This window comes from Megalopta genalis, chromosome 5, assembly GCF_051020955.1.
Source record: "Megalopta genalis isolate 19385.01 chromosome 5, iyMegGena1_principal, whole genome shotgun sequence".
Taxonomy (NCBI): domain Eukaryota; kingdom Metazoa; phylum Arthropoda; class Insecta; order Hymenoptera; family Halictidae; genus Megalopta; species Megalopta genalis.
In genome coordinates this window covers 18,983,192-19,266,233 of record NC_135017.1, presented here as the reverse complement: position 1 = coordinate 19,266,233, position 283,042 = coordinate 18,983,192, and the positions used below count along the sequence as shown (strand labels likewise).

Here is a 283,042-nt window from a genome sequence, read left to right as displayed (position 1 = left end):
CGATAATTTCGCCGATGGAACGAAACGATTTTCGTTTCTTGTACGCCGTCGATCAGCCTTCGTTCCTAAGACTCTCACAACGGAAGAAACGAATAATTTCTGTGCAAATAACGAAGAATATCAAAGCAACAAATCAAACATGTACTTCTTCTCAGCCAATTAACTGTAACGAGCACGCTCGTCGCGAGGAAATTTCAACGTTTCGCGTTGAAAAAGAAGAAGAAACAGAATCGAATTCCGCGGCCGTCGAAAAACAAGCGTCAATTTGAAAACCTGCTCGATGCTGAATAGAATCTGGCGACGGAAAGTGAACGGGTGGCGCAGAAAATAACATTTCGAAAGAAACGCGAGCGCGCGAAGACGAAGTGCCCGCGGACGAATTTGCATAGCTGAAAGCGGCTGCGAAATTTACGAACAGCAATTTAACCGTTATTAGGACTTTTCTGAAACTATTCATCTCGTTCGCGTATTCATGTATTCATAAACGGTATGTATATATCGGGGGCACACTATTTCACGGCTGCCGGTTCTCGTTTCATCAAAACCGACTCGTTTCGTCTCACCTCCGTCCGTCCGTCCGTTCGTTCGGTCCGTCGTCGCGAAAAACGTCGCGCGACACCCATCCATTACGAATAATTGGGAATAAATGGGAGCAGTTCGTTTTTCCCATGGTTCGTGCGCGTTACGCCTCGAGCGTGATTCCTGGCCCGACCAATTGCCCTTTAACGCTCCGGTTTCTTTTCCACTTTTCCGGTTCGAAATGACTGCGTTTCTGAAAAACACGTCGCTCAGAACGAAGCCACGGCGCTCACTGTCGCTCAGAAAATACATGACGAGTTGGAATTTGCATGAAAATGTCGCGTTTAATTTTCTTCCTGGTAATATGATAATTAGTCGCGTTACCGATGTAATATAATAATGTTACTAATACAATTATTGTACAATAATTGTTATGTTACTCATAATGTTACTGATGTAATTATTATACAATAATTATTATATTACTCATAATATTGCTAATATAATTATTATACAATAATTATTATATTACTCATAATATTGCTAATATAATTATTATACAATAATTATTATATTACTCATAATATTGCTAATATAATTATTATACAATATTTATTGTAATACTCATAATATTGCTAATATAATTATTATACAATAATTATTATATTACTCATAATATTGCTAATATAATTATTATACAATATTTATTGTAATACTCATAATATTACTAATATAAGTATTATATAATATTTATTGTATTACCAATATTGCCAATATAAATATTATATAATAATTACTATATTACTTATAATATTACTAATAATAATATATAATAATTGTTATATTACTCATAATATTACTCATATAATTATTACATAATGTAAAATATTGTATTACTCACAATATTTCTGATATAATTATTATATTACTATTTATTACATTACTCATAATACAATATAATATAATTATCATATTAGTTATTAGTACTATTATTATTTATTTTATGCGAGTAACAAACGCATTGCTTTGTCCAAAAACACAAACTAAATTGCACCAAGACAATAAAGAGAAAAACGAATAAATAAAAAAAGAAAAAGGATAACTATATCGTCCATATCGTTCCTATTATTTCCCACACATTCCACTAAAAAATCTCGAAACAACTGCCGCAATTCCACCAACGACAACAATCAGAAGTCGCGATTGTATTTGCACGCTCCGTCGAGTTTCCGTTTCGATATATTTTCTTGTTTTCGAATTACATTGCATCGAACGTAAAATGTGAGTCGTTCACCGGCGATAAACGTAATGAAATATTTCATCGCGCTATCCGCGCGCGTTTCATAGTCACGCCGCTCTGCAATAGGGATCATAAAAATCGAACTCAATTTATTAACCGTCAGGCGGGCGCAAGCAGGTGTCCGACAGGAGCAAATCCGGTAGGCAAATAATAGTGTTATGCGTCATAATAAAACGTGAAATCTCGGGGCGCATTGTGACGTTGATACGCGCGCGTAAAAGGGGCTCGGGCAGCGTCGCCAACAAAATATAACTAATTCCGTAAGCCTTCATGGCTACCGTATCTGTCGCATTAGAGTACCCACCAGAGGGGTTCAATCGTTCGTTACCGAGGCGAACATTCCGGGCTACCGTGCCGCCGCCCGGTAACCTCGTTTAAACTTCCAATCTTCTTGTCACACACGTGTTCGAAACCCTTCAATTTTCCTCTTACAACTAATGCGAACGTCCCGCACACCGTTCACCGATCCAACAAGGTGCCCGTCAGTCCACGGGTCTGTTTTTAATCGGCGTTGTTCGAATCGCGGCAGTAATGTCTCTCTAACTGACGCTCAGATTGTCCCCAGAAATGGACAAATTGGAAAGCGGTGATGCGAGATTAATTTGAGTCTTGCGTCTCGTTTTTATAATTACCGATTCTCGACAACTATAAAAACGCAAAACTCTTCGCAAATTGTCCATTTTCGTGGACCATCCGAGCGTCAATTAGAGAGACATTACTGTATTTGGGAAAAGTCTGGTCTGTCATGAGTTTTAGGCGATTTATACGGCGAATATTTATACTTATAACGTACGTATGAGTAATATTATATAATATAAGGTCGTAAAATTATTATAAACGCTCTCAAACTCAGTTTAAATGCTCTTAAAATCAACCTAAACGCTCCTAAAATCAGCCTAAATGCTTTTAAAGTCAACTTAAACGCTCTCAAAATCAGCCTAAACGCTCTCAAACTAAACGCTCTCAAACTCGGCCTAAACACTCTCAAATTCAGCCTAAACGCTCTCAAACTCAGTCTAAACGCTCTGAAACTCAACCTAAACGCTTTTAAACTCAACCTAAACGCTCTCAATCTCCCAACCGTTTCAAACCACAGAAAACCGCACAAAAATCCTCCGTCCATTCGTCAAAAAATCAAACGTTCAATCAAACCGAATCGTTCCTTCGAAATAAATCGTTTCCACAAAAAACGAAACAAAAAGGAAATCGTAACCACCACCTAAAAAAACAAACAGCACCACCCCGAAAATTTCAAGTACTCACCTTTAACCGCAGCGTTCAGCCTGTCCAGGTTGGCGAGGGTAAGCGGCACGGGCCCGAAGTGCATGACGATCCTGTCGGCGTGTCGATGATCCCCGAATCCGTTGTCGCGGCGCGCCATGAAGATGCCGGTGTAGCTGCGTCTCATGTATCGGCCGCAGGTGTCATTCAGTGCGAGATCGAGGGTGGCGTTCAGCACACCCTTGATCGCCCTCTTGACGCGCACGTGCAGCTGCCCGCCCCGGAGATCCTTGATCTTCCCGGTGAAGATGTAGTCGGCCTGGCGGACCTTCCGCATGAACATGGTGTCGTTGCGGATGGCTGCGGTCAGGTTCGCCCGGCAATCCAGAAGCTCCCTGGTCGTCGAGACGGCCAACGGCAACATCAGGCTGGCCCACGCTGCGAGAAACACGATTCCCGAGTTGACACGCATCTCGACTGTCAATATTCCAAGCCTTATTCGGCGCGCGATTGTTCGCCGCGCGTTTTTATACGGCGCGTTTTTGTTCAGCGCGCTTTTATTCGGCGCTTAATTAATTGGCGCGTGGTTGTTCGCAGCGTATTCGTTCGGCGCGCGATTATTCGGAGCGTATTCGTTCCACGCGCAATTATTCGGAGCGTTTTTATTCGGCGCGTAATTGTTCAGCGCGCAATTATTCGGCGCTTATCTAATCGGCGCGTATTTATCCGGCGCGTATTTATTCGGCGCGTAAATAATAGGCGCGCAATTATCCGGCGCGTGGACAACCGGCGCGTAAATAATAGGCGCGTATTTACTCGGCGCGCAATTAATCGGCGCTTAATTACCCGTCGCGCGTCTAATCGTCGCGCATTTATTCGTCGCGCCTCAATTCGCCGCGCATCAGTCCTTCGCACCCGTAAACGCGCTCCGATCTCCGGCTGTCTCGATTGTCCGAATTATGGACGGTCCGTGTCGGGTTCGTTAGGCCCGCGCGGGGCCCGATCGCCGCCGATAGAAATGGGCGGGTCGTTATTATTTCGATTAATTCACACCGTCGGCGCGGCCGGGGTCTCGCAGCCTAATCGGCGGCGATGATCTCGCAGAGAAAGAGAGAGAGAGAGAAAATGATGGATGGCCGACGGGAAAGTTCGCCGCGATACACGGAAACTGATACACGACCGTGGTGAACCGTCACGTCGACGGGAGGCAAGCGACGCAGGCAAGTTCGGGGGCCTCTCCCGATTAGTTGCCGCGTGTCGATCGCGTCGGCATCGTCGTGCTCGGAAGATAGCCGGCCGGCCAGTGTGCCCGAGCGGCCGAGCCCTCTAAATGGAAACGAGTCCGATCTTACGAGGCGTGTGATCTTGAGCAACAGGTTGGCGCCGTGTGTCGACCCACGCTCTCGCCGATTTCCAATCCGCGCGCGTCACCCGTTTCCCGTTCCACGCCGCGGCAAGTGGCGAGAACGCCTCGCCGAACGCGCCGTAGATCCGATCGCGTGATCGATAAACCGCCGTTTCGGCGAACGCTTTATCGCCGTCGCGCCGCGCCGCGCGGACTCGCGTTCCGCGGCCTAGGCACACGCCCGATATCGCCGCGGTTTACCGGGGCCCGATCACGCGCGATTTCCCGCGGCCGGAGCGGCGCATAAGCTGCCGTTTATGTCACCCGATAGCCGAGCTTCTTCTGTTCGGCCGGCTCGATCCTCGTAAAATCGGGCAGCGAGAGAGCTCGGCACGCAATCGGCCCGAGCGATCTTCGCTCGAATAATCTCGGCGAGATCCGTTCCGACGAACGAATCTTCTCGCGGCTGACTGCTCTCTGGCCACGGTCGATCGACTTTCACTGCGCTTTCCCACCGTCGATAAGGAACGTTCTTTTTTCTTTCTTTCTCTCGGTTGCTTTTCTTTCGCTTTTCTTTCTTTCTCCACCCCGGAGAATCCGGAACGGCGACACTCGGCTTCACTCGCGGAACACTGAAACCGGCACCAACGATCCGTCTCACTGGTCACTGACACGTGGCGAGGAATCGCCGTCGCGTCGACGTCGCGCCGCGTTCGAATATCTCCGCCGCCGCGACGGATCGCGCGGTCCCCTATCGATCGCGATTCGAGCGGCGTGCGCGCGATCGCGGGCCGATCGAGAGGCCGCCGGGGAAAACCGTCGTGGAAAACGAGCGTGGGCGGGCGCGGTATCGGCACCGGGAAACGCACCGTTCGCCGACGTAATTCGCGTCGGACCGTGCGGCCGCGCCGGGTATGTTCACCGTTTCGCCGAAACGCACTGTCAACGGCGGTGCCGCGGGGCGCCGAGGTTCGATATTGACGGTGCCGCGACGACTATCCGCGATCCTGCGCGAGAGTGAGAGAGCAGTGGTTGAGGTGGTGGTTGGTCGCGTGGAGGCACGCGCTGGACTGAGGAGGGCAAAGTGTGGATGCTGCAACTACAACGTGTAGGCGTAAGTCGCCTTAGACCAAGGGACCAAGAGGGAGAGAGAGACTGGCTCCTCTCTCCGTGTATGTGTGTGTGTGTGTGGGCGCGCGTCCCGCCGCTGTGTGCACCCGCCCGTGTGCGAACGCCGGACGCACACACTCGCGGCTCCGGAGCCCCTGCCTCTCTTTCGACTTCGACTTCGGTGCAGGCCGGTCGTGTGTCCGCCGCGTCGCGCCGCGCCGCGCCGCGCCGTGCCGCGCCGGGCTCCGGCTCGGGGAAAACGGCTGGGGGGAGGAGCGATCAAGGGAGACAGAGAGGAGAGAAATCTCACCGAGAGGTATACACCCGGGCATACCGGTGTGTTTACCACGTGAGTAGCCGTGATGCGTACTATATGTGGGTGCTATTGACACACTTATACGCGCAAACGATTCCGCCGCGCTTCCGTTTACGGCCGCCGACGGCCGGCAAGGTGCGCGGCTTACACCGCTACGGAAAAACCGAATGACAAGAGCGACACCCGCGATATTGCCGGCGAATTTCGGTGGACGTGTACCGCGGTGAGATTTCTGCGGAGAATCGCGCTGGAAAGTAACGCGCGAGAGGCGTGTAGTGAGTTAGAAGCAGCGAAGTCTCGATTCTACGAATTCTCTGATAACGGAATTCTTGGTTATCCAAATTATCGTTGTGTCAAGATTTTAACGTCATTCTATTGCAATTTGATATACTTGGTTTTGAAGTAGACACTTCAAGCTTTAATTTCAGCTAACTTTCATAGAAACAGCCCCACGAGAACGTATCTTAAAATACATCTGAACTTTTCCTTTCAAATCTTGCGAAATAACCATGACGATGTCAGAGGTCGATTCCCTTTAATTTTTCAAAATGATCTGGTTATTCCATTGCAATTTAATATACTAGGCTTTAAAGTAGACACTTCAAGCTTTAATTTCAGCTAATTTTTATAGAAACAACCCCACGAGAACGTATTTCAAAATTTATTTGAACTTTTCCTTTGAAATCTTGCGAAATAATCATGACGATGTCAGAGGTCGATTCCCTTTAATTTTTCAAAATGATCCCGTCATTTCATTGCAATCTAATATACCACGTCTTAAAGTAGACACTTCAGACTTTAATTTCAGCTAACTTTTATAGAAACAACCCCACGAGAACGTATCTCAAAATTTATCTAAACTTTTCCTTTGAAATCTTGCGAAATAATCATGACGATGTCAGAGGTCGATTCCCTTTAATTTTTCAAAATGATCCCATCAGTTCATTGCAATCTAATATACCACGTCTTAAAGTAGACACTTCAAGCTTCAATTTCAGCTAATTTTCATGAAAATAGCCCAGCGAGAACGTATCTCAAAATTCATCCGCACTACAGTAAATTCTCTCAAAATTTCCATCAGCTTGCGAACAAAAATGGCCAATTTGGAAGATTATTCGAGCCGTGCGACTCATTTTTACAGTTACCAAGTGTCGACAAATTTAGCAAGCATCGCTCGATACCGTTCCGAAAACAGATCGGAGCGAAGGGGCCGCTTGATCGACGAAATTTCGATCGAATTAGGGGAGCCGGTGGCAGCGATCGCCGCCAAGAACGTGTCGGAAAGAACGCCGTGAGGCAGTTACGGTAAACGCGAGTTCCCTGGAAAGTAAATAAACTCATTCGTCTGCTCGGGAACGGTTCGGAAAAAGATAAATGAAGACATCAATCTCCTCCCTTTTTAACACGCTGACGAACCAGATTTCGACAACGCGCGGGGACGGGGCAAGAGGAAGAGAAGGAGGAAGAAAAGGAGAAAGAAAAGGACGCGGAACGATCTAATCTGTATCAGCTTAACGAGCTACAATCTCGAGCGGTTCGGAATTGATGGCGATCGATAATACCGAATCCCGTCGGCGCGGTCACTTCGGCTCGGCTCGCGGTTAGATCTCCCTCGCATCACCCACGAAACGCTGGGAATCCTCTTTAACGAGTCCGAGGTGGAAGAAGCAGAAGAAGCTAATGGGTCGACTTCGACTTGCGACAACGTGCGAGGAAGGAGTCTCTCTCTCTCTCTCTCTCTCTCTCTCTCTCTCTCTCTCTCTCTCTCGCTCTCGCTCTCGCTTATTTATGATAATAGTTTCCACGGCGCTAGTCGGAACGGACCGAGACTGATCTACGGTGTCGTCGGTTATGGTATATCATAATTTCCGCGGATATTTATACGCTCGCGTACAATGTTATTCAGCGGCTCGTCCCGCGCTCGCGGACCGAACGAGATTCTTGTCTCGGCCGGCCAACCAGATACGGTCTCCAGTTTCGAACGCGCGCGGAGAGATCATCCGCGAAGCTGACGCTGAACGTCCCGGACGTGGGATACGATGCCTCACCCACGCCGTGGTTTTACTATCGTTCGAGACGCGCCGGGAACAATGACGAATCGAGGGAACCGCGAGCTTAACGAACAAAGAAATATACGCTCGCGAACAGACGGAAATCGCGCGCGGCCGGTTTGCACGCGATGCAACTTGTCCGGCATTTATCGCCGGCTGCGACGACAACGCGAAACGAAGCTCCTCAGCTAAAGCTACGATTGCGAAACAGTGATCCTGATTATACAGTGTCTCAGAAATGTCTTGGAATGCGGATGTAGGAGATTCCTGAGATCATTTCAAGTAACTTTTTCCTTAGCGAAAATGCGATCCGCGGCTTCGTTTAAGAGTTATCAACGAAAAACACTGACCAATGAGAGGGCGAGCTCGGCTGGCGCGAGACGGCGCAGTCGACGAGCGCACGAGGCCCAGTCCCGCCCAGTTTCGGGCATTGGCTCGACCGTCGCGCGCCAGCTGATCTCGCCCTCTCATTGGTCAGGGTTTTTCGTTGATAACTCGCAAACGAAGCCGCGGATTGCATTTTCGCTCAGGAGAAAGTTACTTCGAATGACCCGAGGCACCCACATTTCCGGATTGCGAGACATTTTGAGACGTCGTGTAACAAACTGCAACAAGGTACAATACGTCGTACAAGATCGTCGTCATTGCGAGGCCTCGGGGACTGGAAACCGCGCAGAAAATTGCGGGAAAACCGGACAACGTTTCCGCGAACAACGTCCATGGCAGTCGATGATTAATAAATCAGTAATGATTGCGAAGAATGCCGAGATTACTTCGCGCAATAAAAAGTACATGTTTCTAGTTGATACAATGTTACTGACCTTCGATCGTCCTCCACCTTTTATCTCCTTCATGCATCCATTCTGCAAAAGAAAATGTTGACGTTATAGTGTGCACCTTTTGAATTAATATTATATTATATATATTATTATATTATTATATTATTATATTATTATATTATATATATTATTATACTATATATATTATTATATTATTATATTATATATTACTATTACTATATCACTACTACTGCACCATCCCCTATAATAAACTTTAACTTTCCAGGCTCGACATTGTGGGAATTTTCGCGGTCGATTGTGGCAGCGGAACGTTTCAAACTGCCGGCCGCAAACGCATAAAATCCGCAGGCCCCTAATCACGCGATCATCGCACCCGTCTCCGAGTCCCACGAGTTCCCGGGCCGCCAGGCGAAACCCGCGATAAGCTTTTCCAATCGGGTATCGTGTTCCTAGAATGTAACGTATCCGCGCGTGTCCCCTTGCACCGGCATTCTTTACGTTCCGTAAATTCCGGAACGAATCGCTGGGAATCTGACGATATCGCCGGGCCCGTTATCGTTTCATCGGGCCGGGTATCTTCCGCTAATAAGAGAATTTACGCGTCCCTCCGCGCGCGGGTTCGTCGCGACGCTCGAAATCGAACGGGGATCGTTCGCGCGGCCGGCGAAACGACAATCCGTTTCCCGTTGTTCGTTCATTAGGCCCGTTAACGCGACAGGGTATGGGGCCGCTTGGATCGGGGAACCTGGACGTTTCGATAGGTCAGGAATCTTGTGTAACCGTCGCGGGACAGACGGCCGGACCAGTTATCGTGATGCGATAATGAAACACAGATCCGTATCTAGCCGGCGTTCGCCCACGTGGCCGCGGAGGAATGCCGGCCCCGGCTAGTGGCATTGTTGCGGGAATATGCATCGATCGTAATAGGGAACGGTGACGTTAATGAATGCCTTATGGCCGAGATCCGTGCCGTATCGCCGCCGATTAAACGAGATTTCTCGCACGGCCGAACGGTCCCGGTCCCGGTCCCCGGATCCGCGGCTGCCTGGCACGCGATCATTTTCGAAAGGAACTGCTCTGGAAACGCTTCTATAGCGACATTAAAGTGTCGTCCTTCTTTTTCTCTCTTTCTCTTGCTCTCTCTCTTTCTCTCTCTCTCTCTCTTTCTCTCCTCGCGGTACCTACGCGCCTGGCACGATCGCCGACGAGCAAAGCGAATCAGCACCGTGCCCACGCGACGCCGCGACTTATCGCCGCGGATCGTTTCACCCGGCATGTCCTTGCGCATGTCCTTACCTCGTTCGTACCTAGCCGACGTAGCACGGTGCTACGGATCTTCGAAAACGCGAGCCGAATCGACGTTGTCCAGCTTCCCGGAGATTAACGCGCTTTAATCGCGGAGCCCATTTTGCTGGGTTTTGGCCATTGAGGCGGCTGGCTGACGTTATTTTTTTATCTTGACATTGCCGATCCCACGCGATGATGCCCTCCGAACGATAAGTTCACTATCGGTCCCTGGAAACTAACACCTCCCCCTCCCCCTTCCTCCAAAAAGTCCACTGTCAGTCTAAGGGGACTGATATTCCCCTCGCCAAAAAGTTCACTGTCAATCTAAGAAGACTGACATGCCCCTAAATGGAAAGTCCACTGGCAGTCTAAGAGGACTGTCATCCCCCAAACGGAAACTCCACTGTCAGTTCCAAGGGGCTGACGCCGCGCTCTTAACGTGTTAATGAATTTTTGATTGCAGCTTTTTAAACCGATCAGAGCCACCTACGAGATATCTCGTGGTAAATGTTCACCGAGACGAGTCCTTTAAAGGTAGAATCGCCAACAGAAAAGAGAGGATTTATTTATTATTATCCTTTACTTATTTTCATTTGTTACTTAGCATTAAATTGTACTTATTGTAATCTTTTGCCTTATTAATGTCTAGTTATTATTATTTTATTTTATTTTATTTTATTTTATTTTATTTTATTTTATTCAAGGCTTTATTTAAAGCCGCTTCGATTGCTCGGCCTTTAGCGACCATACGTGATCAATTATGTCAATCTAGTCACTTTAGTCGAGGTTTTATTTAACGTCGGTTCAACCACTCGGCTTTCAACGATTACACGAGCAATTAAGACATTCTAATCACCTTATTGCAAGTTTTATTTAATGGCACGTGAACCGCTTCGCTTTTAGCGACTGTACGTCCGATCAATTAACGCTAAATTGCCGGAACTAATCAATTTCACTCATTTACGATTTTATTGCTGTATATAATATACATATATATAGAGAGAGAAACTTAAATAATCTTTTTTAGAACATACGTTGATTCTTAATAGAATTTACGACCAACGTATGTGCCAAATAACCAAAGTATGGTTTTAAAAAATTATTTAAGTGTTTCTATATACATATGTAACAGTCGTAATTTATTTGTAGGAATTATTTCTATATACAGTGATGTCTCCCTAACTGACGCTCAGATTGTGAAGAGGATGCATCTCATTTTTATAGTTGTTGTAAATTCGTAACTACAAAAACGAATCGCAAGGCTCGAATAATCGTATCTCCTCTTCCCAAATCGTCCACTTTTCTGGACAATCCGAGCGTCAATTAGAGAGACAATAACTGTAGATTCGTGACGCGTTCGCGGCGTTGGCATCTCGAGTCATCGCGATGATCGACGCGCAACGAATTCGATATCGTTATATTCCCGATCCGACCGCGATCGGCCAATTCTTTCTCATCTCTTAAACGAAACCGACGAAATCGTTCGACGACCCGCCGTTTCGAGGGTAACCAGTTCGCCGTGTATCGGAGGGGGTGGGCGCGCGAACGGCACGGTTGACAAATCGTCGGACGAACCCGCATAAAATATGGCGATGGAAAGACGAGACAAGCTACCGCGCCGACTGATCCTTCGGCTAACGAATGGATCGATTTGCGTGCTCGTTAACAATACACGTAAGGAACACTAATGTGCCACTTTGTTTCGGGCGACCTCGCCGCGCGATCAGGCCCAGGCCCGGCCCAGGCCCGGCCCGAATAAAACGAGAGAACCAGATGATCCGTTCGCCGGCTCCGGCCCGACTCCGGCCCACGGGGACTCCTCGGGCCCACGGACGCTGAACGGGCCTTTCGTTACGTGTCTATATCCTTGTCGGTTGGGATGGCATTCAACGGGCCGATTATCCCCGAGCCGTCCGGACAGTAAGTACCATGTACGCTTGATTAAACTAATCTTATAAGCCAGCCCGATCTACAAGGAGCCGGTAGCCACTCTCGGGGAATTATTCGCGGGACCCGTATCCGGCGTAGAAGTATATTTTTCAAGAATTTCATCGGTTAAACGTAATTCTCAATGTAATCTGTATAATTTTATGGTTCGGGCAACTTTCGCATTAATAATTACAACGTTATCGGATTTGTTTGTACATTGTAAAAGAGCAAGGTTCAGAAAGCGAAGGTGGCATCGTTCGACCGAAGAAGAACGTTCTTCTTTTCAGGAAGAAATTGATTAAATTAAGGTTGCATTTAAATGAAAATAATATTTTTTGTTTTTCTTCCGTTTTGTACGTACATTTATATTTTTAATAGAGGTTAAATTGCTTATGTGGAATTAAGAAGAAATGTTCGTTTTTAATGAGTTTTCGGTACGTAACCCCTCCCCCCCTCTTTTTGTATTGACTCTGGGTCTCATTTTCTCATTTTCTAGGTACTGTAGGTCGGAAAAACTGTCTTGCATTTCCAGTTAAAATGGCTCCGGCCGCAAAGGGTTGACTAGACCGTGGCTTTTTAAGCCGCATTAATAAATGCGCCGAGAAAACGGCGCGAATTTCCGAATCGCGGCCGACGATTTTGCAAAATGCGCCGCCGCGGCGGCGTGTGTCGATCGGCGCTCGCCGTTTTATCGTTCGTCGAGGCGTTTTGTCGTTCATCGACGCCGGTTTCGCCAGCGGAATTTATTTACCGAACGCGGAATATACGTATCGGCGGACACGGCGCGGCCGGATCCGCCGGGGAGACCGACACGATCGCGGCCGAGACGAAGATGAGTTACGACGAGCGTCGCCTGGGGCTCCCGAGCCCGTCACAGGCCCGAACCACCCTACGGGCTCTCGTAAGCGAATTTATAAATGCTCGCGTGCGCGCACGCCGTAATGCCGTGATGCCGTGATGCCGCAACGTCGTCGGCCGGCCTTTATACGCTTGTCACGGGGAACATTGAGTAATGCCGGCCGGGCCCAACCGATATGGCCGCCCGGACGCGACAAATCCTCGGGATCTCAATCGGGCCGGGATCAAAGCCGCTCGAATTCGGAAGCCACTCCACGAAGGAGTTTAAAGACGCTGCGCGGCTCCCTGGTTTACGACCGTCTCGCGCTCGAACGCGATATATTTACGGCCGGTGACAAATATATGTGGACACCCTTTAGAACGGCGCCCGATCTTTTTCGAACTGGACTCAATTTTCAGCTTGCATGCGAGTTAGCGAGGTCTACGAAACGCGTTCCTTTATTTTCATTTTCGCCGCAGGCTAAGGTTACAGGCTAAAAGGTGAAAAAACGAGAGAGTTCTTTATTTCCTTTTTGTTGTCGTTTCATGTAACGGCATAATTAAAGAAGAAGAAGCATTTCTGTTATTGTCTAGTGAAATAGTCCTCTCTATTATCTGAGAAAGAAATTCAAGTCACTTGGTTCGGGGTCAGTTGAAAGGGTGTGCACACACATGCCGGTGAAGCACAGTTACCGAATCGAGTCCCGTAACTTTCTTTTCACTCGAAGAGACACGGTCGCGGAATAGAGACTATTTGGACGGGTTCCAAAAGAACCTGTGAAAGCGACGAAGTGTATTTTTCCTTTGCGTCATCGGTATTTCAGACGACAATAGAGCATTAGAAGCGAATCGTTATTTGTGCTCGCTGAATTTCAACGGATAGGTTCGATACAGAAATCAATCCGGCAAACTGGTGTTTATTCGTCACCCGATATGTGAAAATCGTGAGCGACCATGTATTTTCTCCTCAGACTTCTCGCGAGGAGAAGACATGTTTTATTTTAATAACGTTACTGTGTTGTTTTAATAACATTTACATTGCTTTGATAACATTAACATTATTTTAATAACATTACACGATTTTAATTTAATAACATTATTTATTTTTTTCTCCCTCTTTAACTAAATAAATAATAAAAACTAAACAATAATAAATAAATCCTTTTCTTCTGACCAGTGATTAGTCCTTAAGATTTGATTAGTCCTTATCAGACATTGTTAAATCGTCGTCGTCTATCGCGAGATACTTGGTAATGGCAGTCGACGTGTTACTAAAAATTGATCACAAAAAGTTGATCAGTAAAAAGAGTAATCGTTATCCCCGTGACAATTCAGTTCGAACAGCGCTCGCACCGGAGCGCGAACCGTCGCGCAGATGTTCCCAGGGATTAGAATGCTCTCAAAGTCTCTCGTCGTCTGAAGTCCCACTCTTCAAAGCCCGGAGTTGTCGAGGGCATGAAACGAACGGTCAAGTGCGCGCCCCTGCGCTTCGAAATCACTTCAGGAACGAAGTTGTTCCGGTTGTAACGAGAGTTTTGGAACATCCTGTAGTGTCTTGCAGCACCGTGGCGTACCGCGGACCGGTACGGAACGTGGACAGCCTGGCAGCAGCGTGGCAGGGGGGTTGTGGCTACTACCGTGTTCCGGAGCGGCGCAGAATCCCATATAAAGGCTTGGGCGAAGGTAGAACGCGGGAGCCGTGGCGAGCGCGGCGCAAACGCGCGAAACACGCGACCAGGCACGCACACGCGAGTCTGCTCGCTGCTCGCTGGACCGAGGATGCGGCCGCGGAGGCCGAGACGAAGACGAGAACCGAGAACCGAGACGAGGACGAAGACGGAACGCGGGGACGGCGATTCCGTGGTACACGAACAGGAACGGGCCGGTGTGAGTGTACTTAGCATAAGTCTCGCACCCGAGGCGCTCTCTCATCGTATTTCATGCCGGCTGCGCTTATGCTACGCTCGCGCACCGCCTCTCGTCGCGTTGCTTCCTTCGTCGATCTTCCTGCCTTCCATTTCGTCTCCTTTTCATTTTCCTCGTTCCTCTCGGCTAGGACTCCGCTTCTTCTTCTAAGGGTGCGTATCCATTTCTACAGGCTGTCCCATTGTTGCGTTAACGACCGGGTCGAGGCGATTCCTCAGGTCATTTCGAGTAACTTTTTCCTTTACGAAAATGTTCTACGAGGCGTCGTTAACGAGTTATTGAAGAAAAGCGGTGGCCAATGAGAGGCGAGATCGGCTGGCGCGAGGCGGCCGTGCCAATCAGCGGAACTGGGCTTCGCGGCGGCGCCGCCTCGCGCCAGTCGAGCGCGTCACTCATTGGCCACCGTTTTTCGTTAATAACTGGTGAACGAAGCAGCGGATCGCATTTTCGCTGAGGAAAAAGTTACTTCGAATGACCTCAGGAACCATTCTTCTCCGGGTGTTAACGTAATTATGGGATACACTGTATCTCTCGAAGCGCCATTTTCTCCACAGCTCAGGCGATGGTTGCAGAAAATTGCCTCTCATACATACTGAAAATTAATTGCAGAGGAATAATTGAAATAACTATAATTCTTTGGTAATTCGCGATGTTTGAAGATCCGAAGTCCGGCCTATAAAAATACGTTCAGCAAAAGATGGTACAAAAAGCTTCGAAAATCGTCGTGAATACTTGTGAAAATGGTTTAAAGTTCCAAGGTTATATTTGAACAGAAAGAAATAAAAATAAAAAGATTTTTATTCGAATCCTATCCCTCCCGACTATTTTCATTTCGCGCAAAGATTCAAGGTCCGGTCACAGAAATGTCAACGATCAATCTCTGTCGTAACAAATGGATATGCGGCTTAACGTCGAAGCCGACGGAACAGCCGCGGCGTCGCAAGGATCAGCTCGCATCCGAAGTTCAACCGGTCGATTATGATCTCGGCTGGCCGCGAACTACCGCGCGCGACAGGCTTACACGTCCCCGGAATTGCCGATCGCCTCTACCTTATTATAGAATTAACAGTCTATCCGGGGACGGGAACGAGCTGAACGTATCCGCGCGCGCGGTTGATAGACATCGTTGTTAACGTCCGCGCGGAGTTATGAAGTGGGAATAATGGGTGAAGGAAAGTCGAGTCCTGTCGCGATCATCCAGCGATTAGAGCACGTTGCGCGGCCTGGCGTCGCGCTGCTGCTGGCTAACATAAGTGATTTTACGGTAGCCGGCGGAAAGGAAAGAAAGAATTATGTGGTTGTAGAACTGGATGGGAATTGTAATGAATGGGGAGAAACGGAAAATGCCGCTTCGAGACACGGCGTTTCGAGCAGCGAGCTTAGGACTCAAACACGGTCTAGTAAATATGAATGTTATTCGTTCCGTCGTCCGAGAGTTTATAACTCTTGCAGGATTAAGAATGTGATGGAGTTTTTGTCAGAATTTTTTATCATTATTAAATCGAATGAATCGAATGAATTGAATGAATTGAATGAATTGAATGAATTGAATGAATTGAATGAATCGAATGAATTGAATGAATTGAATGAATTGAATGAATCGAATGAATTGAATGAATTGAATGAATTGAATGAATTGAATGAATTGAATGAATTGAATGAATTGAATGAATTGAATCAATTGAATCAATTGAATCAATTGAATGAATTGAATGAATTGAATGAATTGAATAAACTGGATAAACTAAACAAACTGAACAAACAGAACAAACTGAACAAATATTCATCTAAATAATCCAGTGCATATCAGCGTGCATACAGCTTGAATTCCACAAGGCTACGTAACCGAATGATACCTTAAAATTCAATTATTTAAATATTTCATTCGACTTCCCTACCGGACGACAATGTATCTAATTAATCGAAATGTAACTATTCAGCTAATAAAAACGTTCTCTTACCAGAACACTGCAAAACTGAATGTTCGTACAAGGTATCCCTCTGCTGTAATTTTAACTGGCAAAGTGAAACATTTGTCTTCCTTAGTCTGCAAACAATTTCCATCGGCGGCCCAGGGATCCGAGCGGCTGCTGTTTCAAGCGGAGAGAGATAGCCCGCCGAGAATATTTATGTCGAGCAAATTGCGAATCTGAAATCTCGAGTGAATAAATTCAAATTAAAAAACCGACGTCGCATAAATATCGTGCGAGCGCGTGGAAGGGACAAATGAAGGCAAATAAGTGATCGCGACGTGTCGCGACGTCCGCACAACATAATAAACCAGAAATAAAGCTGATTTAAAATTTAGGTGGTCGCATGCGCGGCGACCAGTTACGGCGATGAAACAAGAGAGAAAGAGAGAAAGAGAGAGAGAGAGAGAGAGAGAGAGAGAGAGAGAGGGAGAGTGGAAGAGAGAAGATTTATGCGCGTCTTAGCGCGTTTTTAAGCAGGATTAATGTGGATCAAGAGGAACAGCTTCCTGCTTAATCGGCCGTGGCCAAAGTATTTATATCCTCCGGGGCCCGGGCCGAAACGGCTTATCGAGAAACGCGACGGTCGAGGCCCGGACGCGCTCTGTAATAGGTTAAATGAAGTCCGCGATTCTCGGTGACGCGGCCCTTCCCACGTGCGTACCGTTATCGCGAGGATAATAATGCTCGCGTTCGGTCGCGGGACAAAGTAACGCGCGAGGACACGCGCGCGAGCTGCCGACACCTTCCGCCAGTTGTCCCGGGCCTTTCGCTCCAATGAACACGTAAGCATGCGCTCTGACAATGCTCTGCTAAGCCGTAATTGTCTCTGGAGCGTCTCTATCTTCTACTTAGAGAGACTCGGTGCCTAAGGGACGCCCATCGAAAAGAGGAATTTCAAAATGCACCGCTCAAATAGCATAAAAATAAAAATAGAAGAAAAATTGTTCACAAGAATTGGCCAACTTTGTCCGACAATAACTCCGCGAAAAATTATCGTAGGATGATGATTCTTTTTTTAAATTAAAGCTTGGAATCTCTGCTTTGAGAAAATGTATCTTAACTTCAAGTTCGATGCGATAACACCATTGTAACCATTTAAATACGAGACCATGTTTGAGACATGGAAATCGCTTGACATGTGGAAATTGTCAAGTTCGACGAAACGCAGGGACTGCGTCAAATTTTCTTCCGTGACGCCGTTTGCGGTGAAACGAAGCTCGATTCTTCCTCTTCGATTTGAAAGAAAAGAAACGCGGCTGCGATTTTTTCTCGCGAAGTTACGACACTTTCGTCGCGGCGTTCCCGCGATGGAAAAATGATCCCGAAATTACCTCGGGAATTGCTGATTCCGTCCGAATCGGACGACTTTCGGGACACCCCGTATAATAACCGTTCGACGAAAACACTTGACGAACGCGAGGAGGGTGCTCCGAGAAGCCGCGTAAAGCGCGAACAACCATGATTCAAGAATCTTCCCGGCCTGTTATCTCTGGACCGGCGGGGACCGCCGATATCGTAAATAACTCGAACTCGAATCCGCTTCATAGTTGTCGTAAACGGCTACTTTTCCCCGTAATGAGTCGTATATTGATCGTAAATCGTGATCGTTCGGTCCACAATTCACCGTTAATGGATCCGCGGGACGGATATCCGACGATTGCGACAGTCCCATCGCATTATCGAAGTCGGGTGGAACAGCATGGCCGTATGCAGAACCTTCCGGCGACCAAGATCGTTCGTTTTACGAGGCGGGACGTTGTCGTAAACCGGTGTAGCGGAGAACGAAGGAACGATTGACCGAAAACGTTCACCGGAACCGGACTACCTAACGTTTTAGATTCAACGTCCTCGGAGAAATTACTGATCTCAAGCAGGTCCGTTCGCCTGCACGTCGTTCCGACATCCCGTGCTCCTCTTGGCTACCATCAACGTTTCCAATGCCACTGAAATCTCTTTGTTCTGACCAACGTTTTTTCGTCGTAAAACGAATACGAAATTTAGCTGTAATTATGTTACGTTCTAATTGGTTCTAAAGCGGTTGGGTGGTTGTAATTTGTTTCCAAAACGAAAAATGTGTAAGTCGAAATAAATATATGTATAATGTAATCGTAATGTAATTGTAATGGAATTGGAATGGAATTGTAATGGAATTGTAATGGAATTGTAATGGAATTGTAATAGAATTGTAATGGAATTGTAATGGAATTGGAATGGAATTGTAATGGAATTATAATGTAATTGTAATGAAATTGTAATGAAATTGTAATGGAATTGTAATGGAATTGTAATGGAATTGTAATGGAATTGTAATGGAATTGTAATGGAATTGTAATGGAATTGTAATGGAATTATAATGGAATTGGAATGGAATTGGAAAGGAATTGGAAAGGAATTGGAATGTAATTCTAATGTAATTCCAATGTAATTCCAATGTAATTCTAATGTAATTCCAATGTAATTCTAATGTAATTCCAATGTAATATATATTACACTTGGCTCAAAATTATCTAACAAATAACTTCACCGAACTCCAAATCATCTCAACGATAACTTCGATCAGTAAAAACTACCCTTTCAAACAATCGCACCCCTCGTTTCTCAAAATGAGAAAACCTGTAACCGACTACGATTCAAACCAAATCACTTGGAACTCCGCGAAGCGCATAGAACATACCAGCTTCGCTAAAAAAGAAAATTAAACTGCACGTTCCAAACATTTCCAAACATCCTAAAAGCTGGCAAACCAAAGACGCGAGTATGCGCGCGCTCGCGGGCTGGTTAACCAGCCCGATGAGAAGAGCCGCGGCGCGCGCGCGCGTATTATACACACAGCGGTGAAAATGAAATACGGGTGAGAGACGAAGGCGCGGACTTAATTTAGGTTGTTACGACGCGGAGCCGGGCTCGCGAAAAGGGTGCTGTTCGAGCGATAAGTCATTCGGACGATAAGCGGCGCGGCGCGACCCGCCGCGAGTGAACCGTAAACGGGCCGGAGAGAAACCGTGGACAAGATGGAATTAAACTTTCACGAAGAAAAATGTGCGCGCGTGATTGTGCGGACCTTTATTGCGGCCGATGAGGTACGCGCGACGGGAAATGTAAATACCGAGGGGAAACATCCACAATCCGCGCGGACGATCCCGTTCCTGAACAATTCACGCACGTATCTCGCGACGGGATGCCTCCGCCGGGCCCTTCTCTTACCCTTGGGGAACGCTGCACCGCGTTATGTATAATTACGCTGCCTTTTTCACCGGCTTTTCAACCACCGTCTATTATTACCCGGTTCCCCGGCTAACATTCTTTTCCAGCTTCGTTTTCGTCGGCTACGATCGGATCACCCTGGGGGAGCCATTCTCGTGGAACAAATGAGACGACGCGTATACGGAAAGGGAAAGGCGCCTGTTGTCGCTTACACCGTGTAAGCGTATGCATGTGTAAGTCCTACGTGACGTCACATGTCGTCGAAAAGCGTGCAAGCTGTGGAAATTATAATTCTGCAAATATTTCTTTGATCTCGATGTTCGACTAATCATTTCCTTAATGCACTTATTTTCTTCAAAATATTTCATAAAAGTACGAATAAATGTTTCTAGAAAAATTATTTATTGCACGGTTGGTCCATTCTGTCAGCTATTTTTAAATGAATTTATTCTACCATCTTAGCTTCACTGAATTCTTGGACTAACATTCGGAAATTAGGGAACATGAGGTCATTTCAAGTAACTTTTTCCTTAGCGGAAATGCAGTCCGCAGCTTCGTTTACGAGTTATTAAGGAAAAACGATGACCAATGAGCGGCGAGCTCCATAGACGCGAGGCGGCCGGGTCAATGGCCGCAACTGGGCGGAACTGGGCTTCGCGCGCTCGTTGGCTCGGCCGCAGCGACGCCAACCGAGCTCACCGCTCATTGGTCGGTGTTTTTCGTTGATAACTCGTAAACGAAGCAGCGGATCGCGATTTCGCTAAGGAAAAAGTTACTTCAAATGACCTGAGGAATCATCTATTTCTGAATATTAACATAATCATGGGACACCCTGCGAACAGATCGTATTTAACAATATGCGTACATAATATGAGCTAATAAAATGTGTAGCTCGTACTGTGTTGCTCTTGCACTGTGTAGCTTGTGCCGTGTAGCTTGTACGATGTAACTTATATCGTGTAGCTTGTGCTCAGCAGTGATTGACGAACAGTCGGCCGTCAGAACGTCTCGAATCGAACCGGTCAGAGAGAGAAAAAAAGAGAGAGAGAGAGAGAGAGGCGAGTCTAGCCTACACATATTCCTCGGATCCCGCGAACCACTTAGTCAAAGGCCGAACAAGCCTGCCGCGAGGAGATTCTTATCGTGCGTGTTTATCGAAGCTGGCTGGCTCGTTAACGCCAGCCGAAAAGCGGAATAAGAGCGGCCGGGCTGCACGCGAAAGGGGCCTCGGGCTTCCTCGACAAACGATTGCATCTAAGCTGCCCCATCCTTTCGAGATAATAAGTGACTACGAGTTACGCACCGGCCACGCGTTCATCGCCGGATGTCTACTTTCGAGCGCTCGGCTTTCTGCTGATCGACCGCGATTACAATTTTCGACCGATACACGGGAGCTGATGTTCCATCGTGCGCCTTTACAGCGGCTTGGCATTAGCCGAAGCGGCTCGCCTTTGCCTTCGGACGAGATTGCTTCGGGAACTTGTAACTACTGTATTAACCATTGGACGACGGCGAACATTTTCGAGCATCTATGGCAGCCACGGATGGATCCATTAGAATCTCTCAGATCGATTTCCATTTGTATATCATTAAAACCTCTTCGTTCAGGGACCAAAGCTAAACCTTTTATTAGCTTTTTCAGGCGGCTGTGAAGCCGAAGCTGCGGAGGAAGAGCAAGGGGGTGCGTTTGAAGGCTCGTCCGCGCTTGAAGGCTCGTCTGTGAGGCTTTTTTAGCGGACTCTGTTTCAGTCGCTGGGACATCGGAAGATCGATTAACGATCAAAATAGTTACTAATATTAACGATTGATAATAGCACGCGACTGCCAGAAAATTCGAATTTTGATGGAGCGTTTCCGAGTCCGTATGGACGCGGCGCTCGTCACGCGAAGGTTAAGAGATATTTATCGAGGCTCCGCCTCGCGGTACGATTTAATAATACTTTCTAATAATAGGATCTAATAGCAGGCCCTAATAGTAGGATCTAACATTTAATTGCCCGTTTTAATAGCGCGACCGATAAGAGCACAATTTCCTGCAGCTCCGAAAAATCACGAGAGATTGCTCGGACGGATTGCTACATTATACGGTGGAAAAAAGGGCGCGAGACCGGCGATTATCGTGGCGACTGGATTGTAATCACGTATTCGACGGAGGAATAGCGTATAATTTTCGAAACATTATGCGCCGCCGTGTGTACGTTAACGAATATTTCGCTGCGGACGAAAATTCACGGCGCAACGAAGCGATCGATCAAACCGCGGCGGCGTTCGTGTTTCCTGGTCTAAACCAACAATTACGCCGGGTTCGGGGATAAGTCGCGGCGATAGGTTCGGGCCCGAGGAATTCGTCTCTCCTCGGAGGTAGATCCGGAGAGATGACGCCGAACGAACGGACGCCGAACGAACGGACGCCGAACGGACGCCGAAAGGACGCCGAGATCCTCGACAAGGGAGTATCGAAGAAGCGTTGGTGGAACGAACGGGCGAAGTGAGACCGCCGTTCTTCGTCGGATACCGATTGGGAACCGGCGAACAAGGGTTTCGTGGACCGGCGGAGGGGGGAGGGGGAAGTTATGCCCGGGGGCACGGCATAAATCGCTATGGACAGACAGACAGCATGTTCGACTAATTACAGATCCCTGATTACCGGTGGGCGCGACTCGTCCGCCTAATAAAGAAAAAATAAATTAATAAACCTGCTAATATCGCGGCCGAACGATCTCCCTGGCGCGAGAGCAGCCGAAGAGAGAAAGAGAGAGAGAAAAAAGAACGTTTATTAATTTATTGTGATCGAAGCGCGATAAACCCGGCGATCGCTGCGGAACGTTTCGAATGTGTTATTCCACGTCGCCTTCCTTCCCGGACCGTCGACTCAGAATGTTTGGAGTCGATCCTTAAAGGCTGTTATTAATAGAAATTATCCTCCCCTACGGTCGCTAAAGGAAACACGCGATTCCGTTTTGTATTCAATATTCGATTCTTCCGCGATATCCGCGCGATTCATCGGCCCTCGATCTGCTTTCGATCGATGCTGTATGAAACAGCGCAGCGGTCTGAAATTTAATCCTGTGCGAATAAAATGATCGCATTCGGATACTTTCTTGTTTGAATTATTAGCGGAAAAATTAGCGATTCGATGTTTATAAATGTTTACGAAATAAATGGTATTTGTAAAAGTTTACTGGACAGCTAGTATTTATGAAAGTTCACTGAATAACTAGTATTTATAAAAGTTTACTGAACAGCTAATATTTATAAAAGTTCACTAAATAAGTGGTATTTATAAAATTTTACTGAACAGCTAATATTTATAAAAGTTCACTGAATAACTAGTATTTATAAAAGTTTACTGAACAACTAATATTTATAAAAGTTCACTAAATAAGTGGTATTTATACAATTTTACTGAACAGCTAATATTTATAAAAGTTCACTGAATAACTAGTATTTATAAAAGTTTCCTGAGCAACTAATATTTATAGAAGTTCACTGAATAACTAGTATTTATAAAAGTTCACTGAATAACTAATATTTATAAAAGTTTACTAAGCAACTAATATTTATAAAAACCCACTGAACAACCGATATTTATAAAAGTTGACCGCACAGCTAACATTTACAAAAATCTACAATGAAATCAGAGTGAAATTGGTGCCCTGACCGGGACGGGGAGGCTGGGTCCTACGCCGCTGGGCGAAAATTGAAGCGTCAAAGGGACCGTCGCGTCGCGCTGACGAGAATCGATCTCTCGGCGAGAGATCGAATGGGCGGCGATAACGCGTCGGAAAGGAGAGGAAGCCCGATCGGCGCGAGTGGGGACTGAAACGGCGATGGTAGCGATTTCAGCGATACACGCACGGCAAAGCTTCCGCGTGGGCCTTTCTTTGCTCTTCAAGATGGCGCCTTGAGGAACGAGCGGCGCACAGGCGTCCGCGTCCGCGTCCGTCCATGAGGGATTTATTTTCGCGGCCAGCAGATCCAACCGGAGTTACCCGGCGAGGACACTAATGAACTGTGGCGAAACCGGGCAGCGCGCGCGCGCGCGCGCGTGTTCGTGCGTGCGTGGGCGTTTTCACGAGCAATTAATGCGGTCTTAAGGGAACCGAGAAACGCCCCCGCGAGCCAACCACGTATCCCGGTATGTCGGTTTAATCGGTCCGGATGCATCGACACGGTTAATTAATAGCACGGCGCTCGGTCTTAGGGGGCTGACTTCATCGGCCACGGACGATCGACTAATCCTATTGTGCTACAGGTTTAAATCTTCATTAACCCCGACAACGGAACGTCGCCGTTCCTCTCGCGGGATTCCTCTGAAAATCGAACGTGGCTCGCGCCGATTTCGATGAATTTTGGCGGACTGGTACGTTTGTGTGTGCGATAAACGTGTATAGAATTTTAGCCCTAGTTGTCGAGCCAATTGTGAGAAAATTAGCCGGTTAATTAAATTGTATGCCAATTTTCTTATCCGAAGAGTAGTTTGAATTTCGAACAGTCTGAAAGGCAAGATTGCTCGTCCTGAATAAATTTCTTCTTTAGCCAGCCTGGCCGGACCAGTTAATATAAACGCGATTTGCATGTATCGCACGATTTTATATAGTTAGTTGCTATGTACAGTGTGATTTTAAAATCGCTGTACAAATTATTGTATTTTATTTGAGCTTAATTTATCGTATTTTATTCCACTCTATTTTGCTTTATTTGATTTTATTTTGTTTTATTTTGTTTTAATTTATTTTCTTTTGTTTTACTCTGTTTTATTTTCTTTCATTTTGTCTTATTTTGTCTCATTTTATTTTCTCGTTTCATTTTATCTATTTCAAAATTAATACATTTTATTCAAATCTCCGTGTTATCTCGAAATTATACTAAACGGCGGCTCGCGACGAAGAACGTGGAGAACGAAGAACACGGCGAATGCGTTTTGCGGAAAAATCGTGCCCGTAACGGCGCAGATATTTCGCGTGTTTGATCGCGCAACGAGAGGTGGCCGGCGGTGTTCAAAAGTTGTTCACGACGAGTATAAACGCGCGGAATCGCAGTCGAGCCAAAATTTACATTCTTTTGTCTGCCGCGGGTCTCGTCGACGGAAAGGAAAAATTCGGAGCACCGGGACGATTGTTTTTACTGTTGCCCGAAGCCCGGCGAACACGCGGCCCGCGATCCTGCGCAGCGACGAACGCGGTGATTTAAATAAATTGCGTTCGACGGGCCGGCCAACTTTCTTCCTCGTACATTATGACACATTTACTCCATATTTATTCAATCGGCTCGGCGAAACTGCGCGCCTAGACACAAGGGTGCTGCGTGCCGTCCCGGCCCGTCTTGTCGCGAACGGCCGGTCTTCGGGGCAATATCAATAATTTACGAAAATAATGCAGTTGTCCTTCGTCGGGATGACGGGAATCTCAGTGGCGCGCGTGCACGGGGCACACCGGCGACTTTTTCCTCTTTTCTTGGCCGAACGTTTCAGGGTGGCGGTGCCAGTTACCGCGGGGTAGGCAATTACTGTGCCGTTTCTTTATCTTCGAGTACAATTAATTTTCTACTTATCGCATCGGATGTATCGAATTCTTTTACTCGAATACAATTAATTATTTATTCGTTCGAATTAGATAATAACATTCGAGTAAGAGACGGGAGCTTTTTAAAACAGCACAAAAAATTCTCCGACACCGAATTCGTGTCGCATTTATATGGTTTTATTTTTTGATTTATTTATATCATTTCGTTCGTGGTATTTTAATCATTTCCGTCGTTCACACGTTTAATTTTAACAAACAGATAATTCATTGTATCGAAGTAAAAGCACTCGGTACGCCCCGCACGATAAGCATAAGTTAATCCAGCTCGAAAATAAAGAGAAGCCGCAGTAATTGGCTAGAGCACAGTGACTGGCTCCGCGGTACCCTATTATCGCGATCGTGAAAAATCGCGCAGGCCGTCGCGCGCGATCGACTGAGACGCTGATCTATATTTTCGCGGAACATGCATTTCCGGCGAAGTTTACGCGCCCCGGCTGTTGTATTTATTAAGGAGAGGACGTTCATTGGCCGAACGAGCCGGATAGGCGCGAGAAGCGACGGTGGCAGGCACCCGATAGAAACGGTCTCTCGAGGCGCACCTGAAAACCGGTCGTATTCTGCTAATTGGCTAAACAGTGTAACTACCCCGACTTATGGCCCGATTTACATCGCCCATAAGAAATTTGTTGCTCCGCTACTTGCCACGCCGGCCGTAACGTTGGCTATTACTTTAATAGAATATTGCCGGGGAAAAAGGGGGCCGTGTCGCCGGGGACCGGCCAATCGGGGCCGCCGATTCATTGCTTCAATCATTAAACGAACGCGTTTCCGATCCGCCGAAGACCCGGCATCGGTGTCTTTGAACCACCATAGGCGTTCACCGTTGCCGTCGCGACACGGTCTTCTCGATCGTGTTTCGCTGGAATCTAGCTTCGGGTACCGACGCTTATTGGCTTTCCAATAATACGGCACTGGCTCGAACGACTCGGCTGTTCTTCGTCTCGGTGTCCGTCGTTCTCTCGTTCGCGAATTATTCGATGCGAGCTGTCATTTTGTGTCACGCGATCGGTGGATGCGGTTTTTACCGATCTTCGCGAAAATGGCTAGATCGAAGACGAAAATGCGAAGATACAGTAATGCCTCTCTAATTGACGCTCAGATTGTACACAGAAAAGGGCAATTTGGGAACAGGAGATGCGATTATTTGAGCTTTGCGCCTCGTTTTTATAATTGTTGACAATCGGCGACTATGTAAATGCGCCTCAAGCCAAATTGTCCATTTTTGTGCACAATCTGAGCGTCAGTTAGGGAGACATTACTGTATTGGTAGAGTTCGAGAGTATATTTTGTATTATGTGCAACTTATTATACTTTTATTTCTATTATTTTTGATGATCTTATTCTTACTATTTTGTATTATTTTATTTTTATTATTCTCTATTATTTTCTTCTTCCTATTCTTTATTTATTTATTATTTTTATTATGCTTATTTGATATTTGTGCAACTTATCAAAGTCAAAGCGATTGAATCAATTGAATCGAAACTACAAAGCTAAAATTTATCATAGCGAATGACACTAGGAATCTTTCACTTTCGAAACATCCTAGCCAAATTCACTTTGTTCGAATATAATGCGATGAAAATGAGTTTTCAAAAATCAGTAAAAAATTAGTATCGCTGATATTTGACTGACGCGTCGGTCAACGAGATAAAACGATAGAAAGAGCGAAGACATTTGTATCAGTCCTTTTCGTTTCCGACAATTGACTCGAACAAATTTCGATTCCGCAATTATATTCGCTGGTAATGGCCATTTAATAACTTGCTAACATAACTATAACACAACTTTAACATAACGATAATCGCCAGTGATCAATTTTGCGTTCATATCGTTAACCCGTCAGCATCCGCAAGCGGAACTTCGCGAATTTATCGCAGGAAATTGCACCGAATGCCAATCGAAGTAAATCGGCAACTTCGCCTCGCCGGCCGCGATTTAATTAACTATTTCGGCACCGCGTTTCCTCTAGCGATCGTCGCGAAAAATTTGGGGAACGATCGGGACCTTGAGACCACGTAAAACGCCGAAGAGGACACGAACGGAGAACCGGTATTCCCAGACGATGACGAATCCGGGCGTGTCCTCGGATCTGATCGGGACAAGGCGCGACACGATTCGTCGATAACGAGGGTGTTCTAAAAGTGCCGCTGATTATGCACTTGTCGGGGACAGTAAGCAGCATTCATAAGAAGGATCGTTCTAAGGTGAAGTGGAGCGACGTGTCGCGGCTCCGCGTCGCGTTGCTCTCGAGGACCGGCGAGAGAGAAGCAGAAGAAGAAGAAGAAGCTGCCGAGCACACAGCCGCGGCCATGCTGCAAAACGAAATCAATCGGCCCTCGAATCATCGTAAATTAACGCGGATTGACGACCGGACGTGGCCAAACATCGTTGAACGTCCGTTGTCAGCCGACCGGTCTCGGGCATAAAAGTGTCAGTCGTCGTTTGTCAGCGCAACAATCGAGCACTCCGAGGAAATTTCGGCCCGGCCTTTTTCGACCAAAGGGGGGAGAGGGGCCGTATTGTGCGGCCCCCGGCAGGATCCGGCCGGTAGGAAACTGCTCGAAAATGCGGCATTAATTTGTCGATGATTTATCGGGAGGTCGCTTTCGAGCATCGCGGAGAAATCGCGCGCGTGAGCGACCGGCACGCTGCCGAGATTAGAAATCCGTTTCCGGTTTAGCTAAGGACAGCCACAGAAAATTATGGTGATCCCGCTTAGGTGGATCCATTAAGGATGACGCATGGTAGCAAGTTTGAACGGGGCGACATTGTTTCACGCGTGACCGCCGGCTGATTTATGCCAACGGGTCTACGAATCTTCTTTCCGTTTCTCTTTTCACTTCGCGTCGATTCCCGTTGCCGACGATTTTACCTGACGGCGGTTTTTGTATAACAGTCCTCTCGGGACCGAAGATCGGCTGAGAGGGATTTCTTAATGGATGCGGCGAAAGCGCCGGAAATGTCGTTCGTAATTCGACGAATTATTTGGGTTCGAATGTTGTATAACTTCTTTTGATGTCGTTATTCGAGGGACAAAAATGCAGCATCGTAATTGAAAAGACTATTAATAGGAGCAACGATGTGGTAAGATAACGATTAGAAGCCTTTCATTGTAATTATTTACCTTGGAAGCTGAAGAAAATTGATAGGAAATTTATCGTGCGCCTAGAAGTCGATTTTAGGTTGAAATAACTTTTTTTTAAAACTGAACTATGTGACTTGAATATTGTTTTTAGATGATAGAGGGACTGATCTATCGGACAATGTCCTCTTTTTTGATTTTGCTGTTGGTCTGTCAGCTAAAAACAAATTCAAATCGTTTGTCCGATGGATAGGAAATTTATTGTGCGCCTAGAAGTCGATTTTAGGCTGAAATAACTTTTTTCAAGACTGAACTATGCGACTTGAATATTTTTTCTTAGATGATAGAGAGACTGGTCCATCGAACAATGCTTTCTTTTTTAATTTTGCTATTGGTCTGTCAGCTAATAACAAATTCAAATCGTTTGTCCGATGATCTAGTCCCTCAAAAAAATATTCACGTGGTTCAGCTTTAAAAAAAAATTGTTTCGACCTAATAAGTTTCAATATAAATATGGTGAAAGATTTATTTTGCACGCATAAAGAATTTTCGTTTCGGGTGAAATATGACCCGATTTCGGCTTTGACCACTGAACTTTTAGCCGTCCTACGGTGAAGCGACATTTTCAAGGCGTATTTCTCATTGTTGGTCGTAGTTGAAGTGGCAACTGAGACGCGAGCGGACAGGTAGAAGAAGATAGCTGTGGGTGAAACTAATGACGGGGCATCCGGGGAAAATAGCCGAAGGAACACGCGTGGACAGGATTGTCCGCGAGCAGCTGGCTGTAAACAAGGGATTTCGCACTGTCTTGCGCGAAATAAACGCGCGACCCGCCCACGCACCCTAAAATCCTATTGTTACGAAGGCGTCGCGTGCGCCGTGGCAAATGTACTAGAACCTCCGTTCTCGTTCTTCGCCGTACATACTTCGGGCCTCGCGAAAGGATACGGCGACATTATTCACCGGCGGAGCCAATTAGCCTCGCTGAATTTCGGTAACGACGCGTTCTTTTTCGGGCACACGTTGCTGAAAAGTTGGCCCCGGCTTGTTTAAGACCCGCGGACGCTACGGGGTGGTCCATTCGACACCCTGAAACATGTTTCGTTCTGTTCGGGGCTCTGTTGGACGGCAATCGCGTCAAAATCAGCTGTCTATTTTACGAAAGTATTCGTTTTACGTTATCATTATTATTATTATTATAAATCACGTGGACAGAGATTTCTAATCAAATTTCAAATAAATAGTTTATTCATCTAAATTACGATTTCTAAGTCGTCACCGGTCAGATTCACTAAATAAAAGCATTAGTATATTTTAACGGATATAATTATCACTATACCGATGAATTTAATAATAATATAGATAATAATAATATATAGATATATAATAAAAGAATAATATAATTATATACATAATAAAATAATAATATTATATAATTATATAATTTCAATAATAAAAATATCTAGTACACAACTTTGCATCGCGGTAATTTTAATATTATAAATAAATGTCCCACGCGCGCGCGCGAAGTTCTCTCTGCTCCAAGGCTGGCAATGCTCGTCGGTTCTCCCCTATAGACAGAGCTCAAACAATCGTCGACGATCGTCGAAAATGAGGAAACCTTGGCACGCCGGCGTTAAAGTGTTACTAAATCAACGCAGGGTCCCGCGAACGTCGACGTAGCTCATCAATCTGGCTTAATGGACCCTCAATTTTCGCGACGTCGCGAGAGGTTCGACAACCAAAATTCGTACATCGGACAGGCCCGCAGAAGATTCGCGTCCAGTCGGTCCGTGGCAAAGGGTACCCCGTTCTCTCTCTCTCTCTCTCTCTCTCTCTCTCTCTCTCTCTCTCTCTCTCGCTCCCACCAACCTCTCTGTACTCACGTAAATCATCCGGCAGGACTTCGGCTTAACGCGAAATTTACTGCCTCGTCGTGCATACCGTCGGCCATGTTTCGAATCGCAAACGTTTACGCACGGCAGGCGGAGAGTTTGGATGCTGAGCTAATATTTATAGTGACTCGCACATATGACACCGGCTCATTGCCACTTTAAATTCGCATCGATCCTGAGAAGACTCAATACGGGCCACGGGAATATGCCTTCGAAACGGGAAAAGAACAGTCACGCGAACCACGCGTCCGCGGTAAAAGCTTCGTTCACCATGCGGCGTACACGTTGTCGTCGACGAGGATTTTCTCTAGGCTCCGGACACTTTGTGCATAGCAGTTACGCGGTATTAATTCGATCGACGGCCACGATTTCGCGCAACGATATTAATAAGTGATCAATTAGTCAGTTAGTTAGTTAGTTAGTTAGTTAGTTAGTTCGTAAGTTAGTTAGTAAGTTACTTAGTCAATTAGTTAGTTAGTTAGTCAATTAGTTGGTCAGTTAGTCAATTAATTTTAAGTCAATTAACTTCTGTTCACCCTCATCCATTTCTTGCGTCAATTTGTCACGGTTTTCACGGATATTGCGGAAGTTAGTTAATAAATTAGTAAGTTAGTTAGTCAATTAGTTAGTTAGTTAGTTAGTAAGTTAGTTAGTCAATTATCTAGCTAGTTAGTCAGTCAATTAATTCTAAGTCAATTAACTTCTCTTCAACCCCACCCATCTCTTGCGTCAATTTGTCACGGTTTCCAAGGATACTGAAGTAGTTAATTAATAAGTTAGTTAATTCGTTAATCAGTCAATTAGTTAGTTAATTAGCTAATCAGTAGAGCGATGCAATTTGGTACAAAAATATTCTCCCGCTACATACGCCAATAGAAATCATTGCGTGGAAATCAAATTCCGAGTACGTATTTTTTTCACACGTCGAACGAACGATCGCCAGGAAGCCGTCTCGAAGTTCCCGCAGGGATACGTTCGTCCCGTGGTCACGAGAATAGACGATTCACGTGTTGCAGCCGGTCAGAAAATGGCCGGTTCGAGGTCCGCGCGGAGCGAAAGGAGGGAGGCCGAGGTTGAAAAAGACGAATGGTAGACAAATATGGGCAGGACGGTTTCTATGTGCACTTCCCATTACCGGGCACCCACGCGCGGCAGGGTAACGCGGGCCCCAAGAAGTGCGTCGCACTTAATGGATTCACGAGATTGAATTTATCCGGGTATTCACGCTGGCACCCAGGAATATGCTGGACATCGCTGGCACCGGCTCCACCGACGGCACCGGCACCGGGTCCGCTTCTAATCCGAGCTTAACGAGTATGAATATTACCCGGTATCGGTGATATTAATAGCGCGGATCGTAACAACGATCGGCCCGGTAATAATAGAGAGTGCGAGCGCGGCGCCCGCGCGATAACGCGAGATAAGAAGGATGATCCAGGAGCTTAACGGCCGCGCGAACTTCTTCGCGGTATCGCGAATCGATTACACGGGGGGTGGCTATCCTAAAGACCGTCGTTCCCGGCGTTCCGATATCACGGCGATCGAACGTTTCCGCCGCATTTTATGCAACCTAACGCATCCTATGTGCAAATTCAATTTTACGACTGATGCGACAGTCGCGCTCTCACGACGGTTTTGTGAATATAAACGAATCTGATCGCGTTAACCCTTTGCACTCGGCGAAACCACTAAAATTGTTGTATCACGTTCCACGATCATTTTTGCATTGACGAAGTTTAGACTTAAAAAATTGTTACAAGTGTAACTGCAATACATGCAGTACTCAATTTCAAATGCATAAAATGCACTTTGTCATACAAAATGGAAATCGAGTCACAAAATTGGTTTAGATTTAGAGGTAGAATGGCTTCGAGTGCAAAGGGTTAAATTAGGAAAGTCTCAAAAATTTTATAGAATTATAGTATCTTATTCGATTCGATTTTAAAATGGCGAAGCAAATTTATGTAGCAATTACATTACTTTTTTAACATTCGAGCCTCTTGCAAATGAGAAAAGATAGACGGTCTAGCGATAAGATTTTTCTGAACGGAAGTTCTCCTCTCTCTCTCTCTCTCTCTCTCTCTCTCTCTCTCTCTCTCCTCTTGGTCCGTTCAATTTTTAGAAGGCCGATGTACTTTTGAAGCGCACTGTATCCGATGATCTCGCGAGCGCACGCATCCTGTACCCACGTGTGAATTATGCAAATGAAGTTGTTATGATCTGTGCTTTTTACGGCGCGTATTCCACGTGGAAAGGGATGGAAAGGAAGAAAAAGAGGGACAGCGACGGACAGCTGAGAGAGAAAAAGAGAGAGAGAGAAAGAAAGAGAGAAAAACAGAGAGAGAGAGAGAGAGGAAGAAAGACAGAGAGCGAAATAAAGAAAGAGAGAGAGAGAGAGAGAAAGCGAGTACAATGGCGCGGCGCAAAACTCGCGCGTGTTTGAACCGAACGTCCCACGTGTCGAACGTTCCGCGCGTGCGCTCGCGCGCGCGCCACAGTCGAATGCATAACTCGCGGCCGGAGAACCGCTTTTCTTTCCCCGATCGCGCGCGTTACGTCCGTTCCGTGGCCATACCGGTTTTCCAAATATGATCTAATCCGGCACACCGGTCGCAATTCACCGTCTGTTTGTTTCACGGAAGCCGGCTGGCTCTCTCGGCCACGCGTTCGATATGCAAATGCTGCGGGCACAATTTGTCGTTTCTCTCCGCGTCGGCCGAGCGGCGCGGTGCGGCGCGGTGCGGTGCCCGGGATCCAGGGCGGATCGAAAAATCGCGGTGGATCGCGATCGACGATAGCGAGGGGCCGCGCCGACCAACGCTCGGAAGACGGCGCCCATTTATGAAACGCCGCGCGGAACGACATCGATCGACTTAAGATACGAGCTTCTTCCGTCGCTACCTGAATTACTAGTCCGATTTCCCATCGGCGTTTACAATCTCCGTGTCGTCGTCGTCGTCGTCGTCTTCGTCGTCGTCGTCTTCGTTCGGCGAACGCCGGATGGGATTAAAGAGAGCCGGTGCTCCCATGGAAATGACCGCGACACAACCTTGTCGATCCGCGTAATTGCGCGATCATTTGCGTCGAAGTGTGCGTCCGTCGATGCCGGTGATACAGAATCGCTCGATTTTAACGCGTCCCTTCGGCAACGTCACGCGTGCGCGACGATCGACCGTCATTTTCTATCTCGCGCGAGAAACATCGAAGTCATTTCGTGCGAACGTAATTATTTCAAATTTGTGATAATTTTTATAACATGGTCGCGCTATTTTATAACATATTTTCAACGTTAACGGAGTTATTAAAAGAAACGATTTATTGTTACTTAATTTCTGTTCGCTGCGATCGTTCGCACGATCGTACATTTCGACCAATCTTTCTTGCGATAAGCGCATGAAATCTGCGATCTATTTGTGCAGTTTTTGGAACAAGGAACTTCTGTTGTGCGCTGTAAGGGGCGATACGCATCTATATGTGCTAGCAGCGTGTTCGATCGAGGGTGTTCACATTAGGGGTGCAGCATGGTGCAAGACCGATCACCTCGAGATTGAAGTGCCTTAGACCGAGATTCGGAGTTCAACTTTATCTCTTTCGGATTTGCCAATGCAATTGTGAGCTTCTTCTGATTAAAATAAGACCAAACACGATATAATTTTCGTGAGATTATTATAATGATTTTAATGGAAAATATAAGTATACTTTTCATATTAATATTAACTTAAATATTTTAGTAAAAGTTATGTCAGCGTTATGTCAGGGTTATGCCAAATTTAGTTATGCCTAAGTTATGTCAGGCTTATGCCAAAGTTATGGCAAAGTTATATTAAAGTTATGTCAGGATTATGCCAAAGTTATGTCAGGGTTATGCCAAAGTTAACCCAAAGTTATGCCAAAATTAGTTTTATGCCTAAGTTATGTCAGCCTTATGCCAAAGTTATGGCAAAGTTATATTAAAGTTATGTCAGGATTATGCCAAAGTTATGTCAGGGTTATGCCAAAGTTAACCCAAAGTTATATTAAAGTTATGTCAGGGTTATGCCAAAGTTATGCCTGATCAGTCCCTTGAAAATAGCATCGAAATTACTTTCCATCTAGTCGTTGCACCATTGGCGTCTCAAAAAGAGCCAGCAACCATCGAATCGCCCGATTTCCCTTAAAAATCGTCCGCGACGTTAATCCTGCCAATTATGAAACCGCTTTATCGATTTTATCGATGCATTTGCCAGTGCACTTAATGCAACGCGTGGCCATCAACTTCGTTTTTCTTCGATTCCTCGATATACGAGCGCGTATTAGTACGCGAGAGTGCGCCCGGCTAACTGGAACAGTGAAATTAATCGATACGTGACAGACGATACGCAGTGACACGTGTAGATAGCTTATCTTGCGAATCGTGACGAAAGTTTCCCGCTCGTTTCGAAGTGTCGCACGAGCTCGACAGCATCGCGGGCTGGCTTTTGATTTCGATAATTTGGCACGGTCGTTCACCGCTGATAAATCCGTGTGTTGTATACTGGTTCCGCGCGCGGACTATTAGGGCAGCGGCGGGTTTCAGCCGCGATTGCTCGATTTTTTTTCTCGATCCCGTTGACTAACGAGCCCGATGCATGGAATGCTGTATGTACATTGGCCGGCAACGATTCCTGCCGGAGAGAGTGATTTAGGCTTCGTCCGCTCGGGATATGTCTGCAGCTGATCGAATATATATATTCTGGCCACGGTTTATTCTGGCGCGCACTAAAAACCGACTCTTAATCAATCGATCGCCCGATTAGGTTTTTCCGATCCGTTCTATGGTGAAATAATCTGTCTCCTCTCTCGTGCTCGAATCTTGCCGAATTTAGTTATACGGGCCTGTTGTGTAACGCTCTCTGTGAGCCCGCTGATTTCCTTTTATTCGTTCATTTTCGTTTATTTGTTGACTGTCGGGCTCCTTTTATTTTTTTTATTTTTTTTTTATGGAAATCAGGGCCAGCCAGCATTTCAGCACGTTTGAAATGATATTATTTGAGATATGATTTCAGGTTTTTTCTTTAAAAGCGAAGCAAGGTATAGTAAAAGTGATCACAGGAATGGAAACAATTGTTACTTTGTTTCGTAATTGTTACCACGCCTGTGATCAATTTTACTGTAATTTTTGCTATAATTTTTACTATAATATACTAAAATGTGTACTAAAATAATTGACTATAATTTTACTATAATTTTATTATAATTATGAAATCAAGTAACAATTATTTGCAAGCCTGTTTTCGCTGTTATTCTATTATTTCAAGTAGCACATTGTTTTAATTTAGAATTATTTGAAGCAATTATTTGACCTTGGAACTAATATAGAAAACTAAAGTCAGAGGAATTAAAAAATACTGACACGTCATATTCAACGTTATCTAATAAACAAACACATTGCTGCCTAACTCTAGTTCTTCGCGATTCGCGCGAAAACATTTGATTTTGCATAAAGATGTCCGCAGCCTAGTGATAACGAATAAATGCCAGCTCGTTGGGCACACGGTAGATCAAACTGTGGCAAACGTAAATTGTCAAAGGTTATTTCAAGGTTATGTCAAGGTTATGTGAAGGTTGTGTCAAGGTTATATAAGAGAATATATATAAATTATAAGAGAGAATATTCTATACAAATGTGAGCTCGTTGGGCACACGGTAGATCAAACTGTGGCAAACGTAAATTGTCAAGGTTATTTCAAGGTTATGTCAAGCTTATTTCAAGGTTATATCAAGGTTATGTAAAGGTTATGTCAAGGTTATATAAGAGAATATATATAAATTATAAGAGAATATTCTATAAAAATGCCAGCTTTTTGGGCACACGGTAGATCAAACTGTGGCAAACGTAAATTGTCAAAGGTTATTTCAAGGTTATGTCAAGGTTATGTGAAGGTTGTGTCAAGGTTATATAAGAGAATATATATAAATTATAAGAGAATATTCTATAAAAATGCCAGCTTTTTGGGCACACGGTAGATCAAACTGTGGCAAACGTAAATTGTCAAAGGTTATTTCAAGGTTATGTCAAGGTTATGTGAAGGTTGTGTCAAGGTTATATAAGAGAATATATATAAATTATAAGAGAGAATATTCTATACAAATGTGAGTTCGTTGGGCACACGGTAGATCAAACTGTGGCAAACGTAAATTGTCAGCACAATGATAGCGAGTTTTCCATAGCGTACGAGGAAATCGGGGACCGTTCGACGGTGGAAAAGCGCGACGGCACGAGGGGCGGAAAGCCGAAGAACGCTCGTCGTAACGTAATTCAACGTCCGCGGCGTTTCCTCGAGGACGTTGTAGCCACGTATCAAATATGCAAATGGGAGTACATAATTTGTCGTTTGCGGAGTCGCGCGCCGGCCGCGCGCTGCCTGAAAGAGCACGTTGAAAAAGGTGTACAATGCAGGTGCGAGAGGCGCAGAACGATGCAACGCGGTGCAACGGCGTTCCGCTGCGGCGGCGGCGGCGGCCCACTCGCGGACAACCGCGTCCGAGTTTACTCGAGTTCAGTTCAGTCCGCGGTGCGAGTCCAATCGAGTCAAGTCCGATCGAATCAAGTCAGTTCGTCTACGGCCGCCGCCGCTGCTACACGCTTTGTATTTACTGCCAGGAGGCAACGGAGAGTGAGAGAGAGAGAGAGAGAGAGAGAGAGAGAGAGAGAGGGCCGAAGATATACAGTGGGTGTTAGAAGCCTCCGGGCACCCTTCAATTAAAACAGTATCGCTTTGTTAGAGCTGGGGTGAATGCCTGATACAGTAATGTCTCTCTAATTGACGCTCAGATTGTCCACAAAAATGGACAATTTTGGAAAGGGTGACACGATTGTTCAAGCCTTGTGGCTCTTTCGCTATGGTTATCGATTGGCAACAACTATAAACACGAGCTGCAAGGCTCGAATAATCGTATCTCCTCTTCCCAATTTTAGTGGACAACCTGAGCGTCAGTAAGGGAGACATTACTGTAATTTGTGGAAGATGTGAAAAGGGACTACTTTACTGGACAATGACTTTTGTCAATGAAATAATTTTTGTTAATTTTACTATGAATTGGAAGGGGAAAGAATCGAAAAGCCTGTGACAAAAATTTGAAAAATGCAATTTGAAAATGTGCAGATGAAATATTTGCTGAAACGTGATTTTATTCTTTTGTCGTTCCAAGTATGTAATGGCAAAAGTAAAATAAATTATTTTCGTGATTGCACAGCGAAACTGGGGAGACAAATTAGAAACTGAGGGGAAATAAAAAGGGTGAGTAAGGGAGAAACCGAACCAGAGAGAGAGAGAGAGAGAAAGAGAGAAAGTAAAAAAAAGAGAAGGAAAGAAAAAGAGAAGCTGAGAGAGGGGGCAGAGAAAAGGGTGGATGCAAATGCCCATCAGATAATGTCCACGGTACACAGGTTTATTACGGCGAGGCTATCCACCGCCATTTTTCTTGTCCCAATTTTTCGCGCGAGCCGGACCACAGATTTAACCATCGCGTCGGCTCGCTCTATCCATCTTCGAGTTCGGTCGTGCTTGTCAGAAATGTCTCGCGTCTGAATAATGGCAACGTGCGATTGCGGAAAGAAATTTAAATGAAGAATGCTCGAGATTGATCTATTGTGAGATTTGATACAAATGAGGCGAGGCTCCCCTTATTTCTTTCGCTCTTTCATCTTCTCGAGAGAAAGAGAAAAGGAAAAAGAGAGGAGTAAGAGAGAGGGAGAATTTGATTTACTCAAAATTAAATTAATCTTTTTTGTCTCCACTGACCAAATACCTTTCAAATGTTAAAAATCGTTAAAAATAAAATTCGGTAGTTACAGCAGTAACTGTTCTATTACCTGAACATCCACGCGTCACTCTAATTAGTAGACTGCGGATTTTCTTATTAAAAACATTTGAATAATTTAAAGACGCTATTGTTTCACATCCAACCCATTAAGATTATTAAAAAAAGAAATACACGTCTGTTACACTGCTGCAGTTTGCGATCAATGCGGACAATTTTTATTTCGGGTTCATTGCCAAGAAAAAGAGAAAGTATTGATTTATCATTGTTTACTTATTATTATTTGTTCACTCAAAAAAGAAAAGAAACGTCGACTTTTAGAACAGATTTCTTCAAAATATTCTACCACGGTACTTCCTACCATTCTGATCGGCAGATCCTGGGCCGAACGGATTCTACGCGAAAGCACTTTTAACGAGGCGAGGGGGGAAGATGCAAATTCCCATCAGATAGTGTCCGTGCAGCGAATGCACGGCTCTAATACTCGGCGGCTATCTGCTCCGTGATTTTTCCCCAGCCGATTTTTCCCTCGGCCAATGAAGTTCTCAGCCTCCCTCCCTCCCTCCCTCCCCCTTATCACGATCTTGTTTCTCCCGATTTTTCTTGCCCCCCTTCCGCGATAAGGTAATTGGCGCCGCGAAATTATCTGATTCGTAGGCTCACGAGTCGGATGCCCGGAAGAACTGCTCTCCTCCGATCGGAGGAGCGACTTGTTGGGCCGCGGCCATGATTCCGGGATGATTGGAACGATCGGCGATGTTTGCCGTGCGCCGTGTTCGGCTCGGCTGGGATCGTTCGAGCGGCTCCGAACGGACTCGAAGCCGTCTTGAAATTTATGAAAACACAGACGTATTAATGCCCTCTTTTTCGTCGGTTTTTAACACGGCTCGTGTTCAAAAGCCGACGCGGTCCGAGCGCTGCGAGACTCGAGCGTGAAGCAGAGAAAAAAACGCGCACGAGAAAAAGAGAGAAAGAGGGAGAGAGAGAGAGAGAGAGAGAGAAACTTCGCGGACGGTCTCGCAGTTCGAAAAAGAAACTTAAATCGAGCTCCGTATTCGAAACGAATGCTTCCTGCTCGTTTGAAACCAGTATCGAAGCGATATTCGACAACCACCTACGCGTACCCCTGCGGAGAAAGTTGCCCTTCGCGGTTCAATTTATTGCAATCGTTGCGGTCGCACAAGTATCCGGTAGGAATCTCGACGCCCTTAATTTCCCCCGGCACACGGGGACATAAAATTAAAACGCTCGAACGAGTAAACAACCGCGGGTCCCCCCTCGCCCCCCCCCCTATCCGGGTAAATTTTATACACGCGGCGCGTTTAAAAACCGTGAAACGCCTATTACCGGGCCGCCACCGTCGCGCAGTGGGGTATTCGCATCGAAAGAGCGCAAAACGAAAACTAATTTGATAAAAAAGTGTTCCCGTAATGAAGAGACTATTCGCCGGTAGTTCATTGGACATTTCGGCCGTAAACTGGTACGGTTTGTTTGAACGTTCGTTAGTCTCGAACGCGGCTAGACGATCTTCAAGCGGTCAATCTCGAAATCGGAAATCAGAATCATCGCTCGTAATTATGTATTTTATTTAAGTATGCTCGTTAAAGTGAATGCTGAACGATTGACTATTCTCGGTATGTGTTCGAATTATGCTAAATTACACTTTGATACCGTCGACACATTTTTAAGTAATACTCAATTAAATACGTTCGATTTACATTTTATCTTTTAATTATGAGTTCGGTGAAGTCGCATACGAAAGAGCGAAGTCTTATCTATTTTATACAGTTTTGCATTTGTGTAATAGAGGATTATTTGAATAAACAGATGGAATAATTTATGACGAATAATGTTACGAATATAACGAATATAACGAATATAATAAATACAATGAGCAATCGTCATTCGAAAAAAATGTTCGACCATGAAGTATCCATCCGGATAACGATCTTCGACGAGCATCTATTCGAAACAACACGAATAATGCCCAACTCCGATGGAAGCAAATTACACGAGTCGCGGCGTCGCTTCGACCGGCGATCCGCGTCTGTACAAAATTGCACGAGCCGGACGAGCCGCGGTACAAATACGGACAAGGAGAAGCTAGCAGGAGCATGACCGTCCCGTTTATCAACCGCGGCGAACGATACGATCCCGATCGTTATTCGCCGCGATGGAAGAACGAGAAACCGTTGCGCGGCTCGCGCCGCGCCGCGCCGCGCCGATCCAGGACCAAGGATCGAGGGATCAAGGATCGTCTCACGCCGGGCTCCTGCTCGATGAAGACATTCAAGCTCGAGCCAGCTCGGTCGTCCCGTAAATTTCCCGGGAGCGACAGATACGATCGCGGCCGCGAATCATTTCTGGATCGACCCTCGGATCCCCCGGTTTCGTTCGGTGTCCTGTTTTACGAACCACGCCGAACAATAGAGCTCGGCCGCCGGTCGCCGCATAGCTGGCCAACGTTTTACTGCTTATTAAGCCGCAAACGCGACGGTCCCCGCGCGATGAGAGCAGAAGAGAAACGGAACGGCGCTCTCCTATGGCCCTACCGGGGGGCCCGGTTCGTAGACGAGCTACTGAAACTAGCCGATGGAATCTGACTTGTTGTTGCCCACGTTTTTCCAATGGAACGTTTGGTTTATTACTATTATTTTCCTTTTTCGACCGAGAGAGAGAGAGAGAGAGAGAGAGAGAACGTGCGCTGAACTAGCTTTCTACTTTTCATATTTTTATATTGGATCACCGGGTGAGCCATATTTGGTTACTAATTCCATATTCGGCGCACTTCGCCATTGTTTAAAGTTACTTGAATGTTGACGATCGTTTACAACGTTAACGATTTAACCCTTAGTGGGCCAGAACCATTTATTTCCAGTTTACACACTGCCAAGTCCCCAGACTGTTCTTCGGACGAAGAGAAATTTTTTACTGAAAATTTTTCTATCAAATATAGAGAGAAGAGATATTCATTTTTTGAAAATAAAACTTCGTTGATATATTTCCATCGAAACAATCGTGCCTATTCTGCCAACGTTTCCTGCCAGATTTTACGGTTTTATTGATCTCTGCCGCGTGTAGGGCGGCATTGGACCGTTAAGGGTTGAAACTGTTCCGAACCGAAGCGTAGAAATATTGCGCGCGAAAAACTGTTGGAATTCAAGGGTCGAAGGGACTGTGTTGTGACGCCTATGAGTTTGTAACCGTCGAGTGCCTTTCAGTCTCGACCGAGCCGCCGAGGAAGGCGCAGTCCTGCTTTCGTTCCACAGATTTTTACGTATGTATATTTTATATTATTATTTTATTGAACATGCGAGTGCTATAGTTGATCTGTCCGAATAAATATTTTGCTTTAAGGATTAAACTGCGAGAGAAAGAAAATTATATCCCATATCTGGCTGACTTTCCTCTATTCACCGTGTTTGATTTGTGAATTGCTAATCGAAGCCGAACGGTCCCGAAGGAATGCCATTAAATATGTAAAGTAGCGTCTCGACCGATGCTCATTTTGGTATAAAAGTGGCAAGAAACGGACGAGTGTCTTTCACTCCGGCCGTAAATCGTTCGTGGGTGGAGGGCCACGCAGGAAACGAGAATATGGACAAAGGAGGTGGTAGTGAAGGCAAGAGAGAGAGCGAGAGAGAGAGAAGAAGAAGAGCGAGAGAAAGAGAGAGGAAGAAAAAGAAAGAGAGAGAGAGAAGGATGAGCCGAAAAGAAATTTTCCAATTGGCCAGCCGCTGGATGCGCGGCGCGTCGTAACTCCTGTGTCTTTTACGACGCGGCTCTGAGATAACGGACCGTATTTGTTGCTTTTCGCTTTCTTTTTCCTCCTCCACCTGCCTCTCCTCCGTCTGCGCGGCCCTGATCCTCTTTCCTTTTCGTTCGCGGGATCACCGTCCTGCTTCTTTTCCATTCCAGGGCCGCGCGCGAACTCGAGCCGCTCGGTTGCCAGAAATCATAATCTACGCGGAGGGATGCATCGGGGACGGAAGCGCCGCGTCCCCGCCCCTATATCCTCGCGGAGATCGTAAAACTAACGCTTCTGGCCCCGAAGCGGTGCGGCGCGGCGCGGCGCGTCAATTGTCTTCGGTTAAGCACAAAGCAATACTCGTAAAAATACCGGGCACGGCGCCGTCGGACGCCTAGCCGGCCGAACCTTGTTTGTTATTCGACGCTTAACGGGGACATTTCTCCGAGCCGGGATGCAAAGTACAGTAGGGCCTCCTCTATTAACCGGTTCGCGAGAGATCGCCCAACGTTCTCCATTAACCGAGGTCTCTCGGCTATCCGTTATCCTACGTATGTTTGCCGACGGCCGCGGACGTTCGAGCGCCCGAGCGATGTTGTACGGGGTCCGTTCCACTTGACGGAGAATGATTTCTTTGCTTGTTCTCATTGACGGCATAATTTCACAGGCACCGGTTCTCTCGCAGACACCACTCTTTACGCGGTCGTCGGTTTTCATCGACGCGCGATTATTCTACCACCGTCGATTATTAATAGACCGCGCGGATCTTCGCGCGAGAGAAAAATTGTTTGCGTCAATTCCGCATAGAAGTCTCTCTTTCACTTTTCTCTCCATCGTTTCAATAAACTGAAAATATCGCAGGGATGATCGTAAATTCTTCTGGCTCGTTTATGCTTTTAAATTGAACTTATTCATTTTTGTTAGAAATTCGTCGAACCTACAGTATAATTATTTATGTCGTTTTACTCTTCTATCTCCATCTTTCTTGTAAACTACGTGCTCTGTAAAAAAAAAGGTACGAGAGAAAAATGTGCGACAATTATTGCGGCGAGTGCTCCTATTTATACAGAAATAATGATGATAGCGTAAGAAATAGATAGTGTAAGAAATAGAGATCAAAATCGTGTAGCAATCAAGATTAAAAATGACGCTATATACACGTTATAATCCACGTCACGCGATGAAATACAGCCGCTGCAATAACTCTGAGGCATTCCAACAGTTATTTCAACACTAAGGAAGTATCCCTGTCCGTTTAATAGCCGCAAGAGAATATTCTATACTTCGTACATTACTTAGATAAAGTATTCCACCTTTGTGAAGCAGAGTTTCATAGACAAATGAGCTGAAGTAGAATCTGCGATTAAAAAATGTTCAAATTTATCGCCAATAAAACAAGCGTATCACGTGGGAGGTCTATCGAAATTATTATATATTCTATACACTATAGTTGAATTTATGAACTGCTAAACTATACAACTGTATAATTTTTTTTTTTTGCAATTCAAGTGTCTGTGGAAGTACCGAAGCGAAATAACTGTATCAGCTGCAATAAGTACTATAACAGTGACCAATGAGAGGCGAGCTCGACCGAGCCGATGAGCGGAACTGGGCTTCGTGCGCTGGACCGCCTCGCGTCAGCCGTACTCGATTCTTATTGGTCACTGCTTTTCGTTGATAACTCGTTAACGGTGCCACGGAGAACATTCTTGTAAAGGAAGAAGCTGCTTCAAATGATCCGAGGAACCCGCCATTTCCGGATTGCGAGACATTTTTTGAACACTGTGTATAATTCTAGACATAATCCAGAGACTTAAGTTTTCAACGTCGGAAACTTTGAAATAAATACGAATGAAACAGGTGTCTGTTTTCGGATTGCAAAAGTCTGCTACGCGCGTCACGCTACCGCGTCCAGCCCGACGCAAATTATTTTCAATCCTTACGGTCCGCGCGTGCAATAAAAATCGTGTAACGCTCGTGTAAATGGAACTCCCGACAAGGGTAATAAGCAATTATTTTTGCGCAAGGCCGGCGTGCCTGACAAAGAACGCGGGGCCGGTTGTTTCTCGGCGACGCTTACTGTTAGAATTCATCGTCTCGCGATAGGGGACCCCGCGAGTAAGTCGAACATGCCCCGCGGTTAGGTGCGCGCCGGTCGGAAAGGGTTCGTCGATAGTTATACGGACTAGGCTCGTTGCTCCATATAGAAAATCGACGAACCGGTGATCGTCGCCGGGGCAATAAAATGCTGGCAGTATGCGCTCCGTGCGTACCAGGACGATCATTTTCCCGGTGCTGATATATACTGGTACGCTTTACTACCGTGGTAGCAATATTATAGCATATAAATTCCTGCGCGGCCGCTGCCTATGCCTCTACAGATATAAATGGGCCACTTCAGCGGGATGTCGTTCGCACGTAATGACGCCTCCGAGGCTTACCTACCAGAGCACAATCCTGGACGTGTGTCGTTTCGATTTCAAGAACCTAAAACACAGACGCCGATTTTCCCACAGCTCGCGAGGCCCGGTTCCGACGGGCCATGTGTCTCTCAGCGGTGTTCGTAACTCCTTTAAACGCTTCCGCAGTCTGCCACGGGCTTTTATCCTTTAAATCTCTGCTATTCCACGATATGTATCACATGGTTGATACGTGGATCAAAGATCATCCGTGACCGATATGATTTATTGGTGAAATTAGTTAGGGTCTGGTTATAAAATTAAATAAGACAATGCGAATAAACACGGAAATGAACAGATAGGTAGTTAGCGACAAGTAAATGTGATACACCCGCATTGAAATGTTTGATATGTTCTAATGTTCTATATTAACGATATATATATATATTTTCCAATATTCAATTCAGTCATCGAATATATTAATAAATACTTCAACATTGTTCAAAACTAGGTTCTCACAAGGCATTCAAGGCATCACACGGATGGATAGCATCTAAATCTAAGGTTTCAGGTTTGACGACACGTCAGCCGTTCGGAACCATCATCTGTTACCCAGTGCGACGTCAGACTCGGGCAGTTATCTTCGCCGTGGACTTTCTACATATATACACGAGCTATGCGCACGTATGTATGCCTGGTCTAGCAGTGGATGCGTAGACGAAGCCGATTCAAATGAGCGCGTCAGGAAACGAGCGGGAGTACAACTCCATCGACGGAACGCCGCCTACCGTATCATCGCGCGTCGTCGTTGAGGACGCTCGCGAAAACCTAAGTGCCAATCCGACGATGCATTAGACGGCCGGTTGCCGGTTGCCGGTTGCAGGCAGCCGGCCGATAATAAGGTCCATCGACGCGGAGAGATAAGGCTGCACCGTAGGGCGGACGCCGACGGGCGACGACGACGACGGCGACGGCGACGGCGAAGGAGACGAAGACGACGACAATGAGGACGAGGACAAGGAGAGACATCGACGCGTTCCTGTCGGTGGTTCATCGTTAAGATCGAAGACCTTGCCAGCTATCCGAGAGTAGCGGCCGAAAGGCGGCGTGTGCACGCACACACGTGCAACGCGTGGGCGAGCCACGCGACCGAACGGGTTTCTACACGTACGTGTTTCTACTCTCGTCCGAGGCTGCTTCGTGACTTCCACGTAGCGAGAGCAAGCCACCAAACGATCGCGGTACCCAGGCTATTTGAATATTCACGCTCCTCCGGACGTCCACGCACAATGCTGTGACCGTGCACGGCGATGCTGCACGCGCGCCTTGTCAAAATAACGTATCGCGCTCATGCGCGTGCCCCCCTCTCTCTCTTTCCCTCTCTCATTTTCCCTCGCTCTTCCTATTTTCCTCTTCTTCTCGCTCTTTCTATTTTCCTCTTCTCGCTCTTTTTATTTTTCTCGCTTTCCCTAGTTCCTTCTATTTTTCTCTTTCTCTCGCTCTTTTTATTTCTCGCTTTCTCTAGCTCCTTCTATTTCTCTCTTTATTCCTTCGTCTTCTTCTCTCTTTATCTTTCGTTCGGTTGTCTCTATATATCTTCATTTTTCTTTCTCTGTTTCTCTCTTTCTCTCTCTGTTTTTCTCTTTTTATTTTTCTGTTGCCTCTATCTTCATTTTTCTTTCTTTGTTTCTCTCTCTCTCTCTCCCTGTTTTTCTCTTTTTATTTTTCTGTTGCCTCTATCTTCATTTTTCTTTCTTTGTCCTCCTCTATATCTCTATCTTTCATTCTGCCTTCTCTATTTATCTTTATTCCCCTTTCTCTATGTTCTTCTATCTTTCTCTCTCTCTCTTTCTCTTTGTCTCTGTCTCCTTCTATCTGCCCGACTGCAACAGTCTCCCTTTCTTTCCGTCCGGCAATTCTTGAATTCATCAAGGATCTGTTTTTATTTGAAACCGAGCCGGCTACGGGGAAACGTGCAGGCTCCTATTGCCGGCATTCGCGATAATGGGTCTCTTTGAATGCTTCTTGCGGCGGGATGAAGTCGCGCAACAGCCTCGAGCAGGCGGACACACTCATATACTCGCCGCGGCCGTAAGTGGCGGATACGCCGGAGGTACGCTAAATTGATTGGACACGCTGTAGAACGCGTTGAATCGCGGCGGCGGTTGTTCTGTTGTAATGTTAGGATTTCATTCGACAGGAAAATTTAATGGATCTAAATGAGATATTGTGCTCCGTTCTGAAGCGTTAAACGGCTTAACATGCTGTTTACCTTCTTCCCGATGAAAAGGGGTCGCGCGCCTCCATTTCTTTTTTCCTTTTTTCTTTTGCTGCACAGGCTAAACCGTAAGGAGGTCGTTCGTAGGAAGATATCGGATCTCTGGAATGTTGTTTCGTTGTTCGAGAAAAATTTCGTTCCCCGAAAGTGTTCAAGAAGCACTCGATTCTCTATATCTTGCCAATTGAAAAGTGGGTTAAATTAAGCTTAAGATTTCAGAGCAAACTAAAATAAATAAACTTATAATAGTAATACAAATACCGACTCTCCGAACAACCCATCGGTTTAATCCTTAACAAATGACAAGACCGAACTTATTTAGACGTCTCATCATTTTTATCATAACGCGTGCGGTCGAATCAAGAAATCCATTCGATCATTTCCCACAAAAGTGGGAAACTGTGACACCAAAAAATGTCTAAACAAGAAAAAGCATGGAACCGGTTATATCGACCGCCATGGTAGTTGTACTGTTAATCCATAACTCATAAAATAACACAGAGATATCGCAAACAACAGGAAAAAAATGCTCCAACGCGTTGCAGTCTAACCTACTTACAGGCCATCGTTTGAACGCCTGGTAAAGCTGTAAATGCGATTCCCGGCGTTACCACGGTAAACAGCCTGGTAAAAAATATTACGGCCGTGATAACGTAATAGAATTTAATTAAGGTCGTTTTGGCGCGAACTTCATAGACCCGGCGAGAGAATAAAACGGCGGAACGTAGCCCGGGCATATCGAGTAACAGTAATAACGCCGTTCGCGTTACTATGGCTCGGCGACTTTTAATCGCGGGCATTTGTTACGCTCGGCGGGATAGCGCGTCTTTTCTATGATAGCTTCTGGAGTGGCGAGGAGCCGACGGGCTAGCGCTAAAGTCACGGAAGAAGAAGAAGAAGAAGAAGAAGAAGAGGAAGATGGCAAGGACGCCGATCTGGGAGCAAGGACAGTACGCCGAGATCGTGTTTCCTAAGGTGCCGGGGGATTAAACGCGGAGGTTCTGGGCACAGGTGTACCGTTCGTAAACATTATCGCCGCGTTGCCCTCGAATTCGCTTAATGCACGGCAAGTTGTGCAAGAAGCTGCCGATGCAGGAACACGCGAGCGAGATACGAAGTAGATGATCGCGTGGTAACTTCTTAGCCGATCGAGAGAACCGTTCGCTCTTCGTTACATAACGTTCCTTTTTTTACGAGCGCATTAAACAGCCGCGCGAAAATATTTCGCTATTGCTTCCATTATCAACCGGAGAGCTTTGCCGCGGTTATCTGTCTCCCGGGGAACGTTATGCTAAAATAGATTTAAATATGTCGTGATAACGATGAAATAGCGCGCCGAGTACGTTTTCCACGGCTCCGAATGCCGTATCAGTTTATGCTGGACCCCATTCGGCGATATCGAAGAAAATATTGTAAAAACGCATCGTATCGCGTCTATTAAAGTTAATGTAAATCAAGAATTTCCAGATGATCGCGCGTGCTTTTGGAAATCGACCGGTCTCGCACGGCATCGAGTTCTCCTCGCTCTTTTCTTGCCGTTGCTAATTACTGGTCCGCGGTTCTTTTTGCGAGATAAAATGTTTCTTTGTTAATTGCAAATATCTGGAGACAGATAGGAATGTATTCGTTCTTCTAATAATTTTTAACGATGTGAAAATAACGGAAGAATATTCTTGTAGATTTCTTGTATCCTCGCTGCTAAAAATATATATAATAATATACATGTAATAATAATAATAATAATATGTAATAATATAAATACTAAATATAATAATATTTATATTGTATCGAATAATCGTATCTTTTCTTCCCAAATTTGTCCACGTTTGTGTCAATCCGAGCGCCAATTAGGCACAATTTCTTTCGCTCATTCATTTCTGCAGTATTTTGCAGTACCATAAATACGGTATACTAATCAGCAGTGTACTAATTGCATTTTCTGGTATAACAGAATAGCGAAAACGAACGATAAGAGTGTCGCCGGGCCCCGCGGATTTCACGCATTCGCGAGAGAAACGAATAAGTCAAGCACGAAGCAGCATCGGAGACAGAAGAATTTGAGCGCGAAACGTCCGGACAAGAGACGGCATCAAATGTGTAAATCAGATATTTCATTTGGTCACGGCGCGTTAGTCACCGGTTGAGCGAAAGCGGGGGAGAAAAAGGATGAGGAATTCCGTCGGTGGTTGGTGTGGGTGGCGAAACTGGTAGATGAGAAATACAAACATCGGGAACGACGGTAAATGTCCCAGCTGACCATCCGAAACCAGTGTTCGCGTCACCTAATGTCGCGGACCATGAATCATGGTGTCCCTGTTGAACGACGCTCCTCGGCCATCGAGCGTGTTTTTATACTTTCATCAAACGAACTTTTTACCGAAGCGCGCGCACCCTTCTTCATAAATATACGACGGGCGCATACCTGTTTTGTGCGACGAGTGCGCGATATTTCATCGAACCGTCGGAGCCCGGCAAAATTTGATCCCGATGATGGATTCAGAGATACGGATTCACGGATAAAAATTTATTCGACGTTGTCGGATAACAATTTGTACGAAAATAAAGAAATATTTAATCGAACGAACATTTAGCTGGATAACAATTTAACCCGAATAAAATACCCGATCGAGTGAACATTTATCTGGATAACAATATTTATGCGAATAAATCCCCAATCGAGTGAAAGTTTATCTGAATAACAAAATTTATCCGAATAAGATTTAATTCGACTAAAAATTCATCCGAATAAAAAATTATTTTCTATTCGAATTGTAATAAATGATCGATCTTTTACTTTCTAAGGAAAAATTGTGCTCGATGAAAACGCAACTGAGAAAACGAACTCTTCTAAGCAAGAAATAATTTCATACATCAATATAAATATATAATCGTCCAAGATTTATTAGCGAATGAGTATGACTCACGCGGTCTAGAACAATAATGGAGGCTCTCTTGGAGCACTCTCGTGCTCAACGAGTGACCGGACACTTATAAATAAGAGCGCGCGTTGATCGGAATCGCATCGTCGACGCGAATGCCAGCGTGTTCTTTCTATACAGTCATTGGTTCGCTCTCGGTTTGCTCCAAGTATATCTTACGTTCGCGAACAAATATTTGCCCGCTTGTCCCTAGATATACAATGAGGCAGAGAAAGCAGGCTAAGCCACCCCGGCCGCAGATTTTCGGCTCGCCTCAAAGGGCCACGGCCGCGCAAAGAATTCGAGAAATTGTTCTCCCGCGGTCCAAATGAAACTAACGCGATACGCCGTTCTCCAATTCGATGCCGGCGCGAAACGAAAACCAGATTTCGCCAAGTTTCAACCCTTCCGCGGCTCGTGCAAATTGGATAGTTACAGGGTAAATCGAATTGTTCGTCCGGCTTGTATACCCTTTATCCTTGATAAATATTCCCCTTGTTGGTATTCCTTGAACGCCGGGCGTTCCTTCTTCGTCGAGGCTTCCATGGGAATACCTGGCAACGTGGCTACCGAATATTTGACGCTCGAACGTCTCGGGATCGCAGCTTCTTATTTGAAGAAGACATTCTTCGGCTCGTAAACGGACAGAGTCTTCGGGAATATGAAATAAAACCGCTGCGAATTTCTTCTGCTTCAGCCGTGCGCTGGTTTGCGTGGTTACGTTGATTTGTTTGCTTGTTTAACGATAGATTGTTTATTTTATTGTTGCTCGGTTCGGAGCCTCGGCTGCGTATAATAGTTAATTGGGGCATTGTTTCTGCTAGGCTTCGATTCTGTTGAATACTTCAAATCATCCCTTAAATATTTCTGTAGATGTCAAATCATCCCTTAAATATTTCTGTAGTTGTCAAATCATCCCTTAAATATTTCTGTAGTTGTCAAATCATTCCTCAAATATTTCTGTAGTTGTCAAATCATCCCTTAAATATATCGTCGGTATATTGTTCGTACAAATGCTAATTCTCTCTTGACAAGAATTAGAATAATACCTTAATATAACCTTAAAATAATGACGGGAAGGAATAACGAACTATAGTGCCTTTACATGAAAATATTATTATAATTAAGGGTGTATAAATATATACCCCCCGCTAAGAGAAGCCGAAAATTCAAAAGGGAGCTGCAAAATTGTCTATCTTCGTACCATAAAATCTATAATGACCTTGCAAGAACCAGAAAACAAACCAAAATTACAGATTTTTTAAAGAGTATAGAAAATGCAAAGAGGGAGGTTCAGAAAGTGATTTTTGTACTGACTCTGGGTCTCCTATGACACGGCGTTATCTAAGAATCGATCTACCATGTTATAGGAGTGTTACCAATACTTATATAAAATCATACTGAATCCAATGATCGGTCGAGAATCTTATCAACACAATGACCGCCATACGTCATCCAGCTACGGAATTATTTCCTTCTAATGAACAACTAATTTGTCCACAAATCTACTACATCTCTCTAGCTTCATCAGGGATCCGCAGAATCCGTAAGAACGTCGGGAACGTAATTAATGCCACGGAACTTGACGGGCACGACCGTAGATAGGCGGTTGCGAAGTTTCCCGTCGATTGGTTCGCGTTCGCCACCCCGCCATTGTCCACGGCGGATGGTATCGGGCCATCAAATATTTTGACAGAGCCTATACATCGTGTGCCGCGACCGCGATATAAATATTCGACGGTCCCGCATAATAAATCAGTTCTCGTTCGATTATATATTTTTTTGTTCCTGTCGGCGATTGCCGCGGCCGCGTCGTCGGCGCTAATGAATTTCGAGCAGCATAAAAATAGAGCTTGCAGTCCCTGGGAAAGAAGCTTGGGCCGCCGCACAATGTCCTCCGCTTAATTGATGCGCGAACTTTATCTGCCACGGAGACACATTAACGATAAGACGCGCGTGTGTGCGGTGTACGTGTGTCTCTCTATCGTGGTCGGTCCGATTGGAATATTAATTCGACGGTGTTTCGATGGCCGGGAGAGTCGCTTCGAAGAAATTGCGGACCGGATTGAAAGATCGATCCGATCGAGCCGCGCGCGGACTTCTGGAACTTGGACGATCGGAGTGACGCGAACACCATCGGTAGCCGCGTAAGTCGATTCTGACGTTCTGCGACGGCTCGAAACGCATAAACACACTCGCATTCTTCGTGCGAGCGAGACTGCAGCCGCGACATGCACGCGGAGAAATTCATACGAACGGCTGAAGAAGTTCAAGACCCCCATTTATCTTGCACCAGGGCTCTGTCATTCGCTGTTACCGATGGTCTATCATCGGCCGGCGATTGAACCGTCGATATTTACGTATTTATAGCCTATCTTAATCGACAGGACGCATGATATAGGAAAAATCTCCGCGGAGTCTGACACGGGAATACGTTCACAATGAAACTACAATGAACGCGCGATAACGAAAACCATAGACTCCGCCGTTCGCTGTTAGATCCGACATCTTGACGATAAAAGACCCCGATGACACGGTGATTTTTATCGATCGCCGAAAATGATTCGGTTAATTTAAACGGCGCGCCGCTAATTAGAAGATCGTTTCTTCAGATTCCACCTTTCTTGCTCCATCGTTTCTCCGCCTCCGTTTTCGTTGACCAACGAAAATGAAATTCGATTGATTCGAAGGCACGCCGGTATCGTATGCGTATGTGTGTGCGTGTGTGTGTGTAACAGGATAGCATGTAAACGGCAAAAGCAAAACCGGGTCGTTTTATAAAAATGAAAAATCGACGGGGCTCTCGAACGCCGACCGCAAAAACTCAGATAAAATCGAAGCAATTTATTTAACGAACGAACCGAACGAACGAATGAACGAACGAACGACTGGAGATGTGAACTCGTTACACGCGATCCGACAGCGTGAAAATGAACTTTTTAAATCTGAACAAATAGACGCTGTCAGTCAGGTGGGAAGGGAGCATCGACGGGGACGCGGAAACGGCAATTTGTCATGGGGCGACGTAACAGCGCCGAAAATCGACGCGCGCGCCGCTCGAAAGTTTTTTCGGCCGTCGGTGTAATTGGTTCTTTCCCATCGAGAGCGGATGATAAGCGCGTGGGTGGCATAACAAATCACGTCCAAGTGGTTTTCGAATATCCGAGCGCGCGCGGTTCCCGCGTCCACGGCGATCCCGACCGTCATTACTCTCTGTCCCCCTTCCCCCTGATCCCCCGCGAAAATGATACACACTTGGACGCGCCGCGGTCCAATTTCTGAAGCGATTTTTATCCTTTCGGACTTCTGATTTCGTATTTAACAGTGTATTAATCGTTCTTTGTACTCTCGGCGTAGAGAATATTCTGCATCTTCGAATTGGAGAATGGATTTCGGGGCGCGCGGAATCGGAGCGGCCGTCCCTAAAGCGAATATTTGTCGGCGATGGAGTAAGTGTGGGTATTACTGCGGTTTCTCGATGAAGGCGAACTTCGACAGAGGAGATAAGACCTTTTACGCCAATGAATTGATGACTTATTATTCTTTGACTTGAATATTTCTCTCTGAAAGCACAAATTTGTATAAAATACCGCAATATTTGGTGCGTCCGCGGTAATATCCACACTTGCCTTGTATCGATTCACGCGTCTATTCGACAGAGAAAATAAGACCTTTTACGCCAATAAATTGATAACTTATTAGTCTTTAATATTTCTCTCTGAAAGCACAAATTTGTATAAAATACCGCAATATTTGGTGCGTCCGCGATAATATCCACACTTGCCTTGTACGATTCACGCGTCTATTCGACAGAGAAGATAAGACCTTTTACGCCAATAAATTGATAACTTATTAGTCTTTAATATTTCTCTCTGAAAGCACAAATTTGTATAAAATACCGCAATATTTGATGCGTCCGCGGTAATACCCACACTTGCCTCGTATCGATTCACGCGTCCATTCAGAATGGAACAAAAATGACACGTGGCTCTTTGTCACGGAATGCGCAACTCCGTCACGAAACGTTGTATCGGTAGCCCGGCATCGCGACGGCAAGGCGTTTCGGAGCGCGTTGCTCGCGTGACTCGAAAAAACGATCTTATTGTCGGCGGTTCGTTTCGTGGCAAGAAGGTCAAGGGACATCCTCCACGGCACATTATTCAGGGCTGTTCCAAATAAAGAACCGGACTCGAATGGTGAAAGAGAGAGAGAGAGAGAGAGAGGAAGAGAGGGAGAGGCGGGGTGGTACGAACGGAGTTTCGAAGGTGGTTGCTTTCGCGACGGGTTGATAAGAAAGGACCCTTCGCCTTTTTTGGGCCATCCGCGGTGCTCGAAGGTGCGAATTCTTGTATCTGGGCGTGGCAAATTGCCGCACGCGAGCCCTCTAATGATGCGAACAAACGAGCGGGACCCGGAGGATAGAGAGAGGATTAAGAGAAAGAGGATCGCTCGGGTGATCCGGCAGCGAAATAAAAGCCGGGACACGGTGACACCATCGGGAGAGGCGATCGCGGCTGACCGCGAGAGCCGGGGACAGTTTAACGACAGTTACGAGCCGGATAAAGACGACAGGAAACTAGGGGACCGACTACGTTATGCATGTATACCTGGAAAAATCTGAGCGGAGTTGTCCGAACGGGACACGCCGGTAATCCCTTTAAACAGATCCTAAAGCGTCGTCCGGTATAAGGTGCGAAGTGCGAGCTTTCAGCCGGGGAGAGACGGGCCGTTTTAAAACCCTCCGGTGAATGGGACACGGCGATTCTCTTTCGGAAATATGTACGACCGGCTCGCGTTAATACTCGGACACCTTTTCGAGCGGAACAACTTTCTTCGGCAACATCCGTAACATCGGCCGAAACCGCCGCGATGATCCCGTGCCAAGATCTTGTTCGCCGCGGAAGAGGCAAACAACTGGACGTAAGAACAAAATAGAAATGCATGAACGTAACTTAAACAGGAAAAAAAGAGACATAAAGGAAGAACGTAACAAAATCTGGAACTCGAGAAAAATAAGAAAAATAACACAGATATTCAAGAAACTCGAGTTTCTCAAGCTTTCAGTCCGATGAAAACTTAAGGAACGCGTTTCGACTGTAAACCGTAAATCATGCATCTTCGTACGAGTTGCGCAACAAATCGTCCGTGGGCGTAGCGACCGCGGAATTTAACGTGCACACGTCGGGAATGAAGTCGCAACGTTTGTGCGTCCGTCCACCGTGACGTTTTTTCACGTGGACGCGCGCGTACGTACGCAGACACGGGTGGAAGAAGAGCTGCGAGAAACCGACTGGCGCCCAATCGATCGATCCCTTTCGTTCCCTGTCCGACTCGAAACCACCACGAAGAACAGAGCCGAAGGCGGCCTTCGTTCTCGGCCGACTGGTTCTCTGTTTCTCTCTTGCCGTCGATCGGCCACATTAATCATATTGCGAACGACGCCGCGCCTCTCTTTATCCGTTCGCCATCCTCTCTCTTTCTTTCTCTCGTTCTGTCTTTCCTTCTCTCGCCCTGTCTCACCCTCTCCCGCTTTTTCTGTCTCCTTCATTCTCTCTCATTCTCTCTTATCCTCTCTTATTCTCTCGTTCTTCCTCGCTTCTAATTCTCTTGCTATATTTCGGTCTCACTCGCTTTTGCTCTTTCACTCTTTTGCTCTCTTGCTCTTTTGCTCTTTTGCTCTCTTGATCTCTTGCTCTTTTGCTCTTTTGTTCTTTTGCTCTATTGCTCTTTTGCTCTCTTGTTCTTTTGCTCTATTGCTCTCTTGCTCTCTTGCTCTCTTGCTCTTTTGCTCTTTTGCTCTTTTGCTCTATTGCTCTATTGCTCTCTTGCTCTCTTGCTCTCTTGCTCTTTTGCTCTTTTGCTCTATTGCTCTCTTGCTCTCTTGCTCTTTTGGTCTCTTGCTCTTTTGCTCTCTTGCTATTTTGCTCTTTTGCTCTCTTGATCTCTTGCTCTTTTGCTCTTTTGTTCTCTTGCTCTATTGCTCTTTTGCTCTATTGCTCTTTTGCTCTTTTGCTCTTTTGGTCTCTTGCTCTTTTGCTCTCTTGCTCTTTTGCTCTTTTGCTCTCTTGATCTCTTGCTCTTTTGCTCTTTTGTTCTTTTGCTCTATTGCTCTTTTGCTCTATTGCTCTCTTGCTCTCTTGCTCTTTTGCTCTCTTGCTCTTTTGCTCTCTTGCTCTTTTGCTATCTTGCTCTATTGCTCTCTCGTTTCCTCGCTTTTTCTCAATCTGTTTTTCTCTCTCTCTCGCTTTCACGCTCTCTAACTCTCTCGCTCCATCCGCATTCACAGCACAGTATTACTACATTTTCAATAAAAAAAAAACCCCGGACACGTGCATTAACAGACATCAACGACACGCCTACCTCAGTTTTACCACAACGAACTTTCTATTTGATAATTATAGAATTAGTTCTGGAACGCGCAGATTTCTATAAAATAATCCACGACGGGCAGAATTTGCATAAAGCGATCCGCGGTCGGGCCGCCACGTATTCACTCGACGCGTTTCATCTCGAACGAGAAATGATCGTTCGAAAACGATCGGAAGCGTCTGAAACCACGCTGAATCATCGTCGACGGCACGGCAGCCCCTCCGGAGGAGGCGCACGCGGTGTTTTTAAGCCGCGGAACAGGATCGCGAACGGCACGGTGAAATCAAGTTAAACGGACGATTAATAAATCTGCCAGAACAAGATTAACAAATTCCTAATTAATGTACATAAAGTCACGTTAACCCGCGCGGCGATCGCCGGCGGGCAGAAGCCGAGTTGCGGCTCGAGTTACGCGTCTTGTAATTCGAGGCGCGTCGAACCAGGTCGAAGCCGCGCGCGCGGCTGCGGAATCCGCGCGGTAATCGCGCGCGCGTCAAAAAGGGGAGAAGCCGAAAATGCGGCGGAGATCGCGCTAATAAGAAGAGTGGGCGCGATATTTATCGGCCGTCTACTCGTCGCGCGAGTAGAGAGCCGAGGGGCCCGACGGTCGTCTTCTTTCTTTCGACCGGCGGAGATTACAGGGGCCCCACTCTCTCTCGCTAACAGGCCCGGCCCGATTCTGAAAAGGGAACGATTCCGGGCGGACCGCCGTGGAAAAAGAGCATCGGCGGCCGCAATCACGCGGTGCCTGGCCGCCGGGGACTGCGAAATTGATTTTTCGAAAATACGTCACGCCCCGGGCGCCCTCGCAACCGACGGTGGCAACGATACTACACGATATTTTCAGATCGTTTCTTCGGGAGTCGGCGCGGATCAACGATAAATTGAACGACTTACGAAAGAAAGAAAGCGGCGGAGACAAGTTAGCCGAAGGAAATCGTCCGACGAAAGCAATCTCCGACGAGACCTGCCGGCGAACCGTGTTGTATTCCCGACCGTGGAACGGTAATTCGTGGCCGAAACTCAATTCTTAGGCTTTCACGTATCTACGAAATTTCTTTCTCCCTCGAATCGGGTTTCGAAACGTTTCGGATTGCTTCTGTTCGGACCGCGGAGATCATTAGGCGGAATAAAAATAAATGAAACCGTACAGGACGTTTATTTCTGTTCTTAATCATTTTAATGAATTGAATGTTCATTTGAATTTATGTTCATTTAATACAGCTTTCAGATAATTTATGTTTATACAATATATCTTTTTTTCAGACAATTTATGTTTAATTTGTATTACTTAATTCTTACTGAATTACTTATATTACTTAATTTATATTATTATATATAATATAATTTGATTTAATGATTTATATTATTATATATGATATATATAATTTAATAATTTATATTGTTACATATAATATATATGATTTAACAATTTATATTATTATATACAATACATATAATTTATATAGAACCTTTACATTCTTATAACAACTTCTGCTCGTAATTTACCCTTTAATCGATCAGATATCAAAGTTTCTACATGCCTCAGAACGAAGCGTCTATCATCGCAGCGTATCATAAAGTGTTTTATTTAAGAAACTGGAAACAAACTCGACATCAGATCAACAATATTCCGTCAGCTAATACGTACGACCAGATTGTGCAATAAAAACGCAGAAATTCTGCCCAGTACATCGTGTGAGCTAATAATTGCGTGCGCAACAAGCCGGAAAGATTCGCTAAACCCGTAAGTTACGTTCCGTTCATCTCGTAAAACAAAACCGTAAACGCGTCTATAATTATTTCCGGCTGAACTCTCGGAGCTTTCCCTTTGCGCGCCGCGGTCGACGGATCGGTCGACGCGCGCGATCGCAAGCGAGAGATCGATGTCGCAACGCTCGATAATCGCGGAAGGAGTCGCGGATACGTTCGGCAGGGCCTGACGAAAATACGTTACACGCACAAATGGGGCCTTAAACGATGAAAAAGCGCCGGTAACTGGACACCGGGCGGCGGGACGCGCGGTTTGGGAAACGCTGTTCTAGGGCCAAAGCGGGAGAACAAGGGGGTGCGCCCACGCCCGGAGGAACAACTTGATACAAGAGAGCCGTCTCGCTTACAATCTAGCCTTTATAGAATCCTCGGTTCGGGGCCGAAGGGACGCGGACGGCGGTAGGACGGAGACGGAGACGCGGGCCGTACCAAAGGATAGCAGAAACGGCCGGGAAAAAGGGCGGGAGGGCTGGTTCAAAGACTCGCACAATGGAGAACCGGAAACTCGAGCCGATGGGCACCGAGTTGCCGCATCCTCGCCGCGAAACGAGCCGGAGATCTTGTCCGACGGACAGCTTTAGGACGATCAAGCGGGAAAAGATGAAGGGGGATGCTCGATGGAAACGAGAGGACCGCTGGCAATGAAAAGAAGAAGGCACAATCGACGGCACGCCGAGATTTATTCGCGGACCCGCGATAAAACACGGGCAGTGTTACGGGTTCGAGGACCGAGGGCTAAGCTGTTGTGCGGGGCAAAACGTTTTTTTTCTCTTTTTTTGGTTTTTGGGGGTTTTATACACTGCCCAAAAATGTTGAGCAAAAATTGACCAAATTTGACCGCCGATAACTCCGCGAAAAATCGTCGTAATTTGATGATTCTTTTTTTAAATTGAACCTTGAAACTTCTGTTTCAAGCTACTATTTCTCGATTTCAAGTTCGATGCACCCTCGCCGCTATAACCATTTAAATGCGAGGCCATGTTTGTCATATTGAAAAGCGCCGGGTTCGACGAAATGTATGGACGTCGCTAAATTTTTTTCGGAGACGTCGTTTACTGAGGATTAAAGTTCAATCTTTTCTCTTTAATTTAAAACAAACGGACCCTGGCTGCGATTTTTTTGCACGAAGTTGCAACAGTTTAAAGTAAACTACCCCTAAAAATATTAGGTGAAATATTAGGAAAGTACAAGGGTTACTTTGAGTTGCTGTAACTTCGCGAAAAAAAATCGCAGCCAGGGTCCGTTTGTTTTAAATTAAAGAGAAAGGATCGAACTTTATTCTATAGTAAACGGCATCGCTGAAAAAAATTTATCGAAGTTCATACGTTTCGTCGAACCCCGCAATTTTTAATGACAAACATAGCCTCGCATATAAATAATTGCAGTGGCGAGAGTGCGCCAAACTTGAAACAAAAAAACAGTAACATAGACTAGAGGTTTCAAGCTTTAATTCAAAAAAAAGATCATCATCCTACGACGATTTTCCGCTTAGTTATCGCCGGTCGAAGTTGGCCAATTTTTATCCACGATTGATCTATGCTATCACGTCTTCGAGCGGTGTATAGTCACATTTTAACTAGTAGGTTCATACTTGTCTCGCCTAATCTGAAATTGTCATTCTCGTATAATGAGTTTACAGAGTGTCTTATTAATCGTTCGATCTCATCAACATCGTAGCATCGTGTCGATCTGCTATCGAAAGACAGATCGAGCTGCGAGATGAATTCCGGCCGAGGATTAAAACCAGTTCCACGGCCAAAAATTCCGAGTGTACATCAGCATCCTGAATCAGAATCTCGCAGTTCCTTCGGACTTGTCCTAGTTTCCTAAAAGAGCCGTGTGTGCGCCGGACATCGGCGCTCGGATCCCCGCGCCTGATTGCAGAAACGTGGTGCCGGTAACCGCCACTTACGCGCGATACTCGTGAGAGGAACTTTTTAATCTGAACGAAAGTCTCGCTCGGTATCGCGTGATCACGTTGACGCCGCACGGTCCCTGGACGACGGTATCCTCCTTTTAGTTTCGGGGCACCGCGAGAGATCGAATCGCGGTTCATCAGGCCCCGGAGATGATGGTTATTTTATGATCGACGCGGCGTACGTGACACGGCAACCCATAATATTTATATTAGCTCCGGATGAAAAGTAGACCGAATAATTTCTCGGACATGGGTGTTAATTGCAAGTTCAAACAGAGGATATTGGATCGCGGGTTAATGCCTGTTGTTTACCAGGAACACGAACGCTCGGGCGCCGATCGCCATCGCGGTTCTCATTTTTCGGAGAGTAGAGCCAGCCGTTAACTAGCAATTGCGGGCCCGGCATCGCCCGGTAATTGTATTATCGTTCGGAATTGACTTTTTTGCAGAGATCTAAGAAGATTAGAAACGCTATATAATAATCGCGAGCGTTGCGTCTGCCGCGCGCAGCAGATGATATCTCGTCGCGGGGCCCCTGCGAAAACACAATTACGAACGTTTCGATCTCCACTCGCGTTCGTTTCCCTCAAACCGTTTCATTGCCGGCCGTATAGTACCGTTGGAATAGAGTTGTTATTTTGTACGATCGTACGAAAATGAAATTGTGTTCGCGAGGCCCGTATAAATTCTTGTTAATATCAAGGTGCGGTGCGCGATTATGCAAGGTTAATTTTTCCACGGCACGAAATCGCGGAGAAATGCGTCCGGGTTTTTAATATCCTTCGAGCATGAAATTCGATGAAAATCGCACGCGAATAGACGGCCGGCGATTATTTAATTAATCTCGATGGGAACGGTAACGAAGCCGTTCGCGTTCGTAGCGACTGTTATTCTGAATTGCGTCTTTGGTCCTGTTAGAAGCGAAAGGTGTTCTTTGATTTTCAAACAAAACAAATTTAATATGTTCTATTGAATAAATATAAAATTAGTTGAATAGGTAAACAAAATGGGAGAGCACAAAAATTGAGTACGTCTCCTTCGACAAATATAAAGCGAATTAGCCCTTACACCTAATTACGCCACCCTACGAGCTTGTTAAACACCTTGACGCGCCATTTTCTTCGCAGCTACTGCGATTAGAAATTTTTCGATTGCAATAATTTCTTATAAAAAAAAAAGAAAATGCTTAAATATCGACGACAAGAGATTAGATACTCGATAAAATATTACTAAAAATATTCACAACGGATCGTGCTCGTCGAAACACAGCAAGGGTTAAATATTCCGGACTTCGATGCCCCAAGGATTCGTCGACGGTCAAGAACAAAAGCTTCGTTCGCGCACGAAGAATCGAATTTCATTCAGAAACGATTGTTTCCCAGACCCACAGAGTGCAACGAGCGGCCTGGAGACGGCGCGGTGCTCGCCGGATGGATCCGAGCGGAGAGAAGTTGGATGTTTTTCTCATGAGCTCACGACGCATCGCGCGGAGACTCGTTTGGATCGCGTTTGGAAGACTTCACCTCCGCCTTCCATATATGTAATGATCGGGCCCCTCGGGTGAGAAGGGAGATGGCCGAGGGGGAGGGAGTATCGGAACACCGTGCGGCAAGAGAGACGAAGCGGGAGAGAGAGAGAGAGAGGACGGGGCCCGGGAAAGTGGGACCGAGAGGAGACGGTAGAGAGCCCGGCGAGGAAAGAAGGCGAAAGAAAAAGAGAGGGAGGCCAACCGGAGAGGAAGACGGAACGTCGAGGAACACGAGCGGCCGGGCCCCGGAGAACCGCGGGCCCCACCTAGACGCGTGGGACCGACACCCACGATCCTTGCATCAACGTACCGACTCTCATCGCGCACACGCGGCACTTACATATAGCAGGCTTTTACGACGGGGAGACAGCCTGTCGTAGTAATAAGAGGGGCCCTGGCCACGCGCGCAGGGACCGCGTCTGCCAACCGCTCGGCGCGGCGGAGGTCCGATCTCTCTCCCTCTCTCTCTCTCTCTCCAGCTCTCTCTCTCTATATATATAGCTCTCTCTCTCTCTATATATATATATATATAGCGCTCTCTCTCTCTCTCTCTCTCTCTCTCTCTCTATAGCTCTCTCTATATATAGCTCTCTCTATAGCTCTCTCTCTCTCTCTCTCTCTCTCTCTCTCTCTCTCTCTCCATATCCCTGGCCAACATTGCTCTTTCATGGCCGATCTAGGCGAACCGATCTAGGCGAACCGATCTAGGCGAACCGATCTAGGCGTACCGATCTAGGCGAACCGATCTAAGCGAACCGATCGTCCAATCGCAAAGACCGCAGCCCGATTTCTTCTGGGAAAACGCGCCGACGTGGGTCGTGCTCGGCTCGGCTCGGTTCGATTCGGTTCGACGCGATCGGATTCGGTCGTCGGTGGTCCGGGAAAAGAAACATTTCGGGTTTTACGGCCGGTATCTTACACGGGGATTCCGAGGTGTTTGATCGGCGCAATAAATGCTAGAATGTAGATATCAGATTATATCGGAAGCCTGCGGGCATTTTTATCGGTATTTTATGGTGAAAAGGGTGCGACGCGACGGAATAAGTTATTACCGATGGAAAAATGTTTTGTAGACACGTTTATCTACGTGCTGGGTCGCGCGGATGTTGCCACCGATGTTAAGTATAATGGGGTGAATATTTTTAATTAGGGTAGGATAGTGGAGGACAGAGGTCGAGAATGAGTCGAGGGTGAAATCATGGAAGATTTCAGGATGTTCGATAAGAAGATAATGGATTGATGTTGGTATACAATATAACATGTAACAAAAATAGTAGTAATATTAATAATAATAATAATATTAATGGTAATAATAGTAATAGTAATAATAATATTAATGGTAATAATAGTAATAGTAATAATAATAGTAATGGTAATAATAGTAATAGTAATAATAATATTAATGGTAATAATAGTAATAGTAATAATAATAATAATAATAATAAAAATAATAATGATAGTAATAGTAATAATAGTAATAATAATAATAAATCTAATTACAATTAAAGTGGCGGACCAGAACGCAACATAACCTCTGATAACCGCTAATGTGGGTCACATCGGCCGTCCCTAATAAATAACGATCATAGTCGTCGTTGAACCGTTCTTGATTAAGATCATAAACAATCGTTCGGACGGCCGAAAAATCGGTAGATTTACAGCACGATGCGAAGCTGGGAGGTCATCGCGGGGCGCAGTTACGATCGCGCGATACGATGCATTTATCGCAGCGGTGTCCACGGGCACCGCGTTCCACGCCGAGGCAGAGTTATTTTGACGAGAGGTAACGGCGGGTGGGTGGGTGGGTGGAAAGGTAACACGAGCAACCCCGCACGGAACTGTATCGGTTTCCTGTTCTCTGAAATTCCGCCGGCGTGCGCCCGCCGAACAGTTCTGCTCTCGTACGCGCGCGCGATATTATTCAAGCCTGAAAGCCGATATTCCGGGCCTTACACGTGTTACCTGTTGGCAACACGGGCTTCCCGATAGGCAAGACGGATCGCGCACCGCGCGAAATCGCACGTGAATTTACAGGAAACGAGTAGGTGGCCGGACGGTGTACCACGGTGCGCGGGCAAAACGAGCGAGCATTTCGAGAGGGAACGGGAATAGAGGAACGACACCGCGGAATAATGGCCGGTCTATTAGCGGCACGGTGAATAATCGTGTTAAGGAAATTGGCTGTTAATTAGGAAACGAAGGGCCGGAATGATTAATGGGCCGGAGGCGTGAAGTCGAATCGGTTGCGCGTCGAACAGCGAGGGCGCGAGCGAGCGCGCTTGAAGCTTTGTTTCGTTATCGACGGGCGATTGTTGCCGGACGATTTTCGTGCCGACGAGTCAATAATAATACGGAACGAAGCGTTTCCACTCTCTCTCGAACGCACAATTATGCCGGACGATCGACGCGTCGATAAAACGAGCCGCATTAATCACGATATTCCCGGAGTCGCGTCCACCGGGAAAGATTTATTTCGTCGCTTCTAAATGCACGCCACTGATTGATCTTAATCCCGTCCCCTGTTATGCCGTCTCTATCGGCTCTCCGGTATCTCCTATAACCACCCAGGTGCGTCGCTATTCGAAATAATCGCGTCTCCGCTTTCCGAAGGTGTTCGATCGTCGAGCCGCGTTGCCGCAATTCGTCGAGGGCTCTTCGGAGTCGCGAGGCGCGTGCTCGCGACTGGAGAACGCGAATTGATTGCAAAATCGTCTGTTCCATGATTATCCGGTTTTAGCTTTTTTTTTCTAGCAAGTCCTGAACCTAAGTGTAATCTAAGAACGTGAAAATACGCGAGAAAACGTGTAATAACGCGTTCAGCGAAAGAAATGAGAGGAAGACGCGGAAGAGGAAGACGTAACACAGATTAATCGCATAAATTAGTCACGTTTATTAAAAATAGACCTCTCTTGATTATTGTAGAACGTTTATTTGCTATCTCGAAGGGTAAATAATTCAGAGATTTCGATCCGGCTGGACCGCGTCGAAGAAAATTACTATACATCGTAATTCCGCGGCTCTCGCAAATGCAATTTAACCAGCGAAATTGTTCTAAATTTGCTCGAAGCGTATCCGCAGCCGGTGTATCTCATTTTACGTCTCGGGACACACCGATCGAACGATATACACATACGATATATCGACTATTTACGCGTTGTCCGACCAACAGGCGTTGCTATAAATTATCGAGCCGCGAACCGAGAGATTTGCGATCCGTCGATCCGCGCGAAATGTGAAAAACAGTCTGCGAACGGTTCGCGGTGTCCGGTGGAAACGGTCGCCGTTCAAAGCGGCGTCGCTCGAGAAAAACGAAAGCGAACGCGTCCGTAATAAATCACGCGTTTTCCGCGCGGAATCGAGAATTTATGGAAAGTGGTACACGGAACGCCGCGGACACGCGAGTGTCCATATATCATAATTAAACGGCGAGGAAGAAGCTCCGCGGTTTCTCGGGACGCGCGTCGATAACTCTCGAATGCCGCGGACTTTGAGAAGCGGACGAGTTGTTCGCGTCCACCCCCGCGAATTCTGTTTATGCAGCGCCGAGATCTTAGGAAATTATTAGACGCCGATGTATCACTCGCGCGACAGTCTGTAACGGCCGCGGCCGCGTTGATACCGCGCCTATATCTTATCCCCCCCTCTTCCTCCCCCTCCCCCCTCTCGTCTCACCCTGTTCGGTCGTTTCCCTGTGCAACGAGACAAGCAAGAACGCCCGGCGAGATCGGATCAGGTTCTTCGAACAGACCTCGGCGCTTATTTTTCGATAGAGGAGAACGAGTAATAAGACGGGCGTGAATTGGACACGGGTGGGACACGGTCGCGCCCGATAATTAACACGTTCGCCGGCGGACGAGCGTTTTGGAAATTCCCACGGGACACGAAATTCACACTCTCCCCGTGAAACGATGCGCCCGAAACCGTTCGTTTACCGCGCGGCAAACATTAGCATTTCTTATTCCGCTTTCGATGCAGTCCGACGACGCCGTTCCGTCCACTGGAAATGTTCGTTCGTTCGTTTGCTCGTTTCGCAGATTTTTCGTCGTAAATAATTGTTTATACTTCTCACTAAAATCTAAGTTCCCCGGCAAAAAGTGTTCGATCACCTTTCTGAAACGCGATTACCTTTTTCAAACTGGTCCGATTGACTTGAATCCTCTTTTTAAGCGTCAAAGGGGCCAGTTTACGGTACAATGACTGACATAGTTTATTTTTTTGTTAATTCTGCTGTTACATAAAATACACAGATTTTTCGTCGTGAATAATTGTTTATACTTCTCACTGAAATCTAAATTCCCCGGCAAAAAGAGTTCGATCACCTTTCTGAAACGCGATTACTTTTTTCAAACTGGTCCGATTGACTTGAATCCTCTTTCTAAGCGTCAAAGGGGCCAGTTTACGGTACAATGACTAGCATAGTTTTCTTTTTAGTTCTGCCGTAATGTACATAAAATGACAACAGAAAATAAAGAACACTCGATTCTTAACTTTCTCGTCCGAACCTGGAACGAACATTTAAATAATGCGTAATCCCAGTGTACATTCACTGGACAAGTCAGCCTGTCGTTCGATTTCTCTTTCTAGATGAGAGAAATAACGAGATAGTGAAATCAATGGCACCCTGAACGATGGTAAAAACCGCGAGCGGCGTCGCGCGGGTGCGGCCGAGGGCTCCAAGAGGGCCGATACACATGTTGTGATATTAATATTGGCTGCACTCCGGCACCATCAGAATCCGGGAACCCCCCCGATTTCGGGACTCTCCTTTTTCTTTTTTCTTTTCTTTCGACGCGGCCTGGAATCTCGTCCCGAAGTGTATAATCTTGCACGCGAAGTTCGGGGACACGCCGCCACCCGGCAATCTGCATACGCTTATGCCGCTATACACGGGACAACCGAAAGCCCTCGCTCGAAAAAGAGCAAATAGAAGACGGTCGGCGTCGATAACTGAGCTGTCGTCGACCTTTCTCTTACAACAATCTATTCGTTCTACAGCGTCGAAACGCGGAATCGAGCTCTCTCTCTCTCTCTCTCTCTCTCGCTTGCTGGCGTCCAAATTCCAGACATAGTTCAATCATGTATACAGGGTGTCCCAAGAATGTCTCGCCATTTTTCTTGGAAATGAGAGATTCCTCGGGTTATTTGAAGTAACCTTTTCCTTAGCGAAAATGCAATCCGCGGCTTCGTTTGCGAGTTATTAGCGAAAATCGGTGACCAATCAGGGACGAGATCGGCTGGCGCGAAGAGGCCCAGCGGTCGAAGCACAGTTCCGCTGATTGGCTCGGCTAGCTAGCGCTAGGCGAGCTTGTTCCTCATTGGTTAGTGTTGTAATATTAATAACTCGCGAACGAAGCCGCGGATTGCATTTTCGCTGAGGAAAAAGTTACTTGAAATGATCTCAGGAACCGTGCATTTCCTGGAAATGTGATAATTTTGGGACTCCCTTTTTTTATTTAATTGGGACTCCCTTAATTTATATCTTCCTATTTCTGATATCTGCACTAATTTTAAAGAAGTTGTTACCGAACTCCGGATTTTATGCAAAATAACAATTGTTCGCGTTACTTGCAAGAAATCGAAACCAAATAAAAAGCTCATTCTCTCTTGAATCATTCTGATAGATCAAGTATAGAATATTCAAATAAATTCTTCGAATTTCCCTTTCATTTCCCTTTCATTTTAAATCGCGATCACCTGATTTTCACATAAAAGCACATCAATCCGCGCGGTCTAGCAATAACTTCGTCAAAATTAGACCAAAAGAAAACCTAGTAAAACCCGGCCGATGCCGAAAGAAACTCGCGATAACCGTGACGATGCTACTCTAATTCGCGAGTCGGCATAATCGTAACGAGAACGATCCGAGAAGAGAGAGTGAGAAAGAGAGAACGTAAACGGCATTACCGATTCAAATTGGATACGATCGTGCGCGCGAGTACAAAGGATCGGCTCGGTCGAATAGGTCCCCGGGGAAAAATAAAATGTAACGAGGCCCGGACCGCGGTGGGGGTGGGAGACCGTCGTTGGAAGATCCCGAGACGCGTAAGCCCCGGGTTTTATTATTGATAGTTACACGGCCGCGAGGCCAGCGGGGCATGTACGAAATTAATTTCATACACGGGGTGAGTCCCAATATATTCGACGTGGATAGTGTATAAATCACGGATCGAATGCATTAGCTTCCAAAGGGCCACGCGATTATAGCGTTTAAAAGCGCGTGCTTTCGGCGTTCGTCTGCGATTGCTTTCGGTCGGAGAGAGACAGAAAGACGAAAAGAGAGAGAAAGAGAGAAAGAGAGGGACGGATCGAGCGGGGATTTCGAGGCTGTGGAAAAGGACGCGGGACGGTCCTTCGCGGTCCATTCGCGCCCACGCGTGCGAATTAAAGAACCTCGGATAAGGTAAGAAGAAGCGAGCGGGGGGGGGACGCCGCGAAAAGAGGCGCGTGTGGGAACGAGACGGTGGAGAGAGAGACGGGACGGCCGCGGAAAAAACGCGTCGGAGACCACCGCCGGCAAAACTGAAAACCATGGAAACGTGTGGGACGTGGAATTTCGCGTGGTGGTGGTGGTGGTGGATCGGCTCCATGAGAATCGGCCGGCCACGGGGAGGAGAACATCGTGGCGCCACATCGACATTTTTACCGGTCGATCTTCGCCGCTTTCCTTCGCGTTTCTGTTCCTTCTTTTTATTCTCCCGCTTCTCTCCTCTCAGTCATCCGCTTTCTCGCCGCGCTTTCAACCGGACCGCGAACGTATACGCGCGCGCGCGCGCGAGCGCGTGTCTCGTGAATTTCAGTTCTACGCGCGTGTAATTGATACCGCGCGTATTTTCGTATCGCGCGCGAGATACGGTGCAAACACGGCCACGGAACGTTGCGATGGTAATACGACAAATATATTGGGCGTGTATGCAAATAGGACGCGAGCCGCGCGCTGAATAATCCGCGGGACGGGGGCCCCGATACGCCCGCGGGTGCGATATTATTCCCGCGGTGATCGGGCCCCGCGTGCACGCACCGCCTACCTTTTTGACATTTTATAATTCTATGCTAATTAAATCCTCGAACATCATCCTTCCCCGCGATAATAAACTGCGGCTTCGACTCGCGGCCGACGTTCTGCCGGCTCGTGGCTCTCGACGCGCGGCTCGTACACCCTCGACGATCCGCGAGGAACATCGAATCGGTGATTTATCACGGTTTCGTGGAAGGGTTAACCACTTGCCGTACCATTTTCTTCATCATTAAAGTGATAAGCACATTTTCGATTGTAATAATTTCTTCGAAGAGAAAAGGAAAATTTGTATTTATCGCGTGTCTACATTTACTGGGATGATTAAAATATTGATCGCGAGAGGACAGAATTTTATTCCGGCTTAATAATAATAATAATAATAATAATATAACATTGGTATTTAATAGGATATTACTAGAAATCTGCGCCACGAGTCTGACTCGTTAAAGTACTGCGCGTTTATAATCATTTATAATTGTTGCTTAGTTGTCATTGCCGCTATCGCGGCAATTTCGCTATTTCGAGAGCAGACAAAAGTTTTAGAATAATTAACCAGTCGCAGCTTGCGGCGCTTCCTTTTTCTGGAAAGGAGCACATGTTCTTGTTTTCATTTACAATTCTTTTTTTCAATTACGATTTAAACAGCCAATGGTCGCCACTTTTTACGATCATGTTCATGTATTGAGAAAACAGTGCAATCGACAGTGCAATATTTTTCGATCGTTTCGTTCGACCAATCCAGCGGCGAGACGGTGACATTCAAGAAGGGGTGAAAGAGGAGGGGTGGAACGATTTCGTAGAACTCGGACGCGTTCTTAGAAGCCGGATATATTAAAAACATTGAAATTTATTGGACAGTGGTCGCGACTGCGACCGGATCTTTATCGGCGCTGCTTTCTACGAGGCGCGTGAAGGGAGTCGGAAGAATAAAGAGACCACCGATGCGTCTTGGCCGAGTTTCACCGTGCGGCGACGGCGGCGGCGGCCTCGCGAAGATGCCCTTTTCTGTGCTTCAAAGGGGACAGCCGAAATTGTTATCGCGAACGAGCCAGTTGAAGGGGGCATCGTTCCGTTTCTCGTCTTACAAGATCAACCTCGAATAGCGTTTGATCCGAATTTGCATAGATCAAAACGATTCTACTTTGCTGGCCGCGTGTCTCGGCCGGGGGTGACGAGGAAGACGGGGGGGAAATAAAGAAGTCGTGGCACGGAATTGTAAATAACGAAGAAGGATAAGTTCCTTTTTTTTATTCACTTAGAGAATTTACAATCGATTCCCTCGTGGAATTAATATGGAGTAAATTTGTTGATATGGTTTATCGTGACACGAGGAGTTACTCTTATGGTAAATTATATGGTAAATTATATTTGCAATAAATATTAGATTTATTACTCGGTGAATCTGTTTGTGAAGAGCAAGTGTGAGAACAAATAGATGAAAGACAGAAAGAAAGAAAGAAAATTGAAAAATACAAAGAATAAATACAAAAAAAGGAACAAAATAAATGTGTGATAAAGAAAAGGAAATAAACGAATCAGGAAACGAAATGAACGAGTGGATGGAACGAGAGGCAGAATAAAAATGAATGTAATCGAACCAAAGTGTAAATTAGAAGGGAGTACAGTAATTTCTCTCTAATCGACGCTCGCAGACTGTCCACAAAAATGGACAAGGCTCGAATAATCGTGTCTTCTATTCCCAAATTGTCCATTTTTGTGCATCAATTGATCTGTGCGTCAATTAGGGAGACATTACTGTATGTGTAGCAAAAAGTCACTGTAACACAGTATAAGCAACTTGCAATGAGACGAGGAAGGAAAATAGATCTTACAGCAATATCATTGTATTATTATTATTATTATTATTATTATTATTATTATTATTATTATTATTATTACTATTATTATTATTAGGGAGACATTACTGTATGTGTAGTAAAAAGTCACTGTAACACAGTATAAGCAACTTGCAATGAGACGAGGAAGGAAAATAGATCTTACAGCAATATCATTGTATTATTATTATTATTATTATTATTATTATTATTATTATTATTATTATTATTATTATTATTATTATTACTATTATTATTATTATTATTACTATTTTATCTTTAGTTGTCCTCGGAGGTTAGGAATTAGGCTTCGGTCCTCGTCGACGAGGAAAACAGTTCCGAAGCTGTTCGGGCGTGCTGCATAGAACCTCGCATCGCATCGCGCCGCCAATTACACCGTGACTAATGCGTCGTGGCCGCGGGCTGCTTTTCGAAATTCATCAAAATAAAATCGGTGGACCACCACGGAGGAGATAATTCGTTGCCGGCGAAACGTTCGGTGGGGGAGGGGCACGTATATGCTCTAGACGCGGCAGTTTTACGGCGCCGAATCGCGAAACGAAAAAATCGACGGACACACCTGTACGTACATTCTCCGGATTAGCATATCTTCGTCGAAAGACAAAAAGTAAAAGGACAGGGAGATATGTGACGCGGAGTTGCCGCACTTTCTCGATCTTATTCGATGTTTGGAAAGCAACTGACGTCGAGGATCGAGGAACACGCGAGAAACGGTTTTAAACGGGCGACGCCGCGGCCCACCTTTTCCCAATAAATTGGCCGAAGTGCAATTTTCAAAGTCTACGCTGTTAATGTAACTGTTAGTATGCCTAACTGTATCAAGCATAACTGCAAATGTAATTCTTTAAGTCATATTTTGAATGTAGCTGTACGTACAGTTCTCTCGATAAAATCGCATGATTTATTTCAAATTGTATTTACAATTGATTATACTATTTATTGTTACATTGTTCATGATTGTATTGATCATAATTTATCATATTCTTCGCTATTATTTTGGATAACATATTTGCTCCACGTGGTCCATTAAACTTTAACAAAAACATCCGGAATATAAACTTTATTACCATGATATTACGTATATTTTTTGTATAATAATAAATCAATAATATGATAAAATATAATATATCATATTAATATTAATATTATAATATTATAATATAATATAATACAATATTAAATATAATATAATATATAATATTCTAATAATATAATATAATAACAAAAATTGTATATTCTAATCAGCCGAATTTCAGCCAACTATCGAAAAATTATTAACATTCATAAACAATAAATTGAAAGCCAATGCTTACGTTCGATAGCGTTCGATTTTTCCCATAGAATTCAGCATTTCTGATAAGACGTCCTAATTCAGCAACCTCGAAATCGAAAGTATACTAATTCTAGTAAAAATCGTATAAAATTATGGATCTCGGCGAGCATTTTGCAAAAAGATAATTCACCGTTCATACCGTCTCCTTCTCCTCCGCAACGCGGCGGCTCCGTTTCGAACGCGGGTTCCCATCGCGGCTGCACACGGTTCAAAGATTGATCAAGCTTATTAAATTAACTGCCAATTAGGAGAGCCAGCGGCTCTCCCTCTGATATCGGGGGGCCAGTTATCCCCGTACGGATTTGATGTTCGCAATAAAACAAAGACGCGATGCCCATATCGAAGGTGTTTATGGCATATAAAGCCGATGGAAAAAACGGCGAGGCGGCGAGACATATCGATAATAGAGCGTAACCGGAGGTCATTCCGGACGGGAATTACGCTCGCGGAAGGATTTTTCTACCGGTGTCGTTATACGCGCGGGAATTGTTTGATGTATCGGTTCGACGACGAGCGTTCGCTCGCAAATAGCTGTCGTTAAAATTAAACGTCGAAAACGTTCGCCGGGGGGAAAAAAGAACCGTGCAGAAAGAAAGAGAGAGCAGGGAGGGGGGGACACCTTTTCTCTTCTTCCTCCTTTTGCTACCGCGGTACAAATTGTCTTGCCGACAATCTCGGCCGATCTCGGAACGACTGCGCTGTCGTCGTACGAGTCAATAGCGTTTTCTCGTTATTCACGCTCCCATTGGTCGGGATTCGAACTGTGTAATCGATGCGACTGGCTCGTTCTAGGCTTTATTTACAAGGAAATCGGGTTTAAAATTGCTTTATGGGGTGTTGCTCGATTCGTACGACATGGGAACCGGTCTGCGGATTTCCTTGCAAAATAAAAATTGCCCGCGTTAATATTAATATAATAATATAATATAATATAATGATATAATAATAATAATATTATATTATTCTCTAATTATTTTATCCTGCAGAAAATAATGCAATAGTATTTTTAAATCCCTCCAATGCTTTCACGGTTTTCCATTTGATCTACTCATTTTCCCATAAACGCAGAAAACCCGTCCAATGGGAACCGAGGGTAGCAACTCGTACATTTCTTCGAGACACATTGTATTTATTAAATTAATGAAACGCAAATTACTACACCGATTTCACATACACGTTCACGAAAATGTTTATTATAAAAATAAGCTCGCAGACGCAAAACTTCGTCATCGTTGGAATTGTCGTGGAATGGCGAGTACGAAAATGGCGTCTTATCTTCAGCGATTATAATTTGTTAAACAAGATTTGCTCGATCGACTTTTGGCCATTTCTCGAAGCAAAATACTCCATCGTGCTTGAAACGTTAAAACTTGAGAAAAGTAGACAATTCTGAATTGATATGTTTGTGGGGGTGTGTGTATGTGACGATCAATTATACGCAAGTATGTAATCACGTGACACGTTACTGGAACGATACCGAGACGAGATATTAATGAAATAATAACGAAACGGTCCCGGTCGTTTTTCAACGCGAGCTTTCGCAGCGTGACCCGCGACGTACCGCGCGGACAATAACTTTCTTGCTAATTATGAAATAGTGATACGAGCACGCCGCGCATATAAACATCGTAACACTCCGAAAAACACGAAGCCAATTATCTGCCGCCCGGTGAGAACGGACGTACGCCCTCTCATAAAGTGGCCGACGTGCGCGAAACCGCGCCGAACAACGAGCAAAAATCAACAATGGACCCCGAGGGCTCGGTCCCCTAGCTCTGAAACAATACGTTACACGATACGTTCGGCCCGCCTAAAACCTCGGCGACAATTTGCGCTCTCTCGCGGCGACACGTCCCTCTACTCCGTTTCCTTTATTTTTCAATTCGAATTCCGAGAAACAGTGTTGCGTCGGCCGCTCGAACGCCGGGCCCCGGGTCCGCTTGGACCCGGCGTGGAAATATACGGTCGTTCGACTTTATCATTTCCGACGATTAATTGAAATTTTCGCGTGTTTCGTAAAGAGAGATCTACAGAAATAACCCTTTATTACTTTATATAATAATATATTATATATTATATAATATTACAGGATATTACTTTATAACTTAGCATAATTCACTTAGCATTATTATTCACACTTTACAGCTATTATTCACACTTTCCTGTTATTTTTAATTTTTCACCCTTTAAAGTTAGGGGTGGTGGAACGTATACTCTGTAATTTCTCCCTAATTAGAGAAAATTTAATAGTATAAATTTAATAAAAATATAGTAAATATAATGGTATAAATTTAATAAGAATATAGTAAATTCACAGTTGCCTATTGTGAACAATTATAAAAACGAGATGCAAGGTTATTTAATAATCGTATCCCCTTCTTCCCAAATTGATCATTTTCGTTTCCAAGCTGAGGGTCAATTAGGGAGAATACGTCGGAAGAATATCGTCGAAAAGAGAAAACAAAATTTTCCGTACCCGGCAAACTTCTCGTCCTATCATTTATTATGTCCTACAACTAAACCAGATCTGCAACCTGTCGCGGGTCCCGTGATTAATCGTGCATTTGCGAATAACTTCTCAAATGAACGTTGTCGACCAGAGGAAAATCTTGTAAAGATACTACTTACGGCGTTCAGAAAGCTTGTCGAATTTTCAAATATCTGCCAAACTCAATTAACAGAGTAATCGCCTCCTTGCTTTGTTTGTTAATAATTTTTCAACGGTACGCTCTCTTTACGGTTACTAAAACGGTACTTCATTTTTCAACTTCTCAGTGAAACCTCTGAAAAATTGTACTGTTAAAATTTACCCCGTCAACTATCGATTTAATCCTTCGGCTTTGACTCGAAGAAACGACGATAAAAATGAATCCCAAAATCGATATTAAAATCTGTGAAAAATTAGCGTTCGCTCGAACAAACGAAGAGCTCGGGATCTCAAAGATCCGCGAGACCGATCGGAGATAAGAACGTCTCGAACTGTAAAATAAATAAACTAATTGAATTACATACATCGAAGCGGTCGACAGAACCGCAGCGATATGATACTAATTGCGAGAACAAGTTCCACGGCCCGGGGATTTTCCGAATACGTAATAAGTTCCGAGGGGATAGCATTCCTTAAGAACGGTAGGGTCGTTCGGAACGTCCGAAGTCGTCGAGATTACGCTCTTGTTCCGTGAAAATATACAAGCATTTCTGGCGGCTGGCAGCGACAGGGCCCCGCAATTTCGGCACCGTCGGCCATTAACATTGTTACGCGGGTGGCGGCGTTGTCGAGCCCGAGAACCATAAGATCGCTTGACTTTAATTTTAATTTAAAATCGTTGCGGCCCGACGAAGAGGACCACCTACGATCACCGAGCCGACGTTCTGTCTCGCTTCTCGGGGAACAGAGAGCTCGCCGCTGCTGAAACCGACCGGACGGACTGCTAGCAGTTCACTTGGATTTCGTTTGAACACGGCCAACAGCTTAGAGTTCAACTCGAGTCGATCAATGGGACGAAAAGAAAACAAGGATCATCGAATTTGTTCGGACGGAGGGGGGAACGCGCCGGGAATAGGCGACGTGGGGGAGCGATGGGTATAAACCGACTGAACGAATGAACAAACGCTTCCTGCTCGTCATCGAGACACGATATTCGAGCGAATTTATTATTGCTATTTTATCGGAAGCTTGGATAAATAACGTGGTTCGTTTTAAGCGATTTGGAAAACGTTGCTTCACTTTGCAATTAATACTACAGTATATGCGTACGCGACTTGGAAATTGTTCTTCGGAGTTTGTAATAAGTTTTAATACTTGTTCCATGTCGCAATCGAATATTTTTTTTAATACACTGAAGCACGTGCATCGGATGACAAGAAAGAAGCGCGAAATACACGCGCGGAAGAAGATAGTATCGGTTATTGATTCCGATTAAATTCGTGGTTGATTGAATTCATGCTTGTGGAATGCAGTTAATTTTTTGGAATAAAACTAACCTTCAACTACAGCTCTTACGATCACGATAAGCACAGAGTGTTTTAAAATTATAATACAAGGAACCCCTCGTTTCTCGCTTGTACAATAATTTTGTGACAGCCTGTACAATTCTATGCATCCACGATTTCTTACGACCAAAGATTCAGCTGTTAGCTTTATTGAACGTAACAGAATGCAATGATAACGCATAATTAATGTAATAACGCATTTCTATGCATTGTTAACAATTTTCTGTGGATCGTATTTTCTTGCAAGCTCGCACGAATCTCAGACGAGATTCCAGGGACTTGGAAAAGAGAAAAATAAAAATTAAGAAAAACTGGTTTACCATAAATTAGTTAGTTTTACTGGAAAAGTGCGTCTGACAGTGCGTCAGCCGCAAAGAGATTAACCCCTTAACGCGCAGAAACGTATTAACACGGGCGTGCAAAACCGGCCAAAATGTGCAGACCCGTATATATACGGTCGGCGTCGCAACTTATGTTATGTTACCTATATTAATTGAAAAACAGTACGATGGGTACAAAATTCGATCTGCAATGCGATTCAATATTCGCTATAATTATTTATCCACTATTTTTATTGAATTTTTAGTAATTTTTGCATTTTTTTTACATATTTATTGAAATTAAGGTCCAAATATGTATTTTCTTAGATAAAAAAAATTGATTCTTTTTGGTCGGTTTTTTTTTTTTAAATTGTGCATTAAGGGGTTAAATCGAAGGAAGTCGATCATTGTCGAAGCACGCGTGTCGCACGGATCTCGCGAGCGGTCGGTTGCCATCGGTAGAGAGGCCACGAGCCCCGGTCCTCCAGGTAGCGGCGTAGCCGAGTCGGAGGCGGATGGTCATTGTTAAGACCTCCCACCGGGACCGCGACTCCTTGTCATCGCTCACATCGTCCGCAGTGAAGAAACAGTCGCAACACGGCCGCGGGTGACGAGGAAATGCGTAATTACTTGGTCGTAAATGCGCTTGCGCGTCCCACGGTGGCGCGTACTCGCGCCTCCTCCGCTCGGAGGACACCTTTGGACACCTTTGGAGATGGGGACCACGGGGTGGATCCGGCGCGGGACAACGGTTTCGTCTTGGAACGACCGAGCGACGGGAAGCGAAACGAAGCGATCACGACGGAAGACGAAGCGGATCGAGAGCGGACAATTAAAGAGGGTACACGGAGCCGGTAATGAGCCGGTGGTGCTCGGATTTTCTTGTTTCCCAGGGGCGTTTTTCCTGTTGTTCCGCGCGCGCGCGTCCTAATAAATTATCGCTTATTAATATACTAAAGGAACGGAGACAAATACGGAGTAGCGGCACTAATGCCCGCGCGCGCAAAGATTTATCGTCTTACACGTGGCTCGATTTATCAAGCACAGGCAACGGCTACTTCCACGCGGGGCAGCGGCGTCCAGTCACGTGAACGAAGAAATATGATCGGACCCGCGAAGCCGCATACGTTTCGTAAATCTTGTCGATTCGTTAAGTTAAGCCTGTTGTATTAACCGGGGAAGCGATAAACGTCGTGCTAAGCGTGCTACTAAGTCGGCCTACCTGATCGCGCGCGCGCGAGAGCGCTCCTGCTGCAAGGATTAAAGGAACAAAGAGTGGAGCGGAGGACGGAGAGACAGTGGAAGAGAGAAAGTACCACCGTACGAGCGACCAATTGGAAAAAGAGAATGGCTTTCGAACGAGCAAGCGCGCGATACCGGTGTAACCACGATAAGAAGGGACAATTTATAAAGCAATTGCTAGAGATTTACATAAATCCTGGTATCAACGCGCGGCTTGCACAAATTCTGTTCTGGACAGCGTCGCGAGAGCATCCGACAGGATCAGGAGTGATCTAACAGCAATCCAGAATCGTCCGGGTCCTCTAGGAACCTTTAGGAACCTCTAGGAACTTCTAGGAACTTCTAGGAACTTCTAGGGGTCGTTCGGGACGTCTAGGTCAGTGACGGTGAACCTATGACCCGACAGACATTGACCCGCGCAGGATTTTTAAATGAGCTAAAGTTTGCACTATTAAAGATTGTTATGTCACGTTTGAAGATCATTTTAACGTCACCAAATTTCTGTATGTTTCTGTTAAAAGTGTGACTGTTGTTCCACGAACCGAAGAAGTTCCAATTTTGACAAAAATTCAATACCTTGAATAAAATGCACTGAATCATATAAAATGCAAATATTTTATATTAGAAAAACTGTATTGGATTTATAGTTGTAACAGTTTCGAGGGCAAATGGGTAACCCTTATGTTTAAGGGTTGAGGGTTAAGAGTCATATAAACTGAGTCATCTAAAATGGCAATATTGTATATTAGGAAAACTGTATTGGATTTAGAATTGTAACAGTTTCGAGGGCAAACGGTTAACCCTTATGTTTAAGGGTTGAGGGTTAAGAGCGCTTCTCTGTAAATTCTCTTGTAATTATTTTTGCGCTTCCCGATACGATATAGCAAAATTATTTCACATATATTTGGTATCAGGCAATATTTCCGAGCTCTATTGTACTGAAAATTATTTACTAATATTTTATGATAACATTAAAAAAAAGATTCTGGTGTTCGAATACTTTTTGCCAGAGGTATTTATTTATTTATTTATGCTTCGAACCAGATGGTTTATTTACCAAATACATTGTTGTTATACATGTCCGTATCTTCGATATTATTTATTGTTAACATCTATGTAACAAAAAACATACTTTCGGTCCATTAGACCTGAAAAATCGAATTTTGGCCAGAGAAAGCGGACTATCGGACCACTGGATGCAGCGGCCTTTTACCTGCGTGCGCAGACACCGGAACCCACGATTCATCGTCGGATATAAATCGACATCGTCTCGGGGCCGGCGTGTCGCGCGACGTACACGCGTGGACGCGCTGCACCGCCGTTTCACCGTCGCCGTTGCATCGCCGTCGCACCGCCGTTGAATCGTCGTTGCATCGCTGCCACCGCCGCCTACTGCAGCCGCCACATGTATGTATGTATGTTTGTATATATGTACGTATATCCGGAACGAGCAGCACCGTGTGCGGCCGCCGGGCCGGCACGGCGTGAACGATTTGTGCGAATCTCGTCGAGTCCGGGGACCAACCTTCACGCCGGCAGCTTTTAAATCGCAATTTTCCACGCATAATTCCAGGGACGCGCGCTACCCAACTCCCTGGACCCATGTACGCGAGCCCAGGGTGCTTCGATCGCGATCGCGCGGCGATAACGGCCGACAATGGTAAGTACACGGATTTTGGAATCGCGCTACCGTGTTCCACGTTGGCTGACTGCAAGACGTTTCGATTCGTTTCAGCGAATTTTCTACGCTTTTTACAAGTTCTCAAGTATAACAGTAAATTCTCCCTAATTGACGCACGGATTGTGCACCAAAGTGGACAATTTCGGGAGAGGAGATACGATTGTTCGAGCGACTCGTTTTCATAGTCGTTGATAATCGGTAATTTTCTTCATCTAAATAATAATTTCAGAAGCAATTAATACACGATATTAGTCCAAATAATTTGTTGAATCGCGGATAAAATTGCTATCGCCTTCTGAACAATTTTTTCTGAAATCTAAACACACGAAATACAAATCTAAGAAGCAGGAAAACTGTTTACGAACACTTTACATGTATCTGCGTGAAATTAGTATCGAAATGGTCCTTTTTTTGTACAATCTGAGCGTATAATTTGTGGTATTCCCACGCGGAGGGATCTCTCGCTTTTTGGTTAGGGTAGGTCTGGGGAATATGCCACTTTACTGTAACTTTCTAATTAGTTCCGCGGATGGTGATTTCGCGCGCAGCATATTTTTTAATGTAACCGGTTTAATATAACCGGTAATGTTACTTGCAATATAAATATTCGTAAGTGAACCGTAAGGGTAGTTATTAATAAATAAGCTTCAATAAATAAAATCGACGTATCTCTCGAATAAACGTATTCTCTCTTTACATAAGTAGGCAAAGAATGCCAAGACGCAGTACTTGGTGCAATAAAAAAAAATGTAATTCAAAATTAAATTAAATTAAATTAAATTAAATTAAATTAAATTAAATTACAATAAATTACAATTAATTTAAAAAGGCGTCAGTAACCTCGAGGTTATGGATTCGAATCCAGAATCACCACGCGTCCAATTCCAAAAAAGGAAACTATTCTCGAAATACTATTGCTCTCATTTTTATTATCTCAAAATAAAACTATTCTCACTAACTCAGAGAAAAGTGCTGCTCCCAGAGCCATAAAACTCTGCGCATATCGTTTCTCGCAACGAATAATGTGACGGACACGTAAATCGAAGCGGCGAAAAATACGCGTCGCGCCGGCGCGTATGTCAACGTTCGGACGTTTACGAGAGAGAATTCCAATGTTCCGAAAAAAGAAATTCTTCGGTTCGTCTGTACCGTTCCGCGGTGTATCAAGCAACGTGACAAGCAATAGAGCGAGGCGCACCTGCCGGGAGACCCTGCGTTCGTTTCGCTTACCTTACCGCGCGGATTTTTTCTCCCCCGCAGAAGCGTGGGCCTTTTATCGCGGGGGCAGCTCTATAAAATAGAACCCGCGGTACGTTGCACAGAGCACGGACAGACAGACGGACGAACGGACGAATGGACGAACGAGCGAGCAAGCGAGCGAACGGGTCCGACCGACATCCCCAGATTCCGCTTCGACCGGATTTATTTTATCGGCAGCGGGAACACGTGCGTCTCACCCCGGATGAGTTTCGTCGGGACCTTCCGCTGGATCCTTCTTCTGCCGATACCTAAGATACCTTCCATCGGAGCGGCCCACCCTCCCCACCCAGCTCTGTCGGCCTCCTCCACCCCCACGATCGCGCGCGCCACTTTCGAAGCGGAGGGAAGCGGATTTTGCCCACGTGCACCGTCGTCCACCCACGGGGGCCGATACAATGAGAACCGGGATTTATGCCGCGACTCGCGCTAATATAAAGGCCAATTTATTTCATACGCGAAAGTGCAACAGGCATCGAGATGCAACGAGAGAGCGCGAGCGAGCGAGCGAGCAAGAGAGAAAGAAAGAGAAAAAGAGAGAGAAAAAGAGCGAGAGATAGAGAAAGAGAGCAAGATAGAGCGAAAGAGAGAGCAAGAGAGAGAGAGAGAAGCCGAGATAGAACGAGAGAGAGAGAGAAAGAGCGAGAGAGAGAAAGACCAAGATAGAACGAGAGAGTGAGAGAAAAAGACCAAGATAGAACGAGAGAGTGAGAGAAAAAGACCAAGATAGAACGAAAGAGAGAGACCAAGAGAGCAAGAGAGAGCAAGAGAGACCAAGACAGAGAGGTCCTTCGGACCCCTCCTCCCCTTCCACCCCCTTGCATCTCGCATTCGTTCGTGTAACCTTCCTTGCCGAACAGAGCGCGCGGCACCGGCCTCTTGCGGGCAACACGGCAGCGAAATTTATACATGATAACTTTGTACAATGGTCGAATTTATCGCGGAAACAATGCCGGACATCGCAACGCTAATACACGAGCCCCACGGCTGCGAAAGCGAACGAGACCGCGCCAGTCCCTCTCGATGCCTTTCTCGCGCGTTCTTCTTTGTCTTAGGCGGTGCGCCACGGCCGAGCGGAAATTATGAGATATCGTTCGGTGCGATTTGATTTGTCAATTCGAACGCTGCGGACCCGCGTAACCGCTGCTACAATTTTTTCGAATTTTCAGGCATTCGTGTAACACTGATTTCCGAACGAGTAGCTTACCGAGTTCGCGCATACAGGGTGACTAAAACGTTGGGACCGAACTGGCTGAAAAAATAGGTGTAATAATATTGCAAAATAGATGAGACAATTTCGTACTAACTTGGGCCCGAAAGTGCTTTATATCAAAAGCTATAAAGTGTTCATAAATTATGCGAGAGTCGATTTAGAAAAATGCGATAAAAAATTGAGAGATTAATTTTGGCAAAATATATTATATATATTCAAAATATATTTACTATTATTTCCGAGAGACAGATGGAACATTTGAAAGAGTTCGACGACCGCGAATTCGACGAATGAAAGTCTGCATTCTCGCGGAAGGGTGGAATTTTTGATATTGCTCGCAACTTATAACTATCGCTATAAATAATAAATATCTTTAAAAACTTATATCCTTTCGGTAAAGCATTTTCAGACGTAAATTGATAGAATCATATTTTCATCAATCTGACTTCGGTCCCAATCTTTTGGGAGAGAAGCCTGCATTCTCGCGGAAGGGTGGAATTTTTGCTATTGCTCGCAACTTATAACTGTCGCAATAAATAATAAATATCTTCAAAAACTTATATCCTTTCGGTAAAGCATTTTCAGTCGTAAATTTATAGAATCATATCTTCATCAATCTGACTTCGGTCCCAATCTTTTTGAGCACCTTGTATCATCGTCGCGGGACACTTTTACTCGTCTTATTTGTCTGCAGATTTATGTGCACCGTATTGCTCCCGATATCTCGCGATTCTTTCTTTCTTGACGATACCCGCGCATCCGTGCACAAATAACAAGCTAACGCTACCACGTGCACATACCGTGTACGACGCGAAACCCACTACCACAATAATGTAAACGCGTCGAGACGACGTTGGTCCGTTGTCGTTCACGTGCGCCGCTGTTAAGTGGGCGCACAGCCTGTTAAGCGTGGACGCGAAATGGGAAGTGATCGACGGCTGGCAGTAACGCCGAATCCCAAAAAGGAATTCCGGCGTCGAAGGACGATAAAGGGATTGAATAGAAATCGTAAAGAATTTCGAAGCGCGGTGGGTCCCCGGGCAATGAACGCCGCGGAGCCGTTTTCTCTCCCTCCTGTGCCCCCCTCCCCCCTCCGTTCGCCGCGGCCAGGTTCCAGGGGTGGCTCGGTAATTTATTTCCAGCCCATCGGGATATCCCAGCATAACGACTGCAGTATTTGGTTAATATGATTTCCCGAAGTGGTAGTTAAATCTAAACGGGGGTCTTAACGTGGCGCTTACGAGTGTTATGTAAATAGAGGCTCCGTCGGAAAACCGGCGACCGTACCCGTTCAACATAGCCATCGATATGACTAACTGTGGCCGCTGCGGGGACTTAGAAATACAATATGGCTTTCAGATTGAAATTCTGTCCGGGAAAGTGGCGCGTGAGAATTATCTGGAATTACTTAGAATATTATTTAGGATACTATTTAGGATATTATTTAGAATCATTTAGAATTATTTAGAATATTATTTAGAATTATTTAGAATTATTTAGAATTATTTAGAATTATTTAGAATTATTTAGAGAGAGAGAGAGAGAGAGAGAGAATTATTTAGAATTATTTAGAATATTATTTAGAGAGAGAATTATTTAGAATTATTTAGAATATTATTTAGAGAGAGAATTATTTAGAATTATTTAGAATATTATTTAGAATTATTTAGAATTATTTAGAATATTATTTAGAATTATTTAGAATTATTTAGAATATTATTTAGAATTATTTAGAATTATTTAGAATTATCCAAAATTATTTAAAACTATTTAAAATGCTTCCAAGTAGGATACCTTTAACAATTCCATGACAGCGTTTGTCAGTCTGATTAACGATTAATAATTATAACTACCCTGTGGATTTTTATATAAAATAAAAATAATCTCCATCGATTGCAACAAACACGAGTCAAATAGAGATTTCTTTCTTTTTTCACTAATTTCATAGACTCAAAAATAATAAGTGCATGTCCTTAAATAATTATAACTAAACCGTTGTAGATTTGTATACAAAATGAAGATTAGATAAATAGAAACCGAACAACGTGCAGAGATAATAGATAAATAATTAGAACACGAGCCGAACTAAACGCAATAGATATTTCTCGCATCGCTAACAGAAACAACGACGTAAGTTGCAAACGAACTTAAGCCGCGTGTACATAAATCGGCAGATTAGTGTAAACAAGTTGTTGCGAATACGTAGTCAAACTGTTGCCATTTTACGAGCCGTTATAAATTGCAGAATTAAAGGGCCCGTAGCGAGCAGAATAAATTACGAACATTATGGTCCGCACGCTTGTAAAACTAGAATTACCGAGATCATAAAGTAAATGTGTAATTCGAAGGACGTGGCACGACTAACCAGGTGGGAATCGTGTCTCTCAAAATTCGCATCATTTAATAATGTATAACAGGACTCGGGACGGTTTGGGGAGGCTGTGACAACGTGTATTCTTAATTAAATTCCACCGAAGAATGATTGATTACGCCGACGGCAAAAAGGTGAGCACGGTCTACGAAATGATGCATAAAATATGTATCTGTTGTTTCAAAAATATATCGTACCTACAAAACTGCTACTCGTTTCAAAGTAAAATCGTTAAAAAATTGTAAAATTGTTATTTATACCCCTATATAAAATTGTTCATGTTGGAATTTGCTTTCTGTTTATTTACTAATAATGCAATACAAATATGATACAGTGTTTAATAAAGCATCTAGCGGATATAAAATGTACTTTGTGTGAAGAAGAGTGACTGTATGTGAAGTCGCGGAGATACTGTCTGACTGACCGTCTTCTAGGCTGACGAACGCCTCTGTAGTTCTATGGGAAATAGCTTCTCGCACTGGAACGTGCAGTCCTTTTATACCATTCCTTCAGAAGGTCGGGCTTGTACCTGTATTTATGAAGCTCGGGTTGTACCTTTGTTTATTGCCCCTGTAGACATGTGTGTGTGTATGTGTGTGAGTATCGTTGTATATACCAACAGTTCAAAATAAAATCAATCAGATCATAAAAGTATGAATTCTGCTAAATTACAAATACAATCTACACAAGTTTCTAAAAACTGTCTTTAATAAATTAAATTCGATGAGTTTTGAGTTTGTCTGCCCCTATTTATTCAAACAGCCCCCTATTTATCCGAAATAAATCTCAATAAAATCAATCGGACCATAAAACTGTACGAATTCCACTAAATTACAAATACAATCCACACAAGCTTCTAAAAACTTCCCTTAATAAATTAAATTCGACGAGTTTTATGAGTGTACCTACCCCTAAACAACCGTTCAAACTAAATCTGAATAAAACCAATCGGCCCATAAAACTGTCTCAGTTCCCCTAAACTTCAAACACAATCTAAACAAAAATGTTCAAAAAACCTCCCTTAATAAATTCAATTCGACGAGTTCCGAGCGCGATGCCGGTACAAGAATCGGAACGAAGAGGCGGGGTATCAAGCGAACACGCGGTTACAGAAATATCGGGACGGTCGTCGGTCATCGGGTCAACGGGTCAACGGGTCAACCAACGCGGGACCGCTCGACCGAGGAACACGAAGAGCCGCGTGGCTCTAGGGCGAAAAAAGAGGAGGCACCGAATTGATGAAGTATCGTCACCATCGGGGCCGAGGGTACCCCCAGGTAGAAAACACGCCGATGTGCAGCGCGCACATGGTCTAACGAAGCGAGCGGTCACCCTTCGGCCTAACTAACGACCCGGGTACTTTAAACTGTAACTTGTTCGGAACGTGTTGGCCGGGCTACGTGGGCATCGAAACAATGCGCCTGATGGACAATACTTATTAGTTTCGGAGGTGGGCGAGCATGCTCTTCCTCTTTCTCCGCGTCGTTGTATACCCCATTGTACAAGTTGAAGGTATGAAGCGAGGCAGGCGAAACGCCTACAAGTCTGACAAGGTGCCAGCGCATCACTCCTGCGGTACACGAAACCGTCTGGAAGGGAACAGCTTCCTCCCCTCCTCGAGAATAAAAACCCGACAACGGATTTCCCGACTCACCGTGATTAATTCAGGCCCTTCCTGCTGCACCGAGCGGCACCGTGCTACAGGCTGTCCCAAAAGCGGCCGGGGAAACGAGGGGTCCCTCAGCTCGTTCGAAGCAAAAAATGTTTTTAATAACAATGCGCAATCGCAACAAACTGAAGTAGAATAGTAGTTCGTTTTCTTTCGCAATATATCTGGTAAATTGAAAATAATTGTATAATTCTTAAAACTTAACTATTCTCAATATTCTCAATATTCTCAATATTCTCAATATTCTCAATATCCTCAATATTCTCTAAGAATATTAATATTCTTAATATTCTCAATATTCTCAATATTCTCTAAGAATATTAATATTCTTAATATTCTCAATATTCTCTAAGAATATTAATATTCTTAATATTCTCAATATTCTCTAAGAATATTAATATTCTTAATATTCTCAATATTCTCAATATTCTCTAAGAATATTAATATTCTTAATATTCTCAATATTCTCAATATTCTCTAAGAATATTAATATTCTTAATATTCTCAATATTCTCAATATTCTCAATATTCTCAATATTCTCAATATTCTCAATATTCTCTAAGAATATTAATATTCTTAATATTCTCAATATTCTCAATATTCTCTAAGAATATTAATATTCTCAATATTCTCAATATTCTCTAAGAATATTAATATTCTTAATATTCTCAATATTCTCAATATTCTCAATATTCTCAATATTCTCTAAGAATATTAATATTCTTAATATTCTCAATATTCTCAATATTCTCTAAGAATATTAATATTCTCAATATTCTCAATATTCTCTAAGAATATTAATATTCTCAATATTCTCAATATTCTTAATATTCTTAATATTCTTAATATTCTTAATATCCTTAATATTCTTAATATTCTTAATATTCTTAATATTCTCAATATTCTTAATACTCTTAAAATTCTCAAAATTCTTATTCTAACATCCTTTCCACTGTTTTCTGTTCCTCCTCCACGCGATTCTCTCGCGAATGCGAAAAATCTATTTACGACAAAACCAGCGGACTTCATTGCCGCCATTCCGGCTCCAGCGAACACGCGGCCCAAGAAATCAATCTGCTCTCTCTCTCTCTCTCTCTCTCTCTCTCTCTCTCTCTCTCTCTTCCTGGAATGGGTTTCATCGATAATACCAGATTGGCCTATTAACGTGTCCAAGATTCACGGTGACGCGTTGTCGTGTCGGCGAGAGACAATAAGAGAGCATAGCGTTCGTAGGACGGGGAACGTTTAGCCGGGAGGATTAACAGCGGCCGCGCAACAAAGTCGATACCGCCGATCAATAAATCAGGGCTCGCGACCGGTTCGAGAGATGCTGTATTAAGCCGGTATCGCATTACGCGGAAAATAGGCCGTCCGGCCGAATATTTGGGCCGCGACCAGTCGGACCAGTCCCCGGTGGGGTCTCCCTTGCTAAGGATGCGTCCGCGTTACCGAATCATGAATAAATTTTAACGAGATTGCGAACGCGGCCCGGTCCACCACCACCGGCTTGCTATACACACGCATACGGCCGCGGCGGACGAGGATGATAAATCAAGCTGCCTAATCAGACCGCTTCATCGAGCCCACTTTTTGGGAAGTTATTAGGGAGGCTGGCTCGAACGGCGAGCCGATAACGCGGCCTAGCGAAAAATCACCGGGATGAAATTGAATAATGACAGCGGAGGAATGCGGCCTGAGAAAACGAGCACCGGGCCTACGCTTTTAACAATCTACCCTGCCCGACAACAAAACGCGATCGTGGATACCTTTCCAACGGACTTTTCTTTCTTCTTTCTAATCCGACCGAACGAGTCGAGTTCTTTTTTTCTTTGCGACGTCAACCCTTCGCGACCGAGTGCCGACTCCGTGGGACCATTAGAATCGTTATTTCACCCTTCGAAAGTCTTTATGTCGACGAAGTTTAGACCTAAAAAATTGTTAATCGTGTAACCGTTGCTTGGCCAGTAATACTTTTTCTTTTATTTCATTGAAAACATTATTAAATCGCTCATTTTTATCGCGCTTTTTTGTTATCACTATTTTGCGAGTTTTCATATATTTTATTTTTCTTCTTTATTACTTTATTATTCTACTTTATTATTCTACTTTATTATTGTTCTTCTTTATTACTTTATTATTGTTCTTCTTTATTACTTTATTATTCTACTTTATTATTGTTCTTCTTTATTACTTTATTATTCTACTTTATTATTGTTCTTCTTTATTACTTTATTATTCTACTTTATTATTGTTCTTCTTTGTTACTCTATTCTTCTATTTTATTATTGTTCTTCTTTATTATTGTTCTTCTTCGGTACTTCGACATCCTGCGCTCCGTTATCTGTCAGGCTCGTCAGATTCTGGATCTGATACCACAGGAGTATCATTGTTATCGTCCGAGGTGTTTCTGCTTCCGTCGCGAATCATCCTCCATAAGTAAAACAAACTTTGATCTTCTATTCGCCCTGTCCACTTCTCATTTTTCTCGGACCTAAATGTTCGTAAGGTCGTCTCGTCGATGTACTTCTCAATTATTTCCAACGGCGACATGTTCAGAGACCACTACAGCTATATTTAATAAATCGACGATAATTGTATAAAATAACTCTTCCTTTTTTATATAGCGAACGTTTACTTACGATTTTATCTCTTTATGGGAAAAGGCTCGCAACAATTCGCAAAGATTCACGTGGACTCGTGCACGCTTTTTCGACTGTTTTGGAACGAAAGTGAGGTTAGATTAGATTACACCCTCTGATACAAGAGGGCACTAAAATTCGTACGTATTCAAAAATCTAACCCTATTTCTGGATTTATATTAAAAATATAAAAATCAGTGTACTTCTACAAGTATTTTAATTATGTTATAGGTATTTTAATAGAAGTTTTAATATATAAAATCAGTGTTTTATATAAAAATATAAAAAGAAAATAAGAAATATATGAAGATCAGTGTTTTTAATAGTTAATAGTTTTTAATAGTTAATTTATACGAGACAAAATTCCTCGGAGCTTCTGTAACGTCAACTGAAAAATGTTTATTACATTTTAACCTGTGAAAAATATAACAGCCCTCCCCTGATCTTGCACGTCGATAGATAGACATAATAAAACAAAAAAATAGATCATCAATTTATATATGAGCTGTTTATCTTAAAACTACCCTAAGTCCATTTTCCAAAAACATCGAACCAACTATTTTAATATATATAATATTTTAATACATTATTTACTCAATTTCATTTCAGCGAAGCCTCGAAACCGCGGCGATGACCCTTATAAACACAGAAACATTGTGTACTACCATACTATTATACATATATAAATTATACTATATATATTATAAATTGTATATTATCCTTTAACGTTTCAATATATATTTTTAAACTTATCGAAACGCAGAATCCTTAAATATCCGGGCTTTAAAATAAATGAACTCGGAGGCCACTTTCAAAATAAACCGCTCGTATAACACTTTTCTTTTTCTGGGACATCTACCCTGTACGTCCGATCCGATCAAGATCAGTGATACCCGAGGTAACGTATTATGAGCATAGAAGCGTGCCGGATAACATCGTGCGCGGAAAGAAGTCCCGGAGATTACCGTCAGCGAATTGACGCGATGGCCCTGCCGACCTGTGTGGTCTAACGCGGCGGACACGATTCCGGTCGCCTAATCAGTGTTTTTTTCGAGAATATCCGAGACGATACCTCTGGGCTACCGAGGAGCGGGAACGAGCCTAATGAATAGCGTTTAATTAATGCCTATAAATCCGCACCCTAGCGGCGCCTGAAACGGAACAGGGGACACTCACGATCGGCCGAAACGCCGAGCCGAGCCGAGCCGAGCCGAAAAGCTGTCGCCGGACAAGATTTTCGAGCAGGCAATAAAATCGCAGGAATGCGTTGCACTCGTTCGTAGTCGAAGTGCCGGACGACTCGTTAGAATTTTGTTAAGGCCCCCCGATATCTTGTCGACGAGGCAATTAACCTCCGGTTAATGAAAAATATTTCCGTCGTGTCGGAACGAACGGTCGTTTTATTTTTAAGCGAATAGGAGAATCCGCTCGCTTCTTTCTTCTAGACGAAGCGAACGTTGTACAGGGAGTTTCGTGATCATGGTACTTCCGGGAAATTAGGGGTTCTTCGGGTTATTTGAAGTAACTTTCTCCTTAGCGAAAATGCAATCCGCGGCTTCGTTTAGGAGTTATTAACGAAAAACGCTGACCAATGAGAGGCGAGCTCGCGTTAGGCGGCAGAGCCAATCGGAGGAACTGGGCGTCGACTGTTCGTTGACTCGGCCGCCTCGCGACGGTCGAGCTCGCCTCCCATTGGTCACTGTTTTTCGTTAATAACTCGTAAACGAAGCCGCGGATTGCATTTTCGCTAAGGAAAAAGTTACTTGAAATCAGGAATCCCAGATTTCCTGAAAATACCATAATCATACGTAAGTGTACATACGTATCGTATATGTAAGTATACCATAATTATGTGTGAGGTAATTATGTCGAGGTAAAAAGTATCGAATGATCTAAGTAAACCAGTATAATAAAGACGATCGTCGACGAAATCGTGCTCGGTCTATCAAACCTGCAACTTCCTACGTTCCAACGTCTAACTGTTCCCGCGCACTCGGACCGGATAAATTCGTTTCATTTGCCATATCGGCGAGTTATGCGTTTAATATACTGGAAGAGGGACTTCGTCGGTGGATCCGAAACGCCGCGGATCGGCGCGGACGGGTGCGTCGATCCGCGCGCGGAAACGCGATGGAGAATGAAATCAGCGTTACAATTTATAATGGTAAGGCCGACATTAATTACTCGTATCATCTTATCGGCAATTTATTCGATAACGTTCTACAAGCGAATGCACTTAATGAGCCGGGATGTTTAATCAATTTTTACGGGAACGGAAACCGGATAGGGCGAGTTTCGAGACACCTATCCAGCTCGTAAAATCCTACACAAAGTTCTGTTCGCGGGGGCACCGGCGATCCCGCAATGACGCAACACGGGATTCCTGGGAAAACGAACAACAAAAGGAAGAAGCGAGAAACAAAAATAGCGAAAACAAAAACGGAGGAGAAAACAAAAGCAAAAGCACAGAGGCGGGCGAAGGTGCGAACGAAAAAACGGACGTTGCTGCTGCTGTTGCTGCCGCGAACCGAACGAACCGGCATCGGTGAATCCGGAACTCGTGCGCGGAACGCGAACAACCGAAGAATATTTATGCAAATGAAAGCGTAATACACATCGCGCGGCACAATTTACTCCGTCGTTATCTTGTGCTTTACTAGCCCGCTGCTTCCCGGTAAACCGACGGAGACAATTAACACCACGCCTTTACTATAAAGCTGCAACTGGACTTCTGCAGGAAGTTCGAGGTGTACAGGGTTCGCCAAAAGTGGGGGGAAGTGAGCAGGTATGTAGATGGAACAGCATTTTGTTTCTATCGCGAACGACAGTTATATTATTATATATATATATTATATTATTATAATTATATTATAATTATAATAATATATAATAATATAATATATATATATATATATATATATATATATATATATATATAATTATATTATAATTATAATAATATATAATAATATAATATATATATATATATATATATATATATATATATATTATAATTATATTATTAATTATAATTATATTATTCGACTATTTGTCGAATCGATCTCGACAAATAAAACATGTCTATACACGGTTTAGAGAGCTTTCGAATTTGTAACATTGTTAATTAAATTCGCTGTTCCAATTACGATATTGGGACATTTGAAAAAGAGAACGTGATTTGGAGATATTCTAATATCTCATAGCAAAAATTACTGTGTTCCATTCACTGTTCCATTGTAATATTAAAACACTAAAATATCTATATTTATATAGTGCTCTTTTTTTTTATTACTTTTATTTATATTTATTCTATTTTATTTTAGTCAATATACATTAGTACGGAATTTAGAGTACAAGATTTATTATATTATTTAGTATTTAGTATAGTATAGTATAGTATTACATTATTAGTATAGTATTGTATTGCATTGCAGCATTGTATTACATTATTGTAAAGTATAGCATTACTATAATGTAGTAATAGTAGTATAGTATTTTTTATAGTTATTTATAATATAATATTATTTTATCAATATAGTTTTATTTATTAGTATAGTATCATATTATTTAGTACGTTTAGTTAGTACGAATTTTAATAATATTACATTATTACCGAAAACCAAATTATTATTAGGAAAATAAAACTTGAAATGCCTTTTTAATAATCAGTTAATAACTTTATTTGTGAATAGAATAAACCTTTTATTGCAGTGAGAGAGAGAGAGAGAGAGAGAGAGAGAGAGAGAGAGAGAGAGTAAGAAAACATAATAATATTATAGCAGTAGCACAAGGTCGAATAAAGGTCGGTAGCAAAGTAATCTTAAAAAATGTCATTGCGGTAATTTTAATGAAATCTTTACCGAAATCGTAACGCGGAGAAAAGTCCGACGTAAGTCCGCGAAACGTTTTCACCGGAAAAAGTCACGGCTCGAAGCAGCCCCACGTGTATCCGGCGCGTCATACGTTAGACGGCTCGCAAACGAGTCGAGAAGAATCGATTCGACACGATCCGCGGGAGGGTTGAATGAAGAAACAGGACGAAAAGGAAATGATAAGTCCCCATCCTTTTTACGGGCCCGGAGGCTCTTCGGTGTGATCCTTTTTCCTTTCTGAGAGCCACTGTGGATAATTGGAACCGCACCCACGATCCTCTCGCGTCTGTCCCTGCGATTGTCTCGCTTTTTACGTGCTCACCTTTCCTACGCCGTTTAGCGTCGTTTCTCCTGACAAAACTCACGGAACGATGTCGGAAAATGTCCTTGCATCGAGATCGAAAAAATTCACCCCTTGTAACAACTCGAGTGCGAAGTTATGCCTAAGCATGCCAAAGTTATGTTAAGTTCACCTTTAACTCTTTACGCTCGAAGCCAAATTAACGCAAAATTTAATAGCTCTTCTGATCCACGGTATTTCCATTTTATGTAACCTAGTAATAATATATATATAATAATTATTATATATATTATTATTATTATTATATATTATATAATAATTATTATATATATTATTATTATTATTATTATATATTATATAATATATATATAATAATTATTATATATATTATTATTATTATTATTATATATTATATAATATTATATAATAATATTATATATATATATATATATATATATAATATTATATATATATTAAATTGAATTTTGTAACTCATGCAACAGTGATGCCTTTAACAGTTCTTTAAATATAAACAAATTTGATAAGTAACATTATTTTAAAATGTGACATAACACTTTTAGTGGTGCCTTAGGGTCGCCACTCGAGTGCAAAGGGTTAATCGTTCTCGTCGTTCTTTGGCGAGAATGTGAATTCTCGTTTACGTCGATACAATTAGTACGACAAAAAACATTTGCAAATATATGCGCGCTTGTTTTTTTAACCTAAATCGTTGATACGTCGTGCACGGTGTAATCTTTTATTCATTTTACGATTTTTCATATTTACCGAATCCGTCTTTCATCGTAGAAAATGTCTGCAAATAAAAACAACTCGGTCTGTTACCAAAGGAAGAATGATCTATGTTTTTTGTTACTGAAAACACCACATTGCCGGTAAATCGTTCACTCCGTGATTATAAAATGATAATTATTTCGGTAGAAATTAGTTCTAATTTATAACATATTTTTAGTTTATAATTCTATTGATTATAATTTATAGAAAGATTATCACATTCGACGAATTACAGAGAATTCTTTTACGCTATTTAGTTTTATCGAAAATTCTCCGATAATGTCGAAACGCGTGTAAACAAATTTTCATTGCAGATGCAAAAAATCACCCGAATGCAGTATCACGTCGCAAGACTCCATCTTCGAGCGGCGGACTACTAGGTTTTACTATTCGATCATAAGATTAATTAACAACTTAAAAAAAGGTTTGCATAACACTCTGCAGCCGCGATTTCGCGTATTTTCTTACAGAGAAGGAACAACGTCGCCGTGCACGAACCAGTTACCGTGCGGCGACGTGTCCGACGAATCCAGTTCCTCGAACGAGAGTCGTCGAAAGCCATGTGTCAAGTAAATATATATGTTCATTTGCATATGATTAGGAAAAAATATTCTTATTAAATTCTTAATTAGACAGTGTCCGTGTAGGAACCAGTCAGTGTGCGACGACGTGTCCGACGAATCCAGTTCCTCGACACAGCGTGATCGAGAGCCGTGCGTCAAGTGAATAAATGTTTATTGATAGTCGAAAAGAAAATTCTTGCAACGAAATAATAATAATAATAATAATTTAAAAATTACAGTGATATTTTTAGCCGCGTAATATTAGGTGAGAACACAATTTAATGTTTTAATGTTTCTTTCTTTTTTTTAAAGAGAAGACATAGCTCCTGAACGTATAAAGAAGTCAGTGTGCGCCGGCGAGTCGGATGAATCCAGCTCCTCTACCAGGGTGAATCTGAAGTCGTGTATCAAGTAAATGAAACTGCAACGTTAATTGAAAAGAGTGAGAGTAATTGAAAACATTGAAATTCTCTTGATTTTATTAGGAAAGTATTTTTTGGAGACGAAGCATCGGACGAATCTTCTGTATTCGACTGTACGTGTCCAAGGTATAATACTATACTAATATTATATTAACTATTAATTGTTAAATTAACAATTCTTTTGCCGGAAGCCTATTAAGTCCTATTAAGCCTATTAAATTATATCAAAAGTCTACAGCGTTCTACTCAGAAGTCTACAAAATTCTACTCAGAAGAATCTCAACGATTTTCTTTTATAATAATAACTTTAGAAGCAATTAATACAAGCGATATTAATTCAAATAATTTGTCGAATCACGGATAAAATTGTTATTGTCACCTGAACAATTTTTTAAGAAATCTGAATACATAAGATAAAAATCTAAGAAGCAGGAAAACTATTTAATTGGTATCGTGGACTGGGTCGATTATCGAGCTCAAAATTAACAATATTACAATAAATAAAATTAAAGATAATACGCATCTTCTAATACTGAATTTTCTCTCCACATTCAGACCACTCTATTCGCTATGTTTCGATCTTGCGGAGGACCAGGATTCGTTCACAGAAGAGCTGCTCAGGCAGCTTCCAAGGTAACGGGACATATTTTTCAATTATGACGAAGAAAAATGTGCGCGACAATAGAACCGCCGAGCGAGAATCGTAAACTTTCCACGATTTTAAGCAGTACGAGATACGCGGATGATTCTCGGAAAACCTGGGAGATGTTACTTCATTGCGAGAGGGCAGCATTCGCGAGGACGTCGTTGAATTTGCCTTTGTCTTCGAGAGAGGTAACTAAATCTGCGGCAGAAAGTTAGAAATCGACATTACATCGCTAATATTAATTATTAATATTTAAGAATTACGAATAAACGACAATCAGGGAGAATTTTGCTGTATATTATAAAATTATTATGATTTCAATTAATTATCAGTATATTAATAATATAATATATAATATTATATATAATATATAATATATATAATTATATAATTATAATATTCAGGCCCGTTTCTACTGGCATCTGTACTCATCCGCTGTAAAAAACTCGGGGCTGTACCAGAAGAATGTGAATCATGCTCTTCTACTGACTCTAAACAAGTAATAATCGTTGATTAATCGGTAATTTTTGTTTTAAATAATAATTTCAGAAGCAATTAATACACGATATTTACTCAAATCATTTATCGAATCGCGGATAAAATTGTTATCGCCTTCTGGACAATTTTTCTTAAGGAATCTAAATACACAAAATACAAAAACTTGCAATTGCAAGAATCGCAAAGACTGGAACACAGCTTGGACGATATTAAAACGATTTATCAGCCGCTGCAAAAGCAGCCGCCGAAGTCTGCGATTTTCTCGAAATTTTTGAGCACGCGAGATCGTGTTCCTACACCCAAGAAATTTCATCTGCCAACGATGCCGCCGATCCTCGGAATCCTTCCGCGGCCATCCGCGATAGATTCGTCGCGTCGAATTAACTATCGGGTCGACAGAGCTGCCGGGGTCGAACAACTCGAAAACTCGTTTGCATTGAATTGAAAAATTGTCCGATCCTTCGCATTCGATCACCTGCATTCAAGGCCTCCTATATCGAAGCCTACGCGAACGGGAATGTCTGCATTGTGTCCCACGAGTTGAAAGTTATTTATACAGGGTTTCGCAAGCCTGAAGCCGGGGAGAACGTTCGTTCGGGTCCTGAAATTGCGGATTCCTCTACATTGTGATCCGCGCCAACGGAAACCTTTGTCGACCCATACATCCCGGGGCCCCATATTCCGCGGAATATCGGATTGTCTGTAAATAAATTGCGGCCACCCGGCCACGTGGTGTACAAAGAGAGGGTAGTTTCGTTCGAAATTTATTCGCGCGGTCGAAATAACTTCCATCGCGCTCTCTACAGTTTTCCCGGCGGTTGTTTTGCGAGACCTACTCCGTGGAATAAATATTAGGACATTTTAAAGTCAACAATTTCAACGTTTTCGAATCGAAATCGCGACCCCGCTTTGCCTTTGCGTCGCTTCGTTTGTCGAGCCGAACAAAGGAAAAACAAAATCTGACTCGCGGCGCAGGCTAAATCCGTTAATCGAACTGGAAAAATCGTGGGGCTTCAAAATTGGGAATTCAAATTGGCTACAAAAGACGTTTAAAAAAAGGGAGAAGTTGTATTTGCAAAATGATAGCGTTTGCAAAACAGTTCCTAATATATTTATCCTATTTTTCGTGCTCCAAATTGTTAGCGGCAAATTTCGCGGATTTACAGACGTTGCACCGAAGGAGAAAAAAGATCGCAAAATTAATATCCGACGGTAAAATTTTTGTTCAGATTGCTAAACAGCCGAAAGCAGAAGACGGACGTCAGCATGTGGAGCCAACTAATCCGACCGAGGACGTTCGATTTCATCGGCCGGGAGACCCTAATAAATCGACTGGCCGCGTTCATCTAGCAAGTTATACGACTCGTATCGTACTGCCGTCGATGCCGGAAAATATTTTATAGGTATTATATACATCCTGCGTTTTCTAGCATGCAGAACAACCTGGAATCTATATGCCTGGAAGGTCTGTCATTGAAGCCCGGCGAAGGTATACGACTTCTCACGGCGCTGTACAATTCCCGTGGAACAATGAAATATGCGTACTGTTGGCGCGCATTCGATAAAACGGTCGGCATCCCGACGAACGATCGGTATCAGGCTGAATCAAGATTCTGCCCGGCGAAAAATCTCGAGAAATGCGACTGGTTTCGCGCGATCGGTTGTTTGGCGTGTCTCACCACCCTGTCCATAAATTACGCGTATATAGCGACACCCACGGGGGATCTACTTATCTCCCTGGCCAAGTATATTTTCGCCCGTTTCATATTTTCATTACGATTCGCTAATGAACCGTCATTTTCCGTACGTAGGATCGGCATGTTCGACGTTCTCGAACTACCAGTTCTTTCAAATATCTGTATTTGTCTAATGTCGGCCGTTAAGGATCGGACGCGTTCTCTACGGTCGAACTGAAATCTGGTTTTCTGGTTTTTCTCTGACTCTGGCACAGGAAACTGCGGGAAAATTGGAAATGGCTGCAACTGCTATGTCTTCGGGAAGAAATTACGCGGAACCGCGACGGCGACGCGATTCTCATACCCGAATACGCGTGGATGAAAGCGCACGGTCTGGCAACCAAACTGAAAATACAATATGCTATAAGTAGATATACATACATATATGTGTATATATATATATATATATATATATATATATATATATATGCATTTTTTCTTGGATCGTCGTTTATCATACTTGTGCACGTATGTTTGTCTTTCAGTTGGAATACCAGAGCACGACGTCCACAAATTGTTTCTCACGAAACAGACAAGGGTGCACACGTTCGCGCTAACTACAGGCATCGACCTCAGGTTTCGACAACCCTGGTGTCTTGATCTGACGATTAAAACGATCTGTTCGTGGTATCCGGACACTTTAGGTAATCAAAATACGATTATTCACGTATATTTAGAATTTATTTGTCGTCGAATAATAAGTTTGCTATAGTTTGTACTGCACTGTAATAATTTTTTTATTTTTTAACACTGTAATATATTTTTATTTTCTTGTCGCGTTATCTCTTTAGCTTGTGTATAAAGAATAGAATAAAAGTATATGTATCGTGTATATGCTCAGTTCATCTTTTTTCCTTTTTATTCAAAGAAAATGCAAGTTTAGATATCTAGGTCCGTATGTTATTTTTAATTTGGCCAGAGAAGCTTTAAGATACTTCAATATCAAATATCGGAACAAATTCGGATCGATTTATCAACGATCGATCTTAAATATTGTTCTTTAATGTGAAAAATAACAGACTGTTAACCGATCAAGGTTTGTTTATTGGTAAAAAGTATATTAACAAATATAAAGTATATTAACATTGAATTATAGTTCGAATTTCGCGCTAAAAAAGTGCAAAGTGGCGCCGCCTGTGGCGAAATTTTGAAGCTTTTCTGGCGTTCCACGCAGCGCCAATTAGTAAATGGCAAAACGCTGAAACTACTAGCCAAGCGGTGGCGCCTCTTGCGGCGAAATCTGGAAGCTCCTTTCAAAGTCCGTACAGCGCCAATTAGTAGGTGGCAAAACGCTGAAACTACTAGCCAAGCGGTGGCGCCTCTTGCGGCGAAACGCTGAAACTGCTAGCCAAAACAGAACTTCCAGATTTCGCCGCAAGTGGCGCCACCGCTTGGCTAACAGTTTGAGCGTTTTGCCATTTACTAATTGGCGCTGTACGGACCTCGTTCGGAGCTTCATTTTTTCCCCAAAAGAGGCGCCACTTTCCCTTTTATTTGCACAATATAAAAACACTAATTATGACAAAATTAGAGCATAATAAAATAAACCAAGAGCACAGACCTGTTCAGAAGAACATACTGTATCTACACCATATTAAAAAAACAAATAACGACATTGTGAAACATAATTAATTGATCTTTGAAGTTCGGTTAATTATCATGTCAATTAAGTATATTTTGCAAATAAATATTTACAATTGTAATGGATTTATAGACTTTACAGTGCATGCATTCTTTTTAGCGCCTAACTGATAGTTCACGATATTTTAAATTTAATATTTGTCTTTATGTATCTTTTTTCATTATGTAGGTCTTTTTTTTATTCAATCAGAAAGTCACGAAAATTTTGAATTTAATTTTTATATTATTGATACAATTGTTATGGTTTGTACAGTATACTTGTGTTTCCGATTTTGGCATAATCGAGAGAATTTGGACGTTCAGTTAAAGAAGATTTTTCTAGATCTACCATGTCTTCGAGTTTTCGAGTATACTGGTGAAATTCGGATGTTGAAAACACTTTGCGCTATGTGTTGTCAAATACGATCCAACAAATGCAGTAATTGTTCAGTCGTGTCTCAAAAAATTGTGTGTATCTGCAAATATTAATTGTCATATGTTTCAGAGGTTTGTCGTGTCAACATGGAACTTCAGAAAGTTATACATGAAGATATTGATGAAGAAAAGTGGATAAAAAGTATAAATGGCTTAATGGTTTGTTTTAAACGCGATTTCGATAAAATGGGTGTCAAGTTTGATGTAAGTTTCTGTGATTGCTGATCTATGAACTACCATTAACAAGAAAAATAGATCATAGGATTATGAAATATTTATTACATATATATATATTGTATCTGTAATAAATTCTAACGTAACAAATATATAAAGTTAATAAAATGCAATTGCAGAAAAGCAAATAAAAAATTGCTATTATAGCGATTCATTTGAACTTGTATATTACAAATAAATTATTCAATAAATTTTTCAAATTTATTATGATTCTGTTGATTCTTGTTCAAATTTTGGATACTTTGCTTCGATGTCAGCCCATGTAATTTTACCATAGGACAGATCTCGTACAACACCCGGAAGTTCATCCAACTGTAATTAAAATTATGGATTATTTTTCATTAAATTGTCTTTTACCGCGTCTTCGAATACATTGACTCACGTTTATTCTAACTTGTCGCATACTATCTCTTTCGCGTAATGTAGCGCTGTGAGGTGTTTTCAAAGTATCAAAATCAATAGTAATACCAAATGGTATTGCTATCTCGTCGGTTCGTGCATATCTACGTCCAATACTTCCGGACGAATCGTCTATCTTATGAGAAACATCTACTTTCGTTAGATCCTGAGCTGCAAATGGTAAACAAAATATTTAGATGAATAATATATAATTATTTGGAAAACTATTTTAAAATTTATCTGAAGCAACATACTTACACAATTGTTTTACAAACGGTACAAATTCGTCATTACTACTAAGTGGTAACACTGAGCACTTTAAAGGTGCTACGACAGGCGGTAAACTGAAGTACGTTCGTTTCTCATCTCCGTCCCTTGCTTTGAAGTTATGTTCAAAGACAGCATACATGATACGTCCTATACCAAAGGATGGTTCAATTACAGATGGAATGATTTCTTCTACGTGTACAGTCTTTTGATATCGTTTTACTTGAATCATGTCCTTTGTAATTTTTACGTCAGTATCATTAGAGAGCTTCAATTCTTCTTCTCCATTCTCACTAATGGCGGATTCTAAAGCATTGATTTCACTTTCGGTTAATGCTGCTAACGCATCTTGAACTAATTTGCTATCTTTCTTGAACGTTTTCCCAATTAGAACTTTGTTTGGTACTATTTCACATATATCAACATTTTTCGGCGCCGATAGCTTTTTCTCCGCTACTAATTTAACTCCGGTGGCTTTAGTGTGTTGCGTCAAATCATAAGCCGAACGGTCGGCGCAACCAACACATTCTATCCAGCCATAAGAAGTTAAACATTCAGCATCCCAACAGTCACACGCATAATGGGCCATTTCATTTCCCATATGTTGACGGAATCGTAATCTTTTTGGATCAACTCCAACTTTAATTAAAAACTGATTAATTCTACCCATAAAATACCCTAATGTTTCGTTAGCTATAAGCTTTGTTGATACAGCATCGCCTATAGTAACACGTTGTGCACTCTTGCCATCCATTTGATTGCAAGCTGAATATAACAGCAAGCTTAAATCTTTAACCGTTTCAAACTTGGGATGGCTTTTATCATTAGGATCACAAAAGTGTTCTATCTCTGCCATAGTGAACTCTCTTACTCTGATAAGGCCAGATCTTGGGGAAATTTCATTACGAAACGCGTTTCCAATTTGGGCTGCAGCAAATGGTAGCCGTTCTTGATTAAATGCAAGTAATCTTTTAAAGTTTACAAAAATACCTTGTGCAGTTTCTGGTCTCAGGTATCCTTTTTTTAGACCTGTAGGACCGATTTCAGTTGCAAACATTAAATTAAATTCTATTGGTTCTGTTAAATCGTTTCCAGAGATAGGAGATTTCATATTAAATTTCAATAGAATAGCAGCCATTTCATCTTTTGTCATCCCATCTAATTTAACAATGATATCATTGCATTCGGCACGTGTCGCTTCGCTAGTTTTTTTATCATTACAAATCTTTTCTAGATGTGCTTTAATTAAGTGATCTAATCTAAAGCATTCTCCATTCTTTACATCTTTCACCATTAAGTCTGCAAATCTCTCAACATGCCCGGATGCTTTAAGTACTGGCTCCGGTGTTAAAATGGAACAATCAACTTCTAGCATTTGTTCCTCTAATACAAAAAAGTTTCTCCAATTATTTAATAGATTTGTCTTAAATGCACAGCCCATAGGACCAAAATCAAATTGACCAGTAATTCCACCATAAATTGCGAAAGACTGATCTAAGAAGAATCTACGTTTTAAAAGGTCCTCCATTCTTGCTCTATCAAATAATGTTACTTCTGAAAAAGATAATTCTTTCTCTTCCAACAATTTCTTTCGAAGCTTAAGCTCTGCAACCGCTTTCTTGATGTCCAATTCTGGAGCTCCATCGGATTTAAGCTTCCGAACATGGTCACCCTATAAAAAGGATATATAATTAACAAGTAATACAATTAATTTTTAATCGAGAATATTAAATTGAAGATAGTTGAAGTGGCAATATAAAGCTGAACACTTTAATTCAGAATACACCTATATTTGCGGTAGTAAGATTTTTGATTAACATAAGAATTATATTATAATTTATTATACGTGTAAGAACATTTAATAATGAAGAATAATTATCCATATGGTACCAACCTGTGCCTTGACACTAGCTCGAAGAGGCGAAAGAATTGCTTCAATTTTCGGATCCGACATATCACAAAAAATCTGTATTTTCACGAACCGGTTACTTTTCTTTGTGCCCCAATTGCTAAAATCGGCTAACCTAGCAGAAACAGTGAACTTTCGAAGAGGCTGTGTATGAATGACAATATTCTTGCAAGTGCCTCGTGCGATTGTTCTGCAAAGAAAGTGTAGGTTACGCGAAATCAACTGCATTGGCGATGCCTTCTATTTGAACGTCGGACAAGGTACATACGTGATTTCAACAATTACCTTTTACTTGAACCGAACAAAATGTAGGTCCCTATTTCTAATGATACGTCACTGTTGGCGGCAACAGCTGACGTACTTTCAAATAGTCCTACACAGAATTATAATTGGAGAACACGATAGAACTATAGCGTTAATTATTCCCAAATAATGTATCTTTAATTACTCTTTCTATAATATATGTTTCAAATGACAATAGTTTCAGCGAAACATGCGAAACAAATAATATACACTTGTAAACACTTTATAATGTTACTTTCTTTTGTACTCTTATAATATGCAATGTCAACACTAAAAATAAAGAGCATATTTTATTTATAACGATGCGTTTATATTTTTTCATAAGGAATATATTATTCCAAAACAAGTAACATTATACAGATACAACTGAAAAGTTTCTGGCTAAAAAAAAAAGAGATAAAGAATACAAAATGTGACGCATATTACACGTAATCATAAGTTTATCAGGTTTTTTTTATTAAATTAGTGAAGTATCACCAAACCAACTTATATATTACAAAAAGAAAAGAATTGTATTTTTTTCTTAATTTCGAATGATTTTATTTTTGTGTAACACTGTAGCATGGTTTATAGAAAAATCACAATTAGAAAAAAATGATATATAAAAGAAGCTGCTGTATGTCTGATATTTTCCACCTACGAATGTTTTCTTATGAATTATAACTTTTCTATAAACCTAGCTTCCGCATAACACATTAAATCACATAATGTGCATAGAGGATAGTGTGTAATGTTTCATTCGTGCTACCATAGGGATGTTAAAAGATCTTACTGGTAGATTCATTTCTTAATTACAATCTTATCATTTCACATATAAGTAATAGATCCTTAAATCTACGCATTTACATGCACCATGTGTTAATTCCAAGTCAAGTGGTTGGTCAGACGTAAGGGTAAACGTTATACAAACAATTATATATATGTATATTTATATATATATGCTTCAATCTTTCTGTATAACAACGCTACAATCAAAAACAATCTCTTGATCAGTGTAAACAATTTATTTTACATAAGAGCAATACTCTGACATCAAAAGAAGCGATAATAATGGATAATATATTGTAATAAATAAAGTATGAAATGTAAATAATGGGTATTTACAAGTATGTAAATGGCAAAAAAGCTATAACAGAGACAAAATAATTTGTTCTCATCTTCCGTAAATATAATCCCGCTGTATGTATTTTACAATAGATTCTGTCGCTTGTTCGCAGACACGCACCTTACGTTAATATCGCGCTATGTATATACCTGTACACTTAGAACCTAGAGAACGTGCAGCCATAGCACGTATCAACATGTAAGATGCTTCTAATCTTTCCAATATAGCAAACATGTGACAGATTCGATGATAAATACATACTAATAGTATTCAGCATGAGTGCTTATTCTTCATAATAATTCGTCTATAATGTTCAGAGGGAGCACCATGATAAACATGTACGCGGCTTTACTTTTCACTTGGAAAATCGATTAAAAATCTCGTGCTCGGACTCCCGATTAACTTACGTTAACATAAATGCACAATTCCGATCCAGTACACTAACAACCGTAATTATAACTTCTCGCTTCTATAGTTTCACGCGTGGACCAAAGTCAGACTCTGTGCCCAAATAAAAATATACAAGCAAAAATGTCACACGAGAATATATGACAAAATATCACAGTTCCGAGTTCGAAAAGTCGCTTCTGAGAATCATGGCTCTCCCTTGCCCCCTCTTTTTCATCTATGTTCCAAGACAGTCATGAACTTCAAGACATCCTAGTTAACAACATTCCTACATGCTACTATGAGATTATCTATTTCAGAAACCGTAACGTTTAATAGTAATACATAGTCCATATACAACTTGCTAAGGATGCTGTAAACTGTATACTGGCTGCTAAATGTTCCATGTGAATACTGTACGTATAATGTATGTAAAAAGTCAGAGGTGACACATAGATTCAGAGCGTATTGTGTAAATGAAGCCTAATTCCACTGTTTCGATATTAATACCTATGGGAACCGAAATAACGATGCACAGTCTGAAATTCATTCTTATGAAAGAGTGATGAATAATATGGGAACACTATACAAGAAATCTATTCTTAGCGAGAGTATACACAATGGTTCAATTAATGTATTAAATGTATTAACTGCTATAGTTATATATAATATGCTACTGTTCTCAAAATATCGGTAACTTCTTAAGCACTTTAAATAATATCATTTGGAAATAATTGATAAATATCCATCACTCTTCGTACATTAACTTAGGAGGAAGAATCAGTTAACTTTAACGCGATTTATATTTCTATTTTTAAGTATATATAAAATCGAAGATGGAATGCTGATGTATAAAATTTTATGAACAATGTGTTTCTCCTTTTTCCTTAGTCTTCGTATTTTTCTGAGTACTGCATTTAATCAGAACGATTTTTTCTCCGTTCTTTCCTTATGGTATATATAAAAGTGATCATTATAGCATTTATGCACAAAGCTAAACGATAGTATACAGCATTCCTTCCTTCTTTACGTTATTATCTGTTTACAAGGTACAAACTACTTTCTCACTCAATATTCCTGGTGCCATTTTCTTTTCAAATCAATCTATATCGATTTTTAAGTCTGAAATAACGAACAATAAATGTATTTGTATGTCAAAAATATGTTTTACTTTTATCCCTATTCGATTTAATTAAATACATAGTATATATGTAAACACAAAATTTAAGAGTTTAAAAAGCGTAGAAAATATTAGAACATCTCTATGAAACCATGGAATATCAAGTTAAGAAATTAGTTGATGCCTTTTAAACATTGATACATTATTTAGTCGAATAGATGCATCGTAAAACGGCATGGCATTTCAGGCTAAATATTTTGAACATTTTAACAAATTGCACAGTTCAAAGTTAATAAGGATCATCTCATTTCTCTTGACATAAAATCGGTACTCCGGAGAAGTACCTACGTAAATTTGATTACCTTAATACAATACTTGTGACTAAATATTTACATCAATGCGTTTTACAGCTTCAGTCTATTAAGCTTCTGAACCGCGACAGCCTTCGAACTTTCGCAATATGCGGCGTTTTACGAAATTATTATATACTAATTGTTCATTCGTGATACCACGTGACTTTTCCTACTGAGCAGGTGGTTGCGGCTCGCTAGACATATTAGGGTTCGGATATGGCGATAAAAATGAGTAATTGGGATAAGGTGGTGGCGGATGTGGGAATGGAGGATAGTAATTAGGCGGATGTGAAGACGGAGGCGCGTAACCTCTGTGTATATAAGGGTCTGCTGGTGGAGGCGGACCATGAAATGCTGAATACATGCGAGCGTATTCTGTATTATAAGTCGGGCCGCCATATGCCGGATACCCAGGCGCACCTGTATCACAAATCCAGATTCAAGAATATGTCTTAGCAATCAATAAGGTGATATAACTTGTATAAACATACCACTTGGCGGATAAGCTGCTGAAGAACCTGGTGCTGGAGGATAATGCTGCGAATATGGATCATACGGTCCTGGCGGGTAAGGCCCGGGATACCGACTACTCGTAGGATGACTGAACGCAGTAGGTATGTGGGCATCATCCCTATTGGTAGTAGTAGTAGCAGTAGTAGTCGCGGTAGTGGCTGCTGTTGTTACCACTGCTTCTGTACCTTTAGATTCCGTTGTATTTGCTAACGTTTTGGCAGTAGTGTTAGGTACTTGTGAATATGTGGGAGGTACATTTATCATCGTTCTGTCTTCCACTGGTTTTCCTAAGTCCGATTGTGTTTTAGTTGCGTCCATTGGCAACCTCGGATTTGTCGTGTGAGGTGGTACACCAGGGAAATAGGTGCCATAAGGGGAAGATAATGATCGCGATCTTGGATCGGTGTAATCGTAGTACCGAGGATATTGTGCATAAGGGTACCCTTGTGGAACGTTAGGTTCCCCTTGCATAGGTGTCGTCTCGCGTATATTCGATTCTGGTATTTTCGGAGAAGTCATTGTATTTGTTCCAGTGCATATAGTCGTAGCAGAAGTTCCAATAGTTGAATCTGTTATTCCTTTAGGAGCTTCTGTACTTCGCAGTGAAGATGTTGGTGGTGCTTGCATCGTTGATGGTGCTGGTTGTTGTGTTAATAACGGCGTCAATGGTGTGGAAGAAGTTGCCTGTGTTCCAACTTGGGACGACATTTGCGACGACACCTGTGGAGGTGCTTGCGGAGGTACTTGCGGTGGTACCTGTGGCGGTATCTGCGACGATACCTGTGGCGATATCTGCGATGATACCTGTGACGGCATCTGCGATGATACCTGCGGCGATACTAGTGGCGGTCCTTGCGGAGGTATCTGTGGTTGTACCTGTGGCGATATTTGCGAAGGTACATGTGACGGTATTTGCAGCTGTATTTGTGGCGGTACTTGCAGTGGTACTTGAGGTGATATTTGTGTTTGCACCTGCGATGTTACTTGAGGTACTTGCGGCGTAATTTGTGGCGGTACTTGCTGCGTTATCTGCGATGGCATTTGCGAAGGTGGTATCTGAGAATGTACCTGTGTCTGTATTTGAAGCGGTACCTGTGGCGAATCTTCGATTATGATCTCATCGTTAGAGGAATCCCTGTTGTCTTGTTGATTCGGGAATGCATGACCATAATTCGTTAATCTATCATTTGCTTTCGAGACCTGTGTCTCAATCGAGGGAGAACACTGTTTGTTCAGTTTCGATGTCAATTCCGTCTCTGTCTGATCGTGATGCGTTTGAACACCTTGTGCCATCACAGATTCCGATGAATATACTTGACTATTTTCTTCGGATGACTTCTGCATAGACGCGTCGATATCCGAGTTGGACACCCTATTATGATTGGAAGGACTATATTCGGTATTTGAACTTACTTCCGCAACAACATCTTCCAATCGAACCTCTTCGACTCTTTGTTCCGTTCTAACTTGACCATCCGACGAATTGGAATTTTCCCCAAGCGTTGAATGATCCACAGGTTCTTGCTTGACTTTTGGTAACCTCGAGAGAGACACTTGATTTGTCAAGTTAACTTGACTTAAATAAGGCTTGGCAGTCGCTGTAGCGACCGGTTTTGGTCTCTTCGAAATTTCTTTGTCTGCAAACGGTCGATAATTAGGACCACTTCCAGGTTTAGTGATCGAACGACCACTCGGTTGGTTACTTGAGGACGACTTCGGTATTATAGATATAGCCGAATTATTTCTCAATGGAAATCCAACCTCCGGCTTTGAAGAATTTCTTTGCGCCATTGCTGACAGACCTACAACGAGTATATAGATATTAAGAAAAAAACCCAACAGGAAAAATGTTAATAACAAGAAATATAATGATAATGCGGTTGAAAGCATAGCAAACCTTTCTTTGGTTCCTCTTCGCGTTTCTGTTGATTCAACTTGAGAGCCGTTCGAATCGCTATTATTTTTCCCGATTCTAACTGCATATAAATTCCTTTCGGACTCTTCAGAACCATTACTCGCTGTCCAGCTTTCAGAACAATACTTCCTTTATCAGGTGAATTAGTAGGAATAACAACATCCAATGGTAACGTCATTTCTTGCGCACTCATTCCTTGTCTTTGCCACACTTCCGCCGGTATCCATCGGCTTCCGGTCACACCACGTGTACTCAATCCTTCAGCGCCACGTTGTTGCATAGGTCGAACGGATGCAACCGGTTTGGACGTCGTACTGCTGTCACCGCCTCGAATGGCTCTAATTTGTAATCCTCCTGCTGCAATAATAAATTCCATCAAATTCATAACAGTTCAGTTCGAAGTAAATCAAATATCACAAGAAAATGAATCGTACCGCGTGTTGCAGTATTTCCAGGCACATAATTATAACTAGGTCTTGAACAATTAGCTGCCATTTTTTCGAGTTCGTATCCACGACGCGCTAACCGTTTTTCGGCCTGACTAAGCTTTTTATCTTTGCGATCTACGAGTAGACTTTCATGATGGAACGGCTGCTTCGTGAGCAAAGACGAATGTCGTTCCAATACACGATGCATCACTTCGTCGGTATAACTATCCTTTGACTGCGAGAAATCTTGTACTTGACTATCCTCTTCCCAATCCCAAGACAATGTAGTTGCTTCTTTTAATGAAAGATGAGCGTCCGGATTACACTGATCAACAACTCGATCTGCCATTCCTTGCTTACTAATTTGTCTGTCGTATATTTTCCTTTCTAAACAATTGTCAGTAACTAAACGGTAAACGAAGCAAGGTTTATGTTGACCGTATCTGTAAACTCTGCACACAGCTTGCGTATCATGGCAAGGATTCCAAGAAGCATCGAAAACGATTGCGCGATTCGCACCAACGAGATTAATACCTAGCGAACCAGCACGCGTTGAAACGAGAAAAAGATGTATTTTTGGATTGTTATTAAATTCATTGATGAGCTTCTCCCTTTCTAAAGCGCTAGTACTCCCGTCTAATCTATAATAGTTTACGTTCTTAATCCAGGCATCTGTTTGTCCGTCTGGATACTTCAAACTATTTCTAGCTAAAAAATCTTCTATGAGATTCAATGTGAATAGAGACTGAGAAAACGCTAAGACACGGTCACCGAGCTTAATTGCTTCTTCTAAAATACAGAAGAAAATTGTCATTTTTGCAGACGCGTCAATTAATCCGGGTACGTAGCCTTTCATTAATTCCGTTGCCTATAAACGAATAATATTGATTAAATTCTGATAATTTTGTGCATAGTCTAATCTTCATATAAATATATTATATTTACCCAATCATATGGTATTCCGGGATCTTCTTTTCCTCCTGGGGAACTCTTACAATCCTTTTCTTCATCTTTCGTAAGAATTTCGTCATCAGATTTATCTTCTTTATCTTTGTCTAGCAAATCGTCTTTTTCTCTTTCATCTTCCTTTACCAAATCAGTTTGATTCAATCGCGGACTATGCGATGAACCAATACTTTGCACAGATCTAGAGATTGTTGTTTGACAACTAGATTCAGAACTATAGTTTGAACTTGTAGATACGCTACTTTGATGTATTGGTTGACTCTGTACACCAATACTCGACGTCATTTCTTTGCTATTTTTGTCACAAGAACCTGAATTTTGATTATGGTTGGCAGATTGTGGAGGTTTCGAACTGTCTGTTCGTGAATTCACATCCGAGTTATGATTATTACCATAATCGTTAAATTGGTTCTGATAATTTTGGGGTGGAAAGTAATTATTTTGATATCTGTTTACATTTGGATTTACATCTCGATAATACGGATCGTTACACTGATCAGATCTGAATGGTTGAGAATAATTTCTTTGCCAATAAGGATCTTCCGATCCCTTCAATTGGCCTACTTGATTCTGATGCGCACCCTCCGACGAATAGCTCGACAAAACAGGATTCTGTGACTGAGGTGGATTTACCGAATAATTACTCGTTGAACTACTCGTCGAATTGCCTCCTTGCCGATCAGATGAAAACTCGTGGGCCGTACTAGGTGCCGGCGTATAATTTTGGCCTTGCTGTTGACTATCCGGTCTAGAGTAAAGTTGATCATTTTGATTCAACGAAGGGGCTGGTGTTTGTTGATTTTGAGGATATGAAAGGGACTGACTCTGCGGCTGCGGTACTTGTCCCTGCTGAGTATTCCCGTATCTATGAGATGGATTCTGTGGCATTGGTGCTGATCCTTGATGAGTAGAACCGTATGCATGATTTGGACCCGGAGGTGGTCCTGTTGGATTTTGTGTATTAGGTGGATACGAAGACTGACTTTGTGATCCAGATGAAGTTACAAGATGCGAGTAACCATGCATGGTATTTTGTGGATTTGAAACCGGACCTTGTTGCTCTTGAGGATATCCGTGTGTTTGAGTAGGAGCACTCGGTGCTGATTGTCCTGCAGGGTATGAGGATGAATTTGGTGGTACACTTATTTGATTCTGAGCTGTTGTAGAATACCCACGCATTTGATTCTGCGGAATGGAACTTTGATTCGACGAGTTCGTCATGTAAGGATTAGACTGATTTGGTGCCATTGGATTTGGTGTTTGTTGATTGAAGGGAAGCGACGGCTGTGACGAATTGTTGCTACTCACTTGAGTAGGGTAAGTATGAGACGGATTAGGTAGTGGCATATTTTGAGATTGTGGACCAGTATAAGTATGAGAAGAACTTTGTAAATTGAGATTCTGATTTTGTTGATTCGGCGAGAAGCCACGATTCTGACCTGGAGCCGCTCCCTGTCCTTGTTGATTTGGAAGATATCCAGCTGTTGGAGTTTGTGAAGTTGCATTTTGGTTTTGTTGATTCGCACCGTATCCCATTGTAGAATTCTGCAACGGTTGATTTTCACCCCGTGAGTACATCGTATTTGACTGACCCGGTGCGGGATTATAATTCTGGCCTTGATTTGGTGTATATGAAGAATAATCGGGCATTGACATATTTGTAGATTGATTTGGCATTTGAGATTGAAACGAAGACTGATTCGGAACTTGAGGATAGTTGCTTGATCCTTGATTTAAGTTTGGTGTATAATTACGTCCGTGATCTTGATAAGGATAAGACGGGCGCGAAAATATTCCAGGCACCTCATAATTATTACCTTGATTTTGATCCGGACGAAATTCCGAATTGGAAGATGCAGTCGGGTATCTCTGCGGATGATTGTTTGTAGACTGTTCGTTATTTGGTACATAATTTTGGGACTGATTTGAATAACTCTGAGAAGGATTATATCCTGGGGTTTGTGTATACGTTTGGAATGGTTGATTTCCATATCTTTGTGATCCTTGATTATTGTAAAATTCATTATACTCTCCATGATTATTATCATTTTTGTAATATGAATTTTGATCATTTGGTCTATAATTTTGATACCCATGAGGATAAGAATTTTGTGGTACTGAATTTGGATATCCCGAGTTACTATTCATTGGCATTGGATAATTGGAGTAATTGTTCTGTTTTGAAACAGGAGGAGTAGTATCAGATTCTATGGTATCAGTGTTCGATGATGATGAAGCATTAGGTTGCACACTGGCTGCAGGTTTATTTTTTATAGTCGTGTTTGTTTTCTTGCCTTTTTTCGATTCTCCTTTCGGCTGGCGAGCTTTCGAACGTTTTCCTCCACCAGCGGCAGGTTTTTCACCAATCGTTTCTTCCAAATCCAAATCATCTTCCTCGTTCGTTTGACGTTTACGTAGAAAGTGATACAAAATATCAGGATGGTTCCAGATTTTACAACATACAGCAAAAGCTTTTAATGGATTAGGAACAGCTCGAGTTTTAACTACTTGATTCATAAATGTGTCATATAATTGGCGTTGATGTGTCGTCATCCGAACCAGAAGAATGTATTCCTCTTTACGCGGCAATGATACTTGCAGTACAGAATGCGATCTTCGTTGTACAAAACCTTCTAATAGAGCATGCAACACATGTGCACGGTACCTCATCAGCCGTATGTCTTGTGGGGTCGAGTCAATACATTGTCCATTTTGTATGGGTCTTTCAAACATGTTACAAAACTCGCTTTTAGTTCCTAAGTAATTAGGTCTTACAAAGTCAACCATGCACCAATATTCCAAGAGATTGTTTTGCAAGGGATAACCAGTTAATACGATTCTACGTTTTGTGCGCATTTGTTTCAGAGCCATACTAATACTGGCATGAGAATTCTTTATTCTATGACCCTCGTCACATATGACTAAATCAGGACCAGGATTAACCAGAGCTGCATGCATGTCGTTTAATAATCCTTTATTCTTATCCTCTTCTTCAACATCAACAGTATCCTTGAAAGGTTGTCCACGTTTTCTTTTCGCTTTATTCGGCTTTTTTAAGGATAACTGTCTATATAACTCATAACCAATTAATAAAACACCACCTCCGACCTGCCACTCTTGAATTATTTTAGCTCTTGCTGTCATTGTTTTATGAGAATCATTTAAAATATGCAGTCGAAAATGTCTTGGTCTTAATCCCATTCCAATAGGAGAATCTACTGAATCTGGAGTTTTAACTTTCTCAACCTCTTTTTTCTCTTCATTCATCATTTCTTCTTTTGTTGTACAAGTACCTTCTTCCTTTTTCACTATTTCTTCTGGCTCTTTCTTTACATTAATCTCTGTACTTAAAGGAGGCATAGTATTTTTAAAGCATTCCTTTCTTGAGTCTTGATCTGATTCTTGAGTTGGTCTTGTATAATTGGGAAAGGTGTTCGTAGAATTATCATAATTTGGATACATTGATCCAGGGTGATGGTTTTCTGGACCAGGATACAGAGCACCAGGATTTCGGTTTTCCATGTTGGAGTACATAGGAGGTTGTGCCCGATTTTCCAAACCAGGATATATATTACCAGAATTCTGATTATCCACGCTAAACTTCGTATCCGGCATATTAGGTCTTTGTTGCATAGTATGACAATTTACTTCTGATTTCAGCGATTCGAAATTAGACATTGGATTAGGGTTTGTATTGTACATTGTATTTTGAGAAATATCTGCTTGATAATTCTCGTTCACGTGTACTTGAGAGTCCGGAATATTTTTATTTAACATACTGTCTTGCATATAGCTGGGCATCATATTATGTGTTTCATACCCTTGATGAGTATATGGATTATCTGACATAATATTCAAAGGTTGTGGTGGGTTTTCCTGTCCAAATCGATGTGCTGATTCTGTACTAATAGGCCTTGATATATTGGATATATCACTTTGATTTCCACATTCATCCTTAACTTCTTGCTTAAGTTCTACACCAGGTTCAGACTTGACGTTTATAGCCTTAATATTCTTTTCTGGTGCATTAGGGTCCTCGTATGGTAACCACATATTAAACTCTGCTAACCAGTTTTGCAATGTGTTAATAGGCATGATACAAAGAACTGTTTTGGCTGTGGTACATCGAAAAAAAATATCACAAAAGCTAGCAACTTGAAGAGTTTTTCCTAAACCCATACTATGAGCTAAAATGCAACCAAAACCAGAACTGTTTTTATACCTGTCAATGCTTTCAACAATATTGTCATACAGGAAACGAATACCACCAATCTGATGAGGTTTGATGATACGTGCAACTTGTGGTGCTAAAAATACATCAGGTTCAGTTTCAGGATGACCCACATTAATTAAAACTCTACCATGTTCATCCGGAATGTTGTATCTATCATTGGTATGCATGCCAGAATTGGATGGATCATCTTCGTTGTCTGTTTCCTCTTCCCCGCTTGGATCACTTAAAACTATACAGTCATCATCTGAACTCTCACTAGAACTAGATATTGTAACCACATCTTTTCCCTTACCACCCTTTTGAGACTTTGGCCCAATAGATAATTTTTTAGTTGCATGCATCTGTTTCTCGCGCAATGCTTCTTCAGCTTCTAGGTCCGATAATTCGGAATCTGAATAGTATTCAGATCTATCCATAGGTTCCTTCTTAGGAACCACAGGTGATATGCTCACAGAAGGTGTCATCATACGAATTCTTTGTTGTAACATATTGGGACCAGTAGAACGATTTGGAACTCTGGAAATTGATGTCTGTGCACCTTGATAAACACCCCTTCCTTTTTGCCAACGAGTTCCATCTACTGTTCTTCTTTGCATTTGACTTGCTTGCATACTAGATGTGGTTTGAGATGCAGTCCCAGATCCAGAATTAACTTTGAGAAGTACTGTATTTGGTAAACGGACTGGTGTAGGTGAAAACGATGTTGAAGATGATTGTGAAATGGTAGTTCCTGCTTGATTTTGCTTTCCTTGTAATAGACTTATTACTTTTGTCTGTGTTTTATTGTTTTGTCTACTTATTGCTATTTGCTTTTGGACTTCACGAATAATCCTCTGTTGTTCCTGTACCCTTCGAAGACGTTCCATTTCCTGTCTTTGAGCAGACAAAGTAGCTTCATCAAGCTGTGTTTCGTCCATAACTTCTCGAATATTTCTCCTCATATTTGCTAATTTCTTTTCTGCCTTTGATTCACATTCTTCATTTCCTTCACTTCCATCATCCTTTCTTTGTTTCTTCTTAGCTGTATCAGAAAGCTCCGATTCAGCATGTCTCTTACCAATCTCAGTATTTTCATCTTCCATGGAATGACTGTCATGTTTGTCATCTTCATGTTCTATACTGTCCTCATCGTCTGAATCTTTCGAAATTGGTTTTCCAAGCAAGTCTGCTTCGGTTACTTCTTGACCTTCTATTGGAGCTCCTTTTAATACAATTAAAAATTGTAAGCAAAATATATTGATACAATAAAATTGTAGAAATAATTTTATACATACCTTCCAATGGTAAAGTGTCCAATATATTAACAGGTTCCTCATCATCCTCTTCAGCTTGAGAATGATGCAATCGTTCTGACTCCATCCTTACCCCAATTTGAGAGTCAATAGTTTCATCTAAATCCATATCGTCCCCTGAACCCTCAGAGCGTATTTCTTCTATCTCCTCTGACTGTATTGCGTCATTTTTCTTCTCTTGTTCTCCGTCTGATGTTTCACCGCTAGATTCTTCTGAACTTTCATCATTTCCTGTTTGAGGCTCTACATTATTCATGGTTGTATTTGTTGAAGTTTCATTCAAAGATACTGGTTCATTAGACTTAGGACCTGAACGAGGAGTCACGCGTTCAATAGTGACATCCCCAATACGTGTTAAAAAACTGTCCAAACTATTAGACATGATGTGTACAGTTCATTAAGTCACAATACGTTTCCTCGAAATTTCATACGAAATTATGGAATGTCTTGACACTTTTCTGCATAACACTAAAAATTATATTATTCTGCATATCACTAAAATTATTTATTTATAATTTTATATCCTCCTTTGCCTGTAATAAGAAATATGCTACTTTGTAAGATACATTTTTAAAAAAAAGATACTAAAAATCTATTATATTGATAAAAAAATTAAATCAAGTAATTAAAAACTGCTTAGCTCGAAATAGCGTCAAGATAATGACAATAACCATTCTAGGTAGTCAACACAAAGAATACAAAATAAAAATATGATCTAATGTATATGGAAATCAAGGAATACTGCTTAGATCAAAATAGCGTCAAGATAATGATAAAAAACACCCACGATACACAACACAAAGAATACAAAATAAAAATATTGCCTACCACACATGTATTTATTATGCTTTCAATTTGACAATTCATTCCATTTCTAATGTCGGAACACAATTTTAAATATAAAAAAAATACACTCCTGCATCAAGTTCGATTATCTTAAATACCATACATGTGTAATGCGTATATTTGTATTTCATACGTATGCCCCCTTGATAAACAAGGTTGACTATAGTTCAAAGCAGCAGAAATAAATGCTTAATAATAAAACCAAAATACCTAAAAAATTTTAAACATTAAAGTAGGGAATAATATCACGTTCATATATAAAAATGTTTTCAAGGAAATTGTATGCATTTCCAAATGATATCCAGATCATTATTATCGATATAAAAACTTCAAAAAAGCAAAGAACTCTGTGATAGGATAGAAACTATGAATCATTCAAAGCACTTGCAATTAAACACACTTGTTGAGAGATTAAGTTAGTCACATTCGCGAATTGACGAGCAAATCCTACAGTAACAAACTGGGCAGTACTATTTAACGAAAAGGTTACAGTAAACGCACACCTCAGCTTGCGATAACGTAACCGTAGTAGTTGCGTTATAGTATTCATAATGTTCAGAGTTATTTAAGGTAGGAGCTGTCAAACAGGGAGAATGAAAGCAGCTCAGAATGTTTGTTTTCGGACAAGCCGATCCGGCTCGACGATTAACACCAGGAAGTCGCGTCGTTTTGTAACCGGCGTCGTCATGTATCTTGCACACGTCAAATTTTACCTACGATCCGTATTTACGACCGCTTAATTAGCCGTTAATTACGGATTAAATATAATGACACACACATGCACACGTTTGATAGACGCCATAGCGTCGTTGTTCGCCGCTCGACGATCACGGTTCTCCGCAATGTCCGAAGATCAGCGAACAAGCCTTGTCACTCGGGTTAATGCACGCATCGTTTCTACCACGACGTCCAATTCCTTTTCATTTGAGCCTCATGACGAAGCTACGGGGATTCACTTTACCACCAAAATCTCACTGAAGTTCGCACGCGTCGCTCTCAAGCTTTCCGCGGCATTTTTTTCACGCACTTTTTCTAACAAGTATATTCCACTCGGTGGAACGCCATCTTGGCTGCGCCATAAAACGCATCCGCTGAGTGTTCGCGAGGGAACGGCACCCAGAACTAAGTAAAATATGTCTTTCAAATTCTAAAGGCCATATGATTCATTTTATTTCGTAACTGAGTTCGTCGTTCTTGATATAAAGTTCTAGCATATTTTCCGTCAATTTCTTAATATCTTACACGAAAACACTATTATATTTGCATACTAGTAACAATATACATACAGTACATATTTTCCTATTTTATTTATTTGAATTGAACAGATAAATGGTATTCGAATTTGTATCATTTGAAATAGAAGTACTTCAAACGCAAATATTACAAATAATGTAATGTAAATATTAATTACTAGGTACTAAATATAGTATTACAAATAAAACAAAGTTACAAATGAAAATTAAATAATTTATTCGAACAATTGATAAACTGTTGCAATTTATTGTTATAGTGTCATAGATTTCAAGTTGTATGTCATTCTGCTAGAAAGGAATTAAAAAATCAGAACTTGTATTTTTAATTTTATTTGATTGTGATGACATTATTTTGTGAAAATGTACATTTTACATATCACATTATGTAAATATATATATATATATAATATTTATACAATAGTATATCATGACTGTTACTCTAATAAAATATACAATATAAAACATTACATGTCTTCATTCTTTATATAAATATTATGCATATTATAATAGTTGCTCTATCTTTGTTACAACTTCCACATAAGTATACATTCATACATGTACCTATTAAATAAGTACAATAGATATAAATATAGCTATAATAATATCAAATGACTAAAAGTAGTACGAATTAGTACCTAGTTGTATATAATAACAAATATCTAAGATCCTATTGCATTAAAATATTAAAACTATAGACATAAATGACATAGAATTGTTGTTTGCACATTGCACATAAGTTTGATAATTAGTTCACACATTGTGGAATGCTGACATGTCAATAATAAAAGAATGAGTAACGTCTGACAGTCTTGTAAATGTGATATATAATAGTAATAAATGTTCAATTTGCATTCTCACATGCATCAATCCAATCATTATAAACATCTAATGGTTCAGAAAGTAAGTTTATTGTAGTTTGGAAATCTTCTAAGCAGACTCTACAAGTAATCCTTGCTGTATTTCTTGGTTTGTCCCTGGAAACAGAAAACAAGCAGTAAAATACGAAATATAAGTATAACTACTATAAGTATACGCACATCTTAACCTCACACGACTTTTCGTGATTACAAAATGGACAATTAAATTGAGTATCTAAAGGTTGAATAGCTTTCTTTTTACTTGGAGGCTTTCGTTTACTCTTCCTTCGTCCCATTGTACCTTAAACGCTCAAAATTATGCAAGTTTATATTACAAAATAATCATTCAAAATATACTACATCTACACCAAGCTTTGGTACTGCATACGTATATGTACACATTATATTGCGAACTGTTGCGTACAATCACCGGACGCGGTAAAACACTGTGAAGTTCGCAAAAAACTACACACATATATGTGTATTACGTATTGTATGTATAGATGAATGTACGCAAGGAACATACATGCAATTCTTGTAGTCATAACGCTGTACTAATTCAGAAGTCACAGTTTTTTTTTGAACTATTCTTAATATTGAATGAAATCATTTTATTGACACACACTCAGTGAACAAACCTACTAAATGTATTACAAACTATGTCCATGCAGTGTATAGACATTGGTTATGTAAATACAAAATACACTTATGAACAATACAACATTTATAAAAAAGACATAAGTTAGTAAAACAGTTTTTGAAGTTCTATGTTATTTTAAAAATATCTTTTAATGCTATGAATTCTTTAAATGTGTATCCTTTGAAAAAGATGAATTAATGTACAAATTACATCCTAACAGTATACAAATAACCTTAATATTGAATAGAAATTTGTCTATCCCATTCCCATCACCGAGGGAAGCAGAAATTGTTTACCAAGTTCTTAGAGTTGATAAGGAACCATCAAGGGGTAGTGTTTCAAAAGAACTAACATTGAATAATAATTTATTGAAATTGTAAGTTTACATATATTAACATTAGTATACAACTTTATTCATATATTTGTGAAATTAATGTAAATTGTTATTTGCAGAGTAATTTCTGGGACCGAAGCAAGAAAAGTTAGAGTAGCATTGACATCATTTTTTGATAGCTTAATATTGGTAACAGAAACTATTCAACAATTTGGTCCACCTGCACCGACGTTTGATTATTATTAAATAAATACTGTATCATCTTTCTCAGCTGTTCTATGTAGTATTATATGAAATGGAGCATACTCCTGCACCATATGGACCAAGATCGGTCTATGGATATGCTTTATACATAGGTGCGAACATGCTTTTTTTTTTATATCTAGTATGGGCAATTGTACCGGATCAAATTTTACATAGTTTAGGACTAACATATTGGCCTTCAAAATATTGGGCTGTAGCAATTCCTATTTGGGCCTTAACAGCTCTTGCAACATTTGCATTTATTATTTATCCAGCTATAAATTTATGTATGACACCAGACATTGATGACGTTAGAACCATTATGGATAAACATTCACGTCCAAAGAAGGAAACAGTTCCAGGCGGTATACCACCTGTATTTGATATTCCAATAACAGAAGTGTGCAGAAAGTTATATTTGTCAAAAAAGAAACAACAAATAAATTCTGTAAAAAAATGAAACAATGTAATATGAAATATTTATTTAAATCTTATGATAAAATAATGTGGATTAAATTGAATATTTTATAAATAAATAAAGTATGTGTAATATTAATATTTTATTGTAGCAACTTCTCTCAAACTCTCTATTGCTACAACGGGGCCTTTATGAATTTCATGTATTGCATAACCCGATACTATCAAAATTTATCTTGTATAGCGATGGGAACAAGAAAATGTGCCCATATAATTGACCATAGTGATTTCTACGCAATGAGTGAAGTTATTTCAGAAAATAAAATCTACGAAAACGCGGTTAGTAGCGGTAAACATGATAAGGTTAAGAATAATTCCTTATACAAAGGCACGGAATATAATAATTCCAATGTAACGAAATCGTTAAAGGCTGCATTTGACGAAAAAAGAATATTTTGCAGCTTTGAAGTTTCGCCCACAAAAAATACTAACTTTTATCAAAGGTACATACGCATGTTTATTTAAATTTTGTATTTATATATGATAATTTTTTGTTAAAAGTTTTTTTACAGAGATGAACAAATATCATCCCCTATTTTATTCATTAACATGGAAAATGAAAGATGAGATAAATAATTATCTATCTTTAGAAGTGCTCGATCAGTTCCCAAACAATACGCTCCTGCATCTCACTATTTGTTTTTTGACGCGCGCAGATATATTGTTTATTTTAAAGAAAGCATTGGATATTGGCGTGATCAATATTTTTGTATTACGAGGAGGTAAATATCTTTATAAAAATATTTCTAGTTGAAATTTCAGGACCATTTTTTAATGAGATCAAAATGAAATCAAAGATTCTAAGGTCCCGAATAAGGATTTTCCGTACGCTGTTGATTTAGTGCGTTTTATAAGAGACGAATTTGGTAATAGATTTTGTATATGTGTTGCTGGATATCCAGAGGTCCATCCAGAATCGCCATCCAAAGAATTGGATTTGTTACACTTAAAAGACAAAGTAATTATTTTAATTAAAATTATAATTTTCACGTACATTCGTGCAACTGTTATTGATACGATCTTATGTTGGTGTCATTGAAAGGTTGACGCAGGTGCTGATTTTATTATAACTCAAATCGTTTTCGATGCCGACGTTTTCATTACATTCGTAAATGACTGTAAAGCAATTGGAATCAATGTTCCAATTATTCCTGGTATCTTACCAATTCCCAATTATGCATGTCTAGAGAAGATGATGAAAATTTGCAACGTCAAGGTACCAGAAAATATTTCGAAGATTTTAGAACCCATCAAGTTCGATGACGATAAAGTACGCGATTATGGGATAAAACTAGTTACGAGCATCATCAAAGATGTCATTTCAAGCGGTACCACTTGTGGTTTCCATTTGTTCACACTGAACAGGTAAGCTTCTCAAATTTAGCGAAAAATGTAAACAAAGGTTAGAATTAATACATATGTTTCTAAATATATAATTAATTAATTATATATTTATATAATTTTAATATATAGAATATTATATTATTAATATATAGAATATATATAATTAATATATAGAATTAATACATATGTTTCTAAATTGCAGACCGTCGTTATCGTCAGAAATATGCGACAAATTGAAAATGTTTCAATGATCATCGAAAAGAAAAAGAAAATGTCACGAATATGAAACACATGCATCGCATTGAAAAAGAAACTTGAATCACCGTAGTTTCTGTAAACTTCTTCAATAAATGACATTACAACGAGATCATATTACGCGCCCAAATGAAGCAATTGCCAATTGCTAAAATTCCCTATATCGTAGCACACCTGAAACACCTAAATATGGAATTATTTCCACGGCTTGCCGAAAACACTTACACATCTACCGAGATTTCTGCTAGGTTTGATATTTGAATCACACAGGAATTGCTTACGAACAATCGATCGTTGCAGTTCGTCACATCGAACTATACGCTGGTAAACCTATTGAACGAAGTTCCTTCGAATCTCTCGCGCGAAGTTATAACGTGGTACAAAATTTCTAGATAGAGATGATCCTTCGAGGATCACTTTGCCAGTATGCGCATGCGTCGTCGGCGTATCTGTGACGAACTACAGAAGAGTTGGTTGAGTTGGGCGCCAGAGCTCCGCGTGGTCAGTTGGACAATCGGTTTGACGGTAACGAGAAAGAGGAAGGATCTGCGAGCCAGGATATAAAGAACAATGGCACTCTTCCGTTTCAGTTCCAAACGCTGTTTAGAAGTCCAGGTACGTGACAAACGAATCCGCCAAAAATTCATCGGTCCTAGAACGCGATGCGACATTTGAATGATTCTTGAAACCGTGCACGTTGTTCCGGTGCGAAATTCGAACTGCGAGCAGATGTTTGACACATATCGTTTGCATTCGCGATATCGCCCTACGGTTTTAACGTTTCGTTCGTTCAAAGAGCACTCGTTTCGCGTCCTTCGGCCCTTCGACGTTGCCGCAGTATGCGGAATTCTGCGGGACACTGTTAAAGAGTCGAGACGCCGCGAGTTCCAGATACATAGTTAGGCATTTCATCGACCGATGGATGGCCTAGTAACATGACCAATCAGACCTGCGAGATGCAGATTCAAAAAATCACTGCACACCGTACACCTGCATGTTAACCGTAATAAACCCAAGGGTCCTTGATCATTAGGACGTAAGGTTACCTCATTTGCATACGAAGCTCTTTTCACGCGTCCTACGTAGAGGGTAAGAAGCATATTTTTACAAAGCTTCGATAATGAATATTATTTTTAGGTAATGCCGTTTAACACGCGAAAACCGCACAATCGATTCGCTCGATCTAGCAGTGACGTAAAGTGTCATGAGAATAGACGAACAAATCCATGACCACAACTGTGCTCTTGGAAAATTCACGAGAAATCGAATCGCGTGCTGTAAAAAGCTCACCTGATAGACAGTACGGAGCATTGATTCAACTAGGTCCGATAGGCAGTTACGTAAGAAAATTATATAGATCATATGATCGCTATCGTCTACTCCGAATTACAAAAAAATGTTTGAAATGATCACTTAAAAATTATAACAAATCATTTCCCGTCTCGCATATCGGATTCGGAGGAAAACGGTAGTTTTCCGAAGTGTCTTCGCCGTCGCGTACAAGTTTATCAGATTTCTGTTAACATTCTCGAGTGACAGAGTGTACAGTAGTTCAGGCGTGAAGTATTAATTCACAGCGAATACGCGTGCTTGAAAGCTCGGTGACGCGTTGAAGAGGCCCAGGGTAGAGGTAGAAGTTGACGCGGCGTCCTTTTTTTCTCTCGCGTAACCGTGGAATTACTCGAATGTCAGGGAGAACGATCGCAAGTTGTCCGCTTCATTGATCAATGCTATAAATAAATAAATAGCCGTGTCCGTTTGAAACTGACACGTTGTCAGGTGTTTGCCATTGTGGCGAAATTTCGCAATGCACGTATCGTCGGGTTTTGTACGCGACCAGTTCCTAACCAAAATGGTCTCGTGTCGAATTGTAAGGCCACGGATACAGAGATACGGGGGCAGAGACACGCGCGCGCGCGCGCGCGTACACACACATATACGCACGTATTTGCAGGTCGCAGGAAAACACTGTGCGCGAAATACTTTGAGAGCCGTCTCCTTCGACGGCTCAGATGTGTTCATTGAAGAGTGCACCACATTGCAATTTCGTAAGGGATGATAATTTTAGAACGAATTCGAGGTCAAAAACTATTCCGCCCTCTTGATCCAGATTGGTCGTGACCTGTGCTTGGCAGACACCTGCTTACCGATCGTGTCGATCTGACACCGCAACGGGACTTATTTTCTTCGCTTCTCGCCGCGGATCGAATGATGATCGCGGGTTTTTAGTCGCGATCATAGATGCTGCAATCGAACGTATGAAATTCGAAGATAAGGAATTACGCGAAATCTGAGTTTTCTGTAATTAATTGAAATCCATAAGATATCACATTTGTTTCCTTATTTCATAAATATCGGAATTATTTCAATTGATTTTTCGTTCATCTGTTTTACGAGATAATACATATTTTAATAATAAATAAATATATATATATAATATAAATATATAATATATATAATATTTTTATATACAATATAAATATATAATATATATTTTAATAATATAAATTAATAATATGTATTTTAATAATACGAATCGTTAATATTTAATCGACTTCAATTTAACCTTTCGAATTTGCTCGATTAACCGCGACATGTCGTGTACAAAGTCTACTTATATACGCGTTCGGTGTAATTTTTGGCAAATACAGAGATTTCTAGCGAAACTTATACACGGCCAGCCGATTACCTAATATCGTGGATATACGCTCGTGACCTTCGGATCGCGTAACCTGCCCGATGAGACGGCTATTCTTTTTTTAATTCGTTTTGTTTTTATAGAACGAGACGCCGAATTGTTAACGTCCACTGCCCCTGACTGTTACAGTCAACGTGTTCGATCAAAGCCAAAAAATTCGTGTGCTCCATCGATCGCTTATCGACCACGGCTGGCTATTAATATTCTCGCTATAAATAATTAGAGAAATGAAAGGAGCATTCCGTGCCCGATACCTAGTCATCACAGTTGTAATAAGCGTACGATATAGTTCGTACAATGGTGACCATTCGTAATACAATTCGCCAGAGATATTATTTCCAATAATCCAAGGCTTGCTATTATATATATATATATATATATATATATATATATATATATATATATTTAATAGCAATATAAATTTAAGAATAATATATATAATAGCAATAAATTACTATATATAATAGCTATATAATTATAGCTATATAATTGCTTATTATAGCTATATAATTGTAGCTGTATAATTTCTTATTATAGCTATATAATTACTATATAATTATAGCTATATATTAGCTATATAATTGCTATATAATAGCTATATAATTGCTATATAATTATAGCTATATAATTGCTATATAATTATAGCTATATAATTATAGCTATATATTAGCTATATAATTGCTATATAATAGCAATAAATTGCTATAAATTTTAGACGGTGTACTTTGTACAAAGAACTTTCTAGATTGTATACGCTGAATTTAATAGAGCAGATATATATATATATATATATATATATATATCTGCTCTATTATCTATAAAGTTCTTTGTACAAAGTACACCGTGTAAAATTTATACTGACAAAAAATACTGTCCAATGTATAAGAACAATATTCCATAAAAATGACCGAAACTATTTTCTTTAAATGAATCGTTTCGAAGACATTTATTCAATCCTCGCGGTGGAATTATCCAAGATAACAACTGTGCGAAAAGTGCTCGTACGTATAGGCTTATATGTATACGATTATGATAGCGTGGTCTCCAAGGCGACTTTTCAAGTACAAGTTCACTCGGAACTTTCAAACGGCAATTGACGGTAAGACGGGCGCGTTTCAGTGTTAAATAAAGGCTGGATTGCGCGTGACAACCCTCTTCAGTCGTTTTAGCGCCATTTAACGATTGTATGGCGCGAAATCAATTAGATAATTGTGGCTGCCGGGTGTATATTCCATCTGGTAATGCCCTTCACAAGCTAGTTGGTTATGTAATCAGTGATAACAAGAGCTATCAGCCACGGTATTATACGATGTTACCAACAATTAATTAAGAGAGGACTCTCAGCGGCTCGTGACTTCACGGTGATCACCGTTTTGCAATGTTTAAACAAATTTGGATTCTCTTTCTGGCTGATATTTAACATTCGCCCTAAACGCATTGTTTTATAACAATGACAAGAACACAACAGTACCAGTAATTATGAAAAAATATGCAAAAATCAATCGTATCGATTGATCTGGCAGATCAGCGAATCTGTTAGACATTTTAATGAGAAAAGATTCTCGGCTGTTCGCCGGCATGGAGTTCGCGCGATATTGAGAGGACCCTAATTGGTCGGCGAAGAATTTTATAAACGATCTCTGGCTCCGTTCAATTTCTCGCTGGAGATTCCAACAATGTCGATACCCGAGCAGCTCGGAGCGTATTCGAAAGTTCAGGAGATTGAAATTCCAAATGAGTCACAAGGTCGACAATCCCAGGCCATTGATACAGGGGGAACAATATTTGTAATCAGTTAAAACATTGTTTGCAATGTTCACTCTTGATACAAATTACGATAATAATAATAATAATTTTATTTAAATCCGTGAATATTCATTTTCGTAATTTTCAACTTAAAAAGAACCATATATAATATAATATAATATAATAATAAGTATATAATATAATATAATAATAAATATATAATATAATATAATATAATAATAAATATATAATATAATATACATATATTGAAAACAATTAATATTAGTATTATCTGTATCTAATTTAATCCGTTACTCCTAACGTTTATCTGTATCGTTATTATTACTTGCAAACAATTAATAGACGGAACTATTTGAAATACACGCCGGCTGACCTCAGAGAAGAGTGCATTGCATTCTCGAACCGCGATGCTATTCCATCGGTGAACTTCGGGTGCATGCGTCAATGGGCCAACATTGCCCGAGTGCACTGGGTTAATCGTATTACTTATTACCGCATTATCAGCATCTTAATTTCATTTCGTATTGATCGGCCGGCAGAAGCACCGTATTTTTACGGAGATATATCGCGGCTCGTCCAGACGCGTGTCGAAGTTCACGATTCAACAATGAATCAATTACGATCACTCGGAGTCTCTCAAGAATTCGATTTTTGTCGCGAACGTACATATAAAAAAAGAAAGAAAATCCGCAATCCACTCGCAAGCCGAACCAACGTTCACCACTATTAAAAGGAACGCACGTGAACCGTTGAGCAACTCGCCGAGTGAAATCGTGACTGTAACAATCCGCTAACACGCGTTTCAAGTTTTTCTCCCGAGATGCTGATGACATAACGCCGCGTCAATTTTCCGCTTGCTTCACAGAATGGATCCGAGAAAGAGAGATAATCGATCAAAATTATTCGAAGAATTAGTAAATTCTTGTATGGAGTTAACGTTGCCTTTTCTTCCCCTCGATCTTCTCCGCGCTTATTATTCGAAGATATTAATTTCAACGCCGACAGTGTTTCGAGGAAAATGAAAAATAAAGAACAACGTAGATTTCAACGTATCGCTGTTATTCCGAAGCTTATTTATATTAACGTATTTATTATACATTATCCGCGTTGATTCCGTGGTTAATTAAAGCGACCCTGTTAAAATAATAAATAAATAGATATAAAAGAAATAATGAATAACTTTCATCGTTCGTCGAATATTAGCCGATTTCATTGGTGGTGTACAATAACGGTTATCGAGGCGTGCCCGATGATATAATTCCGACTACGAGACACAATATTATGAGTCATGATTCGTAACAGCCATGGGCGTGATTCTCGAAAATGGTCTGCAGAGTGAACTCCGACTCGAATCGTGTTGTACAGTGAATGTCTCCCTTACTGACGCTCGGATTGTCTCCCTTACTGACGCTCAGATTTTCTCCCTTACTCGCTCAGAAAATGGATAATTTTGGAAGAGGAGACACGATTATTCGAGGCCTCGCGGCTCGTTATTATAATTCTGGACAATTTATAACTATAAAAATAAACCGCTAGGCTCGAATAATCGTATCTCCTCTTCGCAAATTGTCCATTTCTCTGCGCGATCCGAGCGTCAATTAGGGAGACATAACTGTACCCGGGTACAGCACGCAGTCGAGCGAACTGGAAAATCATAAACAATGTACGAATTTTTCGAAACTATGAGAATTCGTAATCTTATCCGTGGGAAATAAAAAATTAATCTTATCCGAGTAGAAAAATTGTTGATCGCGCACCGCAACCGACTGACTGTCCGACCAGATAATTTTCTTGGATTAGTTCGCAATCGATCTTCGTTCCATCAACGGTAAACCGGGGGAGGCACGTTAACAATGGAACAATGAAATGATGAAACTCTTTAAATATCAATTATACATATTGATGAATTGGTTCCGTCAGAGCAGGTGATCCGAACCGATCTCTTTTATTCGGACGTGGCCACAAAGAGAACGGAAGCTCGCGCTTCGGATGACGTCACGTGTACGTCGTGAACACGTGGAGCAATATCTCTCGTTTGTCGTCACAAAGACGCTACCTTAAATTTTCCACTTTCGAATCGCCGGTGCAACGTTAACCCTTTGCAGTCGAAGCTATTTCAATTCGAAATCCAAAATATGTTTCCTGATCTACAGCATTTCCATTTATATACGATTCAGTACGATTTATTCGTATGAAATTGAGCCTATTGGCACGTAGAATACTTGCAATTTTAACAGTTGTTTTTTTTTACATATATACGAATCTGATGCTGTTACAATTATTTGGAAAAATAGCATAACAATATTTAGTGGCGCCTCCGAGTGGCGAAGAGTTAACTATGTAACTATAAGAGTTAACTATATATAGTTATATAGTTAAGTATATAACTATAAAAGTTAACTATATAGTTAACTATATATAGTTATATAGTTAAGTATATAACTATAAGAGTTAACTATATAGTTAACTATATATAGTTATATACTTAACTATATAACTATAAGAGTTAACTATATAGTTAACTATATATAGTTATATAGTTAAGTATATAACTATAAGAGTTAACTATATAGTTAACTATATATAGTTATATACTTAACTATATAACTATAAGAGTTAACTATATAGTTAACTATATATAGTTATATAGTTAAGTATATAACTATATACGCGATCACGTAAACGTTCGAATTGAAGAAAATTAAAGAAAAGTTTCTCGATTATCGCTTCATTCGCGAAATATGAAGTCCGCGATCCGATAACTCGTGGCGATAAAATGCATCGGGGCGGCAAACGGAGTGGCATCTGTCGCGACGGATGAATCTTTCGCAGGTTTACTCCTATCAGTCGGTGCATATTGCACATGAATCAACGCGGCGCAGGTTCGATTAAAACACGTTCTACAAACACCGTCTCGCATCGGCGACTTATGGTCGTCCATCGTTTTATCTGCCGTTGCGAACGAATTCGCTGAAAGGTTCGCCGCGCGAGCCGAAATTTTTCGGGCTGCCGGATACCGGGATAATATTATCTGACGTTAATCCGAGAGTAAATTTATTTTGCGATAAACCGCCGTGAATTCGGTTCGGGCTTCAGCGTTCCGGTTCGTCGACTCGCGATACAAGGATATATTTTTGCCAATACTTTCACAAATACGGTAAACTCCCTAAGCGGCGCGCTCGGATTGTACACAAAAATGGACAATTTGGGAAGTGGAGATACGATTATCGGAATCTTGCTTGCGGCTTGTTTTTATAGTTGTTGGCAATAGATCACTTCTTTCTCTTAAATAATGATTTCACAGGCAATTAATACGCGACAATGATTCGAATAAATTGTTGTCGCCTATTTTAGTGTTCGTATAAAAATGTATTCGAATGAAACTGCATTCGGAAAAGAATTCATTCGTGCAGGGATTCGTAGACAAAATAGTTTTGATTTGCATGAAAATGGCAGAATATAAACTCTGCGCCAATCTGAGCGTCGATTAGGGAGAACTTAGGGTTACTTAGAACCGCGAAGGTACACCAGGAACCAATATCAGCTTTCGATAAAATTCTCGGACACTTTAATCTTCGACTTCAAAATCAAGATAAGACAAAAGCAAGATTAAATTCTTTTCCGCATTGTTTGCAAAGCGCGTGCACTTAACATTTGCGTCAAACGAAACTCGCGCGCCAGATACGGTAAACTCTCTGTAATTGTCCATTTTCGTTTCCAAGCCGAGCGTCAATTATGGAGAATTTATTGTAATACTGTAAGGCCATCGATCTGCGTCATTTCGATATCTGACGTTACGCGAAGTTTTACGCAGGCATGTTTTACGCCGCAATGCATTATACATGCGTATAAAAATTACTTATCTCTCTCTCTCGCTTCTCTGTGCCACTGTAATCATGACTCCTGTATTTCGTTATGCTAGTTCATCGGTAGGCAGAGGTTCGATCAAGTATTCGATTAGATTGCTGGCGGCTGCTTCGAATACGATCCTTAATGTTACAAATATTTTAATTTGAATATCTTTTATTTTTAAATTCAGTTTAAATTCAACATTATGCTTTCCGTCTGTTAGAGAGAAGAGAAGTTCGATAGCTGTTACGTTGCACTAATGCAAATAAATTGTAAAATTCTGTAGCAATTGCAGTCGCTTTTTTACCGTTTGTAGAAATGATCTCCTAAATAAAAGGTAATGATCTAATCGCGTAATAATCAAATCTATTTAAACCGCTTTTCCAGCGGTAAATGCATCGATTATTGCTACGTAACACCGTTCACATGTTACGCGCGGTATTACAGGACACAGTTGCTACGTAATCGCAATCGCGTGTTGAACTTTGTTCGTCACTGAACTAATTGCTGATAGTGGCAATAACGTTGTTAAAAAGGCCTGTGGCGAGAAATTTTAGTGTCCGCGCGTGCAATGCGAAATTGACTCGACACCTTCTCGAACGGATTCGTGGTTCGTTTCGAAAAAATAAAACCGGAGAAACTGAAGTTGCGTTTTCAAGAGTTTCGCGATAACGTCTCCGGAAGTGTTAACGAATTATGCACGTTCAATTGTTCGACCGAAAAATTGTGAACGAGAATTTCTAATCGTCCCCTTGCAAGAAGAAAATCAAATGGAATAAGTGGATGGAATTAGTGTCGGCCCACGAATATTTAATTAAATTTGACGGCGAAAGGATTAAATCAGAGCTCTGTTTCATTGGCGAAGACACGCGGTGCGGATATGAAAGTCACAGTCAATCTGTTCAATTAGTATTCAGTTACATCATCGTGGCCACAACTTGATATCCTTCTTGCATTACGACCTAAGTACATGTGTTGTTACTTGGATTTCAAACGTTAAATTCCTGGTGTCGTTATTACCACCCATGATACGAGACGTGTAAAACATATTCTCACGCTATCTGAGCATCGAAACGGAATGTAGACGCTGCTGGTGTCGAATGTGCAATTTTCATTCGCAGCAAGTACAGTAAATTCTCCCTAATTCAGATTTGTATTTTGGGTATTTAGATTTCTTAAAAAATCGTTCAAAGTCGATAACAATTTGATCTGTGATTCAACAAATTATTTGACTTAATATCGTGTATCAATTGCCTCTAAAATTATTATTTTAAAAAAATTACCGATCGTCAAAAATTATAAAAACGATCTTCAAGGCTCGCATAATCGCATCCCTTATTCCCAAATTGTTCATTTTTGTGCGCAATCTGAGCGCGAATTAGGGAGAACTTACTGGACAGTTGAAATATTCCAAATACGTTATTAATATAATAATACAATATAATACGTTATTAATATAATAATATAATATAATACGTTATTAATATAATAATACAATATAATACGTTATTAATATAATAATATAATATAATACGTTATTAATATAATAATTAATACAATAATATAAAACACGTTATACAGTTAGTATTATAATTCATAGACGTTGCGACGGTAGTGTCACTTGTTTAATAATAGAAAAATTATTAAATTATTGTGCTTTTTCGAACCGCAGACTATTATTATAGCGTATCGAACTATACGCATGCCAGTCGCGCTACTGTATTATAGCCAGCGGATTTTCGACGGTGTTTTCGCCCAATGTAATCGCACTTTGTAACATTGAACGTGTTGCAAAGGACGCATACCTGCTTCGAACGTTTTTTTTATCACGTGTCCGTCGAACAAGTACAGTCCATATTATACAACAGGTGAAACTGTTTATTTTCGGAACACTTGCTCGTTATTTTGGCCAATTTCCAGATACAATGTCATACACATCGATATTTTTCTTATGCGTGTGCCTTTACCGATGCACGCGTGTACAATGAATCGCTTGTACAATGAGACTAATGCACCGTAAAGTACTCACGGTTACGTGAAAATCGTCTAATAATAGGAAAATGAATATATGGAGTGTCGCGTTACCGTACTTCATACGTGATTTACTATTTCAAACGATCGTGTTATGTGAACCGTTTATTTTGTGAGTCGATCGTTTAAAAAAAAGAGAAAATAGAGATATCGCATAATTTGTGATTAATTCGGTGTAACCTTTTTATTTATGACTAGCTAATATTTAATATCTTAAAAAATGCCAATGTCAAGGTCACGGTATTCTAGATTTGGAAACATATTTTACACGAAAGCGCGAGAGTCCGATTCTCGATTTGGTTCAATTTGAAAAAATTGTTCAAAGGCGATGACTATTTTATCCGTGATTCGACGAATGTATTTGAATTAATATTAATATATTATATTATATATTATTATATATTATATTATATCGTATATATTATTATATATTATATTATATTGTATATATTATTATATATTATATTATATTATATATATTATTATATATTATATTATATTATATATATTATTATATATTATATTATATACATTAATTAATATTAATATCTCTGAAATTATTATTTAAAAAAAATTACCGATCGTCGACAACTATGAAAACGAACTACGAGGCTCGAATAATCGCGTCCCCTATTCCCGAATCGTCCATTTTCGTTCGCAAGCCGAGGAACAATTGGAGAGACAATTTACTGTTCCTCGATCTCGCGACGAGATTCGCTTCGTTCCGTGCTTTCTACGGTTGACCTTGCATAACACAGAATACACATGGTTACATAACAGATCACACCTTTCTAAATGTATTGCTATCCCACGAATAGAACCGTCATAAGATTAGCGGAGCTATTTTTACGGTTTCGAACATGTCCTCAATTTCGATCGCTCGCGCGATTGTACCTTGATCTTGGCTAAAACAATTGCCCATTTACCACGGTTCATCTCGATTTTACCCGTCGCGTTGATCACTTAAAATTGATTAATTGCCCCGATCACGATCTCCTCTACAATACTTTCATTGTTCTCCTTTTACGTAACAAGTTCTCACAGCTTATCGACCCAAAAGGCTATCGAGAGTATCTCCACAACTGCAGCTTAAACGGATACACATTTTTTATTTCCCTCGAAATGTCGTCGTCTAATTGAAACACGCGACATTCTTGCGTTATCAGCTGCGATATCTGAAAATTATTTTACGATCGTCTTTGAAAAATATCGAGTATGCACGATAATCGGTAAATTCTCCCTAATTGACTCGGAAACCAAAGTGGATAATTAGGGAAGGTGGGGTACGATTGTTCGAGCCTCGCGGCTCGTTTTTACAGTCATCGATTGCCGACAAATTTTTAGCAACAATCACGAGTAACCACCGCTGTTTCATAAATATTTATTTCATAAATAAATCCGAGGGATTTGTAAATACCGAAAATTCTCTCTAATCGACCGAAGAGATACGATCATTCGAGGCGCAAATTAAATGAAATTTAATCGAGCCGCATGGTTATTTATGAACGTACCTACTATTCCCAAAATTCTCCATTTTTGCACTTTTATTTAGGAGATCGCTTGTGCTCGAAACAGTAGCTTTTTTACCGACGCGTTGTTTGTCAATCAAGCGCTGACAATAGCTACAAAAATCCGCGGGACCAGTTCGGTCGTTGTCCCATTTACCTTCCAATCGAGATCGCGCCTCGACCCAGTTCTTTATCCTCGCTACGAAACCTGCTCTTTCCCTATATGTACAATTGTGTGTATATATATATATATATGTTTGCTCCTAGCTCCGTGTATTTTCCTCTCGCCACATATCTACAGATTCCATGCGCTACTCCAGACACAATGGCGTGTCGTTTCACGAGACAAAATTTCGTGGAACAGAAAGATTTGAGAGCCGTCGCCATAGCGATACTTTATCGTAAAAAGTTTGCCATCATTTATGACAACGTACGATTTTTATCGCTTTCGGAGGTCGGCGAATTTGAACGCGTTAGCAAAGAGGCACGATTTAAGATGGAAAATCAGGCACCGTTGATACAAGCATATAGAATTTAGTATGATTTCTTCGTGACTTTTCTCTTTTTTAAACAAAACAATATTAAAATACAAGCATTGTGTTACAGGGTTCATTATAATATATACATTTAATTCAACGAGGCACGAAAATTGAATTTTGAAAGGCGACGCGTCCGACTGTAATTTCGAAAAGCAGCATAATTTCGCGAATGCTGCACCACGGCGAAAACAAGTCGCGTTAGATATAGCGTGTGCTTCTCTTTTTCTTCAGCCTCTGCCGGCTCTGTATTATTAATATATTCTCCGGTGTCATTTGCCCAAGGTCCGCGCTTTGATAATGAACTTTAACGCGAGACCTCGTGACCCAAAGGCGAAGCTGATTCGCTAGAAGTCCGGTGGTCTTCGTTTCCTTCTGCGGGAACGATCGTTAATGTTCCTGGTATTTGACCGTTCGCGTGTTCCTTCCGTTTTATTTTTTTTCTCCTTTTTTTCCTTTTTCTAAATTGCAAGGTTTACGTAATCTCGACGATCTGCGGCGCAAACGCGATCGTTAGAGCGATCTTGTAGATCTCATGAAGCGATGTCACGAATTTGCGTCACGCGGGTGTAATAATAATTAGATACGTATTTATATAATTAGATATGTTATAGTATATATTATAATATATAATTAGATATAATAATATATTTAATATATAATATATAATATACATTATAATATATTATTATAGATATATTATAGTATATATTATAATGCATATTATAATATATAATTAAATATATTATAGTATATAATTAGATATACATATTTATATAATAATTAGAATTAGAAATAGAATATATAGTAATATATATTTATATAATAATTAGAATTAGAAATAGAATATATAGCAATATATATTTATATAATATTATTATATAATATATTATATATTTATAATAGTAATATATATTTATATAATAATTAGAAATAGAATAACAATTTATATAATAACTAGAAACCGATAGTGAGATGCAAATGTCCCAAGAAAACCAGAAAGAAAATGTTCTCCATCGTAGTTCATCGTTTCCCGAGCCTCTGATGTACAGTTCTGCGCACAGAATCGTAAAGACGCGCTTACGTGTTCGCTTGTAAATGCAAATTCTCAGCTGTTGATATAGAAAATGCCTAAAACGCTAATTCTATTGGACCGATCGCGAAGAGGATAGGAATTCCTGTGCACGTCCGAGTGAATCTGTATTTTTAGAGCGTAGAACTTCCAAACCGAACGTGTCTGTTATCGAACGACATCAATTTTAGCGAGATCATTCGTGTGCGAGCAGTATCTGGCAAATATATCGTGACGAGCTCGTTCGGCATTTTTACGTAATCCAGAAGCCACGCGTAATTGTTCGACGTATCCATCGCAGCTGTTACTTACTTCGAATCTCATTTACGACGATTCGTTTGTTGAAGTAAATTCACGTGTACTAAGTAGAAAATAATTCGATAGATTAGTGCCTATTCGATTCTAACAGAGTCTCAATGACGCCATCGAGAATCACATTAAATAAATAAGAAATCGATTCCTGGTTACTGCGAGCAAAAATATTCGCCATGAGTAAATTTCCATAGTATTAAAAATTTCTTCGAAGAAGTAAATATTCGAAATACTTGAATAATAAATTATATTATAGTATATATAGTACTATATTATATATACTATATTATACATAGTATAGTTGTGTTCGTTGAGTGGTTCGATAATTCTCCCTGATCCCGAACATCGACAAATCGAACGATCTGTTACAAAGCTGCGCGTAAAACTGGTATCGTTAATTAGCACTTCCGCCGATCGTGTATCGGTAATCGGAACGATCGTCAACGGATGTTGTACCCAGGTGAACGGGGGGAGAGGACCCTCTATAGTCCTCGCAATCAGCCGCGTGTATCAATCGATCGGATCGATACCGTTAATTGAATTATCAGCAGACCGGATGGAGAGTGGTCGATAAACCGATCCTTCCTTTTCTGTTTACAGAAATTAGCTTCGCCAGTGTTCTTGAGATCGTTGTCCGACGCCTCGACCGATCTGAGGAAGGTCCTTACCGAGAAGATCCCGAAGGAACAGGAACGCGTGAAGAATTTTCGTAAGCAGCATGGAGCCACGAAAGTCGGCGAGGTCACCGTGGACATGGTATGCAGCTAATCGTTACGTAATCCGAAACAGGCGTGATCGCGTGACAGCGAATAAAAATGATCGTTCGAGAACTCATTGCGATCGAGACGAAGACGCGCGTCTCGGCGTATTAGCATGGCGCGCCACGTGGAGGCCGAATTTTTTCTATCGAGAGAGAAGCAGCGCAGCCGATTATTTCTTCCTTTTTTCTTCTTCTTCAGGCTGATAACGAACCGCGGAGACACATAAAGTCGGTAGACCACCATCGTGACATGGGTGTGCACCGCGTGCTTATCATGTGATTATTGCGAGGTCTTTTTAATGAGGATTTCAGTCGTTTTCTTATTTTATGTGTTCTATATCCGGACAAGGACGTTCGACGAATTTGAAACCGATAAATCTTTTCCGACGCAGCCTTGAATTACTTTCCATTAATTAGCGTCTAGACTTCTGGATAAAATTTACCGGTTGAAGAATGGAAATATCGATTCAATATAAAGATCAATTAATTTAAATGAAATTAATAGAGAAAAGTTAGTTCGGTTCGTTTCTACAGCATCGGTTTGCTGCCAGATCACAGGATAAGCAATGTTTCTAGTAACTTCTAATTACACTATTTTACTAAGATTTGAATTTACCTTGCAACCTTGAGTACAAAAATAAGTTAACTCTGTTCCGCGCTCAGAGGCCTCGCAGAGTGCCAACAATGTCCTATTTATTATATATATGTATATTATACATATATAGAGAGATTATATATATATATATATTATTATATTATATTATAAGTCTCTAATGTTGACAATAGAATGAAATTCACCCTAATATTTCAGATGTACGGTGGCATGCGTGGAATCAAAGGTCTGGTATGGGAACCATCTGTGTTGGACCCGGAGGAAGGTATCCGATTCCGTGGCAAGTCGATTCCGGAATGTCAGAAACTTTTGCCGAAGGCTACCGGTGGCGCGGAACCACTCCCGGAAGGTCTTTTCTGGCTTCTGATCACCGGTGACGTTCCCACCGAAGCGCAGGCGAAAGCGCTTTCGAAGGAATGGGCGTCGAGAAGCGCCCTGCCCGACCACGTGGTGAAAGCTTTGAACAGTTTCCCGAAGTCGCTCCACCCAATGTCCCAATTCTCGGCCGCGATAACGCTCCTGAACAGCGAGAGCGAATTCGTGAAGGCCTACACGAAGGGCGTGCACAAGACCAAGTACTGGGAAACCGTTTACGAGGATTCGATGAATCTGATCGCCAAACTACCGGTCGTGGCAGCCACGATATACAGAAATCTTTACAAAGGCGGCAAGGGCCTAGGATCCGTGGACGCTGGCAAGGATTGGTCGTGGAACTTCGCGAACATGCTCGGCTACGACAACAAGGAGTTCATCGAGCTGATGCGCTTGTACTTGACCATCCACTCTGACCACGAGGGTGGAAATGTATCCGCACACACGACTCACTTGGTGGGCTCGGCGCTGTCCGATCCGTACCTGTCCTTCGCGGCCGGTATGAACGGTTTAGCCGGACCACTTCATGGTCTCGCGAACCAAGAAGTATTAGTATGGCTGGAGAAACTGCGTTCTCAAGTCGGAGACAGCCCCAGCGACGAGAAGCTTAAAGACTTCATCTGGAACACTCTGAAGAGCGGACAAGTCGTTCCCGGATATGGTCATGCTGTGCTCAGGAAGACTGACCCTAGGTACACTTGCCAGAGAGAATTCGCTTTGAAACATTTGCCGGACGATAAATTGTTCAAGGTAAAATATCGTCGTACTTGACGTTCTTATCGTATCTTGTTCTCGAACATGTTCGAGATCTCTTAATTAATTGATATAATGTTTCTATTTCCAGCTGGTCAGTCAAGTATACAAGATAGTTCCTCCGGTACTCTTGGAGACCGGCAAAGTGAAGAACCCATGGCCGAATGTAGATGCTCACTCCGGTGTACTGTTGCAATATTACGGAATGAAGGAAATGAATTACTACACCGTACTGTTTGGAGTGTCCCGTGCTCTCGGTGTCCTGGCATCTCTCGTTTGGGACCGCGCGCTTGGTCTGCCAATCGAGAGGCCCAAATCTCTTAGCACTGATCTCCTCATGAAGGCCTGCAAGGCTTAAGCGCGTCGTCTTTGTTTATACGAGAGAGAGAAAAAAAAATGGAAACGGTATCAGAATCATTGAAAACTCGAAGTTCGTGTCACACCATCATCATAATTTCTAGGAACAAGGAACTGACTGCTTTGAATTATGTTACGAATGTTGTCGATACACGGAAAAAGTGTAAGTCTCGAACTCATTTCGAATTCATTTTGATATGACTTCAACGAAGTCGTTTTAATTGCCAAGTGTTGTTAAAATGATACAAGGCCAGGTATTAGAAACAATGATTAATCATCTAACGTAATGATGTATTGTTCAAACGTAGATATTCTAAAATGAAACATCGTGGTGTATTTATATTGTAAAAACTATGACCGATTATATCGTTGCTTCCTAATAATAATGGAAATAAATGCGGTGAAGTTTTTACATTATAAAACCGTATATATAAAATATAGATTGGTCGAGTATACATAGTTTAAACTGCCAAATCGATCGCGAGAACATAATACCACGCGTTTTTAATAGTAGACACGGTTCATTGTAAATATATTTGTCGCTTTACGTTTAACTTAAATAGTAACGACTTTAGAAGTAACACCACGATACAGATCATTGTAATAACAATTAGAGCGAACATACGAAAATAATGGATACAAAAGTTAGCGGAGTGCATAGTTAACATTTTGCAGACACTGTAATTTAACAGACACTGCCAAAAGGGTATCAGAATTTTCTAGGATGTATAATCCAATTGCAATAAGCATCTTTACTTTTATTACCGTAGCGTGGAAGCATTACGTAGGAAGTTTGTCTTTTCGCAGAGAAAGATTGCAAAGAACTGCTCTTAGCGAAATACACCTTTATGCAATATAAAACGAATTATATAATAGGGCTAATGGGATATCGTAAACGGTGTTGCAATGTTAATGCACCAGTTATTGGTTAGAAATTTTGTTCAATACATAAAAGGTATGCGATTCAATCGCATAGAGTCATTACAATTTACATAAATTAAAAATACGATGACCAGTGGTAGATCCACTGTTAAGAGAATGAGTGAGTGTGTGCGATACTTTATTTATAACGAACGTGAAAATAAATAGATATTTGAGAATCAGGTTTACTATTTCTTCTGCCTAACAACTCGGTACATTTTTTTTTTATGAAAGAAGAATTCTTTTCAGTGGTTAATTAGTATTTCAAACCAAAACCGAATATAATCAAACATATTTATTATAATTTAAAAAATCGTATTACAAACGAATTGAAGAACTTGACGATTCCACAATGCAAAATAGATAATGGAAAATGTACGTTATTTTTTATTACAATTTTATGTGATTACATATTTATTTAGTTAGATTATTCATAAAATATTCAGCACTAAAAAATAAAGAAATGAGAACTACGTGCTAAAGAAAGTATAATGCATAATTTATTATCTATTTCCCGCAAAAGATAATTTAATAAACTTATTTTACATTGACTTCAGTCCATATGTCAGTTAACAACCTCGTTTGCGATTATTTGATTTATATTGTACCAATACGATTTAACACAAACACTGGTATTAATTTTCATGTTATTCTGCCCCTACTGACCCAAACACGATGTTTAAATCTACCCAAGTACATCCAACTGATGTGAATTGTGAACCCTCATCAAAATAAAACAACTTGTTAATTTGTCCTGCATATTTCACAACTTTTATGTAACGAAAACCGTTAACGAGAATATATACATAATAGTATTGTGTACAATCTGCAATATTATATCATATATACGACAATTAATGCATTGTTTCTCAATATGAGAAAACCACTGTTTATATTTTTATGAAACTTTAAATGTATGATCTCACTCTGACTTTAGACGGCATCTTCCATACAATGATCTTAATAATTTCTACGATGATTTCTTTTGCGTTTGCTATTAATATTTTAAGTTTTAATAGATATTAAATACTGAAGTATTTCTAGCTATATGAAAGTTAGTTGTTCTAAATTATGAAGTAAATAAAATAAATGAGACAGCTGTTAATTGGATATTTATGGATCAAAGAATCAAAATGATTCGTTAATATTTACAATGAGACGATCAGCTTTTTTCTACATGGAAAATATTCTTTTCATCTGCAAAGAATATTTTTCTAATAGATAATTATCATTCTCCTATATAACTCAGAGTCAATGTTCCCAACAAACAACCGTCCCATTGTTGAATCCACGTATCACAGAGCAGTAAGTATTCTGCTTTCAATCATCTAGTTGGATTGGTTGAATAAATCTAGCCATGAAATCTCGCAAGACGTTTGCTGTACCAAGCACTGAGAAATGTTCAAACTCGCACAGAAACTTGAAAAATATGTGATTCAATTGGTGCTAGATTAGATTTTACTTTTTAGAATTGTTTACTACTAATGCGGAGTATAAAAACTATGTACATAGGTATTGTTTTGAAAATCGTACAGGCCAAATAATTTCTATCCGCATATCAACCAAATAGAATGAATTACCTAGTATTTTTTTTTACTACAAACACAGGTGGACGGGATCAAGAGTAAATTCTATATTTTTGACACGTGCATACAGATTTCTTGATCGAATCTTTTTTTGTCGAATAAAAAAATCATATTTTCTGTTTTTCAAATTGCAATTTAAATGCAGCATTTTATATCTAGAAGTAGTATAATGTATTGATTAACCTTAATTGTGGCAGTCCTGCTGTAGAATGTTTACAATGCGCGTCATTTTTTTTTGCAATAACAAAAGAAAATTCGCTATACATATTTCTCATAATTTAACAGTATCCTCTATAAAAGACTTTTACAATTCTAAATTTTTCAATTTCTTTTATAACATATTATTTTTTACACTTTTTATGAAGAGATTAGTTAAAACGTTACTTTACTCTTATATTATAGATATAATCATTTGCTATTATATTTTGTATCACATTAATAGATAAGAGTTTACCCGTCCACCATTCGACACGTTAAGTGCCTTGCAGCAATAACTGTGATCAGCATATTACAGTTACATTTCAAGTTATGCATGAAGCTAATGTACCATTTGAAAAATGATCATCCATTCTAGATTCATTTGTACAATTGTTAGAGTGGCACAGTAACTTACAATGAACATATACTTTACAGTTTACATATCTTATGACATTTAAAATGAATCCTCATAATGTACGTCATGTCTTCTTTAAACGTCCAACAATCCATTCTAAACCTTGATACAGTCTGGAAAAGTTGTAAACAATTAGATTATGGATTTAAAAACTGATACCGATACACAACTGAACTTTGAACCCTTACCCTTCTCCAGTAAGTGCACAACAACTTTGTATATGCCACTGATGCTTCTTAATCGATGTTAAATCCAATTGTCTAGAGATTTCTGCAGCTGTCATACTACCTTTTAAATCTTGCTTATTAGCATAGACTAAGACATTAGCTTTACTTAATTCCTCGTGATTCAGCATTGAGTATAATTCTTCTCTTATAACACCAAGTCTTTCTCTATCTGTACTATCTATAACCATTATTATAAACTCAGTGTTAGTATAGTATGTAGACCATGCTGCTCGTAGACTTTGTTGTCCACCCAAGTCCCACATTATAAAATGAATATTTTTCCAAACTACTTCTTCTACATTCGATCCAATAGTCGGCGATGTATGAACAACTTCATTCATTAGGAACTGGTACAATATAGTCGTTTTACCAGCATTATCCAAACCTACCATAACTATCTTATGCTCTGCAAAATGAAATAACATGATCATAATTATTAAAAAAGTCTATCAGAAAATTGTACAATACATATGAGCTTGTTTTATATTAGAAGAACATGAAAGAAAGAAAAGAATACATATTGCTACAAAAGAGAAATCGGATGAACATATGTTAGCATAGACATGTATAAAGTGGGCCACCTGTTCTGTCACAAAATATGATTGATGATAACTCCAAAAGTAAATATTATATTCATTGTAATTGATCTAAATCTTTTAGATTAATTACAGTAGCACGTATCAAATTTATAACCGAATACTTGGAAATTTCTATTTCACCTATTATATAAAGATTGCAATGATTGGAATGTACTTTCACTTCAATACATACTTTCTTCAACATGACAACCTCATTAGAAAGAACAGTTATCAATTTTACGTAATTTAAATATAGTGTTAACGATTTTTTTATTGGTCTTAATAAACTTAGAAAATAATGTTTACGACATATATTTCCATGTTCATAATCATCCTACATATTTTGTGAACATAAAGAAAGATGAATGTTTCGTTTCTATTTATATGTACTTGACATATGAAACAGAATTTAATTATTTTTTTTATCATTAACAACAAATCATAGTAAATAACGTCATTCGTATGACGCGACGCTCAAAAGAATAAAATAATCATGTATGGGTTAGTGGATAATATGGAATTTACCTTCATTGCCAAAGAGACTCCACAATTTCGCGAAAAGTAGTCCCATATTGCTTCAGTCACCATATAACTTAGACAATAATACTTCTTTAATTGTATCACTGTACAGACTTAGTCTTAATAAAAAGGATGTTTTTGGTTTCAGAAATAGGACATCTCATTGTCATAGGGTTATGTTCTTCTTTTCATGGAAATCCTTCTCAACACGTTTTCCAAAAATCTGCGTCATCGCCGACGCTCCACAACGTAAAATACACACAGAAAAACCGTTACAGACTGTTGAAAACTCACTAAATAGAATGCTAAAGTGAAAGAAACATACGAGGACCTTCCCTAATCTAATCAAGCAAATCGCGACATGTTGCGTTTCCAATTAAAACTTCCATAAGGGAATACGATCCAATCATCGTCTAGCAATAACCGAGAGTGATGTCAGTCTTGTATACACAAGCATTGATTGGAGATGGACAGCATCGAACAAAACGCGCGTAAAACAATATTGTAATGTTAAATCGTAATATATATTTTACAATCTAAATGATTAAAATTTCCTAGTATCTTCTATTCATAATTAGTACGCATAAAACACATTTTGCGCGCATGACTCATACTCTGCATACGCTATAGACTCCGATCTTTAGATCCATGGCCTAAAAACATTAATTTTGGCAAAATTAGGACATAGAAAATTAAAGATACGTAATTGCTCAGGAAAATCTACTGTGTAGATTGTGTATTGTACTGTATTGTATTGTATTATGATGTTAGAAGCGTAGTTAAATTGCTCTTTCAAGTTTGGTTAACAATTATGTTAACCAATTATATTTTCCTTTGTTGTCGTTCGGTTTAGTTACACTATATTGATGCAACAGATTCTCCTGAACAGATCTGTGTCCTTGGTTTACTTTTTTATGCCCTAATTTTGCCATAATTAGTGTTTTTAGCCGACCCTGCATTGTGAATTTTATGAGTGATTGTGGCGCCTCTTTTGGAGAAAAAATGAAGCTCCGAACGAGGTCCGTACAGCGCCAATTAGTAAATGGCAAAACGCTCAAACTGTTAGCCAAGCGGTGGCGCCTCTTGTGGCGAAATCTGGAAGCTCCGTTCAGGGTCCGTACAGCGCCAATTAGTAGGTGGCAAAACGCTGAAACTGCTAGCCAAAACAGAACTTCCCGATTTCGCCGCAGATGGCGCCACCGCTTGGCTAACAGTTTGAGCGTTTTGCCATTTACTAATTGGCGCTGTACGGACCTCGTTCGGAGCTTTATCTTTTCTCCACAAGAGGCGCCACTGTCACCCCCATTTGCAAAATGCAGTGTCGCCGAAAAACATTAATTATGGCAAAATTAGGGCATAAAAAACGAAACCAAGGACACAGAACTGTTCAGGAGAATGTGCTGCATCAATATCGTGTAAGAAAACCAGACGACAACAACGCAAAATATAATTAATTTAACATAATAGTTAACCAAACTTCAAAAAGTGATTTAATTATACTTTGCATTGTTGTCATTTGTTTTTGTTAGATATTTTGTTTACCGTTAATTGACGGTCGAAGTCCCTTTCCGTCTTTTACCTCAATCTGCTGCAATTAGACTCCGTCCTTTAGACTTAGGTCCATGATCATTACATTTCTAATACCAGTGTATACGTACACTATGTTTCCTTAATAATAAAGATTAATATATCAAAGGGTTTAGCTTCTCATATTATGTTTGTAGAGACGTAAATGATTTTAATCGATTCCATTGAAAATAAACATTAAATTAAATGTTAATAAATTAGAAAATTTCACATTACATATCTAGAATGTGAATCGGTACTATAAAATTACCATGACGTTTGCGAATATCTTGTCGGGCTTCACCTCGTTTATAATTTTTTTAAAAAACGACACATATCATTAAAACCGAAAAAGTAAATTCAATTTTTCTCTGGGATAGGTTTTATGAAGATAATAATCACATGATAGATAAAAGAAGTAATTTTGATTAATCTGTATACAATTAATATGAAATAAATTCCATTCAAAGAGATACATTTATATGTGTTGGTGTTATTATGAAATACTAGATAGTAGTAGTAGTGTTCACGTTTTGATGACTCCATGCTGACCTTGGTGTGCATCGCGATTGGTTGACGAAACGTCGGCTGATGCCGAAGACTACACGAGAATGAATGTTCATTCTGCTGCGGTCTAGTGGAAACGTTCGGAAGTTCGGACACTTGTTACTCTTTGAACTTACTCCAAAGGAAAATTACATTTCATCCTATTCACATTGATCACTTGTTAAAATGAGCAAACCGTAAGTAATTTCTTCATTATATCTAATAAAATTAAATTTAAATATATGTATAAAATTGGAAAATATTTTATTTTAAGATAATACACTTAATTCTTTATATCATTTACTACTTATTTACTATTTCTTACTAATGTGTTGCTTTACTTTTATTATATTAGAATTAACTTATTACATGTTTCCGTATGCAATGTACTATACCATTGCATTTTTAGTACAATGTATAATTTCTTAACTTGCCTATAATCTGATCTATAATCTATTCTATTTTATAGGGTAGCAGATATTGCCCTTATAGGGTTGGCTGTCATGGGCCAGAATTTAATTCTTAATATGAATGATCATGGATTTGTTGTCTGTGCATATAATCGTACAACAGATAAGGTCAAATCTTTCTTACAAAATGAAGCCAAGGGCACAAAAGTCATTGGCGCTTACTCATTGAAAGAAATGGTAGAAAAACTAAAATCACCAAAGAGAGTAATGCTTCTAGTGAAAGGTAAATTATTATAAACTATCTTTGCGTAATAGCAGACTAGAATTTGACCTTGTCACAGATTAGTAAGCTTTTTCTTTACAGTCTTCTTTGTCCATGTGATAAGATATTGTATATCTATGATAGTAATCTTATACAATTGTATTCTTTGGCCTGCTAAGAAAAACAATTATAAATAATTATATATTTTTTAAAAGCTGGTGCAGCAGTGGATGCATTCATTGATCAATTAGTGCCTTTATTGTCCCCTGGTGATATTATAATTGACGGTGGTAATTCTGAATATCAAGACACTGAAAGACGAACTAATGATTTAGACAAAAAAGGAATTTTATTTGTTGGTAGTGGAGTTAGTGGAGGAGAAGAGGGTGCTAGGTATGGACCGTCTTTAATGCCTGGTGGAAATCCAAAAGCTTGGCCACATATTAAAGATATCTTTCAGGTACTTAAAAAGCACTCATTTATTTAAAAATTGTTTAGTAGATATTTATTATAATAAAATATTTTTTGCAGTCAATTTGTGCCAAAGCCAATGGTGAACCATGCTGTGATTGGGTAGGAGAAACAGGGGCAGGACACTTTGTAAAAATGGTACACAATGGTATCGAATATGGTGATATGCAACTGATTTGTGAAGCATATCATATTATGCGAAATGGTTTAAAACTTACTCCAGAAGAAATGAGTCAAGTGCTTGACGAGTGGAATAAGGGAGAACTGGATTCTTTCTTAATTGAAATCACTCGTGACATCCTTAAGTACAAAGATGAAAAGGGTTACTTGTTAGAGCGAATTAGAGATACAGCTGGTCAGAAAGGAACTGGAAAATGGACAGCCATTGCTGCATTAGATTATGGAGTTCCGGTAACGTTAATTGGGGAATCAGTGTTTGCTAGATGTCTTTCTGCTTTGCAAAGTGAAAGAGTAGATGCAAGTACCATATTGAAAGGTCCAGATACAGTGTATGAAGGTGATAAGAAACAATTCCTAGAACACTTAAAGAATGCCCTTTATGCATCAAAAATTATATCCTATGCCCAAGGGTTTATGTTACTAAGAGAAGCTGCCAAAGTTCATAATTGGAATTTAAATTATGGTGGTATAGCACTTATGTGGCGAGGAGGTTGCATTATAAGAAGGTACATCCATTTATTGACTTTGAGAACTCTCATAAATAATTAATAATAATTTATTACCATATTCTTATTTTTGTTTTCAGTGTTTTCTTAGGAAATATCAAAATAGCATTTGATAAAAATCCAAAACTCTCTAATCTATTGTTAGATAACTTCTTTGCCAATGCAATGAAAAAATGTCAAGCTAGTGCTAGGATAGTAGTAGCAACTGCAGTACAACTGGGAATACCAACTCCTGCTTTGTCAACAGCTTTAGCTTTCTACGATGGCTTCAGAACTGCCCGTCTCCCAGCAAATTTACTCCAAGCTCAGCGGGACTACTTTGGTGCTCATACTTACGAGTTACTTGGTGCAGAAGGAAAATTTGTGCATACAAATTGGACAGGACATGGTGGTAATGTCTCTGCTTCTACATATGATGTATAAAAAAATATGAAATCTATTTTGATGTTTTGAGAGAATGTTTAAATGGTATGAAATTAGAGTTAATGTTATGATTGACAAACACTTTATTGTACGTTATATATTATAATGTATCAATGGTTGTGAAACAGTGCTGGGGAAACTATTCTTATTTGAAAACGTATTTTGTTTACAAATAATATATTATCTATATTTCTATATATGTATGAAATATTTTATTTCATTGAACCTGTTAAAAAATTGCTCTTTGTATCGATATTTATCTTTATATTTATTCTTTTTTTTTATTCGAATTATTAAATCTATATACAACACAGTGAGCAATCGGATAGGTTATAGATAATGAACTACTCATCTGAAGAATGCATTCAACAGGTGAAAACATCAAGTATAAGTATTTCATTATCTATATGACTCTTTCGTGTCGGATAGTTTATAAAAGAAAATAATAGAGCATGACTCGTTAGGTTGCTGAGTAATATGTATATATTTATGAAACCAAGGCGGAAGTAATTTAACCTTACCTGTCTTTCGTCACGATAAAATACATGTAACGTCATAGTTTCAAACAATACAATTCCAATATGTATACATATACATTTACAAGAATGACTATTCAAACCTACACAAGTATAAAATTACATAAATAAGAAATTCTTATTATCGAAACATGGCAACGAAAAAGGTACATAGATATACATAAATATACATACGCAAATGTACCATGTAGTATGCATCAGTGCCGACGACTAAAATGGAAATCTAATGTAAAAATAATTTTGTGCCATGAATCACTCAATGTGTGTAAGATATGTAAAAATTTAGAAGATCATAGAATACAAAAATTATATAATAAAACTGTTTATTATTTTAAATAAGAAGTGTGAATAAATACTTTAAGTTTCATATAACGTACGTTTGTACATAACGTTACATGATGTTACATATCTAAAGTTACGAACGTAATGCACATATACATACGTACATTTGCTGTATGCATACATACATGCATCATGCGTATAAGAATTGTTAAAATCGTGAAGAATTTAAAGATATGAATATCTATCGCATTTCGATAAAAATGAATTTCCTTGCACGTCATTTACGTAATATTAACATTTCAAATAGAATTAAGATATATAATCTGATAAAAGAGATTAAAAAATAAGATTTGAAAACTGATATGTACAGGCATAGAGCCGTCCCTGAAATGCGTCGACTTCACTGACCGTAGACGGGCGACTTAGTCTGCAGTGTTCATTTGCAAAATGGCTGATCACAGGGAAAGGGATTCGTATTATTCACAAACGGATTTGCGGTCAAAAAATGATGATCCACCGAATTCGCGACTATTTGTTATATGCCACAAAAGTTTGGAAGAAGATGACCTTAGGAGAGCCTTTGAAAAATTTGGAAAGATTGAAGATATATGGGTGGTTAAGAATCGGAATTCAGGCGAAAATAAAGGTAATTTCTCTTGCCTTTAGAACAAATCGATAATGTTTTTATTCTGCTTTTTAATGCAGCTCATTTAATATCCATACATTTTTAACTTCATCGTTGTGTTCCCTTGCAAATTTCCACTGGTCATTTATGTACTTCTAATACATTATTTGAAATATTTATAATGTAACGCATGTTCATGTAGGAGTCACATACATTAAATTTTCGAAAACATCAGAGGCAGCTTTTGCTCTAGAAGAAATGAATGGCAAAATGTTGGGTTCTGTTGGAAGACCCATCAAAGTAATGATTGCTTCAAAGTAAGTTGTTCAACGTTATTATAAATTGTCTCATGCCTGTTGTTTTGTTGTTAGTGCATGTATATTGATTTTTGTAAGCAAGCCAATATTGGGATTTATTGCAGCCGTGATCAAGGATCTGTAAGAGAAACAAATGAGGAAGAGAGATGGGTTCGTTTGTTTTGTGTTTTACCAAAGTCTATGACCGATGGTGAACTTCAACTAGAGTTCTCACAATTTGGTCCTATCGAGTATGCAACTGTCGTCAAAGATAGGAATACAAATGAGTCTAAAGGCTTTGGTTACGTGAAATTTAAGAGAGTATCTAGTGCCGCTAGAGCATTCGAAGAATGCGATAGGAAATACAAAGCTGTATTTGCTGAACCAAAAAAACCAAAACCTGAACACATGGATGTGAAATATAATAATGGATTGTCTTCTCATTATGACAGTGCTGGTGGAAATTATAGTTCGTCAAATTTTGGCAAGAGCAGTATTAGTTTAGAAATTGCTACAAATTATCCTAACTCTGAAGGTTATACACATTTACAAGTAATTGCACATCCAGCATTAAATCAAGATCAATTATGGAAATTGTTTGATATCGTACCTGGTTTGGATTATTGTCATCTGAAAAATGATGTTAGATATAGGATGCCGAGAGGGCAGGCTGTTGTAGTGTATTCTAATCCTAGTGCTGCAGCATATGCAAGAGAAAAATTTCACGGTTTTGAATATCCTCCCGGTCATAGGATGATTGTTAAACCAGATCTATCAAGTGTACCTCCAAAAAGTGTTGTAAAACCTGGAAGTTCAACAGGTGGAATAGCCAATACTAGAACAGATTTAGCTCATTTGGCGGAAACCATTGCTCAAGCTACATCTTTAATTCAAGCTGCAGGGTTAACCGCACCAAGTGAGACATTATTTCATATATACAATTTGATAGTAATTTTCTTCATTAGATAACATTTCATTACCTTTCAATTAGGTTTAGAACATTCTATGTGTATCAAATTGCCACCTGTACAGCCAATGGCTAGTATAGATGCAGAGGTGGCAAAAAGATGTTTTATTGTGTGTGGTCCACCGGTACCACCCATTTATGCTATGAAGGATGCTTTCTGCAGATTTGGAAACCTCATAGACGTGTATATGCTTCCAGGAAAAAATTGTGGATATGCTAAATATGCCAGCGTCGAAAGTGCAAATGAAGCAATTGAGGTATGTTGAATAATAATGCAGTACAATGTTCAATCTGTAATTCGAACAGTATATACTCGAATGAAAATTGGATGAAATTAATTAATAATTTCTAAATAAATTTTTATGATAGGCCCTGCATGGACAAGAAATTTGTGGGTCACGATTGAAAGTACTAGAAGCAGAAGAGCGCAACGTTGGTGATGATCGTAGAAAGCGATTACGAATGGATGAAGATGACAATTAATTTTTTTTTTGTATACCTCGTAAGTACATCGCCGAGCCCATGGCAAAGAGAAAATGAAAGAGGAGAGAAAGAGGGAGGCATTTAAATATTAACACCCTGACGTTGTAACTGACGATTACTTTACTTGGAAAACAGGGGAAAATGTAATTTTTCTATTTATCTTCACAGACTGACTGGTATACACAAGCTGGACGCACGCAATAAAAGAGACGAATTTTAAGACTCACTTGACCACGTCGGGCCCGCATCCAAGGAAACTACTCCAACTACCTACTTTTAACTATCGCTTACGTTCGCGATTTCAACGTTACTGAACTTTAACGATACTTTACTTTATCCTTACATATCTTTACACATACACCTGACTTCCTAATTTTATTATTTTAAGAGGCCTGTGCGAAAAGTGATCTTAAGCGATCTTAATTCAATTAAAAAAAAATACATAGTACACACAAAAGTAGGTAGAGTTGAAACTACTTCCTTTTAGGTAAGGAAGGTACATGATACTTAAAATGTTTATTGTTGTTATGTTAATATACTACAGATATTAGCCACAAGTAAGAGGATTTCTATATATCTGTATATCTGTACTTTTGTATCAAAATCATGTTTTGATGAAAATTTTTCCACATATACTTCTCTGTATATTGAATGAAATGAAAACCTTCGAAAAGGAAACAAAAGATGAAATTATCTTTAAAAAAAGTTTATATTCTTGTTTGTAAAACAGGTATAATAATTATGAATAATAATATCAATTTAACTATTCGCGCAGGCTCTAAAACACAATCTTGTGCTTTAGAGTTAGTGAAACCAGTTTTCGTTTATAATTTATATTTAATAGTTCTATACTATTCTTTTCTTAGCTATACTGTGTATGGAAGAGAACGTAAAGTAATTCTTGTACATCTTTCGAGGAATATTTTCGTAAAAATAATCTCAAAACTTGGTTCCAAAACAAGATATATTCTCTGATAAGTGTTTATTTTTTATGTTTTGCGAACGTAGTTTTATCTACTAGTGGTAGAGTAACATATTTTTATGAAAAAATTTAGAGAATGCAGAGCATGTTCCCTAACGAGAATGATAACATCACGGCTATATTTTTTAATACTTAAATTATAGTCTAAAAACTCAGTTGCTGAGTAATTTTTTAGTATGTGTTTTACATACGATAATTTAATATTAGATACCAGTGAAATTTTAGTAGTTATGTTTTTCTTTTTTTATATCTCTATATAATCATGAGAATTTTTATACGCCAAGAAAATATTAAGTTTAAGTTATACAGAGAAGCTATCCAAATTTTTACTAAGGTGTGGGTACATCTTGTTTTGGAAATACATCACGTATGTTTACGTATGTAGATATATTTGCATAAAATATATCAGCATGTTGTTTTCTTACAATTAATTTGAGTATTATCAAGAAACGTACGATTTCTTAGACAATTAATATTACGTCCATGATCACAATTTCGTCAAATACCAATTATTGACGCACAACATAAACCCTTTTATGGTGGACACTTTTGTACGTGTGTTAGACTGTTTTACTCAATGACCATACGCAATGATGTTTTAGGAGACTGTAACTGACTTGTTTGATGATATTAAATACACATTAAGTATTGAAAAACTTACACTGACTTTCACTTATTTTTTTTTTCAAATTACAATGAACGGAGTGTCCTGCTTTGCATGTGTATAACTGATTGACTTGACATGTTCTTTCTTTTCACTTACAGGATACCTGAAGGATTCAAAGATGCGTACCTGATGACTGTGATATAGCAGAGTAAGATATGTATATATATATGTATATATACATACATATAATTCTCGAATTTTGTACATATATCAAACGTTTAAAGACAAGAAACAATAAATTATCATTTTATATTGTTTCTTGCTTTTATTATTTGTTTAAAAATATTGCATCAGTTACAAAGTAATTGTATTTTTTTAAACAAAGTTTTTCTCTTTGTAATGTGATCGACTGTTTATAATTTATTGTTTTTAAAATATTTCTTTTATATTTTCATAAAGCAGTGTACAATAAAATTGTTTTTACAGAAGGATCGTATATGTATATTCTGCCTGTTTCCTAAACATTTATGTTCATTCGTATCCCCGAGATCCTCGATTCGGGGACCCATCGAATTGATCCGAATTCCCAGCAGGTGTCACAACGACCATGTGGGGAAAGTAGAATTTTCGCAGCCGAAAATTTTTCTATTGAAACACCAACGTGAAAAGTCGTTATTTAGGAGGAGACTATTTTAATCGCGTTTATCGTTCGCGAGGTTTTAAGTGGGGCACGTTTTGCATCGATATAGGTTAACGGGGAAATAGTGGGGGTAGCGGCTCACGTGTTTCCAAACGTGCTGTATGATGCGGAACAGCGAAACAGTTGCACCGCGCGAAAGACATGCGATGTTCGGAACGGTTCAGTCTTCATAGATATCACCGCACGGACGACATCGTAGTGTGTTTATGTATTTATTGTGAACTACCAGAAATAATTCAGTGAAGCTATTCATTTCGCTGTTACCTTCATTCGGATCTCAAAGAAATATCTATATGATCGAACAGGTGGTGCACCATTTCAAATCATTAAATTGTTAACTGTGATCTCGAGATTCGTAATCCTACCGTTTCTTCTTTCTCGCGATCATTGCGAACAGCCGGTTGACCGCGATATATTCTCTCCCTTGTCGGTTCTTTTTAATTATTTTTAAATACCGAGAATTGTAGAAATGACGCGTGAACATCGAGTTTCTTTAATTTAGCAGCAGTGTTTGTGACGTTACGGATATCGTCCTGAAGGGATCCTACCTTGGAAATAGAACAATGGAGGAGGTGTCCACCGAAAATGCCAAGGTGTCGGATTCCGGATATTCCAACACCTGCAGCAATAGTCAGTCGCAACGGAGGTACGTGAGAAACATATCTTTTTCTCTGTTATTATTATGCGCGTTTCAAAGCATGCACGTTGAACCCGGTCCCAAAATGGCGCGCACCAATTCGAAAATGTCGCCGCGGATTTCAAATTTCGTACCATCCCGTGACAAACGATCCAAGCGATAACAACCATAAGTTCTTCGATGTGTTTATCGATAAGCACATGAATCGGTAGTTTTTCGCAGAACTTTCGTTTAAGCCGATATTAACAAATGGATGTAGCGTACAGAGAAACGAATTAACATTAATTTATTTATTTTATATTTTTTAATTATAATATATGCATGCGCAAACGTTAATGATCACAGATATTAATGATTCTGAAACATGTGTTCTCTGATTTCAATGTGTTCTTTACAGCAATTGCAGTATTACAGAGATTTCGTATATTGTATACGTTCGATAGTTAAAATAAACGAAATGGACGACGACAAAAAGATTTTAAGCGAAACGTTCGATTCTACATTGCAAGCTTATAATAACACGTTCTTATTCAATTACGTGCATCACGTAGTTATCTATATCCCCAACGTTTAACAAACATTTGTGCCGGCCAACATACACATTGTATCGGCCTCTTATCTGCTGCATATCATGCACAGAATTCCATCATGTATGGTAATCGAAATGCTATTTTTAACGTTGTGAGAAACAAATACAGAAAGATCTATGGTGGATGATAAACATGTAAAATAGTTCACCTTGGATTGTATTATCAAAGGATAATAAATAGCCCCGCTTTAGTTTATTCCAGTTTATGCATCTGGTTTATTTATACCATCGTAGCGACTGTTATCTATTACTAGACCGCGCATTTTTATGCAAAACAACATTTTTCTGCATCCGTTGCGAAAACAAAACAAGAGTAAATAGCTTTCGCCAGTAGCTAAATAGCTTTCGTCGATCCTCCAGATAAATATATATATATATATAGACTTTCACAGTTAATTCGTTGTTTTTGTTCGAACTTCTACGAAATTGCATTTATTACGGATATTATGAATTATTCCGTGGAAAACGTGCGATATTAAATATGGCCGGTGTTTTGCGGCTCCTCGTCGAGACCAGAAACCTTACGAAAGGTTTAAGTTTCGTAACGATCTCATCTTGGCGCGTTCCTACTTTCTTATTTCCTACGGACTGCTGTCCGAATACTATTTCTATTCTTTATTTCATAGAATCGAAATACGTTTAATCGCAAACTTTTCTTCAATTCCAAACATTTCATCCTTCAAACGCGTCCTCTTCGATTCGTTAAAAAATTCCTTCCGCCCTTACCATAGATAACAAAATGGCTACCGTTTCAGCTCCACGATGCTACGACATTTTTACAACAAAATTGATCTAAAAATATAATCGTCGTGCAAGCCGATCGGTCCAATTTCGATATACAAAATGGAGACGCCGTAGGCCGATAGAAATGTTTCGGTTTTAGGGTTGAAATAGCTTCGAGCATCATCTATTATAGCTTCCGAAGTTAGCAAATGTATTTTGAAATGTCCTTTGAGAATTGAAACAATTATGGACGAAGCCGTCGACGAAGGTGTTCGAATAACTCGTCTTTGGAATTAGATGCAGCCTCGCGTGGAAATAATAGTTAAGGGTCGCTTCGACTTCGCGCAAGCGCCGGCAGCTTTCGAAGGTCTTTTTGCAAAGAAGTCGTCGACGAAGGTGTTCGAATAACTCGTCTTTGGAATTAGATGCAGCCTCGCGTGGAAATAATAGTTAAGGGTAGCTTCGACATCGCGCAAGCGCCGGCAGCTTTCGAAGGTTTTTTTGCAAAGAAGTCGTCGACGAAGGTGTTCGAATAACTCGTCTTTGGAATTAGATGCAGCCTCGCGTGGAAATAATAGTTAAGGGTAGCTTCGACTTCGCGCAAGCGCCGGCAGCTTTCGAAGGTCTTTTTGCAAAGAAGTCGTCGACGAAGGTGTTCGAATAACTCGTCTTTGGAATTAGATGCAGCCTCGCGTGGAAATAATAGTTAAGGGTAGCTTCGACATCGCGCAAGCGCCGGCAGCTTTCGAAGGTTTTTTTGCAAAGAAGTCGTCGACGAAGGTGTTCGAATAACTCGTCTTTGGAATTAGATGCAGCCTCGCGTGGAAATAATAGTTAAGGGTAGCTTCGACTTCGCGCAAGCGCCGGCAGCTTCCGAAGGTTTTTTTGCAAATGTATCGCAAGAAGCCGTCGGCGAAGGCGTTCGAATGTTCGTAGGGTGTTAGGACAGGTAAGCTGGCACCTCGGCGGATAGTAGCGCAGGATGCTTGGCATTGACACGCTTTGTTACTCAATAGGCGAGAGGCAGACGGAAAGTCCGTGTAACAAGAAAGACGGAAACTCGAACACTACGGTTAAGGCTAACTAGTTCCTCGGCGAAGCATGCCGGTTGCATTTCCACGTTCGCAATTTAACACACCTATGCGCTATGCCGGGTTGCGACACCCGCTGGAAACAGGTCGTACGAATGCGAGATCACCGATTACCGCCGCCTTACCGAAACTTGCCAGATTGATATGCCTCCGGTGGCCCAATCGCGGGGCTCCGTTAATTGCGAGAGCATTTTTCAAACGGGGACTTAGCGCGCTTGCGAAACGCGTAATTAACGAGCGAAACGTTGCTACGAACTAGGCCGCGTTGTCGATGTTTACGCCGATTTTACGTGTTTTAGAGGCGAAGTGTCCTCGCCGGGCGCCAAAACCGACGTAGACTTTCTCTCTAACATGCAGATGCAATTATTTTTCTGCAATTATTCACTCTCGGCTCTCTCTCTCGCCGTAGCATTACACGCGTTGCTTGCCGAAGACAAATTGCTAATTCAACCCTTCCACGCAGATTGGATCCATCTGACCCAAAACGGAGCTACGAATTCTTATCCGGTTTTATTTAAATAAATCGCGCACTTTTGTGCAGAATAAAAATTCTCACACATTAATTGCAAACCGTAGGAGTCAATCAGAACTTGTTTTCCTTCTTTAACAATTTCAACGAGATCAAATTAATTATAATTGATTATAATGAATTGTACATCGACAGTTTTACTTTCCTTTAATCTTCTCGCTGTTTCAACCTGCCCCTTTTCGATCATAAAATCGCGGATACCAGGTTTCTTTACGCGCCTGACCTTCGTTAATCTTGCCAGAATAATGATCGTTAATCAGCCATTAACAGAAGGGGTTAGATCGTCGTAGCTCGCGTCTGATTGCTCTGCAATGTTTTCAACGACGTTCGCCGCAACGGGGTTGAACAGAGGGACGCCGGTTGAATGTACACGTTGTATTTCTAGCATTGTACCTTTAATTAACGTGGATACGTGCAATAGACAATAGGGATCCTCTGTAATTACACCGGACATCGTGGGCGTTACGGCCGGATTTTAGCCAGACAATTAACAGATGCTGATAATTATACATGCGTCGTGTGTCGACTCTGAATTCTCACGTGTTGCTTTACAAACGAAATCTCGTATACACCGTAAACATTGATTACGGAGTGAAACGTGATGCGTTCCAAGAACCGCGGAGAACACTCAGAAATTCCGTCCGATCCGCGATCCGTTTCCGTGTGCACAATGGTGATCGAATTCGAACAATGTCCACCGCTCGCGGGGGAAAAGGCACGTTGGTTGTCCCATGCACGGGGTGTCCCGAAAACCTTGGGACAGCCTATAGGGTGGTCATTTGATACACAAAAGTATAAAAGCGCGAGGCTTTCTTTTCGCGGAAGATCGACTTGAAAAACGATATTTATAATCTACCGGGGCGCGTCTGACCATGGTCTACCAATTCTACTTCGTCTCTGCGCTAGATGCAGCCATTGTTACGCGCCTATGAAACCGAGAATTCGCACAGACGTGTGCAGCCTAGGATAATAATAACGTTAAAATATTTTCGTCGCGACAAAGAGCGTCGAACAAATGGGAACGCAATTGGTAATTTGCGAAAACGGAAGTCGGTGCAACGGAACCGATTAAACGATAGAAGCAGGCACCCTTTGTTCGTGTTCCGAAGATGTACGTAATTAACAAATTATTCGATGGAAACGAACAATGCGCCGATGATCGAAATAAATTCAGTTACTGAAATACGCCTGGTCGATGATACATAAACGTGAAACATTGGGATGCAAACGTGATCGTATTACGTCATAGTTTAATTGAATGCGTGCATACGGTTTCGCTGGAAAGGGCACGGACTGCATGTTATGGCAGGTGATATGTGTTTGTTTGAGTTATAAATAATTTGCGGTTATTGTCACGTTAGCTCAAGACACGCACCGCGGACGTTATCAAATCATTCGGAATTATTTGCTAACGTTGGGCCGAGTAATTGTTACCGATCCACAACGTTCGTTTCGCTCTTCTCGATTTAGCCATTCTTATTAATTTAGTAATTCTTATATATTTCTTCGTAATTTCGTTACAATTTCGTGATTTTACTGCGCCTCCCGATCGCGTCTCTTTTACAACATTCATTCATCGCGATTCGAACGCATTAACATTGCTCTGAGAAACGATTTTACCGTTCAACAAATGTTGCTATTTTCCATGAAATGCTAACTGAATTTCCACATTGATCGAACAGTTGCGCGAATACACCGCGGATTTGTCGCATGTCGTGACGAAAACGGGTCGAAGCTGCGAAGACATCGGAGGAATTTCCGGATACACGTTACGTTATTTCGAACTCGCTGCTATCGTTGAAAGTTGAAAGACATTTTTCTCGGTTTTATGCTTGCCGCAACGAACCGCCGGGCCACTTTTATTTCGCAGAGAGATGATCCCACCGATCGGCGCGACATTTAGGCAAATTATAATTTCATATTTCGTAAACGCAAAGGTTTCCTTGGCACCATTCGGAATAGAGGCCTGTGCAGAATCGATATCCGGGCTAAAGACACGTACGTTCGACGGTTCTAGTCACGGGGCCACGAGCGTGAAAGAGACCTTCTTATGCAATAATTTTTCCTAGCGAACGAGGTGCAACAAATGTAGGAGCCTCGTGCCTGTTCCCTGGCAAATAATGAGGACAGTGAAAGGCCAGAAAGACCCCCGTCGTAAGGGCCGGCGGTCGCGGCGGTCACGTTTGCCGAACATGTGATCGATACTTTTTTTCCCCATTCCGTAACCGCTTTCAGAGATTTTGTGTCAGCGAGTAGTCATATGACTTTCTCGCGCGCCGGTTTAATCGGCCAATGGGCCGAGGCCGTTTTTCCTGTTCGAGAAATAAGTCTTTGCCGATCGCTGGATTCTCGTCGTTGTGCAGCCACCCGTTTCAGTGCCACACGTCGATCGCAACGATCCACGACCGGATCCTAGCCACCGCGAGGTTGCACACGATCTTGCACTTGCCGATAAAGTCCCCCCGCGATCTGTTCAATTAGGCGTTATCATCTTCCGCGGCAATCGAATCGAGATCGCCGCTTCTTCGGAGCAGGAAGCAACCTAAATGCGACCTGAACGCGACTAACTGTACAAGTTTTGCAGTCGGAGTTAGTGCTTTCGTATTTATTTATTTATCGATGCTTCGAGCCAGATGGTTTATTTAGCAAATACAGGGTGCATTACATTCTTGTGACACAGTAAATTCTCTCTGATTTTTCTTTCAACTTGTAAGCAAACGTGAACGATTTGAGAAGAGGAGATACGATTGTTCGAGGCTTCGACCTCGTTTTTATAATTGTCGACGATCGGCAACTATAAAAATGAGCCGCGAGGCTCGAATAATCGTATCTCCGTTTCCCCGAATTACCTATGTTTGTTTGTAAACTGCAGGAAAATTAGGAAGAATTTACTGCACCAGAATCTAGACTCTAGGACCTGTCTGCTTCGCTCCGGTTTGCATAGGTTTCCGGATGTATGTTCCTAGATTGAGTCCAAGAATTTGGCGATACTTAAACTTGGGACTGTAAATCGGCTGAAATGAGCTCTTTGTTGTGAACCAAAAAGATATTTTCTGTCCGTGGTTGGCTTGGTTCTGGGTTACTGGAAGTAGTGTCTTCCTGCCTTTGGTCGGACGAGCTTAGAATTCGAGTACACTTGATGCTGACAAGAATCGCACTTTCACCGTTATTTAAAGCGTTGTTATTACCATCGACTATCGTAAAATATGAATAAGACAGACTTATTATTATATTATATTGCATACATCGGTTATTAACGAGACGTGTGAGGAATGAGAGGCATAAAATGCACGTAATGTAAAACCGGGCCCATTTCCTTGCATTGTATGCTGAAGTAAATAAATAAATAAATCTAATCTAACACCGACTATTTAATAGTTCGTTATTACAATCGATCTAACTGTGTGTTTCAGCAGTGGCAGCTCGTTATCAAGGAACAGCAATCGATCCGAGAGCAGTGGCTATTGCGGCAGACGTCCCTCGACATTTGGATCCAGGTAATATTCAATCCTTATATAAATAACCTCCTTATTCATAACCTATATATGTATATATATATTATATATGTATACATCTCATCTTATTTCTATATGTCTTTCCCTCTCTGCTCTTTTTTCCTTTTTTCTCTTTGCTTGTACCCACGCGATTGCTACATAAAATCTCTCTATTTGTATCACTTCTTCGGTAACAAAGGGTCTTTCAGCCCGCATACATGAATATATAAATTATTATTACTATTATTATTAGTACGCCCTCGAATGTCCCTCGACTCCGAATGTCCCTCGATTGTCCCTCGAACAGCGATCGCGTTTCGCGACGAGTCTTATCGAACAGACGAAATCACGATTGCGTGTATTCCTGTACACGAAACTCTGATAAACGCGATTGACTGCAGTTACGCAAATCATTTATAGTCTAATCGTGTCCTCCGAACACAAACAGAAAGGAATCCAGTGGAAAGTAACTGAATTCTTTTTGCTGTTCGCGAGCTTTACGTAAGAGATAAACTTAGCGAAGTGTCACAGACTCCGGGCAACGTCTGCTACACCGTTTAACTGACAGCCATTTCTTCCGTGACATTAAACAATAGCACGGCTCGTTATCAATTGATTGGAGCCGTTGCAAAGTATCGAGTCGCCGCAACAGCGATTTCGGGTTTCCGTATAGACAGAGCTTACAAAACAATCTACGTAGCTACTTTTGCAACAACAAAACTATATTTTTGACTGAAAAAAATATATATTATTATATAATCATATATGATATATTATATATACATATATCATAAAATATGCTAAAAATGTCGTCGAAGAGAAGCTATAAATTCTCCAAATCGTCCATTTCCATGCGCAGTCTGAGCGCGAATTAGGCAGAAACTACTGCAACGGTTACGTCACGACGACACGGCAAAGTGCTTAAAAAACAAACAAATACCGGCATAGTGCTGAAAATGTTTCCATCTCCGGTCTCTGCGACATTGCATACACAATTATAGCCGGTCGCCTAGAACGCAGTTCGAACATCGTAATCGCCGAGTACAATAAATAATAGAACCGACCGCAATTAGAATAACCAGTCCGGCGGGAAAGAAATGCATATCATTTCGCATTTAATCAACGGTGTCATTTTTAGAAAGATTACGCAACGGCCGACTCTGCTGCCGCTGGTTAGGGTTGCACGCGGCTTCTCGTTACGACCGGTCGTCCCGAAAACGTTCTTTTCATCTTACGAATCCCCGTCGTTCGTCATCGACGGCCGCACGTAACGAAACGAGTACGTGCATCGGCGTCGCCGCTGTGCGTTCCCGTCCACGGTGTGGGTGCGTACGTGTGACCAACGGCCGGCAGCTCTATAATTATCGCCGCGATCGTGAAGGTGACACAGCGCGCGATCGCGATCGCACCCGTGCCCGCACTCGCGAATTTCCAGCGAGTGCGCGAGTGCCCGAGTACCCGGGAGCACTCGGGAGCGCTCGGGAGTGCCCGGGAGCGTCCGGGAGTGCTCGAGAGTGCTCGCGCGCGCGCGCGCGCACCAGTCTGCGGTGCAGTTAGTTACGAGGCTGCGCCGCAGCTGTAAACATTGGTGCATGTGCCGTGCCACGTGCCCCGCAATGTCGCCATCGGCATCGGCGTCGACCTACGTGGCAACAGATATCCCCCCGCGCCGTTGCATAATCCGGATGCTCCGGCGCGTTGTAATAATAAATCCCCGACGAATCCGCGAATTACAAGCTGCTGGTCTATTTTCGATTCCGCGGTGGGCGTTTCGGGGAAAAAATAATTGCGCGCACGGTCGCCTTGATTGCAGAATACTCGCTGGAACGCGAACAAGGCGACGTGTTCGTTTCTCTCGTTTTCATCTTGACGAGACCGTTGTCGGCTCTTCGGCTTTCTCTGGGACGGGTTTTGAACCCTTTATACTTAATTACCCTTAATACTTACCATTATTTATTTGTCCGAAACAAAAGAAAAATTGGCGTCTAATGCATAGATTAAAGTTGAAGATTTATTTGCTAGAATTGTGAACAGATAAGAAGAATTTGACAACGTAGTTGCGCTATTTTTCACGGCTTATTAAAAACAATTTTAACAATTGGGAACAGTTAATTTTTAATTAATGTCGGTTCCTCGCATTTCCTGGTCTTGGAAAACCGTCCATTTGGTCGGTCAAAATCGTCGCCAGTGTAATCGAAACGTTTGCTTAAACGACACGCCTCGTTTTCTCGCGGTCTCATTGGTCTCCGCCTATGGGTTGCACGCTGGTCGAGCCAATCAGCCGTGCATGCATCAATGCGCCTGCTTCCCAGGAAAGTTTCCGTGAGAGAGAGAGCTCCGACGTTCGTTTCAATTCTCTGATTCGTCTGTTGTCACGCTCGCATGAAGGTCGCTCTTGCTGATTCTGATTCGGCGTTCGATGTTCCTCGGGCATTAACATGGATGCGTTCGCGTTTTTTCACGGAGATTTCAACGAACGCGTTCTTCCATTGATTCTAGATACAAGAGATAGTGAGAGACAAAGATAGAGAGGGGGGAGAGAGTAAGAGAGAGAGAGAGAGAGCAGTGTTAATACTTCCGTCCTAAAACAAAAAAGTAATTTATGAGATATTAAAACTTCAAGTGGGACATTATAGCTTACACATACAAGTACACGTGTAGAAAATGCACACAGCAATATAGAGATACCAAAATATCAAAATATCAAATTTTCCAGATAGAACCCTTTCGTTTTAGAACGGCAGAACAGGACCAATGCCTTATCATCATTAGTCCGCGGAACTTTGTATAAAATAAAAATTTTTTTACAACAAATAGAGATGAAATAGAACGATTTATTACAATAATATGATCGCGTAAAATCAGCGATCCACGGATCGCCGTAAAATTATGCAACGTATAAAAGTCTGACGCGGCTCGGCGAGTATTAAACACGTCCATTAACAACAACGTCTTGCTGACGCAACAAGAACACGCATAAAATATCCGATCCGACACTGTAACAGTTTCCGATGTACAAATGGCTATCTCCGTTTTAATTGCACGTTTCATGCTCGCTAATATGCATAAGCGGCGTGCTCGAACGAACTTCAACATTTCTGGGCCTCTTTAAACGGCGAACACGGAAGGGACGCGTTATCTCATAGAGAAAGCTTAGCGTGATCGTTAGAGAAATGCACTTCCTTGACGTTGCATAACCATCGGTGGTCACGACGCGATCGAGAAACGTTTGTTATGCCGTCTAAATTTTTTCGCGACCGGTGCTTTTCCTGGAGAAAGCTATCTCACGACTCGCTCCGGGCCCCGTTCAGACTCCCACATCCCTCTGTCGCGGCTGTCCCATTGCCGGCTAATCGACGAAACTTACGTTTCACCTGAACGAGCTTTTACGTAACACGTGCGAGCCTTGCGTCTCGCGTTCGCATGCACGTCCACCGTGCACGTCTCCCGTTTGTTGACTCAGCGAAAAATCCCGACGATATATCTTTAGACGGTGTGTGTACTATTCGTATCGGCGCCCGACAAACTGACCGAAGAACCATCGATGGTTCCGTGTGTTGTCGCGTTATCGTCGCCGACGCTCGTGCCTCTCGTTTCGCGGTGTCTGCGGATGTCTCGATAAGATCCCGCCGTTTGTAGCGTAGCACGTTGCCTGCCACGTGCTCGCTGACGCCATTCAGTTCTCCGGGAAAGGAACCGAGGTCCCGAACACAGCAAAGGCTCGCTCGGTTACAGGCAATCGAAGATTCGATCCTAAAATGGTAGCCTTAGATCGCGAAGCGTTGATCTCGATGAGCTGCGATTTTTCTGAAATGCTTCTAGGTAGACTTCGATGAACGGAAGAATACGATTTTGTTATATTTAATATATAATGTTTGTGTCGAACGCAGCAATGGAGCCCTGCCGCAGCCGATCAGCAAAAGAAAGGACAAGGAGCACAAGAAGAAAAAGTCGAAGATTTTGGCTGTCAGCGTGGAGGTGGACATTGGCTTGAAAAGCGGCAGCACGCCGCCGGAGACTGTGCCCTATAATGTCGTCGTGCCATCGAAAACAATACTCGAGAAGAAACCAGGTTAGTTGCGATCTAGATCTAGATCCTAGATATCGGCCAGGAAGGAGTGCACGGTAAAATCTGTTCGACGAACTTTTCTCTATTTAATCGGAGATTCGAAGCTAAGTTCTAATATAATTTCGTAGAAATTGTCACGAATTAATTATAGTAACTAATAAGTTATGATATCATTGTTCTAAATTAGTTGTAACAACCAGCGAGTTGTAATCGTTGATCATTGATCCGATTCCAAGGCGGACATCGCGTTTACTTGTACCACCGATTTCTGTGGACCGGCGAAAATTCGCCTAATCGTCGACAGATTGATACGAGAATGGAATGTTTTCGAACACACGCGATTCGCACTTAATTCTTTTTGCACTCGAGACTATTTTAATTATTTATTGCTTCTTTTTACATATGAAATTGAATGTGTATGCTTATAGAAGGCTTCTATTATTCGACAATTTATCGAATACGGAAAGATATAATAACGTAGACATTCTTTTGAAAACAGCGTAGCAATTTCTAGCGTCGCCTCGGAGTCGCCACTCGAGTGCAAAGGGTTAATAATTCGGTTTCGTGCATTCCTTCCTGCAATTAAGGCTCCGCTTGCTTTCCAGCTGAAGGCTTCGAAAGACCCGGCGATCCTGCACCCACGCACCTCCTGAAAGTCACCTTAGTCACCTCAGTCACAGATATCGGTACTCCGTAGTGGTATAGTCGGTGAATTTTCACCGACGATCATTTCGATCATCTTCGAGAATCCACAATTCACAGTTAACAGCTTCTCGACACTTTTTTTTATCTGCCGCCGGTTTTCTAACGATTCTTTCGAAATCGGAGATCGAGAGTTAAGCGGTATAAAAAAGAGATATCCGATCGTGCAGACGCGTTCCACCGAGATCTAAAGTACATCCGCTATCACGAGAAAGAAAGACCAAGTTCTCCGTTATCTCTGAAAGAAAGAGACAATGCTAGAACGAGCCTAACGTGTAAACAGTGCACCGGCAGCGTCGATTGTTTCGAATCTAGCACACCGCCGTCTTCGACGTCTAGATGCAATCCCGCGGCTCTCTTGCCGCGCGGCAAGAGATAAGTAAGAATAGCCTTTCTTGCGTAATTGCCCCGTAATTTAATCTATCAATTGAAACACGCGGGCCGTGCAATCACAGCGGATAAAACGCGCGACCGCCGCACCGTCGTCGATCCAACGAAACGAGCCCGCGGATCCCCGTCTTAGGTGAACGGCTATAAAAATAGGAAAAAAACGGCGGTTCGCCGTTCATCTCGGTGACGAAGGTACGCGTCGCTCGGCCCGAAATATTCGAAACGTTTCCGAACTATTGGCGTTTACATAATCGGTACTATTCTGCGAACAAAGGGCGGATCGGTCTCTCTCTCTCTCTCTTTCTATCCGCCGGTCTCGGCCTCTCTCTCTCTCTCTCTCTTTTGCTCCCGATCGGTCCAACTATAGCAATGACGAGCGGATATTCCATCGTGTGTTTTATATAACATCGGGAAGCGCCACGCCGATTTACGTAATTATTTACATAATTTTTAATAATCCATTATCGGCCGTCCGATATCCGCGAATAGGCTTTTTTCGTCGGCCGTTACGAGCCGATCTGGACCCGATTCGATGATTACGAGCCTTGACGCGCGGCCACCGCTCCTGCAACAGGATATCCAACGCGAGAATAGATCGGTTACGTAAGAGCCGCGGCTCGTTGCTAGTTCGTTGCACGACAAGCAACTTCGTACCCGCGTAACTTGCCGGAGTTTTCCCGCGATCACCGAACACACGGCCCGAGCCGACACCGTCGACGGAATCGGTATCGGAATCGTCGCGAGGCGACGGCCAGGCCCCCATATCGTCGCGATAACGCGCGCGTCCCAGCCGCGAACGATCGTCCGAACGCGATTCCGACCGAGAAAAATGATCTTTGTCTTCTATAAATATGCCCTCGATTTGTAACTTCCTTATCTATCGATTACCTTCGACGATAATTTAGAGACTGAATTTTCTATAGATCTCGGTAACTTGTACGCGAACTGAGAACAGCCGATGTCTCCCAAACTGACGCTCAGTTTGCGCACAAAAATGGATAATTTGGGAAGAGGAGACGCGATTATTCGAGCCTTGCGGCTCGTTTTTATATTTCTTGACAATTCGTCCGCTACAAAAACGAACCGCAAGGCTCGAATAATCGCGTCTCCTCTTCCAAGATTGTCCATTTTTCTGGACAATCGGAGCGTCGATTAGAGAGACATTACTGAACTCCGTTGAAATCGGTTCACCGTGTTACGACCTGTTAACGTTTGGAGATCGTGAAATCGAATTATTTGAATCAGGGTAACATATCGATTTTTGTCATCATCGCGATCTAACGAAATTTTTGTGCACTCGTTCTCTGGATAAACTAGTTTCCTCTATCGTCTCGAAACGAATTCGAGTCGTTTAGTTTGTTAATCGAAGAATTTGTTTCGATACGGATGAAATTAATGATATTCATGTTTAATAGACTGTGTACGAGATCTTTGTCGCGACTCTAACTCGTTGCGAAGATAAGAGATCGTGAGATTGGAAGATAACGAATAAAACGCTAGCTGGATTCGCGGCGAGTAGTAGAAGCAAGCAATAGTCAGACGTGCCGTATACGGCCAACGCGCGGAGCTTAACGCTATTTTTATCGACCTATTTTAATCTCGTATATACTTACGTTTATCAAATTAATTTTAGAATCATTATAGGATATGTAACAGTGGCATATAAATTAAGTACGTGATAAATAATATAGAAAGAGATCGCATTTACAATTGGCCAAGATGATTTATGTCACGTTTTCCTAAAAATTCGAGCACGCGTTAAGCAAGATAAAAATGCATTAAAATTTTAATGCATTTCTCGTAATACTTTGTGTAGTTACACGATGCTTTATGTTAAATAGAAAAATAGCAGTAACGACGATAAGACACGATTCGATAAGAATTCCTTTTCTTCGGAGATAAAGTAAAATTCGTCGAAAGCAAAAGCATGCAATTCGATAGAACTCAATCGCAATTGAGTTACAGTATAATACAATGCATACTCGCAGACAAAGTAACTATCAGTCACATTCATCGAATTGTGTAACGCAGCCGGAACATAATTAAATTGTGCAATTCGATTAAGATTTCTCACAATTAGCGCGACTCTGCTATAAATAAACATGTACGTGTTCCAGTCTCTCTTAAAAGCAAGCTGTATTTCTACCTTTACGTCCGGCGAAGACACAATTAAACCGACCGACTGTTTCATCGTCGACAATGATCGATTTCCCGGGAATAGTCACCGATTTCTGTGCAGAACATCCTCCCTATGGTTCCCGTGTCCTTCCTCGAAGCTGCATCTCACTCGAGATACATCTGCTCCCAACAATAAACCAAAAAGGCATCCCTGAAATATCCAGAGCCTCCACGAAACGTCTCCGAGAACGTACAATCCTGCTTCTTGCGTTCGAAACCTATCAGCATGTGTACGAAGAAGAAACGTGATATAACGATGAGAATTTTTGTTTGGCGTTAAAAACAAGAAGAAGTAACCACCGTAGAATTGGTGGATGCCACGGACCCCGGCGAGCACAACGGGGATACTGTCTCTGATCCGGAAGCAGGGATTGCTTCGCGAACGAATCCGCTGGACGATTCCACCTCTCAAGCCAACGTTAGTATTTTCACTGCGGCGAACTCAACAATCGGGAAACCAAACGCGGACAAGCTTGGCTAATCTAGATAACTGTGGTAGAGAGATTAGAGTTATGCCAATCGCTTCGGATTATGCCAATCGCTTCGAATTCCACTTACAGCGAATGCATGGAATTGTTCTCATAAAAATGCCTCGAAATCTGCGGTCTATCTAGGCCATCTAGTGCAAGTCGGTTTCGTAATAATCTCGATGGCGCAGAGTCTATCTCGAAGAAAATAGACTCAGCGTCTTCTAGGCGCCTAACACCGATATTATGGTTTATCTGCCAGCATTCATCTTGTGTTCCACAGGAGGGATTTTGCGCGGTGATCTCGATGCACGACGGCCTCGTGTTGTACACAACTCCCTCGATATGCACAGCTCTAGGATATCCGAAGGACGCGTGGATCGGTCGATCCTTTATCGATTACGTCCACCCTAAGGACAAGGGAACGTTCGCCGATCAGATCAGCAGCGGAATCGTCTCGCCGCACGAGGACAGGCCGAAAGGTAACTTATCTATTTTGCGCGACATTGTTTCGCGTAAAGATCGTTGCCAACGTTAATTGCAAGGAGCAGGAATTAACGCCCTAGTTTTACCAGAAATCCTATACTGTAATTTCTCTCGGAAATGTTCGGAGGTCGGAGTTGAAACCGCTAGATCCGAGAATCGCGATCCTTCGGGCCTCGCGGCTCGTTTTTGTAGAAACTCGGGACAGTCGACAAAAAAGCCAGCGACCAGCTTGCTGGCGCACATTAATATGAATTCATAGCGACGCCGGAATAAAAACGACGACTGAACTTTTTTATTTCTAATTTTTTGCCACGATTCGAACTTGTAACCGCGCGAGTTTTTTTTATCTGACTCACATCCATTTTGTAGTGTCCTTCGGGAACTCCGTCGACCCTTGGCATCGACGTAGCAATAAATTACATGGACGTAGAATCGGCACAGGGAAATTCACAGCATCCCGAAATTAGGCATTTCCGAGAGAGATTACTGTATCTTTTTATTACTGTTATGTTTTGCGTTCGCAAACGTGTTGTGCAAGACAATGTGTTGGTATCTTTGTTAGCAGGCATCAACGGCAGACGAGCGAGCTTGTTCTGCGGACTGAGAAAGTATTCGAGATCCATGGTCCACCAGGCGATCGGCCATCACTCGGAGGCTAGATCGAACTTGTACCTTCCGTTCCACTTGACGTTATCGTTCCGGGACTTTCGGGACCGGGCGACGGAGCAGCAACACAAAGCCATGTTCCTGGTGGTTACTGCCCAACCAGTTCATTCTGCATATAAAGGTAGCACGATTGAAGATCTTCGAGAAGTGCCGACTGACGAAAAGATTCGATTGATTCCTATTCGCGTCTTCGACAAATTCGAAATAGCGTTCGTTAGCCGGAAATCCACCGTGTGAGAAGACGAGGTGCACCGACCACGGTCGTCCCGTCGCAAAATTATCCGCGACGCTGAAAGTTTGCTTCCGCGAGCCGCCGCGGAAATCGGCTCTTTTGCACGCAAGCGTGGCATACGGATGAAAAATAAATCTCAGCGATTGCACGGAAGTTTCGAAAAGGCGTGCGGACTGTGTCGGAGGTGAACTTTTGCGACGACGGGAGCAGGGACGAGGCCGGCGCGCCTCGCGTTCGCACACGGTGTGCTCGAAACGGATGATGGAATCGAGTCGTTTTGTTAGTCTAATCTAATCGACGACACTACATGACTCGGTGGTTTCCATGGCGACATGCCTTATACGGAAGGTAATTTCTATTAAATCAGAATTGTTTACTCGAAGACTCGCGACGATGTTGATAGTCTCTCATCTTTGTCGTTTGCTCATTTATTCGTTTTTCTCGTCATCTGGCCAGTTTTTCGTTTTCGTTCAGTTTGGAGACCACTGTTTCGATGATTCATTTCAACGGAAACAATTCTATTCTAACATGCGCACTTCGCATCATCGTTTTTCGTCGATAGACGAAAGGCTTCACCCCATGCTTTGCTTGTCGGAGCCGTGTCGCAAACGTTAACGTTTATAATTTAACCGCTTGTTGGTGTCTCGAGCGAAACGGGTCCGAGAAAGAGAAAAGAAACGATGCACGTCGAATGTTTCTCTTTTCTCGCGTTGTCGGGCGGAACGCGATCGAAAGAAGATCGAAAATATTTTCTGACTGAAATCTTGCGTCTAACAGTTTGGCTTTTTACCGTACGGCTTTCTGTGTGTGGTGTTATCGGCACAGAGAATAAGTAACAATACATTTATTTTCTTTCAAGCAGTCGAGACAGTAATTGGTGAAAGTGACGCGAAAAGATTATGCCACATCGTGGCGGTACGTTTTCGTTCGAGCTTGTTGATATTTCCAATCGAGATAAGTTATCAATTATCGTGCACATAAACGCGTCCAGGTACGACGAAGACGTACGTAACTTAATTGCTCTGGTTTCCTTAGCTGGCATATAATTTTCTAATTAAGCTTCATTCTCCCCTCGCTCTGGCATTAACGCTTACACGGAGAAGATTTCGCAATAATTTCTTTCCATGTTTGTGCGTTTCGTTTGTTCGTGTAGTTGTAGAGCGATACAAGGTTGACTGCCGTTAGCGCTCGTCGGATAAAGAGAGAATCCATTATTTCAATTTATTTTTATATCTTTCCAATCGATCTTCACCAGAAATGCTGACTGCACCGTTTCTCCCATTAACAATTCGAATCGCAATCATTGGTTAATATCGTTGCTAAAATCATTATAACACACGAAAGTGTCCATTGGAAACTTGTTTCGAAAACGGCAGAATGTTTTAGATCCGATTTAGAATGATCTTTTTACTTTGAAACTTGCTCGTGCGCTTATCCATCGACCAGTTATAAAACATTGTAATTGCTTAAGCGAATTGCTTTAAGCTTGTTTAAGCGAATTAATGCGCTAGCCGAAGTCAGTCTTTCAGTGTGCCATGCTAAAAAAGAGAGAGAGAGAGAGAGAGAGAGAGAGCTACAGAGAAGCCTGTTGAAGGGTTCGCATGAACGAATGACCGAAACTGGCATTCGGTTGTAATCTAAATAGTTCTTTTGTTCCGAAGGTGTCGTGCAAAAATAATGTATCCTGTGTTATACGAAACGAATAAGGTGCGTATAAAACAGACGGAAAGGGAACGAGAGCGAGAGTAAGAGAGAGAGAAAAAGAGTGAGAGAGAGAGAAAAAAAGAGCAATAACGACTAACTGAACGATCGGATAGAGATAACGAAAGCGGTAAATGACGGTAATGATAAAAGTAACCAAACGAAAGGGAACAAAAAGAAAATATCAAACAAAAGAGCAAGTAAATCGCGCGCACGCAGGCTTTTCTGCGAAGGTACATTTGTAGTTGTTTTTTTGCTTTTAACGCGTGCCATTCAAATGACTAAAACTTTTCATTACGGTGGAACCGTCTGGCAAGAGATAGAATGACCCCGACCTTTGTTTTTATTATCGTTCTCCGCAGCGCCAGAAGAAACGATAATATCTTCGATATTCACGACCCGGCACACAGCGACGTGCTACCTATCCCATGTCGATCCCGACGTAGTCCAATACTTTGGATACCTACCACAGGATATGGTCGGCCGTTCGCTGTTTGACTTCTACCATCCCGAGGATCTGCCATTCATCAAAGACATCTATGAGACTGTGAGCATGCGCATCCCAGAACCGAAAAAAACAACCATTGTTTTCATAGGCTTCGATCGGTGACACGAAAGTATAATCGATTAATCGAGAAATTACGAGTCAAAATCAAAATCGAACAAAAAAACAAATAATAATAATAATAATAAAGAACGAAACGGTACGGGGATAGGTGTGAATGATAGAGAGACTAGGGAGTAAATACGGACGAGAGAAAGATACGGGTGTGAATCCGTAGAAAAAAGTGCGAGCAAAAGAGACGTGCGAGTCCCGAGAGCGTCCCGTACGACATATACACACACGACAAATAATAAAATATTCTGAATCGGCGTTATTAGTCACCCGCCCCTCGATTAATTCAATACTTATACGCGTATCGTTGAACAGGTGATCAGGCTCGAAGGTGCCTCCTTCAGATCGAAACCCTACAGGTTCGGAGTGCAGAACGGTGGCTACGTCGTCCTCGAAACCGAGTGGTCGTCCTTTATCAATCCCTGGACGAAAAAACTAGAGTTTGTCGTAGGTCAACACAGAGTACTGAAGGGCCCGGCGAATTCCGATATATTCCGCTTGCCGAGCGCCACCGAGTTCGGCCAGCTGGTCAACATTAGCGAGGAGGTGATCAAAGAGTCCAAGATCATACAAGGGGAAATACGGGCGCTTCTCGACGAGGTACGTTTTCTCTCACCGATCAGATCCGCCCCGACCCAGCGGTGTATCTACATAGTTAGAGCGCAATAATGTCTAATTGGCCGTGCGTGTATGTCCGACGATTGTCGAGTCCTTTCGAAAAGGTAAAACCCGTAGCGCCGTGGCGTTCAGCGGTATTCGCTTGATCAAGAATTCGTTCGAACAAGAATTCATTTGTATACAAATTCGGTCGAGTAAGAATTCATTTGTATAAGAATCTATTCGAACAAGAATTCATTTGTATAAGAATTCATTCGAACAAGAATTCATTTGTATAAGAATTCGTTCGAACAAGAATTCATTTGTATAAGAATTCATTTGTATAAGAATTCATTCGAACAAGAATTCATTTGTATAAGAATTCATTCGAACAAGAATTCATTTGTATAAGAATTCATTCGAACAAGAATTCATTCGAACAAGAATTCATTTGTATAAGAATTCATTCGAACAAGAATTCATTTGTATAAGAATTTATTCGAGTAAGAATTTATTCGAACAAGAATTCATTTGTACAAGAATTCATTTGTACAAGAATTCATTTGTACAAGAATTCATTCGAACAAGAATTCATTCGACCAAGAATTCATTAGTATAATAATACATTAGAATAAGAATTCATTCAAGCAAGAATTCATTTGCACAAAAAGTCGTTCGTTATTCGAATATAAATTCATTCGGCAAACGCATGGTTCCGGATTCGAGACAGAAAGCGCCATCCCTTCTTTCAGCTGGGAATGATGAAAGCACCGGCAAGTCATTAAGCATACGTAACATGGAATTTGTTTGTTTCTTCGAGCATCGATCCGCTCTAATTGTCGCGGCGATTACATTGAACTTGGTCTGATCATTATCTGGTATTGAACGCCACGAAACTATTGTGAATGCACGTTCTAGATATATGGTTCACGTGTCACGTAATACACGAACCTGATACGTATACCATGAAGGGGATGTGCGGATACGCGGGTCGGGAGGTGTCGGACCAATTTTAGAGAGAATTTCGAAGATCGTTTCTATCGTCGCAGAAAAATTCGAGACGAAAATTGTCGAGATAAATCGTGCGCGATTAAAACGATACTCTCGAGTTTGCCGTTCTTTCCGAAGGTGACAAAAAGTCTGATCGCCTCTCGGCCCGATCTGAACCGGTAGACAACTGCGAAGTAAACGGCGAGCAATAGGCTAGCAATAAATCGAATCGAGGAACGTAAACGGGACAGGAAAGATCGATCGAATTAGGTCCTGTTATATTAATAGTCGCAACCGAACGAACCAAAAAAAAACAAAAAAAAACACTTAATTCCCAGCTAATGTGTCCACTCAATCCCCAACGTTTTTCTCTTTTGTTCTATCGTACGTCTGCGCAGAACATCCAAAGAAAGTCAGATATAGCGGAGCTCGACGTGTCGAAAAGATGCAAGGACCTCGCGTCCTTCATGGAAAATCTGCTCCAGGAGACGAGGGCACCCGGTCTTGGCAAAGATGTGCTCGCTGCCGACGACAGGAGTTTTTCGGTGACTATTAGCTACGTTTTAGTATCGCCGACACTTTTTTATCTATTCTGCTACTAGTAGTTACGCCTATGACGCGCTCTGGTGGCATGCTACGAGAAAGAAAAAAAAGTATACTTAATTCTCTTATACATATTTACCACGTTCTGCCTGCGACGAGATTACGTGGAACCTGTTCGAATCTTATTGTTAGATATTTGTAGACGCAACGTTTCCGACGATTGCGTTTTCCCAACGATCCGTTCGCCGCCGATGTTCTCGATCCCGCTGTCTCCTTTTTCGAACATCTTTTTGGTAGATGCCGTTTTAATAATTTAACGGAGAACAACGCGAACGCGTCGTGCCGAGAACGCATAGGAACCAATCGGCACGGTACAAGAAAAAAGAAATTTGCGATGCTTGAGAATCTTCTTAATTTGGTAACTCGCCGGAAGTGGCCAAGTTATTGTGCTCGAACAAGAAATTTCATATTTTTCAAGTATAGAATAGAGCTCGCTATTACAGCGTTGTAATGTTAGTGTTTACAAGCACAAATTGAACGCTTGAATCGGCCGGCGATTATATTATCGAACAGAATCAAATTAGGATTCGGTCGAATGTAAAGCAAAAATACTAGACAGCTTGTAGAAAATTCTGGATATATAAAAATCGCGCATCCAGATCCGTCTTAAATCCGCGTTCTTTTTAAACAATGAGATCTCTGTGTAATAGCTTACACTGTCGCCAGATGTTGAAGTTAATGATTATACGAATTACATTATTGGCACAACTATAGTTAACCCCTTGCACTGAAACGACGATCTATCAAATATACATGGAAATCAAATTCGCCACTTTAATTATCAATATTTAAACGCTGTAAAGCGAAGGCTTTTTCTTGCTCGCCCAGGAATTTATCAGCGAAGAGAAACTGACAATCGCGACGCGGCTGCGAAAGAAATCGCGGTGCAAGGGGTGCGCCCGTTTCTAGGAGAAATCTTTAGAGTAGAATAATTTCGGCCACCGTCCATGATCATTGGCATTTCGTGGCACCAAACGACGTATTAAGTTTCGAACGATTGCGGTACGTAGCGATTTTAGAGCGGTTCTCTCTCGACGCCAGGTCGCAAGCATTTCTTTTCTCTTTGCTGGACCGCTCTGAAAAGCATGACGTAAGTAGAGTATAATCGACTTAGGTGGACGACGGGGAAAATATTCTCGGCTGATACGTTTGTTCAGGAAGCGACCAGATAATTGAACTTCTCGTCACGCCACGTTTCGTTTCGTTTCGTTTCGTTTCGTTTCGTTTAGTCCGAATTCCGCGACGCGTTCTCGTGTTCGAGTTTACGTCGACGAACGAAAAAAAAAGGAAACCGAGGCTCTGGTTGCTTCCTGCGGGTATACGTCGGCGAATATCTTAGATGATAATTGCAAAGCAATGGGTGCAAGGTGAGTAAAAGGTACACAGCAATTGATTAAACATTTTACAGCCTGGTGTCACGATCTAACCGGATGGTTGTCTCGCAAAAGTAACACTGTAGCCACGTATTTCTCGCAAGTTAGGGTAATTCACGCACACCTGCTACCGTAATTTCGTACGTGGCTAGTCGCGTAAGTAAGAACTAATGTTAAAGAGAACGGAAAACGGGGAAAGAGAAAAAAAGAGGAGAGAAAGAGAGTAATGAGAGAGAGAGCGGAAACGAAAATTCTATGAACCGTCTACCAAGTTGTTTCGTAGGACGGAGGGCAAACTGAGAGAATTGCGTAGGTCCGGTGATGGATAGCGTCAATTTCAAAACCTTGTAGGGACGTTGTTGGTAAGTCTACTTACATATCTTTCATTCAATTATCATTATTCGTTAAAACTTGATTAGAAACGAAAATCTTAGAGAACCATTTCGACTCACAATGTCAACCTCCATTGCAACAGTTTGGAACATACTGTAACTGATCGCTCCCGTTTTCCCGGCGTCCGCGGACGAACGAACGCCGACGGACCGTGGGAGAGCCGAGAAGCGTGTGTCGCAGAGAAAAACCGAACGTAGATAATGGGCGTTTCATCGGACAATTGTGTCCGGTAATCCTCGAGTTTCGGCGGGGTCGATGTCGTCGGCAAATCTCCTCGATCTCCTCCTCGGCGGATCGATCGCTCGATTCAAAGGCGCATTCGATCCGATCTCGCTTTCATTGAATTCTCGCGACAGAGTACACCACCCCAACGGAGAAGACGTTTCCTTATTCCGCGCTGTCTTCTCGTCGCTCCAAGCTTTCGCGCAACTTTCGTCGACCGTGGATTTGCCTGGCTGCGTGCGTTTCATTTTCGTGGAGTTTTGGGGTGTCCAGACGGCGGTTCTTCTTCGTTACGAGAACTTCCTCCCTCGTCTCCAAGTTCCAGAAGATTTTCCTCGTCGTACCTTCTCGACTGCGATTTCGCAAGGATACAATGCTGGTTGCGTTTCACGGTCACCAATCGGTTCGCAGATCCCGTGAACCGCATTGGATCGTTCGTACGTCTGTCACGAAGCTGCGAACCCTTTTCGACCGGACGTTTTCGAAATGTCGACGGAACCCCTTCCGACGAACCCTGCTGCTACGTGGTCGCGATTTTCTAGCACACGAGAAACGATCGGTACAGCTAACGGCTACAAGTGTATTGATAAATTATTGCAATATGTGACGTTCGTGAATAGAGGCCCCGCGTGTCTCTTCGCTTACAAGGTTTTGAAACTAACGAGAGGAATCGAGAGGGCGAGAATGGCGGACCGAGCGTGTCCGGGGCTGTGTGCGAATGATTCGGCGGTCTCTCGGATTTTCGGCGGAAACGATCGACCACCTTTCGTCCGTCGATCGTTCGATCTTGTTCTGGCTACGATCTTGTTCCGGCGTTTATCTTCGAAACGAACGTTCTCCCAACGTGTTCTCGAGGCCGAGTTACACGCGAGAAAACCCGTGGGCGAGCCGCGGTTGGACGGCGTGCGATTTTCAGTAGCAGGTCGAATCATCGTTTCGACGATTTTTTATCGATCCGCGCGTCGATTCTCTTCGCCGGGGATGCGTCGAAACACGATTCGAGGGAAGCCTAGGGGAGCAAGTGTGCGAATGAGGAAGGCGCGGGTGGGCTGGGCGCGGTTGGAATAACGGACTTGGTAGGAAGTTGGTCGAAGTTGTGCTGTAGTCGAAGTAACAGTTTGTCGCAGGCCTGGGAAACAAAATGAATAAGTTGATCAACTGGTCGCTCGTGCGCTGTAAAAAAATTGCATTTTTGCGGTGGCAAGTCTCGCGTTGGCCGACACACGCGTGGTCGCTGGATCCTCCCCAACTACCCCCCTTCCTTTTGCATCGCGCGGTAACAAGCGTGTTTTGTTTTTAACCGGTGAATTTGTTCGCGACCGAATAACCCGGTAACACGGAAGTAGAACAATTTCGTAACCGCCCCCCCCCCTCCCCCTAACGCAACGCAACGCAAATATGCAAAACAACTGACAGTGACGAAAATCATGTGACAACTCATTCTAAGTCGCTACAATATACTTGTGAAGGGATCACGCAATCCCTTGTTGCAGGAACACGACAGCGTGATGCTCGGTGAGATATCGCCCCATCACGAGTACTACGACAGTAAATCATCCACCGAGACGCCGCCGAGCTACAATCAGCTCAACTACAATGAGAATATCGAAAGATTCTTTAAGAGCAAACCCCCGGTGACCACCATGTACGGCAGCGACGAGGAGAACATTAATTCCAGCAACGACGAGGGTGAGAAGACCAGTCCGAACTCAGCAGGTATTTAGATTTAACGTTTCTTCTAGTTCTTCTTCTTCTTCTTTTGCACTCTATCGAAATTTCTTTGACGAGATAAATATTGTTACGTAATAATAATAATAATGTTATCGATAGCAAGGAAATGCATGTCGCCGATTAACGGAAGCGGCGCGAGCGGCAGCGGTAGCGCCGAGAATCTGAGCAGCGGGTCCAACAATCAGACCAGTTCGGCGAGCAGAGGCAACACCTCGAACACCGCCAGCAACACCACCACCACCGAAAGCTTCAAGCCACCCACCCTGACCGAGTCGCTATTGAATCGTCACAACGAGGACATGGAGAAACTGATGATGCAGAAGCATCGGGAGCTCCGTTCCAGTATCAAGAACAGCGACAAGCTGAAGGATTCGCGGATCAAGACCGAGAAAATGTCCGGGGACCCGAACGCGCATTTCATCAATCAGGGTCACGGGGTGAAGAGAACCGGAAGCCACAGCTGGGAGGGAGATAGTTTTAAAGTTAGTTATACCTTGTATCTTTCGACGACAATGCAATACGATTTACTGAACTGGGAACATTTCTGTTGTTCGTGAGAGTTGTTCTTATATTAAGTCATTGCTATTCATCGTTTCACTATTCCGTGGTCGTGCGAATGTACGTCAGAAACGTACAATTACTAGGAGTTTAACGACGGTACTCGTTGATTGTAGAGATAAGAGTTGTTTAATCTACGCGAGCGTGTCTTCGGTTTGATCTCTAACTTTTGCTAAAGACAGTGTATATACTGTTTCATCAGATCTCCAAGCACGAGGAAATGTCGAGAACAAGTACCGCGGGTCAATTCCCTACCAACGTCACTACGACGGTGGCAAGCATGAGTCTCGATCAATCGACTGTTATCCAAGCTGGTGGCAACATAAACCTGTGGCAACCTTTGTCGGTGACCGTGCCGCCTCCGCCGCCTGCTCAGCCAAGCAACGTGCTACCAAAGTGAGTCAATCTGCAATACGAAATGACTGAACACGTTATCCTAACTTTTTGGCCACGTGAAAATGTTTCCATTTCATTATACACGATGTACAATGTGTTGTAGGAGCTTAAATATCAGATAATCGAGAGACGTGTAACCTGAAGAAATGTAAAATTAACGAATGCACATTTTTCAAGTTAGATCTTATCATCGCATGCAACTGGCTAACAATTACTGTAAACTGAGATTCTGTTTGAGACAGATTGCGAGACTATATTCGCAATCCTTTTTAATCCTCGAAAGAGCTGATTCGATAGGATAATCTACTCACGAATTACCGAAGTATCTATCGGCCAATGATTCTGTTCAAATTACAGCGCCAATACACAAGCAATACCCAGGATACCAGTACTGCCGTCGATGATTCCGGTATATTATGTTCCGGTCCCACAAACCAAGGACCATCCGGTTTTATCGCCGATGCAGGAGAAGCCAAGCCCGCCCCAATCCATGCAACAGCCACAGATCAATCCTTACAGTATGTACATTCTTCTTCAAAGAATGACTTTAGAATAGAGTACGAAAAGGAAGGAGTGAAACAGAGAAGTAAGAAATACAGAGAAAATTGATGCACTTACTGGCAAAAGCTAAGAAGCAAACCAAATGACCAATGAATACAATTAATACAATTATTACAATTATCGTTATTACAAGTTCTGCGGAACAGTATAGTTTACAACTTTCTCTTCTTAGACCACAATCGCATAGAGATACACAGTCCAGTTTACAACAGAATACACAAACACAAAAAAGAGATGTGTGCAATAGACACGCGATAAAACGTTGCCGAGAATAACACACATGACACTTGTCAGAACAGTTTGGTTTCTTAACTTACGTCTCAAAGTGTTCATAAGCTATCATCCGTGCGCTTTGGAATCCATTAGACTGAGAGAAGTCAGTTAGAATCAGCTATTGTTCCAGCAACCCGAAACTTTCAAATTTCGCCTGATTTAATTCGCCTTTCTTCACTAATCTCATTTATCTCTATACCCGTCTTTATCTATTTATCTCGTTTATCCATCTAAACTCGTCCTTGTCGATTCGTTAACTCGCAAGCTTCTGTAGAAGAATGAGATTTTCACGGGAACAAAGATGATCGAGCGTTCCAATCGAATTTTCCAGTGTTCGTGCCAGTGTCGTACGTGACGACGACGATGGCCGGAGTGATTTGTCCTCCGGTGTTCGGTGGCCCGCCGCCAGCCGGCATGATGTACAGGCCTTTCGTGACCCCTGAACTGACGCCGGTTACGCGCGAAACTAACAACCAGTCTGTTGTTGACAAGTGTTTGGAACGGAAGCGACCGGCGAGTCAGGCGACCAGCGTCAAAGCGGAACCAGGCAGCACCATGGCGATGTCCGAGTCCTCGAAAAAGGTACGCTGATCTTGTTCACGCTTGGCATACAGCTCGGATATCGAATAATTCCCGTCGTTTCTACTATATTAGAAATTCAATCTTTATCAGGTATTATCACCCGGCGAGCTGTTCTCGTCCTGCGTCAGCATGGACGGCGGTTGCTCCAGCCTGGTAGACGCTCCGACGCCGGTCACTCAAAAGGTGCACAAGCAGAACGATTACAACGTCGACGAATCGAGCTCGTCAAGCTTCTACAGCAGTTTCCTGTACAAGAGCAGCGACAGCAGCTGCAACCCGGACCAGAAACCGACGGAGTACCTGCCCGAGGTGAGTCGACGCTTAACAGTTACCAAAAAGTGGCAAACCAGTTTCAGTAAGAATTTAGTAGCTAATTTGGTAGCCTTTGATACGATAACGGTCTATCCTCTTTCCGCCGACTATATCTGTCCGTTTTTTTCAGGAGAACACGAAGCAGCATCAAGGTAAGCGAAGAAAAGAGCCGCCCTGGCTCGAAGGTGTCCAGCTGACGCCAGAACTGATATACGAGTACCAAATACACCCGAAGACACTGACCGAGGTGCTCCAAGCGGACATGGACGCCTTAAAGAATTTCAATCAGCCTTTGTTGGTGAACGACCAGCTGGGCCAGCTCTATCTGGACCTGGAGGTCGAGGGGTTCGAGACGAAGCTCGTCCTCGAGGACGGTATCACATCCAGCGGAAGCGACAGCGGGAGCAGCAACGGTAGCTGGACAGCGGGAACGATGTCGCAGGTAATGCACAGTACAAACAGTTTCATGATAAGTCTCGCGTAGCGTAATAAGGCTCGCTTATTTTATACATACGATTTTGATTGTTTTGAGAGAATAGAGAGGCATACAGTATTGCACGATCGTTTTCTTTTTTTGTTATTAATGCAACCTCGGTGTATCAACGGTGAAACGTGCTCGTATCATGGCAGCGTGTATTTACATTTCGCGATAAATAAGTGATTTTGTCAGCGTTCTTTCTTTTATTATTTTGTATGCCCGATCATAAATATTATAATCATACGTGACGGATGAAGTAAAAATCACAGCAACTGTTGTTTCGAGACACGATCTTCGCGTTCGGTGCGGTATTATAATCGATAGACGCCAAGTTACGAAACTGCTTGCAATTGAAATTCATACTGTTTGTTCTTTCTTTTGTTAATTAATAACATTGTAGATTAAAATGATTTAATATTCATGAACAGCGGCGCGTCGTTAGTGGCAATAGACTGCGGATTTTATGCATAAATCTGTACGCAAGCGAAAGATCACAATTTTTTTCGATGAATTGCGTCTTTGAAAGATGCCAGTTTCTCTGCAGTAAGATCCGCGGTCTGTCGGCGAATCGATCGAATCATACGAACTCATTCAGCATGGTGATACTCATTGGCAAATATCTAATTTTGTGCAACGTTTATTGGTTACTCAAGATGGACAGACTCTTTTGCAACCAACCGATACATCCACGCGATAGTACCGGAAACGATATTATCAGTTTCGAAAGTTGACGATAGAGAAGGGCGGTTCGTACTAAACGAGCAGGATGTTGTTTGCAGCAAAAGCATGGGACCAGAATGGTGAAGTACGGTAAACTCGTGATGATACACGAGGAGAACGCACCGTTGCCGCCAGCACCGCCGCCGCAAACCGTGCCGTGCCAGCAGTTATAGGAACGATGTTGCGACGACCAATTCGCGACGAGACGCCGCGTTCAGGTTCGGAAGTGTCGCCTGCGATGTCGCGCTACGAATTTCTGTCTGGCGATCCAATTCGAGTTGGCCGCTGCGTGCGATTCCATTTGAACACTTCCCATTATCTCCACTGTTATCGCCTCCGCATCACTTATATCGAGGCAGATCAAATGCGCGCCGGCGCCTGTGCCGAGCGTGCACAACTTTGCGTTGTTCACCCCTTCGTTCCTCTTCGTTCTTAACGCTAAACCTCTACCGCTCTGAATGACCGGCCATTCTTCACTCGAGAATTGCAAGAACAATGGAGACTTCTAACTCACAATAAAAAAAAGAAAAAGAAAACGGCACAAAGTCTAGGAAAATTCCATGTTATCGCGTCTTTACGAGGCAACGCGAGTCGGTCGTTCTCAGGCAAGTTTATCGTTAAGTAAAATTTCAGTTGGTCGATGATCTATGCGTTCGATCACATTCACCTTGCGCGTGCTTGCGAACCGCTCCGAGTCGAGGGATCGTCGGGCCGCGGTCGTCGACGCGGCGTATCGTGTATTTATAAACTAGCTGTCCGAAGCCGGAACGGCGAACGAGAGAAATTCCACGCAGCTTTTGCATCGCGGCCCGCCGCCGTCTACTCGTAGTTTTTGTCGTGCGATTTTCTACTTTGAGATTCTCCGTTCGCGAACGGAGCACGTACAAACGCATTTGAACTGTCTCGCGTCGCGCTCTCCCTGTCATCGAACTGTCAATTCACGCATCTAGAGATAGGTAGTAGGCTAGCCAATAAGAAACCGAGAATCGTGCGCGAAAATAGAAATAGTCCGTTAAGACGTTTCAGTTCCTTTATTCTCGTCGAAGCGAGACCGGCGACCGCGCCGGCGGCACACGGGACATTCTTCGAGACAGTCTCGACGAGAATGCTGCTCGAGCCAGAGGACGAGCAGAACGAACGAGTAGATTACCGATCCCGCGGTTTACGAGGTTCCTTTGATCGGGTCGACATCGACGTCCGCGCGATTGTCCCCCGCGTTTCATTTCGATGACACGTTCTTCCCGCGTAACGCGATCAACGGGTCCTCCATTGTCCGCGAAAAGCATATAATAGGTAGTCCGCTGGGAAGTCCGTCGGCCGCGCAACGTTTTAGCGTAGACCTCAGGTAAACGAGCATAGGGGACGATGCAACTTTCATTGCGAGCGAAAGAGCTCTGTAAAATGTCGATTCGTCGAATCAGTTCGCAGCGTATCGAGAAACTTGGAGTTTCGAACTTATTTGTTGCTCGTGTTGTTCTTCCTTTTTAATGTTTATCAAATTTAACGAAGATCGAGAGATATTGTGTAAAGCGTGTAAAAACGGGCTCAATGTTTTGCCAGTTTCCGCGGTATTTGACGGCATTCGTTTCGTTGAAACAAATCGAATTATTGTAGATCGAAATGGGACCAAAAACGACGAGGTTGATCAGCTTTGAACGCGCTCTGGGATTACGAGCTCTGTCGAACGATATTTGTAAATCGGTCGTAGCGGTTGTTAGCATACGACGAGAGCATAGTGTTGTGAAAATGAAAGGGGTTGTTTCGCGTTTATCGAGTCCTCTAGCGAGCCCTAGTCTGTTCGGATCTGTTGGACGAAAGCGCGTGCGATCTCGGCTCGATTTAATCGTCGCGTCCTCGATGCTTCCACTGTGTAGCTGTCGTTCGAACGTTCGTCTAAACGCGATCTTTGATTTTCGTTTTCATCGCGAAACAGAACTGAAGAGGTTACTCGGTGGAGAAATGTCCTTGGAACCTCGAACGCCTAGCATTTATACGATCGAGAAGTATTTTCTATACGATCTGCTTGTACAGTGAACATATTTACGATTGATTAACATTGTGTACAAGCGTCGGCCGGTTCGAAAGCTGCGAGTAAATATTTTGTATATCAGTGAACCGCGAACGATCCTTCGGAACCTGGTCAGTTCGTCTCAAGTCGTTCGCCATGTTTCTTGCAATTAGGCAGGACGGACGGCGACATATCTAATTTTATAACTTCTACAAAGATCAAGATATATTAACGTACAAGGATCAGAAATATTGCTTGAACCTTTACTCTTTTGTTCGACGTTCGCGTTTTGTCCATTTACTCGCCTCTGATCCGAGCATAAAATAGTAAAAGTAGATTAGTATTAAATGATCGAAGGGGCATAAAATAGCCTGTGTTATCTCGTCTAAATTCTTACGAACTGTCCGTTATATTCGTAAATAGACTGCGAATTTTATACGCATTTGTGTGACAAAAATGTCGAACTAAAATTTAAACCGATGAAAGTTTTAAAATAACTCAAGAACGTCTATGTATCATTTTCAACTGACTTAGATGTAGACAAAAGAAAGATAAAGATCCGCAGTCTATTTATAATGATTTATAATAGGGAAGAGAGGCAATTGGGTAGAAAAGTAATGGAAAAATGAAAGAGCAGAGATCGAGCACTCTTTCTGCCTGTTGCTCATTGGAACAGCTTGGTCTTTGACGAAATTACGAAGTCGAAAGCGCTGGTTTTCAGAAGATACTCGCGTAGATCGGAACCGAGAAACGAAACTATTTCTTCGTTCGAAAATGGTGATCTAGTCTGCATAAAGTAGTTGCTGCAGCTCGGTTGATGTTCAGAGATTCGTGTAGAAACCGACGTTGTTTCGAGGAACGATCGTGGAAGAACGGTGGACGGTGGATAACTTCATCGTTCCCCCGTTTCTACACGCAATCTTAACACGACACAACGTGTGCCTCGGACTGACTAAGAGGCGGCATCGTACTGGGTTATCTTAGTTAATTAATTTTTCTATCGCGACACGTCATACGAGATACATATATATTTATATATATTTATATATATTTTGGTACCTTTTTTCACGGGGGCCGAGTAATGTAAATACGAAATAGAAAATACAGCTTGTTTAGAACGAAATTACCTCGACAATTCGCTGGAAAACTATTGCGGCTGCGTGTATAAATTTTGTACCGAGACGCGTTGTTTGCAAAAAGAAATGAAAAAAAAAGAAAGAGAAAATACTTGGTCGCTTGTCCGACGAACTGCGAGTATCGTCGTGACTAATTAGACATTCTTCAAGCATAGCGTATGAGTTGAGAAACGTACAGTGTCGAAAAGGATACGCTTCGAGTTCGACGCAGATACTTTTTGCATTCCGACGGTGTTAACTTGCACTTGTTGTTTATTTGTAGGCGTGTAACATTATTGTTTAAACGAGATCGAGCGGCGAGTTCAAGAAAAGTACCGTATCGGCGTAATGAGAAGACTAATCGACTATTTTCCTACAGAATTTTTATACTTTTTGATAGATTTTTATACTTTGATAGACAAGGTTCTACCGTAGAGACCTTAACGTTTTTTCAATTATCGATTTTCGACAATGTACCAATCAACAGTACAGTATATTTATTTATACAGCAGCGTATACATATATTCCTTTAAATTGTTGCGAACCATTTACGTTGGAGCATTTATTTAATGTGCAGAGTGTTCGTGTGTTGATCACGATCAACGATTTCTCCACGCGCATTTTGTAATGAAATTCGAAATACGTTGTATTTTTGCATTGCCCTCCGAAACATGTTGTTGTTACTCCATGCGAACGAGTATTAACAATGTCGTTTAATAGGTGATAATTATTTTTAGCGTTGAAGTAGGGTCTACTAAAATCGTTGTTGTCGACGTATTGGATTTATAATCACGAGCCTGAACTTCTGTACTCGTGTCACACAGGTGTCGACAAACTTGATCCACGAGCTTCGATTTGATTTGCGACGATCACGTTTACGTTAGCACAAACAATCTTTTGTGATTTTCTTCCACAGCGATCGTCGTAGCAGTTTTTTATACGATAACGCGCGAATAAATGAACACGTTCGCCGGTTTTCTACACGCGTATTCGTTTATGGTTGTTACCGTCTTGGATCAACCGAGAAACCCGGTAAAGTGAAACGAGTGCCGATAGTGGTAGTCGTGTGTTGTTACGCCAGGATCTGGGGACGATTGTTGTACAGATAGAAACAATGAAGTGAGTGAGAATGCGACGGTAGCTGGAACCTTCTCGGTCCCGTCGTTTTTATCGAATATGTATCTGTAATACTTCGCAGTATTTCGAGGAACTTTTGTAAAAGTAATATAACGTAGCACTAAAGGAATTAACGCGTACGCCTGACCGTGCTTGTTCTCGATCCACTGAATTTCGTGGAAGGTTCTCCGGATGCTTGCCAACAGTATAATTGTTCGTACAAAATAATTGTTCAGCTGATATTCACGTTTGGCTATGTTCGAGAGAAATCGGTTTCACAAAGGGATCGCCGATCTTCCTGCAAATTGCCGCTTCGACAGATCGTTTTATAAAAACCAAGGGTGCAACGGACGTTCGATTTACCATCTAGAATATTTTTTATGTTGCAATCGGTGCAAAGAAAGTGTGTTCGTTAACGCGGATGTTTCCTCATATTTCAAAAATATGTAAATAAATGCACGCGAAGATCCGCGATCGTGCGTTCCTATTTCTCCTTCGTTTTAGCGTACGACATTGCTTAAAAATTTAACGGGATCGTTTGCACATTGTAACAAGAAGTCCGGGACTTCTAAATGAACAAAAGACAGCTTAATTAACCAACGGTGATATCGAAATATTCGCAGCGATGTTAATTAAGTATTTTGTACTACCATTTTACTTTATATTATCTTTTTCGACTCGCGTTTTATCGTCCATAGAGATTCACTGGTTCGCGAGCCAAGTTTATCGGCATGAACGATCACGAGCAAAGCGCCGAACCTTCCACGAGATCTGTTGGTAAATGGGCCCGATGGTGGAGCGACGCCGTTGGACCGTACGACGAGCGCCGCGCTTTCCGCAAACCGGCATTTTAGAGGTACAAAATCGTGCCGAACAGGTGAAAATTCTATCGCAGAGAAATGTCTGTCGCATCCGTGTCTTCTGACCGACGGAAACGAGGGACGCCCGTGCAGTTTGCCAGATCTTTCATAGTACAAAATATCAGAACAATGTCCGAACCCGGGTCCGTAATTCTTTCCAGCCAGAGGCACGGCGAACTTTGTCAGAAAACCAATCCACGGCGGACACGCGCCGCTTTCCAGGCGATTTCCAACGTTCAACATTCGAATCCCCCCCGTACTTGTGAATCTGATGCTCAATAATCATTACCCGTTAGACAACCGTGGACTGCACGGGGTCTGTTTCCGCGGCCAATCAAAGTGATCTTAAGCTTACCTTGTCACGCGAGAAGCTGTATTTGTAAATGCGTAATAATAGCGATAGCAATATACGAAGCATTATAGTGATGTAAAATCTGTTATCCGCATTCCTGTTCACCGATCTCTGTACTTATTTTTCGAACGGATTCTCTTCGTTGTCCCTTTTCTACCATCTCCCGCGACGCGGCCCGACGAGCGGGCCGCGCACGGTTATCGGCTCATACAACATATCGCATGCGATAGAGAGAAAAACAAAAATATATTTTGGACGAATAAAATATATTCAAGAATTTTCTGGCCCCCCCTCGTCACCCGTCGATACCATCCGACACACCCAGCTGCTACAAAAAAGAAAAAAGAAAAAAGAAATTCAAACCTTTCTGTCGAAGCACCAAACAAAACCTTATCGCACCGGTTGAATACGAAATCGTCGTGTTCGCGTGATGTCGAGACATCTATTTTCCGCTTTTTAATCTGTTTGGTTCCGCGCGAATGGTCGCGCAGCGGATGTATTTTTAAGTTTCGTCATTCATTCACTGCTCCCGCGTTCCGGGGCCAATTATCGAAACCATCGGAACACACACGTTCGACGAATGAGAAGCTTAAGCCGACTGCTTCCTGCTGCGAGAGAATCAATTTTCTTTTTTTCTTTAGTTCTAGTCGTAGAATCACGGCGCGACGCGTGTAGAAGCGTCGCGTTGCGCATCGAGTGTTTCGCTGGAAACGCCGTTTTCCCTCGGCACATCGGAATTGTATAGATCATACGCAATACTCATTTTCTTAAGTTCGTTCTACAATTAGAGAGTAAGCACGTTTGATTTACTCGCTTTAAGGTTCGCGTCTTGCACTTGTATTATAGTTATACCGTGTCGGCGATACGACCGTCGATGTAATGACGCGATCGAGAGGAATACAATAAGGTGTCCGGGTCGTGTGGAAACGAGAAGATCATGGGGTCCGTGACCCGGTGGCTATAGTAACCACGTTGAATCTCGATATTCCACGGCTATATCGACGAGAAAGGCTGTAAACGCCTCGAGAAAGAGACGTACGGCGATATACGATCCGTCCGAATCTTATTGTATCCTCGAGAACACATCATTTGCGCCGCTTAAAGGGACAGCTTTTATTTCTATTATCCTTCGTTGCGCGTAACGAGTCACGGAAAGTGAAGAAAATATAGGTTGTCGGGAGACGTTCAAGTTTCTTCAGCGTCGAATGTTTTATATTTCCTCCAACGGAAGTTACAACTTCGTTCGAAAAAGATTGGAATAATAATACATTATCAGATTATATAATACTATCATTACATGTTAACTTTGTACGTCCTCGTTAATATTGAAACACATTATATCTATGGGTAAATGTAAAAAATGAAAACAACCTGTTTCACTCCTTTTATTGTTCCTATTCGTGTTCGATCGTTCATACTCTTGTCTGTTAGAACAACGTCGGATCGTCTTGGTTATTTATATAGTATCTATACAGTGCGTCGATTCCATATTGCGTTGCTTACAGTAAACTCTCTCTCCCTCTCTCTCTCTCTCTCTCTCTCTCTCTCTCTCTCTCTCTCTCTCTCTCTCTCTCTCTCTCTCTCTCTCTCTCTCTCTCTCTCTCTCTCTCTCTCTCTCTCTCTCTAATTGACGCTCAGCTTGTTCGCAAAAGTGGACAATTTGGGAAGAGGAGGTACGATTACTGTACGATTGTTTTTATAATTGTCTAGAATCGGTAGCTATGAAAAGGAGGGTCCGATAATCGTATCTCCTTTTCCCAAATTGTCCGTTTCCGTGCACAAGCTGAGGGTCAATCTGAGCGCGAATTAGGGAGAAATTACTGTGTTGCTCGAACGAATGAAGTTCATCGACGAAAACCGGCTCGTAGAAAGATCCGTTTAATTTCGGCAATTGTGGAGCAAAGAAAATCAGGAACCGGTCGCTCGCTGGTCCCACCGTTAATAAATTACCCGACCTTCCGCCTGGCTTCAGCTTCCGCCGAAGCACGTGGAAGCACCGCAATCTAACGATTATCTAACAGCTGCCGCGAGCGTACATGATACGATGAACACGTGTAATTTCTTGCTCCCCCCTCGGCGATCTATTAAGGGCAAAGTGGCACTGATGCCCGTAGTTGTGAAACGAAAAAAAATTGTAAGGCGAGAGGGTGAGCAGCTGATTCGTGTCGTTGGACGTCGTCGCGCGTTCCTGCACGTTGCTGCGCGCAACAACCGCGGCCGCCACGCTCTCATCGTGTTCGTTGGCAGCGCGGGTCGCGGGTTCAAACACGCTGCCGAGACGTTCCATACTTTATTTTCATGATTGCTCTAACTTGTTTTATATTCCGGCCGTTCTAATTTAATATTTCAGCCAGTCAACCAAACACTTTGCTCGTGCACGATTTGTCGACCCCTGATTCGATCAACGCCAATGATCGTCGGTCAAGGTCATGCCAATGAAGAGTCCCTGGTCGTGTTCTCTTGTCTAGTTCCTCGTACTTCGAGACCGGTCTCTATATTACCAATCTGGAGACCAAAAGAGATTTATAGATCGTCCGATAGGATTTAGAACGGCGAACGGGACGGTTAAGCTAGGTGATGCTTTTTCGTTGCGGGGACGACCGTAGATTTGAATTTCTATGAAAAATATGTAAAAGCGAATTTCTCGACCGAGGAGTTAGAGAAACTGCTAAGCTTCCTTAAGCGAACTTCTAAGCTTCCTGGTTCTCGAGAATACGAACAAATTATAGAAATATTATTTTACCAATTATAATTGCCAAGACGAATAGCTTTGTACCGTAAACGTATGCTCTCGTGAGTCCAGTCAACGATTCTTTTTTTTTGTTACAGTTTAATACGATACTCTAAAAGGCTGAATAGAGTTTTCCTAATTCGTTTACCTCGACTTGTACTTCCTTGTTGGACGGTTTTAGAAACCTCCTTATCACCGGAGCCACCAGCATTGGATCTAATTTCTCGATATTCTCCGACGATATGAGACTGACGAGAAGACCGACGCTCATCGTCACCAACGCGCCGGTGACAGTGTACCAAAGATAACTCAGACGATACAACGCTAAAGGCTCTCTGAAAATGTAATTCTTTTAAATTATAACGTCCATTTTATATTAGATTTATATAATATATATATATATATATATATATTTATTTTAATATGTATTTTATATATATATATATATTTCTCCTCTTCCCAAATTGTCCATTTCTGTTTACGAGCTGTCAATTGATTTTGCAATTGAAAAAAATTATCCAGTCTTCAATGTACTCACGGTAGCATATCGTCTTCGCCCGCGTTCAAAATGTTGTCAGGGGGGATGAATATCAAACTCTCTACCTGAGGAAACGTGTAATAGCAGCCCTCCGTAGAGATGGGTTTCTCGTCGAATCTGATCAAATGTTACAAAGGATTTAAATACCGATATACAGGGTGGGCCATTACGAATTAGCGCTTGTATGTCTCCGTTATTTTTCGAAGAAACAAAGAGACATTGAAAGTGCTAATTCTTACCGAACCCACACACCCTGTACATTACAAAAATCTGGGAAACTTACTTCAATCTACCGCTGGCGATCGCTGCTTCGGCCGATAAACTGATCCAACTCATGAAACTAAGACCGGAAAGCCCGCCGATCAGGGCGCCCTGAATTTTGTAAAATCATTTGATTAATCCTCTCGTGAAACATTATTCGATTGAATGGTAAATTTGCTAATACCTTGGCGTTCACCCAGGGCAATAACACTCCCATGCTGAAGATAGCCAGAGAAGGTCCACTGGTAATTGAAGTCAAGCTTGTAGTTAACTAAAACACATTATTGTTATATACTATATTATTATAAATTACTCGATCTTGTATTTAGAGTTTCTCCCTAATTTATTCGACGAAACGAACAAATGTCCCGTTCTAATTTCTGCGAATCGAAATACCTGCAAAACGTGAGATCCTGTTTTTTCGACAACGAACACAAGGGCCACGCAAGTTACCCCCAAAATCACAACTGTGAGCTTCATCAAAGTGTCCGCCGTTTTGGGCGTGAAAGGTGTCTTCCTGAACGGTTTGATGAAGTCTTCCAGCACCACGGCGGACATGGAATTCAGGCCGGTAGATAAAGAGCTGAAACAGTAGTGGATAGAAACGTAGCTCGGTTTTCGTGAGTCGTCGATCGAAGTTCGGTTTCGATTTACCTCAACGCCGCGCTAAACACACCGGCGACGAACAGCCCCGGAAGTCCCGGCATTTCTTTCAACACGTTCATGACGAGCAGAGGCAACAGTTGGTCCTTCGCACCCGCTAGCTATATCAAAAAAAAAAAAAACGTTTTCTCCTTGAAACTTACAAAATTCATCGGGGGACATTTTATTTCATTCGATCCTCTTTGTCTTCGAACTTCGAGATCAACCAGTCTGCTAAACTGTTTAAAATAATTGTATAAATAACACTGTGATTCGGGCTTCTGTAATCGTTAAGTTTAATCATTCTCGTTCGAATCGTGTATCCTTAATATCGCTGTATTTCTTAATTATTGCTGGTCGGATCGGCGTTACTCGCGACAAAAGTAATTACGAACTCGACCTAATAAACAGAAGCCCGGAACGGAAATTATTCAATGTCGAACGCGTAAGTGATGTCGATTGGATATATGAAATCCGTCGCTTCTAGTTTAGAATGAACCGTGGAATTGATCTGTCACGGAAGCTTCATTACCTTCGTCGTAAGTGGATCACATTCATGATACCAGGCATATATTAACAATCCCGCGTATCCGCACGTTCCCATTATTATCACAACACCGACTATGAAGATCCAGAGCGCCCTGAAACCCACAATCACCGTCACCATTTTTTTCCTCTGCATAATTTACCTTCGCCGGTAGATCATTGGGCGCACCAACGGGAAGACCCATATCTTCTTTTTGCGTTCCCGTTGATAGTCCAGACAACAGACACGGGAAAATTTTATTTGAAATGGAAACAAGAAATAGTTATTTGAAATAATTGTTCCTCGAACTAATATGAAACAACAAGATTTTATCCCCTTATTTGGGGAGAATTTACTGTATACGTGAAATCAGTAGACAGCGGATTTTTATGCAAAATAAAAATTGTCATCGTTTTAGTAATCGTTCAAACGAGTTGAAATCGATGCAACAGAATTTTTAATTTCCTTCTAAGTATTTAATGTACTGCACTCGGTCTGCTCGTACCCGCTGTAAACGCATAAAATCCGCTGTCCAGTAAACGAATATAATTTAGATACCTCCTGGCCGACTTCAAACTGGGTAACGAGAGATACCGTTGTATCATGTTCTGATTAATGGCGGATATTTGTAACCAGTGAAAGAATCCGCCAACCACGAGCGACCATATCGTGTGTCTCGTGAGAGGATTCCAATCTGTCCTATTAGACGGTGCGTGTAAGTTAACGACGATTAACACTAGAATGGCATTTTAATCGAGTCACGATCGTCGATTACTCACGTGGGCAATTCGAGCCTGCCAGACTCCAGATTTCTTCTTAGCACCACCGATAATCCACCAACGTCCGATGTCCCTTTGATTATGATTAGTAGCATGGAACCGAACATGATAAACGTCTGAATAAAGTCGGTCCATACTACTGCCCGTATACCACCCTGACCGGCACAAAAAACGAGGATATTATTTTATAATCGTACCTTTTATTATAAAAGTGAAAAAACGATTTTGCGAGAAGCAGGTTGCATGCTGCTAACGAGAGATCAAAATTTGTATTTACATATCAACAGATTCTCAAGTATGATGACCATTTAACATCGGACTAGTTATTATTCGAACGATAAACAATTGTTTGGATCTCTTGCCTAATCGTTTCCCCTCGAAAATGAAAGAAAAATCGTTCCTTACCACGCAAGTGTAAAAAATGCACACGATGCACACGAACGGAGTGACTATGTGCACATTCGCCCCCGTAACTGTACATAGAACATAATATTATGTTAAGTATTTCTCGCGAGGGGTGCTGAATTTTCGCACGGCCATCATACCTTGATTAAAAGCCAACGCCGGCACGTAGATGACGATAGGAAGCCAGGTCATCTAAAAGTATGGTGTCTCTATTACAAAATTGTTTAATTCGAACGGAAACAATCGGGTGACGTGATATTGTATGCTGTGAGATCGATCGAAGGAACTTACAACACCGATCATAAACAGCGCCGATCCCAGCAGCCTGATCTTTTTGTCGAAACGTTTCTCGAGATACTCGTAGGTACTCGTCAGCTTGAGCTCATGGAAAACTGGCAAATATATGATGGACATCACGAAGCCGACGATAACGACCCCGAATGAGATGAACAGGTAACTGGTGCCGTGCACGTAAATTTCTGTCGGTGTGCCCAGTAATGAAATGCCTGTTATTGCAATAATACTTTCTGTTATTGAATGCGATACAGCGCGTTGCAAATACACAATAATATTATGAAATTAGATAAATTAAACTACGAAATGTGTCTCCAAATTTCTACCACGCTCGCAACTTCGAACAAGCCATTTTTTTTTTTTTTAATAAATCTTCGAAGAACGATCTTTAGTGAGAAAACGTTCCTGATCAAACTATACAAATACATATAATTATATGACATGCAATATTATATGTACAATACTATATATATATAACTATATATATTACGTAGAATATAGTATCGTATATTATACATATAGTATATATTATATAATAATACATACAATTATATGATATACAATATTATTGTAGACGATGATGTCTTCTTTGAAAGTTGTAAAAAGAGAGTCGGGAACGTTATCGGCCTTTAAAATTGTTAATTTTTCAACGGTAAGTGCTTCGTGTAGTGGAAAATTTGACGAGCATTTTAACGAATATTTGCAAACGAAGTCCTACCTGATATAAAACTGGCAATAAGACTCAAGCTGACAGGGAAAGTGTCCATATTTCTACCGCCCACGAGGTACTCGTCTTCGCCCGAAGATTTTTTCACGAAGCCAAAGTAAATTCCGATCGTACCGCAGACCATCAGCATCAATGCGAATACAGAGTAGTCGTACGGGCCGAAATTTCGCAGCATTTCGCTGACTTCCTGGACTGTGGGTCGGTCCTGCGACCAGACCTCATTCGGAACTTCCGCAGTCATCTTGTTGCAAAACGGAATCTTGTGGACGATGATTCGCCCCTAGGCGTCTCGCGATACAAGGGAGATCTTCTAGACAGCTAATAAATTCGTTCGATTTATAGACAAATGTATAGCAAGAAATATGTATAATTACAAACAGATAGCGCTCTTCGTATTTTGAATTGCAGGCGATCGTTCGATCGAAGTAGCTTCGTAGAACAAAAATTCAACAACTTTATTTTGAATGTGATCTAGCAAACATTGTTGAGTGCTATCAATATATGTACAATATTTATAGTATGCCGATACTGGAGGTCTGATATTGCATCTCCGCTATAATCGTAAGCGCGTTATTAATGCTGAAGTTGCGATGCAATATGAGCTGTAATTAAGAAGACACTTAAATATTCGTTTTTTTCTCGTTTGTGCGTGGGAATAGCGTACTTACCGCGATTATTGTAACATACAAGCTCTTTTTTGGTCCATTAAAGCTTTTCTGTCAGGAAAGCTAATAAGAATGACAAACTCCCGTTACTTTCTTTCACGTGCACTCGCGGTGGACAGATTATGGACAGCGAATTAATGACAGAACTACAAAAACTATAAGTTTAACGAGTGCTTCTTTCTTCGCCGTGTACACTTAGAAAGAAGACGGTTTCCATTTACATTAGAACTGGAAGAAAAATTGTCTGGATGTGTTCGACGGTAGGGTAAGTGTAATGACTGACCGTAGAAGGTCGCAGGGGTATCACGGAAGACCGGTCACAACTACCGCAGAGAGTTCATCTGAAAGGAGCCACATACAGGCTCGAAGCGGCTTGATGCGATTGCACACATCATGATTGTGCCATTGTAACAATTTTCTCATTAAACCGACAATGGACATTAAGTGCGATGTTAAAACGACCGGGTATATACCAGAGTGAATCGTAAGTGGATAATGTGACCTAAATATAGTTGTAGTCGTGTAAATGTGTTTAGTCGTATACATGATCACTATTTTAGTTTCTAAACCGATTTTCGGGAATCAAAGATTTATTAATGGCTTTCAAGATGCGTTGGAGTCATTCGAACCTTTCTATAACGACGATTAATGATCAATTTATAGAAGGCAATAAAATAATCGTTATTTTTTTCTCTTTCAAATTTAATTAAGAATCTTGACCTGTTCAGTACAATGGTTTTAGAAGTATACGATACAACATAAGTAAATATATTGTTTATGTTTAAAAGCTAACGCATTCATCCCTCGTAGAAACGTGGTAGTTCGTTGCCTAGTATAACTTTCCTTTCAATTCCCTTTTCTGTAATAACGCCGACTCGAATGACACCACCGCTGCTACCGTCACGTGACATCGCCAATGCCAACGCTATAAAGTCGTGAAAGCGTCATAAGTACCACATCATGTGAAATAATTATGCTGTATAGACATCGTGCTTAATAACTACGTACTATTTTCAACTAGGTTAACGCACTCATCCTTTGACATATTAGGTTTATACTGTGAATCCATGTAGCCGTACACGTACGTCGAACCCGATCCACCAATAGAAATTGGTTGCCGTACACACATACCACCTAAAGGAATGCTATAAACTTGACCTCCCTTCTGGCTGTCCCATCCAGCTACTAAGATCCCAGCCGATAAAGAATCTCGATAGGTATAACATAAGTCACGGAACACACTTGCAGCTGTCTCTACTAACGGTTCTGTACCTAGTTCCATTCTAAAAAAAAATTATGAATGTATTGCATGTGATGTAATAACTCAATACTAATTACCATAATAGCATTATAATTATTATATTTGAAATATTCACTTGAGAAAATTTAAATGAAATGAAACAACATCAGCGATGGCCTGACTATCTGCTGCAGAACCAGAACGACAACAGTAAATGTAGTCTGTTATTTTCGTTAATTTATCAGCAAAACGATTGGAAATATAAGCCCTGAAAGAACATCAATGACTGTTAAAATTATCAATATAACAATTGATTACATTCATTTAAATTAAATTTACTCCTTACCCTGTTGTTGCTCTAGAATCTGCTCCAATCACAACTCCTCCATCAAATTCACATGCCATAATTGATGTCTAATTAATACAGAAATGAAAAACGTTATAGAAATAGAAGATAATTGATGAAATCACAATGTTAATGATTATAAGCAAATAAGTTTTGCACTGTCATTCTAACCTAAAAATATGTACATGTCAGAATTAAACGTAACTTACTCCAGTACTTTGCTCTGAATGAAGCCAATCTGGAACTAAGTTGCTAGTATCTGCATGCAGATTTGGCAGCACTAAATTATTCACCATATAAGCCATTGTTTTAAGTTGTAATAAATCTTTGTGTTATAGAATTCTTATAACTCTTAACGTTAGCGAATTAAAAGCTCATCCGTAAGTTTTTAGATGCTGACCGCTTTACGACTTTCTTCCAGGAAAGTAGGAGTAGGAGAATTACTCATCACAAATGGGATTGGACGAAGCCAATGGATTTCTATTGGCAATCCATTGGAATCGTCCAATACCATTTGCGAAGTCTCCTCTCCGTCACTTGGAGCAGATTCCGAGCAAAATCCCTAACATCATTGGATACACTAGATACCAATGGACACACTGATCTTGAGTGGAAATTCCAAGAATGGTCAAACGTCGAGAACTCTGCCCGCAACCACTCTCGCACGCCAACACCAACAATTGAGACGCCTCTTGTGGAGAAAAAGTGAAACTCCGTAGCCAGTTTCATAGATGCCGGTTTAAATCTTTATTCACGAATATTACCAATCTAACCTTAACCGCGTGTGCACATGTACACTAAAAAATTGGATTTGAGAAAAGAAAGATATAAATTCTGCATAATTTCATAGTTAGTATCTATATAAGTTAGTTTAATTGTTGTGCGATAAGTTTTTCAACTTTCAAGATGTTTAATAAGACATTTCGGGGATGTATTGTTATTTCGAGGAAACCTCATTTAAATACTTGTATTTCTATAATACAAAATAAAAGTGTAAACACAATATTTACACATTCGACACAGAAACACCATTTTAAATATTGTGCATTAATAACACGAACATACTGTGTACTTAATAAATCTATGGAAGTGAATCGACAGTACAGAGAAAACGATGAAAAGAAATTTCAAGAATTTCTTGCAGATCCTGAGAATCGTTTAATATTTCAGAAATTAGAATTAGAAGTAGAAAGCTATCGGTATTCAAATGGCAGAGTACCAACTGAGCTACGCCCTACAGAATGGTTACTGTTACTTGCAATAACTAGTAAATCACAAAGAAGGTTGTATAATATTAAATTTTATATTAAAAAATAATTTTAGTTGTATATATATATCAAGTCTAATATTTGTCTTGAATACTTAGAGGATTTTTAGAGTTTCGTTGGAGAATTGAACAAGTGAAAGAAGATGCAAAGAAAATGAAACAAATAACAGCAGATATAGAAAAACCACATGTACCAATAGATCAAAGTGGTGATATTATTCGTTATGGTTTACACTTTAACACAATGTTCATGCGTATAGCAAGTAAAATGATGAACAATTTTTACAATATGAGGTTAATGAATGCTATATTATATGAACCAAGAATAGTATATGATCTTAGTTATGACAGTTATATGTCAGTATATGAATCTTATAATTGTGCAAAGCAATTAGTGTTGGCATTTGCACAAAATCGAATTCACAAAAGTCCCTTCAATTTATATTTTTGCAATACTAATAAATCTAGTCTTGTGATGAAACAGATGCATAAAAATATACCAACAATATATGATGATAACTTCCCATTAAATGTTACTGAAAAATCATACTTAGATATATTTGACAAAGATAAATTAGTATATCTTACACCAGATACGAACCAAGTACTAAAAAAATTTGATGCTGATATGGTGTACATAATTGGTGGCATGGTAGATAAGGTGAAACATTTTATTATTTATTTATTAATGAATTGTGTAATTTGTTCTGTACTATCCTTATGCATATATTTCAGATGCATCCTAAACGAGTTTCATTTGCAAAAGCTAGAAGTGAAAGAATTCAGATGGCCCGATTGCCTCTATCTGAGCATTTGCCATGGGGGACTGGATCTACAAAGAATCTTCCTTTGAATCAAGTTCTAGCCATATTATTGGATCTACATCATACAAATGATTGGGACATAGCACTGAAACATATTCCTAGAAGAAAATTGAAACCAGCAAGACTTCTTGAAATGCGTAAGGAAATGGCTAAAAGACAAGAAATGATAGATTTATTAACGAGCTTGGAATAATTATTAGTGATAGAATTAAGTTGTAAAATGAAAAATAAAATGTATATTTAAATAATTAATACACAACAGTTCATTTTATATTATTATAATATTTTTTCATTTCTGTCATAATTTGAGGTTTGCTGAGTGACTGTTATAATAGAAGTATTTAATACATTTTTATGTGGTGTTCTAAACATAGAGAAGGATAGCGATTGAAAGTAAACACGTCCATCAAACATTAAAGAACTCGTGCAAGCTCAGTCTTTTAAATTTAACACTCAATATTCTCTTTCCATCATACGTAAAATAACACTTGACTCGCTTGTTTCGAAAATTTTAATAATTGTGGAAATGATCGCCGTCGAGAATCCTGTTTGGGGAAAAAGTACATGTTGAATATCGCATCACTTGTGTCAGGCGTACGGAGAGAGAGACTACGAGCACGATAAAGGGAGACGGTATAGATTTTTCGTCCGCGTGAACACACACACATAGAGCCCGCTGGTTTTCATTCTATCTCTCTCGATCATCTCTCGTTCTCCTTCTAAAGCAACTGCGCGGGCTTGGATGCGTATTAAAATACAGGTTGCCGCGGTGGCAGCACTATACAGGGCGCAACGAAAGCTCGGGCGTGAACACTCATTTTCTTTCTGGTAGAACCAAACCTGTCAGATCTCTGCAATTTAGTACAATATACCACCTGGTTTTTGCACAAGTTGGCGTACCGAAATCCTGAACTCAAGCTGTGTGCGAACAGTTTGACATCTTCAGTAAAGATTCTTCACTGGTGATAATAATACGTAGAATATCGGAAAATATATAATTTAACATAGCGCCTGTTAATAGTTCATCTAAAGAAATTATGGGATCTAACAATGAATTTCAATGTATACATCGTTTAAAAATCGATGATACAATACCAGTATATGTTTATAAATCTACAAATTCCGGAATTACGGTTTGTATAGCAGAAGTTGACGGTCCTGTTGTATCTGGCTATTTTGGCTTTGGTAATTTCCTTTGTTATTATATTCGTGATATTTTCTTAACATATGAAAATGATTTTAATCCGTTCTCACATGATATTTATACATTTATGTTATAATCATAATTTTGTTGATCATTTGGAAATTAGCTACTGAAGCACACAACGATGATGGACTACCTCACACATTGGAACATCTTATTTTTTTGGGAAGTGAATGTTATCCATACAAAGGAGTTTTAGATTTATGGGCAAATAGATGTTTGGCATCTGGCACCAATGCAGCAACCTTTGTCGACTTTACATATTATACTATGACAACTGCTGGTAGTGAAGGATTCTTATCCTTAATGCCTGTGTATCTCGATCATATTCTTTATCCAACACTTATGGTAAAAAAATTTAGTAATTAATATTATAAAACATATTCACACATCCATTTTTGGTGATTGTAATTGATTTATTAATATTTGAATAGGATTCAGCTTATGTTACAGAAGTACACCATATTGATGGTAAAGGTGAAGATGCTGGTGTGGTATATTGCGAAATGCAAGGTGTTGAACAAACAGGTGAATCTTTAGTATATACAGAACTATCTCGTGCAATTTTTCCTGGTCATTGCGGTTATAAATCTATTACTGGAGGTAAGACCTATTTATTTTAACATTTTTTTGTGCATATAATACAATAATATACATTATAACTTCTATTTATAAAAAACATTTTACTTTAATAGGAGCATTAAAGAATCTTAGAGAAAGTACTAATAATGAAAAAGTGAAACAATATCATAAAGACTTCTATAGGCCTGAAAATTTGACCCTGATAATAGTTGGCCAAATAAAACATGATGTTGTATTCGAAGCTCTACTACCTATAGAAGAAAAGATCATGTTAAGAGTATGTAAACAAAATGTTGTGCATCTTAATTAATTAATATTCTCAAAAAATTATATGATTTGAATAATGTTTTAGGGAAGTAGAGATTTATTTGAAAAACCTTGGCAAAGTCCAGTTCCAGCTCTTCTTGAAAGCAAAGACATAAATGTGCTTTATCCTTGTGATGATGAAGATAATGGAATAATAAATATTGCTTGGCAAGGACCATCAGTTGTTAATGATATATACAACGTTATTGCTTGTGATTTACTATTGAAATATCTCACAGACACTTCAGTTAGCCCACTACAAAAAGAATTTCTTGAAATTGCTGACCCATATGCTAGTAATATCACCTACTTTTCCTACGAATATTCAGTATCTCTTTTGTGTCTTGAATTTGAAAATGTACCAAAGTCGAAGATTTCACTCGTGAAAGATCAATTGTTAAAGACATTAAATGATGTGCATAAAAAAGGCATTGATATGAAACGAATGAAAACTCTTGCTCATAGGTGCATCCTTGAAAGATTAAGTTGCTTAGAAAGAGCACCTCACGATACAGTAGCAATGATGATGGTTAGGCATCTGCTTTATGGTAAAGATGAAGATGTAAGTAAATTTTATAATATACTATATTAATTTTTATTTGATAATGTTTCGTTGATACAACACCTAATTCTTCATAATTTTAGTTAGTTCGGAGATCAAACCAAATTGAAGATCTCAAGAAATTAGAAATGGAACCAGAATCTTTTTGGTTGGATCTTTTAAAAGTATGTTTGCTTGATACCCCAATGGTAATTGTTAAAGGAATTCCTAGTTTAGAAAAACAACATGAATTAACTGAGAAGGAGAAGGAACGAGTAGCTAAACAAATTAAAGAGTTAGGTGAAGAAGGTCTTCAACTGAAAGAAAAAGAATTAGAAGATGCTATTGCAAAAAATAATGTATGTAATCTCTTAAAGCTTAGTTGCATAAAAATTTACTTATCTTGCTTTTTATATTATACTTTTGTCTAATTTAGGTACCTGTGCCTGATGAAATGCTAAGTTCAGTACCTATTCCAAGTACTGATCTCATTAGCTTTCATCATATCAAAAGTTATACGACAGAAACATCACAAGTTGATTGTAGGTTTGTTTTATCGCGTTTACCGTTTTATACGTACTTGGATCATGTTAACACTAATTTTGTATATGTATGTATCAAATTATTTTACCAGCGTGTTTATAAATTACTCTATTTCATCATTTTATATGTAACTATACAATTCTTTTCAGTTGTTTGCTATCATGGATACATCGTCTGTTGAGAGAAAATACAGACCTTACATTCCTTTATTACTCGAAGTTATTATGGAAAGCCCAGTAAAGCGAAACGGACAACTCATTCTACATGAAGAAGTAGTGGCTGAACTAGAAGCAGATACAGTAGCATCTGATACCAGAATCGGAGTTGACAATTCTTTTAGATTTTCATGTGGATCATATAGCCATAGTGCTATTTTGATGTTGCATGTAATTCACACAATTTTTTTATATAATTTTAATATCATAACTATTGATTATATTAAATGATTATTTTCATTACTTAGCTAGAGATAGAAAAGTATGATAAAGGTGTGAGGTGGATGAAAGAGTTGTTATATGAAACTGAGCTCACATCTAACAGACTAAAGATAATAGCTACAAAAATGGTGAACGATGTAGCTCAAGTTAAAAGAAAAGGAAGTAAAGTTGTAAGCGACTTAATGAAAGGATTATTATATAACAAAGGTAAGAAAATATTCTTTTTGTAATCATCTATTCTTACAAACAGTTATATCATTTTTAACTTTTAGACAGCAATCAATTTACATCTAGTATGCTGCGACAACAAAAGTTTCTTACTAATGTTTTAAACCGTTTAAATGATGAAAAAGAAGAAGGTTCTATTATATCAGAAATTGAAATAGTTAGGAAGATTTTAACAACACCTAAAAATATGACAATGTACATAGCAACTAATGTGGACAAGTTGACTTCTCGAAATCCAGATGTATACAAATCGTGGGCCACCTGTTTTTCTAATCTAGAGACATTGGAAAAAACTAGGTAAATGTAATTTTTAAATTTTAGGTACATAAGTTTTAATTACATAATTTAATTGTATAGACTTGACATTATTCCGGACTCGATGCTTATAAATCCTCCACACGAAATTTCAATTAACGGATGCGTTACTGGATTAGGATGTATAGAATCCTCGTTTTTAATACAAAGCTGTCAATGTATAAATAATTATCAACATATAGATTTAGCTCCATTGCTTGTTTGTTTGCAATATTTGATACAATTGGAGGTAGGTAAAAACAAAATTATAATTATTCAATTGTAAATTACATTGTATTTATATATTTGGAATATATCAAATTATATTTTTTATAGGGCCCCATGTGGAAGCTTATAAGAGGTCAAGGTCTTTCATATGCATACAATATTTATGTTAATGCAAATGAAGGATTATTATATTTGTCATTTTATAGATCAACAAATATTGTTGCAGCATATAAAGAAGCTAAATCAATTGTGGTAAGTTTAGATTTTCATTAAGATTAACATTATCAAAAGATTAACATTATAATTTCTTTATTACAGAATACGCATATTACTGAAAATAAATGGGAAAAGTTACTTTTCGAGTCAGCAAAATCTTCTTTAATTTTTCAAATTATTGAAAAAGAGCAAAGCGTGGGTGATTTAGTAGAACATTCGTTATTATCTTATTTCAAAAAAGTGCCGCATAATTATTCCCAGCAAATGGTGCAACGTATATTTGCAGTAAAAATTGAAGATATGGGGCGTATAGCATCTCAATATTTACCACCATTATTTGATCCAATACAATGTAAAACGACAATTGTTTGCCATCCATCTAAAGTACAAGAAATAGGCGATGCTTTTAAAACGTAAGTAAATGAACTTCATATTTACATATTCGTAATACATACGATTATTTTAATTAATTAATAGTAATAATAATAATTAATAATAAAAACACGTGTAGTATATTCTATATCTGCATCTATGTCTATACATATTTCATTTACAGATTAAATCATGAGCTTAAATTGTATAACAGTCTTGAAGAAAACTACTTAAATGATTGGTAACTTGCAAATACGTTAAATTGTTCACTATTCTCTGTTACAAATAAAATATTATATTGTTTCTAATCACGTTATTATCATTAATTGCAAACTATACTTTTACACGTTTAAGAACTGCTTGCTGATGTTTGTAAGTTAAAATGAGAACAGAAATTGAATAGTTTTCAATTAGCTATTTTCGTAGAATTCATGTAATTTTATAGTGATTAAACTTTAACAAAATTTGTTGTTTTGATATATTTATGTAATCTTTATAAAATTACAATATTGGGTACACATATGAGTACAAAAAAGTCACATTTACAATAGTATGAATGTTATGATAAAGTAATATTTTCTATTTCTAATGATGATACACCACTTTGTTTAACTTTTGAATAAACTCCACCATAAACCTGCAAACCCAGCATTGTAATATTCCCAATATCTAATTGCTTTGCATCAGGTATTCCTCGTCCACGATAGTACGCTTTAAAATTTGCCAAAGGTAATACTACAGTTGAAAATATAGTATTTGACATTGGTGCCTGTATCAATAAAATGTTCATATTGATTCCAGATTATAAATATAAATACTATTAAACTATATCTTTGAAATGAAAACGAATGTTATATAACTAAATTTATAGTCATTTTTTGTATATATTATTACTTGAACTAATAATTCGATTTACCGTGAAAATCTGTTCATATGTTATATCTTCATTTGTATGGTGACCATTATCTCGAAGAACAACTTTGTAATTTTTATTACTACCTTGCCCTCTACAAGTTATTTCAATATTCTTAAAGTTTAATAAATTTAAATTTGTTCTCTTTCGTACTCCTGCAAAGCCAGCTCCATTTATTTGTGGACACAGAAGAGTAAAGAAAATTGCACGTTGAAAAACTTGAGTAGTTTGCAATGTCAAAACAGCTTTTGACATTCCCACTGTTCTAACAGTATCCGACATTTCCATCCAGTCATTTAAATTATCTATAGTTGTAAAATCAACAAGTATTTCCCGGGATCTAATGAGATATGTACAGAAAAACAGTAATTTAAAATATAAAATTTATATTTAAAAATAAAAGCGACATAAAGGAAAAAAAAATGAAAGTAAGACCCCGTTTTATTTGCGAATATATTGTAAATAACAAACATTAAAGTATATTGTCATATAATCTTTATGAAGTACAATTCGAATTGCTTAAGAAACAATTTTATAATTGTTTTTCATTGATATATTTAATTAATCTGTGTACACATTGCATAATTAAGTTGCCTTATATACATATAGACATCATTTGTTTGAATATGAACAACGACAGTAAAAGTTAACAGATTCGTACATAATTTTACATTCAAAATGTTAAATTAATAAATCATAAAATAACAACAAGACGTGGTATAATAAACACTCTTTTCCATTAAATAAATAACTTACCCTTTTATCATACCCAGTATCATAAATATTGAGAAACAGTCAAAGATGCAATAAAAATTCATGACCATTAATATAAATTGTATTGTATAACCTATATAACCTGTTCACAACAATTACATTTGCATCGTTGCATCACTTAATTTTAATTCATAGATTTCATTCATGTAAAAATACAGCGTAGAAGAACGATATAAATCAAGGCGGGAAAGTTGAAATTATTGTATATATACTAAAATCAATTACATCACGTAAATGTATTGCAGAAATACATACGTAAAAGTAAAATTGAAATAATTTTGTTTTATTAAAGGCAAAAAATATGTATATGTATTAATACAAATACCAAATGAAATAATAAAAGATAATATAATATAATGTTCCATATGTATTTAAAAGTAATTACTTAAAGTATTTACTTAAAGCATATGTTTATCAATTAATACTTACCTGTTGTATGTTTAAATTATGACCAAGGATAAGGTATACTTGTGCTCAAAATTTTTACTTTATTAGTAATGGGAAGGAGTTATTATATTTTGAGATGAAAATATTATAGCAAGTAATATTAATAAATAAAAATCTCAAATATGTAATTAATAGCATGTATATGTATATATCCAATGAAAAAGAAACATGTTTGTGTTTATTTTACATGTCAGTTTTCTCTTTAGAATATATATTGCATTATGTATATAATGAGGCATAGTCAAATTTATTTTAACTAGTTTAATCTTTTCGTGACAGACAAATACTTTTACAATATATTAAATGGAATGCAAGTGTATTCATTTTTAAATGAACTTTTCATTAGCAACAACTAATTTCAGATCTTTAATTAAGAGTAATATAAATAATAGTAATTAGGTATATAAGAATTACTTATTCTTTTATTGTATTTGGAAAATGATAAATAAATTACAATTAGATTGCGGATCTTCATGCATTTATAACTAATTTTGTTCAGTAAAATCCAGTAAAATAGAAATTTTAAAAAAGTTAAACATAAATTTAATACTTTACATAGCAAAGATATTTATCGAGATAATAGGTTTTATCTTCTTCATTCTTCTTTGAATCAATTAGTTCTTCAAAATGGGAATTTGCATAAACATCCGCAGTCTATGTATTTATCATCTATTTACTAATATTTTTCCTAATTAAGAAGAAATAATGAATAATAAATTAATTTGTATAAAACTGAACATAAAATCCAAATGAAATAATATAATATAACATCATATTATAATACATGTCTTATTATCAGCAATTATTATTTAAGTCTTGGAATAATGTTAACCATAACAATAAGCAGTGTCCTCTTGATGGGAGCTTGGTCTTTATAATTCATGACAATCTAATATCATTTATGTAAAAATTGTTATCATACTGCCCATAGAGTAAAAATGGTCCCAAAGAAGAAATTTGTTTGTGCACACTGTTTATGAAATAGGAGTGCATATGGTTAGTGTAATATCATAGCTAATGAAAAGACAAATTTAAATATATATAATATGTTGACATTCATACATTTGGTAACTCCCACTGCCACTGCCGTTCAAATATTTGTTTTTAAACTTCTCTAAAGAAACATAATTCAAATTGAGTATCAATAACTACCATATCATTTAAGAAGTTACTGTTTTTTATATTCTAGTTTTTGGCAAAATGTAAAGGAAAGAAAAATAAGAAATTGTGCTAACATGTACGTGTCTATTCTATACGACAAAACTGCTATCGGGAGAACACTGCAAACCTTCATTCTTTCACTAACTTCAAAGTATTGCAAAATTAAGAATTTTATTTAGAAATAAAAATTTGTCGAGCTCAGAATAAAATATATAGGTTTTTTTTATGAAAGGTTCATTTGATATAAAAGCAGGATTGTAGTTATGAAATAATATAAATGACACTAATTTTGTTTCACTATGCCATTTTATGACAGCTGTTTGATGCTACTCAGATGTGTAGATGTGTTACCAACAATTTTTTGTATCTAAGCTTATAGTACAGCTTCCAAACTGTAAATTAGATAACGAACACCTTCAGATATACTCAAATCTTGTTACATAAACGTACTTTACAATGGTAGATATTTATCTTATTCAACTGTGTCACATTCATGTTTATCATATTTTCATGTGATTAAGTAAATATTTCGTACAATGCACTTGTACATGTGTATCATAATGTTCGCATGTGCAACATATTGTTTAATATTTAATTTTTGTATGAAACAAATTATAATATCTATAGGAAATGTATGCAAATCACGACAATCATACAAAAGCTGTAACATTGAAGCAAAATACAGAATTTGTTTTCAATACAATTTATACGTATACGTTTATACTGAGTCATGTGTTCATATCATATGTTTTTGTAAATTAATTATAACTATAAAAGAACTGATGTTTATTAAGTAGATTTGTCTTATTAAAGGTTAAGGGATAAAGATCAAAGACTATTTGCTTGCTATGCTTAGTATAAATCATATATGCATTAATAGTACCGATGATTTCAAATATCTATATACAAACAAATAAAGACCTAACAGGAGCAAGAATCTTTTCCACCTTGTTGTTCATTAGATACTCCTTGAAGATTGGTACGACCTGGTTGACTTGGATTGTGTTGAACTCCTGATTCTGCTGCATTCAAGTCCAAGCTATAAGCATGAAATTGATGTATTGAAATTATTCACAAAAACAAAGAGAAGTATCACTAAAATTATACCCACCGTCCATCTTGTATACTTTGGAATATTTTTTTTGCAGTTTCCAAAAAAGCTTCTTCAACGTTATGCCCCCTGATAAAAAATATAAGGGGTACACTATGGATTACAGTTCATAATTACTTACACTTAATTTGTGAATACAATTAATAACTTACGTTTTTGCACTAGCCTCTACAAACATGAGACCATTTTCATCTGCAAATTGCTTTGCTTCTTCGTAGGTAACATCTCTTTGACCTTCCAAGTCACTTTTGTTACCAATCAAAAATATAACCTGTAAGTGTAAAATGTAAAGGCCTTCGCTTTCTATGTTGTAAAAATGTCTTATATACGGAATGTAAGAAGTATATCATTCAACGTTTGCGCATCAATCGTAGTTACACTTTACAGACATAAATACCATTATGTAAAATATCATATTTTGCATACAGTGCTTGGATTAGTTAAATTCCTTGTGTCTGTAAGCCAGCTGCTAAGATGATTGTAAGTTGATCGACGAGTAATATCATAGACCATTAATGCTCCGGCCGCACCTCGATAATAAGATCTATAAAACAAGGTTGATGTGTACTTTTGTTTTACTTCAAAATTCAATATTACAGAATTTAAAAACCATAAGTATATGGTAATACCTTGTAACTGCCCGGAAACGTTCCTGTCCAGCGGTGTCCCATATTTGTAATTTTATTTTCTGCCCTGCCACTTCAATAATTCTTGTTCCAAACTCTACACCGATGGTATGTGGGCAGTCTGCCATAACTAAAATATAAAACGTATATATAATAATAAGACATTAATAATAGATGAATAAAATAATGAATTTTGAATGATTTTTAGAGAACTTATACATATTATACATATATATAACAAACGCATACGTCTATAAATTAATTTTATTTGAGATTATAGTTTTTCTAAAATATTGGTAAATATTGGCTATGAAGATACAATTATTTAGATAAGACATTTTTTTAGTAGTACAACAATGACTTTTCCAATATTTTAATATACATATAATTTTTTTAATATATACATATTACTACTGTATATCATATTAAATTCTTATACTTAAAATCTGTTTGGTTGAAGCATCTGTTGTTAGGATACAAATTGTTCAGATAATAGAACATTCCCATTAAAGTATTTGGTTACAGAATTAATAATAATTTTCATACAAATTGAACTACTATAATGTTTTCATAAAGCTCAATTTTTGAAGTAACTGTTAGAAATATTAACTTTAATAAATAATTGTCATTTCTAAAAAGAATTATTCTAATAGAAGGATATCTATGGTTTGGTTACAAAGTGAAATTGAGTATGTGCTCAACTTACTGCTACAAATCCAAATACATACACATGTTTTGGCATATCTTATACGTATGACATGCTTATACATTTTTCATAACAAAACTTACATTTTTTTTCTGTAAATTGATGCAATAAACATGATTTTCCTACTCCCATATCTCCTATAATGATATACTTAAAGATATAAGAGTAATTGTAAGGACCAGTTGACATTTTGTACCTGTAAAAAAGATAATCTGATATATTTAATACTAAACTGTGATTTTATCATTTTATGCACAAAAATATTTAAACTTTTTATCAAAAATATATAATGTCTTCAGAATCAATTCAATCATATTGAAACCTAAGTATCATTTTGAGAATTCTAACAATATTTTTAAATATACTTCTTCAAAATTATTACAGAATTAACTTAATTTACCCTAGTACCATTTATGGTTGTATAATATACATAATTTCAATGCCTAATACTACATTATATGTATGGACTAAACTAACGAATTTGATAAACATTTTGCAAATCCAATAGATGAATTCATTATAGAATTACCTATGTATAATATCATTATAGCCCCTACAATTGTTTTTATAAATGCTTATGTTTTATAGAAGCATATATAGATTAACAAAGTAAAATGAATGGATTTTTTTTCAACATGAAGATTGGAATTTATACAATTATACAGAATTCATATTATTAGAAATGACATTAAGAACAAGACAGTAACAGTTTATAAGTTCTTTCCTATATTGTCATGAAGCGATATTACAATAGTAGGAAATCGGGATATAAATTGATAAGATAATGTCAGGTATTAAACTTATAAATATAATCGTTCATAACTTAATTTTCTAATGACAACTGTTCAATAAAAAAAAGTTCCTGATGTCAACAATGCAGGTTACACTTACCGTTTTACAGCTGTCTATTATGAAATATTTTCTTATAATTGAATTACGAGGATTTCTAAACACTGTGGCTGCTACATAAACAATAGGCACTTGTACGGAATGTACAAACAACAATCGTAATAACGTAAATGTATTAGAGTTCTTTATATCACGCGCAATATGGCAGGTCCCTGTCGTTAATAACGATGGCGGAGAATAAACGTCAAACCACCTGTCACTGATTTTGTAACTGCCCTATGTACTGACTCACACCCATATGTGAAACTCCAATCTTTAATAAAGTGATAAAACTGTTACAATGACTAAAACAAAAAAATCACTCGTGAATACATATAAATGTTTTTTTATTGGACAACTTTGTTAGACCATAGAAAGGTAGGAAGAGATGGGTATCTGTCTAATTATAATTGACAATAATTTTACAGATACGTACAAGTGTTCACCAATCATTCTTCTAGCTAGTGTATTTAAATCAATTTTAATTACGTGCATATATGTACATTTGGCAATGAAACTTCAAATATATTAATATTACATTAACATTATTTTAAGTGTATATATTATGTGTCTACTTATATTATTGATATGGTACTCCGTACAGTTATTATAAAGTAGTCAACAAATCACCAAAAAAGTGTATACACATCTATATCTTCCAGAAACTTTGTATAATAGTTTTCAATTTTATACTTATTTGAAACAATACTTTATATATAGTTTGTACGTAGCATATATGTACATGCATAGAATTATGATGAAGGATTTTAATAAATCATGATTTCTTAGTATTATAGATATAAAAATTGCATTAATGGTCTAAATTAAAATTATACATGATTGTGTGTACACATACATAAGTATACATACAATTTATATGCATTGTACGTATTCCCCTTATAGCATCGCGTGGCTTGGGGAACACAATGTGACAATCAGAATCAGTTAATAGTTGATATTACTTCTTTAACCTATTTTTGATTGGTTACTGACTCGTGGCAGGAAATGAAAAAGGAAACAGTATACATATAAGGCTACGCGGCAGTACACATAGAAATACTGTCTTAAATTAAAAGGATTAATTACGCCATAATTAGTGTTTTTAGGCGATCCTGCATTGTGCATACGTGGGCAATTGTGACGCCTCTTGTGTAGAAAAGATGAAACTTCGTTCAGGGTTCGTACAGCGCCAATTTGTTTTGGCTAACAGTTTGAACGTTTTGCCACTTACTTTACAGATTTCACCGCAAGTGACACCACTGTTTGGCTAATAGTTTGAGTGTTTTGCCACTTACTAATTGGCGCTGTACGAACCCTGAACGAAGCTTCAGTTTTTCTCCGTAAGTGGCGCCATTGTCATCCGTGTATGCAAAATGAAAGGTCGCCAAAAAATACAAATTATGGCAAAATTAGAACGTAAAATATTAAACCAAGGGCATAGATTTATTCAGGAGAATCTGCTGCATCGATATTGTGTGACAAAAGCTGATAATAACAACGCAAAATATAATTAATTAATATAATAGTTAGTCAAACTTCAAAGTGTAATTAATTATGTTTCGTAATGTTGTCATTTTCTTTTTGTATGCAGTATTGACACAATAGATCTTCCTGTATAATTCCGTACTGTTGGTTTAATTTTTTATATCCTAATTTTACCATAATGAATGTTTTTCTGCCATGGGGGACGGAGGCTAACGTAAAGATTATTGAAATATTTTAAAGATTAATTAAAGTATATTAAAAAACTAAAAAACTTACAATATTCATTAATCGAGATTATATAATATTTTTTTGTTGAACATTACACAAATTTTATAAACTGAAGAGATCTCGCAAATATTAATCTCATAAAACAAATTTTATTTATAAAATAATATAGCTTTATATCTTTATTCATTGTTTATAAAAGAATATTTTAGAGCTGATAAGGACTTACATAATAAAAATTGTATGAATTGTATGATTTCAGTATACATATGTCTTTGTTTCCGTTTACATTGAATTTCTTAAATTACAATATACAGCTACCTTTAAGTAGACAAATAATAATATAAATGAATAATAATATTGTAAGGACTTTTTATTAAGTACTTCTGTGAAAATACCAAAGATTTTCACCTTATTTCTCCTTTTTACAAATACATTTTAGGGTAGTAGTATATAGCCAGTAATGTAAATATTAGATAAATTAAATTATTTTAATATAAAATATTATCGTGTTCGCAGATTAGTATATACATATGAAGCAGTTAGTGAATTTTTTAGTTAGTAGATTAGTTACGATTTATATAAATAATGTGGAAGTTATATAGTAGATAATATTAGATTCATGTTACTGTGAAGAATATACATTGTAAACTTTTTCTTTCTTACAATTAATTCCTTGCATGATTGTTTTTATGTATGTTTAGGATGAAACTTAGAATAAAACTTTGCTGTTTGCTAATTATTACACCAAAGATGATATAAATATTTTGAGGAATGTATTTTATAGTGAAAGAATTAGTATACAAAGTTTTGTTTTACTTGGAGTTACCATATTTTAGATAACGCAATCCAAAACATTTTGTGGAAAATTAATTTCAATGTTAGAAAAGCCTATTATACCTATGGTTTGAATAAGTTTCATTAAATGGCAGTTGAAATAATCATAAGTACCTCTTTGTACATTCAAACTACTTTTAGGACTTAATTAAACCTTTATATAGATAATAATTTATTCAATAAGTTTAAAATAATTCGAAGGCACACGTTTATATTAAAAATAATTATACATACTAGTATCACTAGTATGCTGGTAAAATTGAAAAATTAATGATTGAATAATTGTAAATCTAGAAATTCTATAAACTACTCTTAAAATGTAATATTGTTTTATAATCCAAATAAAAAATAATTTATTTCCATTTCATAATATAAAGTATATGTAATAATGTGTAATATGGATAGGCAAGATGTCATATTTTTTAATTTATCGGAGATTTTTCTATTATATAAATTAAACAGTTTCATAAACTACAAAATTAAGTTATATAACATGAGATTATATAAATGCATTAGACCAAGCTGCACTTTGTTTAATGTGTTTGTGCGTTTACGAGACTATATAAATTAAGCAGCATTATTGTCGAAAAGTATTCCTTTACCATTTCGATATCTTTATAAATGCAGGAATAAAGGCATATAAAATTGTACCAGTAACAGTCTCACAAATGATTTGTAAGATGAAATATTTGAATACTTATGAACATATGCAAAATATTGCATGTTTATCAATAGTGGCAGTTAAATTGAAATTAATCTGTTAACCATTAAAGTTATTCATCGAAATTATGTTATATTTGTCGAAAAATTGTTAGCATTTAATTATATTTTAACATCTATGCTAACATAAGTTGCATTATCATTGTACCAATATAGAAATTCATGATTAAAAAACTAAATGGTTAACAGCTTATTTGTATAATGAATTTCAAAGTAATAAATTTAATACATTCTATGTCAAAATGCAATTAGGAGATTTCACATGTGATTTGAAAAATATATATGTATATATTTATAAATATATCAATATATCACAATCTCGTTTTTAAACTTCTTGTATTTGACTATTTCAATAGTAATCTATCATTTAGCTGCAGCAGTCATCCTTTGTTATTTTTCATTGTAAGTACTATAAACTTAAGTAAACATGCAAATATATGAAAAACATTTTTAAGTATATGATCAAAATGAACAGGTATTATAAATTTTAACGTTTACATAACGCTTCACTTTCTGGATTATCATCCCTATGTTTTTCGAGATTTCCTGACAGTGTAGGATCTGGTCGCCGTCTTTTAAAGAATCCAAACTTTCGTAGAACTAAGGTAAGTATAATAAGTAATATCAAACCTGCTACGACAGCTCCTATAATTATCTCAATGGGTATAGATTCCTTATCTTGCAGATCAATATGATCCGGATGTACAGTCATCTCAGCCTGTATATTAAAATATTTGAAATATAAATTTCAGAAAATATAATGAAATTAATACTTCAAATTGATAACTATAAAATGTAATCCTTACAATTGCAAAATCATCTTTCAAATTTTCTTGTTGGATTTCAACATTTGAAGGTATAACTATTTTCGCATTAGAAGCTATTTTTACATCATCCACTTTAGGATAATCTTCTACAAGTGTAGAATTCCATAATCTAGAAAAGATAACAATATCATCAATGCAAAAGTTAAATTTATAATAACGGAAAATATTTTGTTGTTTTTATTATATTTAAACATCGCTTTTATTTATAATATTGAATATTACCTTGCTTTAACAGTTATTATTGCTTCTTGTTTTCTTTGTAAATTATATATGAAGCATGTAATATCAAAACATTTTGCAGTTCCTGCTTTGCAATTCTGTAATAAAATAAAATGCTTTCGAATAAATATAAATAAATACACGGAGTACTTCTTATTATACATTTAATAAGTTACGTACTATTGAAACTATTTGTCGTCTATTACCGTCGCTATCAATCATTGTTCGTGTATTAACGACTTTTTCTGTATCTCTTTTCATTCTTACATAATTCGTGTCGTTATTAGTTGTAGGCGGTGTAGATATTGCAGATTGAAAGATATTGATATCATCATAACTAGCACTATCTTGTAATTTTAATGGATTAAACTGGTGATCTGGTGGCAACGTGCATACGCCATCACCTAAAGCTATAATATGAGATGAATAATAAAATATTCATTTAAATACTCAATATTAAGTAATCAAGAAAAAACATTTTCAAGTTATAATATAACATGCATACATGTTTAATAAATTATATAATATTATTGCTGCATCACCTTGTACACTTGGCATTTCTTCTAAATACAAAAGCCATTTGCCATGAGCCTTGTCATTTGCCACTTCGTAAGGCCATGAAATTCGAACTTCTAAAGTGCTTACCCTCCAAGGACCTTTATTAAATACTTGATAAATATGTAAAACTTTTGGCCCAACTTCATTTAAGTGTTTTATAGCTGATTCGCCCACGACTGGCCCACCATAGTAAACCCATGGAATTTTTACACTTCTGCAATTTTTATATTTCGCGTGTAAATAAATATTTCATTGTTTATTATATCACAAATTTTTATTTGTAGTAAAAATTTCGAAGTTACCCTTTAATTGATAATTCTGCACATTTAACTACTGTTGCTTGCAATCTTGTAGGCTCCTTTTCCTTTATTTCTTTTGATGTAGAATTTGCGAATATTAGAAATCCTAATTTCGATTCGTTATCTTCCAATTCTTTAGGATCAAATCTTACTTGTATATTTACCATTTTATCTTTCTTCAACGGGTTACCAATGGTACAAGCCACTAATGTAGTATTATGCAAATTGCAAATTACGGAATCATTACTTTTAATAGCGATGTAATTCAAACTATGCGAATGAACGATGAATAGTTGAGCTTCATATGCTGATTCTCCGATATTAGATACACTTACATCTACCACAACTTCCTCCCTTTCACCCAAAAGGAGTTCATAGATGTGAGGTTTCTCAGATGAAGCTTAACATATAAATAATATTAATTCCTTTTAAATTGCTTACATACTTATTGTTTTTTAATAAAATTAATTCTGAGATTATAGTATTTTTATTTAATTAAAGATTATACCTGATAAATTTAATCGAGCCTTGACTTGCAGATCACTTTCACAAATATCATTATTACCACAATCTTTTTGAAAAGTTGCTTCAAATATGCGTGCAGCTTCTTGCTGATTTAAGATAGGATAATTTTTTATATCAGGTAAAGGTTGCCCTTCAGCTGGCATGATTGGTTCCTCTTGTATTAAAGAGTAATTTAACCGGAATTTAATTGGTGATTGAATGTCGCGTGTATTTTCCTTAAAGAAAGAAAATGTAGAAATTTATATAGAACAATATTATTTATGTCCATAATATTGCAATCTAATAACAAATATAATTACCTTCAAATAAATTATTTCTTTCTGACAATGCTCAAATTTTGTTGTGTCTAAAGTAACTGTACGATTTATATAATGTGGACGAGAATTACCAGCGCCAAACCATACTCTTGAGAATTTTTTAATCCCCGTGTAAGTTTCGGCTTCAATGTAATAATTTAGTTTTAAATTTTGCATATCCTCTTCTTTTATAAGAGATTCTGTTTTACAACAAGCTTCAAACGAAAAACTGCAACGAATTCACTTTGTATAATATTTCACTTTGTATGAAAACATTGTTATAAACGTGATGTTCCCGAAATTCGTAAATTATACGTACCATGTGTAATTTGAATCAGGGTCTTCTGAACATCCAAATTTATTAGGATCGATAGGTTCTATTCTTTCCTGATATGTACCATTTCTTTTTAAGTAGCGGATATACGTGGTGATATCAATAATCTTTTTTGAACGAAGAAGCGCTACGGCATCGTTTTCATAAGCTCCAACCAACAAATCCGAATATCCATTTTGATCCATATCAATTCCTCCACTTAATGAGTAACCAAATGTTTGTAACGGTTGTGGCATATCATCTGCGTGTATTACCTAAAAATTAAGGAAACTTGAAACAATATTTTACAACTTTACATATATTTACGCGTGTATTAAATCATACCTGTGATGGCACTGTAATTATTCCATTTTTGGCACCTAAGTATATATACACCGTTCCCTTTTCTTCATAAGGTGCTCCAATTGCAATATCCTCGTATCCATCTTTGTTCAAATCTCCCAAATTCGTTAATGCAAATCCGAATCTATAATTCAGTTACATATTATTACATAGTATCACAATTCTTATATATCTATAAAAGACTTTATAATAACTTAATTGGGACACCCTGTACAGATGAATATTTACCTTGATTCCTCACGACCAACAAGTTTAATAGGTTTACTTTTTTCAGTATCCTTGAAAGATTTCTGCAATGACGTATATACATATACAGCACCTCCTTCTGCTTTATTGAAATAAAATGGTGCTGCAACTATAAGATCTGAAATTCTGGAAGAAAGGAATACGAAAATACTAATGTGTAGTAATTAAACTATGAATGTTTACAAAACACATTTATGAAAAGAAATATACTTGTCTCCGTTAACATCCGCAGACGTAATTTCATATCCAAAACTTGACGCAAATTGTTCGCCATCTAATACGAGAGCTACGTTCATATCTGGTTTATAATCTTGTCGTGTAAGTAAAACAACTTGACCAGTTCCATTAGAACGTGGTGCTCCAGCAGCATATGCCAATCCATTATTAAAGAAATTCCCCACAGCAACAGACATTCCTACAAATTTAAGTTGTATTTTTATTGTTATCAAAATAATTTATTTTTATAAATAAATACTGAAAATAATAAGGTAACAAAATATAATAGAAGTACATACCTAAATAACTGTACTTGCTGACAGGAGAAGAATCTTGCATTGGAGCATTGTAAACAGTACTTTCTCTAGTTAAAAAGTCGTCTGAAATTGTAAAAAGATATAAAGTTCCCCTCCATGTATGTGGACCTGGTGTACCAATTACAACACGATCCTCTGCAGTAAGTACACCACTAGTTCCGGCTTGACAGTATCCAAATTGTTCATGAGCTCTAAAATGTGAGAAAACATCCTTATCTAATTGTATAATGTACACAAATTGTGAAATATATATTGAAATATATATTAAAATTTTTATATTACTTATTTGTTGGTTTTCCAGAGCAAGGTTTTTTTAAATCTTGATATTTCAAGTCTTGTGTTAATATATAACATTGCCCTTGACCCCACTGTGAATCTGCTGTTTTCACAATGTGTCTGTGTGCACATACCTACAAATATATCAAAGCTAATGAATTAAATACCTCATAACAATAATAAATATTATATGTAAAGGAATATGTACCATTACTTTGCCTCCTGAGCCCTGACTACGAACTGTTACTCCCAACCATTGATTGTTTTTTATTTCATCATTTCCTGGTGGTTGTAAGTCATCGGATTCCGAACCTGAAAAATTAAAAATGAACTGTTAATTAGTGACATAGCTCTTGATTTTGTAATTAATTTTCCAGAGTATCCATGTTTAAGAATAAATTCAATCAGGTAGTACAAATAAAATATTGTATCATTTCAGTTTATTTAATCTAAGTAATTCCCTTAAGCACAATTCAAAAATATTTGAGAACATTATATGCAGGTATTGCATTTAATGAAAATTCTCATTATGTAACAATGAAGCCATAAACTATAGATGCATATTATAACATGTTTTAAAATGAGAAAAAACATATTAAATCATTAGTTATGTATGCACATATTTATATTTAAATCATTGTAACATGTTTAAACATTGATAACAAATCATTTCATACAAATTATCATGCTGAAACAAATGTAAAATATATATGAGGATCTACTGAAAATAATTAAAAAACCATAAAATATAAATATACTATGCAGAATAATAAGCACATGAATGTAAATTTTATTAATAGCAAACACAATATCATTTCAGATTTTAATTTACATACAAATGCCAACACAAAAACGTTCCATAGTAAAAAAAGAGATGTCACAACAAAGTGAAGTTAGAAATATTTTTTGTCAATAGGATATTTGTTAGAATAAGACCATTTTTAATTAATTTAATATAGTTTAGCAATTCGTACATTAAAAAATGTCATGCTAATGCAATAATTTTCATAACAAATGTCCAAAAATTTTGCACAGTCAATAAAATTTTGTATAAAAATGGTAAAACTGCCCATTCAAATAACTCCACTCATCGACTTACTTGAATCATACAGAACTGCCTCTGCTGCTCGTTAACCAACACATAATTTAACAAAAAAATAATCTTATTATGTATACAACATCAAATAAAGCTCAATAACTTAACAATTCCATAGAATAATAACATTAAAAATGACATGCATGTTGAATCAATGTTCATAAATATATAAATAAATTCTTACAACAATGAATTTCTTGATTAAGTCGAATTTATTTATCTCTTAATAATGTTATGCACACATTACAGTAAATCTAGTATCTATATACATAGACATCGATATGTTCATGAATATAAGACTTGAAATGACAAAGAATCCTAAATTCATGAATATATTAAAATTTTGTACGTACTTATTCTTCCATCTGTGATCACTTGAGTGCAATCCCTTTGATATGTTGTAAGTGGACATTGCCACAATGCACCAGATCTGTTAGTATTTGGTTGTCTGTTTTGATCCAATGGAGCACCGATTAACATCCTATGAATTAAACAAAATTACATTTGTTATTATATAAAATATTTAAAAAAATTTTAAACAATTTACGTTACGGAATTGTTGATATGTGTACTTATATAATTATTAAAACATTAAATATCAAATTTATTTTCATTTTTCATGGGACCATATAAATATTTCCTACACGTTTGGTTCTGCACACATGTCTGTTTTTATTGATACTTTTGAAAATTTTCATGGAGATTAAATTTTGTTTACACTAAATCTATTCAACAACCATCTAAGTATATTTACTAATAATTTTTTTCAGTTAAAATCTTTTACTGATGTGGATATATAAAGTTTTATTTGAAATTTATCACTGTACGAATAATTTCCATACTAACTATACGATATAAACATGTTAAGTTCTTATAATTGTTATAATGATTTCAGTTATACTATACAGAAGTGATGAATGATCCTTACCAACTTTTTAGGTTTTCTGAACCATCCTCTGGAATTTCTTGATGTTCAGCTACAGAATAACCGAAATAAGAGCCATTCAGTCCTCTTTTGATAACAGGTATTCTTGGCTCCAAATTAAAAGTGTATACTAAATATACATTAAAAATAAACCAAGTTAATTGACAAGTCTTCATTTTTGGTTAACTTAAATCGGCCACGCACATATAGGTCTGTTATTCATGTAACACTGACTGCGATTCACAAGTTTATTTCTAATCTTGCTGATAGTACTATTTTTCTATACATATCTCTTCCTTAACTTTACCACTTAGGTAACTTTTGAACGAATACAGGATCCACCCACGCAAGTCAAATATTTTTCAAGTGTATACATATTACATTTGTATCTGTGCATATTATACATACGTACGTATATACGTAGCATATAGTACATGAACGTATATATAAAATATTTCGATATGTATGGTACATACATACATATTTCGTAGAGGGCAGCATAAATACATGAATTTAACAATAAGCCATATTAAACGAATTTAATTATGTGTTACAAATATGTACATACATAATATTTTTGAACAGATTATTCTATAATATCAATTAAGTCAGACGACAATAAATTTACGAAGTTGAATTTTATTTAAATATATTTTTTATTTATGTTTTAAATACTACTATAGGTTATAATAGAAAATTGTTGTATGTATTAGTTATAATATTAGTTATAAAATAAAATTGTTATTCCATATATAGTAAGCATTATCACAATTTATTTTCAGTATCGATAATTGTGTTAATAACAAATATTAGTCATATACTTAATTTATATAAGTATTATTTGGTATTATATATAATATCTATAACATATTAGGTATTAAAGTGACCCTAGAAAAGGGCTAAATACATAATATTTACAGGAAAGATTTAATAAATATTTTCAGAAAATGCATTACTTCAAGTATAGAAAATTTGTTACAGCATATAGCATAGTAAGATACATGGGTAAGGACACATTTTAAATATGTGTACTAAATTTTTTAGATTATTACCTCTAATAATTATTTCAATATTTTCACAAATGTTGTATATACAATAAATGTATTTTAGCAATTTTTAATGATTATGTGATAATAAAATTACTTTGTAGCTACTGTGAAAAGGTTTTATATAAATACCAATATTTTATCGAATGGTGACAAATTTGAAATTACACTTGATCAAAGAAAACTCAAGACTCCACAGGGGAAAGTATTTGAAGTAAATAGTAAAGCACTTGCATTAGCAGTGGCTGCAGAATGGAATGCTCAAAAAGGAGTTATTGATAGAAGCAACATGCACTTGGTAAATTTCAGTTTATAGTTTATAGTTTACATATATTTCTGTAATGCACCTTAATTAATAGTGTAATGTTATTCTTTTCAATTCAAATTTATAGACAGCTCTGTGTAATACAGTACTAGATAATCCTCATAATCATACAAAACTTGATATGGTAAATTATATAGTTAACTGTTTGGAAATGGATACCTTATTATTTCACTCAAATGTACGTGTATTGTATATCTTTTACAAAATTGTAATATATTATAAACTTAGATTGTACTATTGTACTATTATATTGCAGGAGACTGAATTATATAAATTACAAGTAGAGAAGTGGGACCCGTTAGTACAATGGTTCTGTGATAATTATGGGGTAGATATAATAAAAACCAAAACTATAGAAGCTCCCACAGTGTCTACAGAAACTAAAGCAATATTGTTGAGACACTTAATGTCGTATGACCACAGCGCAGTATATGGTAAATATCTTTATTGTTAACATACACAAATACAATTTTGTACATATTGCTTTATAGTAAATAATACTGTTTTATTTATAGGTTTCATGTATGGAGTAGATGCAATAAAATCTGTAATTCTCACATTAGCTACAGCAGAAAGAGTACTCAGTGTAGAAGAAGCAGTAAAACTGTCACTTTTAGAGGAAGGTTTTCAGGTATTCATATGAATTTCTTCACTAAATGATGTTGGACTTATTTTTGCCCTATATTTTACTGTTGCTTTCCTTTTTGTAGACTGCTCATTGGGGATCTGTGGAATGGCATCACGATCATAACAAGTATGATTTACAGGCTCGTTTAGCTGCAGCAATCTTATTTGTGCATTTAAACTCTTGTTCAGTAACAAAACGACCCAAAAATAATAATGAAAACATTAGTTAATATACGAAGTTTTTGTACTATGAATAAATTCGAGTATAATGAAATGGTAACAATATTTTGACTAATTCGAAGAATGACAAGAGGATGAATCAATAGGGGATAACACTTCCACTGGTATGGAACAATCCGAACCCATCCACTCTTTTGTACAAATACAGCTGAAATAATGAATATAATGTTTAATGAACGAGTTAAATACTGAAGACTATGCATGAAGTCCAAACAAGAATTTACCTATATGTAGCTCCATGGTTCAAACATACAGCACCATTTTTACATGAATGGCGAATACATTCGTTACGATGACATTCTCCAACCCCACGGCCGGTTGCGGGACTAGAACTTGATATTGGATAAATTGCGCCAGCTGTGCGTATTTCAATGTCGAATATGCAACCAGAGAATCCAGTATGAAGAGGCAGATCATGGGGTAAAGATTCAAAGTTTCTTGATTTATGACCACCTAAAATAATAATAACACTTCTTCGTATTGTACTCTACTGGAATTATATAGAATACACACACACACAGTGTGTACATTTTACTTGACTTTATTCGAACATTTTAAAACAGAAGAAACCAAAAATATTAAAATAATTTTTTTACAACAGCTATTTGGTATGAAGAGGAATGCAGTTTTTACAAGAACATTAATTTCATAATTTAGTTCCTTCAGAAACATTCTTGCAAGTCGTGGTAAAATGGACACACAATATAAACTAGTAGTATCTTATCTGATTATTTGTAATATGACTTTCACAAATGAAGGCATAAAATTGAGAGAACAAACCAATGTAAAGAATCGGTGACACGTCCAGACGAGTCATGGATCCAACAACTCGTCCAGTCACATTACCTATACCATCTACAGCGAGCCACGCATCCCGGCCACTTCTTCCAACCCGAACGGTATGTGCTATATAACTCTTACTTGCTGTAGCTGTTATTGTTGTGGCGCTCAACGGAGCACTCGTAAATATCCTACGTACACCTGTACAAAGGAAATACAAGAGATTATAAACTGAAATACAATTCTATAGCAGAGTTTTCCGATGCGCTTGCAGTTTACCAGCTCCCAAATCCCATGTTAACATAATGTAACCGCGAACGTATGTTACGGAGAGATGATCTGAGAGTTCTCGTCGTGAACCACTTTGTCCTAAGTAAGCTATTAGGGATATTTGATCAAAGGTTCGCGGTATGAGCTTCATTTTTAGTTCCATAGTGTCTTTTATAGAATTTGATACACCATAAGCGACATACGACGAGAATCCAGGTATGAGCACTGACAATGATGGTCGAGTTATAACTGTATCTGAAAGTTTGTGATGAAATTGCTTAATTAATTAATGTAGATTAGTGTATAATGTATAGTAAAATCGTTTACAAGGGCATTACCTTCTTCGCACAAGAGACCATGAGTTCCAAGGGGACAAACGCAAACGAAGCCTGACCCTGGCGAACTAATGCAAGTGGCTCCCAGTGCACAAGGACTTTCATCGCAGGTTGAGCGTTCGCAGAACGATCCCGTATATCTGTTCGATCAAATAACATTCCTTTATTGTTATTTTAACGTTGGAATTATTCATTTGCTAGAAGTCTACAGATATGCGTTCAATAGCGTTACGTATCAGATAATTCGGAACGTCTATTATATCTTACCCGGGTATACATCTGCAACGTATTGTACCATTTGTCTCTTCGCATGCACCGAAATTTTGACACGGATTTGAAAGGCACAGAAAGGATACGCAATCTTCGATTTGAAATGTTTCCGTAGAGTCATAAATGAAATGACGCGGAACATCATTTACCTGCAAGAATATGCGTGATATGCCTATACATATGTATAAGTTGAGCCGCTTAATATTTTCACCAAACATATCTGCGTTGTTTTTAATGATACGAGGAACTTCGTGAAGGAAACCAAGATTCTGTTTTAGTGGTACGATTATTATAATTGGAACTTTGTTGGAAAAAGAAGGAGGCAAACCTTCAACAAGTCCATGCAACCGGTAAATCCCATGGAGACGTGTGAAAAATATTGCGTGAACACTAACGGTATGCCTCCTAAATGTAAATTGGCGTATCGTGGAAGGTTTCCCTGCAAGGGCAATATTTGTTCACCGCTAACTGCTGTGGTTCCATTGACTAGTAGTCGCGCGGAGCACTTATTGGTTTCGTTTCGAATAAAATATTGAAATCTGCATATGAGAGAAAGATAAAATTATTTATAAGAATCGAAAAGAGGCTTTAAGAAATACAACGTCATAAATTATACAGAACGTCGTTATAATTTCTATAATCGTAAAATGTGAAACTGTTCGTTCGACCGTGGTAGGTTTAGTATTAATGCAGTAGGCTTTTGCTTGAATTCAGTTTCTGTAAACGATTCATGAGTTTCAGAGAAACTTCCGCCGCCTGTACCTTGTATCGATGTCTACTTCGTATCCGTGGTCGATAGAAGAATCTATCTCCCCGAGCAACATAGTCTCCAGTCCACAGGAAAATTGAAATTTCAGCGAGCCATACTCCAGGTATACCAGCGCATATTTCTCATCGTCGAAATACACGTGCAATATAATACCATCCTTGAAACGTGTTCGCAGCCTAACGAAGATCCTCAGTGATGTATTATTGTCATTCAACGTTTCTACGTCCACACGTTGTCTCACATAAGATTTCCCGTTGAACGCGGCCCGCGTTATACTCGGGCCGGTCTTACAGTCGCTACGATTCGTACAGTTGCACTGCAACAACATAACAACATCGTAATTATAGAATGACAATCAGTTCATGATTAGATCGTCTGGGATGTTCAATGTTTCGGGAATCTCTAGAACCGACGAATTTACAAACCCCGTCCTCGTCTAAATTCGGTTCGACGCTCGGATCATGGTCGATCTTCGACATCGAGATTTCCTTTATGGAATCAATGAAACAATCGATGCTCTACGATCGAATGAAGCGATCTAATACAATTGTGGACAATAGAAGGCATTAGGTTCGCTTACGACGCTGTCGTTGCGTCCCGACGATACCGTGGGACTAGTGCAGGATGAACCCTGGCAATCGGTGCTACCTTGCACCGTAGTCGAAGACTGATCTTTCACGGAAGATTGGCCCTCTTCGCCAATCGTGCTGCTTTCCTCGAACACGGTCCTCATCGAGGTACTCGTTGTTGCAAACGAAGGGCTGCTGCTCGCGAACGGGACCGTAGAATTTTCTACATCCATGCTCGAAGATCCGCCCGGATGGGTGGACATCTCCTTTTCTGTGAACGATACAGTCGTAGCTTTTGGTACATCCCCGGGCGACGAACTTATCTCCAAACTCCTGTTTCGCCAGAATTCCGTGACACCCGAAGCCGACGCGATTGTAGAAAATAAAGTGCTTCTCTCGTTGTCGGTTCCGGTTATCGTGGTTTCTTCGACGGCCCTTTCCGTGGACGTAGTTATCATGAAATAATACCTAGAAATGATACGTACCGGTGTACAGCAAACTCTCCCTAATCGACGCTCAGGTCGCACATAAAAATGGACAATTTGGGAAGAGGAGATACGATTGTTCGTGGCTTGCACGTCGTTTTTATAATTGTTGACTTATAATTGCCCATTTTTACAACCATTGTAAAAGATTGTTCTCTTTTCTTTTTTTTTAAGCAGATTTCTAAGCGGACTATTTACTCTGTCGTCGGCGTGTATCTCGGCGTGTCACTCGTTTCGGAGGAGGACGTCTCGCTGATGGCAACGGACGTCCCAGTTCCTTCCCTCTGGTACGTCGTTTCGGTGGCCGCGGTTTCGTTGCGAGACGATTTCTCGGTGAGATAATCGTTCTCGATCTTCAGCGTCGAGGACGTAGCTGTGGCTTCGCTCAAGACATCAGGAAACGTGCGAGGCTCTAACGAGATTGTTTCGGTTTGGGACAGGTCTTTGGTCGTGATCGAATAGATCGACGAGGCGTCGGTGAGCAGCGTGCTGGTGTCCGTGCTGCTGCTGCTGCTGCTGCTGCTGCTGCTGCTACTGCTAAACAAGCCATTTTTGTCAGTGGTCGATGACCCTTCGGCGAAAGGGTACCATTTCGTGAAGGAACGGCTGGTCCCTTTGACCGACGTCGAAGACTCAGTTGCCGCGAAAGCATTTGTCAACGGCGACGAATCGGTTTCTGGCAGTGTTGGCGATCCCGATGGAAACGAGATGCTGGCAGTGGTTGTTTCCCTATCGCTATCAGTCTCGTATGTTTCCGCGAACGGCGAAACCGTCGACGATGGAAGATGATCGTGCTGGTCGCAGAACGGCCCGCTGTAATAAACCGGGCAGGCGCAGGTGAAACTGTTGATGCCGTCGACGCAGGTACCGCCGTTCACGCAGTTCGCGAATTTCGACTCGCAGTCGTCGTATTTCAGCTCGCACAATGAGCCGTGATAGTCCGGCACGCAATAGCAAACGGATCGTTCGTCCTCGAACAAACACACCGCCTCGTTTTGACACGGATTCTCCTCGCAGGGGACGACAGCTTTGTCGCAGTCTTTGCCCGTGTATCCTTGCAAGCAACCGTGACAATTAGTTACAACGAATTTGGGCGAGACCGAACGAACGGCCATGCTATTTTTACCGAAGGGCGAACGAATTTGAAGTGGAAATCTGTGACGGCACGTTCTCTATGCTTACCGAACAGGCAAGCGCAGGTATAAGAAGAGGGCACGTTGATGCAGAGGCCACCATTTTTGCAGGGCGACGTGATGCATTCGTCGACGTCCTGGTCGCACAGCGGGCCTGTCCATCCTGTAACAAAGGGAACGAAACGATGATTTATCGTTGTTCGTTTTTACGACAGTTCCAACGAACGCGGCACTCGCCTTCGGGACAACGGCAAAGAAAGGAGAACCCGGGTCCCTCGATGCACTCGCCTCCATTCTTGCATATAGTGTCGTTGCAGACGGACGCGTCTATCTCGCAGTAATCGCCTTGAGGAAAGTAAACGACGGTTTAGGACAGAGCGAAGGATTTACGAGATCTCTTGCCTCTATACCTGAATATCCGTCGGGGCATTGACAAGTAATGCCGTCGTAGTCGAGGCAAGTCCCGTTGTTCAAACAGGGTTGGTTCGAGCACTCGCTGTACCTCTGCTCACAATTTATACCTGCAAACGCGACGCGTCGAGAAAACTTGTGCGAAAAGTAACGTCGAGACCAGGGATTCTGTTGAACCAGATTCGCGTATTTAAATGTTTATATCGAAAGAACAGCAAGGTGCATATTGAACGATGCGTCAACGAAACGAATGAAGCGTAATAGAAAGAGACGATGTTGTGCTGTTAGAAGAAACTCTTGTAAAAAAGTCTTGTACACGAGTTATTACCGGACTGCGGATCTTTGTGCGAAATAAAGATTTCTTTTAATAATTATAAGTTGAACTGATAAGTTGGAACACAATGTGAACGTATATTTGAACTCTTCTAATGTCGTTTCAGTCTTTTATAGCCCGTTTTTGCCATAAGACGCACAAAATTCGCAGTCTAGTTGTTACCGTTGAATTGATTTTATAGAATAGATCAGGGGCGGCCGAACCGTCGGCCACACGTAACTATTCCTAATGGCTCCTGTCTGTCTGATATTATCTATGTTTATCTCAAATTTAAACTTATTCTTGGATTTAAATTACTACTTTTCTTACGATCACTTCGTGTAATCGCGATGTTGGTGAACCGCCGCTTATAATTTAAAAAAAAAAAAAAACAGGTCGCCCGTAGTGATCGAAAGTTTGGCCACCCCTGGAATAGACGAACGCAAGATAGAGAAATCACAAATTGCCGACAAATTGTAATAGATAAGGGAACACGTCTGAAACGCGAAGCATGCACCGTCTGGCTGGACGGATTGATTCGATCTGTTCTCGCTGATCTCGTGCATTAACAGTTGCGCGTTTACGTTTACGTTATCCACGGTACCGTAAAGCGAGCACATAATCATAATTTAATCATTCCCCGCGTAAACATGCCGGCGCAGCGGCCCGTATATCACGCATGCGATGGGAAATGAACGCAGGGATACCACGAGTTACCTACAAAACCCTCGGCACAGGTGCAATTATACGCTGCAACGGCGTCGTTGCATGTCCCTCCGTTTAGGCACGGATTGGACCAACAGTCGTCCCAATTGATCTCGCAGTTGATTCCGGTGTAACCGTCGATGCAATAACAGGAATACTTTGTGCTGCGCGCACAAAACAAACGAGCTTTAATCGCAAGCAATTTGGCTTCTCGCCGATCGTTGCGATTCTTATTGTTCGAATCACGAATAACTTCCGTCGTGGGGACTTTGGATATTTATTGAAATTTATTCACATTACTCGAGCGAACGATGCTTGACAAATTTCTATCGTTCTTTCCCGCCGATGTCAATTTAGAAGACGAAAGCAGATACAGTAAATTCTCCCTAATCGACGCTCAGCTTGGAAACAAATATAGACTAGTTTGAGAAGAGGCTTCCGGCTCGATTAAATTCCATTTAATTTGCGCCTCGAATAATCGTATATTTTCTGTCGATCGGAGAGAATTTCTTGTATTTACAAATCCCTCGGATTTATATATTTAGGAAATAAATATTCATGAAACAGCGGTGGTTAATCGTGGTCGTTGCTAAAAATTTGTTCGACACAAGCGTTCCTTTAATCACCTAGATATTATCGGCGATAAAGTATCATTTTGCGTTTCATACCAACATAGAGACTGTGCGCGTGATTTTTATGTCTGTGTGTTTTATGTACCTGTTCCCATCCTCTAAGCAAATCCCGTACATGCAAGGCTCGCTACTGCAATTCAGTCCTCGTGCGAGACCAATCGTTAAAGCCAACACGGTTGTCAGCGCGAGAACCCTTTCATTCATGAATTTCTCAATCGACCATCTTGCGTGAAGCATTCTAAATCAAAATTACGTAACACAGTAGAAGGCCGAAGACATTCCGCCGACAACACGTCCGATTCCGCTATTTTTGCCAAGTATTATACATTCTGTATTATTCTGTATTACCGTATCGTATCCAACGCGAAATTCGTTTGTTCGAAATTCGAACATAAATGTTCGAAGCGAGTTGTTGTTGTTGCATACGAACTGTTGCGTTTATTTTCATTCAATCGCCGACGTATAGTATAGCGGTAAAACTTTCTCAGCCCCGGAGACGCGCGATTTCCGTCTCCATAGCGCTTTCATCGAACAACAGAGGATTTATTCGAAACAATTCCTCCGACCGAATAATGTACGTATTATTTTAACACAGATAAGAAGATCGCATGTACCGAGAAATAATCGCGGGGTCTAATCAACACGTTCGATGCGACTCTCTTCTTTTTTGTTCCGAAAACATGATAACGGATACGGCCGCCCTAAGTCACACATACGCGTACACTTCGTGCATTAAATTGTTACACACGTATTTACGAGGCCTCGGACTACAGGGCAACGTTTCGTATGCAGCAACTAAAAATCGAATGACGCTTTTATCTCGGTTTGTTCACTGTCGAAGGATCGATCGTCCGTCCTCCGTACCGATTACCTTTTTCTATTCGACGATCCTCGGAACGGAACTGGTGACACGCGGGGTCGTCGGTTCTACGATACTTTTTCTCGGCTCACACTATCCCTCAATGGTACTAACCCTATATAATATACATACTTGTTAGCATACAGTGTTCCTTGCGGCTAGCTACCTGGTAGTCCTGGCAACGATCGTCTATACAAACGGTGTACACCACGTTACGCTTGCGTGAAATTACGCTGTATCGATACACGAATCCTGGTTCCGTTTCGAAAAGCTCTCGGAACGACCGGAAACGACCGCTGGTTTCTTAAAAAAATGATCGCGCGGCGAACAAACCGGTAGCATGATTTTTCGCTGTGAAACGAAGATCTTCGATGGTTCGCGATCGATGCGTTAGCCTAGATCGGAGAATAAGGAGATACGATTGTTCGAGCCTCGCGGTTCGTTATTGTAGTCGTTGATAATCTGTTCTTCCTCGAATTGTCCATTCTTTCCGCGAGATCTGAGCGCGAATTAGGGAGAAATTACTGTACTCGATTAACCGTCCGTGCTGTATTCGTATAAACGCGACGATTGTAATGCACAATAATCGCACGAAAGTATTCGCACACCTTCTAAAACCTGACAACATATTTAAAACTCGATTAAAAAAGAAAAGGCATTTTTCTTAATTTTTGTTATAAGCTCGGATAAAAAGATTGAAAAACTTTTGAAGCCTTTTATTTCTTTTCTTGTCGCTCCAAGCGATAGCAAAATTCATGAGAAAAAAGCGTTCTGGTCATCGTCCGGTGGACTAGTCCCGCTATCATCTGGAAAAACGATTCAAGTAGCTTTCGGGACCAGTTTGAAAAAGGTTCGCGCGTTTCAAAAGGTGCACGAACACTTTCGTGGGCCTAACTGACGCTCGGATTGTGCAGAAAAATGGACAATTTGGCAGGAAGAGATTACGATTAGAGTTCGAGTCTTGCGCCTCGTTTTTTATAGTTGTCGAGAATCGGCGATTATATAAAAACAAGGCGCAAGACACGAATGAATCGTATCTCCTCTTCCCAAATTGTCCAATTTTTCGCCGCAATCCGAGCGTCAGTTAGGGGGACATCACCTGTACACGTTCGAACGTTTACAAAAGCGACGCGTGTCGTACGCTCGAACGGCTTACGTGAATGAAGGATAGCGGACGTTATGACAAGCTGGATGAAGATAAGAAGTAGCATTTCTCTATTTATATTCCGGCTACTGTATATAGCGCGAGAGAAGCGTGAATGCGAGCACTACCGTGAACACCGTAGTCGAAGACGGATCTCGTCGGTTTCCCCTCCGCGAAGTTCCACTCGTGATCGCCTGTGAGCATGAATCTACCGAGTATCGTGGACCCGGATCAGGTGAAAGAATCGTTGATAGCCCATCTGAAGGAGAACAGGATCATGGGCGACGATTCGTTGCCGTGGACCGTCGGCTACTCGAAATTGGGAGGCCGCGGCCTGTTCGCCACCAGGAACATCGAGCCTAACGAGCTGATCTTCGTCGACGCGCCCCTAATCGTCGGGCCAAGGTGCGCGGCCAGTAGACTTCCGGTATGATATCCGTCCGATATGCGATCGCACGCGAAACATTCTCGCGTCCCGTAGATCAGGCTTAGCGCAAGTTCCGCCCGGCCATTCCGTTCCCATTATTAGGCTGCCGTTGCGTTACCGAGCCGCCCGGTTAATCTTAGGAGACAGCTCATTCGTTCACTGAACCACGTTTCTCGATTCGCCTCCGTTTTCTCGTTATTCGCCTCCGGTTTCGTCGAGCCGCGCCACGGAGACTGCGTCGATCACGTTGCGACTGCATTTTTTTTTGCGATCGGTGTCCGCGCGATCGCCTTTATTTAGCTATCCTAATGCTCTTTCGTTTTTCTGTCACATTGTTAGCCGCGTCTCGCGATCGTTCGAAATGATTCGACGACGATTTCGAGATCCTCGGCGACGAGACGCGCTTTAACCCTTTGCACTCGAGTGGCGAGTCTGTGGCGCCACTAAAATATTGGTATACTATTTTTCAAAATCATTCTAAAAGCATCAGACTCGTTTATATTAAAAAAAAAAAACTATTAAAATTGCGTTGTACTTGCCAATAGGCTCAATTTCATACGTATAAATCGCAATAGATTATATAAAATAGAGATACTGTAGATCAGAAATCATGTTTTGGATTTCGAATTCGAATAGCTTCGACTGCAAAGTGTTAAAAAATGCAGCGTACGAGACGACAGCCGACTCGCTTAACCGTTTGCGTACCGGATGGTTCTGAAAAAACAGGATCGAAGAGCGCAACAGCGCTCCTTCGATTGCGTGTCGAAGAAAGCCGTAAAACATAAAATAAAACGTTACGAATGAAAAAATATATACTATTAATTTAGAATAGGTAACAACAAAATGCAAATTGGATTACAGACAGCGATGCGACGCATATATGCGTCCGAAAGGCTGAGCACGTTTCGACAAATTTCGGGTGGGCCCTTAAGTCGTCTGTTTCGGCCAAATGCGGCCTGGCTTTTCTCGACACAAGATCTGAAGAGCGCAAAAGTGGCCCGTGGTACGCAAACGGTTAAATACTAAAAAAAATAAGGGATGGTCTTCGTTCTCGTACGGTACTTTATTCTTAAATAAAATGAAGGTCGGCGACGAGGCGTCGCGCGCGCGTTCTCCGTCGAGTTTTCGAGCGAGCGGTGAAACGTCCGTTTACGCTGAACGTAATTGTTAATTACACGGTTGTAAACGGTCCCGAAGCTAAAGTTCTAGCGTGCGAGCGTCCGCAGATGTGCGTGTGCTGCTACAAGAACGAGTGTCCGCTGTTTCCGTGCGACCGTGGCTGCGGCTTGCCGGTCTGCTCGGTGCAATGCGAAAATTCACCGAACCATGTGGACTACGAATGCAAGTACTTGAGGTCGTTGGTGCCGACTTCCGGTACCGACTGGTCCTTCGACCTGCTGCTGACCGTGATACCGATACGAGGACTGTTCATGACCGAGCAACAACGAAAATGCTTGGCCGGGTTCCAGTGGGACGAGAGTCAGCTCGCCGCCTTCGAGGTACGATCGTCTTATTTGATCAATGCAACGATCGCGAGAGCATTAAATAATTCGATAATCAAAATGATCGTAAACATCGTTGAGAAATTAGAAAAATTATGAAAATCATTTCACATAGATAGACGTCCCAGAATATCTCTCCAATTAGCACGGTGTAACGCTACGCCGTTCGTTACTGTTCAGAAATGCATGAACTTTTTCAGCTACCGCGGATTTCACGCAACGAAACTGATCATTTCGTAGACTTCATGTTCACTTTTTTCGCGCTCGAAATTATCCCTTTTCTAGATCATGTTCAGCGAAGCTTCGCCGTACGGCGATGAGAAAAGGCCGTACGAGAAGCGGCCACGCTCGCTCGTGTGTTTTTTCTTCTTTTTTTTTCGCTAATGTATTACGATTGTAATTAATGAATTTCCGGGAACAAGGCCGAACTACTGCAACGGAATGTAGCAAATCCGCCAAGCGAAGAGGACCTGGAGTTAATGAAACGCGTATGCGGAACGTTCGCCACGAACGCGTTCGAAACGGTCAGCGTCCAGGATAACGATCATTCCTCGAGCTTACGCGGTCTTTATCCTCTCGGGGCACTGCAGAATCATTGTTGCACGCCGAACACGAGGCATCATTTCGACAACGGGCAACGCCTCTACGTGAACGCCGCCCGTCCGATTTCCGCCGGGGACGAGCTGACCATGTCTTACACGAGCTTGTTCTGGGACACCACGCGGCGACGACGCTTTCTAAGCGTCACCAAACGTTTCGCCTGCGCTTGCAAACGGTGCAGCGATCCCACGGTAACTCTACGATCCATCATCCCTCGATACATCGCAGATATCTTCGCGCTACAAACTCACCCCCCTTGCGAATCGAACTCACGATTTCTTGCACTTTAAGCTGCACCCTTTTTTCACAGGTCACATCGACCCCTTCGCGAATCAAGTTCTTCTGCTTGGTTTTTTATTCACTCATTTATTTTACCATTTATTTGCATGTAACGTCAGGAATTTGGATCTCGATTAGGAGCGCTGCTATGCGAATCCGAGAAATGTTCCGGAAATCTGCTGCCCCAGGATCCGCTAAATTCGACGTCGTCCTGGATCTGTGATAAATGCTCCATCGTCATGAGCAACCGAGAGGTGTTTATACGTTTATTGAAGTTTTGCTGAAAATTGAAACAAATTATGAGGCAATTTCTTTTCTTTTTTAGGTAACTTCGATTCGTTCTAGCTTGTCGGCTATCATGGAGAACGTTATGTATAAAACTCCGCGTGAAATTTATGATTTTATGCAGAGGGAACTGAAACTTGTGATTCCGCTCACTAATTATCTTATTATGGACATTAAATTCCGAATTATTTCATACTACGGTAGAGCCGAGGGAGTGCAATGGGGAGGTATTGCAATTATAATATATGTATAGACACGGTCTGTTTTCGAAATATTGAAACATTTTTTATTTGTCGAACAATTGTATTAGATTTAACCGACGCGGAGCTCGACACAAAGGCCAGATACTGCAAAGACTTGCTCGCCACGTTAGACATTTTGAATGGCGGTAACAGCAAGAAGAAAGGTAATTCGTTTCGTTTACGAAATTGAAAATATTCATGCGCAATTTTATTTTACTGAATATTTTAGGGCTTCTTTTGTACGAGCTATATTGCACAAACATGGAGAAGACGAAGAGATTACGGCAGCAACAGAACATTCGAAATGAACGTGCACAGTTTTCTATACAGGTGTTTATATTATTTATTTATTTATACTGCGTCGCTAATTCTCATATTTACATCATGTACTTTTTCTTAGAATGATGAAAACGAGCGTCTATTGGAGGATGCAATGACCATATTGCAAAATGATGTTGTGGCTGCTGTTAACTTCGAGTGTGATAAAAAGTATTTTAAACAATGTTAATTGTTCCATTAAAAGTAATATAAAGAATATAGACATTTTATAACAAAGGAAAATAATTATCTCTTGATATTGAAAGTTAATACTTATCTATAAACATTATCTAACATATATATCTCCTAAGTGTGTACAAAACTCTATTTATAAAAGACCAGGTAAAAAGTACAGTCGCTATATATGTATACGTGGATCAAATCATTTAATTCACATATATTATCAAAATATTAAGAAAATATCTTCTCGAAATAGTATAAGCACACAAAATGTTTAGTAATAAATTTTTAAATTTAAGTATCTATAATAATGATTCTTTTTTTGCAATTTATAAAAAAAGATATGATATAAAATGTGATATAACGTTTTTTGGTAATGTATGTTCCACATTCTTCCAATCTAGTCACTCTGTTATAATCAATCTTTGCAATTATAATTCACATAAAGAATATGTTATAAAATTTGAATAATATACAAAAGACATTTAATTAAGATGATCGAAGAGCTAAGTACTAAAAAAAAAATTGTATCAATTTAATTCTTTCCTAGATTGCACCACTGAAGGTTGAACTGGTTGCAGTAAATATTAACTGCACCAATTTAACATGTAACAAACTGATGCCACTGATGACACTTTTGCCTTATGCTGTACTATTTTAAATAGCAACAATGTGCAATTTTGGGAGTCATGTCCTACAAATAAACGCTTTTTTCATACAACTTGTTGCAATAAGCATTTTGCCTCTTCGTATAAAGCTGTACAAGGTCTCAAAACTTCTAAATCGTAATCCACATCCTCTTCGGTATTTACATTACTATTCCTGTAAAAATAACAATGTTAGAAATATTGCGACACGTCATTAATTAACATTTAAAGAAACTTATTTACTTATACAGAAAGTCGTCCACCCCAGGTAACATATCATTGTTCAGGTTATGCAACAAGCGATTCCGTGCAAGCGCCGTGTGCATAAACGCAACATTGTGAAGGAAAAATTCTGAATGATCTGTAAATAAATAATCGACAAAATAAATATATAATAGATATATAATATTTTCAAAAATAGGTAAAAAAAGGACATACCATTTTTCCCATATTTCTTTGTCAATTTCTTCATTAAATCTTCACCACCGTATTTGCCAGATATACCAATTCTATGAAGAATCGCCTTACACTGCCAACGATTTTCGGCATTTTGATTACACGTCGCGGGTCTTCGTGGCTGCGTTTCTTTCACTAGACTCTCCCAATCAACTCCCAAAGCATCCCCTAAACCTTTACCACTTGTTTTAATATCCTCTTCTAGTTCACCGTCAGAAATTTCTTCAAAGTCCATAGTTTCCATATTCTCATCTTCCAGATTCCTAAATAAATTTAGCAAATAGCGATTGTCAACATATCTGTCAACTGTGTACACTTAATTAATTAGTTAAAAATAATACCTAAATGACATTGTATCGGTATTATCTTTTCCTTTAGAATTAAATACAGATTCCTCTATTGTCTCCTTTGGAGATGACGGTGCTGTTTCTTGAGTCGTTGACTGTGCATCGCGTTGCGTTGTGTCAGGGGTTTTCTTCGAGCGCGTCTTATTTGTTTCGATATCCTATATAAATATGATTATTTTAATATGTATTTAAATTTCTAGATAAGTACAAATAAAGAAAGAAGCACTTACTGTAATATCTTCCATGTTTAGTATATCATCTGGATCATCACTAATATCACTGAGATCACTTTCAGTATGAAGTGTTTGCAAAGACTCATCGATGCAAGAACGCTTCGGCTCAGTAGTGACGGTTTCTTTAGTCTCAGGTTTTTCTTTTAATAAAACCTTTTTCGGGAAACTATCTGTAGACTTCTCTCGAGTCGTAGATAGTTTACCTTCTGCCAGTTCCATTAACTTTTTATTAATAGGTTCCTCTTTCATGCTACCGTATAGAGATGCTTGTTTAGAGGTATGAACTGTACATTCATCCCTAGTTTCTGAATTATTATAGTTTCTCCTTTTGCTGAAACAAAATGGACTTAATACATATTAATGTGTCATAAGTATTTATTTGAGATACGTTAATTAAATAATGTGAATTCACGGATAACGCACTTGTGAGATGTGGACTCTCCCATTTCTATCTCTTTTGAACGATCGTTTCTGTAATGGCCACGTATATGCACGGATTGATTATCCCATTTTCGTGCGTCATTTGACTTCCAGTCCGTGATAGAATTATCGTACCGAGAATTCCAATCTTCATCATGAACTTCCGAACGAGGAAGACTATCTCTGCTGTCCCACAATGCTCTTACTCGCCATTCTCTTTCCTCCCAATCAACGGGCCCGTAAGTTCGTTCTCGGCCATGTTCCACGTCTCTGTGATGATTATCCCAATCATCATTGGGAACATTTTCGTCACTGATATATAGAAAATAGGGTAATGTAGTTCCTACTTAACTCTAAGCTATTCTCCATTACTCAAGAAAATATTGATGCCACAAACTTACCGAATCGATGTATTACTTCTCAACTTTTCTCCAGGGTACAGCGGATGCCTATGATGATGATGATGATGTCGATGATCTTCGAAAGATGTTCTGTCCGCAGTCTGAACAACGTATCTAGATTCTCGAGATCTTTCTTCGCGAATCCCTCGTCTTTCTTCAAACGGACTATCGTACCTTCTTCCGTCAACAGGTTTCCTCCTCTCATCCTCGTGAACATGATGTTCGCGGTAATCTAAGTGCGTAGTGGCTTCCTCTTGTTCATCCCAGTGCTCGGACAACCGTCCGTAATTCCTGTTGTAGTTCCTATCAATTTCAATAGTTCGACGCGGGCTGGTTTCCCGTCTGTAAAATGATTTACTTTAGCAATATATATATATAAGTTTTTAAAAAGATAATTTTAAGAGATTATTACAATAACTTAAACTCTTTATTTATAAGCGTTATGTAATATTTAATTTTTTATACAAGATCCCTGACATTAACAGCTAAATGCACGGATTATAATACCTTGCACCAAATCGTCTATGCCTTTCTCGGTCATAATGTCCATCTATCCTGTCGATTAAGTTGTCTCGTGATGTTGACAATGTTGCTGGCGCGGATGAAGACGATGAGGATGCTATAGAAGTTTGTACCGGTGGTAAAGAAGGTGCTTGTGATGGAGGTTGTGCAGTATGTACAGTCTTATCCAGTAAAGATGTTCTATCTAATGATCTCTCGCGTGGGAAACGATCTCTCGGAGAATTTACACCGGCCTTGCGAGCAGGCGCATCTTTATCAACGGCGGTTCTATCGTATCTACCATCAATTCGTTGCGATGATGTCCTGTCTCGATCCGATAGCGCTTTCGTTTCAGATCGTTCCCTCTCCCTGTCGCTCCTACGTTCCCGGGTACCGTTCTTCTCAAAGGCACTATCTTTTCCTACTATTCGTTCTTTGTCCCGGCTATAACGTGAGTTCTTGTCTACAGCTATACTTATTGATGTCGGAACCAATGGTTGAACATCTCTGTCCCTAGCTTTCAATGGATCTTTCTCTCGATCACGGTCTCGATCTCGATCACGATCACGGTCACGATCTCGGTCTCGGTCTCGATCGCGATCCCGATCCCTATCACGATCACGATCTCGGTCCCTCTCCCGATCACGATCGCGTTCTCGATCTCTGTCACGATCACGATCTCTTTCTCGTTGTCGTTCGCGACAACGTTCTTGCAGATCCTCTTTGTCTTTATCACGCGGATCTCGTTGATCCCGGCCAAGCCTCGAATGGCCACGTTCATCCCTTGGATGGTCTTTGTCACGTCGTTCTCTACTTTTCTGTCGTGTTTTATCACCCACGTAAGCTTTTTCATCAAATTCCTTCCCAATTCGTCTATGACTCTCTTCTTGACTCGCCGCCACTTGTCTAGTTCTGCTACTCTGCTCAGTCTTTCTAATGTCCTCCCTATCCTTGGTCTTATCACTCTTGTGAGATTCACGATCTTTTTTCTCCACGTCTCTTGATCGATTTGCGGATATCTGTCTGTCTTGAGTCTTCGATGGGGAAGGTTCCCGTTTCGATCTCGATGATTTCTCGGGTGTACGACTACGACGAGCTTTCGTTGACACTGTCTCTTTAGAGTGTTGATGTTTTGATCTTTCAGTCGTCGGCGGTGTCCTGGAGCGTAATTCCTTCTCTTTACATTTTGCTTTTACCCTTTCATCGATTTTTAGTTTCTCATCTATTGTACGATTTTTCTCCTTCTCCGGCTCTTTAGCTTTATCGAAAGATTTATTCTTATTGCTTTCTTTAGGCACTTCGTCTACATCTCGTACTTTCTTGTAATGCCTGTCCTCTTTTTCCACATCTCTAGCTTTGGGTGCTTTTGGAGATTCTGTTCTATTTCGTTCCCTAACTTTATTGGATGCTGCATGATGAGGCACAGATACCGAAGAGCCTAATACCACTGCTGCTGTGGGTGCAACTGTTGCAGGTACTTGTATCGCTGGTGATCTTGTACGGGGAGTGGAAGAATGTTTTCTTGATGTAGAAGTTGAGGTATACTTTTTAGCCGACCTATTGCCAACTTCCTTTTTCGTCAAACTACTTTCCAGCTTCCGCTTCTTCTTGACTGTAGGCTTGTCATTCTTGGTGCCGAGTCTTTTCAATTTCAATCTATCGAATGCAAACAACACTTTATTTTATAAGAAATAATCTACACACAATACGAATTACTTACTTTCGTCTTCTTTCTTTATCCTCATCATAATCTGTAGATCCGCTGTGATGCCGCTTAGATTTAATTTTTTTAACCTTCTTCCGTGAGTCAGACGTCGAACTAGAAGATGAATCTTCGCTGCTAGAACTGCTACTACTACTAGATGTGCTTGAAGTATGAGAACTAGAGGAAGAAGTCATTGCCTTTTTCTTCTGTCTCACTTTGTCTTTTCCATGAACTTCTTTATCTTTCTTCATTTGTAACTCTAATTCACGCTGTAACAGCTGTCTACGCCTTTCTAGTACTTTCTCGTCCTCGTATTCTAAATCTGTTTGATTCCACTCTTCAAGATTTAAATCAGGACTATGCGACGCCTTTTTTACGATCTTAGAAGTAAGCCTTTTAAACGGATCCTCAATAAGCTATGTATTAAAAACATACATATGTAAATATCTGCGTGTAGTAAACATCAATAGAGTCTTTATTTACCATAGAATGATTTGTAATAAAAACTATAATAATATAGCTAAAAGTTTATAGACTTACTCCCGTTGTACTTGCAATTGCATTATCCTTCTTGGCACGCTTGGATGGACTTATTAATGTGTGAGTATTTGCATATCTAGTTATAATATAAAAAAAGAAAATATTGGTCCTCTTAAAATGAACGGATAATAATTCTTACTTTACATTCTAAATAAAAAAAAGCTGGTATTTCACACTGAACACGAAAAATTCAGTCAACTGCATTGTAAAATAACGTATTTTATTTTCTTGAGAAAAATAAAAATGTCAAAGTTGTACGTACTTGCAATTCTTTCCATACGAACAACTGCCATTCAATGCCCAGTTTCTACAGTAATCCGATGAATTTTGGCCGGCAGTAACTGCTGGTTTGGTCCCCAACCTCTCAAACACACTTGGTCGACGAGAGTCTGTATTACATTTCGTAGGGTCAACCGTTATTTTCCTTATGCTTGATTTTGACATATTATCACCATAAAACAATTATGTTTTCACAATGGAAGCACATAACTGCAGCATGCAAATATTCATTTGCTATGGAATCACCATTAATAAGTCTAGTGTTCACGAATATAAGCACAGTCTTCAAAATATCGATCAGGTATCTCAGATCTATGAAACACAAACTTGCTGGTTATGCTCCATATGATATTGTTTCTCCCACATACGCCACCTTGTTTTCTATTTTAATGTATTTACAGTTATTCTGATACAAGAACTCTTAAGACCTAACCCCTGACACAACTTATTGCATACCAGGGTAGGTTCACTCAAAGACACACTCAAAGAAAAGAGTTGTTCTTGTTGTAACATAGGCGTAGAATACCATGTGTAAGAAACGAAACTTCTGCCGGAATCATTGATGTTGCTATGTATGTATTCCCGAATTAATTGAATTTGACACCCTACATACATACGTACAGTGCTGCCACTTCTTTAAATTAATATAAAAAAGACAGAGAGATAGATCGCATGCAAAATATTAAAAATATAGAGGGTCTTTGAAGCATAATATGTGACGTAGAAAACAATAATTCAAATACAGTATAATAGCTCTACATGGACCTAAAGGCACGAAAGAAAAGTGGGACTAATTGATCCACTTCACGGAATTAAAAGAATATTTAACGTTAAAAATTCTTAAATACTTTTGTTTAATACAAAAAATAACGGGCTGTAGACCAATCAAGGTCGATTGGTCAAAATATATATATGTATATTAATTCTAAAATATTAATAGATGTATATATAAAGTTAACATTAAATCTTAGTTCGTATTTCGCGCCATTTGCGAAAAGTGGCGCCTCTTGTGGCGAAATTTTGAAGCTTTTTTGGCGTTCCGCGCAGCGCCAATTAGTAAATGGCAAAACGCTGAAACTGTTAGCCAAGCGGTGGCACCTCTTGTGGCGAAATCTGGAAGCTGCGTTCAGGGTCCGTACAGCGCCAATTAGTAGGTGGCAAAACGCTGAAACTGCTAGCCAAAACAGAACTTCCAGATTTCGCCGCAAGTGGCGCCATTGTTTGGCTAGCAGTTTGAGCATTTTGCCATATACTAATTGGCGCTGTACGGACCTCGAAAGAAGCTTCAGTTTATTTCCACAAGAGGCGCTACTGTCGTTTTTATTTGCACGATACAAGGTCACCTAAAAACGTTAATAACGGTAAAATAAGGGCGTAAAACAATAAACCAAGGACACATATTTATTCAGGAAAGTCTGCTGCATCGATATCATGTGAAGAAAGCTGATAACATTAACCCAAAGCACAATTAATTAACATAACAATAAATGAAACTTTAAAAAGCAATTAATCATGTTTCACAATGTTGTCATTTGTTTTTTAAGACGATATCGATGCAGTAGATTCTACTGCATAGATCTGCGCGCTTGGTTTACTTTATTAGGTCCTAGTATTGCCATAATTAATATTTTCCGGCAACTCTGCATTTTGCAAATGAAAGCGAAAGTGGCTCCTCTTGTGGAGGAAAAACGAAGCTCGGTTCGAGGTCCGTACAGCGCCAATTAGTAAATGGCAAAACGCTCAAACTGTTAGTCAAACAGTGGCGCCACTTGCGGTAAAATCTAGAAGTTCTGTTTTGGCTAGCAGTTTCAGCGTTTTGCCATTTACTAATTGGCGCTGTACGGACATCGAAAGGAGGTTCCAGGTTTCACCACGAAAGGCGCTACAATCGCTCACATCTATCCAATGCAGAGTCGTCTAAAAACATTAATTTTGGCAAAATTAAGACTTAAAAGACTAAACCAACGGCACAGAATTGTTCAGGAGAATTTGCTGCATCAATATCGTGTAAAAAGTCCAGACGATAACAGCGCAAAGTATAAGTAATTAACATAAATTTTAAGGTATTTTGGAACGTACTATTGTTTTTTATCAATCACTTTAATTTTGCGTAAAAAATACAAATTATTGAAATACTTATAGTTATTGCAATCTACATGTTTATAATCAACGAATATTTTGCATATATAACATCACAATTTATATTTATCTGACTTTAGGAAATTTCGATTGTCATTTTTGGTATCGTAGCTGTCATGTTGATAAGAAACAGACTCTTTAAAACGTTTGTATGTTTAACGTACGGGAAGATTTAAACTTGTGGTTTTGCAAATCTTACCTTTCAATAATGTATAACTGCAATTGAAATTTATTGCCACTATATTTATTTTTACATAGTCGTAATAATGTTTAGACGATGGAAACAATATATAATTATTAACAATATAGCACATATAATTTTCGAAAGAACTTGTTATAATCTTTTTTGTAGTATTATATTGATTTCAATATATATATATAATTAAGAAATATTTAGTTAAGAGCATTTACTATTTTTTCAGAGATTTTTCTACCATGACACATCACTGTAATTGTGGAGAATCACATGAGGAAGGTGACCTAGGTGTACAGTACAGTTTACATGAAAAAATTGATATTCTCAATATTGAATGTTTAAATGAATACGAGGAAGGTAGCGGAGCTTCTGTATTCAAAACATGGGAGGATAGACTAGATAAAAGCAAAGTAATTCTGTCATTTATTCGTTTTGGTTCAACATTTTTATGAGTTTGTATCATTACATAGATAGTTATAATATTTCTCTTATAACTAACCTGTTGCTTCCAGTATGTAGAAAGTGATGCTGATACTGATGTTAATGAACTTCTATTTAATATTCCGTAAGTATTCTGCACGTGTATACATTCATTTCTTTTAACCGGTAAATATAACTTTTCTTTCTATATAGTTTCACAGGAAGTATAAAATTAAAAGGTCTCATTGTTATTGGAGGTGAAAATGAGCTTCATCCACACAGAGTGAGTTTGTAAGTATCTCTTTAAGTTTGAATATTAAAACATAATGACATCTGTATAAATTATTCTTTATTAATTAAGATACATTTATAATATAGGTATAAAAATCGGCCACATATGACATTCGATAATATTGTACAACCTGAACAAGAATTTGAGCTTTGTGTAGACAATTATGGAGTTCATCAGTATTTTCCAAAGTGAGTATCACGTGGAGAATGGTCCATTGCATTGGATATCATAATATTCGAATTGGTTCTTATAGTTCATAAAAAGAAGAGAAGATAAACCTGGCGGACGACGGCCAATTCTTGGTCCAGTCGTAAATTAACCGCAAGTGAAGTCTGACTTCGACTTCCCTTAAAAACAAATTGTCGCTAACACATAAATATTTAGTAATATTATTTAAGTTTTCATTTCACATTAAAACCAACTCAAATATTAGAAGAATTAAAGTGCAGGCCAGCCTGCATTTTATTATTCATTAAACTGAATAGCTATACGATTATACGTCAATTTAATGTCACCTGTATTTAATATTACAGAGTTGTAAAATTTTCATCGGTTAATCACTTAAGTTTATACTTCACCGGACGCACAGGACAGGAACAAATAAGGATTTATTATATCGGCTTGAAAGGGGAATGGACACCTGCTCATCAGCACGGAGTTACCATATGTACTTACGAATTAATACCGCAGAAAAGTAAAGAAGTGAAAGACCGTAGAGACGTGGACAGAGCAGTTAGTTGATTTCGTAATTAAACTAATGAACAATGCATTTTGTTTCGTAAAACCTAATGTTTGAAAAAAATGAATGAAGAAATAGATATTTATATATAACCAAATATTTTTGCTTATTTATGTTATCTCATAATGTATATCGTGTATAATAAAAATATAATTTCTATTCTATTAATTAGTTTCCCTCAAATTATTAATACCGTAACGTACCATAACATACAACAGTTACAATTTCCACGCAAACATCGCATTAATTATTAAAATAGTTCGAATCATTAGATATCGATTCATCTGAACAGTAAAGAATAATTTTAAATATAGAATAGAAAAGAAATTCGAACAAAAAATAACATTACGTGTTATAATTATATAACTTATAATTATATAATTTATGTTATAATCACGTGTTATAATTCTTGAAGAATAAATTCCGAGATCACGTATCGATGAAACTGTATTAAACAAAAATGATATTCGGTTTGTTCAAAATCGAGCATTTCCCACGTGAACCGTATCTCGGAAGTGGGCATTTTTATACGTGTCAGCAATTACATTTTGCTTGGTCCGGTGTGTTGTCATTTTCAAGAAAGAAAATAAAGCCACTTCGGCGCGCGAAGCTCTGTTTAATTGTGCGGCAAGTGCGACAACGTGCTTTTCGGCGACCACCGGGGTCACCCCTTCTCTCTTCTTTCGGTCCCTTCCACCATGAGCACCAACTTGACGCGGTACTTGGTATCGTCGCGAGTAACAACGCTCGCCAAGTCCAACAATTGCAACTCATGGCACACGCGGTCGTCGGCTCCTCCGTCGAGACAAACAAGCGAGAGAAGAAAGGTACAAGCGAAAATGTCGCCTGTGAACAAATGGACCATACGACGAAGGACACCACCCCGGCTCGTCCCTTGCCGCCGGACGGAGGATGGGGAATCGCCGTTGTCCTTGCATCCTTCTTAATCCACGTAATCAGTAAGCACACGATTTTCTCTTCCTTGACGTATTTCTAGACCGGCGAGTTTCACGCGATGCCTCGCGAACTCGCGAAACGTTTTTCGCGTTTTATCAGTCGAACGGCGGCGCGAACCTTTCCGACAAAAATATACGCTCGGCATGCTTTGGATCATTTATCGTAGAGTAGACTCCCGGCATAACGCGGCAACGTGTTACGCGTTTTCGAATTTCTGTTACAGGAAATCAACATCGTCGCAATCGACAACGTTGCTAGATCGCATATCGACTAAAATTGTCTTTTATGAATGAAACGAAAGAAACGATTTAACGAAATCGTTGCGAGTCGAACAAAGTTACGTTCCAGTGTGATTAGCTGGCTCGTTTTTGCATATTTTAATTTCACTATAATAGCGGCGATCGCAACATTTTTGGCGCGTTATAGGAGAACTCGTGTTATAGCGGAGTCCACCGTAATTGTGATATTCGAATAACAATGTTTAAAGTTTGCATCCGAATGGACCGGTGGCTCGCCACTGTTCGAGTGTTGAATTCAAAATGTTCGACGTGCCGTCGCGAACTCGGCCCAATCGGACACGTTTCGAACGGATAAACATTTACGCGCGTGTGCATCCCACTGTTTCATTCCGTTCGCAGACAGGAAAACACGTTTCCTCAAAGTGTTCGAATGGTTACAATTGCGGATTGCATTCAAGTGCAACGTTTGCGTAATTGTCACTGTTACATGATTTACAATATTATATTTATGATTGTCGTTCTACTAAATTTGTTCTCTTATGTTTCACATAGAATCAACCCCTGCTTGATTTTACCACGATCTGCACCCTATCCAGCATTTCATTAAAGCATCATCTCGATAATGAAATAATGACAGTTAGCAGGTTCTTCGTGTCACGCAACAGTAGATTACGAAGATTACGGATCATTTATAGTTATAGTTTCTCGTCTCGTACAAAGTTTCGCGTAACGTGGCCAACATTTCCAAAATCGCATCGGAGACCGGGTAAAATCACAACGCGGACGCAGTCGCGTGCAATTATTTCGATCGTTCTCAGAAATCAGCGAGTAATTGCGAAATGTTTATGTTAATGAAGGCGACGGCGTTATCGAGATGATCTCACGGTCCTTAAACTGATCCGTTCGAACGAAATTGAGCGAGTTTCTCTTTTACATGTTCGACACCGCATATGAGTTTCACTTCTACTCTCGTTACTTTCGTTCTTGAGCAGACGAGAATATCCTCATGGAGTTAGTTTCGTGTTGTCGTCGTCATCGTCGTCGTCGTCGTCGTCGTCGTTACATATTCGAATTCGTCTGTTCATTCTTTGATTCGGTTGGTAACCGAGTAACACGTTCCACATCGGTGCTTTATATCGCTTTATTTTCGGAGGCGACGCGCTTTTTCTTCTTCTCATTCGTGAAATTTTATCGGCGCTCCGCTTCCAGCGGCCGTTTTGATCCCGTTTCGGTCGCATTATAATCGGGCAAAATGATATCTTCAGTTATTACGGTACAGTGCCCGCGTAAAATGGTACCGCGATACGGCGCGAACAAGAGCCGCTGCATTTGCAGAAGTTGTATGAATTTCGCCATCGACACCGGCACCGCGGTAAAAATAGTTTAATCTCTTAGTGCACGAACTGACAGAGCAACAGCTTTGACCAATGGACCGTGAATTAATGCATTTATAGAATGAACGATTGTTTAAAACCCCCGAAGGACGGCCGGCCGGCACCGAGCCGGGAACACGCGCGATTTTAATGAAATACGACGAAACAACGAGTACACAGTTTGCTCCGTTCGTTTCCTCGGGAAACGAAATGAAGGAAAGTGCTTTCTCGGACGATGCAACAATGATATAATGCGAGCGCGCCCGCAATGATTTAATGTTGCGCGCTCTTGTACCGGTCAGAATTTCGAAACGATACGAATTGTTGAACTGGCATCTACGCTCGTAGAGAATCGTCGGTTGCCGCTGAAGTTCGCTTAATATTTCGCGACAGTTATAAACCGTTTTCAGTTAATTATGGAACCTACGGAACCACAGGTGTATTTACGTGACAAAAGTTAATTATACCCCGCTAGGTGTGAATAAGATAGAGAACGCTTTACGAGCAACTGTTAATAGTGACCGTTTATTTGAACGAATGAATTTTTATCTGCTCCCTGATATCCTTCCCAACGAGGAGTTAATTATCGTTTATTCTCGTTGTAACAATAACAGTCCGATGTTCGCTGATAAATCGATTCTGAAAATACAATTTTTCCAATTCCCTACAATAAACGACTTGTTAAAAGATCGTCTAAATTTAGGGACAACGCGAAGCTCTCGCGTGGACGAAGTCGCGACAAATTCCGCTTCACGATCAAAGCCTCGTATCTTATGCATTTACGGGAATTTTTACGCGAACTAAAAGCTGTTCGCACGAATTGCAAGACGTATTAGGAGTCATTCGCAAATTCCCTTCTCCTCTTAAGAATTTCTAACGAGCCTACGCCAATTATAAAACATCCCTGCAAAGCGTCTCGCAGATTCCGAAAGTTGGATATCGTCGAGACGAACAGGTTTCGAAGTTCCCGTACAAACGGGAACGCGTCGGCGCGTATAAATCGAATGATCTCCACCGCGTATTCATCATCGTTGCTACAAACAAAGCCGACAGCGGTTTATCTACGAGCTTGCCATCTATGAATAACGACAACGGACGAAAGGGCAATACTCGAGATAGTCGATTTTCCGCGAAAACCGGGAGAGCTTTGAACCGCAACACGTGTTCATAGCACGACGATGACTCCGTGATTGAGTTTCGAAAGCGGAGAGTGCAATCGTATCCGGAAATTCCGAAACGGGAATGCACAGCGAGCGTCGTGCGTGCAGGAAAATGCGATGATATTTATTTAAACGCGTGATCATTCGACGCGAGTAAAAACAAAACAAAAAAAGAAAAAAAGAACAGTGACCTTGCGAATGATGCTTGGCATGCACGCGGATTGTTTTGCGGTTGCTCACGCGGCTGCGGCTTTTATTTCGTATAAACTTACTTATCGAAGCTACCGGTTACGTTATCGTTTCGCAGTTGCGGCTGCATAAGGCAGACCGATCTCTAATAAATATTTTCGTTATTGTACAGCGGTCAAGAACGAAATTAACGATGAAACGAGAACTCTAATCGGTCGCTGTCGATCCGACGTAACGCGGAGGGCTGTGGAAATGCTTTGGCTAAGCGCAGTCCTTCGCGAAGAAATTCATCTCGGTGTTCGAACGAACGTGCAGCAATTTTGCGAGTACGGCGATGTTTATAATGAACGATAGCGCCCGTTGCTCATATATTTTACAGAAGCGCGAAGGCGCCGAATAGAGCAAAAGAAGAGCCGGAGAGACCTTGACATTATATGTATAAATTTAATAGCGCGCTTATCTAAACACTCTGCCCCTGCGTTCACTTATCGAGACCAGTAAAATAAAATGCGAAATTTCGGATCGCAACTATCGGCGAACAACCTTTAATTGTTAACGCACAATCACAGGCTTATCCGTATACATGCTCTGCCCCGCCGCCCCCTTATCGGCACCAATAAAATAAAATACGAAATATTTCGTTTCACGGCTATCGCATCGGACGACCTTTAATTGTTAACGCATGATCCGCCCGTAAAACTTTCCCTCGGACCGAACAAAAATGTTGCCGGATGTTACGGATGAACTTTTATCGAAGTTAGAAAAATTACGCTTGACGGGGTTATCATCGTTAATAAGAGCACGATAAGGAAAATAATATCTTCGTAATGACATTCGTAGAAAATGCTTTCACTGAAAATGACGCTTGTAAATGTGCGACAGATATATATATATATATATATATATATATATACATATATTATAGCTTGTTTCGCGTATCGAAATACATTATGTACGCGATATACGAGCTTCGCACGGTCGTAAGTTTCGAATATGCGTGTCAGTATCATCGCGATATGTAAAATCATAGCGTGATACGGACATTGTACTTTGCGCGTCGTTCGCCGTTCGCGTTACACTCGTTCCCGCGAAGCATCTCGCTCCCGGAATATTGTTCGGCTCATCTCGTTTTCGTTTTCTATGCTCCAATTAGCAGAGTTCCCTCGGTGATCTTGTTCGAATCGTACGGCATGCTTTGTCCGAAATTTCAAGCGCCAACGATTCAACGCCGATGTTTCACTTCGTAGAGCGTTTCTTAATAGTCCGGCGCCGGCGATAACGCCGTTCGTCCGGGCGAACCGAGATCTGGAAACAAAAATTTGTTATGTCATATACATATTATCTGTTAGAGATCGAGAATGTATTCAGCCAGCCAGTTCGTATCTTTAGATGGGACTAGGCGTAATACGTACGAACGAACTATGACGCGTCTCGTGTAAATTTTCAAACAAATGCCTGACACATTTGTCTGTAAATGTGCACGGTATTTATCCCGTAAATCCTATTATTCAGTTTATACGAACGAGCGAAAATAATGATTATATGTTTCGTTAAACAAAAGATGTATAATTAATAATTGCATACCCCTTGTCTCGTCGATCTTTATTTATCACGTTTATCGATGAAACTCGACAACCACACTGATTTCATCGTAATTGTTACACTTAACGTTAGCGATGGTGTTTGTTATTTTAGCGGATGGTCTTACGTATTCCTTCGGTGTCTTTTATTTGGAATTCCTGTACTATTTTGAGGGAGGAAAAGGTGCGACAGCATGGGTCGCGTCGATATTAGTAGGAGTCACGTTGTGTTCAGGTACATTCTCTTATCAGGATCCGGCCCTCTTATTTCGCTATAAAGCACACACACACACAAAGATACAACAACAACTTTGATTTACAGGTCCAATATCGGGCGTTTTCGTAAATAAGTTCGGATGTAGAGCAGTAACGATAGCTGGGTCCATATTGGCGAGTTCGTGCTTATTAGCAAGCATGTGGGCCCGCAGCATTATCACGTTGTACTTTACGATCGGCATCGGTGCAGGTGAAGTGAGCAATACTTTTATTTAGAGAAAAGAAACGCGACGCGTCGTGCGTCTTGATCGAATTAAGTTGTCTAGTTTCTAATCTATTCGCCGTGTCGGTAGAATTGAACAATATAGCGGCTACTTGTGAGCAAATTATATTGAATGTTTTCTTTAGAAATCGATCGGAACAAAAATTCGAATAGAACCGTGTGAACAACGAATTAATATGTATACAATCATTTTACAGGTTTCGGTTTCGGCTTGATCTACTTGCCGGCGATCGTAAGCGTGTCATGCTATTTTGAAAAGTATCGTTCACTTGCCACCGGAATCGCAGTGTGCGGCTCCGGATTAGGTACCTTAGTCTTTGCACCATGTCTAGAGTACTTAATAGCAACTTATGGATGGCGAGGAGCGATTATGCTCTGTTCTGGCGTCGTTTTAAATTGCGTCGCTCTCGGGGCACTTTTCAGGCCCCTAAGAGAGAAAAAGCCGAGGAACAGTGGTTCTCCAGAGGTACAGGACTCTTGTATGTATTATTATTAGAAAAGTAAAATAATGTAAATTTACTTTGCTTATTTCCGTATCACGTGAACGATTCGGATGAGTGGGCGAAAGATATAATTAGAACGTATCGTATAATGAAAAATGCTAGTCTTCCATAGAGTTGATACGTTTTTTAATGCATTAAAATTTCTATTAGGTGTCACAAATTAATTACTATGAAAACACGAAAGAAAATGTCTGCACCCTTGCGATGCATTTTGGTTGTCCTCTATCATTTTATTGAATTAGCGACGATTTTCGTATCCTTGTACCATTAAAAAAGTAATTCTTATAGGACGCCTCAAGGAGAAACAATGTTAACGAAAATACGAACACGCACATAGTTGCTTTTCAAAGGGAAAATAACAGAGCTCGAGTGATAGCCACCATCAGTCAGCCTACTCTGATACTGAGAGATGTGTTGCACGAAGAGAATTTGGGGAACGTCCAAAAAGAAATGTCAGTATTGTCCTAATTGTCTAATAATAATTGTTAATACGTTTTTCAACGCGGATATTGTACTATTTCGCAAAAGTTATATTATTTGTGTTGTTTTTGGCAGACCAAATTCGACACAGGATTATACTGAAGACAGACTTTATGTCCAGGAATCTTTAAAGAATTTACCCAATTCTATGGAATATTCGAAGGCGGACGCTAAAATACTTAATGGTAACTGTGAAGAAGCAGTAGGTAACTTTCATGAAATACTGGATATTTCTATATTAAAGGACCCAGTGTTCATTTTATTTACCTTCTCCAATTTCTGTACCAGTATTGGATTCAATGTACCATATGTATATGTATTGGTACGTATATTTATATATAATATATATGACTGCAGTTTTCTTGAAGAGAAAGATTCGCAAGAAAATGATAATTAATGGCATCATATTTATGCAGCCCCAGGCCGAAGAACAAGGGATTACTAAGAAGGATGCAAGTTATCTTCTTGCCATAATTGGAATTGCTAATACTATGGGTCGTATAGTATTAGGATACATATCTGATAAACCGTGGGTTAACCGGTTATTAATATACAACTTGTGCCTTACCATATGTGGCCTTGGTAAGTTTAGTTATTAATGTATTAATATGATCAAATCATCTTGATACATAAAATCTTCTTTTATATTTTAAATGTAGAGGGGTCAAAAATGATTTGTATAGCTGTTATATATAATTACAAATGCCAAAGCTAATGATTTTATAATTTCCTAGCAACGATTCTGAGCACAGAATGCACGTCATTCGTAACCTTCGCAATTTACACTTCCATATTTGGATTTACATCTGGTGCTTATGTCGGCCTTACATCTGTACTTTTAATAGATTTACTAGGTTTGGAACGTCTTACAAACGCCTTTGGTTTACTTTTATTGTTCCAAGGTTTTGCATCACTTTTAGGACCGCCTATTGCAGGTATAAATTTATAATAATTATGAGCTTGAAGCATTTAATATTCAATATCTTTTATATATTTTCCTAGGATGTCTGTACGATGTGCTCAAGTCTTATGATCCTGGATTCTATACCGCTGGTGCTATGATTACTATTAGTGGATTAATATTATTCTTCATACCTCTTATTCAAAAAAGAGTAAGACACAATGTAAACAATAAAAAGAAGAAAAATATAATAAATAATGAAATTGCTTAAAATAACTTTATTCACACAAATGACCATTATTATTCTCACTTCACTATACCATTAATATGTAACTTACTGCACATTGCCCGACAACATTCTTATATAACATTTATTTTGTAAATTACGGAAAACAAAGTAGAAAGAATAGACTTATGAGAAACACGATAAATTTTACCTGCAGCCTTTGAAATAAACTATGACAGAGAATGCTACAATGGACCATGTCAGTAAACGTAGACTAAAAAATAGACTAAAAAATGACTTTTCTACTGTAAAGTTATAAAACCTTCCACTATATCAGGCTTTTGAACCTGTTGCAAGTGGCTACGTTTATTTCAGAAGTTTCACTGACCTTTCCCAAAGAATGAATTTAATTCTGTATTTGATATAGGCATATTTGCAATGAGTGCCACAAATAAAAAATAAAATTTAATATAACAATATATGTTAAGATACGTTAATAGCTAGTTTGACGTAGTTCCAAAAAAATAAGATCATAGCTTTGGACCAAATTATTCGTACATATATGCGATATATTTCTTCCTTTATATAAAAAATGTATATATAGGCAGTAGTAAATACATATATTCACGCAAAATATATGTATAATTATTCATACTTACAAGTTCTACTTTCTTAAAAACTCGAATGACATGACCTCAATTTCATCTTCATTTATGAAACATATGTCTGCAAGAATTGTAATAAGATAAATGTTTACATGAATAATGAACAATTATCGTAATTAATATTTCTTATTATTAATTTTAATTAATTAATTAATTAAATCTCTTTCACAAAAAATTAAGATACATCTAACTCTACAAAACAAATCTTACTGAAACTAATTCGTCTTTTTAACCAAATAATTCGGTTGCATCATCCGTCGATTTGCAGATATTATATCACAGTACACATTTGAGTCACCGAAGACGCGTGATACAGTTTGTGTTGTATTATATGAAATTTGAATTCCTCGTTTTGCGAAGTATCTTATTACCTAAGAAAAAACATGGGACTTATTAAATATTTAATCATTCTTATAGAATTTTATGATACATTCCGAATATTAGTTAAATTGATAATTAAATATAATATATATTATAGACCAATACATTACATATATAAGACTTTTAAAAGTAGAAACAGGTTCCATACCATATTTATAAATGTTTTATTTTCAGGATAATCAGCAATCAAGTCCAGTACTAGTTTATCTATAGGTACATATATCATTGTATCTGTATGTGACTCGTCACCCTCTATCAACTGACTATAGATATAAATAAGATTTTTCAAGTCATTTGTGAAAAATAAAACCTTCCGAATATCGTATGCGATTTCATTGTACATATATGGACCACAATAGGACCTAACTATGTTGAGAAATGAGCATTATTTAATTATCTTATAGTTTGCATAAATACCTAGCACTTACCATAGTATCCAGCATTCTGAGTTTTTAATTCCCTTAGCCACATCAGTACAAAAGCATTGTCAATTATTGTGGAACTTATTCCACATTCTATCAATAATGTTCTTGAAGAATGTACATTGGCAACCATGGATGGTAGAACATAGTTAGAAATTGTATTAATACAAGGTGTTACATTAAAATCATTAACCATGATCTTAAGAACATCTAACATGCCTGCGAGTAAAACGAAAATATTTTTACTTAATAAAACCCTGTGTTATACCTATGAAGTACAAACACACATTTTAAATATTATTCTTACTTACATATATTAATATTACTTTATATACATACCTTTTAAATCATACATTTCTACCTTTTTAATTAGAAGTGGCCAAAAGAAATGTGGTTTTATTTTATAATCATTTTTACATATTTTCAGTAAGGAAAGGCATAGATCGTCGTTTCTTAAATATGAATAATACAATGCCCACAACAAAGGATCTCTGCACAGTTCTGCACTTGCAAGAGAATTACACATTTTGATAATAGCATAAAAATCCTAAAATAAAATATATATTACTTTGTGTGAGTAACCATGCAGAAATGTAATACTCAATGCAAGAAGAAATATGATACCTTACCATACTAAGATAAACTAAATTCTGTATACATAGTCTTGAAATGCTCTCGTCTTTGATGTGTGACAGTATTTTCAGGACTACGTCCATTTGATTAGAATATATTAATTGTAATACAATATGAATATCATCACTAAGAAATGGTGATGAATTTTTAAGATGTAATATCATCTAAAATGAAAAATTGCTGAATTACTACATCTCAATATGTATAATAATATTTCATATACCTCAGAAATACTTACTTTATCAATATATTTTATATGACCTTTTATTGCTAATGTATGAATTATCCTTAGAATATTGTTATTATAAAGTTTTATTTTTTGTAAATAGCAACTCTGAATTGTATTTTCAAGTTTTTTAATTTCATTTTCTGCTGCATAAATACACATAAGAACTGTATATGTTTCACTATCCTTCATACAATTATCCATTTGTTCAAAGATTTGTAATGCTGCTTGCTTATCACTGAATCACATGGACAAAATTTATGCTGGAACATCTTAAATTCTAATTTATAACATAGGATATGCAGAATGGTTTATTTAACTCAAAATACTTATAAAGGGTAATGCTGTAAGAGTTAACATTTGACTATCTGTGTTATTTTTGATGATAGAAAGAAATTTTATTCAAGTGCTAAAGTATACTAGATCTTAATTCTTAAATGCTTATTTAATTAACTGTACATATTTACCCATTTTGATAATATCCCCACATTAATGAACAGTAGGTACTAGCATATTTTAACATAAACTGATCACTCAAAGAATCTAAAAGTATCTTTATAGAATTAATCTGTCCTTTCCTGCTATAATATTCAATACACCACCTATACGTTGCAATATCTGGCCATATTCTAGTTTCCTTCATTTTTTGTAAGAAATTCATAGGTGAAAAATTATAATCATTTTGTAGATAAATTTGTAAGCGCTCATTATAATGATCGACACCCAACGGTACATCTATAAATTATTTATAATATATATATATATATTCAAAATAAGATTATAAAATATGTATTATTTTTTTATAACATACTGCATACAGATAAATGACTCCATAAATATTCTCCAAATTGAAGCCTTTTTGGTGGCAAGCAATCAAATATTTTCTTACTGCACTTCAGTAATATGAGAGCCTCAGAAGGATGTATATCATCTGAAATAAGTATTGCATTCACAATAAACTAATAAATTACCATTTTGTGTTATAAAGAATTGGATTTCTAATATAATAATTTATATTATAATACATAATTACAAAATTAGGTTATGAATATTTACTAACTTAAAATTAGATAAGATGTGACTTGATTTGTGATATCAAATATATTTTGATAACAATTTGATAATGTCATTAACATATATGATAAATATGATTGTGTCAATCAAAAATACTTTATATACCTTGTGTATCAATAGTTTTTAATATATTTTTAATCTGAACTTTACTCCACCATCTAACCAACAACATTTCTTCTTTTATTTTGCAGTGTTTCCTATGTTCTTTACTATCTCCATTTATTCTTTTTTGTGATGATAATATAGTCCTAATAATATATTATTCATTTTAAATTATGTCGAAAGTTGTTCTAGAAAATTAAAAAACTAACCTTATCACAACACATAATGGATTACATTTATGGAACGATATTATATTTGATGTTCTTTTGTTTTTATTAAGAACTATATTTTCTGGAAACTGTTTTTTATATCTTATGCATTTCAATAAAACGCTCATCTTGAGAACTAAAAAATGTGTAAATATTATGTTTAAGGGCACATGGCGACTCTTGCCCACAGAATATGTATGTATATATACATTCATTGTTCATATATGTATATGTATATGTATATGTATCCATTACGTACGGTATTCTGCCTTCTATCAGAATCGAAGAGGAAATACATACATATACATATGTATGTATATTTGGTATAATTATATAAAAATGCAGACAATAATTATGATTTTATAATTATAACTTTTTATATTACATGTATATATTACTGAGTAGTATTATAAATTGATATTTATATCTTACATACTATTATTCTTATTGATTTAACAAATTAAAAATGTGTTAATGTACATAATATAATGTACATAATTATGTATATAATAATAATTAGTATATACATATTACAAGGAAAATTTAAATAAGGAAGCAAGTTCTTGTTTAATTGTAATTTATTCGGTCTATTTAAAGGAATTTGATCCATGAAATAACTGATAAACAATAGTAGGTTAATATAATATTAAAAAAATGTTTACTAAAAAGACAGAAATTAAAGTAATTATTTTTGAAATATACTGTTGTAAGTAGTTAATGTATACCCTTTGATAACAAAGAAATTAAACAATTTTATACTTCTGTTTGTCAATTGCTGTAATGTATTTCTCACATCTTCTAAAACATGTATTTTGTGTATTGTATATTGAATTTTGTATCTATACACAACGTTTATAGCAGTGGTTTTCATAAAAGTATTACAATAAGATAACTTCAAAAATTTTATGTTCAACAAAAGATTCATTTAATAAAATATTGTATGTTGAAATTAAATTTTTAATTTATTTCTTATACCTTTGTACAAAAATAAGAGGTTTAAATATTGATATAAAATTCACACATTGACTGATTTATATAATTGTAGACACAAACAGTGTAGAATATGTGCCAATATTAAAGAAATATTTAAGTAACTTATGAAATAATATCTATCTTTATTAACTTTCAGCATTGAGTGTTTATATAATATATTAATTGCAGTTATGTCAAACTATTAAAATATCATCTTTAACATTTACTTTTCAATTGTACTGTCAATTTCTTTAAAATATTGAATTCACTTATAGTGAAATAGAATTTATATTTCCCATCGAAATTTTATAAAAGATATTCTCCTATATTATTTAATTTTGTTCATGTAACATTAACATTAACCCTTATAATTACTTTACAAAAATTCTTCACACCAATCAGAGATGCACTGGTAACAATCACTTGATTGCTTTACATTCGCAGAACATACATCTTTCATCCATTCTAGGAATAATTCCCTGTTCTTTTTCAGAACCAAAAATTGTCCTAGTACTACATATGCCTATGTTTTTGATATAAAAACAGAAGTCATTAGTTTTGTGAAAATGTTATATATAATTATATACAGAATATGCAAATGTCTTATACCTTATCGTAACCTGCAGATTCTAATCTACGTCCCAATACTTCTCCTACTCCAGCAAGATCTGTAACAGGTTTATCACCCATTGGTTCTGCTACAAAATTGTTGTGTTTCTGCGATGTAGTAGACATGTCTGCTCTACAGTGGAAAAAATAAAGCTTGAGAATAATAAAGAAAATTGTATTAATAATTCTTACTACTATTAATCGCAAATAAATAATATTAAATATTACAAGAATGAAGTGCTATTTATACATTTTTGAGAATACTTGATAGAAGAATTAGAGACTCAAAATACAATGAAGTAACTTGAACGATTTAATGTAATTATAACATTTATTATTTTATTCTTCGGTACGTTGAAAAAGTAATCGTTCAAACACAACACAATCATACTACACATCAACACAATTTCATAGAAAACCATAGAGTGGAAACTCACGTTTCGTATCATTCACATAACGGTTCATTTCTATGGAAATGGTTGTAAGCATATTTTCTTACATTAAGATATAAATTATTGAAATTTGTATTCAAAGAATATTAATATTTAGAAATAAAATATTGTTAAACAATTTGAGAGACAATTTACAATGAAAACATTCCATACATGCATGAAATTTTACTTAACCTATAAGAATAAAAATCAAATTTTTAATAAAAATGACATTACTTTCAGAAATGGTGTAAAATAAATACGTAAATGTTGAAAATATGTAGGTTTCAACATAAATAAATTTTCATAAAAATGATCTTTTTAGTTTTTCTTTGTAAAACAAAATATTGATAAATACATTTATTGTTATATTACATTAAACAATATTGTATAATTTAAAAATGCAGTTGTTGTATAACAAATTATGACACAATTGACACTATGCAGTACGTATGTAACTACATATTGACTTGCAAATTTTTTTAAAGACACACCGTAAAGTGTCGACATCATCGGTGTATTTGTAAGCAGAAAGCGTTTCATTTCTTGTCTATTCGTCTATGGAATCGGGTTATTGTCGGAAAGTATGAGACGGTCAATATGTGAAACATAAATAGAAATGCATATTGTGCTATAGTGTTTTAAATTTGATTTTTCTCCCTCTAAATAATTTTCGTTAAATTTCGGTTGATGTGGCCAGTTTTAAGAGTGTTTGGGAAAGTTGAATTTTTGATATATATTTCGCCCCAATCGCGGAAGAGCCGTCATGTTGTGTCAACGTAATCCACGGCAGCACTGACGCCTCTTCAGTAATTAACCAAACAAAATGGACACCAAGATAACGATTAAGTGAACATTTGTGCAGTAGATTTTCATGGAATGTCCAGGAAAATGGGATTAACGTGTACGCTACAGTGAGTTTTATTTAATCATTGCTAAAAGCTAAATATCTATAATAGATCGATACCACGTAAATTTCTACAAAACTATGCTGACTACTTTAATTTAACAATATTGGAACTTAATTTTGACACTTGAATCTACATTCGAGGTGTACAGTTCTATATTGTGTATACAAGTATAGTTGTAACTGTTACAATAACATTTTTCATTTAGATTCTTACTTAAATTTCACGTTATAATTTACACATCATAAATACTAGTATACCAACAGTTTCATTCACAAAGCAAAAATTTCCTTGCTTTTTATAAATCCATATATTTCAGCATCGAAAAGAATATATATTGTACTGAACAATGGACAAAAATAATTTTTGATTTCACAGATGTTTAAAAATTTATTTGGACTTTAGCTTCCTTTTCACTTTAAGAAATATAGTTAATAATATAAACTACAAATATATATTGTAATAATAGACCATTACGTATATTAGATTACACATAACATTATTTTGTTCAATATAGTTATCCAGTTTTACCTATCTACCACATTGCATGCTGCTTGTTTCATATGTTGCAGTTTTATAGTTTCTATAATATAGCAAAATTCCAAAAAAAAATAGAATCTGATATAAATTGCTTGTTAAAATTCTAATCTTAATGCACTAATAATACTTATTTCATTAACCCTAATGATCCAAGTAAGGTAAGCATAAAATTATTTTCTATACATTTTTATTCATTATTATTTTTATTTGATATTTTAATAATCTTTTGAAGGAAAAGATAATAATCAGATTACTATTTCAATTTTATGTAATTGGAAAAAAGCTGTTTTATTTAATACTTCAAAAATTGAAGACAACTTTAGTTTTACATCAAACATACCTTTAACCGTCGTTGTAAACAAAAATTTGTTTTCTCTTAGATCTTTTTTATCCAATCATTTGATATTCGCTGGCAATCGATAAATTACGTAACTTTATTCGTTAATTAGAATTTGAGCACAAATTGTTGAACTTGTTCCAATCATATATTTACGTGGAATCAAGAAAAATTGAATGCAACGACAAATGCGGCCCTGTTTCATTGAAGATGTCGCGTACACTTATACATTCGAGCTGATACCTAGAGGACAGGATTGGTTAATCGAATATCCTGCCCTGGTATCCTACTTTATAAGGTAAAATCTGATTGGTTCTCTTTGTGGTATAATTCGGACTCCGCCTTACTACCGCCAATTGCGCTGTGTGTTTTTACCACGATACCGAATACTTTATGCGCTAGGAGTGTAATTCTTGGGAGGTTGCGGCGTCCAATCTCCTTCTTTTTCCCTACTCTTTCTCTCGGTTTATTGTTTTCTCTCGACGAATTTCGGAAATACGATATACAAAATAAATGTGTAATTTTTACGTATGTATATATGATACGACGATGCGACGTATTAAACTGTTTGATCTTTCTCGAAATATAGCTAGCAAAAATAATTGAAATATGTAGCTTTCCAAAAGGCTACGTAGATCGAAATGCAGTATTTAACCTTTAAATGTATGCGTAGAAATTTGTCAATATCTGTATTGATTTCAATATTTTCGGTTGTTTATTGAATCTCTCTTTTAACATCGTCAGTATAAAATTGTTCTCTTCTACTTGTGTAACAAACATTCGAAGGCGAAAGTAATTAAACGTGACATGACAAAACTTAACGTTATATTTTTAATTAAATTAAAGTTATGTAATTACATGTAGGAAAGGCATGACATCTTAATATATTATTGTGAAATTCATCTAAGAATAGTGTATGCAAATTTCAGTAAACGAACGAATTGTTTAAATATCTTGTTAACAATGTACTATATTCTATATTAATATTGTATACTTGTATTATATTTCCATAAACCGGTAATTTATAACAATTGAACGTAAGACAATCGTTATTAGATTCTCGATTTAATTTTTGCATTATTTCTTAACATTTATACAGGTATTGTAATTATTAGCTTCATAAAACGAAAGAAGCATATACGCAGTAATAATACATAAATATTTGCGATTAATGAATATTTCATCCTAAATTTGCGAGTGACCATTGATTCAACTTGCGTGTATCATTTTATTATCAATGAAAAAAAGAAAAACAAATTTCTGTAAAACAGAAAGACTAACAGCATCACACACGCGTCAATTCACAGTCAAAATACAATTTTTCAACTTCAACTTTACGATGAAATAATTTTTTCAATTAATTAATAAGCTTTCAAATATTCGCGATTTGCGCACTTTTCCTTTTTCAAGTGATTTTCAAATCAATTATTTGAATTACTTACAATAAACCATCAAAATGTGGCTTTGTATTGTACTGTTATATGCATAAATAAGTATATTTTACATATTTATTTACGTCATACACGCTTTGTAATCTATGTACAACTAGTGAAAAGTTTATAACAATTCAAACTTCAAGAACGATTATAAGAAATTATGAAAGGTAATAGATGCCGTATATTTTGTAAGAAAAAGACGTCTGAAATATTTTTCTAGTCACATTAGACTAAATTTGATTATTAGAACTGATCTTTTCATATTTTTTTTCAGCCAGTATCAGTATGCCTTTCACAAAAATGTGATAGCAGATATACTATTATACTTGTATGTAGCTATTGAATTCTACGATAAAACAACAATTCATGCAACAAAAGATTGATATTGAATTTTAGTCTTGTCCTCCATTCAATAATTAACGATAAATAGCCAGATCGTATATCAGAAGTTCGATTTTTATTAGAAAAAAAAAGGTTGATGTAAAAATATTTGCAATTTTGGCTAGAAATTACTGCTTTCTGGATCACCGTGGCAATCTAATGAAACGAAGATTTTAATCAAGCTGAACACAACTCGACATCTTATTGTTTCTTCGTATACATGATACACGTGTGTGCATGCACGAACGTTTATAAGTGGCAAAGAGAGATGCGCGCGCCACCAGGTGGTGCAGTGAGTGAGTGTGCGCGCATGATGCGAAAACTAACTGTGTGAGTTTCTACAGATGTTACGATGTGTAACTGGTGTGTGTAGTGGCCTCCGTCGGACACAGGACAGGATAGGACAGGGTAGGGTAAGAGAGAAGAGTAGTCCTTCGTTGTGAACTGAGACTGAGGGGAATGGGAACTGGTAGGGATAGGGGGGAGGGGAGGGGGGGTAGAGATGTGTAGAATGATTCGGACCTATGGACACGCTTGCACCTCGACGGTCCGTGCCGCCGCAGCCGCAGCCGCAGCCACCGTCGGTGAAAATCGTGTGAACGCGCGCGCGAACGAGGGTGGTTTTTCGGTAAAACATTAACACGAAACTACTTTCATCGAACGGTATTAGGTTTTGAGCGGTGTTCTTACGAAATACACGAAGGAAGAGTGAATTGTGGTAAAGTGAAGTGACGCTTTGGTGCTGGAATATCGAGCGTCGCGGTGGCCGCTACGAGTTCTCTCGGAAGCCCAAACGGAAATCTCTCACGATAATGGCGTACTTTCCGACGATCCGTGTTTTTTTTTCTCGAAGTCGCTTCGATTCGCTCCCGATGTTCTAATATACATTCGTATTCACGCTTTCCGTGTATTCGCTCACTGCCGATTCCACGGGAAAATATTTTCGGACAAAATACGCTCGAATTCAAGTGTGAGAACTTTCTATATACCCGTTTTGCCAGTTTCTTTCCGCTCACCCTTGTAATATATACTTAACGTGTATTTGAGTTCATTTTCTAATGAGAACGAGGATATTCTTTCGTACGTTTTAGTGCCGCTGTCAGTGTCTCAGGTTTGTAAGGTGTTTTTTCCTCGTTTCTTTTCATTTTTCTGTTTAGGAATTTCAACGAGAATTATTTGCTTTCATATTCTGTACTGGTATTCGGATTTTATTAGTATATCAGTCAGAAGCTTACAGTAATGCCGAGTTGGTATTCTTAGACATTTTTATTTATTTCGAAATTTTTGTTCGTGATTAATATTTGGAAATTTTCGGCATCTCATTGAACGAATCGAGTCAAAAATGTATAGAAAACTAAATTTTTTTAATCAGAAGTGCAATATTTTCAATATGAAATGATTGTCTATTCTTTTTGTTTTTTATGTACATAAAATATATTTATATAGATTTCAATAATAATACACTTTCAATTAGCATTTTGTGTTAAGAAATGTCTTAACTTTGATTATGTGGCTATGTAATCAGCTTTTTGTGTACCCTAATTTTAAAATTACTGAATTTTAACATATTAAAAACGTGTATATATGTATATATACATAAATTTCTTTTTTGTTGAATGTGATTTGTTAATATTTCACATGTATTATCTCAAATTTAAGTATTCGTCTTTCCTCATGTTAGGTTATGTTAACTGTTAGTTATGTTAACTGCATTAAAAAATTTATTATGTATGAAATTACTGTAAATATTTGTTGTTGTGTGAAATATAGGTAGAGTCCACTGCAAAGAATGGAAATAATGAAAAAAATTAAAAATGTATCTTTGCAACACATTTTTAATATTTTCAGTGAAATTGATACTAACATTCACTAAAGGACAACAACAATGTTTGTTACTGTTTATATTAAAATACAATTGCGGGATAGTTAAAAATTTGTAAAATAGTATAATTATAAAAAAAATGCTATCATAAAATTTGTATCTGCTTATGAAATATTTACTAAGATAAAAGGAAGAATTAGTTTTATATTCTACATTGTAATCCATACATATATAAATTTGTATTTTTTTTATTCTTATATTTCCCAGACCATAGGAGTATTTTAATTGTATGATGAAATAAGACAAAAATAAATGTAATAAAATCTATCATTTAATTAAAAGAAAGTATATACAAAAATAACATAGCTACATATATGTTCCTATGTGTTTGTTTCTTATATTAATATTTCTTCTACATCTGCATGTTAAATGTCTGTTGTATATAATTTATTGTTTGTAACATATATGTATGTGTGTAATAGAAAGTTTCTAATAAGTTTTATTTATAGGAAAATATAATTGTTCATACATATGTCTATATTATGAACTTTAGTACAGTTGAAAGTGGTACTATAAATGAGGACATGCTCCAAGAGGGAAAGGTTATAGCGATTATGTGAAATTAAGTCATAAGCGTATAGCTTTTCCCCTTTGGCACTTGTCATTGTCATCAGAAAGTATATTAAAATAATTAAAATTAATAATTATGATAATTACAAAAATGATTTAGGAAGAATCACTATTATTAAATGCACTCTTTGCTATAATATGAATTCTTTCATACATTGTTTCAGGCAAAAAAGACGTGGATCAACAATGGGCACGTTAATGACTATAAAAGGGACTATACGATATTCTCTTAAGCCTGAAATAGAGGCGAAGAGTCCTGCGGCGTAGACATGGACTCGTACGACCTGTTTGGTGAAGATGTTAGTGGCTCGATGCTTGATGCTCTTCCTGACCTCGGGGGGAACGACCATTTTGACCCTGCAGGCACGAATAATTCTGTGGTAGTATCTAGAGATGCTTCAAACTCTGGCGTTAATGGAGGAGGGAGTTACATTAGTCAATCTTATATATCTCAAGAATCTCCGCTTCAAAAATTAACTTCATTTGGCGGATCTGAATTTGGAAGTTCTAATCAATTGCAAAATACAACACAACGCAACATGTTTAATCAAAATCTTGGAACGTTTGATAGTGGTGCACCACAGCGTGCTATGGTGCCAGGAGCATTTCAAAATCAAGCACGGAATATGGCACCTCAGCATAGAGGGCCCCATCCTGGAAGTGGAGGACAATACCCTAATTATAATGATAATATGTATTCAATGGAGCAGCAGCATTCAATGACTAGAGCAAATATGTCTATAGACCCAAGTATGCAAGGTTGGCCAGGTAGTGGAGGTGCTTATCCACAAATGCAAAGACATTATAATCAAATGGCACCGCAACCTGGTGCTTATAGACAACATATGCCTCCGCAGTATTCTCATCAACAAGACCAAAGTGGAGTTATGAATCAAAAATTACAGCAACAACAGCAACATTTTGGTAATCAACAAGGTATGATTGGAAATATGGGTGTACCGCATCAAGCAATGCAAGCTGGTAGCACAGGAAGTGTTTACCAGCACATGGTTGGTCAACAACAGCACTACCAGCAAGGAAACTCTGTATCAATGTATCAGACTTCTCCTGGCTATCCAGGCTTTGCAATGCATCAGCAACAGCAACAACAACAGCAACAGCAGCAGCAGCAACAACAACAAACTCAACAACCTCCGCAAAGGATGCCACATCATCATCCAACCCACCCAAGTCATCAGACTCATCCTTCTCATCCACAGCAATATCCTCAGCATACCCAGCATCCTAGTACACAACAACAACAACAACAACCACAAATAGATCCTCAATACTCTCACCATGCAACTTCCATGTTCAATCAACCACAACACTCTGGACCAACAACACAATTTGGTACAGCTAAACATGCTACAAGTCCTCAGTACCGTGCAACTTTTCCTCAATTATCACCTCAAATGTCTCCAAGACCACAGATGTCACCAAGACCACCAGCAGTACAACAACAAATGTCTCCTAGACCTATAATGTCACCAGCCAAACCCAATACCTTGTCTCCTCATCCTCATGTTCAACTTCCACATCAGCAACCGACTCAACCAGGTGCAATATCTGTGTCACCTTGTCCTCCAACTTCGATACAAATAAATCCATCATCACAACAAACTACTCTTCAAGCTTTGGAACAAATGGTGATACCAGGAGTTGCTGCATCAAATTCGAATGTTTCAAACCCAGAGTATAATCAATTTCAAGCACGTCCAACAATGCCACAAGCCTCAAATGTTTTATCTCAATCTACCGCACAAAGTTCTATGCCTCCTATCACAGGTCCCAGAATGCCGATGCCTGCTCAATGGACGCATCCACCACAGCAGCAGCCACAAATAAGGCCAAACATAAATGAAGACAGACCTATAGTAGAAGCTCAACCTTCAGTATCTGAACAGAACACACCAATGTTCCCAGTACCTGGAACAGAACCTATTCACAGTGTTGCAGAAACCACAACTAGGGACACTGTAGATCCTATTCATAATCCGATTGAAACACCTAAGCAAGAAAATGAAGCATTGCATCAAAATGTTCAAGATCAATCTCAAGATGTACTAAATCCACAACAGGCTGATACTTTAATACAAAGTAATTCACAGAATAATTCCCCTTTGGAACCTACTCCTGGAAATATCTCTCAATTGGAGACTGTGCAGACTTTACCAGCATCCAGTACAAATGGGAATGTTGATTGCTCCAATGTATCAACATTACCTCAACAACCAGCACCAAGTCAGGTTCAGAATCCTGTATCTACTATTGAAAGTCAAAGTACATGTGAAACAAACCAGCATAGTCAACATTTAGAAATAAATTCAGTGAATCGTCCAGCAACTAATAATAGTACATCTGTACTTCCTCAACAACCTGTGGTTAACAGTCAAGTGCAGCCACAACAACAGCCCATTAATTGTCCACAGCAACAAGTACAACCAATACATATAAATCAACCTCAAGTAGTACCAACACAACAAGCACCAGTACAACCTCAACAACCAATGCAGTCTTCGCAGCAACCACAGTTGAACCAAGTACAACCATCTCAAATGAGTCAACAACCTCCTCCACAACAACAAATAAGCCAACCACAACTCAATCAGCAGCAAATACAGCAAATAACTACCCCCCAACAACAAGCTTCAATTGCTCAATCCCAGCAACCCACATTAAGTCAAGCGCAACAATCACAGCCACAAATTTCTCAGCCTCAATTAGCACAGCCATCACAGTCTCAACCAACTCCACCATGTGTAACACAGGTTCAGACAACACAGCAATCTCAATCTCTTATGACTCCACAAGTTGGTATAATACCACAGAATGCTCCAATAATTTCATCTCAGATGCCACATCAACCACAGTTACAACCTGCTATACCAAATTCGACTCCCCAGTTGCAAACGCAAACCAATCCAGTTACACCAACGCATTTAAATGGTCAACAGATACCTACGGTCAATCAAACCAGTGGCATTGTATTACCTCCTCATCAAACTGCAGTGTCAGTGCCAAATTCGCAACCTACGCATCAAGTACAACCAGGTTTCACGGAGTACACAAATATTCCAAAAAATAATATATATCCTAATGAAATGATTGTGGGATCTGGTCAACAATATCCTTCTGGTGGAGATATTGTTAGTGGTAGTACTATATCAAACATGTACAACATGCCACAAAATCCAACATCAACAGGAGTTACATCTGGTGGGTTTGGTACTTCTTGTACACCAGTCACACATCACCAAGAAAGAGCAGCATTGCAACAGCAATTACAGGAGTTGTTCTGTATGCCTCCGGCTGCTGAGAATCAGGAAAAGATTGTTGCTTTGCAGGAGAAGTTACAAGCACTGCAGCAACATGAAACTAATGATCAATGTAATGGTGGACCTCAATGTATACTTCAGACTCCTATGTTTACAGCTGCCGTCGTTGATAGCCCTCAGGTAAACTGCCAGTTATTTTCAATTTCATCTTACCTATATATTATGTAATATTCGAAATACGTTATAAAATAAAGTAAAATGCTCAAAAAATTTTCTTAAATAGGTTTCAAGTACTACTGGTCGTGGTCGTGGTAAAGGCACACCTAGAGCTAAGAAGAGCAGAAAGAAAGCTGACAAAGAAGCTATTGCTCCAGCTCCAGTTACTCAGCAACAACCAGAACAACCAGTATCAGACAATCAAGTAACTCCTGGAGATAGTAGTAATATTGTTGACAGTGCAGCAGACTCTGAGGACATTAAGCCATCTTCAGGTGACATGGAGGAGGAATGGAATAAAGGCAGAAAGTCTCGACCTCCTAGGAAACCGCGTAAACCTAAGGAGCCCAAAGAACCAAAGGAACCAAAAGAACCGAAAGAACCGAAAGTTAAAAAGGAACCAAAGCCTCCAAAAGAGGCAAAGTCTCCTAAAGCGCCAAGAAAAAGAAATAAAGACAAGGACTCTACAAAACGTAATAGAAAGTAAGTTACTTTATACATGTATCTTGCTATTGAATGTACAACATTTGTTAATAAAGTAGTTTCACGAAAAATTTTGTATATTTGTAGAAAAGCTACTCAGTCTGAATCAGCCGATGACGAAGCTGCACAAGAAACAGAGGAAATGGCAGTCTCTGATTCAAGCGCAGTTAAGGAAGCAGATACGAAACCGTCTGAACCGTCCATTCAAGGTGATCAGGAACAAGTAGATTCTTCGACCACCGAACCTTTAGTAATTGAAACAAAGGATGAAGGTAAACAAAAGGGTGAGTCCGAAGACAATTCAACAGATGAGAAGAAAGAAGAAAATTCGGAGGCTGCACCTGTTACCGAAACTGCTACGCCTAATAAAAAGAAAGCTGCTGCTAGAAAGAGATCTACCGCTGGAAAAGTTTCAGCAGGAAAGTCTCCCAGAAGTTCGAAGTAAGTGTTATTCAAATATTCCAATTTTTTTGGTATGATACTAAATGAAAAGATAGTATTAATTTTTAATATTTTCTGATAATGTTTAGAAAACGTAAAAGCCGGATTGCACCTGACTCTGATGGTGAAGAATTAGCAGCCACGCCACCTCCATCGCCAGAAGCTGGAGATGATAATAAGAGGCGTTCTGCGAGAAATACGCATCGTAAAAAATACGTTGATGATGTAATGCTCAGATTCTCGGATGACGACGTTCCTTTGCAAGATGCTCAACTTTCTAAGAAAGTAGAAGGTGCAAACGCAGCAAAGCCTGTTTCTGTTAAGAAAGAGAACGAAGGTGGAGAGGTTGGACCCAATAAACCGAACTTTGTGTATATAGTATGCATTATATATTATCTTACGTTTTTCAACACATTTAAATTTTATACATACAGTTCTAAATAATCGTGTTATTATAGAATACGACGGATGAAGATTCGATGGTTGTGCAACATATATTATGTTCACGCATGGGGAAAAGAGAAATTAAACCACCACCGCCAGAAGTAAAGACAGAATCATCGACTGAGAAAGATGATAATGCTTCAAATGCAGCATTAGAAACTAAGGAGAAAGAAGGAGAAGATGATGTCAAGGAAGAATCATCTGAGAAGAAATCAGAAACAGAAGACAAGGATGAAAAAGATGTTGAAACTACTGAAGAAAATAAGAGCAGTGATGCTGAAAATGCAATAAAAGATGATAGAAAGAAAGAAGATGAAGTTACCGAGTCTAAACCAGAAACGGCAGTAGCTGAAGTGAAACCTCAAATAGTAGAAGTTGAAGAATATTTCGTTAAATATAGAAATTTTTCATATTTACATTGTGAATGGAGAACTGAAGAAGAGTTATATAAGGGTGACAAACGAATTCAAGCTAAACTGAAAAGATTTAAGCAGAGGCAACAGCAGAACACCAACATTTTTGAGAATGTACATACTGATTTATTGTTATTCCTTTTTATATTTTTTAACGTGTCGTAGAGATAATTCTTAATGTTAACGTATATAAAAGATAAGATTATATGTATACATGTAATAAGCGGTAATTTTTTGCAGACCGAAGACGACCCATTTAACCCAGATTTTGTAGAAGTTGATAGAGTACTTGATGAAGCGACTCATACTGATCCAACGAGCGGAGAAACGTTGAAACATTATTTAGTTAAATGGCGGTCTCTTCAGTATGAGGACTCTACTTGGGAATTGGAAGAGGATGTTGATCCAGAAAAAATAGCTCAATTTGGAAGGTTTAATAAATTACCTCCGAAAGATCAGTGGAAGGTAATGCATCACCAACAGATGAATTGATTAATTCGTAAATAGTAATAATAATGTTTGTACTTTGTTATTTAAATAACTTTCTTCTTAGCCCAAAAAGAAACCAACTGCATCGGCATGGGTAAAATTAGAAGAATCACCAATTTATAAGAGTAACAATAGTTTACGACCATATCAATTAGAAGGTCTCAATTGGTTGTTATTCTCATGGTACAATGGGCATAATTGTATTCTTGCGGATGAAATGGGTTTAGGAAAAACTATTCAGTCCTTAACATTTGTGGACGCAGTTTATAAATATGGGATCCGTGGACCATTTTTAATAATTGCGCCCCTTTCAACCATTCCAAATTGGCAACGAGAATTTGAAAGTTGGACTGATATGAATGTTGTAGTATATCATGGATCGTAAGTTGATAAAAAGATTATAATTTTAACTATTTAGGTAAAAAATACTTTTTATTGAACGCACTATTTTATTTATAGCGCAGCAAGTCGGACTATGCTTCAAGAATACGAAGTTTATTATAAAAATGACAAAGGACAGCAAATTAAAGATTTAATTAAATTTAACGTACTGATAACTACATTTGAAATAATTATAACAGATTTTAACGAGCTAAAAGGATATAATTGGAGGCTCTGTGTTATTGACGAAGCTCATAGGCTAAAAAACAGAAATTGCAAGTTACTTGAGGGTCTTAGACAATTGAATTTAGAACATAGAGTACTTTTATCTGGTACACCTTTACAAAATAATGTCAACGAACTGTTTTCATTACTGAACTTCCTTGAACCACTTCAGTTTTCTAGTAGTGAAGCATTCCTCAAAGAATTTGGGAATTTAAGTAGTGAAAGTGAAGTTCATAAGTTGCAACTTCTTTTGAAGCCAATGATGTTACGTCGACTTAAAGAGGATGTGGAGAAATCGTTAGCTCCAAAAGAAGAAACAGTCGTTGAGGTGATTGCAAAAATTGACTCATGTTTTACGTATTGTACTATTTGGAGAATCAATTAATAGCTCACGGTGCATAATTTTTTAATAAATGGATTTTTTATTTATTTAGGTGGAATTAACAAATATACAAAAAAAATATTACCGCGGTATCCTAGAACGAAACTTCTCTTTCCTTGCAAAGGGAACCACGTCAGCTAACATTCCGAATCTCATGAATACTATGATGGAATTAAGAAAATGTTGTATTCATCCATTCCTACTTAATGGCGCAGAAGATCAAATACAATTGGATTACAAGACTGGTGAAAAGGAAGATTCAGAGGCTTACTATCATGCACTAGTAAACAGTTCAGGAAAAATGGTTTTAATTGATAAGCTACTGCCGAAACTTAAAGCTAGCGGACACAGAGTACTAATATTTAGTCAGATGGTGAAATGCTTAGATTTATTGGAGGATTATCTGTTATATAAAAAGTATGTTAGCTATATAACCGATTCATTTTTTTCATTCGTTTTGAGATATTTATAGAATTACTGAATTACATTACTGAATAGATTGTTAATATTCTGATTGAAAACATTTATTTAGATATCCATATGAAAGAATAGATGGCCGTATTAGAGGAAATTTAAGACAAGCTGCAATTGATCGGTACAGCAAACCTGATTCTGATAGATTTGTCTTTCTTCTTTGTACCAAAGCTGGTGGTCTTGGTATTAATCTTACAGCTGCTGATACAGTTATTATATATGACAGCGATTGGAATCCACAAAATGACTTACAGGTATAATAGCTGGTGAAATTAAAAAAATTATTTTCGGTCTTTCAACGTTGCTCATACAAATATTCGTTATGCAGGCACAAGCCCGATGTCATCGAATTGGTCAACAAAAAATGGTAAAAGTATATCGGTTGCTTTGCCGTAACACTTACGAGAGGGAAATGTTTGACAAAGCTTCTTTGAAGCTTGGATTAGACAAAGCTATTTTACAATCAATGAATACGAGTCAAGGGGGTAAAGATCCCGGTAACAAACAACTAACGAAAAAGGAGATAGAAGACTTATTAAAAAAAGGTGCTTATGGTGCTATTATGGATGATGATAATGCTGGAGATAAGTTCTGCGAAGAAGATATAGAACAAATACTTGAACGTAGGACACAAGTAAGTCGACCAAATTTCTGTCCATTGTTTCATTATGGATATACGCTATTACGTAGTATTAATATGTATTTTTTTTTTGTGTAGATCATTACTATAGAAGCAGAAAAAGGATCAACATTCTCAAAAGCCAGCTTCGCATGTTCATCAAATAGATCGGACATTAATATTGACGATCCAGATTTTTGGAAGAAATGGGCGAAGAAAGCGGAAATTGATACGACAGAGAAGAAAGAAGAGGACGAGTTAGTGATATCAGAACCAAGACGAAGAACTCAAATTAAGCGATACGGTCATGACGAATCAGTTGTTATGTCGGATCTTGACAGTTCTGACGATAATAGTGATGACGAAACGAGTAGTGGGTTAACAGGTAGAGGTATGTTCATTGTTGATGCATGTTAAAGCACAACACCATTCTTAGTATTGTAACTTCACATAATATATCACTTCGTGGCTGTGATACCCGGCGTCGATAAATGATCTACGGTGATTATGAAGGTATTGCCATATTTACACATTTAATACTGAGGATTTGGGTCTTTTTTTTTCTTTTCTTAAACTACAAACTAGCAGTACGCTCAGTCTGTCGAATTTCTATCCTATGAAGACACTCAAATTTTTGTCTAACTAATTACATGTTTAATACTAAATGTTGTAACCACCAAATTTGCAATATAACTAACATAGATTCATTATGTGAGATTTATATAACACAAATCTAATTTATTAATGTTACATTGTATACACACATAATGTAAATGTTCCAGCTTTATGATATAGTTTCAGAAATATTTTTGTTATGTTTAGTCGTTCTTATTAAAAAGTATTCTTGCATGGTGCAACATTTATTAACACAATAAGTTGCAATAATTTTTCATAGTTAAGTAATTGAACATTTCTAATGTCAAAAACTTAAATGCATAGTGCTTATTTTTATACCGGTCATAATTATTCTTATAAATGTAAATGTATAGCATTTTGATCTAGATGAATTGTATACATATTTCATCACATACGTAATCACACTTACATGCATGCACGTCCATAAAGCTAATGATTACAACATTCGTATTATCATGCACATATTAATTTTGGCAACTTAACATGATGTTTCTTATATTGTATTGTGTAATGCATGGCAAAGCATTCACTCACACCTTTTTGTCAAATATAACATCCATGGTTCTTAATTTCACACGGAATGTGTAAAAAATATACTGTCACTATAAAAAGATATTTAGAACACTACTTCTACAAATATCATTTTTTTCACGTCATTTCTGCACTGTGGGCTTACTATTACTGTAAAGACACTTGTATTTCTGCCATTTATAGTAGGACCTATCTGTTTGTTATAATTAATTGTTTATGATTTATGATAAACGACAATATAAGTAACTCATCTATTATTATCAAAAGGTAAAAAACGAAGAGACAAATTCGGTAAGAAGACACGGAAGTTTTGCGACGAGTATGTACCTCGTGAAGGTGAAGTGGTGTATGGTAGTTGGGCTCGGAGCGAATGCTTCAAAGTAGAACGAGGTCTGCTTACATTCGGCTGGGGTCGATGGGAAGAGATTCTTCAGCATAGCCAGTTTCGTCGAGGATGGCGTGAAATTGATATTGAGGACTGTGCAAGAGTCATCTTGCTTTACTGCCTTCGTTACTATCGTGGTGATGAGAAAATCCGGAACTTTATTTGGGACCTTATTACACCCGTAGAGAATGGAGAAAAGGTAAAGAACGTGTGCATTAACACCGGCGGAAGGAATAGTAGACAAAAGAAAAAGGGTAGAATCAGAGAAGGTAGAGAAACACGAGGATCGGTCGTTAATGGTGGTCCAAGTGATCCAAATCACTGGAGTAACGCTGAAAAGTACGACGGGGACATATTCCTGGAAAGTAATTATAGGAAACATTTGAGTCGACACGCGAATAAGTACGTTATATATTGTTTTAATTAGAAAATTTATGTATTCGTGTGTTAAGCTTATTTGACAAGAGCTGAATTAATTAATTGTTTGTTATTCACAGAGTTCTATTACGAGTTCGAATGCTTTATTATATTAAGCATGAGATCATCGGGGATTTAGTTCAACACATTTCTGATGGCGTTCATGTCAGGTTAGTGTTTTTTATATTCACAATATATTTACTTACGAACCTTCATTATTCTTTGCTCAACTGACTATCATGGAATATCGTGCACTTACATATGTGCTTATACAGAGCTTCATAGTTGCATGTGCAATGTATTTGTTTATCCTGGGAGCTGTAATTGTATGAGGAATGCTCATAGAGCTAAAACTATGTTTACTTCGTAGCTCTGTAAACAGCTATCAGTCGCTGATCCTACATTACTAATATTAAAATCCTCCCATTCCTGTTCTATAAACATGTACACAAATATACACGCAACTTTTTCGAATTACTGTAAACACTTTGTACGGCTATAAATTGGTCAAAGATGGTCAAGTCAGCGGTGTCATGGTAAGAAATAATTAGAAAGCAGTGCACTGTATTAAAGGGGCAAACGGAACAGGAGATGAAATTTATATACATTTGCCTTTAATTAAAAAAGAAAGAGAAGTATACTAAGTGTTAATTGCGATTATCCAAATTTAATTAATCAAATAAGCCTCTTCTCCATATCTATTCAGTGAATATCGTATAGTTCGCGGTTCTTGAAATTTCGAGTGCAAAATTCTTATAACTTTAATATCTAATTGGCATAAGTAAATTGGCAAATTGTAAATGAAACCGCCCTACAGTGCGTTGCGGATAAACCCTCCACAGTTGACGGAACGACCAGTGAAATGGTGGGACTCGCAAGCAGATAAATCATTAATAGTTGGCTGCTACAAACATGGCTACGAGAATTACGACCAGATGAGGATTGATCCCGCTCTCTCTTTCATTACAAGCTGTCCTCCCCCTTCCCAGTCTCAGATCACGCAAATCAAGTGAGTAATTATTCTCTTTACGTTATTTGTTTTTCTTCCATGTCTATGTTGCTACTGCTAAGTCATTCTAACATACACTGCTTGGCACGCATTTTTAATTCGCTTATGATCATGCCTATGGTAGAAATAGCGTAAACTTTCTCTTTTTCATTTTATTTGTACAACATAACAGCAAAGAAAATTATTTTCCATTTTCACCTAGTTTAAAATATTACTTCCTACCAGAATTTGTTTGCAGCGAAGGAGCATTATGCATACATATATATATATATATATATATATATATATATATTGTATATATACGTATACCAGACAATATGCAGTGATCCTTAAGCAATTTCTTCTAAATGATCAATTACATTGTACATATGTATATAAGTATCCATAACATTATGTTTACAATGTAAATTTTTAATATGTACAGCATTCTAAAGTGGTAAACGTGGAAGTCTTTTTTAGTTTTGACATTGTATACCTGTAGACTGTATTTTCGAAATAACTGTTATATTTATGATCAGTTAAGTATGTATCTGTTTTCACGAGTGCATACATATTAGATAATTTTATTTTTAGTGGAAATGGAATTGAACGTATGAAAAACAAGGAGGATCGTATCTGTTGCAAATTAATGCTTCTTAAAATTTCAGCAGCAGCAGTAGAGATGACACTAGCCTGGAAAATGACATGGATGACGGTGAATCTCTTGGAATGTTGAAAGATTTGAAAGACTCCGATAAGTTTAGTCGCGAAACACCGACTGATTCACCTGCTATATCCAATAAGGCAGATACGCCAATACCAGAACCTAGCAGCAGTCATGAAGGAAACGATGGTCTCCTAGATGACGACAAGACCTGGCCTTCCGTAGTCGATCTTAACACACGTTTGCGTAGAGTCATTTCTTCTTATCAACGAAGCGTAAAAAATGTAAAAGACGACGTAAAAATACTACAAAAATCCAAAACTGGAATGGAAGGTGATACGACTATGAATCATAATCCTCCTATGAATGAACCGCCTTTAAATATGCAAGGATGGGACTTACAACAACTTGCTATGTATCTTCTGGTAAGTAGAAGAAATATAAAATAGTGTTTTAATGTTCTCTGGGCACATCACGGCATTGAATTTTATATTTTCCATAGAAAATGGAAAGAAGAGAAAAAATGGAAGCTATGGTAAAGGAAAGGGAACGTACTCGCATCGAAGAACAAAAAGCAAAATGGTCTCGTCGCGAGGAAAGTGAATTTTTACGTGTTGTATCAACTTACGGTGTTAATTATGATAGAAAAAAGGCACAATACGACTGGACAAAGTTTAAAAGTATTGCCAGATTTGATAAGAAAACAGATAATGATCTTACAGACTATTATATGTCTTTTAGAGCAATGTGTAAAAAAGCATGTAATGCAAAGTTGAACGATGAAGAAGGTATGTGTATAATTAGATGTTTGTTTCAAATTTATTCATAGAAGGAAATATTTCAATGCGTAATTATATCTATTTCAATGCTTTAGTATTATAATATATTCGAAATTAGTCACTAAATATTACTATGCATTAAAGTATTGAGTATTGTGTATATATCCCAGACTTTTCAGACGTTCCTGTTGATCATCTCAGTCCAGCAAAAGCGAGACAAATATTGGATCGTGTGGATCTTCTAAGCAAAATTCGTGAGGAGATCTTGTCTCATCCTCACTTAGAGGAACGACTTTCATTGTGTCAACCGTCAGGTGATACCCCCGATTGGTGGCAACCTGGAAAACATGATAAAGAACTGCTGCTTGGAGCTGCAAAACATGGCTTAGGACGTACCGATATTACAATTTTAAATGATCCTGATTTTTCATTTCATAAAATTTTAAATTCGAAAATGTACAGTAACATCCAAACGTCTAAAATTATGGATAAATCTGAGAAGGCAATCAAAATTGAAAATAGGGAGGATATATTGAAGTTCGATAAAGATGAAATACTCGTAAAATTGGAGAAGGGCGAAGGCACTTTAAAAATCGAGAAAGTAGGTGCGAAAAAAGACAAAGACACAAATACAACAGACAAGAGAACAGAGAATACAGACTCGGAGAAAAGTCAGGTTGAACTGACCATTATAAAAGCAGAAAATAAACTTGAAGAGAAACCTCTGGGTAATGCATTAACAATTACAACCGTTCCCAGAAGTACGTCCGTAGATAAGGAGCCTGCTGCAAAAGTAAAATCTGAAGAAAAAAGCGACTTAGTAGTAGAATCGATAAAAACTGAAGTTTCTAAAACTGACCAGATTACGGAAACTGACAAAATCGATGAAGCAAAAGCAAATAATGAAACAACAACTACTGAAGAAGCATCAGTTTCTACTGCAGCTACTACGAGTACTACTATTCCTAATACCAATACTTCCGTTACTACCAATATTAATAAAGAAACTGAGGAAGAAAATCAGACTAAAGAGAAAGATACGCTAAAAGAAACAGAAAAGGAAACCCAGGAAGTAAAAGTTGAAGAGTCACAGACGTCGCAAACAGGAAAAGAGACTGATGAAAAAAGCTCGATAGAACAAAAAGATACAGCAGAGACAATAGAAAGATCAATAATAAATACTGAAAATACGACATCAGAGGATAATAAAACAAACGTAAAAGCAGATCCACCAGTTGTTAAAGACGAAGCAATAGAAGCACAAGAAGGAAAAACGGTTGAAACTTCCAAAGAAAAGAAAGTATGCAAAATAGAAGACAAGTGCAGTGTTCAAGCGGCAGAACTTAAAGCAATGTTTCCAGATTTGGAAGTTATACAACCACTATCACGATTAACTCAAATTGACACATTTGTTCTCCGTGACAAACCAGTTGATTATAACGAGCCTACAGTTGTACATCTATTGTCACACAATTGTAATAATTCTGTGAAATGGCCAAAGGTAAGTAGAAATTAATTTGTTCATGAAAATATTTTATTCTACTCTCATTTTAACTTTTAAAATTAAAAAATTTGTTTAATTACCTTGAGTGTTACTTTATATATTATATTTTATTAGAAAATTGAATGTGACTTTTATATTTGGATAAATAAATAAAAAAACAGGCTATTGTAATGCATGCAACTTACATAGCTATTCAACTTTTGTTCGAAACATTATTCCATATAACAAGCAATTTAAGAGTAATTTAATATGGCAGTGTCAGATGACTCATCTTCTATAATTGACCTATGTCACATACTAACCTGATTCGAGTAGACATGAAACACATAGGACATGTTATAACATTTGAAATTTTGTTAACATTCGTGAGAAGTAGTATGGGCGTGTGAAACGTGATCCTATGAAAAAGTTATATTTGATAAATTCTACTTGAGTGAGCAAGTCTGTACATATCTATGTATACATATTCATTTGTGCTTATTTAAATATTCTTATCATATCACCATTATCGCATTTAAAATTTGTTATTTGTATCTTCAGGAGCATGCTATTGAAGCTCGTTTAATGCATATTGTTCATGCAATTGAACATAAAGAATGGCCAGTATCTGTAAACTTTAGTGCTGGCGACGAAGCTGATATCCCGCCAAACGAAAAGGAATGTTCTGAAGTGATCACTATAACTACAGATCATGGAGTGTCACGAAATCCAACTCCTGGAAATAATATACCATTATCGAAGAAACGCAAGAGACACATTGCTATTGATGTAGAGACTGAACGAGGTAATGGAATAAGCGGCATTACCAAGCAGTTTTTATACATATTTCAGATTATTCAGGGCGTAGGTAACATATACATTATACTTTTCTTTTCAGCAAAACTACATGCTCTTTTGAATAGCAGTCATACAACTGTACAACCGCCCGCGGCTTTAAGTAAGCCTGCAGTGTTATCTGGATCCAATACTTGGGAAATAAATGAAGAATCACAGTCTGAAGAATCGAGGCGTTCTACGCCAGTTCAGCCGCCACCAGCACACCAACAAGCACGAACTCCGAATATACCTTTTGACTTGAAATATACAGTTCCTGGAAAGCCGACAGTTATTCCTGGAACTTCAAGTACTTTAACACCCATCGACTTGTCTGCTGGGTAAGATTACTACCACTTAGAATAAACAGATATTTTTTTAATCAAACTTATTCAAAACTTTTTGTTAAGTAAATGCATATAGTAATTTTACAGTTATATGGTGTGTAAATTTATTTCCAACATTATTGTCTACTATGGAATAAGAGATTCAATCGAGATTTGAATAATTTTTAGGTACCCAAAAATGAGCACTGATAACAGTAAGGATATTATGAACGAGGTTCAAGATTTTTCAATGCCAAATAAAAATAAACAAATTAGCAGTAATAAAGGAAAGTTAGATAGTATGTTAGATAAACTAATGAAAAGAAAAGGCGGGCCGCCAGATGAACCAGTCATTGGAAAGGAGAAGAAGCGCAGGAAGCTTGACGAAATAGTGCTGGGACTAAGCGCTGCGAAAGAACAGCAAAGTACTCATTATCCTGAACACAGTAAAAAGAGCACAATAACTCCGAATGTAACGGTCACTCCAACATCTGCGCCTATGGGTCTCCCGAATCCTCCGACGAGCACCCAAAAACCATTTTCCATTACCGTTACTTCGATACCTTCTTCACGAGCATCAAGCTCCTCGTCTGGGTTGCCTCCTCCGTCTTTACATTCGCACAAAGATAGTTTTTCTGCTTTAATTGCTCAAGCGGAACAGCAAAATCGTGAATTTAAAAAGCAACAGCAGCAGCAGCAACAGCAGCAACAACAACAACAACATCAGCAGCAGCAGCAGTCTCAACAGCAGCAGCAACAACAACAACAGCAGCAGCAGCAGCAGCAACAACAACAAAGTTTCAATTCAGCACACTCCTCGTCATCGAGTGGTCATAGAAAGAGTTATGAAGCAATGATTGCAGATATTAATAAGGTTGCTGAATACTCTTCTAAGATTGGGTCATATTCGCATGAAGCGAAAGTGAACAAATGGTTAGCTGAACAAACTGCCATGTCTGAACAGTTGAGTGCTGAATATCTGAATGCACCTAGACGACGACGTCCACGTGTGGATCCATCTCTGCTAGATTGGAAAAAATTAACTGGCGAAGAAAATGTTGCTGTAATCAATAGATTGACGGGCAAAAAGGTTTGTAAAAGTAACATTTTTTACGCTGTCTTCTTAATCATTAGTTTTATTATATAGATTATTGCAATTTAATGGAACATTAACAAATTAATTATGTTCAGGTTACTGGAAGTAAAGCTCCACAACTAAAACGATTAGGACAATGGTTAATCGAAAACCCAATGTTTGATGTGGATCCAAAATGGGCAGAGCTGGTAAAAGAACGTGGAAATCTTCCGCATGACTTACAAAAGAGATTATCAGGAAATGACAGAGGCAATGTCAATAAGGGCAAGAGTCCAGGAAGACCTCCCATGATGCCAAGCCCTACTAATCAGCAATCTGCAAATCAAGCCAACCTTGTAGCTACGTCAATGGCTTCAGGCCTAAACTTCCCCTCATTGGGTAATCTGAACAACTCTCTTTTATCTGGTCTTTCTCTTGGCAATTTTGACCCGAAGAACAATCCTCTTTTAATGCCGTTCGGTGGTTTGCCAAATTTGGGTGCATTGAGTGGACTAGGCAACCTCAGCAACTTAAGCAATATGAGTTTAACGAATTCTTTATTCGCGAATCTTGCTGGACTTGGTTTACCATCTTTAGCGGGTATGGAAGCTGCTTTGGGCGCAACAGCGACTAGTACTGCAGCCGACACGAATCCAGTTGTTAGTTCTGTTAGTAGTAAAAACACTGGTTCAACTAGCATTAGCTGCTCTGGTAAATCTCGTAGTAAATTGGAACCACCAACGAGTAAATCTTCGGTGCCTTCGACTTCATCAGCATCGTCTACGATACCAACAACGACACCATTCCCCTTCTTCTTTCCAAATCCAAGTCTTTTATATACACCATTGGGTTTGGGTGGTTTAAATCCATTCTCTATGCAACCCGGCGGTGTGTCATCGGCCTATGAAAGCCTTGCCCAGTGCGGTCTTCTAAATCCAGCGACGTCGAGTGCATCAACGGTGCGTAAACCTACATCGTCAGGGAATAACTCACGGCGAGACACAATTTCCGAATCGACATCAAAGCGGAAGGATAGCGAGAAAAGATCCAGATATTCCATGGATCCTGGAATAGCACTACAACAGTACACCGATATGTCAGCATTACACAGTGAAGATAGGCGCAGGGTAGAGCATGACAAAAGGGAAATCCTGGAGCAGAATGATATAGCAGATCTTTCTGACCGAAGAATTGAGAAAAAGAATAAGGACCAGGAAATGAAAGAGGCTCTGGAACATCTAAGTAGAACCAGCGCAGAGCTTTTAACAAGAAATCTTGAAGATATTCAACGGTCAAGTGACAAAAGGGGCCGTGGTACGGATTATAATCAATTACCCGAGCTGCAACCATCAAGTATGCTCGAGGTAACCCTTGAACCCGTGAATAAAAAGCCACGAATCGAAATTGAAGTTACTGCAAAGCCTGTAACAACCACTCCAGCCACAACAATAACTCCCGTAGACGTATCGGCAATTGATCTAGAATACGGATCGCGGTCGTCGTCTGTTACAATTAAACCAAATACAGTAGAAGAGAACAATGCTATCACTATAACTGAAACATCTCTGAACACGAAGAAGAGAGAAGCTATTGAAATAACTCCTTCGGTAACTACAACAACAACAACTGTACCAGCAACTACAGTTACACCTACGACTACTATCACGCCTATACCTATACCTACACCTGCACGTACGCCGACACCAACTCCGGCACATACACCGACACCTACACCTACACCAGTATCCACACCAACACCTACACCAACTTCTACACCTACACCTACCCCAGCATCTGTACTAACACCTGCTTCTACGACTCAAGTAACGACCATTCCGTCTGAGACGGTTACACCACAACAAAGTACTAATAGTACTAAAGGAGACTCATCAAAACCAACAGAAGTAGAAGATGATAATAAAGGCACTAAAGGAAAGAAACCACGAAGCGGTAAACGACTCAGTGTAGAACCTCCTCCAGAACGGAAAAATCTTCGGTCTAGTGCTGGAAGACAAGCAAGAGCAGCAGCAGAACGGCAAGCAAGAATGGAAGGTGAACTTCAAGCTGATCAGCAACAAGAGACTCACACAACGAGCGAGTGAAGTGACAACAATTAAGTGAGTTCTGAATAATACTGGTGATGATAATGATCAAATCTTCCGTTGTTGCGTCTATTTTTATTGCAATAATTCTGCAGTATTCGCACAACGATATTTCCAAAAAAAAAAGAAAATGTCGATTGATAGACATTTAAATAAATGACCCAATGCATCGACAATTCTTAGTTAAATAGAGCACAAGTGCATTCGAAGAACTTGAAAAGAAAAGAATGAAAAACATTTATAGAATTTGATTTCTCCTTCCATTTTAATGGGAGAAGTGGGACAAATAATGAAAGCTCGCGCGTGAGCACGTGCGCATTACCATTACTGTCAGTGTGAATGTATAACATGAAGCTGTTCAAATACGAAGGCTGGCAATAGTATTTTATCACTCGATATATTGTGTGGTAATTAATTTTTAATTATATAACTTTACAATAACAAAGTATAGTTTTGTTAAATTTATTATTCTTTATGATCTTTATTGGTTTTGACGAGGGACTGTTTTATATAACTGCTATCACACTATTGCGTAGTCATGCAACAGTTCGCGGATCATTCAGGCATAAAATAAGATATAATCATAATGTAGTAAAGTAAATTTAGTAATAACTTAATAAAGAAAACAAGAACAGTGTAAATATTATATACATTATGCCTAGAGACCTTAAGCGATCGTGTACTTTGAAAAATGTATATAACACAGTGTACTTTTAATTACATTGGGTGATACAATAAACAGCTTCTTCTGTTGTTTGCAAATACCAACATTAGAATCTTCGTTTTGATAATTATGCTCACCTTTATCGAAGAACAGCATTACGAAAAAATAAGTTGTGAATTGTGTTAATAGAAACAGTGGAAAGTGTGCATGGAAAACGTGGACAATGAAAATTTTAAGCATGGAATTTTCGAAAACTATATTTTAGCGCATTATTTTGAATTATTTTTGTCCTAAATTATTAATAAGAAATTTTAAATAAAAAAAATGTTCATTTCTACCGTATTCTGTTTCAAATGATATGCTGTTATGTACCAATGTTAAGGCACTAAATGAATACGCTTATTTATAATTATACTTCGAAAAATACAACAGTACTATAATATTAGAAAAAACTCAGTATAATATCAGAATGTGTACTTTAATTTTTACAACATCAATTGTGGTAATTTAAGAAAATACATTGTAAAATAATTGTTTTTCATATTTCAAAGAATTATTTATGTGTAGGTTGGCTGAGGTACAATACGCAAATAAGTTTTGCCCGATGGTAGTGTTAAAGTTTCAATATTATCATACAGCGTTTTTGCCTCTTCTTCAGTAACACTAGGCTGAATCATAACATTTTCACCATTCTGAAAATTGCAATGAAGAAATTGAACATTTTATAATCATAAGAATAATAATGATTCAAACAAATAGTTGATAACATAAATACAACCTTCCAATCAGCAGGAGTTGCCACTTTATACTTTTCTGTCAGCTGAAGTGATTCAATTACTCGTAAAATTTCACTGTGTCCAAAAGTCGTAACAATAAATATACAATAATGAAAATAAAAACTAAAACATCAAATATGCAGAAAAGGAATTACTCAAAGTTTCTTCCAGTCGTTGCAGGGTATAAAATTGATAATCTCATTTTTTTAACAGGATCAATGATAAATACTGCCCTAGCAGACATAGGTATACCATGACCATCAACTTCTGCAGGATCTAACATTCCCAATGATGTTGCAAGTTTCCGAGATTCGTCTTCTATTATCGGATACGGAAACTCGTCTACCTTTATTTGTCCATAAGACTTTATGTCCTAAAACACTCACAAAGATACAGTTGCATTTCGTAAATTCTTATTCAGCCTGTATTGTTTATTATCTTCGTAAAATGTAAAATAAAATTTTTTTAAAATAACATGTTGATCACACTTACCTCTATCCATTTACGATGTGATTCGACTGAATTACATGACAAACCAATAACTTTTACTCCTAATCTTTTAAATTCGGGCATCAATTTTGCTACTCGAGCCAATTCTGTTGTACATACAGGAGTGAAATCATTCGGATGAGAGAACAAAATACCCCATCTAAAAGATGTATAAATTTACTTAATTAAACACGTTTTGATATATTAATATTTTCCGGTAATTGTTGGGAGCATGCTATTTATGGTAATATTTAAGTATTTTAATTGTTGTTTATAGAAGTATTAATCGCTTGTCTATAACCGATCGAAATGATAACGCAGAATAAGTGGGAGAAATGTTTGTGTGCAAATAAGATTTCAATATAAAGAAATATTGCGTAATATAACAGGTTATGTTCAATGAATAAATATAGCCTTACGAGTCGCCTAGCCAATCGTGAAAATTAATTGTGCCCGTTTGAGTATCTGCTTCAAAGTTTGGAAATGTTTCCCCTAGTAGCACCATATTTATATACAATTTGTTTCTAATGCTATTTGTTGTTATACTTTTAAATTTGTCAAAGTATGTAGTCGTGCCGTTGTGCCTCCAGTTACCTCCAGAAATGTTTTAAAATATGACTATCAGTGATAAAAACTGAACAATTGATGTATGATTATATGATGCATGATATCTCATACATCAAAACTGATTAAAATAAAATACATAATCGTATTGAAAATATGATAAAACAGTTAACATATTCATTTCTTGTAACGTTATATGTATTCAGTAGAAATATGTTTGTTGTATTTATTTTTGCAAACGTGTGTGTACTCAATTATAATAATCAACATTTAGATGTTCTCTAAGAGCTAATTTATTTTTGTATACCTTATTAGTTCATATTTATACTGTCAGAAAATTTGTTTTCAAATTATGTAGATCAAATATCAAATCCCCCGCCATTTGAAAAACATGTAGGATGATTCCGCATCGTGATTCTACAGGACGGAGTATGGACCTAATAACTAATCAAACTTCAAAGAGTGATTAATTACGTTTCGCTATGTTGTCATCAATTAATTATTAGATTGTCTATTGGGATTGTTACTGCCTTATTTAAAATACTGATAAATGTTTAATCTCGCTTAAAGTGTTTCGTTTTCTTTTACTTCAAAACAAATCAAATTTGCCGCCAGTTATCGACTTGTGGCGCCTCTTGCGGCAAGATCATGAAGCTTTTTTCGGCCTCCGTACAGCGCCAATTAGTAAAACGGCAAAACGCTGAAACTGTTAGCCAAAACAGAACTTCTAGATTTCGCCGCAAGTGGCGCCACTGTTTGGCTAGTAGTTTGAGCGTTTTGCCATTTACTAATTGGCGCTGTACGGACCTCGTTCGGAGCTTCCATTATTCTCCACAAGAGGCGCCACTGTCAAATGCTTATACAGATCAAAAAACATTAATTATGGTAAAATTAGGACATAAAACAATAAACCAAAGACACAGATTTATTCAGGAGAATTTGTTGCATCGATTTAATATTTAGAAAACTGATTACAATAACACGAAATTTAATTAAATAATATA

General features: G+C 39.4%; 30 protein-coding genes and 1 long non-coding RNA gene across 67 annotated transcripts in view; 15 read left to right on the top strand and 16 right to left on the bottom strand.

The window, feature by feature from the left end:
• LOC117219778 (agrin) overlaps positions 1-5,437 on the bottom strand; it is an 846,148-nt gene extending 840,711 nt beyond the window's left edge. For both annotated transcript variants that reach the window (XM_033469208.2, XM_033469209.2), the window contains exon 1: positions 3,083-5,437. In XM_033469208.2, coding sequence (XP_033325099.2) covers positions 3,083-3,512 — 430 coding nt within the window. In that variant the 5' untranslated portion in view covers positions 3,513-5,437. The remainder of the gene's footprint in view (positions 1-3,082) is intronic.
• Positions 5,438-90,050: 84,613 nt separating this feature from the next.
• LOC117219750 (uncharacterized) lies at positions 90,051-99,009 on the top strand. The gene is made up of 10 exons (XM_076521778.1): positions 90,051-90,167; positions 90,404-90,471; positions 93,527-93,625; positions 94,192-94,269; positions 96,010-96,129; positions 96,211-96,525; positions 96,732-96,883; positions 97,002-97,160; positions 98,411-98,575; positions 98,642-99,009. The coding sequence occupies exons 1-10, from the start codon at positions 90,051-90,053 to the stop codon at positions 98,794-98,796; spliced, it is 1,428 nt and encodes a 475-aa protein (XP_076377893.1). The 3' UTR covers positions 98,797-99,009.
• Positions 98,831-101,751, bottom strand: GlyRS (glycine--tRNA ligase). Of its 2 annotated transcripts, XM_033469224.2 has the most exons (5): positions 101,666-101,751; positions 101,366-101,570; positions 99,463-101,143; positions 99,188-99,375; positions 98,831-99,117 (listed from the first exon to the last, which is right to left on the bottom strand). In XM_033469224.2, the coding sequence occupies exons 2-5, from the start codon at positions 101,423-101,425 to the stop codon at positions 99,010-99,012; spliced, it is 2,037 nt and encodes a 678-aa protein (XP_033325115.1). In that variant the 5' UTR covers positions 101,426-101,570; positions 101,666-101,751; the 3' UTR covers positions 98,831-99,009. The 2 variants fall into 2 exon arrangements, with proteins under 2 accessions (XP_033325115.1, XP_033325114.1); XM_033469223.2 differs by lacking the exon at positions 101,666-101,751 and having other exon boundaries at positions 101,366-101,642.
• A 367-nt stretch (positions 101,752-102,118) lies between these two features.
• LOC117219783 (uncharacterized) lies at positions 102,119-116,104 on the bottom strand. Of its 7 annotated transcripts, none has more exons than XM_033469216.2 (7): positions 115,053-116,104; positions 113,979-114,454; positions 108,450-113,905; positions 107,511-108,372; positions 107,059-107,433; positions 105,140-106,963; positions 102,119-105,068 (listed from the first exon to the last, which is right to left on the bottom strand). In XM_033469216.2, exons 2-7 carry the CDS (start codon positions 114,376-114,378, stop codon positions 104,818-104,820), a joined length of 9,168 nt encoding a protein of 3,055 aa, XP_033325107.2. In that variant the 5' UTR covers positions 114,379-114,454; positions 115,053-116,104; the 3' UTR covers positions 102,119-104,817. The 7 variants fall into 7 exon arrangements, with proteins under 7 accessions (XP_033325107.2, XP_033325112.2, XP_033325106.2 ...); XM_033469221.2 differs by having other exon boundaries at positions 113,979-114,227; XM_033469215.2 differs by having other exon boundaries at positions 113,979-114,529; positions 115,346-116,104.
• Positions 116,105-116,409: 305 nt separating this feature from the next.
• Positions 116,410-117,389, bottom strand: LOC117219792 (transcription elongation factor 1 homolog). The gene is made up of 2 exons (XM_033469238.2): positions 117,133-117,389; positions 116,410-117,069 (listed from the first exon to the last, which is right to left on the bottom strand). Exons 1-2 carry the CDS (start codon positions 117,246-117,248, stop codon positions 116,937-116,939), a joined length of 249 nt encoding a protein of 82 aa, XP_033325129.1. The 5' UTR covers positions 117,249-117,389; the 3' UTR covers positions 116,410-116,936.
• Positions 117,390-117,451: 62 nt separating this feature from the next.
• LOC117219791 (Threonyl-carbamoyl synthesis 6) lies at positions 117,452-118,196 on the top strand. The gene is made up of 3 exons (XM_033469236.2): positions 117,452-117,765; positions 117,840-117,968; positions 118,046-118,196. Exons 1-3 carry the CDS (start codon positions 117,749-117,751, stop codon positions 118,170-118,172), a joined length of 273 nt encoding a protein of 90 aa, XP_033325127.2. The 5' UTR covers positions 117,452-117,748; the 3' UTR covers positions 118,173-118,196.
• Positions 118,197-118,221: 25 nt separating this feature from the next.
• On the top strand, positions 118,222-118,725 carry PIG-P (phosphatidylinositol glycan anchor biosynthesis class P). Its single transcript, XM_033469235.2, has one exon. The coding sequence runs from the start codon at positions 118,222-118,224 to the stop codon at positions 118,627-118,629; it is 408 nt and encodes a 135-aa protein (XP_033325126.1). The 3' UTR covers positions 118,630-118,725.
• Positions 118,726-118,778: 53 nt separating this feature from the next.
• LOC117219788 (methylenetetrahydrofolate reductase (NADPH)) lies at positions 118,779-120,357 on the top strand. The gene is made up of 5 exons (XM_033469230.2): positions 118,779-119,089; positions 119,148-119,368; positions 119,444-119,604; positions 119,689-120,011; positions 120,193-120,357. The coding sequence occupies exons 1-5, from the start codon at positions 118,779-118,781 to the stop codon at positions 120,239-120,241; spliced, it is 1,065 nt and encodes a 354-aa protein (XP_033325121.2). The 3' UTR covers positions 120,242-120,357.
• Positions 120,358-120,700: 343 nt separating this feature from the next.
• On the top strand, positions 120,701-137,973 carry kdn (citrate synthase). Its single transcript, XM_033469229.2, has 4 exons — positions 120,701-120,860; positions 134,619-134,774; positions 135,590-136,513; positions 136,608-137,973. The coding sequence occupies exons 1-4, from the start codon at positions 120,816-120,818 to the stop codon at positions 136,872-136,874; spliced, it is 1,392 nt and encodes a 463-aa protein (XP_033325120.2). The 5' UTR covers positions 120,701-120,815; the 3' UTR covers positions 136,875-137,973.
• Positions 137,974-138,272: 299 nt separating this feature from the next.
• Arl5 (ADP-ribosylation factor-like 5) lies at positions 138,273-141,724 on the bottom strand. Its single transcript, XM_033469234.2, has 3 exons — positions 141,324-141,724; positions 140,182-140,626; positions 138,273-140,106 (listed from the first exon to the last, which is right to left on the bottom strand). Exons 1-3 carry the CDS (start codon positions 141,367-141,369, stop codon positions 140,058-140,060), a joined length of 540 nt encoding a protein of 179 aa, XP_033325125.1. The 5' UTR covers positions 141,370-141,724; the 3' UTR covers positions 138,273-140,057.
• Positions 141,725-143,450: 1,726 nt separating this feature from the next.
• Pgd (phosphogluconate dehydrogenase) lies at positions 143,451-145,878 on the top strand. The gene is made up of 5 exons (XM_033469227.2): positions 143,451-143,626; positions 143,899-144,122; positions 144,317-144,561; positions 144,633-145,258; positions 145,339-145,878. The coding sequence occupies exons 1-5, from the start codon at positions 143,616-143,618 to the stop codon at positions 145,679-145,681; spliced, it is 1,449 nt and encodes a 482-aa protein (XP_033325118.1). The 5' UTR covers positions 143,451-143,615; the 3' UTR covers positions 145,682-145,878.
• Positions 145,879-146,848: 970 nt separating this feature from the next.
• On the top strand, positions 146,849-150,947 carry LOC117219785 (RNA-binding protein 45). 2 transcript variants are annotated; one of them, XM_033469226.2, is made up of 6 exons: positions 146,849-147,145; positions 147,327-147,441; positions 147,546-148,336; positions 148,412-148,644; positions 148,757-148,889; positions 150,618-150,947. In XM_033469226.2, exons 1-5 carry the CDS (start codon positions 146,947-146,949, stop codon positions 148,868-148,870), a joined length of 1,452 nt encoding a protein of 483 aa, XP_033325117.1. In that variant the 5' UTR covers positions 146,849-146,946; the 3' UTR covers positions 148,871-148,889; positions 150,618-150,947. The 2 variants fall into 2 exon arrangements, with proteins under 2 accessions (XP_033325117.1, XP_033325116.1); XM_033469225.2 differs by lacking the exon at positions 150,618-150,947 and adding an exon at positions 149,039-150,512 and having other exon boundaries at positions 146,851-147,145.
• A 343-nt stretch (positions 150,948-151,290) lies between these two features.
• per (period circadian regulator) lies at positions 151,291-185,246 on the top strand. 10 transcript variants are annotated; one of them, XM_033469259.2, is made up of 18 exons: positions 151,291-151,464; positions 151,665-151,805; positions 158,142-158,225; positions 162,113-162,294; positions 165,849-165,979; positions 166,312-166,510; positions 167,077-167,301; positions 169,476-169,660; positions 170,045-170,329; positions 171,715-171,861; positions 175,377-175,623; positions 175,738-176,120; positions 176,399-176,592; positions 176,950-177,110; positions 177,758-178,008; positions 178,099-178,317; positions 178,451-178,762; positions 179,578-185,246. In XM_033469259.2, exons 2-18 carry the CDS (start codon positions 151,723-151,725, stop codon positions 179,689-179,691), a joined length of 3,402 nt encoding a protein of 1,133 aa, XP_033325150.2. In that variant the 5' UTR covers positions 151,291-151,464; positions 151,665-151,722; the 3' UTR covers positions 179,692-185,246. The 10 variants fall into 10 exon arrangements, with proteins under 10 accessions (XP_033325150.2, XP_033325151.2, XP_033325157.2 ...); XM_033469260.2 differs by having other exon boundaries at positions 151,662-151,805; XM_033469266.2 differs by having other exon boundaries at positions 151,291-151,805; positions 165,852-165,979; positions 167,080-167,301; positions 175,401-175,623.
• On the bottom strand, positions 160,216-162,118 carry LOC117219815 (uncharacterized). Its single transcript, XR_004490098.2, has 2 exons — positions 161,590-162,118; positions 160,216-161,003 (listed from the first exon to the last, which is right to left on the bottom strand). It is a non-coding gene; the product is annotated as an uncharacterized LOC117219815 (long non-coding RNA).
• A 1,094-nt stretch (positions 185,247-186,340) lies between the features above and the next one.
• LOC117219812 (sodium-coupled monocarboxylate transporter 1) lies at positions 186,341-192,886 on the bottom strand. Of its 4 annotated transcripts, XM_076521625.1 has the most exons (16): positions 192,541-192,886; positions 192,380-192,474; positions 191,864-192,190; positions 191,143-191,357; positions 190,992-191,043; positions 190,852-190,919; positions 190,447-190,601; positions 190,226-190,366; positions 189,674-189,782; positions 189,154-189,263; positions 188,896-189,082; positions 188,684-188,770; positions 188,522-188,610; positions 188,239-188,355; positions 187,849-188,035; positions 186,341-187,474 (listed from the first exon to the last, which is right to left on the bottom strand). In XM_076521625.1, exons 3-16 carry the CDS (start codon positions 192,111-192,113, stop codon positions 187,397-187,399), a joined length of 1,845 nt encoding a protein of 614 aa, XP_076377740.1. In that variant the 5' UTR covers positions 192,114-192,190; positions 192,380-192,474; positions 192,541-192,886; the 3' UTR covers positions 186,341-187,396. The 4 variants fall into 4 exon arrangements, with proteins under 4 accessions (XP_076377740.1, XP_076377739.1, XP_076377741.1 ...); XM_076521624.1 differs by having other exon boundaries at positions 191,864-192,474; XM_076521626.1 differs by lacking the exon at positions 192,380-192,474.
• Positions 192,887-193,218: 332 nt separating this feature from the next.
• On the bottom strand, positions 193,219-194,552 carry Prosbeta1 (proteasome beta1 subunit). Its single transcript, XM_033469274.2, has 5 exons — positions 194,333-194,552; positions 194,124-194,191; positions 193,914-194,045; positions 193,546-193,820; positions 193,219-193,462 (listed from the first exon to the last, which is right to left on the bottom strand). The coding sequence occupies exons 1-5, from the start codon at positions 194,426-194,428 to the stop codon at positions 193,335-193,337; spliced, it is 699 nt and encodes a 232-aa protein (XP_033325165.1). The 5' UTR covers positions 194,429-194,552; the 3' UTR covers positions 193,219-193,334.
• A 155-nt stretch (positions 194,553-194,707) lies between these two features.
• Positions 194,708-196,485, top strand: rswl (tRNA methyltransferase roswell). Its single transcript, XM_033469273.2, has 3 exons — positions 194,708-195,406; positions 195,490-196,051; positions 196,126-196,485. The coding sequence occupies exons 1-3, from the start codon at positions 195,030-195,032 to the stop codon at positions 196,405-196,407; spliced, it is 1,221 nt and encodes a 406-aa protein (XP_033325164.2). The 5' UTR covers positions 194,708-195,029; the 3' UTR covers positions 196,408-196,485.
• A 499-nt stretch (positions 196,486-196,984) lies between these two features.
• LOC117219796 (uncharacterized protein C05D11.1) lies at positions 196,985-201,473 on the top strand. The gene is made up of 14 exons (XM_033469239.2): positions 196,985-197,399; positions 197,525-197,766; positions 197,853-198,021; positions 198,114-198,277; positions 198,353-198,868; positions 198,952-199,206; positions 199,284-199,457; positions 199,540-199,776; positions 199,854-200,034; positions 200,100-200,352; positions 200,413-200,599; positions 200,686-200,829; positions 200,896-201,206; positions 201,350-201,473. Exons 1-14 carry the CDS (start codon positions 197,252-197,254, stop codon positions 201,408-201,410), a joined length of 3,042 nt encoding a protein of 1,013 aa, XP_033325130.2. The 5' UTR covers positions 196,985-197,251; the 3' UTR covers positions 201,411-201,473.
• Positions 201,474-201,629: 156 nt separating this feature from the next.
• On the bottom strand, positions 201,630-203,175 carry LOC117219797 (uncharacterized). Its single transcript, XM_076521634.1, has 3 exons — positions 202,835-203,175; positions 202,082-202,418; positions 201,630-201,934 (listed from the first exon to the last, which is right to left on the bottom strand). Exons 1-3 carry the CDS (start codon positions 202,900-202,902, stop codon positions 201,725-201,727), a joined length of 615 nt encoding a protein of 204 aa, XP_076377749.1. The 5' UTR covers positions 202,903-203,175; the 3' UTR covers positions 201,630-201,724.
• Positions 203,176-203,422: 247 nt separating this feature from the next.
• Rab14 (RAS oncogene family member Rab14) lies at positions 203,423-208,173 on the bottom strand. Its single transcript, XM_076521633.1, has 7 exons — positions 207,795-208,173; positions 206,987-207,099; positions 206,201-206,327; positions 205,998-206,115; positions 205,724-205,842; positions 205,572-205,640; positions 203,423-205,499 (listed from the first exon to the last, which is right to left on the bottom strand). The coding sequence occupies exons 2-7, from the start codon at positions 207,090-207,092 to the stop codon at positions 205,382-205,384; spliced, it is 657 nt and encodes a 218-aa protein (XP_076377748.1). The 5' UTR covers positions 207,093-207,099; positions 207,795-208,173; the 3' UTR covers positions 203,423-205,381.
• Positions 208,174-209,856: 1,683 nt separating this feature from the next.
• Positions 209,857-217,710, bottom strand: mew (multiple edematous wings). 2 transcript variants are annotated; one of them, XM_076521622.1, is made up of 18 exons: positions 217,538-217,710; positions 216,963-217,090; positions 216,613-216,636; positions 215,722-215,825; positions 215,520-215,647; positions 215,220-215,428; positions 214,915-215,119; positions 214,687-214,830; positions 214,441-214,582; positions 214,102-214,370; positions 213,786-214,011; positions 213,470-213,701; positions 212,965-213,361; positions 212,647-212,876; positions 212,285-212,514; positions 212,108-212,202; positions 211,865-211,994; positions 209,857-211,776 (listed from the first exon to the last, which is right to left on the bottom strand). In XM_076521622.1, the coding sequence occupies exons 1-18, from the start codon at positions 217,708-217,710 to the stop codon at positions 211,546-211,548; spliced, it is 3,297 nt and encodes a 1,098-aa protein (XP_076377737.1). In that variant the 3' UTR covers positions 209,857-211,545. The 2 variants fall into 2 exon arrangements, with proteins under 2 accessions (XP_076377737.1, XP_076377738.1); XM_076521623.1 differs by lacking the exon at positions 216,613-216,636.
• Positions 217,711-217,802: 92 nt separating this feature from the next.
• On the top strand, positions 217,803-219,806 carry l(2)k14505 (ATP synthase mitochondrial F1 complex assembly factor 2 homolog l(2)k14505). 4 transcript variants are annotated; one of them, XM_076521630.1, is made up of 7 exons: positions 217,803-217,942; positions 218,317-218,539; positions 218,685-218,878; positions 218,973-219,083; positions 219,162-219,339; positions 219,421-219,536; positions 219,616-219,806. In XM_076521630.1, the coding sequence occupies exons 2-7, from the start codon at positions 218,482-218,484 to the stop codon at positions 219,760-219,762; spliced, it is 804 nt and encodes a 267-aa protein (XP_076377745.1). In that variant the 5' UTR covers positions 217,803-217,942; positions 218,317-218,481; the 3' UTR covers positions 219,763-219,806. The 4 variants fall into 4 exon arrangements, with proteins under 4 accessions (XP_076377745.1, XP_076377747.1, XP_076377746.1 ...); XM_076521632.1 differs by having other exon boundaries at positions 217,810-217,942; positions 218,479-218,539; XM_076521631.1 differs by having other exon boundaries at positions 217,860-217,942; positions 218,455-218,539.
• eys (eyes shut) lies at positions 219,336-227,455 on the bottom strand. 3 transcript variants are annotated; one of them, XM_076521617.1, is made up of 16 exons: positions 227,316-227,455; positions 226,530-226,682; positions 225,825-225,976; positions 224,794-224,904; positions 224,621-224,728; positions 224,433-224,546; positions 223,449-224,304; positions 222,777-223,233; positions 222,190-222,512; positions 221,756-221,966; positions 221,425-221,576; positions 221,161-221,297; positions 220,832-221,077; positions 220,553-220,753; positions 219,997-220,225; positions 219,336-219,920 (listed from the first exon to the last, which is right to left on the bottom strand). In XM_076521617.1, the coding sequence occupies exons 2-16, from the start codon at positions 226,679-226,681 to the stop codon at positions 219,824-219,826; spliced, it is 3,546 nt and encodes a 1,181-aa protein (XP_076377732.1). In that variant the 5' UTR covers position 226,682; positions 227,316-227,455; the 3' UTR covers positions 219,336-219,823. The 3 variants fall into 3 exon arrangements, with proteins under 3 accessions (XP_076377732.1, XP_076377733.1, XP_076377734.1); XM_076521618.1 differs by lacking the exons at positions 220,832-221,077; positions 227,316-227,455 and having other exon boundaries at positions 226,530-226,681; XM_076521619.1 differs by lacking the exons at positions 225,825-225,976; positions 227,316-227,455 and having other exon boundaries at positions 226,530-226,654.
• Positions 227,385-233,001, top strand: LOC117219781 (SET domain-containing protein SmydA-8). Of its 2 annotated transcripts, XM_033469212.2 has the most exons (8): positions 227,385-228,874; positions 230,101-230,373; positions 230,799-231,167; positions 231,375-231,509; positions 231,581-231,767; positions 231,851-231,946; positions 232,012-232,112; positions 232,183-233,001. In XM_033469212.2, exons 1-8 carry the CDS (start codon positions 228,650-228,652, stop codon positions 232,288-232,290), a joined length of 1,494 nt encoding a protein of 497 aa, XP_033325103.2. In that variant the 5' UTR covers positions 227,385-228,649; the 3' UTR covers positions 232,291-233,001. The 2 variants fall into 2 exon arrangements, with proteins under 2 accessions (XP_033325103.2, XP_033325104.2); XM_033469213.2 differs by lacking the exon at positions 230,799-231,167.
• On the bottom strand, positions 232,101-238,335 carry LOC117219780 (uncharacterized). Its single transcript, XM_033469211.2, has 11 exons — positions 237,793-238,335; positions 237,531-237,606; positions 237,006-237,406; positions 235,292-236,941; positions 234,785-235,126; positions 234,387-234,695; positions 233,961-234,294; positions 233,725-233,888; positions 233,366-233,646; positions 233,171-233,288; positions 232,101-233,102 (listed from the first exon to the last, which is right to left on the bottom strand). Exons 1-11 carry the CDS (start codon positions 237,972-237,974, stop codon positions 232,994-232,996), a joined length of 3,966 nt encoding a protein of 1,321 aa, XP_033325102.2. The 5' UTR covers positions 237,975-238,335; the 3' UTR covers positions 232,101-232,993.
• A 1,331-nt stretch (positions 238,336-239,666) lies between these two features.
• On the top strand, positions 239,667-241,763 carry LOC117219762 (PITH domain-containing protein CG6153). The gene is made up of 6 exons (XM_033469170.2): positions 239,667-239,872; positions 240,371-240,554; positions 240,657-240,709; positions 240,778-240,855; positions 240,943-241,044; positions 241,390-241,763. Exons 2-6 carry the CDS (start codon positions 240,384-240,386, stop codon positions 241,595-241,597), a joined length of 612 nt encoding a protein of 203 aa, XP_033325061.2. The 5' UTR covers positions 239,667-239,872; positions 240,371-240,383; the 3' UTR covers positions 241,598-241,763.
• A 344-nt stretch (positions 241,764-242,107) lies between these two features.
• On the top strand, positions 242,108-249,752 carry LOC117219760 (Monocarboxylate transporter 1). Its single transcript, XM_033469168.2, has 9 exons — positions 242,108-242,554; positions 247,209-247,328; positions 247,416-247,559; positions 247,790-248,058; positions 248,384-248,547; positions 248,651-248,897; positions 248,992-249,157; positions 249,310-249,510; positions 249,578-249,752. Exons 1-9 carry the CDS (start codon positions 242,368-242,370, stop codon positions 249,745-249,747), a joined length of 1,668 nt encoding a protein of 555 aa, XP_033325059.1. The 5' UTR covers positions 242,108-242,367; the 3' UTR covers positions 249,748-249,752.
• bsf (bicoid stability factor) lies at positions 244,671-253,626 on the bottom strand. Of its 3 annotated transcripts, XR_013033321.1 has the most exons (13): positions 253,415-253,626; positions 253,209-253,351; positions 252,841-252,960; positions 252,497-252,764; positions 252,042-252,267; positions 251,800-251,967; positions 251,510-251,717; positions 251,177-251,389; positions 250,897-251,114; positions 250,578-250,738; positions 250,362-250,428; positions 247,098-247,365; positions 244,671-246,818 (listed from the first exon to the last, which is right to left on the bottom strand). XR_013033321.1 is itself a non-coding variant. In XM_076521604.1 (11 exons), the coding sequence occupies exons 1-10, from the start codon at positions 253,540-253,542 to the stop codon at positions 250,583-250,585; spliced, it is 1,848 nt and encodes a 615-aa protein (XP_076377719.1). In that variant the 5' UTR covers positions 253,543-253,626; the 3' UTR covers positions 249,740-250,428; positions 250,578-250,582. The 3 variants fall into 3 exon arrangements, 1 of the variants encoding a protein (XP_076377719.1); XR_013033322.1 differs by lacking the exon at positions 247,098-247,365; XM_076521604.1 differs by lacking the exons at positions 244,671-246,818; positions 247,098-247,365 and having other exon boundaries at positions 249,740-250,428.
• A 348-nt stretch (positions 253,627-253,974) lies between these two features.
• On the bottom strand, positions 253,975-255,411 carry baf (barrier to autointegration factor). Of its 2 annotated transcripts, none has more exons than XM_076521605.1 (3): positions 255,224-255,411; positions 254,996-255,128; positions 253,975-254,909 (listed from the first exon to the last, which is right to left on the bottom strand). In XM_076521605.1, exons 2-3 carry the CDS (start codon positions 255,119-255,121, stop codon positions 254,763-254,765), a joined length of 273 nt encoding a protein of 90 aa, XP_076377720.1. In that variant the 5' UTR covers positions 255,122-255,128; positions 255,224-255,411; the 3' UTR covers positions 253,975-254,762. The 2 variants fall into 2 exon arrangements, with proteins under 2 accessions (XP_076377720.1, XP_033325094.1); XM_033469203.2 differs by having other exon boundaries at positions 255,246-255,409.
• A 564-nt stretch (positions 255,412-255,975) lies between these two features.
• Positions 255,976-280,551, top strand: kis (chromodomain helicase DNA binding protein kismet). 6 transcript variants are annotated; one of them, XM_033469182.2, is made up of 23 exons: positions 255,976-256,340; positions 261,645-264,938; positions 265,042-265,457; positions 265,545-265,898; positions 265,988-266,276; positions 266,357-266,869; positions 266,996-267,220; positions 267,309-267,625; positions 267,704-268,178; positions 268,285-268,649; positions 268,765-268,960; positions 269,035-269,340; positions 269,425-269,710; positions 270,760-271,279; positions 271,375-271,464; positions 272,112-272,303; positions 272,951-273,371; positions 273,449-273,734; positions 273,905-275,226; positions 275,770-276,013; positions 276,107-276,383; positions 276,558-277,458; positions 277,560-280,551. In XM_033469182.2, the coding sequence occupies exons 2-23, from the start codon at positions 261,750-261,752 to the stop codon at positions 279,543-279,545; spliced, it is 13,170 nt and encodes a 4,389-aa protein (XP_033325073.2). In that variant the 5' UTR covers positions 255,976-256,340; positions 261,645-261,749; the 3' UTR covers positions 279,546-280,551. The 6 variants fall into 6 exon arrangements, with proteins under 6 accessions (XP_033325073.2, XP_033325072.2, XP_033325070.2 ...); XM_033469181.2 differs by having other exon boundaries at positions 269,425-269,716; positions 272,954-273,371; XM_033469179.2 differs by having other exon boundaries at positions 269,425-269,716.
• Positions 280,552-280,668: 117 nt separating this feature from the next.
• On the bottom strand, positions 280,669-282,165 carry Prx6a (Peroxiredoxin 6a). The gene is made up of 5 exons (XM_033469186.2): positions 281,894-282,165; positions 281,478-281,634; positions 281,141-281,358; positions 280,988-281,060; positions 280,669-280,901 (listed from the first exon to the last, which is right to left on the bottom strand). Exons 1-5 carry the CDS (start codon positions 281,977-281,979, stop codon positions 280,767-280,769), a joined length of 669 nt encoding a protein of 222 aa, XP_033325077.1. The 5' UTR covers positions 281,980-282,165; the 3' UTR covers positions 280,669-280,766.
• Between the last annotated feature and the right edge of the window lie 877 nt (positions 282,166-283,042).

Bases quoted from the DNA above. Each gene is read 5' to 3' on its own strand.
- LOC117219797 (XM_076521634.1), bottom strand. From the start codon at position 202,902: ATGGTCATGAATTTTTATTGCATCTTTGACTGTTTCTCAATATTTATG. The intron at 202,419-202,834 runs GTAAGTTATTTA...ATATCTCATTAG, and splicing joins ATACTGGGTATGATAAAAGG to ATCCCGGGAAATACTTGTTG. The intron at 201,935-202,081 runs GTAAATCGAATT...TTATTGATACAG, and splicing joins CATATGAACAGATTTTCACG to GCACCAATGTCAAATACTAT.
- kdn (XM_033469229.2), top strand. From the start codon at position 120,816: ATGGCACTCTTCCGTTTCAGTTCCAAACGCTGTTTAGAAGTCCAG. The intron at 120,861-134,618 runs GTACGTGACAAA...TTCTGTTTACAG, and splicing joins AACGCTGTTTAGAAGTCCAG to AAATTAGCTTCGCCAGTGTT. The intron at 136,514-136,607 runs GTAAAATATCGT...TTCTATTTCCAG, and splicing joins CGGACGATAAATTGTTCAAG to CTGGTCAGTCAAGTATACAA.
- LOC117219796 (XM_033469239.2), top strand. From the start codon at position 197,252: ATGGGATCTAACAATGAATTTCAATGTATACATCGTTTAAAAATCGAT. The intron at 197,400-197,524 runs GTAATTTCCTTT...TTTGGAAATTAG, and splicing joins ATCTGGCTATTTTGGCTTTG to CTACTGAAGCACACAACGAT. The intron at 200,353-200,412 runs GTAAATGTAATT...TTAATTGTATAG, and splicing joins GAGACATTGGAAAAAACTAG to ACTTGACATTATTCCGGACT.
- Prosbeta1 (XM_033469274.2), bottom strand. From the start codon at position 194,428: ATGGCTTATATGGTGAATAATTTAGTGCTGCCAAATCTGCATGCAGAT. The intron at 193,821-193,913 runs GTGAATATTTCA...ATTTTTTTTTAG, and splicing joins TTTCATTTAAATTTTCTCAA to AATGGAACTAGGTACAGAAC. The intron at 193,463-193,545 runs GTACGTAGTTAT...ACGACTTTATAG, and splicing joins CGTTAACCTAGTTGAAAATA to CGTTGGCATTGGCGATGTCA.
- LOC117219760 (XM_033469168.2), top strand. From the start codon at position 242,368: ATGGCACACGCGGTCGTCGGCTCCTCCGTCGAGACAAACAAGCGAGAG. The intron at 247,329-247,415 runs GTACATTCTCTT...TTTGATTTACAG, and splicing joins AGGAGTCACGTTGTGTTCAG to GTCCAATATCGGGCGTTTTC. The intron at 249,158-249,309 runs GTAAGTTTAGTT...ATAATTTCCTAG, and splicing joins CCTTACCATATGTGGCCTTG to CAACGATTCTGAGCACAGAA.
- LOC117219791 (XM_033469236.2), top strand. The intron at 117,969-118,045 runs GTAAGTTTACAT...TGTTATTTGCAG, and splicing joins AATAATAATTTATTGAAATT to AGTAATTTCTGGGACCGAAG.
- bsf (XM_076521604.1), bottom strand. From the start codon at position 253,542: ATGAGCGTTTTATTGAAATGCATAAGATATAAAAAACAGTTTCCAGAA. The intron at 252,765-252,840 runs GTATGTTATAAA...AATAATTTATAG, and splicing joins GAGTCATTTATCTGTATGCA to ATGTACCGTTGGGTGTCGAT. The intron at 251,390-251,509 runs GTATGTATATAA...TTTTACTCGCAG, and splicing joins AGAAATGTATGATTTAAAAG to GCATGTTAGATGTTCTTAAG.
- Arl5 (XM_033469234.2), bottom strand. From the start codon at position 141,369: ATGGGACTACTTTTCGCGAAATTGTGGAGTCTCTTTGGCAATGAAG. The intron at 140,627-141,323 runs GTAAATTCCATA...TTCATTTTGCAG, and splicing joins GAGTCTCTTTGGCAATGAAG to AGCATAAGATAGTTATGGTA. The intron at 140,107-140,181 runs GTAAGGGTTCAA...CAACTTTTCCAG, and splicing joins TGTGCACTTACTGGAGAAGG to ACTGTATCAAGGTTTAGAAT.
- LOC117219788 (XM_033469230.2), top strand. From the start codon at position 118,779: ATGAATTTCATGTATTGCATAACCCGATACTATCAAAATTTATCTTGT. The intron at 119,090-119,147 runs GTACATACGCAT...TTTTGTTAAAAG, and splicing joins AATACTAACTTTTATCAAAG to TTTTTTTACAGAGATGAACA. The intron at 119,605-119,688 runs GTAATTATTTTA...TGTCATTGAAAG, and splicing joins TGTTACACTTAAAAGACAAA to GTTGACGCAGGTGCTGATTT.
- PIG-P (XM_033469235.2), top strand. From the start codon at position 118,222: ATGGAGCATACTCCTGCACCATATGGACCAAGATCGGTCTATGGATAT.
- eys (XM_076521617.1), bottom strand. From the start codon at position 226,681: ATGCTTCACGCAAGATGGTCGATTGAGAAATTCATGAATGAAAGGGTT. The intron at 223,234-223,448 runs GTAAATAGTCCG...TATCATTTCTAG, and splicing joins AGATACACGCCGACGACAGA to GTATTATTTCATGATAACTA. The intron at 219,921-219,996 runs GTAAATTCTTGT...TCATTATTTCAG, and splicing joins AACCATGGAGCTACATATAG to CTGTATTTGTACAAAAGAGT.
- LOC117219762 (XM_033469170.2), top strand. From the start codon at position 240,384: ATGACACATCACTGTAATTGTGGAGAATCACATGAGGAAGGTGACCTA. The intron at 240,710-240,777 runs GTAAGTATTCTG...CTTTCTATATAG, and splicing joins GAACTTCTATTTAATATTCC to TTTCACAGGAAGTATAAAAT. The intron at 241,045-241,389 runs GTGAGTATCACG...TTAATATTACAG, and splicing joins GTTCATCAGTATTTTCCAAA to AGTTGTAAAATTTTCATCGG.
- LOC117219780 (XM_033469211.2), bottom strand. From the start codon at position 237,974: ATGTCAAAATCAAGCATAAGGAAAATAACGGTTGACCCTACGAAATGT. The intron at 234,696-234,784 runs GTAAGTTTGTGG...TCTATATATCAG, and splicing joins AGAAGTAATACATCGATTCG to TGACGAAAATGTTCCCAATG. The intron at 234,295-234,386 runs GTGCGTTATCCG...ATTTTGTTTCAG, and splicing joins GGAGAGTCCACATCTCACAA to CAAAAGGAGAAACTATAATA.
- per (XM_033469259.2), top strand. From the start codon at position 151,723: ATGGAGGAGGTGTCCACCGAAAATGCCAAGGTGTCGGATTCCGGATAT. The intron at 165,980-166,311 runs GTTAGTATTTTC...TGTGTTCCACAG, and splicing joins ATTCCACCTCTCAAGCCAAC to GAGGGATTTTGCGCGGTGAT. The intron at 177,111-177,757 runs GTATGTACATTC...CGAATTTTCCAG, and splicing joins GCCACAGATCAATCCTTACA to TGTTCGTGCCAGTGTCGTAC.
- LOC117219750 (XM_076521778.1), top strand. From the start codon at position 90,051: ATGACGCAACACGGGATTCCTGGGAAAACGAACAACAAAAGGAAGAAG. The intron at 90,168-90,403 runs GTGCGAACGAAA...TTTACTATAAAG, and splicing joins AAGCACAGAGGCGGGCGAAG to CTGCAACTGGACTTCTGCAG. The intron at 96,130-96,210 runs GCAAGTTATACG...TGCGTTTTCTAG, and splicing joins CGACTGGCCGCGTTCATCTA to CATGCAGAACAACCTGGAAT.
- Prx6a (XM_033469186.2), bottom strand. From the start codon at position 281,979: ATGGTGCTACTAGGGGAAACATTTCCAAACTTTGAAGCAGATACTCAA. The intron at 281,359-281,477 runs GTAAGTGTGATC...TGAGTGTTTTAG, and splicing joins CACATCGTAAATGGATAGAG to GACATAAAGTCTTATGGACA. The intron at 281,061-281,140 runs GTAATTCCTTTT...TTTTGGACACAG, and splicing joins ACGACTGGAAGAAACTTTGA to TGAAATTTTACGAGTAATTG.
- LOC117219781 (XM_033469212.2), top strand. From the start codon at position 228,650: ATGAATCTACCGAGTATCGTGGACCCGGATCAGGTGAAAGAATCGTTG. The intron at 228,875-230,100 runs GTATGATATCCG...GAGCGTCCGCAG, and splicing joins GCGCGGCCAGTAGACTTCCG to ATGTGCGTGTGCTGCTACAA. The intron at 231,168-231,374 runs GTAACTCTACGA...ATGTAACGTCAG, and splicing joins AACGGTGCAGCGATCCCACG to GAATTTGGATCTCGATTAGG.
- baf (XM_076521605.1), bottom strand. From the start codon at position 255,121: ATGTCTACTACATCGCAGAAACACAACAATTTTGTAGCAGAACCAATG. The intron at 254,910-254,995 runs GTATAAGACATT...TCAAAAACATAG, and splicing joins AATCTGCAGGTTACGATAAG to GCATATGTAGTACTAGGACA.
- LOC117219785 (XM_033469226.2), top strand. From the start codon at position 146,947: ATGGCTGATCACAGGGAAAGGGATTCGTATTATTCACAAACGGATTTG. The intron at 147,146-147,326 runs GTAATTTCTCTT...ATGTTCATGTAG, and splicing joins GAATTCAGGCGAAAATAAAG to GAGTCACATACATTAAATTT. The intron at 147,442-147,545 runs GTAAGTTGTTCA...GATTTATTGCAG, and splicing joins AAAGTAATGATTGCTTCAAA to CCGTGATCAAGGATCTGTAA.
- LOC117219783 (XM_033469216.2), bottom strand. From the start codon at position 114,378: ATGTCTAATAGTTTGGACAGTTTTTTAACACGTATTGGGGATGTCACT. The intron at 108,373-108,449 runs GTAAATATAATA...ATTCGTTTATAG, and splicing joins CCGGAATACCATATGATTGG to GCAACGGAATTAATGAAAGG. The intron at 106,964-107,058 runs GTTTGCTATGCT...TACTCGTTGTAG, and splicing joins CGAAGAGGAACCAAAGAAAG to GTCTGTCAGCAATGGCGCAA.
- rswl (XM_033469273.2), top strand. From the start codon at position 195,030: ATGTTTAATAAGACATTTCGGGGATGTATTGTTATTTCGAGGAAACCT. The intron at 195,407-195,489 runs GTTGTATAATAT...TTGAATACTTAG, and splicing joins ACTAGTAAATCACAAAGAAG to AGGATTTTTAGAGTTTCGTT. The intron at 196,052-196,125 runs GTGAAACATTTT...CATATATTTCAG, and splicing joins TTGGTGGCATGGTAGATAAG to ATGCATCCTAAACGAGTTTC.
- LOC117219792 (XM_033469238.2), bottom strand. From the start codon at position 117,248: ATGGGACGAAGGAAGAGTAAACGAAAGCCTCCAAGTAAAAAGAAAGCT. The intron at 117,070-117,132 runs GTGCGTATACTT...TTCTGTTTCCAG, and splicing joins AAGTCGTGTGAGGTTAAGAT to GGACAAACCAAGAAATACAG.
- mew (XM_076521622.1), bottom strand. From the start codon at position 217,710: ATGAAGACTTGTCAATTAACTTGGTTTATTTTTAATGTATATTTAGTA. The intron at 213,702-213,785 runs GTAATTATATTT...TCTTTCTTTAAG, and splicing joins AAGAAATAATTTATTTGAAG to GAAAATACACGCGACATTCA. The intron at 213,362-213,469 runs GTATAATCTTTA...TTATATGTTAAG, and splicing joins GGCTCGATTAAATTTATCAG to CTTCATCTGAGAAACCTCAC.
- Pgd (XM_033469227.2), top strand. The intron at 144,562-144,632 runs GTACTTAAAAAG...TATTTTTTGCAG, and splicing joins ATATTAAAGATATCTTTCAG to TCAATTTGTGCCAAAGCCAA. The intron at 145,259-145,338 runs GTACATCCATTT...TTTTGTTTTCAG, and splicing joins GGAGGTTGCATTATAAGAAG to TGTTTTCTTAGGAAATATCA.
- kis (XM_033469179.2), top strand. From the start codon at position 261,750: ATGGACTCGTACGACCTGTTTGGTGAAGATGTTAGTGGCTCGATGCTT. The intron at 268,650-268,764 runs GTATGTTAGCTA...ACATTTATTTAG, and splicing joins GATTATCTGTTATATAAAAA to ATATCCATATGAAAGAATAG. The intron at 275,227-275,769 runs GTAAGTAGAAAT...TTGTATCTTCAG, and splicing joins ATTCTGTGAAATGGCCAAAG to GAGCATGCTATTGAAGCTCG.
- GlyRS (XM_033469223.2), bottom strand. From the start codon at position 101,608: ATGCAGTTGATTTCGCGTAACCTACACTTTCTTTGCAGAACAATCGCA. The intron at 99,376-99,462 runs GTAAGTATGTTG...TACCATTTGCAG, and splicing joins ACCGTTTGTAAAACAATTGT to CTCAGGATCTAACGAAAGTA. The intron at 99,118-99,187 runs GTGAGTCAATGT...TTTTAATTACAG, and splicing joins TGCGACAAGTTAGAATAAAC to TTGGATGAACTTCCGGGTGT.
- LOC117219812 (XM_076521624.1), bottom strand. From the start codon at position 192,113: ATGACTGCGGAAGTTCCGAATGAGGTCTGGTCGCAGGACCGACCCACA. The intron at 189,083-189,153 runs GTAAATCGAAAC...CTACTGTTTCAG, and splicing joins GTGTTTAGCGCGGCGTTGAG to CTCTTTATCTACCGGCCTGA. The intron at 188,036-188,238 runs GTGAGTACATTG...TTACATTTTCAG, and splicing joins GGCGAAGACGATATGCTACC to AGAGCCTTTAGCGTTGTATC.
- Rab14 (XM_076521633.1), bottom strand. From the start codon at position 207,092: ATGTCAACTGGTCCTTACAATTACTCTTATATCTTTAAGTATATCATT. The intron at 206,328-206,986 runs GTAAGTTTTGTT...TTTATATTTTAG, and splicing joins TCAATTTACAGAAAAAAAAT to TTATGGCAGACTGCCCACAT. The intron at 205,500-205,571 runs GTGGGTATAATT...TCATGCTTATAG, and splicing joins CAAAGTATACAAGATGGACG to CTTGGACTTGAATGCAGCAG.